We start from the raw sequence: 288,358 nt of genomic DNA, 5'->3' as shown, positions 1-288,358 counted from the left end.
ACTGTTTCAAGGCTAGAGGGATCCTGACATCACTGTAGCAACACGAAAGAGCTCCGTGGACCACAAATCAACTCGAGATGAGAGGTTAGTCCCTGGCTTCGACTCCAGAGGAATACCACCTTACCACAAGCACCTCAAGAGGATGCTTCTCTCAGCTCTAGGTATGTGAGAGGGACCCTGAGTTTGCGGCCTCAAGTGGAATGGACACTGCGATGCCCTGACTTGAAATAAGGCCGGATATGCCTGCAGTGACTTGAATGCAGGCTCGTCTTGCATCTCCCAAGACGAAAGGATGTCTGAATCCCCTGTGGAGACCACAGAGAAAGACCTAGTTCCCCACCTCATCGCGACCGGAGGCCTCACATCCTTTAAAAACTCCAGAGGGACGCGGAGATCAGTTCCTCCAAAGGAGACGATGCCTGACTCCTCGTGAAACTTGATAGGAGTCCCAGGATTCCTGTGGCACGTGGAAAGGGACCCTTGGTCTCCCGCCTCAGCTGGAGAGGCGTCCCAATTGCCCTGCCAAGCCTCGAGGAGAATCCCGAGTTGCCCCTCGCAACGAGGCAGGAGTCCTGACGTCGCTGAACAAACACGTGTGTGGAAGGGCCATCCCCGTCGTAACTCGAGAATATACCCCAGGTTCCCGCCGAAACTCGAGAAAAACGATGAGACTTCCCCCTCGCCGCGAGATGAGGCCCGATTACCGTGCACTGCGTGCAGAGCAATTCCGTGTTGCACATCACGCATGAAAGGAGCCTTGATTTCCTTGATGGCACTCCAGAGAAACCCCAAGAACACTGTTACAAGGCTAGAGAGATCCTGAGGTCACTGTAGCAACACGAAAGAGCTCCGTGGACCACAAATCAACTGGAGATGAGAGGTTAGTCCCTGGCTTCAACTCCAGAGGAATACCACCTTACCACAAGCACCTCAAGAGGAGGCTTCTCTCAGCTCTAGGTATGTGAGAGGGACCCTGAGTTTGCGGCCTCAAGTGGAATGGACACTGCGATGCCCTGACTCGAAATAAGGCCGGATATGCCTGCAGTGACTTGAATGCAGGCTCCTCTTGCATCTCCCAAGACGAAAGGATGTCTGAATCCCCTGTGGAGACCACAGAGAAAGACCTAGTTCCCCACCTCATCGCGACCGGAGGCCTCACATCCTTTGAACACTCCAGAGGGACGCGAAGATCAGTGCCTCCAAAGGAGACGATGCCTGACTCCTCGTGAAACTTGATAGGAGTTCCATGATTCCTGTGGCACGTGGAAAGGGACCCTTGGTCTCCCGCCTCAGCTGGAGAGGCGTCCCACTTGCCCTGCCACGCCTCGAGGAGAATCCCGAGTTGTCCCTCGCAACTAGGCAGGAGTCCTGACGTCGCGGAACAAACACGTGTGTGGAAGGGCCATCCCCGTCGTAACTCGAGAATATACCCCAGGTTCCCGCCGCAACTCGAGAAAAACCATGAGACTTCCCCCTCGCCGCGAGATGAGGCCCGATTCCCCTGCACTGGGTGCAGAGCAATGCCGTGTTGCACATCACACAGGAAAGGAGCCTTGATTTCCTTGATGGCACTCCAGAGAAAGCCCATGAACACTGTTTAAAGGCTAGAGGGATCCTGAGGTCACTGTAGCAACAGGAAAGAGCTCCGTGGATCAAAAATCAACTCAAGATGAGATGTTAGTCGCTGGCTTCGATTTCAGAGGAATACCACCTTACCACAAGCACCTCAAGAGGAGGCTTCTCTCAGCTCTAGGTATGTGTGAGGAACCCTGAGTTTGCGGCCTCAAGTGGAATGGACACCGCGATGCCCTGACTCGAAATAAGGCCGGATATGCCTGCAGTGACTTGAATGCAGGCTCGTCTTGCATCTCCCAAGACGAAAGGATGTCTGAATCCCCTGTGGAGACCGCAGAGAAAGACCTAGTTTCCCACCTCATCGCGACCGGAGGCCTCACATCCTTTGAAAACACCAGAGGCAAGCGGAGATCAGTGCCTCCAAAGGAGACGATGCCTGACTCCTCGTGAAACTTGATAGGAGTCCCAGGATTACTGTGGCACATGGAAAGGGACCCTTGGTCTCCCGCCTCAGCTGGAGAGGCATCCCAATTGCCCTGCCACGCCTCGAGGAGAATCCCGAGTTGTCCCTCGCAACTAGGCAGGAGTCCTGACGTCGCTGAACAAACAGGTGTGTGGAAGGGCCATCCCCGTCGTAACTCGAGAATATACCCCAGTTTCCCGCCGCAACTCGAGAAAAACCATGAGACTTCCCCCTCGCCGCGAGATGAGGCCCGATTCCCCTGCACTGCGTGCAGAGCAATGACGTGTTGCACATCACACAGGAAAGGAGCCTTGGTTTCCTTGATGGCACTCCAGAGAAACCCCAAGAACACTGTTTCAAGGCTAGAGGGATCCTGAGGTCACTGTAGCAACACAAAAGAGCTCCGTGGACCACAAATCAACTCGAGATGAGAGGTTAGTGCCTGGATTCGACTCCAGAGGAATACCACCTTACCACAAGCACCTCAAGAGGAGGCTTCTCTCAGCTCTAGGTATGTGAGAGGGACCCTGAGTTTGCGGCCTCAAGTGGAATGGACACTGCGATGCCCTGACTCGAAATAAGGCCGGATATCCCTGCAGTGACTTGAATGCAGGCTCGTCTTGCATCTCCCAAGACGAAAGGATGTCTGAATCCCCTGTGGAGACCACAGAGAAAGACCTAGTTCCCCACCTCATCGCGACCGGAGGCCTCACATCCTTTGAAAACTCCAGAGGGACGCGGAGATCAGTGCCTCCAAAGGAGACGATGCCTCACTCCTCGTGAAACTTGAGAGGAGTCCAGGATTCCTGTGGCACGTGGAAAGGGACCCTTGGTCTCCCGCCTAAGCTGGAGAGGCGTCCCAATTGCCCTGCCAAGCCTCGAGGAGATTCCCGAGTTTTCCCTCGCAACTAGGCAGGAGTCCTGACGTCGCTGAACAAACACGTGTGTGGAAGTGCCATCCCCGTCGTAACTCGAGAATATACCCCAGGTTCCGGCCGCAACTCGAGAAAAACCATGAGACTTCCCCCTCGCCGCGAGATGAGGCCCGAATCCCCTGCACTGCGTGCAGAGCAATGCCGTGTTGCACATCACACAGGAAAGGAGCCTTGATTTCCTTGATGGCACTCCAGAGAAAGCCCAAGAACACTGTTTCAAGGCTAGAGGGATACTGACATCACTGTAGCAACACGAAAGAGCTCCGTGGACCACAAATCAACTCGAGATGAGAGGTTAGTCCCTGGCTTCGACTCCAGAGGAATACCACCTTACCACAAGCACCTCAAGAGGAGGCTTCTCTCAGCTCTAGGTATGTGAGAGGGACCCTGAGTTTGCGGCCTCAAGTGGAATGGACACTGCGATGCCCTGACTTGAAATAAGGCCGGATATGCCTGCAGTGACTTGAATGCAGGCTCGTCTTGCATCTCCCAAGACGAAAGGATGTCTGAATCCCCTGTGGAGACCACAGAGAAAGACCTAGTTCCCCACCTCATCGCGACCGGAGGCCTCACATCCTTTAAAAACTCCAGAGGGACGCGGAGATCAGTTCCTCCAAAGGAGACGATGCCTGACTCCTCGTGAAACTTGATAGGAGTCCCAGGATTCCTGTGGCACGTGGAAAGGGACCCTTGGTCTCCCGCCTCAGCTGGAGAGGCGTCTCAATTGCCCTGCCAAGCCTCGAGGAGAATCCCGAGTTGCCCCTCGCAACGAGGCAGGAGTCCTGACGTCGCTGAACAAACACGTGTGTGGAAGGGCCATCCCCGTCGTAACTCTAGAATATACCCCAGGTTCCCGCCGAAACTCGAGAAAAACCATGAGACTTCCCCCTCGCCGCGAGATGAGGCCCGATTACCGTGCACTGCGTGCAGAGCAATTCCGTGTTGCACATCACGCATGAAAGGAGCCTTGATTTCCTTGATGGCACTCCAGAGAAACCCCAAGAACACTGTTACAAGGCTAGAGAGATCCTGAGGTCACTGTAGCAACACGAAAGAGCTCCGTGGACCACAAATCAACTGGAGATGAGAGGTTAGTCCCTGGCTTCAACTCCAGAGGAATACCACCTTACCACAAGCACCTCAAGAGGAGGCTTCTCTCAGCTCTAGGTATGTGAGAGGGACCCTGAGTTTGCGGCCTCAAGTGGAATGGACACTGCGATGCCCTGACTCGAAATAAGGCCGGATTTCCCTTCAGTGACTTGAATGCAGGCTCGTCTTGCATCTCCCAAGACGAAAGGATGTCTGAATCCCCTGTGGAGACCACAGAGAAAGACCTAGTTCCCCACCTCATCGCGACCGGAGGCCTCACATCCTTTGAAAACTCCAGAGGGACGCGGAGATCAGTGCCTCCAAAGGAGACGATGCCTGACTCCTCGTGAAACTTGATAGGAGTCCCAGGATTCCTGTGGCACGTGGAAAAGGACCCTTGGTCTCCCGCCTCAGCTGGAGAGGCGTCCCAATTGCCCTGCCAAGCCTCGAGGAGAATCCCGAGTTGTCCCTCGCAACTAGGCAGGAGTCCTGACTTCGCTGAACAAACACATGTGTGAAAGGGCCATCCCCTTCGTAACTCGAGAATATACCCCAGGTTCCCGCCGCAACTCGAGACAAACCATGAGACTTCCCCCTCGCCACGAGATGAGGCCCGATTCCCCTGCACTGCGTGCAGAGCAATGCCGTCTTGCACATCACACATGAAAGGAGCCTTGATTTCCTTGATGGCACTCCAGAGAAACCCCAAGAACACTGTTTCAAGGCTAGAGGGATCCTGAGGTCACTGTAGCAACACGAAAGAGCTCCGTGGACCAAAAATCAACTCGAGATGAGAGGTTAGTTCCTGGCTTCGACTCCAGAGGAATACCACCTTACCACAAGCACCTCACGAGGAGGCTTCTCTCAGCTCTAGGTATGTGAGAGGGACCCTGATTTTGCAGCCTCAAGTGGAATGGACACCGCGATGCCCAGACTCGAAATAAGGCCGGATATGCCTGCAGTGACTTGAATGCAGGCTCGTCTTTCATCTCCCAAGACGAAAGGATGTCTGAATTCCCTGTGGAGATCACAGAGAAAGACCTCGTTCCCCACCTCATCGCGACCGGAGGCCTCACATCCTTTGAACACTCCAGAGGGACGCGTAGATCAGTGCCTCCAAAGGAGACGATGCCTGACTACTCATGAAACTTGATAGGAGTCCCAGGATTCCTGTGGCACGTGGAAAGGAACCCTTGGTCTCCCGCTTCAGCTGGAGAGGAGTCCCACTTGCCCTGCCAAGCCTCGAGGAGAATCCCGAGTTGTCCCTCGCAACTAGGCAGGAGTCCTGACGTCGCTGAACAAACACGTGTGTGGAAGTGCCATCCCCGTCGTAACTCGAGAATATACCCCAGGTTCCCGCCGCAACTCGAGAAAAACCATGAGACTTCCCCCTCGCCGCGAGATGAGGCCCGATTCCCCTGCACTGCGTGCAGAGCAATGCCGTGTTGCACATCACACAGGAAAGGAGCCTTGATTTCCTTGATGGCACTCCAGAGAAAGCCCAAGAACACTGTTTCAAGGCTAGAGGGATCCTGACGTCACTGTAGCAACACGAAAGAGCTCCGTGGACCACAAATCAACTCGAGATGAGAGGTTAGTCCCTGGCTTCGACTCCAGAGGAATACCACCTTACCACAAGCACCTCAAGAGGATGCTTCTCTCAGCTCTAGGTATGTGAGAGGGACCCTGAGTTTGCGGCCTCAAGTGGAATGGACACTGCGATGCCCTGACTTGAAATAAGGCCGGATATGCCTGCAGTGACTTGAATGCAGGCTCGTCTTGCATCTCCCAAGACGAAAGGATGTCTGAATCCCCTGTGGAGACCACAGAGAAAGACCTAGTTCCCCACCTCATCGCGACCGGAGGCCTCACATCCTTTAAAAACTCCAGAGGGACGCGGAGATCAGTTCCTCCAAAGGAGACGATGCCTGACTCCTCGTGAAACTTGATAGGAGTCCCAGGATTCCTGTGGCACGTGGAAAGGGACCCTTGGTCTCCCGCCTCAGCTGGAGAGGCGTCCCAATTGCCCTGCCAAGCCTCGAGGAGAATCCCGAGTTGCCCCTCGCAACGAGGCAGGAGTCCTGACGTCGCTGAACAAACACGTGTGTGGAAGGGCCATCCCCGTCGTAACTCGAGAATATACCCCAGGTTCCCGCCGAAACTCGAGAAAAACCATGAGACTTCCCCCTCGCCGCGAGATGAGGCCCGATTACCGTGCACTGCGTGCAGAGCAATTCCGTGTTGCACATCACGCATGAAAGGAGCCTTGATTTCCTTGATGGCACTCCAGAGAAACCCCAAGAACACTGTTACAAGGCTAGAGAGATCCTGAGGTCACTGTAGCAACACGAAAGAGCTCCGTGGACCACAAATCAACTGGAGATGAGAGGTTAGTCCCTGGCTTCAACTCCAGAGGAATACCACCTCACCACAAGCACCTCAAGAGGAGGCTTCTCTCAGCTCTAGGTATGTGAGAGGGACCCTGAGTTTGCGGCCTCAAGTGGAATGGACACTGCGATGCCCTGACTCGAAATAAGGCCGGATTTCCCTTCAGTGACTTGAATGCAGGCTCGTCTTGCATCTCCCAAGACGAAAGGATGTCTGAATCCCCTGTGGAGACCACAGAGAAAGACCTAGTTCCCCACCTCATCGCGACCGGAGGCCTCACATCCTTTGAAAACTCCAGAGGGACGCGGAGATCAGTGCCTCCAAAGGAGACGATGCCTGACTCCTCGTGAAACTTGATAGGAGTCCCAGGATTCCTGTGGCACGTGGAAAAGGACCCTTGGTCTCCCGCCTCAGCTGGAGAGGCGTCCCAATTGCCCTGCCAAGCCTCGAGGAGAATCCCGAGTTGTCCCTCGCAACTAGGCAGGAGTCCTGACTTCGCTGAACAAACACATGTGTGAAAGGGCCATCCCCTTCGTAACTCGAGAATATACCCCAGGTTCCCGCCGCAACTCGAGACAAACCATGAGACTTCCCCCTCGCCACGAGATGAGGCCCGATTCCCCTGCACTGCGTGCAGAGCAATGCCGTCTTGCACATCACACATGAAAGGAGCCTTGATTTCCTTGATGGCACTCCAGAGAAACCCCAAGAACACTGTTTCAAGGCTAGAGGGATCCTGAGGTCACTGTAGCAACACGAAAGAGCTCCGTGGACCAAAAATCAACTCGAGATGAGAGGTTAGTTCCTGGCTTCGACTCCAGAGGAATACCACCTTACCACAAGCACCTCACGAGGAGGCTTCTCTCAGCTCTAGGTATGTGAGAGGGACCCTGATTTTGCAGCCTCAAGTGGAATGGACACCGCGATGCCCAGACTCGAAATAAGGCCGGATATGCCTGCAGTGACTTGAATGCAGGCTCGTCTTTCATCTCCCAAGACGAAAGGATGTCTGAATTCCCTGTGGAGATCACAGAGAAAGACCTCGTTCCCCACCTCATCGCGACCGGAGGCCTCACATCCTTTGAACACTCCAGAGGGACGCGTAGATCAGTGCCTCCAAAGGAGACGATGCCTGACTACTCATGAAACTTGATAGGAGTCCCAGGATTCCTGTGGCACGTGGAAAGGAACCCTTGGTCTCCCGCTTCAGCTGGAGAGGAGTCCCACTTGCCCTGCCAAGCCTCGAGGAGAATCCCGAGTTGTCCCTCGCAACTAGGCAGGAGTCCTGACGTCGCTGAACAAACACGTGTGTGGAAGTGCCATCCCCGTCGTAACTCGAGAATATACCCCAGGTTCCCGGCGCAACTCGAGAAAAACCATGAGACTTCCCCCTCGCCGCGAGATGAGGCCCGATTCCCCTGCACTGCGTGCAGAGCAATGCCGTGTTGCACATCACACAGGAAAGGAGCCTTGATTTCCTTGATGGCACTCCAGAGAAAGCCCAAGAACACTGTTTCAAGGCTAGAGGGATCCTGACGTCACTGTAGCAACACGAAAGAGCTCCGTGGACCACAAATCAACTCGAGATGAGAGGTTAGTCCCTGGCTTCGACTCCAGAGGAATACCACCTTACCACAAGCACCTCAAGAGGATGCTTCTCTCAGCTCTAGGTATGTGAGAGGGACCCTGAGTTTGCGGCCTCAAGTGGAATGGACACTGCGATGCCCTGACTTGAAATAAGGCCGGATATGCCTGCAGTGACTTGAATGCAGGCTCGTCTTGCATCTCCCAAGACGAAAGGATGTCTGAATCCCCTGTGGAGACCACAGAGAAAGACCTAGTTCCCCACCTCATCGCGACCGGAGGCCTCACATCCTTTAAAAACTCCAGAGGGACGCGGAGATCAGTTCCTCCAAAGGAGACGATGCCTGACTCCTCGTGAAACTTGATAGGAGTCCCAGGATTCCTGTGGCACGTGGAAAGGGACCCTTGGTCTCCCGCCTCAGCTGGAGAGGCGTCCCAATTGCCCTGCCAAGCCTCGAGGAGAATCCCGAGTTGCCCCTCGCAACGAGGCAGGAGTCCTGACGTCGCTGAACAAACACGTGTGTGGAAGGGCCATCCCCGTCGTAACTCGAGAATATACCCCAGGTTCCCGCCGAAACTCGAGAAAAACCATGAGACTTCCCCCTCGCCGCGAGATGAGGCCCGATTACCGTGCACTGCGTGCAGAGCAATTCCGTGTTGCACATCACGCATGAATGGAGCCTTGATTTCCTTGATGGCACTCCAGAGAAACCCCAAGAACACTGTTTCAAGGCTAGAAAGATCCTGAGGTCACTGTAGCAACACGAAAGAGCTCCGTGGACCACAAATCAACTGGAGATGAGAGGTTAGTCCCTGGCTTCAACTCCAGAGGAGTACCACCTTACCACAAGCACCTCAAGAGGAGGCTTCTCTCAGCTCTAGGTATGTGAGAGGGACCCTGAGTTTGCGGCCTCAAGTGGAATGGACACTGCGATGCCCTGACTCGAAATAAGGCCGGATATGCCTGCAGTGACTTGAATGCAGGCTCCTCTTGCATCTCCCAAGACGAAAGGATGTCTGAATCCCCTGTGGAGACCACAGAGAAAGACCTAGTTCCCCACCTCATCGCGACCGGAGGCCTCACATCCTTTGAACACTCCAGAGGGACGCGAAGATCAGTGCCTCCAAAGGAGACGATGCCTGACTCCTCGTGAAACTTGATAGGAGTTCCATGATTCCTGTGGCACGTGGAAAGGGACCCTTGGTCTCCCGCCTCAGCTGGAGAGGCGTCCCACTTGCCCTGCCACGCCTCGAGGAGAATCCCGAGTTGTCCCTCGCAACTAGGCAGGAGTCCTGACGTCGCGGAACAAACAGGTGTGTGGAAGGGACATCCCCGTTGTAACTCGAGAATATACCCCAGGTTCCCGCCGCAACTCGAGAAAAACCATGAGACTTCCCCCTCGCCGCGAGATGAGGCCCGATTCCCCTGCACTGCGTGCAGAGCAATTCCGTGTTGCACATCACACAGGAAAGGAGCCTTGATTTCCTTGATGGCACTCCAGAGAAAGCCCATGAACACTGTTTCAAGGCTAGAGGGATCCTGAGGTCACTGTAGCAACAAGAAAGAGCTCCGTGGACCACAAATCAACTCGAGATGAGATGTTAGTCCCTGGCTTCGATTCCAGAGGAATACCACCTTACCACAAGCACCTCAAGAGGAGGCTTCTCTCAGCTCTAGGTATGTGAGAGGGTCCCTGAGATTGCGGCCTCGAGTGGAATGGACACTGCGATGCCCTGACGCGAAATAAGGCCGGATATGCCTGCAGTGACTTGAATGCAGGCTCGTCTTGCATCTCCCAAGACGAAAGGATGTCTGAATTCCCTGTGGAGACCACAGAGAAAGACCTAGTTCCCCACCTCATCGCGACCGGAGGCCTCACATCCTTTGAAAATTCCAGACGTATGCGGAGATCAGTGCCTCCAAGAGAGACGATGCCTGACTCCTCGTGAAACTTGATAGAAGTCCCAGGATTCCTGTGGCACGTGGAAAGGGACCCTTGGTCTCCCGCCTCAGCTGGAGAGGCGTCCCAATTGCCCTGCCAAGCCTCGAGGAGATTCCCGAGTTTTCCCTCGCAACTAGGCAGGAGTCCTGTCATCGATGAAGAAACACGTGGGTGGAAGGGCCATCCCCGTCGTAACTCGAGAATATACCCCAGGTTCCCGCCGCAACTCGTGAAAAACCATGAGACTTCCCCCTCGCCGCGAGATGAGGCCCGATTCCCCTGCACTGCGTGCAGAGCCATTCCGTGTTTCACATCCCACATGAAAGGAGCCTTGATTTCCTTAATGGCACTACAGAGAAACCTCAAGAACACTGTTTCAAGGCTAGAGGGATCCTGAGGTCACTGTAGCAACACGAAAGAGCTCCGTGGACCACAAATCAACTCGAGATGAGAGGTTAGTCCCTGGCTTCGACTTCAGAGGAATACCACCTTACCACAAGCACCTCAAGAGGAGGCTTCTCTCAGCTCTAGGTATGTGAGAGGGACCCTGAGTTTGCGGCCTCAAGTGGAATGGACACCGCGATGCCCTGACTCGAAATAAGGCCGGATTTCCCTTCAGTGACTTGAATGCAGGCTCGTCTTGCATCTCCCAAGACGAAAGGATGTCTGAATCCCCTGTGGAGACCACAGAGAAAGACCTAGTTCCCCACCTCATCGCGACCGGAGGCCTCACATCCTTTGAAAACTGCAGAGGGACGCGGAGATCAGTGCCTCCAAAGGAGACGATGCCTGACTCCTCGTGAAACTTGATAGGAGTCCCAGGATTCCTGTGGCACGGGGAAAAGGACCCTTGGTCTCCCGCCTCAGCTGGAGAGGCGTCCCAATTGCCCTGCCAAGCCTCGAGGAGAATCCCGAGTTGTCCCTCGCAACTAGGCAGGAGTCCTGACTTCGCTGAACAAACACATGTGTGAAAGGTCCATCCCCTTCGTAACTCGAGAATATACCCCAGGTTCCCGCCGCAACTCGAGACAAACCATGAGACTTCCCCCTCGCCGCGAGATGAGGCCCGATTCCCCTGCACTGCGTCCAAGCAATGCCGTCTTGCACATCACACATGAAAGGAGCCTTGATTTCCTTGATGGCACTCCAGAGAAACCCCAAGAACACTGTTTCAAGGCTAGAGGGATCCTGACGTCACTGTAGCAACACGAAAGAGCTCCGTGGACCACAAATCAACTCGAGATGAGAGGTTAGTCCCTGGCTTCGACTCCAGAGGAATACCACCTTACCACAAGCACCTCAAGAGGAGGCTTCTCTCAGCTCTAGGTATGTGAGAGGGACCCTGAGTTTGCGGCCTCAAGTGGAATGGACACCACGATGCCCTGACTCGAAATAAGGCCGGATATGCCTGCAGTGACTTGAATGCAGGCTCGTCTTGCATCTCCCAAGACGAAAGGATGTCTTAATCCCCTGAGGAGACCACAGAGAAAGACCTCGTTCCCCACCTCATCGCGACCGGAGGCCTCACATCCTTTGAACACTCCAGAGGAACGCGGAGATCAGTACCTCCAAAGGAGACGATGCCTGACTACTCATGAAACTTGATAGGAGTCCCAGGATTCCTGTGGCACGTGGAAAGGAACCCTTGGTCTCCCGCTTCAGCTGGAGAGGAGTCCCACTTGCCCTGCCAAGCCTCGAGGAGAATCCCGAGTTGTCCCTCGCAACTACGCAGGAGTCCTGACGTCGCTGAACAAACACGTGTGTGGAAGGGCCATCCCCGTCGTAACTCGAGAATATACACCAGGTTCCCGCCGCAACTCGAGAAAAACCATGAGACTTCCCCCTCGCCGCGAGATGAGGCCCGATTCCCCTGCACTGCGTGCAGAGCAATGCCGTGTTGCACATCACACAGGAAAGGAGCTTTGATTTCCTTGATGGCACTCCAGAGAAAGCCCAAGAACACTGTTTCAAGGCTAGAGGGATCCTGAGGTCACTGTAGCAACACGAAAGAGGTCCGTGGACCAAAAATCAACTCGAAATGAGAGGTTAGTGCCTGGCTTCGATTCCAGAGGAATACCACCTTCCCACAAGCACCTCAAGAGGAGGCTTCTCTCATCTCTATGTATGTGAGTGGGACCCTGAGTTTGCGGCCTCAAGTGGAATGGACACCGCGATGCCCTGACTCGAAATAATGACGGATATGCCTGCAGTGACTTGAATGCAGGCTCGTCTTGCATTTCCCAAGATGAAAGGATGTCTGAATCCCCTGTGGAGACCACAGAGAAAGACCTAGTTCCCCACCTCATCGCGACCGGAGGCCTCACATCCTTTGAAAACTCCAGAGGGACGCGGAGATCAGTGCCTCCAAAGGAGACGATGCCTGACTCCTCATGAAACTTGATAGGAGTCCCATGATTCCTGTGGCACGTGGAAAGGGACCCTTTGTCTCGCCTCAGCTGGAGAGGCGTCCCACTTGCCCTGCCAAGCCTCGAGGAGAATCCCGAGTTGTCCCTCGCAACTAGGCAGGAGTCCTGACGTCGCGGAACAAACAGGTGTGTGGAAGGGCCATCCCCGTCGTAACTCGAGAATATACCCCAGGTTCCCGCCGCAACTCGAGAAAAACCATGAGACTTCCCCCTCGCCGCGAGATGAGGCCCGATTCCCCTGCACTGCGTGCAGAGCAATGCCGTGTTGCACATCCCACATGAAAGGAGCCTTGATTTCCTTGATGACACTGCAGAGAAACCTCAAGAACACTGTTTCAAGGCTAGAGGGATCCTGAGGTCACTGTAGCAACAGGAAAGAGCTCCGTGGACCACAAATCAACTCGAGATGAGAGGTTAGTCCCTGGCTTCGACTTCAGAGGAATACCACCTTACCACAAGCACCTCAAGAGGAGGCTTCTCTCAGCTCTAGGTATGTGAGAGGGACCCTGAGTTTGCGGCCTCAAGTGGAATGGACACCGCGATGCCCTGACTCGAAATAAAGCCGGATTTCCCTTCAGTGACTTGAATGCAGGCTCGTCTTGCATCTCCCAAGACGAAAGGATGTCTGAATCCCCTGTGGAGACCACAGAGAAAGATCTAGTTCCCCACCTCATCGCGACCGGAGGCCTCACATCCTTTGAAAACTCCAGAGGGACGCGGAGATCAGTGCCTCCAAAGGAGACGATGCCTGACTCCTCGTGAAACTTGATAGGAGTCCCAGGATTCCTGTGGCACGGGGAAAAGGACCCTTGGTCTCCCGCCTCAGCTGGAGAGGCGTCCCAATTGCCCTGCCAAGCCTCGAGGAGAATCCCGAGTTGTCCCTCGCAACTAGGCAGGAGTCCTGACTTCGCTGAACAAACACATGTGTGAAAGGGCCATCCCCTTCGTAACTCGAGAATATACCCCAGGTTCCCGCCGCAACTCGAGACAAACCATGAGACTTCCCCCTCGCCACGAGATGAGGCCTGATTCCCCTGCACTGCGTGCAGAGCAATGCCGTCTTGCACATCACACATGAAAGGAGCCTTGATTTCCTTGATGGCACTCCAGAGAAAGCCCAAGAACACTGTTTCAAGGCTAGAGGGATCCTGAGGTCACTGTAGCAACACGAAAGAGCTCCGGGGACCAAAAATCAACTCGAGATGAGAGGTTAGTCCCTTCTTTCGACTCCAGAGGTATACCACCTTACCACAAGCACCTCAAGAGGAGGCTTCTCTCAGCTTTAGGAATGTGAGAGGGACCTTGAGTTTGCGGCCTCAAGTGGAATGGACACCACGATGCCCTGGCTCGAAATAAGACCGGGTATGCCTGCAGTGACTTGAATGCAGGCTCGTCTTGCATCTGCCAAGATGAAAGGATGTCTGAATCCCCGGTGGAGAGCACAGAGAAAGACCTAGTTCCCAACATCATCACGACCGGAGGCCTCACATCCTCTGAAAACTCCAGAGGGACGCGGAGAACAGTGCCTCCAAAGGAGACGATGCCTGACTCCTCGTGAAACTTGATAGGAGTCCCAGGATTCCTGTGGCACGTGGAAATGGACCCTTGTTGTCCCGCATCAGCTGGAGAGGCGTTCCAATTGCCCTGCCAAGCCTCGAGGAGAATCCGCAGTTGTCCCTCGCAACTAGGCAGGAGTCCTGACGTCGCTGAACAAACACGTGTGTGGAAGGGCCATTCCCGTCGTAACTCGAGAATGTACCCCAGGTTCCCGCCGCAACTCGAGAAAAACCTTAAGACATCCCCCTCGCCGTGAGATGAGGCCCGATTTCACTGCACTGAGTACAGAGCAATGACGTGTTGCACATCACACAGGAAAGGAGCCTTGATTTCCTTGATGGCACTCCAGAGAAACCCCAAGAACACTGTTTCAAGGCTAGAGGGAACCTGAGGTCACTGTAGCAACACGAAAGAGCTCCGTGGACCACAAATCAACTCGAGATGAGAGGTTAGTCCCTGGATTCGACTCCAGAGGAATACCACCTTACCACAAGCACTTCAAGAGGAGGCTTCTCTCAGCTCTATGTATGTGAGAGGGACCCTGAGTTTGCGGCCTCAAGTGGAATGGACACTGCGATGCCCTGACTCGAAATAAGGCCGGATATGCCTCCAGTGACTTGAATGCCGGCTCCTCTTGCATCTCCCAAGATGAAAGGATGTCTGAATCCCCTGTGGAGACCACAGAGAAAGACATAGTTCCCCACCTCATCGCGAACGGAGGCCTCACATACTTTGAAAACTCCAGAGGGACGCGGAGATCAGTGCCTCCAAAGGAGACGATGCCTGACTCCTCATGAAACTTGATAGGAGTCCCAGGATTCCTGTGGCACGTGGAAAGGGACCCTTGGTCTCCCGCCTCAGCTGGAGAGGCGTCCCAATTGCCCTGCCAAGCCTCGAGGAGAAGAATCCCGAGTTGTCCCTCGCAACTAGGCAGGAGTCCTGACGTCGCTGAACAAACACGTGTGTGGAAGGGCCATCCCCGTCGTAACTCGAGAATATACCCCAGGTTCCCGCCGCAACTCGAGAAAAACCATGAGACTTCCCCCTCGCAGCGAGATGAGGCCCGATTCCCCTGCATTGCGTGCAGAGCAATGCCGTGTTGCACATCACACAGGAAAGGAGCCTTGATTTCCTTGTTGGCACTCCAGATTAACCCGAAGAACACTGTTTCAAGGCTAGAGGGATCCTGAGGTCACTCTAGCAACACGAAAGAGCTCCGTGGACCAAAAATCAACTCGAGATGAGAGGTTAGTCCCTGGCTTCGACTCCAGAGGAATACCACCTTACGACAAGCACCTCAAGAGGAGGCTTCTCTCAGCTCTAGGTATGTGAGAGGGACCCTGAGTGTGCAGCCTCAAGTGGAATGGACACCGCGATGCCCTGACTCGAAATACGGCCGAATATGCCTGCAGTGACTTGAATGCAGGCTCGTCTTGCATCTCCCAAGACGAAAGGATGTCTGAATCCCCTGTGGAGACCACAGAGAAAGACCTAGTTCCCCACCTCATCGCGACCGGAGGCCTCACATCCTTTGAAAACTCCAGAGGGACGCGGAGATCAGTGCCTCCAAAGGAGACGATGTCGGACTCCTCGTGAAACTTGATAGGAGTCCCAGGATTCCTGTGGTACGTGGAAAGGGACACTTGGACTCCCGCCTCAGCTGGAGAGGCGTCCCAATTGCCCTTTCAAGCCTCGAGGAGAATCCCGAGTTGTCCCTCGCAACTAGGCAGGAGTCTTGACGTCGCTAAACAAACACGTGTGTGGAAGGGCCATCCCCGTCGTAACTCGAGAATATACCCCAGGTTCCCGCCGCAACTCGAGAAAAAGTATGAGACTTCCCCCTCGCCACGAGATGAGGCCCGATTCCCCTGCACTGCGTGCAGAGCAATGCCGTGTTGCACATCACACAGGAAAGGAGCCTTGATTTCCTTGATTGCACTCCAGAGAAAGCCCAAGAACACTGTTTCAAGGCTAGAGGGATCCTGAGGTCACTGTAGGAACACGAAAGAGCTCCGTGGACCAAAAGTCAACTCGAGGTGACAGGTTAGTCCCTGGCTTCAACTCCAGAGGAATACCACCTTACCACAAGCACCTCAAGAGGACGCTTCTCTCAGCTCTAGGTATGTGAGAGGGACCGTGAGTTTGCGGCCTCAAGTGGAATGGACACCGCGATGCTCAGACTCGAAATAAGGCAGGATATGCCTGCAGTGACTAGAATGCAGGCTCGTCTTGCATCTCCCAAGACGAAAGGATGTCTGAATCCCCTGTGGAGACCACAGAGAAAGACCTAGTTCCCCACCTCATTGCGACCGGAGGCCTCACATCCATTGAAAACTCCAGAGGGATGCGGAGATCAGTGCCTCCAAAGGAGACGATTCCTGACTCCTCGTGAAACTTGATAGGCATCCCAGGATTCCTGTGGCACGTGGAAAGGGACCCTTGGTCTCCCGCCTCAGCTGGAGAGGCGTCCCAATTGCCCTGCCAAGCCTCGAGGACAATCCCGAGTTGTCCCTCGCAACTAGGCAGGAGTCCTGACGTCGCTGAACAAACACGTGTGTTTAAGGGCCATCCCCGACGTAACTCGAGAATATACCCCAGGTTCCCGCGGCAACTCGAGAAAAACCATGAGACTTCCCCCTTGCCGCGAGATGAGGCCCGATTCCCCTGCACTGCGTGCAGAGCAATGCCGTGTTGCACATCACACAGGAAAGGAGCCTTGATTTCCTTGATTGCACTCGAGAGAAAACCCAAGAACACTGTTTCAAGGCTAGAGGGATCCTGAGGTCACTGTAGCAACACGAAAGAACTCCTTGGACCAAAAATCAACTCGAGATGAGAGGTTAGGCCCTGGCTTCGACTCCAGAGGAATACCACCTTACCACAAGGACCTCAAGAGGAGGCTTCTCTCAGCTCTAGGTATGTGAGAGGGACCCTGAGTTTTTGGCCTCAAGCGGAATGGACACGGCGATGCCCTGACTCGAAATAAGGCCGGATATGCCTGCAGTGACTTGAATGCAGGCACTTCTTGCATCTCCCAAGACGAAAGGATGTCTGAATCCCCTGTGGAGACCACAGAGAAAGACCTAGTTCCCCACCTCATCGCGACCGGAGGCCTCACATCCTTTGAAAACTCCAGAGGGACGCGGAGATCAGTGCCTCCAAAGGAGACGATGCCTGACTCCTCGTGAAACTTGAGAGGAGTCCCAGGATTCCTGTGGCACGTGGAAAGGGACCCTTGGTCTCCCGCCTCAGCTGGAGAGGCGTCCCAATTGCCCTGCCAAGCCTCGAGGAGAATCCCGAGTTGTCCCTCGCAACTAGGCAGGAGTCCTGACGTCGCTGAACAAACACGTGGGTGGAAGGGCCATCCCCGTCGTAACTCGAGAATATACCCCAGGTTCCCGCCGCAACTCGAGAAAAACCATGAGACTTCCCCCGCGCCGCGAGATGAGGCCCGATTCCCCTGCACTGCGTGCAGAGCAATGCCGTGTGGCACATCACACAGGAAAGGAGCCTTGATTTCCTTGATGGCACTCCAGAGAAACCCCAAGAACACTGTTTCAAGGCTAGAGGGATCCTGAGGTCACTGTAGCAACACGAAAGAGCTCCGTGGACCAAAAATCAACTCGAGATGAGAGGTTAGGCCCTGGCTTCGACTCCAGAGGAATACCACCTTACCACAAGCACCTCAAGAGGAGGCTTCTCTCAGCTCTAGGTATGTGAGAGGGACCCTGAGTTTTTGGCCTCAAGCCGAATCGACACCGCGATGCCCTGACTCAAAATAAGGCCGGATATCCCTCCAGTGACTTGAATGCAGGCACTTCTTGCATCTCCCAAGACGAAAGGATGTCTGAATCCCCTGTGGAGACCACAGAGAAAGACCTAGTTCCCCACCTCATCGCGACCGGAGGCCTCACATCCTTTGAAAACTCCAGAGGGACGCGGAGATCAGTGCCTCCAAAGGAGACGATACCTGACTCCTCGTGAAACTTGATAGGAGTCCCAGGATTCCTGTGGCACGTGGAAAGTGACCCTTGGTCTCCCGCCTCAGCTGGAGAGGCGTCCCAATTGCCCTGCCAAGCCTCGAGGAGAATCCCGAGTTGTCCCTCGCAACTAGGCAGGAGTCCTGACGTCGCTGAACAAACACGTGTGTGGAAGGGCCATCCCCGTAGTAACTCGAGAATACACCTCAGGTTCCAGCCGCAACTCGAGAAAAACCATGAGACTTCCTCCTCGCCGCGAGATGAGGCCCGATTCCCCTGCACTGCGTGCAGAGCAATGCCGTGTTGCACATCACACAGGAAAGGAGCCTTGATTTCCTTGATGGCACTCCAGCGAAACCCCAAGAACATTGTTTCAAGGCTAGAGTGAACCTGAGGTCACTGTAGCAACACGAAAGCGCTCCGTGGACCACAAATCAACTCGAGATGAGAGGTTAGTCCCTGGCTTTGACTCCAGAGGAATACCACCTTACCACAAGCACCTCATGAGGAGGCTTCTCTCAGCTCTAGGTATGTGAAAGGGACCCTGAGTTTGCGCCCTCAAGTGTAATGGACAACGCGATGCCCAGACTCGAAATAAGGCCGGATATGCCTGCAGTGACTTGAATGCAGGCTCGTCTTGCATCTCCCAAGACGAAAGGATGTCTGAATCCCCTGTGGAGACCACAGAGATAGACCTAGTTCCCCACCTCATCGCGACCGGAGGCCTCACATCCTTTGAAAACTCCAGAGGGACGCGGAGATCAGTGCCTCCAAAGGAGACGATGCCTGACTCCTCGTGAAACTTGATAGGAGTCCCAGGATTCCGGTGGCACGTGGAAAGGGACCCTTGGTCTCCTGCCTCAGCTGGAGAGGCGTCCCATTGCCCTGCCAAGCCTCGAGGAGAATCCCGAGTTGTCCCTCGCAACTAGGCAGGAGTCCTGACGTCGCTGAAAAAACACGTGTGTGGAAGGGCCATCCCCGTCGTAACTCGAGAATATACCCCAGTTTCCCGCCGCAACTCGAGAGAAACCATGAGACTTCCCCCTCGCCGCGGGATGAGGCCCGATTCCCCTGCACTGCGTGTAGAGCAATGCCGTGTTGCACATCACACAGGAAAGGAGCCTTGATTTCCTTGATGGCACTGCAGAGAAAGCCCAAGAACACTGTTTCAAGGCTAGAGGGATCCTGAGGTCACTGTAGCAACACGAAAGAGCTCCGTGGACCAAAAATCAACTCGAGATGAGAGGTTAGGCCCTGGCTTCGACTCCAGAGGAATACCACCTTACCACAAGCACCTCAAGAGGAGGCTTCTCTCAGCTCTAGGTATGTGAGAGGGACCCTGAGTTTTTGGCCTCAAGCGGAATCGACACCGCGATGCCCTGACTCAAAATAAGGCCGGATATCCCTGCAGTGACTTGAATGCAGGCTCGTCGTGCATCTCCCAAGACGAAAGGATGTCTGTATTCCCTGTGGAGACCACAGAGATAGACCTAGTTCCCCACCTCATCGCGACCGGAGGCCTCACATCCTTTGAAAACTCCAGAGGGACGCGGAGATCAGTGCCTCCAAAGGAGACGATGCCTGACTCCTCGTGAAACTTGATAGGAGTCCCAGGATTCCTGTGGCACATGGAAAGGGACCCTTAGTCTCCCCCCTCAGCTGGAGAGGCTTCCCAAATGCCCTGCCAAGCCTCGAGGACAATCCCGAGTTGTCCCTCGCAACTAGGCAGGAGTCCTGACGTCGCTGAACAAACACTTGTGTGGAAGGGCCATCCCCGTCGTAACTCGAGAATATACCCCAGGTTCCCGCCGCAACTCGAGAAAATCCATGAGACTTCCCCCTCGCCGTGAGATGAGGCCCGATTCCCCTGCACTGCGTGCAGAGCAATGCCGTTTTGCACATCACACAGGAAAGGAGCCTTGATTTCCTTGATGGTACTCCAGAGAAAGCCCAAGAACACTATTTCAAGGCCAAAGGGATCCTGAGGTCACTGTAGCAACACGAAAGAGCTCCGGGGACCAAGAATCAACTCGAGATGAGAGGTTAGTCCCTGGCTTCGACTCAAGAGGAATACCACCTTACCACAAGCACCTCATGAGGAGGCTTCTCTCAGCTCTAGGTATGTGAAAGGGACCCTGAGTTTGCGCCCTCAAGTGGAATGGACAACGCGATGCCCTGACTCGAAATAAGGCCGGATATGCCTGCAGTGACTTGAATGCAGGCTCGTCTTGCATCTCCCAAGACGAAAGGATGTCTGAATCCCCTGTGGAGACCACAGAGAAAGACCTAGTTCCCCACCTCATCGCGACCGGAGGCCTCACATCCTTTGAAAACTCCAGAGGGATGCGGAGATCAGTGCCTCCAAAGGAGACGATGCCTGACTCCTCGTGAAACTTGATAGGAGTCCCAGGATTCCTGTGGCACGTGGAAAGGGACCCTTGGTCTCCTGCCTCAGCTGGAGAGGCGTCCCATTGCCCTGCCAAGCCTCGAGGAGAATCCCGAGTTGTCCCTCGCAACTAGGCAGGAGTCCTGTCGTCGCTGAACAAACACGTGTGTGGAAGGGCCATCCCCGTCGTAACTCGAGAATATACCCCAGTTTCCCGCCGCAACTCGAGAGAAACCATGAGACTTCCCCCTCGCCGCGGGATGAGGCCCGATTCCCCTGCACTGCGTGTAGAGCAATGCCGTGTTGCACATCACACAGGAAAGGAGCCTTGATTTCCTTGATGGCACTCCAGAGAAAGCTCAAGAACACTGTTTCAAGGCTAGAGGGATCCTGAGGTCACTGTAGCAACACGAAAGAGCTCCGTGGACCAAAAATCAACTCGAGATGAGAGGTTAGGCCCTGGCTTCGACTCCAGAGGAATACCACCTTACCACAAGCACCTCAAGAGGAGGCTTCTCTCAGCTCTAGGTATGTGAGAGGGACCCTGAGTTTTTGGCCTAAAGCCGAATCGACACCGCGATGCCCTGACTCAAAATAAGGCCGGATATCCCTCCAGTGACTTGAATGCAGGCTCGTCTTGCATCTCCCAAGACGAAAGGATGTCTGAATCCCCTGTGGAGACCACAGAGAAAGACCTAGTTCCCCACCTCATTGCGACCGGAGGCCTCACATCCTTTGAAAACTCCAGAGGGATGCGGAGATCAGTGCCTCCAAAGGAGACGATACCTGACTCCTCGTGAAACTTGATAGGAGTCCCAGGATTCCTGTGGCACGTGGAAAGTGACCCTTGGTCTCCCTCATCAGCTGGAGAGGCGTCCCAATTGCCCTGCCAAGCCTCGAGGAGAATCCCGAGTTGTCCCTCGCAACTAGGCAGGAGTCCTGACGTTGCTGAACAAACACGTGTGTGGAAGGGCCATCCCCGTAGTAACTCGAGAATATACCTCAGGTTCCAGCCGCAACTCGAGAAAAACCATGAGACTTCCCCCTCGCCGCGAGATGAGGCCCGATTCCCCTGCACTGCGGGCAGAGCAATGACGTGTTGCACATCACACAGGAAAGGAGCCTTGATTTCCTTGATGGCACTCCAGAGAAACCCCAAGAACACTGTTTCAAGGCTAGAGTGAACCTGAGGTCACTGTAGCAACACGAAAGCGCTCCGTGGACCACAAATCAACTCGAGATGAGAGGTTAGTCCCTGGCTTCGACTCCAGAGGAATACCACCTTACCACAAGCACCTCATGAGGAGGCTTCTCTCAGCTCTAGGTATGTGAAAGGGGCCCTGAGTTTGCGCCCTCAAGTGGAATGGACAACGCGATGCCCTGACTTGAAATAAGGCCGGATATGCCTGCAGTGACTTGAATGCAGGCTCGTCTTGCATCTCCCAAGACGAAAGGATGTCTGAATCCCCTGTGGAGACCACAGAGAAAGACCTAGTTCCCCACCTCATCGCGACCGGAGGCCTCACATCCTTTGAAAACTCCAGAGGGACGCGGAGATCAGTGCCTCCAAAGGAGACGATGCCTGACTCCTCGTGAAACTTGATAGGAGTCCCAGGATTCCGGTGGCACGTGGAAAGGGACCCTTGGTCTCCTGCCTCAGCTGGAGAGGCGTCCTATTGCCCTGTCAAGCCTCGAGGAGAATCCCGGGTTGTCCCTCGCAACTAGGCAGGAGTCCTGACGTCGCTGAAAAAACACGTGTGTGGAAGGGCCATCCCCGTCGTAACTCGAGAATATACCCCAGTTTCCCGCCGCAACTCGAGAAAAACCATGAGACTTCCCCCTCGCCGCGGGATGAGGCCCGATTCCCCTGCCCTGCGTGTAGAGCAATGCCGTGTTGCACATCACACAGGAAAGGAGCCTTGATTTCCTTGATGGCACTCCAGAGAAACCCCAAGAACACTGTTTCAAGGCTAGAGGGATCCTGAGGTCACTGTAGCAACACGAAAGAGCTCCGTGGACCAAAAATCAACTCGAGATGAGAGGTTAGTCGCTGGCTTCGACTCCAGAGGAATACCACCTTACCACAAGCACCTCAAGAGGAGGTTTCTCTCAGCTCTAGGTATGTGAGAGGGACCCTGAGTTTGCGGCCACAAGTGGAATGGACACCGCGATGCCCTGACTTGGAATTAGGCCGGATATGCCTACAGTGACTTGAATGCAGGCTCGTCTTGCATCTCGCAAGACGAAAGGATGTCTGAATCCCCTGTAGAGACCACAGAGAAAGACCTTGATTAACACCTCATCGCCGCCGGAGGCCTCACATCCTTTGAAAACTCCAGAGGGACGCGGAGATCAGTGCCTCCAAAGGAGACGATGCCTGACTCCTCGTGAACCTTGATAGGAGTCCCAGGATTCCTGTGGCACGTGGAAAGGGACCCTTGGTCTCCCGCCTCAGCTGGAGAGGCGTCGCAATTGCCCTGCCAAGCTTCGAAGAGAATCCCGAGTTGTCCCTCGCAACTAGGCAGGAGTCCTGATGTTGTTGAACAAACACATGTGTGGAACGGCCATCCCCGCCGTAATTCGAGATTATACCCCAGGTTCCCGCCGCAACTCGAAGAAAACCATGAGACTTCCCCCTCGCCGCGAGATGAGGCCCGATTCCCCTGCACTGCGTGTAGAGCAATGCCGTGTTGCACATCACACAGGAAAGGAGCCTTGATTTCCTTGATGGCACTCCGGAGAAACCCCAAGAACACTGTTTCAAGGCTAGAGGGATCCAGAGGTCACTGTAGCAACACGAAAGAGCTCCGTGGACCACAAATCAACTCGAGATGAGAGGTTAGTCCCGGGCTTCGACTCCAGAGGAATACCACCTTACCACAAGCACCTCAAGTGGAGGCTTCTCTCAGCTCTAGGTATGTGAGAGGGACCCTGAGTTTGCGGCCTCAAGTGGAATGGACACCGCGATGCCCTCACTCGAAATAAGGCCGGATATGCCTGCAGTGACTTGAATGCAGGCTCCTCTTGCATCTCCCAAGACGAAAGGATGTCTGAATCCCCTGTGGAGACCACAGAGAAGGACCTAGTTCCCCGCCTCATCGCGACCGGAGGCCTCATATCCTTTGAAAACCGCAGAGGGACGCGGAGATCAGTGAATCCAAAGGAGACGATGCCTGACTCAACGTGAAACTTGATAGGAGTCCCAGGATTCCTGTGGCACGTGGAAAGGGACCCTTGGTCTCCCGCCTCAGCTGGAGAGGCGTCCCAGTTGCCCTGCCAAGCCTCGAGGAGAATCCCGAGTTGCCCCTCGCAACTAGGCAGGAGTCCTGACGTCGCTGAACAAACATGTGTGTGGAAGGGCCATCCCCGTCGTAACTCGAGGTTATAACCCAGGTTCCCGCCGCATCTCGAGAAAAACCATGAGACTTCCCCCTCGCCGCGAGATGAGGCCCGATATCCTGCACTGCGTGCAGAGCAATTCCGTGTTGCACATCACACAGGAAAGGAGCCTTGATTTCCTTGATGGCACTCCAGAGAAACGCCAAGAACACTGTTTCAAGGCTAGAGGGATCCTGAGGTCACTGTAGCAACATGAAAGAGCTCGTGGACCACAAATCAACTCAAGATGAGAGGTTAGTTTCTGGCATCGACTTCAGAGGAATACCTCCTTACCACAAGCACCTCAAGAGGAGGCTTCTCTCAGCTCTAGGTATGTGAGAGGGACCCTGATTTTGCAGCCTCAAGTGGAATGGACACCGCGATGCCCTGACTCAAAATAAGGCCGGATATGCCTGCAGTGACTTGAATGCAGGCTCGTCTTGCATCTCCCAAGACGAAAGGATGTCGGAATTCCCTGTGGAGATCACAGAGAAAGACCTCGTTACCCACCTCATCGCGACCGGAGGCCTCACATCCTTTGAAAACCCCAGAGGGACGCGGAGATCAGTGCCTCCAAAGGAGACGATGCCTGACTCCTCATGAAACTTGATAGGAGTCCCAGGATTCCTGTGGCACGGGGAAAAGGACACTTGGTCTCCCGCCTCAGCTGGAGAGGCGTCCCAATTGCCCTGCCAAGCCTCGAGGAGAATCCCGAGTTGTCCCTCGCAACTAGGCAGGAGTCCTGACTTCGCTGAACAAACATATGTGTGAAAGGGCCATCCCCTTCGTAACTCGAGAATATACCCCAGGTTCCCGCCACAACTCGAGACAAACCATGAGACTTCCCCCTCGCCACGAGATGAGGCCCGATTCCCCTCCACTGCGTGCAGAGCAATGCCGTCTTGCACATCACACATGAAAGGAGCCTTGATTTCCTTGATGGCACTCCAGAGAAAGCCCAAGAACACTGTTTCAAGGCTAGAGGGATCCTGAGGTCACTGTAGCAACACGAAAGAGCTCCGTGGACCACAAATCAACTCGAGATGAGAGGTTAGTCCCTGGCTTCGACTCCAGAGGAATACCACCTTACCACAAGCACCTCAAGGGGAGGCTTCTCTCAGCTCTAGGTATGTGAGAGGGACCCTGAGTTTGCGGCCTCAAGTGGAATGGACACCGCGATGCCCTTACTTGAAATAAGGCCGGATATGCCTGCAGTGACTTGAATTCAGGCTCATCTTGCATCTCCCAAGACGAAAGGATGTCTGAATCCCCTGTGGAGACCACAGAGAAAGACCTAGTTCCCCACCTCATCACGACCGGAGGCCTCACATCCTTTAAAAACTCCAGAGGGACGCGGAGATCAGTGCCTCCAAAGGAGACGATGCCTGACTCCTCGTGAAAATTGATAGGAGTCCCAGGATTCCTGTGGCACGTGGAAAGGGACCCTTGGTCTCCCGCCTCAGCTGGAGAGGCGTCCCAATTGCCCTGCCAAGCCTCGAGGAGAATCCCGAGTTGCCCCTCGCAACTAGGCAGGAGTCCTGACGTCGCTGAACAAACATGTGTGTGGAAGGGCCATCCCCGTCGTAACTCGAGGTTATAACCCAGGTTCCCGCCGCAACTCGAGAAAAACCATGAGACTTCCCCCTCGCCGTGAGATGAGGCACGAATCCCCTGCACTCCGTGCCGAGCAATGCCGTGTTGCAAACCATCCAGGAAAGGAGCCTTGATTTCCTTGATGGCACTCCAGAGAAACCACAAGAACACTGTTTCAAGGCTAGAGGGATCCTGAGGTCACTGTAGCAACACGAAAGAGCTCCGTATACCAAAAATCAAATCGAGATGAGAGGTTGGTCCCTGGCTTCGATTCCAGAGGAATACCACCTTACCACAAGCACCTCAAGAGGAGGCTTCTCTCAGCTCTAGGTATGTGAGAGGGAACCTGAGATTGCGGCCTCAAGTGGAATGGACACCACGATTCCCTGCCTCGAAATAAGGCCGGATATGCCTGCAGTGACTCGAATGCAGGCTCGTCTTGCATCTCCCAAGACGAAAGGATGTGTGAATCCCCTGTGGAGACCACAGAGAAAGACCTAGTTCCCCACATCATCACGACCGGAGGCCTCACATCCTCTGAAAACTCCAGAGGGACGCGGTGATCAGTGCCTCCAAAGGAGACGATGCCTGACTCCTCGTGAAAATTGATAGGAGTCCCAGGATTCCTGTTGCACGTGGAAAGGGACCCTTGTTGTCCCGCATCAGCTGGAGAGGCGTTCCAATTGCCATGCCAAGCCACTAAGAGAATCCGCAGTTGTCCCTCGCAACTAGGCAGGAGTCCTGACGTCGCTGAACAAACACGTGTGTGGAAGGGCCATCCCCGTCGTAACTCGAGAATATACCCCAGTTTCCCGCCGCAACTCGAGAAAAACCATGAGACTTCCCCCTCGCCGCGAGATGAGGCCTGATTCCCCTGCACTGCATGCAGAGCAATGCCGTGTTGCACATCACACAGGTAAGGAGCCTTGATTTCCTTGATGGCACTCCAGAGAAACCCCAAGAACACTGTTTCAAGGCTAGAGGGATCCTGAGGTCACTGTAGCAACACGAAAGAGCTCGGGGGACCGAAAATCACCTCGAGATGAGAGGTTAGGCCCTGGCTTCGACTCCAGAGGAATACCACCTTACCACAAGCACCTCAAGAGGAGGCTTCTCTCAGCTCTAGGTATGTGAGAGGGACCCTGAGTTTTTGGCCTCAAGCGGAATGGACACCGCGATGCCCTGACTCAAAATAAGGCCGGATATCCCTGCAGTGAGTAGAATGCAGGCACTTTTTGCATCTCCCAAGACGAAAGTATGTCTGAATCCCCTGTGGAGACCACAGAGAAAGACTAGTTCCCCACCTCATCGCGACCGGAGCCCTCACATCCTTTGAAAACTCCAGAGGGACGCGGAGATCAGTGCCTCCAAAGGAGACGATACCTGACTCCTCGTGAAACTTGATAGGAGTCCCAGGATTCCTGTGGCACGTGGAAAGGGACGGTTGGTCTCCCGCCTCAGCTGGAGAGGGATCCCAAATGCCCTGCCAAGCCTCGAGGAGAATCCCGAGTTGTCTCTCGCAACTAGGCAGGAGTCCTAACGTCGCTGAACAAACACGTGTGTGGAAGGGCCATCCCCGTAGTAACTAGAGAATATACCCCAGGTTCCAGCCGCAACTCGAGAAAAACCATGAGACTTCCCCCTCGCCGCGAGATGAGGCCCGATTCCCCTGCACTGCGGGCAGAGCAATGCCGTGTTGCACATCACACAGGAAAGGAGGCTTGATTTCCTTGATGGAACTCCAGAGAAACCCCAAGAACACTGTTTCAAGGCTAGAGGGATCCTGAGGTCACTGTAGCAACAAGAAAGAGATCCGTGGACCAAAAATCAACTCGAGATGAGAGGTTAGTCCCTGGCTTCGACTACAGAGGTATACCACCTTACCACAAGCACCTCAAGAGGAGGCTTCTCTCAGCTCTAAGTATGTGAGAGGGACCCTGACTTTGCGGCTTCAAGTGGAATGGACACCGCGATGCCCTGACTCGAAATAAGGCCGGATATGCCTGCAGTGACTTGAATGCAGGCTCGTCTTGCATCTCCCAAGACGAAAGGATGTCTGAATCCCCTGTGGAGACCACAGAGAAAGACCTAGTTCCCCACCTCATCGCGACCAGAGGCCTCACATCCCTTGAAAACTCCAGAGGGACGCGGAGATCAGTGCCTCCAAAGGAGACGATGCCTGACTCCTCGTGAAACTTGATAGGAGTCCCAGGATTCCTGTGGCACGTGGAAAGTGACCCTTGGTTTCCTGCGTCAGCTGGACAGGTGTCCTAATTGCCCTGCCAAGCCTCGAGGAGAATCCCGAGTTGTCCCTCGCAACTAGGCAGGAGTCCTGACGTCGCTGAACAAACACGTGTGTGGAAGGGCCATCCGCGTCGTAACTCGAGAATATACCCCAGGTTCCCGCCGCAACTCGAGAAAAACCATGAGACTTCCCCCTCGCCACGAGATGAGGCCCGATTCCCCTGCACTGCGTGCAGAGCAATGCCGTGTTGCACATCACACAGGAAAGGAGCCTTGATTACATTGACGGCACTCCTGAGAATCCCCAAGAACACTGTTTCAAGGCTAGAGGGATCCTGAGGTCACTGTAGCAATACGAAAGAGCTCCGTGGACCAAAAATCAACTCGAGATGAGAGGTTAGTCCCTGGCTTCGACTCCAGAGGAATATCACCTTACCACAAGCACCTCAAGAGGAGGCTTCTCTCAGCTCTAGGTATGTGAGAGGGACCCTGAGTTTGCGGCCTCTAGTGGAATGGACACCGCGATGCCCTGACTCGAAATAAGGCCGGATATCCCTGCAGTGACTTCAATGCAGGCTCGTCTTGCATCTCCCAAGACGAAAGGATATCTGAATCCCCTGTGGAGACCACAGAGAAAGACCTAGTTCCCCACCTCATCGCGATCGGAGGCCTCACATCCATTGAAAACTCCAGAGGGATGCGGAGATCAGTGCCTCCAAAGGAGACGATGCCTGACTCCTCGTGAAACTTCATAGGAGTCCCAGGATTCCTGTGGCACGTGGAAAGGGACCCTTGGTCTCCCGCCTCAGCTGGAGAGGCGTCCCAATTGCCCTGCCAAGCCTCGAGGAGAATCCCGAGTGGTCCCTCGCAACTAGGCAGGAGTCCTGACGTCGCTGAACAAACACGTGTGTGGAAGGGCCATCCCCGTAGTAACTCGAGAATATACCCCAGCTTCCCGCCGCAACTCGAGAAAACCCATGAGACTTCCCCCTCGCCGCGAGATGAGACCCGATTCCCCTGCACTGCGGGCAGAGCAATGCCGTGTTGCACATCACACAGGAAAGGAGTCTTGATTTCCTTGATGGAACTCCAGAGAAACCCAAAGAACACTATTTCAAGGCTAGAGGGATCCTGAGGTCACTGTAGCAACACGAAAGAGATCCGTGGACCAAAAATCAACTCGAGATGAGAGGTTAGTCCCTGGCTTCGACTCCGGAGGAATACCACCTTACCACAAGCACCTCAAGAGGAGGCTTCTCTCAGCTCTAAGTATGTGAGAGGGACCCTGACTTTGCGGCTTCAAGTGGAATGGACACCGCGATGCCCTGACTCGAAATAAGGCCGGATATGCCTGCAGTGACTTGAATGCAGGCTCGTCTTGCATCTCCCAAGACGAAAGGATGTCTGAATCCCCTGTGGAGACCACAGAGAAAGAGCTAGTTCCCCACCTCATCGCGACCAGAGGCCTCACATCCCTTGAAAACTCCAGAGGGACGCGGAGATCAGTGCCTCCAAAGGAGACGATGCCTGACTCCTCGTGAAACTTGATAGGAGTCCCAGGATTCCTGTGGCACGTGGAAAGTGACCCTTGGTTTCCCGCGTCAGCTGGACAGGTGTCCTAATTGTCCTGCCAAGCCTCGAGGAGAATCCCGAGTTGTCCCTCGCAACTAGGCAGGAGTCCTGACGTCGCTGAACAAACACGTGTGTGGAAGGGCCATCCGCGTCGTAACTCGAGCATATACCCCAGGTTCCCGCCGCAACTCGAGAAAAACCATGAGACTTCCCCCTCGCCACGAGATGAGGCCCGATTCCCCTGCACTGCGTGCAGAGTAATGCCGTGTTGCACATCACACAGGAAAGGAGCCTTGATTTCATTGACGGCACTCCTGAGAAACCCCAAGAACACTGTTTCAAGGCTAGAGGGATCCTGAGGTCACTGTAGCAATACGAAAGAGCTCCGTGGACCAAAAATCAACTCGAGATGAGAGGTTAGTCCCTGGCTTCGACTCCAGAGGAATACCACCTTACCACAAGCACCTCAAAAGGAGGCTTCTCTCAGCTCTAGGTATGTGAGAGGGACCCTGAGTTTGCAGCCTCTAGTGGAATGGACACCGCGATGCCCTGACTCGAAATAAGGCCGGATATCCCTGCAGTGACTTCAATGCAGGCTCGTCTTGCATCTCCCAAGACGAAAGGATGTCTGAATCCCCTGTGGAGACCACAGAGAAAGACCTAGTTCCCCACCTCATCGCGATCGGAGGCCTCACATCCATTGAAAACTCCAGAGGGATGCGGAGATCAGTGCCTCCAAAGGAGACGATGCCTGACTCCTCGTGAAACTTCATAGGAGTCCCAGGATTCCTGTGGCACGTGGAAAGGGACCCTTGGTCTCCCGCCTCAGCTGGAGAGGCGTCCCAATTGCCCTGCCAAGCCTCGAGGAGAATCCCGAGTGGTCCCTCGCAACTAGGCAGGAGTCCTGACGTCGCTGAACAAACACGTGTGTGGAAGGGCCATCCCCGTTGTAACTCGAGAATATACCCCAGCTTCCCGCCGCAACTCGAGAAAACCCATGAGACTTCCCCCTCGCCGCGAGATGAGGCCCGATTCCCCTGCACTGCGGGCAGAGCAATGCCGTGTTGCACATCACACAGGAAAGGAGTCTTGATTTCCTTGATGGCACTCCAGAGAAACCCCAAGAACACTGTTTCAAGGCTAGAGGGATCCTGAGGTCACTGTAGCAACACGAAAGAGATCCGTGGACCACAAATCAACTCGAGATGAGAGGTTAGTCCCTGGCTTCGACTCCAGAGGAATACCACCTTACCACAAGCACCTCAAGAGGAGGCTTCTCTCAGCTCTAGGTATGTGAGAGGGACCCTGAGTTTTTGGCCTCAAGCGGAATCGACACCGCGATGCCCTGACTCAAAATAAGGCCGGATATCCCTGCAGTGACTTGAATGCAGGCTCGTCTTGCATCTCCCAAGACGAAAGGATGTCTGTATTCCCTGTGGAGACCACAGAGATAGACCTAGTTCCCCACCTCATCGCGACCGGAGGCCTCACATCCTTTGAAAACTCCAGAGGGACGCGGAGATCAGTGCCTCCAAAGGAGACGATGCCTGACTCCTCTTGAAACTTGATAGGAGTCCCAGGATTCCTGTGGCACATGGAAAGGGACCCTTGGTCTCCCCCCTCAGCTGGAGAGGCTTCCCAAATGCCCTGCTAAGCCTCGAGGACAATCCCGCCTTGTCCCTCGCAACTAGGCAGGAGTCCTGACGTCGCTGAACAAACACTTGTGTGGAAGGGCCATCCCCGTCGTAACTCGAGAATATACCCCAGGTTCCCGCCGCAACTCGAGAAAAACCATGAGACTTCCCCCTCGCCGCGAGATGAGGCCCGATTCCCCTGCACTGCGTGCAGAGCAATGCCGTTTTGCACATCACACAGGAAAGGAACCTTGATTTCCTTGATGGTACTCCAGAGAAAGCCCAAGAACACTATTTCAAGGCTAGAGGGATCCTGAGGTCACTGTAGCAACACGAAAGAGCTCCGGGGACCAAAAGTCAACTCGAGGTGAGAGGTTAGTCCCTGTCTTCGACTCCAGAGGTATACCATCTTACCACAAGCAGCTCAAGAGGAGGCTTCTCTCAACTCTGGGTATGTGAGAGGGACCCTGAGTTTGCGGTCTCAAGTGGAATGGACACCCCGATGCCCTGACTCGAAATAAGGCCGGATATCCCTGCAGTGACTTGAATGCAGGCTCGTCTTGCATCTCCCAAGACGAAAGGATGTCTGAATCCCCTGTGGAGACCACAGAGAAAGAACTAGTTCCCCACCTCATCGCCACCAGAGGCCTCACATCCCTTGAAAACTCCAGAGGGACGCGGAGATCAGTGCCTCCAAAGGAGACGATGCCTGACTCCTCGTGAAACTTGAAAGGAGTCCCAGGATTCCTGTGGCACGTGGAAAGGGACCCTTGGTCTCCCGCGTCAGCTGGACAGGTGTCCTAATTGCACTGCCAAGTCTCGAGGAGAATCCCGAGTTGTCCCTCGCAAGTAGGCAGAAGTCCTGACGTCGCTGAACAAACACGTGTGTGGAAGGGCCATCCCCGTCTTAACTCGAGAATATACCCCAGGTTCCCGCCGCAACTCGAGAAAAACCATGAGACTTCCCCCTCGCCGCGAGATGAGGCCCGATTCCCCTGCACTGCGTGCAGAGCAATGCCGTGTTGCACATCCCACAGGGAAGGAGCCTTGATTTCCTTGATGGCACTCCAGAGAAACCCCAAGAACACTGTTTAAAGGCTAGAGGGATCCTGAGGTCACTGTAGCAACACGAAAGAGCTCCGTGGACCAAAAATCAACTCGAGATGAGAGGTTAGGCCCTGGCTTCGACTCCAGAGGAATACCACCTTACCACAAGCACCTCAAGAGGAGGCTTCTCTCAGCTCTAGGTATGTGAGAGGGACCCTGAGTTTTTGGCCTCAAGCGGAATCGACACCGCGATGCCCTGACTCAAAATAAGGCCGGATATCCCTCCAGTGACTTGAATGCAGGCACTTCTTGCATCTCCCAAGACGAAAGGGTGTCTGAATCCCCTGTGGAGACCACAGAGAAAGACCTAGTTCCCCACCTCATCGCGACCGGAGGCCTCACATCCTTTGAAAACTCCAGAGGGACGCGGAGATCAGTGCCTCCAAAGGAGACGATGCCTGACTCCTTGTGAAACTTGATAGGAGTCCCAGGATTCCTGTTGCACGTGGAAAGGGACCCTTGGTCTCCCGCCTCAGCTGGAGAGGCGTCCCAATTGCCCTGCCAAGCCTCGAGGAGAATCCCGAGTGGTCCCTCGCAACTAGGCAGGAGTCCTGACGTCGCTGAACAAACACGTGTGTGGAAGGGCCATCCCCGTCGTAACTCGAGAATATACCCCAGGTTCCCGCAGCAACTCGAGAAAAACCATGAGACTTCATCCTCGCCGCGAGATGAGGCCGGATTCCCCTGCACTGCATGCAGAGTTATGCCGTGTTGCACATCACACAGGAAAGGAGCCTTGATTTCCTTGATGGCACTCCAGAGAAACCCCAAGAACACTGTTTCAAGGCTAGAGGGATCCTGAGGTCAGTGTAGCAACACGAAAGAGCTCCGTGGACCAAAAATCAACTCGAGATGAGAGGTTAGTCCCTGGCTTCGACTCCAGAGAAATACCACCTTACCACAAGCACCTCAAGAGGAGGCTTCTCTCAGCTCTAGGTATGTGAGAGGGACCCTGAGTTTGCGGCCTCAAGTGGAATGGACATCACGATGCCCTGACTCAAAATAAGGCCGGAATCCCTGCAGTGACTTGAATGCAGGCTCGTCTTGCATCTCCCAAGATGAAAGGATGTCTGAATCCCCTGTGGAGACCACAGAGAAAGACCTAGTTCCCCACCTGAACGCGACCGGAATCCTCACATCCTTGGAAAACTCCAGAGGGACGCGGAGATCAGTGCCTCCAAAGGAGACGATGCCTGACTCCTCGTGAAACTTGATAGGAGTCCCAGGATTCCTGTGGCACGTCAAAGGGACCCTTGGTCTCCCGCCTCAGCTGGAGAGTCGTCCCAATTGCCCTGTCAAGCCTCGAGGAGAATCACGAGTTGTCCCTCGCAACTAGGCAGGAGTCCTGACGTCGCTGATCAAACACGTGTGTGGAAGGGCCATCCCCGTCGTAACTCGAGAATATACCCCAGGTTCCCACCGCAACTCGAGAAAAACCATGAGACTTCCCTTTTGCCGCGAGATGAGGCCCGATTCTCCTGCACTGCGTGCAGAGCAATGCCGTGTTGCACATCACACAGGAAAGGAGCCTTGATTTCCTTGATGGCACTCCAGAGAAACCCCAAGAACACTGTTTCAAGGCTACAGGGATCCTGAGGTCACTGTAGCAAGACGAAAAATCTCCGTGGACCAAAAATCAACTCGAGATGAGTGGTTAGCCCCTGGCTTCGACTCCAGAGGAATTCCAACTTACCACAAGGACCTAAAGAGGAGGCTTCTCTCAGTTCTAGGTATGTGAGAGGGACCCTGAGTTTGCTGCCTCAAGTGGAATGGATCCCATGATGCCGTGACTTGAAATAAGACTGGATATCCCTGCAGTGACTTGAATGCAGGCTCGTCTTGCATCTTCCAAGATGAAAGGATGTCTGAATCCAATGTGGAGACCACACAAAAATACCCAGTTCCCCACGTCATCGCGACCGGAGGCCTCACATTCTTTGAAAAGTCCAGAGGGACGCGGAGATCAGTGCCTCCAAAGGAGACGATGCCTGACTCCTCGTGAAACTTGATAGGAGTCCCAGGATTCCTGTGGCACGTGGAAAGGGACCCTCGGTCTCCCGCCTCAGCTGGAGAGGCGTCCCAATTGCGCTGCCAAGCCTCGAGGAGAATCCCGAGTGGTCCCTCGCAACTAGGCAGGAGTCCTGACGTCGCTGAACAAACACGTGTGTGGAAGGGCCATCCCCGTAGTAACTCGAGAATATACCCCAGCTTCCCGCCGCAACTCGAGAAAACCCATGAGACTTCCCCCTCGCCGCGAGATGAGGCCCGATTCCCCTGCACTGCGGGCAGAGCAATGCCGTGTTGCACATCACACAGGAAAGGAGTCTTGATTTCCTTGATGGCACTCCAGAGAAACCCCAAGAACACTGTTTCAAGGCTAGAGGGATCCTGAGGTCACTGTAGCAACACGAAAGAGATCCGTGGACCAAAAATCAACTCGAGATGAGAGGTTAGTCCCTGGCTTCGACTCCAGAGGAATACCACCTTACCACAAGCACCTCAAGAGGAGGCTTCTCTCAGCTCTAAGTATGTGAGAGGGACCCTGAGTTTGTGGCTTCAAGTGGAATGGACACCGCGATGCCCTGACTCGAAATAAGGCCGGATATCCCTGCAGTGACTTGAATGCAGGCTCGTCTTGCATCTCCCAAGACGAAAGGATGTCTGAATCCCCTGTGGAGACCACAGAGAAAGACCTAGGTCCCCACCTCATCGCGACCAGAGGCCTCACATCCCTTGAAAACTCCAGAGGGACGCGGAGATCAGTGCCTCCAAAGGAGACGAAGCCTGACTCCTCGTGAAACTTTATAGGAGTCCCAGGATTCCTGTGGCACGTGGAAAGTGACCCTTGGTCTCCCGCGTCAGCTGGACAGGTGTCCTAATTGCCCTGCCAAGCCTCGAGGAGAATCCCGAGTTGTCCCTCGCAACTAGGCAGGAGTCCTGACGTCGCTGAACAAACACGTGTGTGGAAGGGCCATCCCCGTCGTAACTCGAGAATATACCCCAGGTTCCCACCGCAACTCGAGAAAAACCATGAGACTTGCCCCTCGCCGCGAGATGAGGCCCGATTCCCCTGCACTGCGTGCAGAGCAATGCCGTGTTGCACATCACACAGGAAAGGAGCCTTGATTTCATTGACGGCACTCATGAGAAACGCCAAGAACACTGTTTCAAGGCTAGAGGGTTCCTGAGGTCACTGGAGCAACACGAAAGAGCTCCGTGGACCAAAAATCAACTCGAGATGAGAGGTTAGGCCCTGACTTCGACTCCAGAGGAATACCACCTTACCACAAGCACCTCAAGAGGAGGCTTCTCTCAGCTCTAGGTATGTGAGAGGGACCCTGAGTTTTTGGCCTCAAGCGGAATCGACACCGCGATGCCCTGACTCAAAATAAGGCCGGATATCCCTGCAGTGACTTGAATGCAGGCTCGTCTTGCATCTCCCAAGACGAAAGGATGTCTGTATTCCCTGTGGAGACCACAGAGATAGACCTAGTTCCCCACCTCATCGCGACCGGAGGCCTCACATCCTTTGAAAACTCCAGAGGGACGCGGAGATCAGTGCCTCCAAAGGAGACGATGCCTGACTCCTCTTGAAACTTGATAGGAGTCCCAGGATTCCTGTGGCACATGGAAAGGGACCCTTGGTCTCCCCCCTCAGCTGGAGAGGCTTCCCAAATGCCCTGCCAAGCCTCGAGGACAATCCCGCGTTGTCCCTCGCAACTAGGCAGGAGTCCTGACGTCGCTGAACAAACACTTGTGTGGAAGGGCCATCCCCGTCGTAACTCGAGAATATACCCCAGGTTCCCGCCGCAACTCGAGAAAAACCATGAGACTTCCCCCTCGCCGCGAGATGAGGCCCGATTCCCCTGCACTGCCTGCAGAGCAATGCCGTTTTGCACATCACACAGGAAAGGAACCTTGATTTCCTTGATGGTACTCCAGAGAAAGCCCAAGAACACTATTTCAAGGCTAGAGGGATCCTGAGGTCACTGTAGCAACACGAAAGCGCTCCGGGGACCAAAAGTCAACTCGAGGTGAGAGGTTATTCCCTGGCTTCGACTCCAGAGGTATACCATCTTACCACAAGCAGCTCAAGAGGAGGCTTCTCTCAACTCTGGGTATGTGAGAGGGACCCTGAGTTTGCGGTCTCAAGTGGAATGGACACCCCGATGCCCTGACTCGAAATAAGGCCGGATATCCCTGCAGTGACTTGAATGCAGGCTCGTCTTGCATCTCCCAAGACGAAAGGATGTCTGAATCCCCTGTGGAGACCACAGAGAAAGAACTAGTTCCCCACCTCATCGCCACCAGAGGCCTCACATCCCTTGAAAACTCCAGAGGGACGCGGAGATCAGTGCCTCCAAAGGAGACGATGCCTGACTCCTCGTGAAACTTGAAAGGAGTCCCAGGATTCCTGTGGCACGTGGAAAGGGACCCTTGGTCTCCCGCGTCAGCTGGACAGGTGTCCTAATTGCACTGCCAAGTCTCGAGGAGAATCCCGAGTTGTCCCTCGCAACTAGGCAGAAGTCCTGACGTCGCTGAACAAACACGTGTGTGGAAGGGCCATCCCCGTCTTAACTCGAGAATATACCCCAGGTTCCCGCCGCAACTCGAGAAAAACCATGAGACTTCCCCCTCGCCGCGAGATGAGGCCCGATTCCCCTGCACTGCGTGCAGAGCAATGCCGTGTTGCACATCCCACAGGGAAGGAGCCTTGATTTCCTTGATGGCACTCCAGAGAAACCCCAAGAACACTGTTTAAAGGCTAGAGGGATCCTGAGGTCACTGTAGCAACACGAAAGAGCTCCGTGGACCAAAAATCAACTCGAGATGAGAGGTTAGTCCCTGGCTTCGACTCCAGAGGAATATCACCTTACCACAAGCACCTCAAGAGAAGGCTTCTCTCAGCTCTGGGTATGTGAGAGGGACCCTGATTTTGCGGCCTCAAGTGGAATGGACACCGCGATGCCCTGACTTGAAAGAAGGCCGGATTTCCCTGCAGTGACTTGAATGCAGGCTCGTCTTGCATCTCCCAAGACGAAAGGATGTCTGAATCCCCTGTGGAGACCACAGAGAAAGACCTAGTTCCCCACCTCATCGCGTCCGTAGGCCTCACATCCTTTGAAAATTCCAGAGGGACGCGGAGATCAGTGCCTCCCAAGGAGACGATGCCTGACTCCTCGTGAAACTTGGGAGGAGTCCCAGGATTCCTGTGGCACGTGGAAAGGGACCCTTGGTCTCACGCCTCAGCTGGAGAGGCGTCCCAATTGCCCTTCCAAGCCTCGAGCAGAATCCTGAGTTGTCCCTCACAACTAGGCAGGAGTCCTGACGTCGCTGAACAAACACGTGTGTGGAAGGGCCATCCCCGTCGTAACTCGAGAATATACCCCAGCTTCCCGCCGCAACTCGAGAAAACCATGAGACTTCCCCCTCGCCGCGAGATGAGGCCCGATTCCCCTGCACTGCGTGCAGAGCAATGCCGTGTTGCACATCACACGGGAAAGGAGCCTTGATTTCCTTGATGGCACTCCAGAGAAATCCCAAGAACACTGTTTCAAGGCTAGAGGGATCCTGAGGTAACTGTAGCAACACGAAAGAGCTCCGTGGACCACAAATCAACTCGAGATGAGAGGTTAGTCCCTGGCTTCGATTCCAGAGGAATATCACCTTACCACAAGCACCTCAAGGGGAGGCTTCTCTCAGCTCTAGGTATGTGAGAGGGACCCTGAGTTTGTGGCCTCAAGTGGAATGGACACCACGATGACCTGACTCGAAATAAGGCCGGATATCCCTGCAGTGACTTGAATGCAGGCTCGTCTTGCATCTCCCAAGACAGAAGGATGTCTGATTCCCGTGTGGAGACCACAGAGAAAGACCTAGTTCCCCACCTCATCGTGACCGGAGGCCTCACATCCTTTGAAAACTCCAGAGGGACGTGGAGATCAGTGTCTCCAAAGGAGACGATGCCTGACTCCTCGTGAAACTTGATAGGAGTCCCAGGATTCCTGTGGCACGTGGAAAGGGACCCTTGGTCTCCCGCCTCAGCTGGAGAGGCGTCCCAATTGCCCTGCCAAGCCTCGAGGAGAATCCCGAGTTGTCCCTCGCAACTAGGCAGGAGTCCTGACGTCGCTGAACAAACACGTGTGTGGGAGTGCCATCCCCGTCGTAACTCGAGAATATACCCCAGGTTCCCGGCGCAACTCGAGAAAAACCATGAGACTTCCCCCTCGCCGCGAGATGAGGCCCGATTCCCCTGCACTGCATGCAGAGCAATGCCGTGTTGCACATCACACAGGAAAGGAGCATTGATTTCCTTGATGGCACTGCAGGGAAAGCCCAAGAACACTGTTTCAAGGCTAGAGGGATCCTGAGGTCACTGTAGCAAGACGAAAAAGATCCGTGGACCAAAAATCAACTCGAGATGAGAGGTTAGTCCCTGGCTTCGAATCCAGAGGAACACCACCTTACCACAAGCACCTCAAGAGGAGGCTTCTCTGAGCTCTAGGTATGTGAGAGGGACCCTGAGTTTACGGCCTAAAGTGGAATGGACACCGCGATGCCCTGACTCGAAATAAGGCCGGATATCCCTGCAGTGACTTGAATGCATGCTCGTCTTGCATCTCCCAAGATGAAAGGATGTCTGAATCCCCTGTGGAGACCACAGAGAAAGACCTAGTTCCACACCTCATCGCGACCGGAGGCCTCACATCCTTTGAAAACTCCAGAGGGACGCGGAGATCAGTGCCTCCAAAGGAGACGATGCCTGACTCCTCGTGAAACTTGATAGGAGTCCCAGGATTACTGCGGTACGTGAAAAGGGACATTTGGTCTCCCGTCTCAGCTGGAGAGGCGTCCCAATTGCCCTGCCAAGCCGCGAGGAGAATCCCGAATTGTCCCTCGCAACTAGGCAGGAGTCCTGACGTCGCTGAACAAACACGTGTGTGGAAGGGCCATCCCCGTCGTAACTCGAGAATATACCCCAGGTTCCCGCCGCAACTCGAGAAAAACCATGAGACTTCCCCCTCGCCGCGAAATGAGGCTCGATTCCCCTGCACTGCGTGCAGAGCAATGCCGTGTTGCACATCACACAGGAAAGGAGCCTTGATTTCATTGATGGCACACCAGGAAACCCCAAGAACACTGTTTCAAGGCTAGAGGGATCCTGAGGTCACTGTAGCAAGAATAAAAAGCTCCGTGGACCAAAAATCAACTCGAGATGAGAGGTTAGTCCCTGGCTTCGACTCCAGAGGAATACCACCTTACCACAAGCACCTCAAGAGGAGGCTTCTCTCAGCTCTAGGTATGTGAGAGGGACCCTGAGTTTGCGGCCTCAAGTGGAATGGACACCGCGATGCCCTGACTCGAAATAAGGCCGGATTTCCCTGCACTGACTTGAATGCAGGCTCGTCTTTCATCTCCCAAGACGAAAGGATGTCTAAATCCCCTGTGCAGACCACAGAGAAAGACCTAGTTCCCCATCTCTTCGCGACCGGAGGCCTCACATCCTTTGAAAACTCCAGAGGGAAGTGGAAATCAGTGCCTCCAAAGGAGACGATGCCTGACTCCTCGTGAAACTTGATAGGAGTCCCAGGATTCCTGGGGCATGTGGAAACGGACACTTTGTCTCCCGCCTCAGCTGGAGAGGCGTCCCAATTGCCCTGCCAAGCCGAGAGGAGAATCGCGAGTTGTCGCTCGCAACTAGGCAGGAGTCCTGACGTCGCTGAACAAACACGTGTGTGGAAGGGCCATCCCCGTCGGAACTCGAGAGTATACCCCAGGTTCCCGCGGCAACTCGAGAAAAACCATGAGACTTCCCCCTCGCCGCGAGATGAGGCCAGATTCCCCTGCAATGCGTGCAGAGCAATGCCGTGTTGCACATCCGACAGGAAAGGAGCCTTGATTTCCTTGATGGCACTCCAGAGAAACCCCAAGAACACTGTTTCAAGCCTAGAGGGATCCTGAGGTCACTGTAGCAACACAAAACAGATCCGTGGACCAAAAATCAACTCGAGATGAGAGGTTAGTCCCTGGCTTCGACTCCCGAGGAATACCACCTTACTACAAGCCCCTCAAGAGGAGGCTTCTCTCAGCTCTAGGTATGTGAGAGGGACCCTGAGTTTGCGACCTCAAGTGGAATGGACACCACGATGCCCTGACTCGAAATAAGGCCGGATATGCCTGCAGTGACTTGAATGCAGGCTCGTCTTGCATCTCCCAAGACGAAAGGATGTCTGAATCCCCTGTGGAGACCACTGAGAAAGACCTAGTTCCCCACCTCATGGCGACCGGAGGCCTCACATCCTTTGAAAACACCAGAGGAATGCGGAGATCAGTGCCTCCAAAGGAGACGATGCCTGACTCCTCGTGAAACTTGATAGGAGTCCCAGGATTCCTGTGGAACGTGGAAGGGGAACCTTGGTCCCCCGCCTCAGCTGGAGAGGCGTCCCAATTGCCCTGCCAAGCCTCGAGGAGAATCCCGAGTTGTCCCTCGCAACTACGCAGGAGTCCTGACGTCGCTGAAGAAACACGTGTGTTGAAGGGCCATCCCCGTCGTAACTCGAGAATTTAACCCAGGTTCCCACCGCAACTCGAGAAAAACCATGAGACTTACCCCTCGCCGCGAGATGAGGCCCGATTCCCCAGCACTGCGTGCAGAGCAATGCCGTGTTGCACATCACACAGGAAAGGAGCCTTGATTTCCTTGATGGCACTCCAGAGAAAGCCCAAGAACACTGTTTCAAGGCTAGAGGGATCCTGAGGTCACTGTAGCAACACGAAAGAGCTCCGTGGACCAAAAATCAACTCGAGATGAGAGGTTAGTCCCTGGCTTCGACTCCAGAGGAAAACCACCTTACCACAAGCCCCTCAAGAGGAGGGTTCTCTCAGCTCTAGGTATGTGAGAGGGACCCTGAGTTTGCGGCCTCAAGTGGAATGGACACCGCGAGGCCCTGACTCGCAATAAGGCCGGATATGCCTGCAGTGACTTGAATGCAGGCTCGTCTTGCATCTCCCAAGACGAAAGGATGTCTCAATCCCCTGTGTAGACCACAGAGAAAGACCTAGTTCCCCACCTCATCGCGACCGGAGGCCTCACATCCTTGGAAAACTCCAGAGGGACGCGGAGATCAGTGCCTCCAAAGGAGACGATTCCTGACTCCTCGTGAAACTTGATAGGAGTCCCAGGATTCCTGTGGCACGTGGAAAGGGACCCTTGGTCTCCCGCCTCAGCTGGAGAGGCATCCCAATTGCCCGGCCAAGCCTCGAAGAGAATCCCGAGTTGTCCCTCGCAACTAGGCAGGAGTCCTGACGTCGCTGAAGAAACACGTGTGTGGAAGGGCCATCCCCGTCGTAACTCGAGAATATACCCCAGGTTCCCTCCGCAACTCGAGAAAAACCATGAGATTTCCCCCTCGCCGCGAGATGAGGCCCGATTCCCCTGCACTGCGTGCAGAGCAATGCCGTTTTGCACATCACACAGGAAAGGAGCCTTGATTTCCTTGATGGCACTCCAGAGAAACCCCAAGAACACTGTTTCAAGGCTACAGGGATCCTGAGGTCACTGTAGCAACACGAAAGAGCTCCATAGACCACAAGTCAACTCGAGATGAGAGGTTAGTGCCTGGCTTCGTCTCCAGAGGAATACCACCTTACCACAAGCACCTCAAGAGGAGGCTTCTCTCAGCTCTAGGTATGTGAGAGGGACCCTGAGTTTGCGGCCTCAAGTGGAATGGACACCGCGATGCCCTGACTCGAAATAAGGCCGGATATTCCTGCAGTGACTTGAATGCAGGCTCCTCTTGCATCTCCCAAGATGAAAGGATGTTTGAATCCCCTGTGGAGACCACAGAGAAAGACCTAGTTCCCCACCTCATCGCGACCGGAGGCCTCACATCTTTTGAAAACTCCAGAGGGACGCGGAGATTAGTGCCTCCAAAGGAGACGATGCCTGACTCCTCGTGAAACTTGATAGGAGTACCAGGATTCCTGTGGCACGTGGAAAGGGACCCTTGATCTCCCGCCTCAGCTGGAGAGGCGTCCCAATTGCCCTACCAAGCCTCGAGGAGAATCCCGAGTTGTCCCTCGCAACTAGGCAGGAGTCCTGACGTTGCTGAACAAACACGTGTGTGGAAGGGCCATCCCCGTCGTAACTCGAGAATATACCCCAGGTTCCGGCCGCAACTCGAGAAAAACCATGAGACTTCCCCATCGCCGCGAGATGAGGCCCGATTCCCCTGCACTGCGTGCAGAGCAATGCCATGTTGCACATGACACAGGAAAGGAGCCTTGATTTCCTTGATGGCACTCCAGAGAAACCCCAAGAACACTGTTTCAAGGCTAGAGGGAACCTGAGGTCACTGTAGCAACACGAAAGAGCTCCGAGGACCAAAAATCAACTCGAGATGAGAGGTTAGTCCCTGGACTCCAGAGGAATACCACCTTACCACAAGCACCTCAAGAGGAGGCTTCTCTCAGCTCTAGGTATGTGAGAGGGACCCTGAGTTTACAGCCTCAAGTGGAGTGGACACCGTGATGCCCTGACAGAATAAGGCCGGATATTCCTGCAGTGACTTGAATGCAGGCTCGTCTTGCATCTCCCAAGACGAAAGGATGTCTGAATCCCCGGTGGAGACCACAGAGAAAGACGTAGTTCCCCACCTCATCGCGACCGGAGGCCTCAGATCCTTTGAAAACTCCAGAGGGACGCGGAGATCAGTGCCTCCAAAGGAGACGATGCCTGACTCCTCGTGAAAATTGATAGGAGTCCCAGGATTCCTGTGGCACGTGGAAAGGGACTCTTGGTCTCCCGCCTCAGCTGGAGAGACGTCCCAATTGCCCTGCCAAGCCTCGAGGAGAATCCCGAGTTGTCCCTCACAATTAGGCAGGAGTCCTGACGTTGCTGAACAAACACGTGTGTGGAAGGGCCATCCCCGTCGTAACTCGAGAATATACCCCAGGTTCCCGCCGCAACTCGAGAAAAACCATGAGAGTTCCCCCTCGCCGCGAGATGAGGCCCGATTCCCCTGCACTGCGTGCAGAGCAATGCGTGTTGCACATCACACAGCAAAGGAGCCTTGATTTCCTTGATGGCACTCCAGAGAAACCCCAAGAACACTGTTTCAAGGCTAGAGGGATCCTGAGGTCACTGTAGCAACACGAAAGAGCTCCGTGGACCAAAAATCAACTCGAGATGAGAGGTTAGTCAGTGGCTTCAACTCCAGAGGAATACCACCTTACCACAAGCACCTCAAGAGGAGGCTTCTCTCAGCTCTAGGTATGTGAGAGGGACCCTGAGTTTGCGGCCTCAAGTGAAATGGACACCGCGATGCCCTGACGCGAAATAAGGCCGGATATCCCTGCAGTGACTTGAATGCTGGCTCGTCTTGCATCTCCCAAGATGAAAGGATGTCTCAATTCCCTGTGGAGACCACAGAGAAAGACCTAGTTCCCCACCTCATCGCGACAGGAGGCCTCACATCCTTTGAAAACTCCAGAGGTATGCGGAGATCAGTGCCTCCAAAGGAGACGATGCCTGACTCCTCGTGAAACTTGATAGGAGTCCCAGGATTCCTGTGGCACGTGGAAAGGGACTCTTGGTCTCCCGCCTCAGCTGGAGAGGCGTCCCAGTTGCCCTCCCAACACTCGAGGAGAATCCCGAGTTGTCCCTCGCAACTAGGCAGGAGTCCTGACATCGCAGAAGAAACACGTGGGTGGAAGGGCCATCCCCGTCGAAACTCGAAAATATACCCCAGGTTCTCACCGCAACTCGAGAAAAACCATGAGACTTACCCTCGCCGTGAGATGAGGCCCAATTCCCCTGCACTGCACGCAGAGCAATTCCGTGTTGCACATCTAACATGAAAGGAGCCTTGATTTGCTTGATGGCACTCCAGAGAAACCCCAAGAACACTGTTTCAAGGCTAGAGGGATCCTGAGGTCACTGTAGCAACATGAAAGAGCTCCGTGGACCAAAAATCAACTCGAGATGAGAGGTTAGGCCCTGGCTTCGACTCCAGAGGAATACCACCTTACCACAAGCACCTCAAGAGGAGGCTTCTCTCAGCTCTAGGTATGTGAGAGGGACCCTGAGTTTGCGGCCTCAAGTGGAATGGACACCGCGACGCCCTGACTCGAAATAAGGCCGGATATCCCTGCAGTGACTTGAATGCAGGCTCGTCTTGCATCTCCCAAGACGAAAGGATGTCTGAATCCCCTGTGGAGACCACAGAGAAAGACCTAGTTCCCCACCTCATCGTGACCGGAGGCCTCACATCCTTTGAAAACTCCAGAGGGACGCGGAGATCAGTGCCTCCAAAGGAGACGATGCCTGACTCCTCGTGAAACTTGATAGGAGTCCCAGGAATCCTGTGGCACGTGGAAAGGGACCCTTGGTCTCCCGCCTCAGCTGGAGAGGTGTCCCAATTGCCCTGCCAAGCCTGGAGTAGAATCCCGAGTTGTCCCTCGCAACTAGGCAGGAGTCCTGACGTCGCTGAACAAACACGTGGTTGGAAGGGCCATCCCCGTCGTAACTCGAGAATATACCCCAGGTTCCCACCGCAACTCGAGAAAAACCATGAGACTTCCCCCTCGCCGCGAGATGAGGCCCGATTCCCCTGCACTGTGTGCAGAGTAGTTCCGTGTTGCACATCACACATGAAAGTAGCCTTGATTTCCTTGATGGCACTTCAGAGAAACCCCAAGAACACTGTTTCAAGGTTAGAGGGATCCTGAGGTCACTGTAGCAACACAAAAGAGCTCCGTGGACCAAAAATCAACTCGAGATGAGAGGTTAGTCCCTGGCTTCGACTCCAGAGGAATACCACCTTACCACAACACCTCAAGAGGAGGCTTCTCTCAGCTCTAGGTATGTGAGAGGGACCCTGAGTTTGTGGCCTCAAGTGGAATGGACACCGCGATGCCCTGACTCGAAATAAGGCCGGATATCCCTGCAGTGACTTGAATTCAGGCTCGTCTTGCATCTCCCAAGACGAAAGGATGTCTGAATCCCCTGTGAAGACCACAGAGAAAGACCTAGTTCCCCACCTCATCGCGACCGGAGGCCTCAAATCCTTTGAAAACTCCAGAGGTACGCGGAGATCAGTGCCTCCAAAGGAGACGATGCCTGACTCCTCGTGAAACTTGATAGGAGTCCCAGGATTCCTGTGGCACGTGGAAAGGGACCCTTGGTCTACCGCCTCAGCTGGAGAGGCGTCCCAATTGCCCTGCCAAGCCTCGAGGAGAATCCCGAGTTGTCCCTCGCAACTAGGCAGGAGTCCTGACGTCGCTGAACAAACACGTGGGTGGAAGGGCCATCCCCGTATAACTCAAGAATATAGACCAGGTTCCCGCCGCAACTCGTGAAAAACCATGAGACTTCCCCCTCGCCGCAAGATGAGGCCCGATTCCCTTGCACTGCATTCAAAGCAATTCCGTGTTGCACATCAAACATGAAAGGAGCCTTGATTTCCTTGATGGCACTCCAGAGAACCCCAAGAACACTGTTTCAAGGTTAGAGGGATCCTGAGGTCACTGTAGCAACACGAAAGAGCTCCGTGGACCAAAAATCAACTCGAGATGAGAGGTTAGTCCCTGGCTTCGACTCCAGAGGAATACCACCTTACCACAAGCACCTCAAGAGGAGGCTTCTCTCAGCTCTAGGTATGTGAGAGGGACCCTGATTTTGCGGCCTCAAGTGGAATGGACACTGCGATGCCCTGACGCGAAATAACGCCGGATATGCCTGCAGTGACTTGAATGCAGGCTCGTCTTGCATCTCCCAAGATGAAAGGATGTCTGAATCCCCTGTGGAGAACACAGAGAAAGACCTAGTTCCACACCTCATCGCGACCGGAGGCCTCACATACTTTGAAAACTCCAGAGGTATGCGGAGATCAGTGCCTCCAAAGGAGACGATGCTTGACTCCTCGTGAAACTTGATAGGAGTCCCAGGATTCCTGTGGCACGTGGAAAGGGACCCTTGGTCTCCTACCTCAGCTGGAGAGGCGTCCCAATTGCCCTGCCAAGCCTCAAGGAGAATCCCGAGTTGTCCCTCGCAACTAGGCAGGAATCCTGACGTCGCTGAATAAAGACGTGGGTGGAAGGGCCATCCCCGTCGTAACTCGAGAATATACCCCAGGTTCTCGCCGCAACTCGAGAAAAACCATAAGTCTTCCCCCTCGCCGTGAGATGAGGCCGGATTCCCCTGCAGTGCATGCAGAGCAATTCCGTGTTGCACATCACACATGAAAGGAGCCTTGATTTCCTTGATGGCACTCCAGAGAAACCCCAAGAACACTCTTTCAAGGCTAGAGGGATCCTGAGGTCACTGTAGCAACACGAAAGAGCTCCGTGGACCACAAATCAACTCGAGATGAGAGGTTAGTCCCTGGCTTCGACTCCAGAGGAATACCACCTTACCACAAGCACCTCAAGAGGAGGTTTCTCGCAGCTCTAGCTATGTGAGAGGGACCCTGAGTTTGCGGCCTCAAATGGAATGGACACCGCGATGCCCTGACGGGAAATAACGCCGGATATCCCTGCAGTGACTTGAATGCAGGCTCGTCTTGCATCTCCCAAGACGAAAGGATGTCTGAATCCCCTTTGGAGACCACAGAGAAAGACCTAGTTCCCCACCTCATCGCGACCGGAGGCCTGACATCTTTGAAAACTCCAGAGGTACGCGGAGATCAGTTACTCCAAAGGAGACGATGCCTGACTCCTCGTGAAACTTGATAGGAGTCCCAGGATTCCTGTGGCACGTGGAAAGGGACCCTTGGTCTCCCGCCTCAGCTGGAGAGGCGTCCCAATTGCCCTGCCAAGCCTCGAGGAGAATCCCGAGTTGTCCCTCGCAGCTAGGCAGGAGTCCTGACGTCGCTGAACAAACACGTGGGTGGAAGGGCCATCCCCGTCGTAACTCGAGAATATACCCCAGGTTCCCGCCGCAACTCGAGAAAAACCATGAGACTTCCCCCTCGCCGCGAGATGAGGCCCGATTCCCCTGCACTGCGTGCAGAGCAATTCCGTGCTGCACATCACACATGAAAGGAGCCTTGATTTCCTTGATGGCACTCCAGAGAAACCCCAAGAACTCTGTTTCAAGGCTAGAGGGATCCTGAGGTCACTGTAGCCACACGAAAGAGCTCCGTGGACCACAAATCAACTGGAGATGAGAGGTTAGTCCCTGGCTTCGACTCCAGAGGAATACCACCTTACCACAAGCACCTCAAGAAGAGGCTTCTCTCAGCTCTAGGTATGTGAGAGGGACTTTGAGTTTGCGGCCACAAGTGGAATGGACACCGCGATGCCCTGACTCGAAATAATGGCGGATATCCCTGCAGTGACTTGAATGCAGGCTCGTCTTGCATCTCGGAAGACGAAAGAATGTCTGAATCCCCTGTGGAGACCACAGAGAAAGACCTAGTTCCCCACCTCATCGTGACCGGAGGCCTCACATCCTTTGAAAACTCCAGAGGTACGCGGAGATCAGTGCCTCCAAAGGAGACGATGCCTGACTCCTCGTGAAACTTGATAGGAGTCCCAGGAATACTGTGGCACGTGGAAAGGGATCCTTGGTCTCCCGCCTCAGCTGGAGAGGCGTCCCAATTGCCCTGCCAAGCCTCGAGGAGAATCCCGGGTTGTCCCTCGCAACTAGGCAGTAGTCCTGACGTCGCAGAACAAACACGTGTGTGGAAGGGACATCCCCGTCGTAACTCGAGAATATACCCCAGGTTCCCACCGCAACCCGAGAAAAACCATGAGACTTCCCCCTCGCCGCGAGATGAGGCCCGATTCCCCTGCACTGCGTGCAGAGCAGTTCCGTGTTGCACATCACACATGAAAGGAGCCTTGATTTCCTTGATCACACTCCAGAGAACCCCCAAGAACACTGTTTCAAAGCTAGAGTGATCCTGAGGTCACTGTAGCAACACAAAAGAGCTCTGTGGACCAAAAATCAACTCGAGAAGAGAGGTTAGTCCCTGGCTTCGACTCCAGAGGAATACCACCTTACCACAAGCACCTCAAGAGGAGGCTTCTCTCAGCTCTAGCTATGTGAGAGGGTCCCTGTGTTTGCGTCCTCAAGTGGAATGAACACTGCGATGCCCTGACGGGAAATAACGCCGGATATCCCTGCAGTGACTTGAATGCAGTCTCGTCTTGCATCTCCCAAGATGAAAGGATGTCTGAATCCCCTGTGGAGACCACAGAGAAAGACCTAGTTCCCCACTTCATGGCGACCAGAGGCCTCACATCCTTTGAAAACTCCAGAGGTCCGCGGAGATCAGTGCCTCCAAAGGAGACGATGCCTGACTCCTCGTGAAACTTGATAGGAGTCCCAGGATTCCTGTGGCACGTGGAAAGGGACCCTTGGTCTCCCGCCTCAGCTGGAGAGGCGTCCCAATTGCCCTGCCAAGCCTCGAGGAGAATCCCGAGTTGTCCCTCGCAACTAGGCAGGAGTCCTGACGTCGCTGAACAAACACGTGGGTGGAAGGGCCATCCCCGTATAACTCAAGAATATAGACCAGGTTCCCGCCGCAACTCGTGAAAAACCATGAGACTTCCCCCTCGCCGCAAGATGAGGCCCGATTCCCTTGCACTGCATTCAAAGCAATTCCGTGTTGCACATCAAACATGAAAGGAGCCTTGATTTCCTTGATGGCACTCCAGAGAACCCCAAGAACACTGTTTCAAGGCTAGAGGGATCCTGAGGTCACTGTAGCAACACGAAAGAGCTCCGTGGACCAAGAATCAACTCGAGATGAGAGGTTAGTCCCTGGCTTCGACTCCAGAGGAATACCACCTTACCACAAGCACCTCAAGAGGAGGCTTCTCTCAGCTCTAGGTATGTGAGAGGGACCCTGATTTTGCGGCCTCAAGTGGAATGGACACCGCAATGCCCTGACTCGAAATAAGGCCGGATATCCCTGCAGTGACTTGAATGCAGGCTCGTCTTGCATCTCCCAAGACGAAAGGATGGCTGAATCCCCTGTGGAGACCACAGAGAAAGACCTAGTTCCCCACCTCATCGCGCCCGCAGGCCTCACATCCTTTGAAAATTCCAGAGGTACTCAGAGATCAGTGCCTCCAAAGAATACGATGCCTGACTCCTCGTGAAACTTGAAAGGAGTCCCAGGATTCCTGTGGCACGTGGAAAGGGACCCTTGGTCTCCCGCCTCAGCTGGAGAGGCGTCCCAATTGCCCTGCCAAGCCTCGAGGAGAATCCCGAGTTTTCCCTTGCAACTAGGCAGGAGTCCTGCCGTCGCTGAACAAACACTTGTGTGGAAGGGCCATCCCCGTCGTACTTCGAGAATATACCCCAGGTTCCCACCGCAACTCGAGAAAAACCATGAGACTTCCCCCCGCCGCGAGATGAGGCCCGATTCCCCTGCACTGCGTGCAGAGCAATTTCGTGTTGCACATCACACATGAAAGGAGCCTTGATTTCCTTGATGGCACTCCAGAGAAACCCCAAGAACACTGTTTCAAGGCTAGAGGGATCCTGAGGTCACTGTAGCAACACGAAAGAGCTCCGTGGACCACAAATCAACTGGAGATGAGAGGTTAGTCCCTGGCTTCGACTCCAGAGGAATACCACCTAACCACAAGCACCTCAAGAGGAGGCTTCTCTCAGCTCTACCTATGTGAGAGGGACCCTGAGTTTGCGGCCTCAAGTGGAATGGACACTGCGATGCCCTGTCGCGAAATAAGGCCGGATATCCCTGCAGTGACTTGAATGCAGGCTCGTCTTGCATCTCCCAAGATGAAAGGGTGTCCGATTCCCCTGTGGAGACCACAGAGAAAGACCTAGTTCCCCACTTCATGGCGACCAGAGGCCTCACATCCTTTGAAAACTCCAGAGGAACGCGGAGATCAGTGCCTCCAAAGGAGACGATGCCTGACACCTCGTGAAACTTGATAGGAGTCCCAGGATTCCTGTGGCACGTGGAAAGGGACCCTTGGTCTCCCGCCTCAGCTGGAGAGGCGTCCCAAATGCCCTGCCAAGCCTCGAGGAGAATCCCGAATTTTCCCTCGAAACTAGGCAGGAGTCCTGCCGTCGCTGAACAAACACTTGTGTGGAAGGGCTATCCCCGTCGTAACTCGAGAATATACCCCAGGTTCCCGCCCCAACTCGAGAAAAACCATGAGACTTCCCCCTCGCCGCGAGATGAGGCCCGATTCCCCTGCACTGCGTGCAGAGCAATTCCGTGTTGCACATCACACATGAAAGGAGCCTTGATTTCCTTGATGGCACTGCAGAGAAAACCCAAGAACACTGTTTCAAGGCTAGAGGCATCCTGAGGTCACTGTAGCAACACGAAAGAGCTCCGTGGACCAAAAATCAACTAGAGATGAGAGGTTAGTCCCTGGCTTCGACTCCAGAGGAATACCACCTTACCACAAGCACCTCAAGAGGAAGCTTCTCTCAGCTCAAGGTATGGGAGAGGGACCCTGAGTTTGCGGCCTCAAGTGGAAAGGACACCGCGATGCCCTGACTCGAAATAAGGCCGGATATCCCTGCAGTGTCTCGAATCCAGGCTCGTTTTGCATCTCCCATGACGAAAGGATGTCTGAATCCCCTGTGGAGACCACAGAGAAAGACCTAGTTCCCCACCTCATGGCGACCGGAGGCCTCACATCCTTTGAAAATTCCAGAGGTACCCAGAGATCAGTGCCTCCAAAGAATACGATGCCTGACTCCTCGTGAAACTTGAAAGGAGTCCCAGGATTCCTGTGGCACGTGGAAAGGGACCCTTGGTCTCCCGCCTCAGCTGGAGAGGCGTCCCAATTGCCCTGCCAAGCCTCGAGGAGAATCCCGAGTTTTCCCTTGCAACTAGGCAGGAGTCCTGCCGTCGCTGAACAAACACTTGTGTGGAAGGGCCATCCCCGTCGTACTTCGAGAATATACCCCAGGTTCCCACCGCAACTCGAGAAAAACCATGAGACTTCCCCCCGCCGCGAGATGAGGCCCGATTCCCCTGCACTGCGTGCAGAGCAATTTCGTGTTGCACATCACACATGAAAGGAGCCTTGATTTCCTTGATGGCACTCCAGAGAAACCCCAAGAACACTGTTTCAAGGCTAGAGGGATCCTGAGGTCACTGTAGCAACACGAAAGAGCTCCGTGGACCACAAATCAACTGGAGATGAGAGGTTAGTCCCTGGCTTCGACTCCAGAGGAATACCACCTAACCACAAGCACCTCAAGAGGAGGCTTCTCTCAGCTCTACCTATGTGAGAGGGACCCTGAGTTTGCGGCCTCAAGTGGAATGGACACTGCGATGCCCTGACGCGAAATAAGGCCGGATATCCCTGCACTGACTTGAATGCAGGCTCGTCTTGCATCTCCCAAGATGAAAGGGTGTCTGATTCCCCTGTGGAGACCACAGAGAAAGACCTAGTTCCCCACCTCATGGCGACCAGAGGCCTCACATCCTTTGAAAACTCCAGAGGAACGCGGAGATCAGTGCCTCCAAAGGAGACGATGCCTGACACCTCGTGAAACTTGATAGGAGTCCCAGGATTCCTGTGGCACGTGGAAAGGGACCCTTGGTCTCCCGCCTCAGCTGGAGAGGCGTCCCAAATGCCCTGCCAAGCCTCGAGGAGAATCCCGAGTTTTCCCTCGAAACTAGGCAGGAGTCCTGACGTCGCTGAAGAAACACGTGGGTGGAAGGGCCATCCCCGTCGTAACTCGAGAATATACCCCAGGTTCCCGCCGCAACTCGAGAAAAACCATGAGACTTCCCCCTCGCCGGGAGATGAGGCCCGATTCCCCTGCACTGCGTGCAGAGCAATTCGGTGTTGCACATCACACATGAAAGGAGCCTTGATTTCCTTGATGGCACTCCAGAGAAACCCCAAGAACACTGTTTCAAGGCTAGAGGGATCCTGAGGACACTGTAGCAACACGAAAGAGCTCCATCGACCAAAAATCAACTCGAGATGAGAGGTTAGTCCCTGGCTTCGACTCCAGAGGAATACCACCTTACCACAAGCACCTCAAGAGGAGGCTTCTCTCAGGTCTAGGTATGTGAGAGGGACCCTGAGTTTGCGGCCTCAAGTGGAATGGACACCGCGATGCCCTGGCTCGAAATAAGTCCGGATATCCCTGCAGTGACTTGAGTGCAGGCTCCTCTTGCATCTCCTAAGACAAAAGGATGTCTGAATCCCCTGTGGAGACCACAGAGAAAGACCTAGTTCCCCACCTCATCGCGACCGGAGGCCTCACATTCTTTGAAAACTCCAGAGGTAGGCGGAGATCAGTGCCTAAAGGAGACTATGCCTGACTACTCGTGAAACTTGATAGGAGTCCCAGGATTCCTGTGGCACGTGGAAAGGGACCCTTGGTCTCCCGCCTCAGCTGGAGAGGCGTCCCAATTGCCCTGCCAAGCCTCGAGGAGAATCCCGAGTTGTCCCTCGCAACTAGGCAGGAGTCCTGACGTCGCTGAACAAACACGTGGGTGGAAGGGCCATGCCCGTCGTACCTCGAGAATATACCCCAGGTTCCCGCCGCAACTCGAGAAAAACCATGAGACTTCCCCCTCGCCACGAGATGAGGCCCGATTCCCCTGCACTGCGTGCAGAGCAAATCCGTGTTGCACATCAAACAGGAAAGGAGCCTTGATTTCCTTGATGGCACTCCAGAGAAACCCCAAGAACACTGTTTCAAGGTTAGAGGGATCCTGACGTCACTGTAGCAAAACGAAAGAGCTCTGTGGACCAAAAATCAACTCAAGATGAGAGGTTAGTCCCTGGCTTCGACTCCAGACGAATACCACCTTACCACAAGCATCTCAAGAGGAGGATTCTCTCAGCTCTAGGTATGTGAGAGGGACCCTGAGTTTGCGGCCTCAAGTGGAATGGACACCGCGATGACCTGACTCGAAATAAGGCCGGATATCCCTGCACTGACTTGAATGCAGGCTCGTCTTGCATCTCCCAAGACGAAAGGACGGCTGAATCCCTTGTGGAGACCACAGAGAAAGACCTAGTTCCCCACGTCATCGCGACCGAAGGCCTCACATTCTTTGAAAACTCCAGAGGTACGCGGAGATCAGTGTCTCCAAAGCAGACGATGCCTGACTCCTCGTGAAACTTGATAGGAGTCCCAGGATTCCTGTGGCACGTGGAAAGGGACCCTTGGTCTCCCGCCTCAGCTGGAGAGGCGTCCCAATTGCCCTGCCAAGCCTCGAGGAGAATCCCGAATTGTCCCTCGCCACTAGCTAGGAGTCCTGACGTCGCTGAACAAACACGTGGGTGGAAGGGCCATCCCCGTCGTAACTCGAGAATATACCCCAGGTTCCGGCCGCAACTCGAGAAAAACCATGAGACTTCCCCCTCGCCGCGAGATGAGGCCCGATTCCCCTGCACTGCGTGCAGAACAATTCCGTGTGGCACATCACACATGAAAGGAGCCTTCATTTCCTTGATGGCACTCCAGAGAAACCGCAAGAACACTGTTTCAAGGCTAGAGGGATCCTGAGGTCACTGTAGCCACACGAAAGAGGTCCCTGGATCAAAATTCAACTCGAGATGATAGGTTAGTCCCTGGCTTCGACTCCAGAGGAATACCACCTTACCACAAGCCACACAAGAGGAGGCTTCTCTCAGCTCTAGGTATGTGAGAGGGACCCTGAGTTTGCGGCCTCAAGTGGAATGGACAAGTCGATGACCTGACTCGAAATAAGGCTGGATATCCGTGCAGTGACTTGAATGCAGGCTCGTCTTGCATCTCCCAAGACGAAAGGATGTCTGAATCCCCTGTGGAGACCACAGAGAAAGACCTAGTTCCCCAGCTCATCGCGACCGGAGGCCTCACATTCTTTGAAAACTCCAGAGGTAAGCGGAGATCAGTGCCTCCAAAGGAGACGATGACTGACTCCTGGGGAAACTAGATAGGAGTCCCAGGATTCCTGTGGCACGTGGAAAGGGACCCTTGGTCTCCCGCCTCAGCTGGAGAGGCGTCCCAATTGCCCTGCCAAGCCTCGAGGAGAATCACGAGATGTCCCTCGCAACTAGGCAGGAGTCCTGACGTCGCTGAACAAACACGTGGGTGGAAGGGCCATCCCCGTCGTAACTCGAGAATATACCCCAGGTTCCCGCCGCAACTTGAGAAAAACCATGAGACTTCCCCCTCGCCGTGAGATGAGGCCCGATTCCCCTGCACTGCATGCAGAGCAATTCAGTGTTGCACATCAAACATGAAAGGAGCCTTGATTTCCTTGATGGCACTCCAGAGAAACCCCAAGAACAATGTTTCAAGGCTAGAGGGATCCTGAGGTCACTGTAGCAACACGAAAGAGCTCTGTGGACCAAAAATCAACTCGAGATGAGAGGTTAGTCCCTGGCTTCGACTCCAGACGAATACCACCTTACCACAAGCACCTCAAGAGGAGGCTTCTCTCAGCTCTAGGTATGTGAGAGGGACCCTGAGTTTGCGGCCTCAAGTGGAATGGACACTGCGATGCCCTGACGCGAAATAAGGCCGGATATCCCTGCAGTGACTTGAATGCAGGCTCGTCTTGCATCTCCCAAGATGAAAGGATGTCTGAATCCCCTGTGGAGACCACAGAGAAAGACCTAGTTCCCCACCTCATCGCGACCGGAGGCCTCACATCCTTTGAAAACTCCAGAGGTACGCGGAGATCAGTGCCTCCAAAGGAGACGATGCCTGACTCCTCGTGAAACTTGATAGGAGTCCCAGGATTCCTGTGGCACGTGGAAAGGGACCCATGGTCTCCCACCTCAGCTGGAGAGGCGTGCCAATTGCCCTGCCAAGCCTCGAGGAGAATCCCGAGTTGTCCCTCGCAACTAGGCAGGAGTCCTGACATTGCAGAAGAAACACGTGGGTGGAAGGGCCATCCCCGTCGAAACTCGAAAATATACCCCAGGTTCTCACCGCAACTCGAGAAAAACCATGAGACTTACCCTCGCCGTGAGATGAGGCCCAATTCCCCTGCACTGCACGCAGAGCAATTCCGTGTTGCACATCTAACATGAAAGGAGCCTTGATTTGCTTGATGGCACTCCAGAGAAACCCCAAGAACACTGTTTCAAGGCTAGAGGGATCCTGAGGTCACTGTAGCAACATGAAAGAGCTCCGTGGACCAAAAATCAACTCGAGATGAGAGGTTAGTCCCTGGCTTCGACTCCAGAGGAATACCACCTTACCACAAGCACCTCAAGAGGAGGCTTCTCTCAGCTCTAGGTATGTGAGAGGGACCCTGAGTTTGCGGCCTCAAGTGGAATGGACACCGCGACGCCCTGACTCGAAATAAGGCCGGATATCCCTGCAGTGACTTGAATGCAGGCTCGTCTTGCATCTCCCAAGACGAAAGGATGTCTGAATCCCCTGTGGAGACCACAGAGAAAGACCTAGTTCCCCACCTCATCGTGACCGGAGGCCTCACATCCTTTGAAAACTCCAGAGGGACGCGGAGATCAGTGCCTCCAAAGGAGACGATGCCTGACTCCTCGTGAAACTTGATAGGAGTCCCAGGAATCCTGTGGCACGTGGAAAGGGACCCTTGGTCTCCCGCCTCAGCTGGAGAGGCGTCCCAATTGCCCTGCCAAGCCTGGAGTAGAATCCCGAGTTGTCCCTCGCAACTAGGCAGGAGTCCTGACGTCGCTGAACAAACACGTGGTTGGAAGTGCCATCCCCGTCGTAACTCGAGAATATACCCCAGGTTCCCACCGCAACTCGAGAAAAACCATGAGACTTCCCCCTCGCCGCGAGATGAGGCCCGATTCCCCTGCACTGTGTGCAGAGCAGTTCCGTGTTGCACATCACACATGAAAGGAGCCTTGATTTCCTTGATGGCACTTCAGAGAAACCCCAAGAACACTGTTTCAAGGTTAGAGGGATCCTGAGGTCACTGTAGCAACACAAAAGAGCTCCGTGGACCAAAAATCAACTCGAGATGAGAGGTTAGTCCCTGGCTTCGACTCCAGAGGAATACCACCTTACCACAACACCTCAAGAGGAGGCTTCTCTCAGCTCTAGGTATGTGAGAGGGACCCTGAGTTTGTGGCCTCAAGTGGAATGGACACCGCGATGCCCTGACTCGAAATAAGGCCGGATATCCCTGCAGTGACTTGAATTCAGGCTCGTCTTGCATCTCCCAAGACGAAAGGATGTCTGAATCCCCTGTGAAGACCACAGAGAAAGACCTAGTTCCCCACCTCATCGCGACCGGAGGCCTCAAATCCTTTGAAAACTCCAGAGGTACGCGGAGATCAGTGCCTCCAAAGGAGACGATGCCTGACTCCTCGTGAAACTTGATAGGAGTCCCAGGATTCCTGTGGCACGTGGAAAGGGACCCTTGGTCTCCCGCCTCAGCTGGAGAGGCGTCCCAATTGCCCTGCCAAGCCTCGAGGAGAATCCCGAGTTGTCCCTCGCAACTAGGCAGGAGTCCTGACGTCGCTGAACAAACACGTGGGTGGAAGGGCCATCCCCGTATAACTCAAGAATATAGACCAGGTTCCCGCCGCAACTCGTGAAAAACCATGAGACTTCCCCCTCGCCGCAAGATGAGGCCCGATTCCCTTGCACTGCATTCAAAGCAATTCCGTGTTGCACATCAAACATGAAAGGAGCCTTGATTTCCTTGATGGCACTCCAGAGAACCCCAAGAACACTGTTTCAAGGCTAGAGGGATCCTGAGGTCACTGTAGCAACACGAAAGAGCTCCGTGGACCAAAAATCAACTCGAGATGAGAGGTTAGGCCCTGGCTTCGACTCCAGAGGAATACCACCTTACCACAAGCACCTCAAGAGGAGGCTTCTCTCAGCTCTAGGTATGTGAGAGGGACCCTGATTTTGCGGCCTCAAGTGGAATGGACACTGCGATGCCCTGACGCGAAATAACGCCGGATATGCCTGCAGTGACTTGAATGCAGGCTCGTCTTGCATCTCCCAAGATGAAAGGATGTCTGAATCCCCTGTGGAGAACACAGAGAAAGACCTAGTTCCACACCTCATCGCGACCGGAGGCCTCACATACTTTGAAAACTCCAGAGGTATGCGGAGATCAGTGCCTCCAAAGGAGACGATGCTTGACTCCTCGTGAAACTTGATAGGAGTCCCAGGATTCCTGTGGCACGTGGAAAGGGACCCTTGGTCTCCTACCTCAGCTGGAGAGGCGTCCCAATTGCCCTGCCAAGCCTCGAGGAGAATCCCGAGTTTTCCCTTGCAACTAGGCAGGAGTCCTGCCGTCGCTGAACAAACACTTGTGTGGAAGGGCCATCCCCGTCGTACTTCGAGAATATACCCCAGGTTCCCAACGCAACTCGAGAAAAACCATGAGACTTCCCCCCGCCGCGAGATGAGGCCCGATTCCCCTGCACTGCGTGCAGAGCAATTTCGTGTTGCACATCACACATGAAAGGAGCCTTGATTTCCTTGATGGCACTCCAGAGAAACCCCAAGAACACTGTTTCAAGGCTAGAGGGATCCTGAGGTCACTGTAGCAACACGAAAGAGCTCCGTGGACCACAAATCAACTGGAGATGAGAGGTTAGTCCCTGGCTTCGACTCCAGAGGAATACCACCTAACCACAAGCACCTCAAGAGGAGGCTTCTCTCAGCTCTACCTATGTGAGAGGGACCCTGAGTTTGCGGCCTCAAGTGGAATGGACACTGCGATGCCCTGTCGCGAAATAAGGCCGGATATCCCTGCAGTGACTTGAATGCAGGCTCGTCTTGCATCTCCCAAGATGAAAGGGTGTCTGATTCCCCTGTGGAGACCACAGAGAAAGACCTAGTTGCCCACCTCATGGCGACCAGAGGCCTCACATCCTTTGAAAACTCCAGAGGAACGCGGAGATCAGTGCCTCCAAAGGAGACGATGCCTGACACCTCGTGAAACTTGATAGGAGTCCCAGGATTCCTGTGGCACGTGGAAAGGGACCCTTGGTCTCCCGCCTCAGCTGGAGAGGCGTCCCAAATGCCCTGCCAAGCCTCGAGGAGAATCCCGAGTTTTCCCTCGAAACTAGGCAGGAGTCCTGCCGTCGCTGAACAAACACTTGTGTGGAAGGGCTATCCCCGTCGTAACTCGAGAATATACCCCAGGTTCCCGCCCCAACTCGAGAAAAACCATGAGACTTCCCCCTCGCCGCGAGATGAGGCCCGATTCCCCTGCACTGCGTGCAGAGCAATTCCGTGTTGCACATCACACATGAAAGGAGCCTTGATTTCCTTGATGGCACTGCAGAGAAAACTCAAGAACACTGTTTCAAGGCTAGAGGGATCCTGAGGACACTGTAGCAACACGAAAGAGCTCCATCGACCAAAAATCAACTCGAGATGAGAGGTTAGTCCCTGGCTAAGACTCCAGAGGAATACCACCTTACCACAAGCACCTCAAGAGGAGGCTTCTCTCAGGTCTAGGTATGTGAGAGGGACCCTGAGTTTGCGGCCTCAAGTGGAATGGACACCGCGATGCCCTGGCTCGAAATAAGTCCGGATATCCCTGCAGTGACTTGAGTGCAGGCTCCTCTTGCATCTCCTAAGACAAAAGGATGTCTGAATCCCCTGTGGAGACCACAGAGAAAGACCTAGTTCCCCACCTCATCGCGACCGGAGGCCTCACATTCTTTGAAAACTCCAGAGGTACGCGGAGATCAGTGCCTAAAGGAGACTATGCCTGACTACTCGTGAAACTTGATAGGAGTCCCAGGATTCCTGTGGCACGTGGAAAGGGACCCTTGGTCTCCCGCCTCAGCTGGAGAGGCGTCCCAATTGCCCTGCCAAGCCTCGAGGAGAATCCCGAGTTGTCCCTCGCAACTAGGCAGGAGTCCTGACGTCGCTGAACAAACACGTGGGTGGAAGGGCCATGCCCGTCGTACCTCGAGAATATACCCCAGGTTCCCGCCGCAACTCGAGAAAAACCATGAGACTTCCCCCTCGCCACGAGATGAGGCCCGATTCCCCTGCACTGCGTGCAGAGCAAATCCGTGTTGCACATCAAACAGGAAAGGAGCCTTGATTTCCTTGATGGCACTCCAGAGAAACCCCAAGAACACTGTTTCAAGGCTAGAGGGATCCTGACGTCACTGTAGCAAAACGAAAGAGCTCTGTGGACCAAAAATCAACTCAAGATGAGAGGTTAGTCCCTGGCTTCGACTCCAGACGAATACCACCTTACCACAAGCATCTCAAGAGGAGGATTCTCTCAGCTCTAGGTATGTGAGAGGGACCCTGAGTTTGCGGCCTCAAGTGGAATGGACACCGCGATGACCTGACTCGAAATAAGGCCGGATATCCCTGCACTGACTTGAGTGCAGGCTCGTCTTGCATCTCCCAAGACGAAAGGACGGCTGAATCCCTTGTGGAGACCACAGAGAAAGACCTAGTTCCCCACGTCATCGCGACCGAAGGCCTCACATCCTTTGAAAACTCCAGAGGTACGCAGAGATCAGTGTCTCCAAAGGAGACGATGCCTGACTCCTCGTGAAACTTGATAGGAGTCCCAGGATTCCTGTGGCACGTGGAAAGGGACCCTTGGTCTCCCGCCTCAGCTGGAGAGGCGTCCCAATTGCCCTGCCAAGCCTCGAGGAGAATCCCGAATTGTCCCTCGCCACTAGCTAGGAGTCCTGACGTCGCTGAACAAACACGTGGGTGGAAGGGCCATCCCCGTCGTAACTCGAGAATATACCCCAGGTTCTGGCCGCAACTCGAGAAAAACCATGAGACTTCCCCCTCGCCGCGAGATGAGGCCCGATTCCCCTGCACTGCGTGCAGAACAATTCCGTGTGGCACATCACACATGAAAGGAGCCTTCATTTCCTTGATGGCACTCCAGAGAAACCGCAAGAACACTGTTTCAAGGCTAGAGGGATCCTGAGGTCACTGTAACCACACGAAAGAGGTCCCTGGATCAAAATTCAACTCGAGATGATAGGTTAGTCCCTGGCTTTGACTCCAGAGGAATACCACCTTACCACAAGCCACTCAAGAGGAGGCTTCTCTCAGCTCTAGGTATGTGAGAGGGACCCTGAGTTTGCGGCCTCAAGAGGAATGGACAAGGCGATGACTTGACTCGAAATAAGGCTGGATATCCCTGCAGTGACTTGAATGCAGGCTCGTCTTGCATCTCCCAAGACGAAAGGATGGCTGAATCCCCTGTGGAGACCACAGAGAAAGACCTAGTTCCCCAGCTCATCGCGACCGGAGGCCTCACATTCTTTGAAAACTCCAGAGGTAAGCGGAGATCAGTGCCTCCAAAGGAGACGATGACTGACTCCTGGGGAAACTTGATAGGAGTCCCAGGATTCCTGTGGCACGTGGAAAGGGACCCTTGGTCTCCCGCCTCAGCTGGAGAGGCGTCCCAATTGCCCTGCCAAGCCTCGAGGAGAATCACGAGATGTCCCTCGCAACTAGGCAGGAGTCCTGACGTCGCTGAACAAACACGTGGGTGGAAGGGCCATCCCCGTCGTAACTCGAGAATATACCCCAGGTTCCCGCCGCAACTTGAGAAAAATCATGAGACTTCCCCCTCGCCGTGAGATGAGGCCCGATTCCCCTGCACTGCATGCAGAGCAATTCAGTGTTGCACATCAAACATGAAAGGAGCCTTGATTTCCTTGATGGCACTCCAGAGAAACCCCAAGAACACTGTTTCAAGGCTAGAGGGATCCTGAGGTCACTGTAGCAACACGAAAGAGCTCTGTGGACCAAAAATCAACTCGAGATGAGAGGTTAGTCCCTGGCTTCAACTCCAGACGAATACCACCTTACCACAAGCACCTCAAGAGGAGGCTTCTCTCAGCTCTAGGTATGTGAGAGGGACCCTGAGTTTGCGGCCTCAAGTGGAATGGACACTGCGATGCCCTGACGCGAAATAAGGCCGGATATCCCAGCAGTGACTTGAATGCAGGCTCGTCTTGCATCTCCCAAGATGAAAGGATGTCTGAATCCCCTGTGGAGACCACAGAGAAAGACCTAGTTCCCCACCTCATCGCGACCGGAGGCCTCACATCCTTTGAAAACTCCAGAGGTACGCGGAGATCAGTGCCTCCAAAGGAGACGATGCCTGACTCCTCGTGAAACTTGATAGGAGTCCCAGGATTCCTGTGGCACGTGGAAAGGGACCCATGGTCTTCCGCCTCAGCTGGAGAGGCGTGCCAATTGCCCTGCCAAGCCTCGAGGAGAATCCCGAGTTGTCCCTCGCAACTAGGCAGGAGTCCTGACATCGCTGAACAAACACGTGGGTGGAAGGGCCATCCCCGTCGTAACTCGAGAATATACCCCAGGTTCCCGCCGCAACTCGAGAAAAACCATGAGACTTCCCCCTCGCCGCGAGATGAGGCCCGATTCCCCTGCACTGTGTGCAGAGTAATTCCGTGTTGCACATCACACATGAAAGGAGCCTTGATTTCCTTGATGGCACTCCAGAGAAACCCCAAGAACACTGTTTCAAGGCTAGAGGGATCCTGAGGTCCCTGTAGCAAACCAAAAGAGCTCTGTGGACCACAAATCAACTCGAGATGAGAGGTTAGTCCCTGGCTTCGACTCCAGAGGAATACCACCTTACCACAAGCACCTCAAGAGGAGGCTTCTCTCAGCTCTAGGTATGTGAGAGGGACCCTGAGTTTGCGGCCTCAAGTGGAATGGACACCGCGATGCCCTGACTCGAAATAAGGCTGGATATCCCTGCAGTGACTTGAATGCAGGCTCGTCTTGCATCTCCCAAGACGAAAGGATGGCTGAATCCCCTGTGGAGACCACAGAGAAAGACCTAGTTCCCCACCTCATCGCGACCGGAGGCCTCATATCCTTTGAAAACTCCAGAGGTATGCGGAGATCAGTGCCTCCAAAGGAGACGATGCCTGACTCCTCGAGAAACTTGATAGGAGTCCCAGGATTCCTGTGGCACGTGGAAAGGGATCCTTGGTCTCCCGCGTCAGCTGGAGAGGCGTCCCAATTGCCCTGCCAAGCCTCGAGGAGAATCCCGAGTTGTCCCTCGCAACTAGGCAGGAGTCCTGACGTCGCTGAACAAACACGTGGGTGGAAGGGCCATCCCCGTCGTAACTCGAGAATATACTCCAGGTTCCCGCCGCAACTCGAGAAAAACCATGAGACTTCCCCCTCGCCGCGAGATGAGGCCCGATTCCCCTGCACTGCGTGCAGAGCAATTCCGTGTTGCACATCACACATGAAAGGAGCCTTGATTTCCTTGATGGCACTCCATAGAAACCCCAAGGACACTGTTTCAAGGCTAGAGGGATCCGAGGTCACTGTAGCAACATGAAAGAGCTCCGTGGACCAAAAATCAACTCGAGATGAGAGGTTAATCCCTGGCTTCGACTCCAGAGGAATACCACCTTACCACAAGCACCTCAAGAGGAGGCTTCTCTCAGCTCTAGGTATGTGAGAGGGACCCTGAGTTTGCGGCCTCAAGTGGAATGGACACCGCGATGCCCTGACTGGAAATAAGGCCAGATATCCCTGCAGTGACTTGAATGCAGGCTCGTCTTGCATCTCCCAAGACGAAAGGATGTCTGCATCCCCTGTGGAGACCACAGAGAAAGACCTAGTTCCCCACCTCATCACGACCGCAGGCCTCACATCCTTTGAAAATTCCAGAGGTACGCGGAGATCAGTGCCTCCAAAGGAGACGATGCCTGACTCCTCGTGAAACTTGATAGGAGTCCCAGGATTCCTGTGGCACGTGGAAAGGGACCCATGGTCTCCCGCCTCAGCTGGAGAGGCGTCCCAATTGCCCTGCCAAGCCTCGAGGAGAATCCCGAGTTGTCCCTCGCAACTAGGCAGGAGTCCTGACATCGCTGAACAAACACGTGGGTGGAAGGGCCATCCCCGTCGTAACTCGAGAATATACCCCAGGTTCCCGCCGCAACTCGAGAAAAACCATGAGACTTCCCCCTCGCCGCGAGATGAGGCCCGATTCCCCTGCACTGTGTGCAGAGCAATTCCGTGTTGCACATCACACATGAAAGGAGCCTTGATTTCCTTGATGGCACTCCAGAGAAACCCCAAGAACACTGTTTCAAGGCTAGAGGGATCCTGAGGTCACTGCAGCAAACCAAAAGAGCTCTGTGGACCAAAAATCAACTCGAGATGATAGGTTAGTCCCTGGCTTCGACTCCAGAGGAATACCACCTTACCACAAGCACCTCAAGAGGAGGCTTCTCTCAGCTCTAGGTATGTGAGAGGGACCCTGAGTTGCGGCCTCAAGTGGAATGGACACCGCGATGCCCTGACTCGAAATAAGGCCGGATATCCCTGCAGTGACTTGAATCCAGGCTCGTCTTGCATCTCCCAAGACGAAAGGATGGCTGAATCCCCTGTGGAGTCCACAGAGAAAGACCTAGTTCCCCACCTCATCGCGACCGGAGGCCTCACATCCTTTGAAAACTCCAGAGGTACGCGGAGATCAGTGCCTCCAAAGGAGACGATGCCTGACTCCTCGTGAAACTTGATAGGAGTCCCAGGATTCCTGTGGCACGTGGAAAGGGATCCTTGGTCTCCCGCGTCAGCTGGAGAGGCCTCCCAATTGCCCTGCCAAGCCTCGAGGAGAATCCCGAGTTGTCCCTCGCAACTAGGCAGGAGTCCTGACGTCGCTGAACAAACACGTGCGTGGAAGGGCCATCCCCGTCATAACTCGAGAATATACCCCAGGTTCCCGCCGCAACTTGAGAAAAATCATGAGACTTCCCCCTCGCCGTGAGATGAGGCCCGATTCCCGTGCACTGCATGCAGAGCAATTCAGTATTGCACATCAAACATGAAAGAAGCCTTGATTTCCTTGATGGCACTCCAGAGAAACCCCAAGAACACTGTTTCACGGCTAGAGGGATCCTGAGGTCACTGTAGCAACACGAAAGAGCTCTGTGGACCAAAAATCAACTCGAGATGAGAGGTTAGTCCCTGGCTTCGACTCCAGAGGAATACCACCTTACGACAAGCACCTCAAGAGGAGGCTTCTCTCAGCTCTACCTATGTGAGAGGGACCCTGAGTTTGCGGCCTCAAGTGGAATGGACACTGCGATGCCCTGACGCGAAATAAGGCCGGATATCCCTGCAGTGACTTGAATGCAGGCTCGTCTTGCATCTCCCAAGATGAAAGGATGTCTGAATCCCCTGCGGAGACCACAGAGAAAGTCCTAGTTCCCCACCTCATGGCGACCGGAGGCCTCACATCCTTTGAAAACTCCAGAGGTACGCGGAGATCAGTGCCTCCAAAAAAGATGATGCCTGACTCCTCCTGAAACTTGATAGGAGTCCCAGGATTCCTGTGGCACGTGGAAAGGGACACTTGGTCTCCCGCCTCAGCTGGAGAGGCGTCCCAATTGCCCTGCCAAGCCTCGAGGAGAATCCCGAGTTCTCCCTCGCAACTAGCTAGGAATCCTGCCGTCGCTGAACAAACACTTGTGTGGAAGGGCCATCCCCGTCGTAACTCGAGAATATACTCCAGGTTCCCGCCTCAACTCGAGAAAAACAATGAGACTTCCCCCTCGCCACGAGATGAGGCCCGATTCCCCTGTACTGGGTGCACAGCATTCCGTATTGCACATCACACATGAAAGGAGCCTTGATTTCCTTGATGGCACTCCAGAGAAACCCCAAGAACACTGTTTCAAGGCTAGAGGGATCGTGAGATCACTGTAGCAACACGAAAGAGCTCCGTGGACCAAAAATCAACTCGAGATGAGAGGTTAGTCGCTGGCTTCGACTCCAGAGGAATACCACCTTACCACAAGCACCTCAAGAGGAGGCTTCTCTCAGCTCTAGGTATGTGAGAGGGACCCTGATTTTGCGGCCTCAAGTTGAATGGACATCGCGATGCCCTGACTCGAAATAAGGCCGGATATCCCTGCAGTGACTTGAATGCAGGCTCGTCTTGCATCTCACAAGACGAAAGGATGTCTGAATCCCCTGTGGAGACCAGAGAGAAAGACCTAGTTCCCCACCTCATCGCGACCGGAGGCCTCACATCCTTTGAAAACTCCAGAGGTACGTGGAGATCAGTGCCTCCAAAGGAGACGATGCCTAACTCCTCGTGAAACTTGATAGGAGTCCCAGGATTCCTGTGGCACGTGGAAAGGGACCCTTGGTCTCCCGCGTCAGCTGGAGAGGCGTCCCAATTGCCTTGCCAAGCCTCGAGGAGAATCCCGAGTTCTCCCTCGCAACTAGGCAGGAGTCCTGCCGTCGCTGAACAAACACGTGTGTGGAAGGGCCATCCCCGTCGTAACTCGAGAATATACCCCAGGTTCCCGCCGCAACTCGAGAAAAACCATGAGACTTCCCCCTCGCCGCGAGATGAGGCCCGATTCCCCTGCACTTTGTGCAGAGCAATTCCGTGTTGCACATCACACATGAAAGGAGCCTTGATTTCCTTGATGGCACTCCAGAGAAACCCCAAGAACACTGTTTCAAGGCTAGAGGGATCCTGAGGTCAATGTAGCAACAAGAAAGAGCTCCGTGGACCAAAATTCGACTCGAGATGATAGGTTAGTCCCTAGCTTTGACTCCAGAGGAATACCAACATACCACAAGCAACTCAAGAGGAGGCTTCTCTCAGCTCTAGGTATGTGAGAGGGACCCTGAGTTTGCGCCCTCAAGTGGAATGGACACTGCGATGCCCTGACGCGAAATAAGGCCGGATATCCCTGCAGTGACTTGAATGCAGGCTCGTCTTGCATCTCCCAAAATGAAAGGATGTCTGAATCCCCTGTACAGACCAAAGAGAAAAACCTAGTTCCGCACCTCATCGCGACCGGAGGCCTCACATCCTTTGAAAACTCCAGAGGTACACGGAGATCGGTGCCTCCAAAGGAGACGATGCCTGACTCCTCGTGAAACTTGATAGGAGTCCCAGGATTCCTGTGGCACGTGGAAAGGGACCCTTGGTCTCCCGCCTCAGCTGGAGAGGCGTCCCAATTGCCCTGCCAAGCCTCGAGGAGAATCCCGAGTTGTCCCTCGCAACTAGGTAGGAGTCCTGCCGTCGCTGAAGAAATACGTGTGTGGAAGGGCCATCCCCGTCGTAACTCGAGAATATACCCCAGGTTCCCGCCGCAACTCGAGAAAAACCATGAGACTTCCCCCTCGCCGCGAGATGAGGCCCGATTCCCCGAACTGCGTGAAGAGCAATTCCGTGTTGCACATCACGCATGAAAGGAGCCTTGATTTCCTTGATGGCACTCCAGAGAAACCGCAAGAACACTGTTTCAAGGCTAGAGGGATCCTGAGGTCACTGTAGCAACACGAAAGAGCTCCGTGGACCAAAAATTAACTCGAGATGAGAGGTTAGTCCCTGGCTTCGACTCCAGAGGAATACCACCTTACCACAAGCAGATCAAGAGGAGGCTTTCCTCAGCTCTAGGTATGTGAGAGGGACCCTGAGTTTGCGGCCTCAAGTGGAATGGACACCCCTATGCCCTGACTCGAAATAAGGCCGGATATCCCTGCAGTGACTTGAATGCAGGCTCATCTTGCATCTCCCAAGACGAAATGATTTCTGAATCCCCTGTGGAGACCACAGAGAAAGACCTAGTTCCCCACCTCATCGCGACCGGAGGCCTCACATCCTATGAAAACTCCAGAGGTACGCAGAGATCAGTGCCTCCAAAGGAGACGATGCCTGACTCCTCGTGAAACTTGATAGGAGTCCCAGGATTCCTGTGGCACGTGGAAAGGGACCCTTGGTCTCCCGCCTCAGCTGGAGAGGCGTCCCAATTGCCCTGCCAAGGCTCGAGGAGAATCCCGAGTTGTCCCTCGCAACTAGGCAGGAGTCCTGACGTCGCTGAACAAACAAGTGGGTGGAAGGGCAATCCCCGTCGTAACTCGAGAATATACCCCTGGTTCCCGCCGCAACTCGAGAAAAACCATGAGACTTACTCCTCGCCGTGAGATGAGGCCTGATTCCCCTGCACTGCATGCAGAGGAATTCCGTGTTGCATATCAAACATGAAAGGAGCCTTGATTTCCTTGATGGCACGCCAGAGAAATCCCAAGAACACTGTTTCAAGGCTAGAGGGATCCTGAGGTCACTGTAGCAACACGAAAGAGCTCTGTGGACCAAAATTCAACTCGAGATGCGAGGTTAGTCCCTGGCTTCGACTCCAGAGGAGTACCACCTTACCACAAGCACCTCAAGAGGAGGATTCTCTCAGCTCTAGGTATGGGAGAGGGTCCCTGAGTTTGCGGCCTCAAGTGGAATGGACACCGCGATGCCCTGACTCGAAATAAGGCTGGATATCCCTGCAGTGACTTGAATGCAGGCTCGTCTTGCATCTCCCAAGACGAAAGGATGTCTGAATCCCCTGTGGAGACCACAGAGAAAGACCCAGTTCCCCACCTCATCGCGACCGGAGTCCTCACATCCTTTGAAAACTCCAGAGGTACGCAGAGATTAGTGCCTCCACAGGAGACGATGCCTGACTCCTCGTGAAACTTGATAGGAGGCCCAGGATTCCTGTGGCACGTGGAAAGGGACCCTTGGTCTCCCGCCTCAGCTGGAGAGGCGTCCCAATTGCCCTGCCAAGCCTCGAGGAGAATCCCGAGTTGTCGGGCACAACTAGGCAGGAGTCCTGACGTCGCTGAGCAAACACATGTGTGGAAGGGCCATCCCCTTCGTAACTCGAGAATATACCCCAGGTTCCCGCCGCAACTCGAGAAAAACCATGAGACTTCCCCCTCACCGCGAGATGAGGCCCGATTCCCCTGTATTGCATGCAGAGCAATTCCGTGTTGCACATCACACATGAAAGGAGCCTTGATTTCCTTGATGGCACTCCAGAGAAACCCCAAGAACACTGTTTCAAGGCTAGAGGGATCCTGAGGTCACTGTAGCAACACGAAAGAGCTCCGTGGACCAAAAATTAACTCGAGATGAGAGGTTAGTCCCTGGCTTCGACTCCAGAGGAATACCACCTTACCACAAGCAGATCAAGAGGAGGCTTTCCTCAGCTCTAGGTATGTGAGAGGGACCCTGAGTTTGCGGCCTCAAGTGGAATGGACACCCCTATGCCCTGACTCGAAATAAGGCCGGATATCCCTGCAGTGACTTGAATGCAGGCTCATCTTGCATCTCCCAAGACGAAATGATTTCTGAATCCCCTGTGGAGACCACAGAGAAAGACCTAGTTCCCCACCTCATCGCGACCGGAGGCCTCACATCCTATGAAAACTCCAGAGGTACGCAGAGATCAGTGCCTCCAAAGGAGACGATGCCTGACTCCTCGTGAAACTTGATAGGAGTCCCAGGATTCCTGTGGCACGTGGAAAGGGACCCTTGGTCTCCCGCCTCAGCTGGAGAGGCGTCCCAATTGCCCTGCCAAGGCTCGAGGAGAATCCCGAGTTGTCCCTCGCAACTAGGCAGGAGTCCTGACGTCGCTGAACAAACAAGTGGGTGGAAGGGCAATCCCCGTCGTAACTCGAGAATATACCCCTGGTTCCCGCCGCAACTCGAGAAAAACCATGAGACTTACTCCTCGCCGTGAGATGAGGCCTGATTCCCCTGCACTGCATGCAGAGGAATTCCGTGTTGCATATCAAACGTGAAAGGAGCCTTGATTTCCTTGATGGCACGCCAGAGAAATCCCAAGAACACTGTTTCAAGGCTAGAGGGATCCTGAGGTCACTGTAGCAACACGAAAGAGCTCTGTGGACCAAAATTCAACTCGAGATGCGAGGTTAGTCCCTGGCTTCGACTCCAGAGGAGTACCACCTTACCACAAGCACCTCAAGAGGAGGATTCTCTCAGCTCTAGGTATGGGAGAGGGACCCTGAGTTTGCGGCCTCAAGTGGAATGGACACCGCGATGCCCTGACTCGAAATAAGGCTGGATATCCCTGCAGTGACTTGAATGCAGGCTCGTCTTGCATCTCCCAAGACGAAAGGATGTCTGAATCCCCTGTGGAGACCACAGAGAAAGACCCAGTTCCCCACCTCATCGCGACCGGAGTCCTCACATCCTTTGAAAACTCCAGAGGTACGCAGAGATTAGTGCCTCCACAGGAGACGATGCCTGACTCCTCGTGAAACTTGATAGGAGGCCCAGGATTCCTGTGGCACGTGGAAAGGGACCCTTGGTCTCCCGCCTCAGCTGGAGAGGCGTCCCAATTGCCCTGCCAAGCCTCGAGGAGAATCCCGAGTTGTCGGGCACAACTAGGCAGGAGTCCTGACGTCGCTGAGCAAACACATGTGTGGAAGGGCCATCCCCTTCGTAACTCGAGAATATACCCCAGGTTCCCGCCGCAACTCGAGAAAAACCATGAGACTTCCCCCTCACCGCGAGATGAGGCCCGATTCCCCTGTATTGCATGCAGAGCAATTCCGTGTTGCACATCACACATGAAAGGAGCCTTGATTTCCTTGATGGCACTCCAGAGAAACCCCAAGAACACTGTTTCAAGGCTAGAGGGATCCTGAGGTCACTGTAGCAACACGAAAGAGCTCCGTGGACCAAAAATTAACTCGAGATGAGAGGTTAGTCCCTGGCTTCGACTCCATAGGAATACCACCTTACCACAAGCACCTCAAGAGGAGGCTTCTCTCAGCTCTAGGTATGTGAGAGGGACCCTGAGTTTGCGGCCTCAAGTGGAATGGACACCGCGATGCCCTGACTCGAAATAAGGCCGGATATCCCTGCAGTGACTTGAATGCAGGCTCCTCTTGCATCTCCCAAGACGAAAGGATGTCTGAATCCCCTGTGGAGACCACAGAGAAAGACCTAGTTCCCCACCTCATCGCGACCGGAGGCCTCACATCCTTTGAAAACTCCAGAGGTACGAGGAGATCAGTGCCTCCAAAGGAGACGATGCCTGACTCCTCGTGAAACTTGATAGGAGTCCCAGGATTCCTGTGGCACGTGGAAAGGGACCCTTGGTCTCCCGCCTCAGCTGGAGAGGCGTCCCAATTGCCCTGCCAAGCCTCGAGGAGAATCCCGAGTTGTCGGGCACAACTAGGCAGGAGTCCTGACGTCGCTGAACAAACACGTGTGTGGAAGGGCCATCCCCGTCGTAACTCGAGAATATACCCCAGGTTCCCGCCGCAACTCGAGAAAAACCATGAGACTTCCCCCTCGCCGCGAGATGAGGCCCGATTCCCCTGTACTGGGTGCACAGCATTCCGTATTGCACATCACACATGAAAGGAGCCTTGATTTCCTTGATGGCACTCCAGAGAAACCCCAAGAACACTGTTTCAAGGCTAGAGGGATCCTGAGGTCACTGTAGCAACACGAAAGAGCTCCGTGGACCAAAAATCAACTCGAGATGAGAGGTTAGTCGCTGGCTTCGACTCCAGAGGAATACCACCTTACCACAAGCACCTCAAGAGGAGGCTTCTCTCAGCTCTAGGTATGTGAGAGGGACCCTGATTTTGCGGCCTCAAGTTGAATGGACATCGCGATGCCCTGACTCGAAATAAGGCCGGATATCCCTGCGGTGACTTGAATGCAGGCTCATCTTGCATCTCACAAGACGAAAGGATGTCTGAATCCCCTGTGGAGACCAGAGAGAAAGACCTAGTTCCCCACCTCATCGCGACCGGAGGCCTCACATCCTTTGAAAACTCCAGAGGTACGTGGAGATCAGTGCCTCCAAAGGAGACGATGCCTGACTCCTCGTGAAACTTGATAGGAGTCCCAGGATTCCTGTGGCACGTGGAAAGGGACCCTTGGTCTCCCGCCTCAGCTGGAGAGGCGTCCCAATTGCCCTGCCAAGCCTCGAGGAGAATCCCGAGTTGTCCCTCCCAACTAGGCAGGAGTCCTGCCGTCGCTGAAGAAATACGTGTGTGGAAGGGCCATCCCCGTCGTAACTCGAGAATATACCCCAGGTTCCCGCCGCAACTCGAGAAAAACCATGAGACTTCCCCCTCGCCGCGAGATGAGGCCCGATTCCCCGGGACTGCGTGAAGAGCAATTCCGTGTTGCACATCACGCATGAAAGGAGCCTTGATTTCCTTGATGGCACTCCAGAGAAACCGCAAGAACACTGTTTCAAGGCTAGAGGGATCCTGAGGTCACTGTAGCAACACGAAAGAGCTCCGTGGACCAAAAATTAACTCGAGATGAGAGGTTAGTCCCTGGCTTCGACTCCAGAGGAACACCACCTTACCACAAGCAGATCAAGAGGAGGCTTTCCTCAGCTCTAGGTATGTGAGAGGGACCCTGAGTTTGCGGCCTCAAGTGGAATGGACACCCCGATGCCCTGACTCGAAATAAGGCCGGATATCCCTGCAGTGACTTGAATGCAGGCTCATCTTGCATCTCCCAAGACGAAATGATTTCTGAATCCCCTGTGGAGACCACAGAGAAAGACCTAGTTCCCCACCTCACCGCGACCGGAGGCCTCACATCCTATGAAAACTCCAGAGGTACGCGGAGATCAGTGCCTCCAAAGGAGACGATGCCTGACTCCTCGTGAAACTTGATAGGAGTCCCAGGATTCCTGTGGCACGTGGAAAGGGACACTTGGTCTCCCGCCTCAGCTGGAGAGGCGTCCCAATTGCCCTGCCAAGCCTCGAGGAGAATCCCGAGTTGTCGGGCACAACTAGGCAGGAGTCCTGACGTCGCTACTCAAACACATGTGTGGAAGGGCCATCCCCTTCGTAACTCGAGAATATACCCCAGGTTCCCGCCGCAACTCGAGAAAAACCATGAGACTTCCCCCTCACCGCGAGATGAGGCCCGATTCCCCTGTACTGTGTTCACAGCAATTCCGTGTTGCACATCACACATGAAAGGAGCCTTGATTTCCTTGATGGCACTCCAGAGAAACCCCAAGAACACTGTTTCAAGGCTAGAGGGATCCTTAGGTCACTGTAGCAACACGAAAGAGCTCCGTGGACCAAAAATTAACTCGAGATGAGAGGTTAGTCCCTGGCTTCGACTCCATAGGAATACCACCTTACCACAAGCACCTCAAGAGGAGGCTTCTCTCAGCTCTAGGTATGTGAGAGGGACCCTGAGTTTGCGGCCTCAAGTGGAATGGACACCGCGATGCCCTGACTTGAAATAAGGCCGGATATCCCTGCAGTGACTTGAATGCAGGCTCATCTTGCATCTCCGAAGACGAAAGGATGTCTGAATCCCCTGTGGAGACCACAGAGAAAGACCTAGTTCCCCACCTCATCGCGACCGGAGGCCTCACATCCTTTGAAAACTCCAGAGGTACGCGGAGATCAGTGCCTCCAAAGGAGACGATGCCTGACTCCTCGTGAAACTTGATAGGAGTCCCAGGATTCCTGTGGCACGTGGAAAGGGACCCTTGGTCTCCCGCCTCAGCTGGAGAGGCGTCCCAATTGCCCTGCCAAGCCTCGAGGAGAATCCCGAGTTTTCCCTCGCAACTAGGCAGGAGTCCTGACGTCGCTGAACAAACACGTGTGTGGAAGGGCCATCCCCGTCGTAACTCGAGAATATACCCCAGGTTCCCGCCGCAACTCGAGAAAAACCATGAGACTTCCCCCTCGCCGCGAGATGAGGCCCGATTCCCCTGTACTGGGTGCACAGCATTCCGTATTGCACATCACACATGAAAGGAGCCTTGATTTCCTTGATGGCACTCCAGAGAAACCCCAAGAACACTGTTTCAAGGCTAGAGGGATCCTGAGGTCACTGTAGCAACAAGAAAGAGCTCCGTGGACCAAAATTCGACTCGAGATGATAGGTTAGTCCCTGGCTTTGACTCCAGAGGAATACCAACTTACCACAAGCAACTCAAGAGGAGGCTTCTCTCAACTCTAGGTATGTGAGAGGGACCCTGAGTTTGCGCCCTCAAGTGGAATGGACACTGCGATGCCCTGACTCGAAATAAGGCCGGATATCCCTGCAGTGACTTGAATGCAGGCTCGTCTTGCATCTCCCAAAATGAAAGGATGTCTGAATCCCCTGTACAGACCAAAGAGAAAAACCTAGTTCCGCACCTCATCGCGACCGGAGGCCTCACATCCTTTGAAAACTCCAGAGGTACACGGAGATCGGTGCCTCCAAAGGAGACGATGCCTGACTCCTCGTGAAACTTGATAGGAGTCCCAGGATTCCTGTGGCACGTGGAAAGGGACCCTTGGTCTCCCGCCTCAGCTGGAGAGGCGTCCCAATTGCCCTGCCAAGCCTCGAGGAGAATCCCGAGTTGTCCCTCGCAACTAGGCAGGAGTCCTGCCGTCGCTGAAGAAATACGTGTGTGGAAGGGCCATCCCCGTCGTAACTCGAGAATATACCCCAGGTTCCCGCCGCAACTCGAGAAAAACCATGAGACTTCCCCCTCGCCGCGAGATGAGGCCCGATTCCCCGGGACTGCGTGAAGAGCAATTCCGTGTTGCACATCACGCATGAAAGGAGCCTTGATTTCCTTGATGGCACTCCAGAGAAACCGCAAGAACACTGTTTCAAGGCTAGAGGGATCCTGAGGTCACTGTAGCAACATGAAAGAGCTCCGTGGACCAAAAATTAACTCGAGATGAGAGGTTAGTCCCTGGCTTCGACTCCAGAGGAATACCACCTTACCACAAGCAGATCAAGAGGAGGCTTTCCTCAGCTCTAGGTATGTGAGAGGGACCCTGAGTTTGCGGCCTCAAGTGGAATGGACACCCCTATGCCCTGACTCGAAATAAGGCCGGATATCCCTGCAGTGACTTGAATGCAGGCTCATCTTGCATCTCCCAAGACGAAATGATTTCTGAATCCCCTGTGGAGACCACAGAGAAAGACCTAGTTCCCCACCTCATCGCGACCGGAGGCCTCACATCCTATGAAAACTCCAGAGGTACGCGGAGATCAGTGCCTCCAAAGGAGACGATGCCTGACTCCTCGTGAAACTTGATAGGAGTCCCAGGATTTCTGTGGCACGTGGAAAGGGACCCTTGGTCTCCCGCCTCAGCTGGAGAGGCGTCCCAATTGCCCTGCCAAGCCTCGAGGAGAATCCCGAGTTGTCCTTCGCAACTAGGCAGGAGTCCTGACGTCGCTGAACAAACACGTGGGTGGAAGGGCAATCCCCGTCGTAACTCGAGAATATACCCCTGGTTCCCGCCGCAACTCGAGAAAAACCATGAGACTTCCTCCTCGCCGTGAGATGAGGCCTGATTCCCCTGCACTGCATGCAGAGGAATTCCGTGTTGCACATCACACATGAAAGGAGCCTTGATTTCCTTGATGGCACGCCAGAGAAATCCCAAGAACACTGTTTCAAGGCTAGAGGGATCCTGAGGTCACTGTAGCAACACGAAAGAGCTCTGTGGACCAAAATTCAACTTGAGATGCGAGGTTAGTCCCTGGCTTCGACTCCAGAGGAGTACCACCTTACCACAATCACCTCAAGAGGAGGATTCTCTCAGCTCTAGGTATGTGAGAGGGACCCTGAGTTTGCGGCCTCAAGTGGAATGGACACCGCGATGCCCTGACTCGAAATAAGGCCGGATATCCCTGCAGTGACTTGAATGCAGGCTCGTCTTGCATCTCCCAAGACGAAAGGATGTCTGAATCCCCTGTGGAGACCACAGAGAAAGACCTAGTTCCCCACCTCATCGCGACCGGAGGCCTCACATCCTTTGAAAACTCCAGAGGTACGTGGAGATCAGTGCCTCCAAAGGAGACGATGCCTGACTCCTCGTGAAACTTGATAGGAGGCCCAGGATTCTTGTGGCACGTGGAAAGGGACCCTTGGTCTCCCGCCTCAGCTGGAGAGGCGTCCCAATTGCCCTGCCAAGCCTCGAGGAGAATCCCGAGTTGTCCCTCGCAACTAGGCAGGAGTCCTGCCGTCGCTGAACAAACACGTGTGTGGGAGGGCCATCCCCATCGTAACTCGAGAATATACCCCAGGTTCCCGCCGCAACTCGAGAAAAACCATGAGACTTCCCCCTCGCCGCGAGATGAGGCCCGATTCCCCTGCACTGCGTGCAGAGCAATTCCGTGTTGCACATCACACATGAAAGGAGCCTTGATTTCCTTTATGGCACTCCAGGGAAATCCCAAGAACACTGTTTCAAGGCTAGAGGGATCCTGAGGTCACTGTAGCAACACGAAAGAGCTCCGTGGAAAAAAAATCAACTCGAGATGAGAGGTTAGTCCCTGGCTTCGACTCCAGAGGAATACCACCTTACCACAAGCAACTCAAGAGGAGGCTTCTCTCAGCTCTAGGTATGTGAGAGGGACCCTGAGTTTGCGGCCTCAAGTGGAATGGACACTGCGATGCCCTGACTCGAAATAAGGCTGGATATCTCTGCAGTGACTTGAATGCAGGCTCGTCTTGCATCTCCCAAGACAAAAGGATGGCTGAATCCCCTGTGGAGACCACAGAGAAAGACCTAGTTCCTCACTTCATCGCGACCGGAGGCCTCACATCCTTTGAAAACTCCAGAGGTATGTGGAGATCAGTGCCTCCAAAGGAGACGATGACTGACTCCTCGTGAAACTTGATAGGAGTCCCAGGATTCCTGTGGCACGTGGAAAGGGACCCTTGGTCTCCCGCCTCAGCTGGAGAGGTGTCCCAATTGCCCTGCCAAGCCTCGAGGAGAATCCCGAGTTGTCCCTCGCAACTAGGCAGGAGTCCTGACGTCGCTGAACAAACACGTGGGTGAAAGGGCAATCCCCGTCGTAACTCGAGAATATACCCCTGGTTCCCAACGCAACTCGAGAAAAACCATGAGACTTCCCCCTCGCCGTGAGATGAGGCCTGATTCCCCTGCACTGCATGCAGAGCAATTCCGTGTTGCACATCAAACATGAAAGGAGCCTTGATTTCCTTGATGGCACTCCAGAGAAACCCCAAGAACACTGTTTCAAGGCTAGAGGGATCCTGAGGTCACTGTAGCAACACGAAAGAGCTCTGTGGACCAAAAATCAACTCGAGATGAGAGGTTAGTCCCTGGCTTCGACTCCAGAGGAATACCACCTTACCACAAGCACCTCAAGAGGTGGCTTCTCTAAGGTCTAAGTATGTGAGAGGGACCCTGAGTTTGCGCCCTCAAGTGGAATGGACACCGCGATGCCCTGACTGGAAATAAGGCCGGATATCCCTGCAGTGACTTGAATGCAGGCTCGTCTTGCATCTCCCAAGACGAAAGGATGGCTGAAGCCCCTGTGGAGACCACAGAGAAAGACCTAGTTCCCCACCTCCTCGCGACCGGAGGCCTCACATCCTTTGAAAACTCCAGAGGGACACGGAGATCAGTGCCTCCAAAGGAGACGATGCCTGACTCCTCGTGAAACTTGATAGGAGTCCCAGGATTCCTGTGGCACGTGGAAAGGGACCCTTGGTCTCCCGCCTCAGCTGGAGAGGCGTCCCAATTGCCCTGCCAAGCCTCGAGGAGAATCCCGAGTTGTCCCTCGCAACTAGGCAGGAGTCCTGACGTCGCTGAAGAAATACGTGTGTGGAAGGGCCATCCCCGTCGTAACTCGAGAATATAACCCAGGTTCCCGCTGCAACTCGAGAAAAACCATGAGACTTCCCCCTCGCCGCGAGATGAGGCCCGATTCCCCTGCACTGCGTGAAGAGCAATTCCGTGTTGCACATCACGCATGAAAGGAGCTTTGATTTCCTTGATGGCACTCCAGAAAAACCGCAAGAACACTGTTTCAAGGCTAGAGGGATCCTGAGGTCACTGTAGCAACATGAAAGAGCTCCGTGGACCAAAAATTAACTCGAGATGAGAGGTTAGTCCCTGGCTTCGACTCCAGAGGAACACCACCTTACCACAAGCAGATCAAGAGGAGGCTTTCCTCAGCTCTAGGTATGTGAGAGGGACCCTGAGTTTGCGGCCTCAAGTGGAATGGACACCCCGATGCCCTGACTCGAAATAAGGCCAGATATCCCTGCAGTGACTTGAATGCAGGCTCATCTTGCATTTCCCAAGACGAAATGATTTCTGAATTCCCTGTGGAGACCACAGAGAAAGACCTAGTTCCCCACCTCACCGCGATCGGAGGCCTCACATCTTATGAAAACTCCAGAGGTACGCGGAGATCAGTGCCTCTAAAGGAGACGATGCCTGACTCCTCGTGAAACTTGATAGGAGTCCCAGGATTCCTTTCGCACTTGGAAAGGGACCCTTGGTCTCCCGCCTCAGCTGGAGAGGCATCACAATTGCCCTGCCAAGCCTCGAGGAGAATCCCGAGTTGTCGGGCACAACTAGGCAGGAGTCCTGACGTCGCTGAGCAAACACATGTGTGGAAGGGCCATCCCCTTCGTAACTCGAGAATATACCCCAGGTTCCCGCCGCAACTCGAGAAAAACCATGAGACTTCCCCCTCACCGCGAGATGAGGCCTGATTCCCCTGAACTGTGTTCACAGCAATTCCGTGTTGCACATCACACATGAAAGGAGCCTTGATTTCCTTGATGGCACTCCAGAGAAACCCCAAGAACACTATTTCAAGGCTAGAGGGATCCTAAGGTCACTGTAGCAACACAAAAGAGCTCCGTGGACCAAAAATTAACTCGAGATGAGAGGTTAGTCCCTGGCTTCGACTCCATAGGAATACCACCTTACCACAAGCACCTCAAGAGGAGGCTTCTCTCAGCTCTAGGTATGTGAGAGGGACCCTGAGTTTGCGGCCTCAAGTGGAATGGACACCCCGATGCCCTGACTCGAAATAAGGCCGGATATCCCTGCAGTGACTTGAATGCAGGCTCCTCTTGCATCTCCCAAGACGAAAGGATGTCTGAATCCCCTGTGGAGACCAGAGAGAAAGACCTAGTTCCCCACCTCATCGCGACCGGAGGCCTCACATCCTTTGAAAACTCCAGAGGTACGTGGAGATCAGTGCCTCCAAAGGAGACGATGCCTGACTCCTCGTGAAACTTGATAGGAGTCCCAGGATTCCTGTGGCACGTGGAAAGGGACCCTTGGTCTCCCGCCTCAGCTGGAGAGGCGTCCCAATTGCCCTGCCAAGCCTCGAGGAGAATCCCGAGTTGTCCCTCGCAACTAGGCAGGAGTCCTGCCGTCGCTGAACAAATACGTGTGTGGAAGGGCCATCCCCGTCGTAACTCGAGAATATACCCCAGGTTCCAGCCGCAACTCGAGAAGAACCATGAGACTTCCCCCTCGCCGCGAGATGAGGCCCGATTCCCCTGCACTTTGTGCAGAGCAATTCCGTGTTGCACATCACACATGAAAGGAGCCTTGATTTCCTTGATGGCACTCCAGAGAAACCCCAAGAACACTGTTTCAAGGCTAGAGGGATCCTGAGGTCACTGTAGCAACAAGAAAGAGCTCCGTGGACCAAAATTCGACTCGAGATGATAGGTTAGTCCCTGGCTTTGACTCCAGAGGAATACCAACTTACCACAAGCAACTCAAGAGGAGGCTTCTCTCAGCTCTAGGTATGTGAGAGGGACCCTGAGTTTGCGCCCTCAAGTGGAATGGACACTGCGATGCCCTGACTCGAAATAAGGCCGGATATCCCTGCAGTGACTTGAATGCAGGCTCGTCTTGCATCTCCCAAGACAAAAGGATGGCTGAATCCCCTGTGGAGACCACAGAGAAAGACCTAGTTCCTCACTTCATCGCGACCGGAGGCCTCACATCCTTTGAAAACTCCAGAGGTATGTGGAGATCAGTGCCTCCAAAGGAGACGATGACTGACTCCTCGTGAAACTTGATAGGAGTCCCAGGATTCCTGTGGCACGTGGAAAGGGACCCTTGGTCTCCCGCCTCAGCTGGAGAGGTGTCCCAATTGCCCTGCCAAGCCTCGAGGAGAATCCCGAGTTGTCCCTCGCAACTAGGCAGGAGTCCTGACGTCGCTGAACAAACACGTGGGTGAAAGGGCAATCCCCGTCGTAACTCGAGAATATACCCCTGGTTCCCAACGCAACTCGAGAAAAACCATGAGACTTCCCCCTCGCCGTGAGATGAGGCCTGATTCCCCTGCACTGCATGCAGAGCAATTCCGTGTTGCACATCAAACATGAAAGGAGCCTTGATTTCCTTGATGGCACTCCAGAGAAACCCCAAGAACACTGTTTCAAGGCTAGAGGGATCCTGAGGTCACTGTAGCAACACGAAAGAGCTCTGTGGACCAAAAATCAACTCGAGATGAGAGGTTAGTCCCTGGCTTCGACTCCAGAGGAATACCACCTTACCACAAGCACCTCAAGAGGTGGCTTCTCTAAGGTCTAAGTATGTGAGAGGGACCCTGAGTTTGCGCCCTCAAGTGGAATGGACACCGCGATGCCCTGACTGGAAATAAGGCCGGATATCCCTGCAGTGACTTGAATGCAGGCTCGTCTTGCATCTCCCAAGACGAAAGGATGGCTGAAGCCCCTGTGGAGACCACAGAGAAAGACCTAGTTCCCCACCTCATGGCGACCGGAGGCCTCACATCCTTTGAAAACTCCAGAGGGACACGGAGATCAGTGCCTCCAAAGGAGACGATGCCTGACCCCTCGTGAAAGTTGATAGGAGTCCCAGGATTCCTGTGGCACGTGGAAAGGGACCCTTGGTCTCCCGCCTCAGCTGGAGAGGCGTCCCAATTGCCCTGCCAAGCCTCGAGGAGAATCCCGAGTTGTCCCTCGCAACTAGGCAGGAGTCCTGACGTCGCTGAAGAAATACGTGTGTGGAAGGGCCATCCCCGTCGTAACTCGAGAATATAACCCAGGTTCCCGCTGCAACTCGAGAAAAACCATGAGACTTCCCCCTCGCCGCGAGATGAGGCCCGATTCCCCTGCACTGCGTGAAGAGCAATTCCGTGTTGCACATCACGCATGAAAGGAGCTTTGATTTCCTTGATGGCACTCCAGAAAAACCGCAAGAACACTGTTTCAAGGCTAGAGGGATCCTGAGGTCACTGTAGCAACATGAAAGAGCTCCGTGGACCAAAAATTAACTCGAGATGAGAGGTTAGTCCCTGGCTTCGACTCCAGAGGAACACCACCTTACCACAAGCAGATCAAGAGGAGGCTTTCCTCAGCTCTAGGTATGTGAGAGGGACCCTGAGTTTGCGGCCTCAAGTGGAATGGACACCCCGATGCCCTGACTCGAAATAAGGCCAGATATCCCTGCAGTGACTTGAATGCAGGCTCATCTTGCATTTCCCAAGACGAAATGATTTCTGAATCCCCTGTGGAGACCACAGAGAAAGACCTAGTTCCCCACCTCACCGCGATCGGAGGCCTCACATCTTATGAAAACTCCAGAGGTACGCGGAGATCAGTGCCTCTAAAGGAGACGATGCCTGACTCCTCGTGAAACTTGATAGGAGTCCCAGGATTCCTTTCGCACTTGGAAAGGGACCCTTGGTCTCCCGCCTCAGCTGGAGAGGCATCACAATTGCCCTGCCAAGCCTCGAGGAGAATCCCGAGTTGTCGGGCACAACTAGGCAGGAGTCCTGACGTCGCTGAGCAAACACATGTGTGGAAGGGCCATCCCCTTCGTAACTCGAGAATATACCCCAGGTTCCCGCCGCAACTCGTGAAAAACCATGAGACTTCCCCCTCACCGCGAGATGAGGCCTGATTCCCCTGAACTGTGTTCACAGCAATTCCGTGTTGCACATCACACATGAAAGGAGCCTTGATTTCCTTGATGGCACTCCAGAGAAACCCCAAGAACACTGTTTCAAGGCTAGAGGGATCCTAAGGTCACTGTAGCAACACAAAAGAGCTCCGTGGACCAAAAATTAACTCGAGATGAGAGGTTAGTCCCTGGCTTCGACTCCATAGGAATACCACCTTACCACAAGCACCTCAAGAGGAGGCTTCTCTCAGCTCTAGGTATGTGAGAGGGACCCTGAGTTTGCGGTCTCAAGTGGAATGGACACCCCGATGCCCTGACTCGAAATAAGGCCGGATATCCCTGCAGTGACTTGAATGCAGGCTCCTCTTGCATCTCCCAAGACGAAAGGATGTCTGAATCCCCTGTGGAGACCAGAGAGAAAGACCTAGTTCCCCACCTCATCGCGACCGGAGGCCTCACATCCTTTGAAAACTCCAGAGGTACGTGGAGATCAGTGCCTCCAAAGGAGACGATGCCTGACTCCTCGTGAAACTTGATAGGAGTCCCAGGATTCCTGTGGCACGTGGAAAGGGACCCTTGGTCTCCCGCCTCAGCTGGAGAGGCGTCCCAATTGCCCTGCCAAGCCTCGAGGAGAATCCCGAGTTGTCCCTCGCAACTAGGCAGGAGTCCTGCCGTCGCTGAACAAATACGTGTGTGGAAGGGCCATCCCCGTCGTAACTCGAGAATATACCCCAGGTTCCAGCCGCAACTCGAGAAGAACCATGAGACTTCCCCCTCGCCGCGAGATGAGGCCCGATTCCCCTGCACTTTGTGCAGAGCAATTCCGTGTTGCACATCACACATGAAAGGAGCCTTGATTTCCTTGATGGCACTCCAGAGAAACCCCAAGAACACTGTTTCAAGGCTAGAGGGATCCTGAGGTCACTGTAGCAACAAGAAAGAGCTCCGTGGACCAAAATTCGACTCGAGATGATAGGTTAGTCCCTGGCTTTGACTCCAGAGGAATACCAACTTACCACAAGCAACTCAAGAGGAGGCTTCTCTCAGCTCTAGGTATGTGAGAGGGACCCTGAGTTTGCGCCCTCAAGTGGAATGGACACTGCGATGCCCTGACTCGAAATAAGGCCGGATATCCCTGCAGTGACTTGAATGCAGGCTCGTCTTGCATCTCCCAAGACAAAAGGATGGCTGAATCCCCTGTGGAGACCACAGAGAAAGACCTAGTTCCTCACTTCATCGCGACCGGAGGCCTCACATCCTTTGAAAACTCCAGAGGTATGTGGAGATCAGTGCCTCCAAAGGAGACGATGACTGACTCCTCGTGAAACTTGATAGGAGTCCCAGGATTCCTGTGGCACGTGGAAAGGGACCCTTGGTCTCCCGCCTCAGCTGGAGAGGTGTCCCAATTGCCCTGCCAAGCCTCGAGGAGAATCCCGAGTTGTCCCTCGCAACTAGGCAGGAGTCCTGACGTCGCTGAACAAACACGTGGGTGAAAGGGCAATCCCCGTCGTAACTCGAGAATATACCCCTGGTTCCCAACGCAACTCGAGAAAAACCATGAGACTTCCCCCTCGCCGTGAGATGAGGCCTGATTCCCCTGCACTGCATGCAGAGCAATTCCGTGTTGCACATCAAACATGAAAGGAGCCTTGATTTCCTTGATGGCACTCCAGAGAAACCCCAAGAACACTGTTTCAAGGCTAGAGGGATCCTGAGGTCACTGTAGCAACACGAAAGAGCTCTGTGGACCAAAAATCAACTCGAGATGAGAGGTTAGTCCCTGGCTTCGACTCCAGAGGAATACCACCTTACCACAAGCACCTCAAGAGGTGGCTTCTCTAAGGTCTAAGTATGTGAGAGGGACCCTGAGTTTGCGCCCTCAAGTGGAATGGACACCGCGATGCCCTGACTGGAAATAAGGCCGGATATCCCTGCAGTGACTTGAATGCAGGCTCGTCTTGCATCTCCCAAGACGAAAGGATGGCTGAAGCCCCTGTGGAGACCACAGAGAAAGACCTAGTTCCCCACCTCCTCGCGACCGGAGGCCTCACATCCTTTGAAAACTCCAGAGGGACACGGAGATCAGTGCCTCCAAAGGAGACGATGCCTGACCCCTCGTGAAAGTTGATAGGAGTCCCAGGATTCCTGTGGCACGTGGAAAGGGACCCTTGGTCTCCCGCCTCAGCTGGAGAGGCGTCCCAATTGCCCTGCCAAGCCTCGAGGAGAATCCCGAGTTGTCCCTCGCAACTAGGCAGGAGTCCTGACGTCGCTGAAGAAATACGTGTGTGGAAGGGCCATCCCCGTCGTAACTCGAGAATATAACCCAGGTTCCCGCTGCAACTCGAGAAAAACCATGAGACTTCCCCCTCGCCGCGAGATGAGGCCCGATTCCCCTGCACTGCGTGAAGAGCAATTCCGTGTTGCACATCACGCATGAAAGGAGCTTTGATTTCCTTGATGGCACTCCAGAAAAACCGCAAGAACACTGTTTCAAGGCTAGAGGGATCCTGAGGTCACTGTAGCAACATGAAAGAGCTCCGTGGACCAAAAATTAACTCGAGATGAGAGGTTAGTCCCTGGCTTCGACTCCAGAGGAACACCACCTTACCACAAGCAGATCAAGAGGAGGCTTTCCTCAGCTCTAGGTATGTGAGAGGGACCCTGAGTTTGCGGCCTCAAGTGGAATGGACACCCCGATGCCCTGACTCGAAATAAGGCCAGATATCCCTGCAGTGACTTGAATGCAGGCTCATCTTGCATTTCCCAAGACGAAATGATTTCTGAATCCCCTGTGGAGACCACAGAGAAAGACCTAGTTCCCCACCTCACCGCGATCGGAGGCCTCACATCTTATGAAAACTCCAGAGGTACGCGGAGATCAGTGCCTCTAAAGGAGACGATGCCTGACTCCTCGTGAAACTTGATAGGAGTCCCAGGATTCCTTTCGCACTTGGAAAGGGACCCTTGGTCTCCCGCCTCAGCTGGAGAGGCATCACAATTGCCCTGCCAAGCCTCGAGGAGAATCCCGAGTTGTCGGGCACAACTAGGCAGGAGTCCTGACGTCGCTGAGCAAACACATGTGTGGAAGGGCCATCCCCTTCGTAACTCGAGAATATACCCCAGGTTCCCGCCGCAACTCGAGAAAAACCATGAGACTTCCCCCTCACCGCGAGATGAGGCCTGATTCCCCTGAACTGTGTTCACAGCAATTCCGTGTTGCACATCACACATGAAAGGAGCCTTGATTTCCTTGATGGCACTCCAGAGAAACCCCAAGAACACTGTTTCAAGGCTAGAGGGATCCTGAGGTCACTGTAACCACACGAAAGAGGTCCCTGGATCAAAATTCAACTCGAGATGATAGGTTAGTCCCTGGCTTCGACTCCAGAGGAATACCACCTTACCACAAGCCACTCAAGAGGAGGCTTCTCTCAGCTCTAGGTATGTGAGAGGGACCCTGAGTTTGCGGCCTCAAGAGGAATGGACAAGGCGATGACTTGACTCGAAATAAGGCTGGATATCCCTGCAGTGACTTGAATGCAGGCTCGTCTTGCATCTCCCAAGACGAAAGGATGGCTGAATCCCCTGTGGAGACCACAGAGAAAGACCTAGTTCCCCAGCTCATCGCGACCGGAGGCCTCACATTCTTTGAAAACTCCAGAGGTAAGCGGAGATCAGTGCCTCCAAAGGAGACGATGACTGACTCCTGGGGAAACTTGATAGGAGTCCCAGGATTCCTGTGGCACGTGGAAAGGGACCCTTGGTCTCCCGCCTCAGCTGGAGAGGCGTCCCAATTGCCCTGCCAAGCCTCGAGGAGAATCACGAGATGTCCCTCGCAACTAGGCAGGAGTCCTGACGTCGCTGAACAAACACGTGGGTGGAAGGGCCATCCCCGTCGTAACTCGAGAATATACCCCAGGTTCCCGCCGCAACTTGAGAAAAATCATGAGACTTCCCCCTCGCCGTGAGATGAGGCCCGATTCCCCTGCACTGCATGCAGAGCAATTCAGTGTTGCACATCAAACATGAAAGGAGCCTTGATTTCCTTGATGGCACTCCAGAGAAACCCCAAGAACACTGTTTCAAGGCTAGAGGGATCCTGAGGTCACTGTAGCAACACGAAAGAGCTCTGTGGACCAAAAATCAACTCGAGATGAGAGGTTAGTCCCTGGCTTCAACTCCAGACGAATACCACCTTACCACAAGCACCTCAAGAGGAGGCTTCTCTCAGCTCTAGGTATGTGAGAGGGACCCTGAGTTTGCGGCCTCAAGTGGAATGGACACTGCGATGCCCTGACGCGAAATAAGGCCGGATATCCCAGCAGTGACTTGAATGCAGGCTCGTCTTGCATCTCCCAAGATGAAAGGATGTCTGAATCCCCTGTGGAGACCACAGAGAAAGACCTAGTTCCCCACCTCATCGCGACCGGAGGCCTCACATCCTTTGAAAACTCCAGAGGTACGCGGAGATCAGTGCCTCCAAAGGAGACGATGCCTGACTCCTCGTGAAACTTGATAGGAGTCCCAGGATTCCTGTGGCACGTGGAAAGGGACCCATGGTCTTCCGCCTCAGCTGGAGAGGCGTGCCAATTGCCCTGCCAAGCCTCGAGGAGAATCCCGAGTTGTCCCTCGCAACTAGGCAGGAGTCCTGACATCGCTGAACAAACACGTGGGTGGAAGGGCCATCCCCGTCGTAACTCGAGAATATACCCCAGGTTCCCGCCGCAACTCGAGAAAAACCATGAGACTTCCCCCTCGCCGCGAGATGAGGCCCGATTCCCCTGCACTGTGTGCAGAGTAATTCCGTGTTGCACATCACACATGAAAGGAGCCTTGATTTCCTTGATGGCACTCCAGAGAAACCCCAAGAACACTGTTTCAAGGCTAGAGGGATCCTGAGGTCCCTGTAGCAAACCAAAAGAGCTCTGTGGACCACAAATCAACTCGAGATGATAGGTTAGTCCCTGGCTTCGACTCCAGAGGAATACCACCTTACCACAAGCACCTCAAGAGGAGGCTTCTCTCAGCTCTAGGTATGTGAGAGGGACCCTGAGTTTGCGGCCTCAAGTGGAATGGACACCGCGATGCCCTGACTCGAAATAAGGCTGGATATCCCTGCAGTGACTTGAATGCAGGCTCGTCTTGCATCTCCCAAGACGAAAGGATGGCTGAATCCCCTGTGGAGACCACAGAGAAAGACCCAGTTCCCCACCTCATCGCGACCGGAGGCCTCATATCCTTTGAAAACTCCAGAGGTATGCGGAGATCAGTGCCTCCAAAGGAGACGATGCCTGACTCCTCGAGAAACTTGATAGGAGTCCCAGGATTCCTGTGGCACGTGGAAAGGGATCCTTGGTCTCCCGCGTCAGCTGGAGAGGCGTCCCAATTGCCCTGCCAAGCCTCGAGGAGAATCCCGAGTTGTCCCTCGCAACTAGGCAGGAGTCCTGACGTCGCTGAACAAACACGTGGGTGGAAGGGCCATCCCCGTCGTAACTCGAGAATATACTCCAGGTTCCCGCCGCAACTCGAGAAAAACCATGAGACTTCCCCCTCGCCGCGAGATGAGGCCCGATTCCCCTGCACTGCGTGCAGAGCAATTCCGTGTTGCACATCACACATGAAAGGAGCCTTGATTTCCTTGATGGCACTCCATAGAAACCCCAAGGACACTGTTTCAAGGCTAGAGGGATCCGAGGTCACTGTAGCAACATGAAAGAGCTCCGTGGACCAAAAATCAACTCGAGATGAGAGGTTAATCCCTGGCTTCGACTCCAGAGGAATACCACCTTACCACAAGCACCTCAAGAGGAGGCTTCTCTCAGCTCTAGGTATGTGAGAGGGACCCTGAGTTTGCGGCCTCAAGTGGAATGGACACCGCGATGCCCTGACTGGAAATAAGGCCAGATATCCCTGCAGTGACTTGAATGCAGGCTCGTCTTGCATCTCCCAAGACGAAAGGATGTCTGCATCCCCTGTGGAGACCACAGAGAAAGACCTAGTTCCCCACCTCATCACGACCGCAGGCCTCACATCCTTTGAAAATTCCAGAGGTACGCGGAGATCAGTGCCTCCAAAGGAGACGATGCCTGACTCCTCGTGAAACTTGATAGGAGTCCCAGGATTCCTGTGGCACGTGGAAAGGGACCCATGGTCTCCCGCCTCAGCTGGAGAGGCGTCCCAATTGCCCTGCCAAGCCTCGAGGAGAATCCCGAGTTGTCCCTCGCAACTAGGCAGGAGTCCTGACATCGCTGAACAAACACGTGGGTGGAAGGGCCATCCCCGTCGTAACTCGAGAATATACCCCAGGTTCCCGCCGCAACTCGAGAAAAACCATGAGACTTCCCCCTCGCCGCGAGATGAGGCCCGATTCCCCTGCACTGTGTGCAGAGCAATTCCGTGTTGCACATCACACATGAAAGGAGCCTTGATTTCCTTGATGGCACTCCAGAGAAACCCCAAGAACACTGTTTCAAGGCTAGAGGGATCCTGAGGTCACTGCAGCAAACCAAAAGAGCTCTGTGGACCAAAAATCAACTCGAGATGATAGGTTAGTCCCTGGCTTCGACTCCAGAGGAATACCACCTTACCACAAGCACCTCAAGAGGAGGCTTCTCTCAGCTCTAGGTATGTGAGAGGGACCCTGAGTTGCGGCCTCAAGTGGAATGGACACCGCGATGCCCTGACTCGAAATAAGGCCGGATATCCCTGCAGTGACTTGAATCCAGGCTCGTCTTGCATCTCCCAAGACGAAAGGATGGCTGAATCCCCTGTGGAGTCCACAGAGAAAGACCTAGTTCCCCACCTCATCGCGACCGGAGGCCTCACATCCTTTGAAAACTCCAGAGGTACGCGGAGATCAGTGCCTCCAAAGGAGACGATGCCTGACTCCTCGTGAAACTTGATAGGAGTCCCAGGATTCCTGTGGCACGTGGAAAGGGATCCTTGGTCTCCCGCGTCAGCTGGAGAGGCCTCCCAATTGCCCTGCCAAGCCTCGAGGAGAATCCCGAGTTGTCCCTCGCAACTAGGCAGGAGTCCTGACGTCGCTGAACAAACACGTGCGTGGAAGGGCCATCCCCGTCATAACTCGAGAATATACCCCAGGTTCCCGCCGCAACTTGAGAAAAACCATGAGACTTCCCCCTCGCCGTGAGATGAGGCCCGATTCCCGTGCACTGCATGCAGAGCAATTCAGTATTGCACATCAAACATGAAAGAAGCCTTGATTTCCTTGATGGCACTCCAGAGAAACCCCAAGAACACTGTTTCACGGCTAGAGGGATCCTGAGGTCACTGTAGCAACACGAAAGAGCTCTGTGGACCAAAAATCAACTCGAGATGAGAGGTTAGTCCCTGGCTTCGACTCCAGAGGAATACCACCTTACGACAAGCACCTCAAGAGGAGGCTTCTCTCAGCTCTACCTATGTGAGAGGGACCCTGAGTTTGCGGCCTCAAGTGGAATGGACACTGCGATGCCCTGACGCGAAATAAGGCCGGATATCCCTGCAGTGACTTGAATGCAGGCTCGTCTTGCATCTCCCAAGATGAAAGGATGTCTGAATCCCCTGCGGAGACCACAGAGAAAGTCCTAGTTCCCCACCTCATGGCGACCGGAGGCCTCACATCCTTTGAAAACTCCAGAGGTACGCGGAGATCAGTGCCTCCAAAAAAGATGATGCCTGACTCCTCCTGAAACTTGATAGGAGTCCCAGGATTCCTGTGGCACGTGGAAAGGGACACTTGGTCTCCCGCCTCAGCTGGAGAGGCGTCCCAATTGCCCTGCCAAGCCTCGAGGAGAATCCCGAGTTCTCCCTCGCAACTAGCTAGGAATCCTGCCGTCGCTGAACAAACACTTGTGTGGAAGGGCCATCCCCGTCGTAACTCGAGAATATACTCCAGGTTCCCGCCTCAACTCGAGAAAAACAATGAGACTTCCCCCTCGCCACGAGATGAGGCCCGATTCCCCTGTACTGGGTGCACAGCATTCCGTATTGCACATCACACATGAAAGGAGCCTTGATTTCCTTGATGGCACTCCAGAGAAACCCCAAGAACACTGTTTCAAGGCTAGAGGGATCGTGAGATCACTGTAGCAACACGAAAGAGCTCCGTGGACCAAAAATCAACTCGAGATGAGAGGTTAGTCGCTGGCTTCGACTCCAGAGGAATACCACCTTACCACAAGCACCTCAAGAGGAGGCTTCTCTCAGCTCTAGGTATGTGAGAGGGACCCTGATTTTGCGGCCTCAAGTTGAATGGACATCGCGATGCCCTGACTCGAAATAAGGCCGGATATCCCTGCAGTGACTTGAATGCAGGCTCGTCTTGCATCTCACAAGACGAAAGGATGTCTGAATCCCCTGTGGAGACCAGAGAGAAAGACCTAGTTCCCCACCTCATCGCGACCGGAGGCCTCACATCCTTTGAAAACTCCAGAGGTACGTGGAGATCAGTGCCTCCAAAGGAGACGATGCCTAACTCCTCGTGAAACTTGATAGGAGTCCCAGGATTCCTGTGGCACGTGGAAAGGGACCCTTGGTCTCCCGCGTCAGCTGGAGAGGCGTCCCAATTGCCTTGCCAAGCCTCGAGGAGAATCCCGAGTTCTCCCTCGCAACTAGGCAGGAGTCCTGCCGTCGCTGAACAAACACGTGTGTGGAAGGGCCATCCCCGTCGTAACTCGAGAATATACCCCAGGTTCCCGCCGCAACTCGAGAAAAACCATGAGACTTCCCCCTCGCCGCGAGATGAGGCCCGATTCCCCTGCACTTTGTGCAGAGCAATTCCGTGTTGCACATCACACATGAAAGGAGCCTTGATTTCCTTGATGGCACTCCAGAGAAACCCCAAGAACACTGTTTCAAGGCTAGAGGGATCCTGAGGTCAATGTAGCAACAAGAAAGAGCTCCGTGGACCAAAATTCGACTCGAGATGATAGGTTAGTCCCTAGCTTTGACTCCAGAGGAATACCAACATACCACAAGCAACTCAAGAGGAGGCTTCTCTCAGCTCTAGGTATGTGAGAGGGACCCTGAGTTTGCGCCCTCAAGTGGAATGGACACTGCGATGCCCTGACGCGAAATAAGGCCGGATATCCCTGCAGTGACTTGAATGCAGGCTCGTCTTGCATCTCCCAAAATGAAAGGATGTCTGAATCCCCTGTACAGACCAAAGAGAAAAACCTAGTTCCGCACCTCATCGCGACCGGAGGCCTCACATCCTTTGAAAACTCCAGAGGTACACGGAGATCGGTGCCTCCAAAGGAGACGATGCCTGACTCCTCGTGAAACTTGATAGGAGTCCCAGGATTCCTGTGGCACGTGGAAAGGGACCCTTGGTCTCCCGCCTCAGCTGGAGAGGCGTCCCAATTGCCCTGCCAAGCCTCGAGGAGAATCCCGAGTTGTCCCTCGCAACTAGGTAGGAGTCCTGCCGTCGCTGAAGAAATACGTGTGTGGAAGGGCCATCCCCGTCGTAACTCGAGAATATACCCCAGGTTCCCGCCGCAACTCGAGAAAAACCATGAGACTTCCCCCTCGCCGCGAGATGAGGCCCGATTCCCCGAACTGCGTGAAGAGCAATTCCGTGTTGCACATCACGCATGAAAGGAGCCTTGATTTCCTTGATGGCACTCCAGAGAAACCGCAAGAACACTGTTTCAAGGCTAGAGGGATCCTGAGGTCACTGTAGCAACACGAAAGAGCTCCGTGGACCAAAAATTAACTCGAGATGAGAGGTTAGTCCCTGGCTTCGACTCCAGAGGAATACCACCTTACCACAAGCAGATCAAGAGGAGGCTTTCCTCAGCTCTAGGTATGTGAGAGGGACCCTGAGTTTGCGGCCTCAAGTGGAATGGACACCCCTATGCCCTGACTCGAAATAAGGCCGGATATCCCTGCAGTGACTTGAATGCAGGCTCATCTTGCATCTCCCAAGACGAAATGATTTCTGAATCCCCTGTGGAGACCACAGAGAAAGACCTAGTTCCCCACCTCATCGCGACCGGAGGCCTCACATCCTATGAAAACTCCAGAGGTACGCAGAGATCAGTGCCTCCAAAGGAGACGATGCCTGACTCCTCGTGAAACTTGATAGGAGTCCCAGGATTCCTGTGGCACGTGGAAAGGGACCCTTGGTCTCCCGCCTCAGCTGGAGAGGCGTCCCAATTGCCCTGCCAAGGCTCGAGGAGAATCCCGAGTTGTCCCTCGCAACTAGGCAGGAGTCCTGACGTCGCTGAACAAACAAGTGGGTGGAAGGGCAATCCCCGTCGTAACTCGAGAATATACCCCTGGTTCCCGCCGCAACTCGAGAAAAACCATGAGACTTACTCCTCGCCGTGAGATGAGGCCTGATTCCCCTGCACTGCATGCAGAGGAATTCCGTGTTGCATATCAAACATGAAAGGAGCCTTGATTTCCTTGATGGCACGCCAGAGAAATCCCAAGAACACTGTTTCAAGGCTAGAGGGATCCTGAGGTCACTGTAGCAACACGAAAGAGCTCTGTGGACCAAAATTCAACTCGAGATGCGAGGTTAGTCCCTGGCTTCGACTCCAGAGGAGTACCACCTTACCACAAGCACCTCAAGAGGAGGATTCTCTCAGCTCTAGGTATGGGAGAGGGTCCCTGAGTTTGCGGCCTCAAGTGGAATGGACACCGCGATGCCCTGACTCGAAATAAGGCTGGATATCCCTGCAGTGACTTGAATGCAGGCTCGTCTTGCATCTCCCAAGACGAAAGGATGTCTGAATCCCCTGTGGAGACCACAGAGAAAGACCCAGTTCCCCACCTCATCGCGACCGGAGTCCTCACATCCTTTGAAAACTCCAGAGGTACGCAGAGATTAGTGCCTCCACAGGAGACGATGCCTGACTCCTCGTGAAACTTGATAGGAGGCCCAGGATTCCTGTGGCACGTGGAAAGGGACCCTTGGTCTCCCGCCTCAGCTGGAGAGGCGTCCCAATTGCCCTGCCAAGCCTCGAGGAGAATCCCGAGTTGTCGGGCACAACTAGGCAGGAGTCCTGACGTCGCTGAGCAAACACATGTGTGGAAGGGCCATCCCCTTCGTAACTCGAGAATATACCCCAGGTTCCCGCCGCAACTCGAGAAAAACCATGAGACTTCCCCCTCACCGCGAGATGAGGCCCGATTCCCCTGTATTGCATGCAGAGCAATTCCGTGTTGCACATCACACATGAAAGGAGCCTTGATTTCCTTGATGGCACTCCAGAGAAACCCCAAGAACACTGTTTCAAGGCTAGAGGGATCCTGAGGTCACTGTAGCAACACGAAAGAGCTCCGTGGACCAAAAATTAACTCGAGATGAGAGGTTAGTCCCTGGCTTCGACTCCAGAGGAATACCACCTTACCACAAGCAGATCAAGAGGAGGCTTTCCTCAGCTCTAGGTATGTGAGAGGGACCCTGAGTTTGCGGCCTCAAGTGGAATGGACACCCCTATGCCCTGACTCGAAATAAGGCCGGATATCCCTGCAGTGACTTGAATGCAGGCTCATCTTGCATCTCCCAAGACGAAATGATTTCTGAATCCCCTGTGGAGACCACAGAGAAAGACCTAGTTCCCCACCTCATCGCGACCGGAGGCCTCACATCCTATGAAAACTCCAGAGGTACGCAGAGATCAGTGCCTCCAAAGGAGACGATGCCTGACTCCTCGTGAAACTTGATAGGAGTCCCAGGATTCCTGTGGCACGTGGAAAGGGACCCTTGGTCTCCCGCCTCAGCTGGAGAGGCGTCCCAATTGCCCTGCCAAGGCTCGAGGAGAATCCCGAGTTGTCCCTCGCAACTAGGCAGGAGTCCTGACGTCGCTGAACAAACAAGTGGGTGGAAGGGCAATCCCCGTCGTAACTCGAGAATATACCCCTGGTTCCCGCCGCAACTCGAGAAAAACCATGAGACTTACTCCTCGCCGTGAGATGAGGCCTGATTCCCCTGCACTGCATGCAGAGGAATTCCGTGTTGCATATCAAACGTGAAAGGAGCCTTGATTTCCTTGATGGCACGCCAGAGAAATCCCAAGAACACTGTTTCAAGGCTAGAGGGATCCTGAGGTCACTGTAGCAACACGAAAGAGCTCTGTGGACCAAAATTCAACTCGAGATGCGAGGTTAGTCCCTGGCTTCGACTCCAGAGGAGTACCACCTTACCACAAGCACCTCAAGAGGAGGATTCTCTCAGCTCTAGGTATGGGAGAGGGACCCTGAGTTTGCGGCCTCAAGTGGAATGGACACCGCGATGCCCTGACTCGAAATAAGGCTGGATATCCCTGCAGTGACTTGAATGCAGGCTCGTCTTGCATCTCCCAAGACGAAAGGATGTCTGAATCCCCTGTGGAGACCACAGAGAAAGACCCAGTTCCCCACCTCATCGCGACCGGAGTCCTCACATCCTTTGAAAACTCCAGAGGTACGCAGAGATTAGTGCCTCCACAGGAGACGATGCCTGACTCCTCGTGAAACTTGATAGGAGGCCCAGGATTCCTGTGGCACGTGGAAAGGGACCCTTGGTCTCCCGCCTCAGCTGGAGAGGCGTCCCAATTGCCCTGCCAAGCCTCGAGGAGAATCCCGAGTTGTCGGGCACAACTAGGCAGGAGTCCTGACGTCGCTGAGCAAACACATGTGTGGAAGGGCCATCCCCTTCGTAACTCGAGAATATACCCCAGGTTCCCGCCGCAACTCGAGAAAAACCATGAGACTTCCCCCTCACCGCGAGATGAGGCCCGATTCCCCTGTATTGCATGCAGAGCAATTCCGTGTTGCACATCACACATGAAAGGAGCCTTGATTTCCTTGATGGCACTCCAGAGAAACCCCAAGAACACTGTTTCAAGGCTAGAGGGATCCTGAGGTCACTGTAGCAACACGAAAGAGCTCCGTGGACCAAAAATTAACTCGAGATGAGAGGTTAGTCCCTGGCTTCGACTCCATAGGAATACCACCTTACCACAAGCACCTCAAGAGGAGGCTTCTCTCAGCTCTAGGTATGTGAGAGGGACCCTGAGTTTGCGGCCTCAAGTGGAATGGACACCGCGATGCCCTGACTCGAAATAAGGCCGGATATCCCTGCAGTGACTTGAATGCAGGCTCCTCTTGCATCTCCCAAGACGAAAGGATGTCTGAATCCCCTGTGGAGACCACAGAGAAAGACCTAGTTCCCCACCTCATCGCGACCGGAGGCCTCACATCCTTTGAAAACTCCAGAGGTACGAGGAGATCAGTGCCTCCAAAGGAGACGATGCCTGACTCCTCGTGAAACTTGATAGGAGTCCCAGGATTCCTGTGGCACGTGGAAAGGGACCCTTGGTCTCCCGCCTCAGCTGGAGAGGCGTCCCAATTGCCCTGCCAAGCCTCGAGGAGAATCCCGAGTTGTCGGGCACAACTAGGCAGGAGTCCTGCCGTCGCTGAACAAACACGTGTGTGGAAGGGCCATCCCCGTCGTAACTCGAGAATATACCCCAGGTTCCCGCCGCAACTCGAGAAAAACCATGAGACTTCCCCCTCGCCGCGAGATGAGGCCCGATTCCCCTGTACTGGGTGCACAGCATTCCGTATTGCACATCACACATGAAAGGAGCCTTGATTTCCTTGATGGCACTCCAGAGAAACCCCAAGAACACTGTTTCAAGGCTAGAGGGATCCTGAGGTCACTGTAGCAACACGAAAGAGCTCCGTGGACCAAAAATCAACTCGAGATGAGAGGTTAGTCGCTGGCTTCGACTCCAGAGGAATACCACCTTACCACAAGCACCTCAAGAGGAGGCTTCTCTCAGCTCTAGGTATGTGAGAGGGACCCTGATTTTGCGGCCTCAAGTTGAATGGACATCGCGATGCCCTGACTCGAAATAAGGCCGGATATCCCTGCGGTGACTTGAATGCAGGCTCATCTTGCATCTCACAAGACGAAAGGATGTCTGAATCCCCTGTGGAGACCAGAGAGAAAGACCTAGTTCCCCACCTCATCGCGACCGGAGGCCTCACATCCTTTGAAAACTCCAGAGGTACGTGGAGATCAGTGCCTCCAAAGGAGACGATGCCTGACTCCTCGTGAAACTTGATAGGAGTCCCAGGATTCCTGTGGCACGTGGAAAGGGACCCTTGGTCTCCCGCCTCAGCTGGAGAGGCGTCCCAATTGCCCTGCCAAGCCTCGAGGAGAATCCCGAGTTGTCCCTCCCAACTAGGCAGGAGTCCTGCCGTCGCTGAAGAAATACGTGTGTGGAAGGGCCATCCCCGTCGTAACTCGAGAATATACCCCAGGTTCCCGCCGCAACTCGAGAAAAACCATGAGACTTCCCCCTCGCCGCGAGATGAGGCCCGATTCCCCGGGACTGCGTGAAGAGCAATTCCGTGTTGCACATCACGCATGAAAGGAGCCTTGATTTCCTTGATGGCACTCCAGAGAAACCGCAAGAACACTGTTTCAAGGCTAGAGGGATCCTGAGGTCACTGTAGCAACACGAAAGAGCTCCGTGGACCAAAAATTAACTCGAGATGAGAGGTTAGTCCCTGGCTTCGACTCCAGAGGAACACCACCTTACCACAAGCAGATCAAGAGGAGGCTTTCCTCAGCTCTAGGTATGTGAGAGGGACCCTGAGTTTGCGGCCTCAAGTGGAATGGACACCCCGATGCCCTGACTCGAAATAAGGCCGGATATCCCTGCAGTGACTTGAATGCAGGCTCATCTTGCATCTCCCAAGACGAAATGATTTCTGAATCCCCTGTGGAGACCACAGAGAAAGACCTAGTTCCCCACCTCACCGCGACCGGAGGCCTCACATCCTATGAAAATTCCAGAGGTACGCGGAGATCAGTGCCTCCAAAGGAGACGATGCCTGACTCCTCGTGAAACTTGATAGGAGTCCCAGGATTCCTGTGGCACGTGGAAAGGGACACTTGGTCTCCCGCCTCAGCTGGAGAGGCGTCCCAATTGCCCTGCCAAGCCTCGAGGAGAATCCCGAGTTGTCGGGCACAACTAGGCAGGAGTCCTGACGTCGCTAAGCAAACACATGTGTGGAAGGGCCATCCCCTTCGTAACTCGAGAATATACCCCAGGTTCCCGCCGCAACTCGAGAAAAACCATGAGACTTCCCCCTCACCGCGAGATGAGGCCCGATTCCCCTGTACTGTGTTCACAGCAATTCCGTGTTGCACATCACACATGAAAGGAGCCTTGATTTCCTTGATGGCACTCCAGAGAAACCCCAAGAACACTGTTTCAAGGCTAGAGGGATCCTTAGGTCACTGTAGCAACACGAAAGAGCTCCGTGGACCAAAAGTTAACTCGAGATGAGAGGTTAGTCCCTGGCTTCGACTCCATAGGAATACCACCTTACCACAAGCACCTCAAGAGGAGGCTTCTCTCAGCTCTAGGTATGTGAGAGGGACCCTGAGTTTGCGGCCTCAAGTGGAATGGACACCGCGATGCCCTGACTTGAAATAAGGCCGGATATCCCTGCAGTGACTTGAATGCAGGCTCATCTTGCATCTCCCAAGACGAAAGGATGTCTGAATCCCCTGTGGAGACCACAGAGAAAGACCTAGTTCCCCACCTCATCGCGACCGGAGGCCTCACATCCTTTGAAAACTCCAGAGGTACGCGGAGATCAGTGCCTCCAAAGGAGACGATGCCTGACTCCTCGTGAAACTTGATAGGAGTCCCAGGATTCCTGTGGCACGTGGAAAGGGACCCTTGGTCTCCCGCCTCAGCTGGAGAGGCGTCCCAATTGCCCTGCCAAGCCTCGAGGAGAATCCCGAGTTTTCCCTCGCAACTAGGCAGGAGTCCTGACGTCGCTGAACAAACACGTGTGTGGAAGGGCCATCCCCGTCGTAACTCGAGAATATACCCCAGGTTCCCGCCGCAACTCGAGAAAAACCATGAGACTTCCCCCTCGCCGCGAGATGAGGCCCGATTCCCCTGTACTGGGTGCACAGCATTCCGTATTGCACATCACACATGAAAGGAGCCTTGATTTCCTTGATGGCACTCCAGAGAAACCCCAAGAACACTGTTTCAAGGCTAGAGGGATCCTGAGGTCACTGTAGCAACAAGAAAGAGCTCCGTGGACCAAAATTCGACTCGAGATGATAGGTTAGTCCCTGGCTTTGACTCCAGAGGAATACCAACTTACCACAAGCAACTCAAGAGGAGGCTTCTCTCAACTCTAGGTATGTGAGAGGGACCCTGAGTTTGCGCCCTCAAGTGGAATGGACACTGCGATGCCCTGACTCGAAATAAGGCCGGATATCCCTGCAGTGACTTGAATGCAGGCTCGTCTTGCATCTCCCAAAATGAAAGGATGTCTGAATCCCCTGTACAGACCAAAGAGAAAAACCTAGTTCCGCACCTCATCGCGACCGGAGGCCTCACATCCTTTGAAAACTCCAGAGGTACACGGAGATCGGTGCCTCCAAAGGAGACGATGCCTGACTCCTCGTGAAACTTGATAGGAGTCCCAGGATTCCTGTGGCACGTGGAAAGGGACCCTTGGTCTCCCGCCTCAGCTGGAGAGGCGTCCCAATTGCCCTGCCAAGCCTCGAGGAGAATCCCGAGTTGTCCCTCGCAACTAGGCAGGAGTCCTGCCGTCGCTGAAGAAATACGTGTGTGGAAGGGCCATCCCCGTCGTAACTCGAGAATATACCCCAGGTTCCCGCCGCAACTCGAGAAAAACCATGAGACTTCCCCCTCGCCGCGAGATGAGGCCCGATTCCCCGGGACTGCGTGAAGAGCAATTCCGTGTTGCACATCACGCATGAAAGGAGCCTTGATTTCCTTGATGGCACTCCAGAGAAACCGCAAGAACACTGTTTCAAGGCTAGAGGGATCCTGAGGTCACTGTAGCAACATGAAAGAGCTCCGTGGACCAAAAATTAACTCGAGATGAGAGGTTAGTCCCTGGCTTCGACTCCAGAGGAATACCACCTTACCACAAGCAGATCAAGAGGAGGCTTTCCTCAGCTCTAGGTATGTGAGAGGGACCCTGAGTTTGCGGCCTCAAGTGGAATGGACACCCCTATGCCCTGACTCGAAATAAGGCCGGATATCCCTGCAGTGACTTGAATGCAGGCTCATCTTGCATCTCCCAAGACGAAATGATTTCTGAATCCCCTGTGGAGACCACAGAGAAAGACCTAGTTCCCCACCTCATCGCGACCGGAGGCCTCACATCCTATGAAAACTCCAGAGGTACGCGGAGATCAGTGCCTCCAAAGGAGACGATGCCTGACTCCTCGTGAAACTTGATAGGAGTCCCAGGATTTCTGTGGCACGTGGAAAGGGACCCTTGGTCTCCCGCCTCAGCTGGAGAGGCGTCCCAATTGCCCTGCCAAGCCTCGAGGAGAATCCCGAGTTGTCCTTCGCAACTAGGCAGGAGTCCTGACGTCGCTGAACAAACACGTGGGTGGAAGGGCAATCCCCGTCGTAACTCGAGAATATACCCCTGGTTCCCGCCGCAACTCGAGAAAAACCATGAGACTTCCTCCTCGCCGTGAGATGAGGCCTGATTCCCCTGCACTGCATGCAGAGGAATTCCGTGTTGCACATCACACATGAAAGGAGCCTTGATTTCCTTGATGGCACGCCAGAGAAATCCCAAGAACACTGTTTCAAGGCTAGAGGGATCCTGAGGTCACTGTAGCAACACGAAAGAGCTCTGTGGACCAAAATTCAACTTGAGATGCGAGGTTAGTCCCTGGCTTCGACTCCAGAGGAGTACCACCTTACCACAATCACCTCAAGAGGAGGATTCTCTCAGCTCTAGGTATGTGAGAGGGACCCTGAGTTTGCGGCCTCAAGTGGAATGGACACCGCGATGCCCTGACTCGAAATAAGGCCGGATATCCCTGCAGTGACTTGAATGCAGGCTCGTCTTGCATCTCACAAGACGAAAGGATGTCTGAATCCCCTGTGGAGACCACAGAGAAAGACCTAGTTCCCCACCTCATCGCGACCGGAGGCCTCACATCCTTTGAAAACTCCAGAGGTACGTGGAGATCAGTGCCTCCAAAGGAGACGATGCCTGACTCCTCGTGAAACTTGATAGGAGGCCCAGGATTCTTGTGGCACGTGGAAAGGGACCCTTGGTCTCCCGCCTCAGCTGGAGAGGCGTCCCAATTGCCCTGCCAAGCCTCGAGGAGAATCCCGAGTTGTCCCTCGCAACTAGGCAGGAGTCCTGCCGTCGCTGAACAAACACGTGTGTGGGAGGGCCATCCCCATCGTAACTCGAGAATATACCCCAGGTTCCCGCCGCAACTCGAGAAAAACCATGAGACTTCCCCCTCGCCGCGAGATGAGGCCCGATTCCCCTGCACTGCGTGCAGAGCAATTCCGTGTTGCACATCACACATGAAAGGAGCCTTGATTTCCTTTATGGCACTCCAGGGAAATCCCAAGAACACTGTTTCAAGGCTAGAGGGATCCTGAGGTCACTGTAGCAACACGAAAGAGCTCCGTGGAAAAAAAAATCAACTCGAGATGAGAGGTTAGTCCCTGGCTTCGACTCCAGAGGAATACCACCTTACCACAAGCAACTCAAGAGGAGGCTTCTCTCAGCTCTAGGTATGTGAGAGGGACCCTGAGTTTGCGGCCTCAAGTGGAATGGACACTGCGATGCCCTGACTCGAAATAAGGCTGGATATCTCTGCAGTGACTTGAATGCAGGCTCGTCTTGCATCTCCCAAGACAAAAGGATGGCTGAATCCCCTGTGGAGACCACAGAGAAAGACCTAGTTCCTCACTTCATCGCGACCGGAGGCCTCACATCCTTTGAAAACTCCAGAGGTATGTGGAGATCAGTGCCTCCAAAGGAGACGATGACTGACTCCTCGTGAAACTTGATAGGAGTCCCAGGATTCCTGTGGCACGTGGAAAGGGACCCTTGGTCTCCCGCCTCAGCTGGAGAGGTGTCCCAATTGCCCTGCCAAGCCTCGAGGAGAATCCCGAGTTGTCCCTCGCAACTAGGCAGGAGTCCTGACGTCGCTGAACAAACACGTGGGTGAAAGGGCAATCCCCGTCGTAACTCGAGAATATACCCCTGGTTCCCAACGCAACTCGAGAAAAACCATGAGACTTCCCCCTCGCCGTGAGATGAGGCCTGATTCCCCTGCACTGCATGCAGAGCAATTCCGTGTTGCACATCAAACATGAAAGGAGCCTTGATTTCCTTGATGGCACTCCAGAGAAACCCCAAGAACACTGTTTCAAGGCTAGAGGGATCCTGAGGTCACTGTAGCAACACGAAAGAGCTCTGTGGACCAAAAATCAACTCGAGATGAGAGGTTAGTCCCTGGCTTCGACTCCAGAGGAATACCACCTTACCACAAGCACCTCAAGAGGTGGCTTCTCTAAGGTCTAAGTATGTGAGAGGGACCCTGAGTTTGCGCCCTCAAGTGGAATGGACACCGCGATGCCCTGACTGGAAATAAGGCCGGATATCCCTGCAGTGACTTGAATGCAGGCTCGTCTTGCATCTCCCAAGACGAAAGGATGGCTGAAGCCCCTGTGGAGACCACAGAGAAAGACCTAGTTCCCCACCTCCTCGCGACCGGAGGCCTCACATCCTTTGAAAACTCCAGAGGGACACGGAGATCAGTGCCTCCAAAGGAGACGATGCCTGACTCCTCGTGAAACTTGATAGGAGTCCCAGGATTCCTGTGGCACGTGGAAAGGGACCCTTGGTCTCCCGCCTCAGCTGGAGAGGCGTCCCAATTGCCCTGCCAAGCCTCGAGGAGAATCCCGAGTTGTCCCTCGCAACTAGGCAGGAGTCCTGACGTCGCTGAAGAAATACGTGTGTGGAAGGGCCATCCCCGTCGTAACTCGAGAATATAACCCAGGTTCCCGCTGCAACTCGAGAAAAACCATGAGACTTCCCCCTCGCCGCGAGATGAGGCCCGATTCCCCTGCACTGCGTGAAGAGCAATTCCGTGTTGCACATCACGCATGAAAGGAGCTTTGATTTCCTTGATGGCACTCCAGAAAAACCGCAAGAACACTGTTTCAAGGCTAGAGGGATCCTGAGGTCACTGTAGCAACATGAAAGAGCTCCGTGGACCAAAAATTAACTCGAGATGAGAGGTTAGTCCCTGGCTTCGACTCCAGAGGAACACCACCTTACCACAAGCAGATCAAGAGGAGGCTTTCCTCAGCTCTAGGTATGTGAGAGGGACCCTGAGTTTGCGGCCTCAAGTGGAATGGACACCCCGATGCCCTGACTCGAAATAAGGCCAGATATCCCTGCAGTGACTTGAATGCAGGCTCATCTTGCATTTCCCAAGACGAAATGATTTCTGAATTCCCTGTGGAGACCACAGAGAAAGACCTAGTTCCCCACCTCACCGCGATCGGAGGCCTCACATCTTATGAAAACTCCAGAGGTACGCGGAGATCAGTGCCTCTAAAGGAGACGATGCCTGACTCCTCGTGAAACTTGATAGGAGTCCCAGGATTCCTTTCGCACTTGGAAAGGGACCCTTGGTCTCCCGCCTCAGCTGGAGAGGCATCACAATTGCCCTGCCAAGCCTCGAGGAGAATCCCGAGTTGTCGGGCACAACTAGGCAGGAGTCCTGACGTCGCTGAGCAAACACATGTGTGGAAGGGCCATCCCCTTCGTAACTCGAGGATATACCCCAGGTTCCCGCCGCAACTCGAGAAAAACCATGAGACTTCCCCCTCACCGCGAGATGAGGCCTGATTCCCCTGAACTGTGTTCACAGCAATTCCGTGTTGCACATCACACATGAAAGGAGCCTTGATTTCCTTGATGGCACTCCAGAGAAACCCCAAGAACACTATTTCAAGGCTAGAGGGATCCTAAGGTCACTGTAGCAACACAAAAGAGCTCCGTGGACCAAAAATTAACTCGAGATGAGAGGTTAGTCCCTGGCTTCGACTCCATAGGAATACCACCTTACCACAAGCACCTCAAGAGGAGGCTTCTCTCAGCTCTAGGTATGTGAGAGGGACCCTGAGTTTGCGGCCTCAAGTGGAATGGACACCCCGATGCCCTGACTCGAAATAAGGCCGGATATCCCTGCAGTGACTTGAATGCAGGCTCCTCTTGCATCTCCCAAGACGAAAGGATGTCTGAATCCCCTGTGGAGACCAGAGAGAAAGACCTAGTTCCCCACCTCATCGCGACCGGAGGCCTCACATCCTTTGAAAACTCCAGAGGTACGTGGAGATCAGTGCCTCCAAAGGAGACGATGCCTGACTCCTCGTGAAACTTGATAGGAGTCCCAGGATTCCTGTGGCACGTGGAAAGGGACCCTTGGTCTCCCGCCTCAGCTGGAGAGGCGTCCCAATTGCCCTGCCAAGCCTCGAGGAGAATCCCGAGTTGTCCCTCGCAACTAGGCAGGAGTCCTGCCGTCGCTGAACAAATACGTGTGTGGAAGGGCCATCCCCGTCGTAACTCGAGAATATACCCCAGGTTCCAGCCGCAACTCGAGAAGAACCATGAGACTTCCCCCTCGCCGCGAGATGAGGCCCGATTCCCCTGCACTTTGTGCAGAGCAATTCCGTGTTGCACATCACACATGAAAGGAGCCTTGATTTCCTTGATGGCACTCCAGAGAAACCCCAAGAACACTGTTTCAAGGCTAGAGGGATCCTGAGGTCACTGTAGCAACAAGAAAGAGCTCCGTGGACCAAAATTCGACTCGAGATGATAGGTTAGTCCCTGGCTTTGACTCCAGAGGAATACCAACTTACCACAAGCAACTCAAGAGGAGGCTTCTCTCAGCTCTAGGTATGTGAGAGGGACCCTGAGTTTGCGCCCTCAAGTGGAATGGACACTGCGATGCCCTGACTCGAAATAAGGCCGGATATCCCTGCAGTGACTTGAATGCAGGCTCGTCTTGCATCTCCCAAGACAAAAGGATGGCTGAATCCCCTGTGGAGACCACAGAGAAAGACCTAGTTCCTCACTTCATCGCGACCGGAGGCCTCACATCCTTTGAAAACTCCAGAGGTATGTGGAGATCAGTGCCTCCAAAGGAGACGATGACTGACTCCTCGTGAAACTTGATAGGAGTCCCAGGATTCCTGTGGCACGTGGAAAGGGACCCTTGGTCTCCCGCCTCAGCTGGAGAGGTGTCCCAATTGCCCTGCCAAGCCTCGAGGAGAATCCCGAGTTGTCCCTCGCAACTAGGCAGGAGTCCTGACGTCGCTGAACAAACACGTGGGTGAAAGGGCAATCCCCGTCGTAACTCGAGAATATACCCCTGGTTCCCAACGCAACTCGAGAAAAACCATGAGACTTCCCCCTCGCCGTGAGATGAGGCCTGATTCCCCTGCACTGCATGCAGAGCAATTCCGTGTTGCACATCAAACATGAAAGGAGCCTTGATTTCCTTGATGGCACTCCAGAGAAACCCCAAGAACACTGTTTCAAGGCTAGAGGGATCCTGAGGTCACTGTAGCAACACGAAAGAGCTCTGTGGACCAAAAATCAACTCGAGATGAGAGGTTAGTCCCTGGCTTCGACTCCAGAGGAATACCACCTTACCACAAGCACCTCAAGAGGTGGCTTCTCTAAGGTCTAAGTATGTGAGAGGGACCCTGAGTTTGCGCCCTCAAGTGGAATGGACACCGCGATGCCCTGACTGGAAATAAGGCCGGATATCCCTGCAGTGACTTGAATGCAGGCTCGTCTTGCATCTCCCAAGACGAAAGGATGGCTGAAGCCCCTGTGGAGACCACAGAGAAAGACCTAGTTCCCCACCTCCTCGCGACCGGAGGCCTCACATCCTTTGAAAACTCCAGAGGGACACGGAGATCAGTGCCTCCAAAGGAGACGATGCCTGACCCCTCGTGAAAGTTGATAGGAGTCCCAGGATTCCTGTGGCACGTGGAAAGGGACCCTTGGTCTCCCGCCTCAGCTGGAGAGGCGTCCCAATTGCCCTGCCAAGCCTCGAGGAGAATCCCGAGTTGTCCCTCGCAACTAGGCAGGAGTCCTGACGTCGCTGAAGAAATACGTGTGTGGAAGGGCCATCCCCGTCGTAACTCGAGAATATAACCCAGGTTCCCGCTGCAACTCGAGAAAAACCATGAGACTTCCCCCTCGCCGCGAGATGAGGCCCGATTCCCCTGCACTGCGTGAAGAGCAATTCCGTGTTGCACATCACGCATGAAAGGAGCTTTGATTTCCTTGATGGCACTCCAGAAAAACCGCAAGAACACTGTTTCAAGGCTAGAGGGATCCTGAGGTCACTGTAGCAACATGAAAGAGCTCCGTGGACCAAAAATTAACTCGAGATGAGAGGTTAGTCCCTGGCTTCGACTCCAGAGGAACACCACCTTACCACAAGCAGATCAAGAGGAGGCTTTCCTCAGCTCTAGGTATGTGAGAGGGACCCTGAGTTTGCGGCCTCAAGTGGAATGGACACCCCGATGCCCTGACTCGAAATAAGGCCAGATATCCCTGCAGTGACTTGAATGCAGGCTCATCTTGCATTTCCCAAGACGAAATGATTTCTGAATCCCCTGTGGAGACCACAGAGAAAGACCTAGTTCCCCACCTCACCGCGATCGGAGGCCTCACATCTTATGAAAACTCCAGAGGTACGCGGAGATCAGTGCCTCTAAAGGAGACGATGCCTGACTCCTCGTGAAACTTGATAGGAGTCCCAGGATTCCTTTCGCACTTGGAAAGGGACCCTTGGTCTCCCGCCTCAGCTGGAGAGGCATCACAATTGCCCTGCCAAGCCTCGAGGAGAATCCCGAGTTGTCGGGCACAACTAGGCAGGAGTCCTGACGTCGCTGAGCAAACACATGTGTGGAAGGGCCATCCCCTTCGTAACTCGAGAATATACCCCAGGTTCCCGCCGCAACTCGTGAAAAACCATGAGACTTCCCCCTCACCGCGAGATGAGGCCTGATTCCCCTGAACTGTGTTCACAGCAATTCCGTGTTGCACATCACACATGAAAGGAGCCTTGATTTCCTTGATGGCACTCCAGAGAAACCCCAAGAACACTGTTTCAAGGCTAGAGGGATCCTAAGGTCACTGTAGCAACACAAAAGAGCTCCGTGGACCAAAAATTAACTCGAGATGAGAGGTTAGTCCCTGGCTTCGACTCCATAGGAATACCACCTTACCACAAGCACCTCAAGAGGAGGCTTCTCTCAGCTCTAGGTATGTGAGAGGGACCCTGAGTTTGCGGTCTCAAGTGGAATGGACACCCCGATGCCCTGACTCGAAATAAGGCCGGATATCCCTGCAGTGACTTGAATGCAGGCTCCTCTTGCATCTCCCAAGACGAAAGGATGTCTGAATCCCCTGTGGAGACCAGAGAGAAAGACCTAGTTCCCCACCTCATCGCGACCGGAGGCCTCACATCCTTTGAAAACTCCAGAGGTACGTGGAGATCAGTGCCTCCAAAGGAGACGATGCCTGACTCCTCGTGAAACTTGATAGGAGTCCCAGGATTCCTGTGGCACGTGGAAAGGGACCCTTGGTCTCCCGCCTCAGCTGGAGAGGCGTCCCAATTGCCCTGCCAAGCCTCGAGGAGAATCCCGAGTTGTCCCTCGCAACTAGGCAGGAGTCCTGCCGTCGCTGAACAAATACGTGTGTGGAAGGGCCATCCCCGTCGTAACTCGAGAATATACCCCAGGTTCCAGCCGCAACTCGAGAAGAACCATGAGACTTCCCCCTCGCCGCGAGATGAGGCCCGATTCCCCTGCACTTTGTGCAGAGCAATTCCGTGTTGCACATCACACATGAAAGGAGCCTTGATTTCCTTGATGGCACTCCAGAGAAACCCCAAGAACACTGTTTCAAGGCTAGAGGGATCCTGAGGTCACTGTAGCAACAAGAAAGAGCTCCGTGGACCAAAATTCGACTCGAGATGATAGGTTAGTCCCTGGCTTTGACTCCAGAGGAATACCAACTTACCACAAGCAACTCAAGAGGAGGCTTCTCTCAGCTCTAGGTATGTGAGAGGGACCCTGAGTTTGCGCCCTCAAGTGGAATGGACACTGCGATGCCCTGACTCGAAATAAGGCCGGATATCCCTGCAGTGACTTGAATGCAGGCTCGTCTTGCATCTCCCAAGACAAAAGGATGGCTGAATCCCCTGTGGAGACCACAGAGAAAGACCTAGTTCCTCACTTCATCGCGACCGGAGGCCTCACATCCTTTGAAAACTCCAGAGGTATGTGGAGATCAGTGCCTCCAAAGGAGACGATGACTGACTCCTCGTGAAACTTGATAGGAGTCCCAGGATTCCTGTGGCACGTGGAAAGGGACCCTTGGTCTCCCGCCTCAGCTGGAGAGGTGTCCCAATTGCCCTGCCAAGCCTCGAGGAGAATCCCGAGTTGTCCCTCGCAACTAGGCAGGAGTCCTGACGTCGCTGAACAAACACGTGGGTGAAAGGGCAATCCCCGTCGTAACTCGAGAATATACCCCTGGTTCCCAACGCAACTCGAGAAAAACCATGAGACTTCCCCCTCGCCGTGAGATGAGGCCTGATTCCCCTGCACTGCATGCAGAGCAATTCCGTGTTGCACATCAAACATGAAAGGAGCCTTGATTTCCTTGATGGCACTCCAGAGAAACCCCAAGAACACTGTTTCAAGGCTAGAGGGATCCTGAGGTCACTGTAGCAACACGAAAGAGCTCTGTGGACCAAAAATCAACTCGAGATGAGAGGTTAGTCCCTGGCTTCGACTCCAGAGGAATACCACCTTACCACAAGCACCTCAAGAGGTGGCTTCTCTAAGGTCTAAGTATGTGAGAGGGACCCTGAGTTTGCGCCCTCAAGTGGAATGGACACCGCGATGCCCTGACTGGAAATAAGGCCGGATATCCCTGCAGTGACTTGAATGCAGGCTCGTCTTGCATCTCCCAAGACGAAAGGATGGCTGAAGCCCCTGTGGAGACCACAGAGAAAGACCTAGTTCCCCACCTCCTCGCGACCGGAGGCCTCACATCCTTTGAAAACTCCAGAGGGACACGGAGATCAGTGCCTCCAAAGGAGACGATGCCTGACCCCTCGTGAAAGTTGATAGGAGTCCCAGGATTCCTGTGGCACGTGGAAAGGGACCCTTGGTCTCCCGCCTCAGCTGGAGAGGCGTCCCAATTGCCCTGCCAAGCCTCGAGGAGAATCCCGAGTTGTCCCTCGCAACTAGGCAGGAGTCCTGACGTCGCTGAAGAAATACGTGTGTGGAAGGGCCATCCCCGTCGTAACTCGAGAATATAACCCAGGTTCCCGCTGCAACTCGAGAAAAACCATGAGACTTCCCCCTCGCCGCGAGATGAGGCCCGATTCCCCTGCACTGCGTGAAGAGCAATTCCGTGTTGCACATCACGCATGAAAGGAGCTTTGATTTCCTTGATGGCACTCCAGAAAAACCGCAAGAACACTGTTTCAAGGCTAGAGGGATCCTGAGGTCACTGTAGCAACATGAAAGAGCTCCGTGGACCAAAAATTAACTCGAGATGAGAGGTTAGTCCCTGGCTTCGACTCCAGAGGAACACCACCTTACCACAAGCAGATCAAGAGGAGGCTTTCCTCAGCTCTAGGTATGTGAGAGGGACCCTGAGTTTGCGGCCTCAAGTGGAATGGACACCCCGATGCCCTGACTCGAAATAAGGCCAGATATCCCTGCAGTGACTTGAATGCAGGCTCATCTTGCATTTCCCAAGACGAAATGATTTCTGAATCCCCTGTGGAGACCACAGAGAAAGACCTAGTTCCCCACCTCACCGCGATCGGAGGCCTCACATCTTATGAAAACTCCAGAGGTACGCGGAGATCAGTGCCTCTAAAGGAGACGATGCCTGACTCCTCGTGAAACTTGATAGGAGTCCCAGGATTCCTTTCGCACTTGGAAAGGGACCCTTGGTCTCCCGCCTCAGCTGGAGAGGCATCACAATTGCCCTGCCAAGCCTCGAGGAGAATCCCGAGTTGTCGGGCACAACTAGGCAGGAGTCCTGACGTCGCTGAGCAAACACATGTGTGGAAGGGCCATCCCCTTCGTAACTCGAGAATATACCCCAGGTTCCCGCCGCAACTCGAGAAAAACCATGAGACTTCCCCCTCACCGCGAGATGAGGCCTGATTCCCCTGAACTGTGTTCACAGCAATTCCGTGTTGCACATCACACATGAAAGGAGCCTTGATTTCCTTGATGGCACTCCAGAGAAACCCCAAGAACACTGTTTCAAGGCTAGAGGGATCCTAAGGTCACTGTAGCAACACAAAAGAGCTCCGTGGACCAAAAATTAACTCGAGATGAGAGGTTAGTCCCTGGCTTCGACTCCATAGGAATACCACCTTACCACAAGCACCTCAAGAGGAGGCTTCTCTCAGCTCTAGGTATGTGAGAGGGACCCTGAGTTTGCGGTCTCAAGTGGAATGGACACCCCGATGCCCTGACTCGAAATAAGGCCGGATATCCCTGCAGTGACTTGAATGCAGGCTCCTCTTGCATCTCCCAAGACGAAAGGATGTCTGAATCCCCTGTGGAGACCAGAGAGAAAGACCTAGTTCCCCACCTCATCGCGACCGGAGGCCTCACATCCTTTGAAAACTCCAGAGGTACGTGGAGATCAGTGCCTCCAAAGGAGACGATGCCTGACTCCTCGTGAAACTTGATAGGAGTCCCAGGATTCCTGTGGCACGTGGAAAGGGACCCTTGGTCTCCCGCCTCAGCTGGAGAGGCGTCCCAATTGCCCTGCCAAGCCTCGAGGAGAATCCCGAGTTGTCCCTCGCAACTAGGCAGGAGTCCTGCCGTCGCTGAACAAATACGTGTGTGGAAGGGCCATCCCCGTCGTAACTCGAGAATATACCCCAGGTTCCAGCCGCAACTCGAGAAGAACCATGAGACTTCCCCCTCGCCGCGAGATGAGGCCCGATTCCCCTGCACTTTGTGCAGAGCAATTCCGTGTTGCACATCACACATGAAAGGAGCCTTGATTTCCTTGATGGCACTCCAGAGAAACCCCAAGAACACTGTTTCAAGGCTAGAGGGATCCTGAGGTCACTGTAGCAACAAGAAAGAGCTCCGTGGACCAAAATTCGACTCGAGATGATAGGTTAGTCCCTGGCTTTGACTCCAGAGGAATACCAACTTACCACAAGCAACTCAAGAGGAGGCTTCTCTCAGCTCTAGGTATGTGAGAGGGACCCTGAGTTTGCGCCCTCAAGTGGAATGGACACTGCGATGCCCTGACTCGAAATAAGGCCGGATATCCCTGCAGTGACTTGAATGCAGGCTCGTCTTGCATCTCCCAAAATGAAAGGATGTCTGAATCCCCTGTACAGCCCAAAGAGAAAAACCTAGTTCCGCACCTCATCGCGACCGGAGGCCTCACATCCTTTGAAAACTCCAGAGGTACACGGAGATCGGTGCCTCCAAAGGAGACGATGCCTGACTCCTCGTGAAACTTGATAGGAGTCCCAGGATTCCTGTGGCACGTGGAAAGGGACCCTTGGTCCCCCGCCTCAGCTGGAGAGGCGTGCCAATTGCCCTGCCAAGCCTCGAGGAGAATCCCGAGTTGTCCCTCGCAACTAGGCAGGAGTCCTGCCGTCGCTGAAGAAATACGTGTGTGGAAGGGCCATCCCCGTCGTAACTCGAGAATATACCCCAGGTTCCCGCCTCAACTCGAGAAAAACCATGAGACTTCCCCCTCGCCGCGAGATGAGGCCCGATTCCCCGGGACTGCGTGAAGAGCAATTCCGTGTTGCACATCACGCATGAAAGGAGCCTTGATTTCCTTGATGGCACTCCAGAGAAACCGCAAGAACACTGTTTCAAGGCTAGAGGGATCCTGAGGTCACTGTAGCCACACGAAAGAGCTCCGTGGACCAAAAATTAACTCGAGATGAGAGGTTAGTCCCTGGCTTCGACTCCAGAGGAATACCACCTTACCACAAGCACCTCAAGAGGAGGCTTCTCTCAGCTCTAGGTATGTGAGAGGGACCCTGAGTTTGCGGCCTCAAGTGGAATGGACACCCCTATGCCCTGACTCGAAATAAGGCCGGATATCCCTGCAGTGACTTGAATGCAGGCTCATCTTGCATCTCCCAAGACGAAATGATTTCTGAATCCCCTGTGGAGACCACAGAGAAAGACCTAGTTCCCCACCTCATCGCGACCGGAGGCCTCACATCCTATGAAAACTCCAGAGGTACGCGGAGATCAGTGCCTCCAAAGGAGACGATGCCTGACTCCTCGTGAAACTTGATAGGAGTCCCAGGATTCCTGTGGCACGTGGAAAGGGACCCTTGGTCTCCCGCCTCAGCTGGAGAGGCGTCCCAATTGCCCTGCCAAGCCTCGAGGAGAATCCCGAGTTGTCCCTCGCAACTAGGCAGGAGTCCTGACGTCGCTGAACAAACACGTGGGTGGAAGGGCAATCCCCGTCGTAACTCGAGAATATACCCCTGGTTCCCGCCGCAACTCGAGATAAACCATGAGACTTCCTCCTCGCCGTGAGATGAGGCCTGATTCCCCTGCACTGCATGCAGAGGAATTCCGTGTTGCACATCAAACATGAAAGGAGACTTGATTTCCTTGATGGCACGCCAGAGAAATCCCAAGAACACTGTTTCAAGGCTAGAGGGATCCTGAGGTCACTGTAGCAACACGAAAGAGCTCTGTGGACCAAAATTCAACTCGAGATGCGAGGTTAGTCCCTGGCTTCGACTCCAGAGGAATACCACCTTACCACAAGCACCTCAAGAGGAGGATTCTCTCAGCTCTAGGTATGGGAGAGGGACCCTGAGTTTGCGGCCTCAAGTGGAATGGACACCGCGATGCCCTGACTCGAAATAAGGCTGGATATCCCTGCAGTGACTTGAATGCAGGCTCGTCTTGCATCTCCCAAGACGAAAGGATGTCTGAATCCCCTGTGGATACCACAGAGAAAGACCCAGTTCCCCACCTCATCGCGACCGGAGTCCTCACATCCTTTGAAAACTCCAGAGGTACGCAGAGATCAGTGCCTCCACAGGAGACGATGCCTGACTCCTCATGAAACTTGATAGGAGGCCCAGGATTCCTGTGGCACGTGGAAAGGGACCCTTGGTCTCCCGCCTCAGCTGGAGAGGCGTCCCAATTGCCCTGCCAAGCCTCGAGGAGAATCCCGAGTTGTCCCTCGCAACTAGGCAGGAGTCCTGCCGTCGCTGAACAAACACGTGTGTGGGAGGGCCATCCCCATCGTAACTCGAGAATATACCCCAGGTTCCCGCCGCAACTCGAGAAAAACCATGAGACTTCCCCCTCGCCGCGAGATGAGGCCCGATTCCCCTGCACTGCGTGCAGAGCAATTCCGTGTTGCACATCACACATGAAAGGAGCCTTGATTTCCTTGATGGCACTCCAGAGAAACCCCAAGAACACTGTTTCAAGGCTAGAGGGATCCTGAGGTCACTGTAGCAACACGAAAGAGCGCCGTGGACCAAAAATTAACTCGAGATGAGAGGTTAGTCCCTGGCTTCGACTCCAGAGGAATACCACCTTACCACAAGCACCTCAAGAGGAGGCTTCTCTCAGCTCTAGCTATGTGAGAGGGACCCTGAGTTTGCGGCCTCAAGTGGAATGGACACTGCGATGCCCTGACTCGAAATAAGGCCGGATATGCATGCAGTGACTTGAATGCAGGCTCGTCTTGCATCTCCCAAGACGAAAGGATGTCTGAATCCCCTGTGGAGACAAGAGAGAAAGACCTAGTTCCCCACCTCATCGCGATCGGAGGCCTCACATCCTATGAAAACTCCAGAGGTAAGCGGAGATCAGTGCCTCCAAAGGAGACGATGCCTGACTCCTCGTGAAACTTGATAGGAGTCCCAGGATTCCTGTGGCACGTGGAAAGGGACCCTTGGTCTCCCGCCACAGCTGGAGAGGCGTCCCAATTGCCCTGCCAAGCCTCGAGGAGAATCCCGAATTGTCCCTCGCAACTAGCTAGGAGTCCTGACGTCGCTGAACAAACACGTGGGTGGAAGGGCCATCCCCGTCGTAACTCGAGAATATACCCCAGGTTCCCGCCGCAACTCGAGAAAAACAATGAGACTTCCCCCTCGCCACGAGATGAGGCCCGATTCCACTGCACTGCGTGCAGAGGAATTCCGTGTTGCACATCACACATGAAAGGAGCCTTGATTTCCTTGATGGCATTCCATAGAAACCCCAAGAACACTGTTTCAAGGCTAGAGTGATCCTGAGGTCACTGTAGCAACACGAAAGAGCTCCGTGCACCAAAAATCAACTCGAGATGAGAGGTTAGTCCCTGGCTTCGACTCCAGAGGAATACCACCTTACCACAAGCACCTCAAGAGGAGGCTTCTCTCAGCTCTAGCTATGTGAGAGGGACCCTGAGTTTGCGGCCTCAAGTGGAATCTACACCGCGATGGCCTGACTCGAAATAAGGCCGGATATCCCTGCAGTGACTTGAATGCAGGCTCGTCTTGCATCTCCCAAGACGAAAGGATGTCTGAAGCCCCTGTGGAGACCACAGAGAAAGACCTAGTTCCCCACCTCATCGCGAGCGGAGGCCTCACATCCTTTGAAAACTCAAGAGGTACGCGGAGATCAGTGCCTCCAAAGAAGACGATGCCTGACTCCTCGTGAAACTTGATAGGAGTCCCAGGATTACTGTGGCACATGGAAAGGGACCCTTGGTCTCCCGCCTCAGCTGGAGAGGCGTCCCAATTGCCCTGTCATGCCTCGAGGAGAATCCGGAGTTGTTCCTCGCAACTAGGCAGGAGTCCTGACGTCGCTGAACAAACACGTGTGTGGAAGGACCATCCCCGTCATAACTCGAGAATATACCCCAGGTTCCCGCCGCAACTCGAGAAAAACCATGAGACTTCCCCCTCGCCGCGAGATGAGGCCCGATTCCCCTGCACTGCGTGCAGAGGAATTCCGTGTTGCACATCACACATGAAAGGAGCCTTGATTTCCTTGATGGCACTCCAGAGAAACCCCAAGAACACTGTTTCAAGGCTAGAGGGATCCTGAGGTCACTGTAGCAACACGAAACAGCTCCGTGGACCAAGAATCAACTCGAGATGAAAGGTTAGTCCCTGGCTTCGACTCCAGAGGAATACCACCTTACCACAAGCACCTCAAGAGGAGGCTTCTCTCAGCTCTAGGTATGTGAGAGGGACCCTGAGTTTGCGGCCTCAAGTGGAATGGACACCGCGGTGCCCTGACTCGAAATAAGGCCACATATGTCTGAAGTGACTTGAATGCCAGCTCGTCTTGCATCTCCCAAGATGAAAGGATGGCTGAATCCCCTGTGGAGAACACAGAGAAAGACCTAGTTCCCCACCTCATCGCGACCGGAGGCCTCACATCCTTTGAAAACTCCAGAGGTACGCGGAGATCAGTGCCTCCAAAGGAGACGATGACTGACTCCTTGTGAAACTTGATAGGAGTCCCAGGATTCCTGTGGCACGTGGAAAGGGACCCTTTGTCTCCCTCCTCAGCTGGAGAGGCGTCCCAATTGCCCTGCCAAGCCTCGAGGAGAATCCCGAGTTGTCAGTCACAACTAGGCAGGAGTCCTGACGTCGCTGAACAAACACGTGGGTGGAAGGGCCATCCCCGTCGTAACTCGAGAATATACCCCTGGTTCCCGCCGCAACTCGAGAAAAACCATGAGACTTCCCCCTCGCCGCGAGATGAGGCCCGATTCCCCTGCACTGCATGCAGAGCAATTCCGTGTTGCACATCACACATGAAAAGAACCTTGATTTCCTCGATGGCACTCCAGAGAAATCACAAGAACACTGTATCAAGGCTAGAGGGATCCTGAGGTCACTGTAGCAACAGGAAAGAGCTCCGTGGACCAAAAATCAACTGGAGATGAGAGGTTAGTCCCTGGCTTCGACTCCAGTGGAATACCACCTTACCACAAGCACCTCAAGAGGAGGCTTCTCTAAGCTCTAGGTATGTGAGAGGGAGCCTGAGTTTGCTGCCTCAAGTGGAATGGACACCGCGTTCCCCTGACTCGAAATAAGGCCGGGTATCCCTGCAGTGACTTGAATGCAGGCTCGTCTTGCATCTCCCAAGACGGAAGGATGTCTGAATCCCCTGTGGAGACCACAGAGAAAGACCTAGTTCCCCACCTCATCGCGACCGGAGGCCTCACATCCTTTGAAAACTCCAGAGGTACGCGGAGATCAGTGCCTCCAAAGGAGACGATGCCTGACTCCTCGTGAAACTTTATAGGAGTCCCAGGATTCCTGTGGCACGTAGAAAGGGACACTTGGTCTCCCGCCTCAGCTGGAGAGGAGTCCCAATTGCCCTGCCAAGCCTCGAGGAGAATCGCGAGTTGCCCCTCGCAACTAGGCAGGAGTCCTGACGTCGCTGAACAAACACGTGGGTGGAAGGGCCATCCCCGTCGTAACTCGAGAATATACCCCAGGTTCCCGCCGCAACTCGAGAAAAACCATGAGACTTCCCCCTCGCCGCGAGATGAGGCCCGATTCCCCTGCACTGCGTGCAGAGCAATTCCGTGTTGCACACCACACATGAAAGGAGCCTTGATTTCCTTGATGGCACTCCAGAGAAACCCAAAGAACACTGTTTCAAGGCTAGAGGGATCCTGAGGTCACTGTAGCCACACGAAAGAGCTCCGTGGACAAAGAATCAACTCGAGATGAGAGGTTAGTCCCTGGCTTCGACTCCAGCGGAATACCACCTTACCACCTGCACCTCAAGAGGAGGCTTCTCTAAGCTCTAGGTATGTGAGAGGGACCCTGAGTTTGCTGCCTCAAGTGGAATGGACACTGCGATCCCCTGACTCGAAATGAGGCCGGGTATCCCTGCAGTGACTTGAATGCAGGCTCGTCTTGCATCTCCCAAGACGAAAGGATGTCTGAATCCCCTGTGGAGACCACAGAGAAAGACCTAGTTCCACACCTCATCGCGAACGGAGGCCTCACATCCTTCGAAAAATCCAGAGGTATGCGGAGATCAGTGCCTCCAAAGGAGACGATGACTGACTCCCCGTGAAAATTGATAGGAGTCCTAGGATTCCTGTGGCACGTGGAAAGGGACCATTGGTCTCCCGCCTCAGCTGGAGAGGCGTCCCAATTGCCCTGCCAAGCCTCGAGGAGAAACCCGAGTTGTCCCTCGCAACTAGGCAGGAGTCCTGACGTCGCTGAACAAACACGTGGGTGGAAGGGCCATCCCCGTCGTAACTCGAGAATATACCCCAGGTTCCCGCCGCAACTCGAGAAAAATCATGAGACTTCTCCCTTGCCGCGAGACGAGGCCCGATTCCCCTACACTGCATGCAGAGCAATTTCGTGTTGCATATCACACATGATATGAGCCTTGATTTCCTTGATGGCACTCCAGAGAAACCCTAAGAACACTGTTTCAAGGCTAGATGGATCCTGAGGTCACTGTAGCAACACGAAAGAGCTCCGTGGACCAAAAATCAACTCGAGATGAGAGGTTAGTCCCTAACTTCGACTCCAGAGGAATACCACCTTACCACAAGCACCTCAAGAGGAGGCTTCTCACAGCTTTAAGTATGTGAGAGGAACCCTGAGTTTGCGGCCTCAAGTGGAATGGACACCGCGATGCGCTGACTCGAAATAAGGCCGGATATCCCTGCAGTGACTTGAATGCAGGCTCGTCTTGCATGTCCCAAGACGAAAGGATGTCTGAATCCCCTGTGGAGACCACAGAGAAAGACCTAGTTTCCCACCTCATCGCGACCGGAGGCCTCACATCCTTTGAAAATTCCAGACGTACGCAGAGATCAGTGCTTCCAAAGGAGACGATGCCTGACTCCTCGTGAAACTTGATAGGAGTCCCAGGATTCCTGTGGCACGTGGAAAGGGACCCTTGGTTTCCCCCCTCAGCTGGAGAGGCGTCCCAATTGCCCTGCCAAGCCTCGAGGAGAATGCCGAGTTGTCCCTCGCAACTAGGCAGGACTTCTGCCGTCGCTGAAAAAACACTTGTGTAGAAGGGCCATCCCCGTCGTAACTCGAGAATATACCCCAGGTTCCCACCGCAACTCGAGAAAAACCATGAGAGTTCCCCCTCGCCGCGAGATGAGGCCCGATTCCCCTGCACTGCGTGCAGAGGAATTCCGTGTTGCACATCACACATGAAAGGAGCCTTGATTTTCTTGATGGCACTCCAAAGAAACCCCAAGAACACTCTTTCAAGGCTAGAGGGATCCTGAGGTCACTGTAGCAACACGAAAGAGCTCCGTGGACCAAGAATCAACTCGAGATGAGAGGTTAGTCCCTGGCTTCGACTCCAGAGGAATACCACCTTACCACAAGCACCTCAAGAGGAGGCTTCTCTCAGCTCTAGGTATGTGAGAGGGACCCTGAGTTTGCGGCCTCAAGTGGAATGGACACCGCGGTGCCCTGACTCGAAATAAGGCCACATATGTCTGAAGTGACTTGAATGCCGGCTCGTCTTGCATCTCCCAAGACGAAAGGATGGCTGAATCCCGTGTGGAGAACACAGAGAAAGACCTAGTTCCCCACCTCATCGCGACCGGAGGCCTCACATCCTTTGAAAACTCCAGAGGTACGCGGAGATCAGTGCCTCCAAAGGAGACGATGACTGACTCCTTGTGAAACTTGATAGGAGTCCCAGGATTCCTGTGGCACGTGGAAAGGGACCCTTGGTTTCCTGCCTCAGCTGGAGAGGCATCCCAATTGCCCTGCCAAGCCTCGAGGAGAATCCCGAGTTGTCCCTCGCAACTAGGCAGGAGTCCTGACGTCGCTGAACAAACACGTGGGTGGAAGGGCCATCCCCGTCGTAACTCGAGAATATACCCCTGGTTCCCAACGCAACTCGAGAAAAACCATGAGACTTCCCCCTCGCCGCGAGATGAGGCCCGATTCCCCTGCACTGCATGCAGAGCAATTCCGTGTTGCACATCACACATGAAAGGAACCTTGATTTCCTTGATGGCACTCCAGAGAAATCCCAAGAACACTGTATCAAGGCTAGAGGGATCCTGAGGTCACTGTAGCAACAGGAAAGAGCTCCGTGGACCAAAAATCAACTCGAGATGAGAGGTTAGTCCCTGGCTTCGACTCCAGAGGTATACCACCTTACCACATGCACCTCAAGAGGAGGCTTCTCTAAGCTCTACGTATGTGAGAGGGACCCTGAGTTTGCTGCCTCAAGTGGAATGGACACTGTGATCCCCTGACTCGAAATGAGGCCGGGTATCCCTGCAGTGACTTGAATGCAGGCTCGTCTTGCATCTCCCAAGACGAAAGGATGTCTGAATCCCCTGTGGAGACCACAGAGAAAGACCTAGTTCCCCACCTCATCGCGAACGGAGGCCTCACATCCTTTGAAAACTCCAGAGGTATGCGGAGATCAGTGCCTCCAAAGGAGACGATGACTGACTCCTCGTGAAAATTGATAGGAGACCCAGGGATTCCTGTGGCACGTGGAAAGGGACCATTGGTCTCCCGCTTCAGCTGGAGAGGCGTCCCAATTGCCCTGCCAAGCCTCGAGGAGAATCCCGAGTTGTCCCTCGCAACTAGGCAGGAGTCCTGACGTCGCTGAACAAACACGTGGGTGGAAGGGCCATAACCGTCGTAACTCGAGAATATACCCCAGGTTCCCGCCGCAACTCGAGAAAAACCATGAAACTTCCCCCTCGCCGCGAGATGAGGCCCGATTCCCCTGCACTGCATGCAGAGAAATTCCGTGTTGCACATCACACATGAAAGGAGCCTTGATTTCCTTGATGGCACTCCAGAGAAACCCCAAGAACACTGTTTCAAGGCTGGCGGGATCCTGAGGTCACTGTAGCAACACGAAAGAGCTCCGTGGACCAAAAATCAACTCGAGATGAGAGGTTAGTCCCTGGCTTCGACTCCAGAGGAATACCACCTTACCACAAGCACCTCAAGAGGAGGCTTCTCTCAGCTCTAGGTATGTGAGAGGGACCCTGAGTTTGCGGCCTCAAGTGGAATGGACACCGCGATGCCCTGACTCGAAATAAGGCCGGATATCCCCGCAGTGACTTGAATGCAGGCTCGTCTTGCATCTCCCAAGACGAAAGGATGTCTGAATCCCCTGTGGAGACCACAGAGAAAGACCTAGTTCCCCACCTCATCGCGACCGGAGACCTCACATCCTTTGAAAACTCCAGAGGTACGCGGAGATCAGTGCCTCCAAAGGAGACGATGCCTGACTCCTCGTGAAACTTGATAGGAGTCCCAGGATTCCTGTGGCACGTGGAAAGGGACCCTTGGTCTCCCGCCTCAGCTGGAGAGGCGTCCCAATTGCCCTGCCAAGCCTCGAGGAGAATCCCGAGTTGTCCCTCGCAACTAGGCAGGAGTCCTGTCGTCGCTGAAGAAACACGTGGGTGGAAGGGCCATCCCCATCGTAACTCGAGAATATACCCCAGGTTCCCGCCGCAACTCGAGAAAAACCATGAGACTTCCCCCTCGCCGCGAGATGAGGCCCGATTCTCCTGCACTGCATGCAAAGCAATTCCGTGTTGCACATCACACATGAAAGGAGCCTTGATTTCCTTGATGGAACTCCAGAGAAACCCCAAGAACACTGTTTTAAGGCTAGAGGGATCCTGAGGTCACTGTAGCAACAGGAAAGAGCTCCGGGGACCAAAAATCAACTCGAGTTGAGAGGTTAGTCCCTGGCTTCGACTCCAGACGAATACCACCTTACCACAAGCAACTCAAGAGGAGGCTTCTCTCAGCTCTAGGTATGTGAGAGGGACCCTGATTTTGCGGCCTCAAGTGGAATGGACACCGCGATGGCCTGACTCGAAATAAGGCCGGATATCCCTGCAGTGACTTGAATGCAGGCTCGTCTTGCATCTCCCAAGATGAAAGGATGTCTGAATCCCCTGTGGAGACCACAGAGAAAGACCTAGTTCCCCACCTCATCGCGACCGGAGGCCTCACATCCTTTGAAAACTCCAGAGGTACGCGGAGATCAGTGCCTCCAAAGGAGACGATGCCTGACTCCTCGTGAAACTTGATAGGAGTCCCAGGATTCCTGTGGCACGTGGAAAGGGACCCTTGGTCTCCCGCCTCAGCTGAAGAGGCGTCCCAATTGCCCTGCCAAGCCTCGAGGAGAATCCCGAGTTGTCCCTCGCAACTAGGCAGCAGTCCTGACGTCGCAGAACAAACACCTGTGTGGAAGGGCCATCCCCGTCCTAATTCGAGAATATACCCCAGGTTCCCGCCGCAACTCGAGAAAAACCATGAGACTTCCCCCTCGCCGCAAAATGAGGCCCGATTCCCCTGCACTGCGTGCAGAGCAATTCCGTCTTTAACATCACACATGAAAGGAACCTTGATTTCCTTGTTGGCACTCCAGAGAAACCCCAAGAACATTGTTTCAAGGCTAGAGGGATCCTGAGGTCACTGTAGCCACACGAAAGAGCTCCGGGGACCACAAATCAACTCGAGATGAGAGGTTAGTCCCTGGCTTCGACTCCAGAGGAATACCATCTTACCACAAGCACCTCAAGAGGAGGCTTCTCTCAGCTCTAGGTATGTGAGAGGGACCCTGAGTTTGCGGCCGCAAGTGGAATGGACACCGCGATGCCCTGACTCGAAATAAGGCCGAATATGCCTGCAGTGACTTGAATGCAGGCTCGTCTTGCATCTCCCAAGACGAAAGGATATCTGAAACCCCTGTGGAGACCACAGAGAAAACCTAGTTCCCCACCTCATCGCGACCGGAGGCCTCACATCCTTTGAAAACTCCAGAGGTACGTGGAGATCAGTGCCTCCAAAGGAGACGATGCCTGACTCCTCGTGAAACTTGATAGGACTCCCAGGATTCCTGTGGCACGTGGAAAGGGACCCTTGGTCTCCCGCCTCAGCTGGAGAGGCGTCCCAATTGCCCTGCCAAGCCTCGAGGAGAATCCCGAGTTGTCCCTCGCAACTAGGCAGGAGTCCTGACGTCGCTGAATAAACACGTGGGTGGAAGGGCCATCCTCGTCGTAACTCGAGAATATACCCCAGGTTCCCACAGCAACTCGAGAAAAACCATGAGACTTCCCCCTCGCCGCAAAATGAGGCCCGATACCCTGCACTGCGTGCAGAGCAATTTCCTGTTGCACATCACACATGAAAGGAGCCTTGATTTCCTTGATGGCACTCCAGAGAAACCCCAAGAACATTGTTTCAAGGCTAGAGGGAAACTGAGGTCACTGTAGCAACATGAAAGAGCTCCGTGGACCAAGAATCAACTCGAGATGAGAGGTTAGTCCCTGGCTTCGACTCCAGAGGAATACCACCTTACCACAAGCACCTCAAGAGGAGGCTTCTCTCAGCTCTAAGTATGTGAGAGGGACCCTGATTTGCGGCCTCAAGTGGAATGGACACCGCGATGCCCTGACTCGAAATAAGGCCGAATATCCCTGCAGTGACTTGAATGCAGGCTCGTCTTGCATCTCCCAAGACGAAAGGATGTCTGAATCCCCTGTGGAGACCACAGAAAAAGAAGTAGTTCCCCACCTCATCGCGACCGGAGGCCTCACATTCTTTGAAAACTCCAGAGGTACGCGGAGATCAGTGCCTCCAAAGGAGACGATGCCTGACTCCTCGTGAAACTTGATAGGAGTCCCAGGATTCCTGTGGCACGGGGAAAGGGACTCTTGGTCTCCCGCCTCAAATGGAGAGGCGTCCCAATTGCCCTGCCAAGCCTCGAGGAGAATCCCGAGTTGTCCCTCGCAACTAGGCAGGAGTCCTGCCGTCGCTGAACAAACACGTGTGTGGAAGGGCCATCCTCGTCGTAACTCGAGAATATACCCCAGGTTCCCGCCGCAACTCGAGAAAAACCATGAGACTTCCCCCTCGCCGCGAGATGAGGCCCGATTCCCCTGCACTGCGTGCAGAGCAATTCCGTCTTGCACATCACACATGAAAGGAGCCTTGATTTCCTTGATGGCACTCCAGAGAAAGCCCAAGAACACTCTTTCAAGGCTAGAGGGATCCTGAGGTCACTGTAGCAACACAAAAGAGCTCCGTGGACCAAAAATCAACTCGAGATGAGAGGTTAGTCCCTGGCTTCGACTCCAGAGGAATACCACCTTACCACAAGCACCTCAAGAGGAGGCTTCTCTCAGCTCTAGGTATGTGAGAGGGAACCTGATTTTGCGGCCTCAAGTGGAATGGAAACCGCGATGCCCTGACTCGATATAAGGCCGGATATCCCTGCAGTGACTTGAATGCAGGCTCGTCTTGCATCTCCCAAGATAAAAGGATGTCTGAATCCCCTGTGGAGACCACAGAGAAAGACCTACTTCCCCACCTCATCGCGACCGGAGGCCTCACATCTTTAGAAAACTCCAGAGGTACACGGAGATCAGTGCCTCCAAAGGAGACGATGCCTGACTCCTCGTGAAACTTGATAGGAGTCCCAGGATTTCTGTGGCACGTGGAAAGGGACCCTTGGTCTCCCGCCTCACCTGGAGAGGCGTCCAAATTGCCCTGCCAAGCCTCGAGGAGAATCCCGAGTTGTCCCTCGCAACTAGGCAGGAGTCCTGCCGTCGCTGAACAAACACGTTTGTGGAAGCGCCATCCTCGTCGTAACTCGAGAATATACCCCAGGTTCCCGCCGCAACTCGAGAAAAACCATGAGACTTCCCCCTCGCCGCAAAATGAGGCCCTATACCCTGCACTGCGTGCAGAGCAATTCCCTGTTGCACATCACACATGAAAAGAGCCTTGATTTCCTTTGTGGCACTCCAGAGAAACCCCAAGAACACTGTTTCAAGGCTAGAGGGATCCTATGATCACTGTAGCAACACGAAAGAGCTCCGTGACCAAGAATCAACTCGAGATGAGAGGTTAGTCCCTGGCTTCGACTCCAGAGGAATACCACCTTACCACAAGCACCTCAAGAGGAGGCTTCTCTCAGCTCTAGGTATGTGAGAGGGACCCTGAGTTTGCGGCCTCAAGTGGAATGGACACCGCGATGCCCTGACTCGAAATAAGGCCGGATATCCCTGCAGTGACTTGAATGCAGGCTCGTCTTGCATCTCCGAAGACGAAAGGATGTCTGAATCCCCTGTGGAGACCACAGAGAAAGACCTGGTTCCCCACCTCATCGCGACCGGAGGCCTCACATCCTTTGAAAACTCCAGAGGTACGCGGAAATCAGTGCCTCCAAAGGAGAGGATACCTGACTCCTCGTGAAACTTGATAGGAGTCCCAGGATTCCTGTGGCACGTGGAAAGGGACCCTTGGTCTCCCGCCTCAGCTGGAGAGGCGTCCCAATTGCCCTGCCAAGCCTCGAGGAAAATCCCGAGTTGTCCCTCGCAACTAGGCAGGAGTCCTGACGTCGCTGAACAAACACGTGTGTGGACGGGCCATCCCCGTCGTAACTCGAGAATATACCCCAGGTTCCCGCCGCAACTCGAGAAAAACCATGAGACTTCCCCCTCGCCGTGAGATGAGGCCCGATTCCCCAGCACTGTGTGCAGAGGAATTCCGTATTGAACATCACAAAAGAAAGGAGCCTTGTGTTACTTGATGGCACTCCAGAGAAACCCCAAGAGCAGTGTTTCAAGGCTAGAGGGATCCTGAGGTCACTGTAGTAACACGAAAGAGCTCCGTGGACCAAAAATGAACTCGAGATGAGAGGTTAGTCCCTGGCTTCGACTCCAGAGGAATACCACCTTACCACAAGCACCTCAAGAGGAGGCTTCTCTCAGCTCTAGGTATGTTAGAGGGACCCTGAGTTTGCGGCCTCAAGTGGAATGGACACCGTGATACCCTGACTCGAAATAAGGCCGGATATCCCTGCAGTGACTTGATTGCAGGCTCGTCTTGCATCTCCCAAGACGAAAAGATGTCTGAATCCTCTGTGGAGACCACAGAGAAAGACCTAGTTCCCCACCTCATCGCGAACGGAGGCCTCACATACTTTGAAAACTCCAGAGGTACACTGAGATCAGTGCCTCCAAAGGAGACGATGCCTGACTCCTCGTGAAACTTCTTAGGAGTCCCAGGATTCCTGTGGCACGTGGAAAGGGACCCTTGGTCTCCCGCCTCAGCTGGAGAGGCGTCCCAATTGCCCTGCCAAGCCTCGAGGAGAATCCCGAGTTGTCCCTCGCAACTAGGCAGGAGTCCTGACGACGCTGAACAAACACGTGGGTGGAAGTGCCATCCCCGTCGTAACTCGAGAATATACCCCAGGTTCCCGCCGCAACTCGAGAAAAACCATGAGACTTCCCCCTCGCCACAAGATGAGGCCCGATTCCCCTGCACTGCATTCAAAGCAATTCCGTATTGCACATCAAACATGAAAGGAGCCTTGATTTCCTTGATGGCACTCCAGAGAAACCCCAAGAACACTGTTTCAAGGCTAGAGGGATCCTGAGGCCACTGTAGCTACACGAAAGAGCTCCATGGACTAAAAATCAACTCGAGATAAGAGGTTAGTCCCTGGCTTCGACTCCAGAGGAATACCAGCTTACCACAAGCAACTCAAGAGGAGGCTTCTCTCAGCTCTAAGTATGTGGGAGGGAGCCTGAGTTTGCAGCCTCAAGTGGAATGGACACCGCGATGCCCTGACTCGAAATAAGGGCGGATATCCCTGCAGTGACTTTGATGCAGGCTCGTCTTGCATCTCCCAAGACGAAAGGATGTCTGAATCCCCTGTGGAGACCACAGAGAAAGACCTAGTTCCCCACCTCATCGCGACCGGAGTCCTCACATCCTTTGAAAACTCCAGAGGTACGCGGAGATCAGTGCCTCCAAAGGAGATGATGCCTGACTACTCGTAAAACTCGATAGGAGTCCCAGGATTCTTGTGGCACGTGGAAAGGGACCCTTGGTCTCCCGCCTCAGCTGGAGAGGCGTCCCAATTGCCCTGCCAAGCCTCGAGGAGAATCCCGAGTAGTCCCTCTCAACTAGGCTGGAGTCCTGACGAGGCTGAACAAACACGTGGGTGGAAGGGCCCATCCCTGTCGTAACTCGAGAATGTACCCCAGGTTCCCGCCGCAACTCGAGAAAAACCACGAGACTTCCCCCTCGCCGCGAGATGAGGCCCGATTACCCTGCACTGCATGCAGAGCAATTCCGTGTTGCACATCACGCATGAAAGGAGCTTTGATTTCCTTGATGGCACTCCAGAGAAACCCCAAGAACAATATTTCAAGGCTAGAGGGATCCTGAGGTCACTGTAGCAACACGAAAGAGCTCTGTGGACCAAAAATCAACTCGAGATGAGAGGTTAGTCCCTGGCTTCGACTGCAGAGAACTACCACCTTACCACAAGCACCTCAAGAGGAGGCTTCTCTCAGCTCTAGGTATGTGAGAGGGACGCTGAGTTTGCGGCCTCAAGTGGAATGGACACCGCGATGCCCTGACTCGAAATAAGGCCAGATATCTCTGCAGTGACTTGAATGCCAGCTCGTCTTGCATCTCCCAAGATGAAAGGATGTCTGAGTCCCCTGTGGAGACCACAGAGAAAGACCTAGTTCCCCACCTCATCGCGACCGGAGGCCTCAAATCCTTTGAAAACTCCAGAGGTACGCGGAGATCAGTGCCTCCAAAAGGGACGATGCCTGACTCCTCGTGAAACTTGATAGGAGTTCCAGGATTCCTGTGGCACGTGGAAAGGGACCCTTGGTCTCCCGCCTCAGCTGGAGAGGCGTCCCAATTGCCCTGCCAAGCCTCGAGGAGAATCCCGAGTTGTCCCTCGCAACTAGGCAGGAGTCCTGACGTCGCTGAACAAACACGTGGGTGGAAGGGCCATCCCCGTCGTACTTCGAGAATATACCCCAGGTTCCCACCGCAACTCGAGAAAAACCATGAGACTTCCCCCTCGCCGGAAAATGAGGCCCGATACCCTGCACTGCGTGCAGAGCAATTCCGTGTTGCACATCACACATGAAAGGAGCCTTGATTTCGTTGATGGCACTCCAGAGAAACCCCAAGAACACTGTTTCAAGGCTAGAGGGATCCTGAGGTCACTGTAGCAACACGAAAGAGCTCCGTGGACCAAAAATCAACTCAAGATGAGAGGTTAGTCCCTGGCTTCCTCTCCAGAGGAATACCACCTTCCCCCAAGCACCTCAAGAGGAGGCTTCTCTCAGCTCTAGGTATGTGAGAGGGACCCTGAGTTTGCGGCCTCAAGTGGAATGGACACCGCGATGCCCTGACTCGAAATAAGGCCGGATATCCATGCAGTGACTTGAATGCAGGCTCGTCTTGCATCTCCCAAGACGAAAGGATGTCTGAATCCCCTGTGGAGACCACAGACAAAGACCTAGTTCCCCACCTCATCGCGACCGGAGGCCTCACATCCTTTGAAAACTCCAGTGGTACGCGGAGATCAGTGCCTCCAAAGGAGACGATGCCTGACTCCTCGTGAAACTTGATAGGAGTCCCAGGATTCCTGTGGCACGTGGAAAGGGACACTTGGTCTACCGCCTCAGCTGGAGAGGCGTCCCAATTGCCCTGCCAAGCCTCGAGGAGAATCCCGAGTTGTCCCTCGCAACTAGGCAGGAGTCCTGACGTCGCTGAACAAACACGTGTGTGGAAGGGCCATCCCCGTCGTAACTCGAGAATAAACCCCAGGTTCCCGCCGCCACTCGAGAAAAACCATGAGAATTCCCCCTCACCACGAGATGAGGCCCGATTCACCTGCACTGCATGCAGAGCAATTCCGTGTTGCACATCACACATGAAAGGAGCCTTGATTTCCTTGATGGCACTCCAGAGAAACCCCAAGAGCAGTGTTTCAAGGCTAGAGGGATCCTGAGGTCACTGTAGCAACACGAAAGAGCTCCGTGGACCAAAAATCAACTCGAGATGAGAGGTTAGTCCCTGGCTTCGACTCCAGAGGAATACCACCTTACCACAAGCACCTCAAGAGGAGGCTTCTCTCAGCTCTAGGTATGTGAGAGGGACCCTGAGTTTGCGGCCTCAAGTGGAATGGACACCGCGATGCCCTGGCTCGAAATAAGGCCGGATATCCCTGCAGTGACTTGAATGCAGGCTCGTCTTGCATCTCCCAAGATGAAAGGATGTCTGAATCCCCTGTGCAGACCACAGAGAAAGACCTAGTTCCCCACCTCATCGCGACCGGAGGCCTCACATACTTTGAAAACTCCAGAGGTACACTGAGATCAGTGCCTCCAAAGGAGACGATGCCTGACTCCTCGTGAAACTTGATAGGAGTCCCAGGATTCCTGTGGCACGTGGAAAGGGACCCTTGGTCTCCCGCCTCAGCTGGAGAGGCGTCCCAATTGCCCTGCCAAGCCTCGAGGAGAATCCCGAGTTGTCCCTCGTAACTAGGCAGGAGTCCTGACGTGGCTGAACAAACACGTGTGTGGAAGGGCCATCCCCGTCGTAACTCGAGAATATACCCCAGGTTCCCGCCGCAACTCGAGAAAAACCATGAGACTTCCCCCTCGCCGCAAGATGAGGCCCGATTCCCCTGCACTGGATTCAAAGCAATTCCGTATTGCACATCAAACATGAAAGGAGCCTTGATTTCCTTGATGGCACTCCAGAGAAACCCCAAGAACACTGTTTCAAGGCTAGAGGAATCCTGAGGTCACTGTAGCTACACGAAAGAGCTCCGTAGACCAAAAATCAACTCGAGATGAGAGGTTAGTCCCTGGCTTCGACTCCAGAGGAATACCACCTTACCACAAGCACCTCAAGAGGAGGCTTCTCTCAGCTCTAGGTATGTGAGAGGGACCCTGAGTTTGCGGCCTCAAGTGGAATGGACACCGCGATGCCCTGACGCGAAATAACGCCGGATATCCCTGCAGTGACTTGAATGCAGGCTCGTCTTGCATCTCCCAAGACGAAAGGATGTCTGAATCCCCTGTGGAGACCACAGAGAAAGAGCTAGTTCCCCACCTCATCGCGACCGGAGGCCTCACATCCTTTGAAAATTCCAGACGTACGCGGAGATCAGTGCCTCCAAGGGATACGATGCCTGACTCCTCGTGAAACTTGATAGGAGTCCCAGGATTCCTGTGGCACGTGGAAAAGGACCCTTCGTCTCCCGCCTCAGCTGGAGAGGCGTCCCAATTGCCCTGCCAAGCCTCGAGAAGAATCCCGAGTTTTCCGTCGCAACTAGGTAGGAGTCCTGCCGTCGCTGAACAAAAACGTGTGTGGAAGGGCCATCCCCGTCGTAACTCGAGAATATTCCCCAGGTTCCCGCCGCAACTCGAGAAAAACCATGAGACTTCCCCCTCGCCACGAGATGAGGCCCGATTCCCCTGCACTGCGTGCAGAGCAATTCCGTGTTGCACATCACACATGAAAGGAGCCTTGATTTCCTTGATGGCACTCCAGAGAAACCCCAAGAACACTGTTTCAAGGCTAGAGGGATCCTGAGGTCACTGTAGCAACACGAAAGAGCTCCGTGGACCAAAAATCAACTCGATATGAGAGGTTAGTCCCTGGCTTTGACTCCAGAGGAATACCACCTTACCACAAGCACTTAAGAGGAGGCTTCTCTCAGCTCTAGGTATGTGAGAAGGACCCTGAGTTTGCGGCCACAAGTGGAATGGACACCGCGATGCCCTGACAAGAAATAAGGCCGGATATTCCTGCAGTGACTTGAATGCAGGCTCGTCTTGCATCTCCGAAGACGAAAGGATGTCTGAATCCCCTGTGGAGACCACAGAGAAAGACCTAGTTCCCCACCTCATCGTGACCGGAGGCCTCACATCCTTTGAAAACTCCAGAGGGACGCGGAGATCAGTGCCTCCAAAGGAGACGATACCTGACTCCTCGTGAAACTTGATAAGAGTCCCAGGATTCCTGTGGGACGTGGAAAGGGACACTTGGTCTCCCGCCTCAGCTGGAGAGGCGTCCCAATTGCCCTGCCAAGCCTCGAGGAGAATCCCGAGTTGTCCCTCGCAAATAGGCAGGAATCCGGACGTCGTTGAACAAACACGGGTGTGGAAGGGCCATACCCGTCCTAACTCGCGAATATACCCCAGGTTCCCGCCGCAACTCGAGAAAAACCATGAGACTTCCCCCTTGCCGCGAGATGAGGCCCGATAACCCTGCACTGCGTGCAGAGCAATTCCATGTTGCACATCACATGTGAAAGGAGCCTTGATTTCCTTGATGGCACTCCAGAGAAACCCCAAGAGCAGTGTTTCAAGGCTAGAGGGATCCTGAGGTCACTGTAGCAACACGAAAGTGCTCCGTGGACCACAAATCAACTCGAGATGAGAGCTCAGTCCCTGGCTTCGACTCCAGAGGAATACCACCTTACCACAAGCACCTCAAGAGGAGGCTTCTCTCAGCTCTAGGTATGTGAGAGGGACCCTGAGTTAGCGGCCTCAAGTGGAATGGACACCGCGATGCCCTGACTCGAAATAAGGCCGGATATCCCTGCAGTGACTAGAATGCAGGCTCGTCTTGCATCTCCCAAGACGAAAGGATGTCTCAATCTCCTGTGGAGACCACAGAGAAAGACCTAGTTCCCCACCTCATCGCGACCGGAGGCCTCACATACTTTGAAAACTCCAGAGGTACGCGGAGATCAGTGCCTCCAAAGGAGACGATGCCTGACTCCTCGTGAAACTTGATAGGAGTCCCAGGATTCCTGTGGCACGTGGAAAGGGACCCTTGGTCTCCCGCCTCAGCTGGAGAGGCGTTCCAATTGCCCTGCCAAACCTCGAGGAGAATCCCGAGTTGTCCCTCGCAACTAGGCTGAAATCCTGACGAGGCTGAGCAAACACGTGGGTGGAAGGGCCATTCCCGTCGTAACTCGAGAATGTATCCCAGGTTGCGCCGCAACTCGAGAAAAACCATGAGACTTCCCCCTCGCCGCGAGATGAGGCCCGATTCCCCTGCACTGCGTGCAGAGCAATTCCGTGTTGAACATCACAAAAGAAAGGATCCTTGATTTCCTTGATGGCACTCCAGAGAAACCCCAAGAGCAGTGTTTCAAGGCTAGAGGGATCCTGAGGTCACTGTAGCAACACGAAAGAGCTCCATGGACCAAAAATCAACTCGAAATGAGAGGTTCGTCCCTGGCTTCGACTCCAGAGGAATACCACCTTACCACAAGCACCTCAAGAGGAGGCTTCTCTCAGCTCTAGGTATGTGAGAGGGACCCTGAGTTTGCGGCCTCAAATGGAATGGACACTGCGATGCCCTGACGCGAAATAACGCCGGATATCCCTGCAGTGACTTGAATGCAGGCTCGTCTTGCATCTCCCAAGACGAAAGGATGTCTGAATCCCCTGTGGAGACCACAGAGAAAGACCTAGTTTCCCACCTCATCGCGACCGGAGGCCTCACATCCTTTGAAAATTCCAGACGTACGCGGAAATCAGTGCCTCCAAGGGATACGATGCCTGACTCCTCGTGAAACTTGATAGGAGTCGCAGGATTCCTGTGGCACGTGGAAAAGGACCCTTGGTCTCCCGCCTCAGCTGGAGAGGCGTCCCAATTGCCCTGCCAAGCCTCGAGGAGAATCCCGAGTTTTCCGTCGCAACTAGGTAGGAGTCCTGCCGTCGCTGAACAAAAACGTGTGTGGAAGGGCCATCCCCGTCGTAACTCGAGAATATACCTCAGGTTCCCGCCGCAACTCGAGAAAAACCATGAGACTTCCCCCTCGCCACGAGATGAGGCCCGATTCCTCTGCACTGCGTGCAGAGCAATTCCGTGTTGCACATCACACATGAAAGGAGCCTTGATTTCCTTGATGGCACTCCAGAGAAACCCCAAGAACACTGTTTCAAGGCTAGAGGGATCCTGAGGTCACTGTAGCAACAAGAAATAGCTCCGTGGACCAAAAATCAACTCGAGATGAGAGGTTAGTCCCTGGCTTTGACTCCAGAGGAATACCACCTTACCACAAGCACTTAAGAGGAGGCTTCTCTCAGCTCTAGGTATGTGAAAGGGACCCTGAGTTTACGGCCACAAGTGGAATGGACACCGCGATGCCCTGACTCGAAATAAGGCCGGATATTCCTGCAGTGACTTGAATGCAGGGTCGTCTTGCATCTCCGAAGACGAAAGGATGTCTGAATCCCCTGTGGAGACCACAGAGAAAGACCTAGTTCCCCACCTCATCGTGACCGGAGGCCTCACATCCTTTGAAAACTCCAGAGGTACGCGGAGATCAGTGCCTCCAAAGGAGACGATACCTGACTCCTCGTGAAACTTGATAGGAGTCCCAGGATTCCTGTTGCACGTGGAAAGGGACCCTTGGTCTCCCGCCTCAGCTGGAGAGGCGTCCCAATTGCCCTGCCAGCCTCGAGGAGAATCCCGAGTTGTCCCTCGCAACTAGGCAGGAGTCCTGCCGTCGCTGAAGAAAAACGTGTGCGGAAAGGCCATCCCCGTCGTAACTCGAGAATATACCTCAGGTTCCCGCCGCAACTCGAGGAAAACCATGAGACTTCCCCCTCGCCACGAGATGAGGCCCGATTCCCCTGCACTGCGTGCAGAGCAATTCCGTGTTGCACATCACACATGAAAGGAGCCTTGATTTCCTTAATGGCACTCCAGAGAAACCCCAAGAACACTGTTTCAAGGCTAGAGGGATCCTGAGGTCACTGTAGCAACACGAAAGAGCTCCGTGGACCAAAAATCAACTCGAGATGAGAGGTTAGTCCCTGGCTTCGACTCCAGAGGAATACCACCTTACCACAAGCACCTCAAGAGGAGGCTTCTCTCAGCTCTAGGTATGTGAGAGGGACCCTGAGTTTGCGGCCTCAAGTGGAATGGACACCGCGATGCCCTGACTCGAAATAAGGCCGGATATCCCTGCAGTGACTTGAATGCAGGCTCGTCTTGCATCTCCCAAGACGAAAGGATGTCTGAATCCCCTGTGGAGACCACAGAGAAAGACCTAGTTCCACACCTCATCGTGACCGGAGGCCTCACATCCTTTGAAAACTCCAGAGGTACGCGGAGATCAGTGCCTCCAAAGGAGACGATACCTGACTCCTCGTGAAACTTGATAGGAGTCCCAGGATTCCTGTGGCACGAGGAAAGGGACCCTTGGTCTCCCGCCTCAGCTGGAGAGGCGTCCCAATTGCCTTGCAAGGCCTCGAGGAAATCCCGAGTTGTCCCTCGCAAATAGGCAGGAGTCCTGACGTCGCTGAACAAGCACGTGGGTGGAAGGGCCATACCCGTTGTAACTCGAGAATATACCCCAGGTTCCGGCCGCAACTCGAGAAAAACCATGAGACTTCCCCCTCGCCGCGAGATGAGGCCCGATTCCCCTGCACTGCGTGCAGAACAATTCCATGTTGCACATCACACATGAAACGAGCCTTGATTTCCTTGATGGCACACCAGAGAAACCCCAAGAGCACTGTTTCAAGGCTAGAGGGATCCTGAGGTCACTGTAGCAACACGAAAGAGCTCCGTGGACCACAAATCAACTCGAGATGAGAGCTTAGTCCCTGGCTTCGACTCCAGAGGAATACCACCTTACCACAAGCACCTCAAGAGGAGGCTTCTCTCAGCTCTAGGTATGTGAGAGGGACCCTGAGTTTGCGGCCTCAAGTAGAATATACACCGCGATGCCCTGACTCGAAATAAGGCCGGATATCCCTGCAGTGACTTGAATGCAGTCTCGGCTTGCATCTCCCAAGACGAAAGGATGTCTGAATCCCCTGTGGAGACCACAGAGAAAGACCTAGTTCCCCACCTCATCGCGACTGGAGGCCTCACATCCTTTGAAAACTCCAGGGGTACGCGGAGATCAGTGCCTCCAAAGGAGACGATGCCTGACTCCTCTTGAAACTTGATACGAGTCCCAGGATTCCTATGGCACGTGAAAAGGGACACTTGGTCTCCCGCCTCAGCTGGAGAGGCGTCCCAATTGCCCTGCCAAGCCTCGAGGAGAATCCCCAGTTGTCCCTCGCAACTAGGCAGGAGTCCTGACGTCACTGAACAAACACGTGGGTGGAAGGGTTATCCCCGTCGTACTTCGAGAATATACCCCAGGTTCCCAGCGCAACTCGAGAAAAATCATGAGACTTCCCCCTCGCCGGAAAATGAGGCCCCATACCCTGCACTGCGTGCAGAGCAATTCCGTGTTGCACATCACACATGAAAGGAGCCTTGATTTCCTTGATGGCACTCCAGAGAAACCCCAAGAACACTGTTTCAAGGCTAGAGGGATCCTGAGGTCACTGTAGCAACACGAAACAGCTCCGTGGACCAAGAATCAACTCGAGATGAAAGGTTAGTCCCTGGCTTCGACTCCAGAGGAATACCACCTTACCACAAGCACCTCAAGAGGAGGCTTCTCTCAGCTCTAGGTATGTGAGAGGGACCCTGAGTTTGCGGCCTCAAGTGGAATGGACACCGCGGTGCCCTGACTCAAAATAAGGCCACATATGTCTGAAGTGACTTGAATGCCAGCTCGTCTTGCATCTCCCAAGATGAAAGGATGGCTGAATCCCCTGTGGAGAACACAGAGAAAGACCTAGTTCCCCACCTCATGGCGACCGGAGGCCTCACATCCTTTGAAAACTCCAGAGGTATGCGGAGATCAGTGCCTCCAAAGGAGACGATGCCTGACTCCTCGTGAAACTTGATAGGAGTCCCAGGATTCCTGTGGCTCGTGGAAAGGGACCCTTGGTCTCCCGCTACAGCTGGAGAGGCGTCCCAATTGCCCTGCCAAGCCTCGATGAGAATCCCGAGTTGTCCCTCCCAACTTAGGCAGGAGTCCTGACGTTGCTGAAGAAACACGTGGCTGGAAGGGCCATCCCCATCGTAATTCAAGAATATAACCCAGGTTCCCGCCGCAACTCGAGAAAAACCATGAGACTTCCCCCTCGCCGCGAGATGAGGCCCGATTCCCTGCACTGCATGCAGAGCAATTCCGTGTTGCACATCACACATGAAAGGAGCCTTGATTTCCTTGATGGCACTCCAGAGAAACCCCAAGAACACTGTTTCAAGGCTAGAGGGATCCTGAGGACACTGTAGCAACACGAAAGAGCTCCATGGACCAAAAATCAATTCGAGATGAGAGGTTAGTCCCTGGCTTCGACTCCAGAGGAATACCACCTTACCACAAGCACCTCAAGAGGAGGCTTCTCTCAGCTCTAGCTATGTGAGAGGGACACTGAGTTTGCGGCCTCAAGTGGAATGGACACCGCGATGCCCTGACTCGAAATAAGGCCGGATATCCCTGCAGTGACTTGAATGCAGGCTCGTCTTGCATCTCCCAAGACGAAAGGATGTCTGAATCCCCTGTGGAGACCACAGAGAAAGACCTAGTTCCCCACCTCATCGCGACCGGAGGCCTCACATCCTTTGAAAACTCCAGAGGTACGCGGAGATCAGTGCCTCCAAAGGAGACGATACCTGACTCCTCGTGAAACTTGATAGGAGTCCCAGGATTCCTGTGGCATGTGGAAAGGGACCCTTGGTCTACCGCCTCAGATCGAGAGGCGTCCCAATTACCCTGCCAAGCCCCGAGGAGAATCCCGAGTTGTCCCTAGCAACTAGGCAGGAGTCCTGCCATCGCTGAACAAACACGTGTTTGGAAGGGCCATCCCCGTCGTAACTCGAGAATATACCCCAGGTTCCCGCCGCAACTCGAGTAAAACCATGAGACTTCCCCCTCGCCGCGAGATGAGGCCCGATTCCCCTGCACTGCGTGCAGAGCAACTCCGTCTTGCACATCACACATGAAAGGAGCCTTGATTTCCTTGATGGCACTCCAGAGAAACCCCAAGAACACTCTTTCAAGGCTAGAGGGATCCTGAGGTCACTGTAGCAACAAGAAAGAGCTCCGTGGACCAAAAATCAACTCGAGATGAGAAGGTAGTCCCTGGCTTCGACTCCAGAGGAATACCTCCTTACCACAAGCACCTCAAGAGGAGGCTTCTCTCAGCTCTAGGTATGTGAGAGGGACCCTGAGTTTGCGGCCTCAAGTGGAATGGACACCGCGATGCCCTGACTCGAAATACGGCCGGATATCCCTGCAGTGACTTGAATGCAGGCTCGTCTTGCATCTCCCAAGACGAAAGGATGTCTGAATCCCCTGTGGAGACCACAGAGAAAGACCTAGTTCCCCACCTCATCGCGACCGGAGGCCTCACATACTTTGAAAACTCCAGAGGTACACTGAGATAAGTGCCTCCAAAGGAGACGATGCCTGACTCCTCGTGAAACTTGATAGGAGTCCCAGGATTCCTGTGGCACGTGGAAAGGGACCCTTGGTCTCCGCCTCAGGTGGAGAGGCGTCCCAATTGCCCTGCCAAGCCTCGAGGAGAATCCCGAGTTGTCCCTCGCAACTAGGCAGGAGTCCTGACGTCGCTGAACAAACACGTGTGTGGAAGGGCCATCCCCGTCGTAACTCGAGAATATACCCCAGGTTCCCGCCGCAACTCGAGAAAAACCATGAGTCTTCCCCCACTCCGCGAGATGAGGCCCGATTCCCCTGCACTGCGTGCAGAGCAATTCCCTGTTGCACATCACACATGAAAGGAGCCTTGTTTTCCTTGATGGCACTCCAGAGAAACCCCAAGAACACTGTTTCAAGGCTAGAGGGATCCTGAGGTCACTGTAGCAACAAGAAAGAGCTCCGTGGACCAAAAATCAACTCGAGATGAGAGGTTAGTCCCTGGCTTCGACTCCAGAGGAATACCACCTTACCACAAGCACCTCAAGAGGAGGCTTCTCTCAGCTCTAGGTATGTGAGAGGGACCCTGAGTTTACGGCCACAAGTGGAATGGACACCGCGATGCCCTGACTCGAAATAAGGCCGGATATTCCTGCAGTGACTTGAATGCAGGGTCGTCTTGCATCTCCGAAGACGAAAGGATGTCTGAATCCCCTGTGGAGACCACAGAGAAAGACCTAGTTCCCCACCTCATCGTGACCGGAGGCCTCACATCCTTTGAAAACTCCAGAGGTACGCGGAGATCAGTGCCTCCAAAGGAGACGATACCTGACTCCTCGTGAAACTTGATAGGAGTCCCAGGATTCCTGTTGCACGTGGAAAGGGACCCTTGGTCTCCCGCCTCAGCTGGAGAGGCGTCCCAATTGCCCTGCCAGCCTCGAGGAGAATCCCGAGTTGTCCCTCGCAACTAGGCAGGAGTCCTGCCGTCGCTGAAGAAAAACGTGTGCGGAAAGGCCATCCCCGTCGTAACTCGAGAATATACCTCAGGTTCCCGCCGCAACTCGAGGAAAACCATGAGACTTCCCCCTCGCCACGAGATGAGGCCCGATTCCCCTGCACTGCGTGCAGAGCAATTCCGTGTTGCACATCACACATGAAAGGAGCCTTGATTTCCTTAATGGCACTCCAGAGAAACCCCAAGAACACTGTTTCAAGGCTTGAGGGATCCTGAGGTCACTGTAGCAACACGAAAGAGCTCCGTGGACCAAAAATCAACTCGAGATGAGAGGTTAGTCCCTGGCTTCGACTCCAGCGGAATACCACCTTACCACAAGCACCTCAAGAGGAGGCTTCTCTCAGCTCTAGGTATGTGAGAGGGACCCTGAGTTTGCGGCCTCAAGTGGAATGGACACCGCGATGCCCTGACTCGAAATAAGGCCGGATATCCCTGCAGTGACTTGAATGCAGGCTCGTCTTGCATCTCCCAAGACGAAAGGATGTCTGAATCCCCTGTGGAGACCACAGAGAAAGAACTAGTTCCACACCTCATCGTGACCGGAGGCCTCACATCCTTTGAAAACTCCAGAGGTACGCGGAGATCAGTGCCTCCAAAGGAGACGATACCTGACTCCTCGTGAAACTTGATAGGAGTCCCAGGATTCCTGTGGCACGAGGAAAGGGACCCTTGGTCTCCCGCCTCAGCTGGAGAGGCGTCCCAATTGCCTTGCAAGGCCTCGAGGAAATCCCGAGTTGACCCTCGCAAATAGGCAGGAGTCCTGACGTCGCTGAACAAACACGTGGGTGGAAGGGCCATACCCGTTGTAACTCGAGAATATACCCCAGGTTCCGGCCGCAACTCGAGAAAAACCATGAGACTTCCCCCTCGCCGCGAGATGAGGCCCGATTCCCCTGCACTGCGTGCAGAACAATTCCATGTTGCACATCACACATGAAACGAGCCTTGATTTCCTTGATGGCACACCAGAGAAACCCCAAGAGCACTGTTTCAAGGCTAGAGGGATCCTGAGGTCACTGTAGCAACACGAAAGAGCTCCGTGGACCACAAATCAACTCGAGATGAGAGCTTAGTCCCTGGCTTCGACTCCAGAGGAATACCACCTTACCACAAGCACCTCAAGAGGAGGCTTCTCTCAGCTCTAGGTATGTGAGAGGGACCCTGAGTTTGCGGCCTCAAGTAGAATATACACCGCGATGCCCTGACTCGAAATAAGGCCGGATATCCCTGCAGTGACTTGAATGCAGTCTCGGCTTGCATCTCCCAAGACGAAAGGATGTCTGAATCCCCTGTGGAGACCACAGAGAAAGACCTAGTTCCCCCACCTCATCGCGACTGGAGGCCTCACATCCTTTGAAAACTCCAGGGGTACGCGGAGATCAGTGCCTCCAAAGGAGACGATGCCTGACTCCTCTTGAAACTTGATACGAGTCCCAGGATTCCTATGGCACGTGAAAAGGGACACTTGGTCTCCCGCCTCAGCTGGAGAGGCGTCCCAATTGCCCTGCCAAGCCTCGAGGAGAATCCCCAGTTGTCCCTCGCAACTAGGCAGGAGTCCTGACGTCGCTGAACAAACACGTGGGTGGAAGGGCCATCCCCGTTGTACTTCGAGAATATACCCCAGGTTCCCACCGCAACTCTAGAAAAATCATGAGACTTCTCCCTCGCCGGAAAATGAGGCCCCATACCCTGCACTGCGTGCAGAGCAATTCCGTGTTGCACATCACACATGAAAGGAGCCTTGATTTCCTTGATGGCACTCCAGAGAAACCCCAAGAACACTGTTTCAAGGCTAGAGTGAACCTGAGGTCACTGTAGCAACACGAAAGAGTTCCGTGGACAAAAATCAACTCGAGATGAGAGGTTAGTCCCTGGCTTCGTCTCCAGAAGAATACCACCTTCCCCCAAGCACCTCAAGAGGAGGCTTCTCTCAGCTCTAGGTATGTGAGAGGGACCCTGAGTTTGCGGCCTCAAGTGGAATGGACACCGCGATGCCCTGACTCGAAATAAGGCCGGATATCCCTGCAGTGACTTGAATGCAGGCTCGTCTTGCATCTCCCAAGACGAAAGGATGTCTGACTCCCCTTTGGAGAACACAGCGAAAGACCTAGTCTCCCACCTGATCGCGATCGGAGGCCTCACATGTTTTGAAAACTCCAGAGGTACACGGAGATCAGTGCCTCCAAAGGAGACGATGCTTGACCCCTCGTGAAACTTGATAGGAGTCCCAGGATTCCTGTGGCACGTGGAAAGGGACCCTTGGTCTCCCGCCTCAGCTGGAGAGGCGAACCAATTGCCCTGCCAAGCCCCGAGGAGAATCCCGAGTTGTCCCTCGCAACTAGGCAGGAGTCCTGACGTCGCTGAACAAACACGTGTGTGGAAGGGCCATTCCCGTCGCAACTCGAGAATATACCCCAGGTTCCCGCCGCCACTCGAGAAAAACCGTGAGAATTCCCCCTCACCGCGAGATGAGGCCCGATTCCTCTGCACTGCGTGCAGAGCAATTCCGTGTTGCACATCACACATGAAAGGAGTCTTGATTTCCTTGATGGCACTCCAGAGAAACCCCAAGAACACTGTTTCAAGGCTAGAGGGATCCTGAGGTCACTGTAGCAACAGGAAAGAGCTCCATGTACCAAAAATCAACTCGAGATGAGAGGTTAGTCCCTGGCTTCGCGTCCAGAGGAATACCACCTTATCACAAGCACCTCAAGAGGAGGCTTCTCTCAATTCTAGGTATGTGAGAGGGATCCTGAGTTTGCGGCCTCAAGTGGAATGGACACCGTGATGCCCTGACTCGAAATAAGGACGAATATCCCTGCAGTGACTTGAATGCAGTCTCGTCTTGCATCTCCCAAGAAGAAAGGATGTCTGAATCCCCTGTGGAGACCACAGAGATAGACCTAGTTCCCCACCTCATCACGACCGGAGGCCTCACATCCTTTGAAAATTCCAGAGGTACGCGGAGATCAGTGCCTCCAAAGGAGACGATGCCTGACTCCTCGTGAAACTTGATAGGAGTCCCAGGATTCCTGTGGCATGTGGAAAGGGACCCTTGGTCTACCGCCTCAGATCGAGAGGCGTCCCAATTACCCTGCCAAGCCCCGAGGAGAATCCCGAGTTGTCCCTAGCAACTAGGCAGGAGTCCTGCCATCGCTGAACAAACACGTGTTTGTAAGGGCCATCCCCCGTCGTAACTCGAGAATATACCCCAGGTTCCCGCCGCAACTCGAGTAAAACCATGAGACTTCCCCCTCGCCGCTAGATGAGGCCCGATTCCCCTGCACTGCGTGCAGAGCAACTCCGTCTTGCACATCACACATGAAAGGAGCCTTGATTTCCTTGATGGCACTCCAGAGAAACCCCAAGAACACTCTTTCAAGGCTAGAGGGATCCTGAGGTCACTGTAGCAACAAGAAAGAGCTCCGTGGACCAAAAATCAACTCGAGATGAGAAGGTAGTCCCTGGCTTCGACTCCAGAGGAATACCTCCTTACCACAAGCACCTCAAGAGGAGGCTTCTCTCAGCTCTAGCTATGTGAGAGGGACGCTGAGTTTGCGGCCTCAAGTGGAATGGACACCGCGATGCCCTGACTCGAAATAAGCCCGGATATCCCTGCAGTGACTTGAATGCACGCTCGTCTTGCATCTCCCAAGACGAAAGGATGTCTGAATCCCCTTTGGAGACGACAGAGAAAGACCTAGTTCCCCACCTCATCGCGACCGGAGGCCTGACATCTTTGAAAACTCCAGAGGTACGCGGAGATCAGTTACTCCAAAGGAGACGATGCCTGACTCCTCGTGAAAGTTGATAGGAGTCCCAGGATTCCTGTGGCACGTGGAAAGGGACCCTTGGTCTCCCGCCTCAGCTGGAGAGGCGTCCCACTTGCCCTGCCAAGCCTCGAGGAGAATCCCGAGTTGTCCCTCGCAGCTAGGCAGAAGTCCTGACGTCGCTGAACAAACACGTGGGTGGAAGGGCCATCCCCGTCGTAACTCGAGAATATACCCCAGGTTCCTGCCGCAACTCGAGAAAAACCATGAGACTTCCCCCTCGCCGTGAGATGAGGCCCGATTCCCCTGCACTGCGTGCAGAGCAATTCCGTGCTGCACATCACACATGAAAGGAGCCTTGATTTCCTTGATGGCACTCCAGAGAAACCCCAAGAACACTGTTTCAAGGCTAGAGGGATCCTGAGGTCACTGTAGCCACACGAAAGAGCTCCGTGGACCACAAATCAACTGGAGATGAGAGGTTAGTCCATGGCTTCGACTCCAGAGGAATACCACCTTACCACAAGCACCTCAAGAAGAGGCTTCTCTCAGCTCTAGGTATGTGAGAGGGACCCTGAGTTTGCGGCCACAAGTGGAATGGACACCGCGATGCCCTGACTCGAAATAATGGCGGATATCCCTGCAGTGACTTGAATGCAGGCTCGTCTTGCATCTCGGAAGACGAAAGAATGTCTGAATCCCCTGTGGAGACCACAGAGAAAGACCTAGTTCCCCACCTCATCGTGACCGGAGGCCTCACATCCTTTGAAAACTCCAGAGGTACGCGGAGATCAGTGCCTCCAAAGGAGACGGTGCCTGACTTCTCGTGAAACTTGATAGGAGTCCCAGGAATACTGTGGCACGTGGAAAGGGACCCTTGGTCTCCCGCCTCAGCTGGAGAGGCGTCCCAATTGCCCTGCCAAGCCTCGAGGAGAATCCCGGGTTGTCCCTCGCAACTAGGCAGTAGTCCTGACGTCGCAGAACAAACACGTGTGTGGAAGGGACATCCCCGTCGTAACTCGAGAATATACCCCAGGTTCCCACCGCAACCCGAGAAAAACCATGAGACTTCCCCCTCGCTGCGAGATGAGGCCCGATTCCCCTGCACTGCGTGCAGAGCTGTTCCGTGTTGCACATCACACATGAAAGGAGCCTTGATTTCCTTGATCACACTCCAGAGAACCCCCAAGAACACTGTTTCAAAGCTAGAGTGATCCTGAGGTCACTGTAGCAACACGAAAGAGCTCTGTGGACCAAAAATCAACTCGAGAAGAGAGGTTAGTCCCTGGCTTCGACTCCAGAGGAATACCACCTTACCACAAGCACCTCAAGAGGAGGCTTCTCTCAGCTCTAGCTATGTGAGAGGGACCCTGAGTTTGCGGCCTCAAGTGGAATGGACACCGCGATGCCCTGACTCGAAAAAAGGCCGGATATCCCTGCAGTGACTTGAATGCAGGCTCGTCTTGCATCTCCCAAGATGAAAGGAAGTCTGAATCCCCTGTGGAGACCACAGAGAAAGACCTAGTCCCCAATTCATGGCGACCAGAGGCCTCACATCCTTTGAAAACTCCAGAGGTACGCGGACATCAGTGCCTCCAAAGGAGACGATGCCTGACTCCTCGTGAAACTTGATAGGAGTCCCAGGATTCCTGTCGCACGTGGAAAGGGACCCTTGGTCTCCCGCCTCAGCTGGAGAGGCATCCCAATTGCCCTGCCAAGCCTCAAGGAGAATCCCGAGTTGTCCCTCACAACTAGGCAGGAGTCCTGACGTCGCTGAACAAACACGTGTGTGGAAGGGCCATCCCCTCGTAACTCGAGAATTTACCCCAGGTTCCGGCCGCAATTCGAGTAAAATCATGAGACTTCCCCCTCGCCGCTAGATGAGGCCCGATTCCCCTGCACTGCATGCAGAGCAACTCCGTCTTGCACATCACACATGAAAGGAGCCTTGATTTCCTTGATGGCACTCCAGAGAAACCCCAAGAACACTCTTTCAAGGCTAGAGGGATCCTGAGGTCACTGTAGCAACAAGAAAGAGCTCCGTGGACCAAAAATCAACTCGAGATGAGAGGTTAGTCCCTTTCTTCGACTCCAGAGGAATACCACCTTACCACAAGCACCTCAAGAGGAGGCTTCTCTCAGCTCTAGGTATGTGAGAGGGACCCTGAGTTTGTGGCCTCAAGTGGAATGGACACCGCGATGCCCTGACTCGAAATAAGGCCAGATATCCCTGCAGTGACTTGAATGCAGGCTCGTCTTGCATCTCCCAAGACGAAAGGATGTCTGAATCCCCTGTGGAGACCACAGAGAAAGACCTAGTTCCCCACCTCATCGCGACCGGAGGCCTCACATTCTTTGAAAACTCCAGATGTACGCGGAGATCAGTGCCTCCAAAGGAGACGATGCCTGACTCCTCGTGAAACTTGATAGGAGCCCCAGGATTCCTGTGGCACGTGGAAAGGGACCCTTGGTCTCCCGCCTCAGCTGGAGAGGCGTCCCAATTGCCCTGCCAAGCCTCGAGGAGAATCCCGAGTTGTCCTTCGCAACTAGGCAGGAGTCCTGCCGTCGCTGAACAAACACGTGTGTGGAAGGGCCATCCCCGTTGTAACTCGAGAGTATACCCCAGGTTCCCGCCGCAACTCGAGAAAAAACCATGAGACTTCCCCCTCGCTGCGAGATGAGGCCCGGTTCCCATGCACTGCGTGCAGAGCAATTCCGTGTTGCACATCACACATGAAAGGAGCCTTAATTTCCTTGATGGCACTCCAGAGAAACCCCAAGAACACTGTTTCAAGGCTAGAGGGATCCTGAGGTCACTGTAGCAACAAGAAAGAGCTCCGAGGACCATAAATCAACTGGAGATGAGAGGTTAGTCCCTGGCTTCGACTCCAGAGGAATACCACCTTACCACAAGCACCTCAAGAGGAGGCTTCTCTCAGCTCTAGGTATGTGAGAGGGACCCTGAGTTTGCGGCCACAAGTGGAATGGACACCGCGATGCCCTGACTGGAAATAATGCCGGATATCCCTGCAGTGACTTGAATGGAGGTTCGTCTTGCATCTCCCAAGACGAAAGGATGTCTGAATCTCCTGTGGAGACCACAGAGAAAGACCTAGTTCCCCACCTCATCGTGACCGGAGGCCTCACATCCTTTGAAAACTCCAGAGGTACGCGGAGATCAGTGCCTCCAAAGGAGACGATGCCTGACTCCTCGTGAAACTTGATAGGAGTCCCAGGATTCCTGTGGCACGTGGAAAGGGACCCTTGGTCTCCCGCCTCAGCTGGAGAGGCGTCCCAATTGCCCTGCCAAGCCTCGAGGAGAATCCCGAGTTGTCCCTCGCAACTAGGCAGGAGTCCTGACGTCGCTGAACAAACACATGTGTGGAAGGGCCATCCCCGTCGTAACTCGAGAATATACCCCAGGTTCCCGCCGCAACTCGAGGAAAACCATGAGACTTCCCCCTCGCCGCGAGATGAGGCCCGATTCCCCTGCACTGCATGCAGAGCAGTTCCGTGTTGCACATCACACATGAAAGGAGACTTGATTTCCTTGATGGCACTCCAGAGAAACCCCAAGAGCACTGTTTCAAGGCTAGAGGGATCCTGAGGTCACTGTAGCAACACGAAAGAGCTCCGTGGACCAAAAATCAACTCGAGATGAGAGGTTAGTCCCTGGCTTCGACTCCAGAGGAAACCACCTTACCACAAGCACCTCAAGAGGAGGCTTCTCTCAGCTCTAGGTATGTGAGAGGGACCCTGACTTTGCGGCCTTAAGTGGAATGGACACCGCGATGCCTTGACTCGAAATAAGGCCGGATATCCCTGCAGTGACTTGAATGCAGGCTCGTCTTGCATCTCCCAAGACGAATACCCTGTGGAGACCACAGGAAAGACCTAGTTCCCCACCTCATCGCGACCGGAGGCCTCACATACTTTGAAAACTCCAGAGGTATGCGGAGATCAGTGCCTCCAAAGGAGACGATGCTTGACTCCTCGTGAAACTTGATAGGAGTCCCAGGATTCCTGTGGCACGTGGAAAGGGACCCTTGGTCTCCCGCCTCAGCTGGAGAGGCGAACCAATTGCCCTGCCAAGCCCCGAGGAGAATCCCGAGTTGTCCCTCGCAACTAGGCAGGAGTCCTGACGTCGCTGAACAAACACGTGTGTGGAAGGGCCATTCCCGTCGCAACTCGAGAATATACCCCAGGTTCCCGCCGCCACTCGAGAAAAACCGTGAGAATTCCCCCTCACCGCGAGATGAGGCCCGATTCCTCTGCACTGCGTGCAGAGCAATTCCGTGTTGCACATCACACATGAAAGGAGTCTTGATTTCCTTGATGGCACTCCAGAGAAACCCCAAGAACACTGTTTCAAGGCTAGAGGGATCCTGAGGTCACTGTAGCAACAGGAAAGAGCTCCATGTACCAAAAATCAACTCGAGATGAGAGGTTAGTCCCTGGCTTCGCGTCCAGAGGAATACCACCTTATCACAAGCACCTCAAGAGGAGGCTTCTCTCAATTCTAGGTATGTGAGAGGGATCCTGAGTTTGCGGCCTCAAGTGGAATGGACACCGTGATGCCCTGACTCGAAATAAGGACGAATATCCCTGCAGTGACTTGAATGCAGTCTCGTCTTGCATCTCCCAAGAAGAAAGGATGTCTGAATCCCCTGTGGAGACCACAGAGATAGACCTAGTTCCCCACCTCATCACGACCGGAGGCCTCACATCCTTTGAAAATTCCAGAGGTACGCGGAGATCAGTGCCTCCAAAGGAGACGATGCCTGACTCCTCGTGAAACTTGATAGGAGTCCCAGGATTCCTGTGGCATGTGGAAAGGGACCCTTGGTCTACCGCCTCAGATCGAGAGGCGTCCCAATTACCCTGCCAAGCCCCGAGGAGAATCCCGAGTTGTCCCTAGCAACTAGGCAGGAGTCCTGCCATCGCTGAACAAACACGTGTTTGGAAGGGCCATCCCCGTCGTAACTCGAGAATATACCCCAGGTTCCCGCCGCAACTCGAGTAAAACCATGAGACTTCCCCCTCGCCGCTAGATGAGGCCCGATTCCCCTGCACTGCGTGCAGAGCAACTCCGTCTTGCACATCACACATGAAAGGAGCCTTGATTTCCTTGATGGCACTCCAGAGAAACCCCAAGAACACTCTTTCAAGGCTAGAGGGATCCTGAGGTCACTGTAGCAACAAGAAAGAGCTCCGTGGACCAAAAATCAACTCGAGATGAGAAGGTAGTCCCTGGCTTCGACTCCAGAGGAATACCTCCTTACCACAAGCACCTCAAGAGGAGGCTTCTCTCAGCTCTAGCTATGTGAGAGGGACGCTGAGTTTGCGGCCTCAAGTGGAATGGACACCGCGATGCCCTGACTCGAAATAAGCCCGGATATCCCTGCAGTGACTTGAATGCACGCTCGTCTTGCATCTCCCAAGACGAAAGGATGTCTGAATCCCCTTTGGAGACGACAGAGAAAGACCTAGTTCCCCACCTCATCGCGACCGGAGGCCTGACATCTTTGAAAACTCCAGAGGTACGCGGAGATCAGTTACTCCAAAGGAGACGATGCCTGACTCCTCGTGAAAGTTGATAGGAGTCCCAGGATTCCTGTGGCACGTGGAAAGGGACCCTTGGTCTCCCGCCTCAGCTGGAGAGGCGTCCCACTTGCCCTGCCAAGCCTCGAGGAGAATCCCGAGTTGTCCCTCGCAGCTAGGCAGAAGTCCTGACGTCGCTGAACAAACACGTGGGTGGAAGGGCCATCCCCGTCGTAACTCGAGAATATACCCCAGGTTCCTGCCGCAACTCGAGAAAAACCATGAGACTTCCCCCTCGCCGTGAGATGAGGCCCGATTCCCCTGCACTGCGTGCAGAGCAATTCCGTGCTGCACATCACACATGAAAGGAGCCTTGATTTCCTTGATGGCACTCCAGAGAAACCCCAAGAACACTGTTTCAAGGCTAGAGGGATCCTGAGGTCACTGTAGCCACACGAAAGAGCTCCGTGGACCACAAATCAACTGGAGATGAGAGGTTAGTCCATGGCTTCGACTCCAGAGGAATACCACCTTACCACAAGCACCTCAAGAAGAGGCTTCTCTCAGCTCTAGGTATGTGAGAGGGACCCTGAGTTTGCGGCCACAAGTGGAATGGACACCGCGATGCCCTGACTCGAAATAATGGCGGATATCCCTGCAGTGACTTGAATGCAGGCTCGTCTTGCATCTCGGAAGACGAAAGAATGTCTGAATCCCCTGTGGAGACCACAGAGAAAGACCTAGTTCCCCACCTCATCGTGACCGGAGGCCTCACATCCTTTGAAAACTCCAGAGGTACGCGGAGATCAGTGCCTCCAAAGGAGACGGTGCCTGACTTCTCGTGAAACTTGATAGGAGTCCCAGGAATACTGTGGCACGTGGAAAGGGACCCTTGGTCTCCCGCCTCAGCTGGAGAGGCGTCCCAATTGCCCTGCCAAGCCTCGAGGAGAATCCCGGGTTGTCCCTCGCAACTAGGCAGTAGTCCTGACGTCGCAGAACAAACACGTGTGTGGAAGGGACATCCCCGTCGTAACTCGAGAATATACCCCAGGTTCCCACCGCAACCCGAGAAAAACCATGAGACTTCCCCCTCGCTGCGAGATGAGGCCCGATTCCCCTGCACTGCGTGCAGAGCTGTTCCGTGTTGCACATCACACATGAAAGGAGCCTTGATTTCCTTGATCACACTCCAGAGAACCCCCAAGAACACTGTTTCAAAGCTAGAGTGATCCTGAGGTCACTGTAGCAACACGAAAGAGCTCTGTGGACCAAAAATCAACTCGAGAAGAGAGGTTAGTCCCTGGCTTCGACTCCAGAGGAATACCACCTTACCACAAGCACCTCAAGAGGAGGCTTCTCTCAGCTCTAGCTATGTGAGAGGGACCCTGAGTTTGCGGCCTCAAGTGGAATGGACACCGCGATGCCCTGACTCGAAAAAAGGCCGGATATCCCTGCAGTGACTTGAATGCAGGCTCGTCTTGCATCTCCCAAGATGAAAGGAAGTCTGAATCCCCTGTGGAGACCACAGAGAAAGACCTAGTCCCCAATTCATGGCGACCAGAGGCCTCACATCCTTTGAAAACTCCAGAGGTACGCGGACATCAGTGCCTCCAAAGGAGACGATGCCTGACTCCTCGTGAAACTTGATAGGAGTCCCAGGATTCCTGTCGCACGTGGAAAGGGACCCTTGGTCTCCCGCCTCAGCTGGAGAGGCATCCCAATTGCCCTGCCAAGCCTCAAGGAGAATCCCGAGTTGTCCCTCACAACTAGGCAGGAGTCCTGACGTCGCTGAACAAACACGTGTGTGGAAGGGCCATCCCCTCGTAACTCGAGAATTTACCCCAGGTTCCGGCCGCAATTCGAGTAAAATCATGAGACTTCCCCCTCGCCGCTAGATGAGGCCCGATTCCCCTGCACTGCATGCAGAGCAACTCCGTCTTGCACATCACACATGAAAGGAGCCTTGATTTCCTTGATGGCACTCCAGAGAAACCCCAAGAACACTCTTTCAAGGCTAGAGGGATCCTGAGGTCACTGTAGCAACAAGAAAGAGCTCCGTGGACCAAAAATCAACTCGAGATGAGAGGTTAGTCCCTTTCTTCGACTCCAGAGGAATACCACCTTACCACAAGCACCTCAAGAGGAGGCTTCTCTCAGCTCTAGGTATGTGAGAGGGACCCTGAGTTTGTGGCCTCAAGTGGAATGGACACCGCGATGCCCTGACTCGAAATAAGGCCAGATATCCCTGCAGTGACTTGAATGCAGGCTCGTCTTGCATCTCCCAAGACGAAAGGATGTCTGAATCCCCTGTGGAGACCACAGAGAAAGACCTAGTTCCCCACCTCATCGCGACCGGAGGCCTCACATTCTTTGAAAACTCCAGATGTACGCGGAGATCAGTGCCTCCAAAGGAGACGATGCCTGACTCCTCGTGAAACTTGATAGGAGCCCCAGGATTCCTGTGGCACGTGGAAAGGGACCCTTGGTCTCCCGCCTCAGCTGGAGAGGCGTCCCAATTGCCCTGCCAAGCCTCGAGGAGAATCCCGAGTTGTCCTTCGCAACTAGGCAGGAGTCCTGCCGTCGCTGAACAAACACGTGTGTGGAAGGGCCATCCCCGTTGTAACTCGAGAGTATACCCCAGGTTCCCGCCGCAACTCGAGAAAAACCATGAGACTTCCCCCTCGCTGCGAGATGAGGCCCGGTTCCCATGCACTGCGTGCAGAGCAATTCCGTGTTGCACATCACACATGAAAGGAGCCTTAATTTCCTTGATGGCACTCCAGAGAAACCCCAAGAACACTGTTTCAAGGCTAGAGGGATCCTGAGGTCACTGTAGCAACAAGAAAGAGCTCCGAGGACCATAAATCAACTGGAGATGAGAGGTTAGTCCCTGGCTTCGACTCCAGAGGAATACCACCTTACCACAAGCACCTCAAGAGGAGGCTTCTCTCAGCTCTAGGTATGTGAGAGGGACCCTGAGTTTGCGGCCACAAGTGGAATGGACACCGCGATGCCCTGACTGGAAATAATGCCGGATATCCCTGCAGTGACTTGAATGGAGGTTCGTCTTGCATCTCCCAAGACGAAAGGATGTCTGAATCTCCTGTGGAGACCACAGAGAAAGACCTAGTTCCCCACCTCATCGTGACCGGAGGCCTCACATCCTTTGAAAACTCCAGAGGTACGCGGAGATCAGTGCCTCCAAAGGAGACGATGCCTGACTCCTCGTGAAACTTGATAGGAGTCCCAGGATTCCTGTGGCACGTGGAAAGGGACCCTTGGTCTCCCGCCTCAGCTGGAGAGGCGTCCCAATTGCCCTGCCAAGCCTCGAGGAGAATCCCGAGTTGTCCCTCGCAACTAGGCAGGAGTCCTGACGTCGCTGAACAAACACATGTGTGGAAGGGCCATCCCCGTCGTAACTCGAGAATATACCCCAGGTTCCCGCCGCAACTCGAGGAAAACCATGAGACTTCCCCCTCGCCGCGAGATGAGGCCCGATTCCCCTGCACTGCATGCAGAGCAGTTCCGTGTTGCACATCACACATGAAAGGAGACTTGATTTCCTTGATGGCACTCCAGAGAAACCCCAAGAGCACTGTTTCAAGGCTAGAGGGATCCTGAGGTCACTGTAGCAACACGAAAGAGCTCCGTGGACCAAAAATCAACTCGAGATGAGAGGTTAGTCCCTGGCTTCGACTCCAGAGGAAACCACCTTACCACAAGCACCTCAAGAGGAGGCTTCTCTCAGCTCTAGGTATGTGAGAGGGACCCTGACTTTGCGGCCTTAAGTGGAATGGACACCGCGATGCCTTGACTCGAAATAAGGCCGGATATCCCTGCAGTGACTTGAATGCAGGCTCGTCTTGCATCTCCCAAGACGAATACCCTGTGGAGACCACAGGAAAGACCTAGTTCCCCACCTCATCGCGACCGGAGGCCTCACATACTTTGAAAACTCCAGAGGTATGCGGAGATCAGTGCCTCCAAAGGAGACGATGCTTGACTCCTCGTGAAACTTGATAGGAGTCCCAGGATTCCTGTGGCACGTGGAAAGGGACCCTTGGTCTCCTACCTCAGCTGGAGAGGCGTCCCAATTGCCCTGCCAAGCCTCGAGGAGAATCCCGAGTTGTCCCTCGCAACTAAGCAGGAGTCCTGACGTCTGTGAATAAAGACGTGGGTGGAAGGGCCATCCCCGTCGTAACTCGAGAATATACCCCAGGTTCTCGCCGCAACTCGAGAAAAACGATAAGTCTTCCCCCTCGCCGTGAGATGAGGCCGGATTCCCCTGCAGTGCATGCAGAGCAATTCCGTGTTGCACATCAAACATGAAAGGAGCCTTGATTTCCTTGATGGCACTCCAGAGAAACCCCAAGAACACTCTTTCAAGGCTAGAGGGATCCTGAGGTCACTGTAGCAACACGAAAGAGCTCCGTGGACCAAAAATCAACTCGAGATGAGAGGTTAGTCCCTGGCTTCGACTCCAGAGGAATACCACCTTACCACAAGCACCTCAAGAGGAGGCTTCTCTCAGCTCTAGCTATGTGAGAGGGACGCTGAGTTTGCGGCCTCAAGTGGAAAGGACACCGCGATGCCCTGACTCGAAATAAGCCCGGATATCCCTGCAGTGACTTGAATGCAGGCTCGTCTTGCATCTCCCAAGACTAAAGGATATCTGAATCCCCTTTGGAGACGACAGAGAAAGACCTAGTTCCCCACCTCATCGCGACCGGAGGCCTGACATCTTTGAAAACTCCAGAGGTACGCGGAGATCAGTTACTCCAAAGGAGACGATGCCTGACTCCTCGTGATACTTGATAGGAGTCCCAGGATTGCTGTGGCACGTGGAAAGGGACCCTTGGTCTACCGCCTCAGCTGGAGAGGCGTCCCAATTGCCCTGCCAAGCCTCGAGGAGAATCCCGAGTTGTCCCTCGCAGCTAGGCAGGAGTCCTGACGTCGCTGAACAAACACGTGGGTGGAAGGGCCATCCCCGTCGTAACTCGAGAATATACCCCAGGTTCCTGCCGCAACTCGAGAAAAACCATGAGACTTCCCCCTCGCCGTGAGATGAGGCCCGATTCCCCTGCACTGCGTGCAGAGCAATTCCGTGCTGCACATCACACATGAAAGGAGCCTTGATTTCCTTGATGGCACTCCAGAGAAACCCCAAGAACACTGTTTCAAGGCTAGAGGGATCCTGAGGTCACTGTAGCCACACGAAAGAGCTCCGTGGACCACAAGTCAACTGGAGATGAGAGGTTAGTCCATGGCTTCGACTCCAGAGGAATACCACCTTACCACAAGCACCTCAAGAAGAGGCTTCTCTCAGCTCTAGGTATGTGAGAGGGACCCTGAGTTTGCGGCCACAAGTGGAATGGACACCGCGATGCCCTGACTCGAAATAATGGCGGATATCCCTGCAGTGACTTGAATGCAGGCTCGTCTTGCATCTCGGAAGACGAAAGAATGTCTGAATCCCCTGTGGAGACCACAGAGAAAGACCTAGTTCCCCACCTCATCGTGACCGGAGGCCTCACATCCTTTGAAAACTCCAGAGGTACGCGGAGATCAGTGCCTCCAAAGGAGACGATGCCTGACTTCTCGTGAAACTTGATAGGAGTCCCAGGATTCCTGTGGCACGTGGAAAGGGACCCTTGGTCTCCCGCCTCAGCTGGAGAGGCGTCCCAATTGCCCTGCCAAGCCTCGAGGAGAATCCCGGGTTGTCCCTCGCAACTAGGCAGTAGTCCTGACGTCGCAGAACAAACACGTGTGTGGAAGGGACATCCCCGTCGTAACTCGAGAATATACCCCAGGTTCCCACCGCAACCCGAGAAAAACCATGAGACTTCCCCCTCGCTGCGAGATGAGGCCCGATTCCCCTGCACTGCGTGCAGAGCTGTTCCGTGTTGCACATCACACATGAAAGGAGCCTTGATTTCCTTGATCACACTCCAGAGAACCCCCAAGAACACTGTTTCAAAGCTAGAGGGATCCTGAGGTCACTGTAGCAACACGAAAGAGCTCTGTGGACCAAAAATCAACTCGAGAAGAGAGGTTAGTCCCTGGCTTCGACTCCAGAGGAATACCACCTTACCACAAGCACCTCAAGAGGAGGCTTCTCTCAGCTCTAGCTATGTGAGAGGGACCCTGAGTTTGCGGCCTCAAGTGGAATGGACACCGCGATGCCCTGACTCGAAAAAAGGCCGGATATCCCTGCAGTGACTTGAATGGAGGTTCGTCTTGCATCTCCCAAGATGAAAGGAAGTCTGAATCCCCTGTGGAGACCACAGAGAAAGACCTAGTCCCCAATTCATGGCGACCAGAGGCCTCACATCCTTTGAAAACTCCAGAGGTACGCGGACATCAGTGCCTCCAAAGGAGACGATGCCTGACTCCTCGTGAAACTTGATAGGAGTCCCAGGATTCCTGTCGCACGTGGAAAGGGACCCTTGGTCTCCCGCCTCAGCTGGAGAGGCATCCCAATTGCCCTGCCAAGCCTCAAGGAGAATCCCGAGTTGTCCCTCACAACTAGGCAGGAGTCCTGACGTCGCTGAACAAACACGTGTGTGGAAGGGCCATCCCCTCGTAACTCGAGAATTTACCCCAGGTTCCGGCCGCAATTCGAGTAAAATCATGAGACTTCCCCCTCGCCGCTAGATGAGGCCCGATTCCCCTGCACTGCGTGCAGAGCAACTCCGTCTTGCACATCACACATGAAAGGAGCCTTGATTTCCTTGATGGCACTCCAGAGAAACCCGAAGAACACTCTTTCAAGGCTAGAGGGATCCTGAGGTCACTGTAGCAACAAGAAAGAGCTCCGTGGACCAAAAATCAACTCGAGATGAGAGGTTAGTCCCTTTCTTCGACTCCAGAGGAATACCACCTTACCACAAGCACCTCAAGAGGAGGCTTCTCTCAGCTCTAGGTATGTGAGAGGGACCCTGAGTTTGCGCCCTCAAGTGGAATGGACACCGCGATGCCCTGACTCGAAATAAGGCCAGATATCCCTGCAGTGACTTGAATGCAGGCTCGTCTTGCATCTCCCAAGACGAAAGGATGTCTGAATCCCCTGTGGAGACCACAGAGAAAGACCTAGTTCCCCACCTCATCGCGACCGGAGGCCTCACATTCTTTGAAAACTCCAGATGTACGCGGAGATCAGTGCCTCCAAAGGAGACGATGCCTGACTCCTCGTGAAACTTGATAGGAGCCCCAGGATTCCTGTGGCACGTGGAAAGGGACCCTTGGTCTCCCGCCTCAGCTGGAGAGGCGTCCCAATTGCCCTGCCAAGCCTCGAGGAGAATCCCGAGTTGTCCTTCGCAACTAGGCAGGAGTCCTGCCGTCGCTGAACAAACACGTGTGTGGAAGGGCCATCCCCGTTGTAACTCGAGAGTATACCCCAGGTTCCCGCCGCAACTCGAGAAAAACCATAAGACTTCCCCCTCGCTGCGAGATGAGGCCCGGTTCCCATGCACTGCGTGCAGAGCAATTCCGTGTTGCACATCACACATGAAAGGAGCCTTAATTTCCTTGATGGCACTCCAGAGAAACCCCAAGAACACTGTTTCAAGGTTAGAGGGATCCTGAGGTCACTGTAGCAACAAGAAAGAGCTCCGAGGACCATAAATCAACTGGAGATGAGAGGTTAGTCCCTGGCTTCGACTCCAGAGGAATACCACCTTACCACAAGCACCTCAAGAGGAGGCTTCTCTCAGCTCTAGGTATGTGAGAGGGACCCTGAGTTTGCGGCCACAAGTGGAATGGACACCGCGATGCCCTGACTGGAAATAATGCCGGATATCCCTGCAGTGACTTGAATGAAGGTTCGTCTTGCATCTCCCAAGACGAAAGGATGTCTGAATCTCCTGTGGAGACCACAGAGAAAGACCTAGTTCCCCACCTCATCGTGACCGGAGGCCTCACATCCTTTGAAAACTCCAGAGGTACGCGGAGATCAGTGCCTCCAAAGGAGACGATGCTTGACTCCTCGTGAAACTTGATAGGAGTCCCAGGATTCCTGTGGCACGTGGAAAGGGACCCTTGGTCTCCCGCCTCAGCTGGAGAGGCGTCCCAATTGCCCTGCCAAGCCTCGAGGAGAATCCCGAGTTGTCCCTCGCAACTAGGCAGGAGTCCTGACGTCGCTGAACAAACACATGTGTGGAAGGGCCATCCCCGTCGTAACTCGAGAATATACCCCAGGTTCCCGCCGCAACTCGAGGAAAACCATGAGACTTCCCCCTCGCCGCGAGATGAGGCCCGATTCCCCTGCACTGCATGCAGAGCAGTTCCGTGTTGCACATCACACATGAAAGGAGACTTGATTTCCTTGATGGCACTCCAGAGAAACCCCAAGAGCACTGTTTCAAGGCTAGAGGGATCCTGAGGTCACTGTAGCAACACGAAAGAGCTCCGTGGACCAAAAATCAACTCGAGATGAGATGTTAGTCCCTGGCTTCGACTCCAGAGGAAACCACCTTACCACAAGCACCTCAAGAGGAGGCTTCTCTCAGCTCTAGGTATGTGAGAGGGACCCTGACTTTGCGGCCTCAAGTGGAATGGACACCGCGATGCCCTGACTCGAAAAAAGGCCGGATATCCCTGCTGTGACTTGAATGCAGGCTCGTCTTGCATCTCCCAAGATGAAAGGAAGTCTGAATCCCCTGTGGAGACCACAGAGAAAGACCTAGTCCCCAATTCATGGCGACCAGAGGCCTCACATCCTTTGAAAACTCCAGAGATACGCGGACATCAGTGCCTCCAAAGGAGACGATGCCTGACTCCTCGTGAAACTTGATAGGAGTCCCAGGATTCCTGTCGCACGTGGAAAGGGACCCTTGGTCTCCCGCCTCAGCTGGAGAGGCATCCCAATTGCCCTGCCAAGCCTCAAGGAGAATCCCGAGTTGTCCCTCACAACTAGGCAGGAGTCCTGACGTCGCTGAACAAACACGTGTGTGGAAGGGCCATCCCCTCGTAACTCGAGAATTTACCCCAGGTTCCGGCCGCAATTCGAGTAAAATCATGAGACTTCCCCCTCGCCGCTAGATTAGGCCCGATTCCCCTGCACTGCATGCAGAGCAACTCCGTCTTGCACATCACACATGAAAGGAGCCTTGATTTCCTTGATGGCACTCCAGAGAAACCCCAAGAACACTCTTTCAAGGCTAGAGGGATCCTGAGGTCACTGTAGCAACAAGAAAGAGCTCCGTGGACCACAAATCAACAGGAGATGAGAGGGTAGTCCCTGGCTTCGACTCCAGAGGAATACCTCCTTACCACAAGCACCTCAAGAGGAGGCTTCTCTTAGCTCTAAGTATGTGAGAGGGACCCTGAGTTTGCGGCCTCAAGTGGAATGGACACCGCGATGCCCTGACTCGAAATAAGGCCGGATATCCCTGCAGTGACTTGAATGCAGGCTCGTCTTGCATCTCCGAAGACGAAAGGATGTCTGAAATCACTGTGGAGACCACAGAGAAAGACCTAGTTCCCCACCTCATCACGACCGGAGGCCTCACATCCTTTGAAAATTCCAGAGGTACGTGGAGATAAGTGCATAAAGGAGACTATGCCTGACTACTCGTGAAACTTAATAGGAGTCCCAGGATTCCTGTGGCACATGGAAAGGGACCCTTGGTCTCCCGCCTCAGCTGGAGAGGCGTCCCAGTTGCCCTGCCAAGCCTCGAGGAGAATCCCGAGTTGTCCCTCGCAACTAGGCAGGAGTCCTGACGTCGCTGAACAAACACGTGGGTGGAAGGGCAATGCCCGTCGTAACTCGAGAATATACCCCAGGTTCCCGCCGCAACTCGAGAAAAACCATGAGACTTCTCCCTCGCCGCGAGATGAGGCCCGATTCCCCTGCACTGCGTGCAGAGCAATTCCGTGTTGCACATCACACATGAAAGGAGCCTTGATTTCCTTGGTGGCACTCCAGAGAAACCCCAAGAACACTGTTTCAAGGCTAGAGGGATCCTGACGTCACTGTAGCAACACGAAAGAGCTCCGTGGACCAAAAATCAACTCGAGATGAGAGGTTAGTCCCTGCCTTCGACTCCAGAGGTATACCACCTTACCACAAGCACCTCAAGAGGAGGCTTCTCTCAGCTCTAGGTATGTGAGAGGGACCCTGAGTTTGCGGCCTCAAGTGGAATGGACACCGCGATGCCCTGACTCGAAATAAGGCCGGATATCCCTGCACTGACTTGAATGCAGGCTCGTCTTGCATCTCCCAAGACGAAAGAACGGCTGAATCCCTTGTGGAGACCACAGAGAAAGACCTAGTTCCCCACCTCATCGCGACCGGAGGCCTCACATCCTTTGAAAACTCCAGAGGTACGCGGAGATCAGTGTCTCCAAAGGAGACGATGCCTGACTCCTCGTGAAACTTGATAGGAGTCCCAGGATTCCTGTGGCACGTGGAAAGGGACCCTTGGTCTCCCGCCTCAGCTGGAGAGGCGTCCCAATTGCCCTGCCAAGCCTCGAGGAGAATCCCGAACTGTCCCTCGCGACTAGATAGGAGTCCTGACGTCGCTGAACAAACACGTGTGTGGAAGGGCCATCCCCGTCGTAACTCGAGAATATACCACAGGTTCCGGCCGCAACTCGAGAAAAACCATGAGACTTCCCACTCGCCGTGAGATGAGGCCCGATTCCCCTGCACAGCGTGCAGAGCAATTCCGTGTTGCACATCACACATGAAAGGAGCCTTGATTTCCTTGATGGCACTCCAGAGAAACCCCAAGAACACTCTTTCAAGGCCAGAGGGATCCTGAGGTCACTGTAGCAACAAGAAAGAGCTCCGTGGACCAAAAATCAACTCGAGATGAGAGGGTAGTCACTGGCTTCGACTCCAGAGGAATACCTCCTTACCACAAGCACCTCAAGAGGAGGCTTCTCTTAGCTCTAAGTATGTGAGAGGGACCCTGAGTTTGCGGCCTCAAGTGGAATGGACACCGCGATGCCCTGACTGGAAATAATGCCGGATATCCCTGCAGTGACTTTAATGCAGGCTCGTCTTGCATCTCCCAAGACGAAAGGATGTCTGAAATCACTGTGGAGACCACAGAGAAAGACCTAGTTCCCCACCTCATCGCGACCGGAGGCCTCACATCCTTTGAAAATTCCAGAGGTACGCAGAGATCAGTGCCTCCAAAGGAGACGATGCCTGACTCCTCGTGAAACTTGATAGGAGTCCCAGGAATCCTGTGGCACGTGGAAAGGGACCCTTGTTCTCCCGCCTCAGCTGGAGAGGCGTCCCAATTGCCCTGCCAAGCCTCGAGGAGAATCCCGAGTTTTCCCTCGCAACTAGGCAGGAGTCCTGCCGTCGCTGAACAAACACTTGTGTGGAAGGGCCATCCCCGTCGTAACTCGAGAATATACCCCAGGTTCCCGCCGCAACTCGAGAAAAACCATGAGACTTCCCCCTCGCTGCGAGATGAGGCCCGATTCCCCTGCACTGCATGCAGAGCAATTCCGTGTTGCACATCACACATGAAAGGAGCCTTGATTTCCTTGATGGCACTCCAGAGAAACCCCAAGAACACTGTTTCAAGGCTAGAGGGATCCTGAGGTCACTGTAGCAACACGAAAGAGCTCCGTGGACCACAAATCAACAGGAGATGAGAGGTTAGTCCATGGCTTCGACTCCAGAGGAATACCAACTTACCACAAGCACCTCAAGAGGAGGCTTCTCTCAGCTCTAGGTATGTGAGAGGGACCCTGAGTTTGCGGCCACAAGTGGAATGGACACCGCCATGCCCTGACTCGAAATAATGCCGGATATCCCTGCAGTGACTTGAATGCAGGCTCGTCTTGCATCTCCGAAGACGAAAGGATGTCTGAATCCCCTGTGGAGACCACAGAGAAAGACCTAGTTCCCCATCTCATCGTGACCGGAGGCCTCACATCCTTTGAAAACTCCAGAGGTACGTGGAGATAAGTGCATAAAGGAGACTATGCCTGACTCCTCGTGAAACTTGATAGGAGTCCCAGGATTCCTGTGGCACGTGGAAAGGGACCCTTGGTCTCCCGCCTCAGCTGGAGAGGCGTCCCAATTGCCCTGCCAAGCCTCGAGGAGAATCTCGAATTGTCCCTCGCGACTAGATAGGAGTCCTGACGTCGCTGAACAAACACGTGTGTGGAAGGGCCATCCCCGTCGTAACTCGAGAATATACCCCAGGTTCCGGCCGCAACTCGAGAAAAACCATGAGACTTCCCACTCGCCGCGAGATGAGGCCCGATTCCCCTGCACAGCGTGCAGAACAATTCCGTGTTGCACATCACACATGAAAGGAGCCTTGATTTCCTTGATGGCACTCCAGAGAAACCGCAAGAACACTGTTTCAAGGATCGAGGGATCCTGAGGTCACTGTAGCAACAAGAAAGAGCTCCGTGGACCAAAAATCAACTCGAGAAGAGAGGTTAGTCCCTGGCTTCGACTCCAGAGGAATACCACCTTACCACAAGCACCTCAAGAGGAGGCTTCTCTCAGCTCTAGGTATGTGAGAGGGACCCTGAGTTTGCGGCCTCAAGTGGAATGGACACCGCGATGCCCTGACTCGAAAAAAGGCCGGATATCCCTGCAGTGACTTGAATGCAGGCTCGTCTTGCATCTCCCAAGATGAAAGGAAGTCTGAATCCCCTGTGGAGACCACAGAGAAAGACCTAGTCCCCAATTCATGGCGACCAGAGGCCTCACATCCTTTGAAAACTCCAGAGGTACGCGGACATCAGTGCCTCCAAAGGAGACGATGCCTGACTCCTCGTGAAACTTGATAGGAGTCCCAGGATTCCTGTGGCACGTGGAAAGGGACCCTTGGTCTCCCGCCTCAGCTGGAGAGGCATCCCAATTGCCCTGCCAAGCCTCAAGGAGAATCCCGAGTTGTCCCTCACAACTAGGCAGGAGTCCTGACGTCGCTGAACAAACACGTGTGTGGAAGGGCGATCCCCTCTTAACTCGAGAATTTACCCCAGGTTCCGGCCGCAATTCGAGTAAAACCATGAGACTTCCCCCTCGCCGCTAGATGAGGCCCGATTCCCCTGCACTGCATGCAGAGCAACTCCGTCTTGCACATCACACATGAAAGGAGCCTTGATTTCCTTGATGGCACTCCAGAGAAACCCCAAGAACACTCTTTCAAGGCTAGAGGGATCCTGAGGTCACTGTAGCAACAAGAAAGAGCTCCGTGGACCAAAAATCAACTCGAGATGAGAGGGTAGTCCCTGGCTTCGACTCCAGAGGAATACCTCCTTACCACAAGCACCTCAAGAGGAGGCTTCTCTTAGCTCTAAGTATGTGAGAGGGACCCTGAGTTTGCGGCCTCAAGTGGAATGGACACCGCGATGCCCTGACTCGAAATAAGGCCGGATATCCCTGCAGTGACTTTAATGCAGGCTCGTCTTGCATCTCCCAAGACGAAAGGATGTCTGAAATCACTGTGGAGACCACAGAGAAAGACCTAGTTCCCCACCTCATCGCGACCGGAGGCCTCACATCCTTTGAAAATTCCAGAGGTACGCAGAGATCAGTGCCTCCAAAGGAGACGATGCCTGACTCCTCGTGAAACTTGATAGGAGTCCCAGGAATCCTGTGGCACGTGGAAAGGGACCCTTGGTCTCCCGCCTCAGCTGGAGAGGCGTCCCAATTGCCCTGCCAAGCCTCGAGGAGAATCCCGAGTTGTCCCTCGCAACTAGGCAGGAGTCCTGTCGTCGCTGAAGAAACACGTGGGTGGAAGGGCCATCCCCATCGTAACTCGAGAATATACCCCAGGTTCCCGCCGCAACTCGAGAAAAACCATGAGACTTCCCCCTCGCTGCGAGATGAGGCCCGATTCCCCTGCACTGCGGGCAGAGCAATTCCGTGTTGCACATCACACATGAAAGGAGCCTTGATTTCCTTGATGGCACTCCAGAGAAACCCCAAGAACACTGTTTCAAGGCTAGAGGGATCCTGAGGTCACTGTAGCAACACGAAAGAGCTCCGTGGACCACAAATCAACAGGAGATGAGAGGTTAGTCCATGGCTTCGACTCCAGAGGACTACCACCTTACCACAAGCACCTCAAGAGGAGGCTTCTCTCAGCTCTAGGTATGTGAGAGGGACCCTGAGTTTGCGGCCTCAAGTGGAATGGACACCGCCATGCCCTGACTCGAAATAATGCCGGATATCCCTGCAGTGACTTGAATGCAGGCTCGTCTTGCATCTCCGAAGACGAAAGGATGTCTGAATCCCCTGTGGAGACCACAGAGAAAGACCTAGTTCCCCATCTCATCGTGACCGGAGGCCTCACATCCTTTGAAAACTCCAGAGGTACGTGGAGATAAGTGCATAAAGGAGACTATGCCTGACTACTCGTGAAACTTAATAGGAGTCCCAGGATTCCTGTGGCACATGGAAAGGGACCCTTGGTCTCCCGCCTCAGCTGGAGAGGCGTCCCAGTTGCCCTGCCAAGCCTCGAGGAGAATCCCGAGATGTCCCTCGCAACTAGGCAGGAGTCCTGACGTCGCTGAACAAACACGTGGGTGGAAGGGCAATGCCCGTTGTAACTCGAGAATATACCCCAGGTTCCCGCCGCAACTCGAGAAAAACCATGAGACTTCTCCCTCGCCGCGAGATGAGGCCCGATTCCCCTGCACTGCGTGCAGAGCAATTCCGTGTTGCACATCACACATGAAAGGAGCCTTGATTTCCTTGGTGGCACTCCAGAGAAACCCCAAGAACACTGTTTCAAGGCTAGAGGGATCCTGACGTCACTGTAGCAACACGAAAGAGCTCCGTGGACCAAAAATCAACTCGAGATGAGAGGTTAGTCCCTGCCTTCGACTCCAGAGGTATACCACCTTACCACAAGCACCTCAAGAGGAGGCTTCTCTCAGCTCTAGGTATGTGAGAGGGACCCTGAGTTTGCGGCCTCAAGTGGAATGGACACCGCGATGCCCTGACTCGAAATAAGGCCGGATATCCCTGCACTGACTTGAATGCAGGCTCGTCTTGCATCTCCCAAGACGAAAGGACGGCTGAATCCCTTGTGGAGACCACAGAGAAAGACCTAGTTCCCCACCTCATCGCGACTGGAGGCCTCACATCCTTTGAAAACTCCAGAGGTACGCGGAGATCAGTGTCTCCAAAGGAGACGATGCCTGACTCCTCGTGAAACTTGATAGGAGTCCCAGGATTCCTGTGGCACGTGGAAAGGGACCCTTGGTCTCCCGCCTCAGCTGGAGAGGCGTCCCAATTGCCCTGCCAAGCCTCGAGGAGAATCCCGAATTGTCCCTCGCGACTAGATAGGAGTCCTGACGTCGCTGAACAAACACGTGTGTGGAAGGGCCATCCCCGTCGTAACTCGAGAATATACCCCAGGTTCCGGCCGCAACTCGAGAAAAACCATGAGACTTCCCCCTCGCCGCGAGATGAGGCCCGATTCCCCTGCACAGCGTGCAGAACAATTCCGTGTTGCACATCACATATTGAAAGGAGCCTTGATTTCCTTGATGGCACTCCAGAGAAACCACAAGAACACTGTTTCAAGGTTAGAGGGATCCTGAGGTCACTGTAGCAACAAGAACGAGCTCCGTGGACCAAAAATCAACTCGAGATGAGAGGTTAGTCCCTGGCTTCGACTCCAGAGGAATACCACCTTACCACAAGCACCTCAAGAGGAGGCTTCTCTCAGCTCTAGGTATGTGAGAGGGACCCTGAGTTTGTGGCCTCAAGTGGAATGGACACCGCGATGCCCTGACTCGAAATAAGGCCGGATATCCCTGCAGTGACTTGAATGCAGGCTCGTGTTGCATCTCCCAAGACGAAAGGATGTCTGAATCCCCTGTGGAGACCACAGAGAAAGACCTAGTTCCCCACCTCATCGCGACCGGAGGCCTCACATCCTTTGAAAACTCCAGATGTACGCGGAGATCAGTGCCTCCAAAGGAGACGATGCCTGACTCCTCGTGAAACTTGATAGGAGCCCCAGGATTCCTGTGGCACGTGGAAAGGGACCCTTAGTCTCCCGCCTCAGCTGGAGAGGCGTCCCAATTGCCCTGCCAAGCCTCGAGGAGAATCCCGAGTTGTCCTTCGCAACTAGGCAGGAGTCCTGCCGTCGCTGAACAAACACATGTGTGGAAGGGCCATCCCCGTCGTAACTCGAGAATATACCCCAGGTTCCCGCCGCAACTCGAGGAAAACCATGAGACTTCCCCCTCGCCGCGAGATGAGGCCCGATTCCCCTGCACTGCATGCAGAGCAGTTCCGTGTTGCACATCACACATGAAAGGAGACTTGATTTCCTTGATGGCACTCCAGAGAAACCTCAAGAACACTGTTTCAAGGCTAGAGGGATCCTGAGGTCACTGTAGCAACACGAAAGAGCTCCGTGGACCAAAAATCAACTCGAGATGAGAGGTTAGTCCCTGGCTTCGACTCCAGAGGAAACCACCTTACCACAAGCACCTCAAGAGGAGGCTTCTCTCAGCTCTAGGTATGTGAGAGGGACCCTGACTTTGCGGCCTCAAGTGGAATGGACACCCCTATGCCCTGACTCGAAATAAGGCCAGATATCCCTGCAGTGACTTGAATGCAGGCTCGTCTTGCATCTCCCAAGACGAATACCCTGTGGAGACCACAGGAAAGACCTAGTTCCCCACCTCATCGCGACCGGAGGCCTCACATACTTTGAAAACTCCAGAGGTATGCGGAGATCAGTGCCTCCAAAGGAGACGATGCTTGACTCCTCGTGAAACTTGATAGGAGTCCCAGGATTCCTGTGGCACGTGGAAAGGGACCCTTGGTCTCCTACCTCAGCTGGAGAGGCGTCCCAATTGCCCTGCCAAGCCTCGAGGAGAATCCCGAGTTGTCCCTCGCAACTAGGCAGGAGTCCTGACGTCTGTGAATAAAGACGTGGGTGGAAGGGCCATCCCCGTCGTAACTCGAGAATATACCCCAGGTTCTTGCCGCAACTCGAGAAAAACGATAAGTCTTCCCCCTCGCCGTGAGATGAGGCCGGATTCCCCTGCAGTGCATGCAGAGCAATTCCGTGTTGCACATCACACATGAAAGGAGCCTTGATTTCCTTGATGGCACTCCAGAGAAACCCCAAGAACACTCTTTCAAGGCTAGAGGGATCCTGAGGTCACTGTAGCAACACGAAAGAGCTCTGTGGACCAAAAATCAACTCGAGATGAGAGGTTAGTCCCTGGCTTCGACTCCATAGGAATACCACCTTACCACAAGCACCTCAAGAGGAGGCTTCTCTCAGCTCTAGCTATGTGAGAGGGACGCTGAGTTTGCGGGCTCAAGTGGAAAGGACACCGCGATGCCCTGACTCGAAATAAGCCCGGATATCCCTGCAGTGACTTGAATGCAGGCTCGTCTTGCATCTCCCAAGACGAAAGGATGTCTGAATCCCCTGTGGAGACGACAGAGAAAGACCTAGTTCCCCACCTCATCGCGACCGGAGGCCTGACATCTTTGAAAACTCCAGAGGTACGCGGAGATCAGTTACTCCAAAGGAGACGATGCCTGACTCCTCGTGAAACTTGATAGGAGTCCCAGGATTCCTGTGGCACGTGGAAAGGGACCCTTGGTCTCCCGCTACAGCTGGAGAGGCGTCCCAATTGCCCTGCCAAGCCTCGAGGAGAATCCCGAGTTGTCCCTCGCAGCTAGGCAGGAGTCCTGACGTCGCTGAACAAACACGTGGGTGGAAGGGCCATCCCCGTCGTAACTCGAGAATATACCCCAGGTTCCCGCCGCAACTCGAGAAAAACCATGAGACTTCCCCCTCGCCGTGAGATGAGGCCCGATTCCCCTGCACTGCATGCAGAGCAACTCCGTCTTGCACATCACACATGAAAGGAGCCTTGATTTCCTTGATGGCACTCCAGAGAAACCCCAAGAACACTCTTTCAAGGCTAGAGGGATCCTGAGGTCACTGTAGCAACAAGAAAGAGCTCCGTGGACCAAAAATCAACTCGAGATGAGAGGGTAGTCCCTGGCTTCGACTCCAGAGGAATACCTCCTTACCACAAGCACCTCAAGAGGAGGCTTCTCTTAGCTCTAAGTATGTGAGAGGGACCCTGAGTTTGCGGCCTCAAGTGGAATGGACACCGCGATACCCTGACTCGAAATAAGGCCGGATATCCCTGCAGTGACTTGAATGCAGGCTCGTCTTGCATCTCCCAAGACGAAAGGATGTCTGAATCCCCTGTGGAGACCACAGAGAAAGACCTAGTTCCCCACCTCATCGCGACCGGAGGCCTCACATCCTTTGAAAACTCCAGATGTACGCGGAGATCAGTGCCTCCAAAGGAGACGATGCCTGACTCCTCGTGAAACTTGATAGGAGCCCCAGGATTCCTGTGGCACGTGGAAAGGGACCCTTAGTCTCCCGCCTCAGCTGGAGAGGCGTCCCAATTGCCCTGCCAAGCCTCGAGGAGAATCCCGAGTTGTCCTTCGCAACTAGGCAGGAGTCCTGCCGTCGCTGAACAAACACGTGTGTGGAAGGGCCATCCCCGTTGTAACTCGAGAATATACCCCAGGTTCCCGCCGCAACTCGAGAAAAACCATGAGACTTCCCCCTCGCTGCGAGATGAGGCCCGGTTCCCATGCACTGCGTGCAGAGCAATTCCGTGTTGCACATCACACATGAAAGGAGCCTTAATTTCCTTGCTGGCACTCCAGAGAATCCCCAAGAACACTGTTTCAAGGCTAGAGGGATCCTGAGGTCACTGTAGCAACAAGAAAGAGCTCCGAGGACCATAAATCAACTGGAGATGAGAGGTTAGTCCCTGGCTTCGACTCCAGAGGAATACCACCTTACCACAAGCACCTCAAGAGGAGGCTTCTCTCAGCTCTAGGTATGTGAGAGGGACCCTGAGTTTGCGGCCACAAGTGGAATGGACACCGCGATGCCCTGACTGGAAATAATGCCGGATATCCCTGCAGTGACTTGAATGGAGGTTCGTCTTGCATCTCCCAAGGCGAAAGGATGTCTGAATCCCCTGTGGAGACCACAGAGAAAGACCTAGTTCCCCATCTCATCGTGACCGGAGGCCTCACATCCTTTGAAAACTCCAGAGGTACGCGGAGATCAGTGCCTCCAAAGGAGACGATGCCTGACTCCTCGTGAAACTTGATAGGAGTCCCAGGATTCCTGTCGCACGTGGAAAGGGACCCTTGGTCTCCCGCCTCAGCTGGAGAGGCATCCCAATTGCCCTGCCAAGCCTCGAGGGGAATCCCGAGTTGTCCCTCACAACTAGGCAGGAGTCCTGACGTCGCTGAACAAACACGTGTGTGGAAGGGCGATCCCCTCTTAACTCGAGAATTTACCCCAGGTTCCGGCCGCAATTCGAGTAAAACCATGAGACTTCCCCCTCGCCGCTAGATGAGGCCCGATTCCCCTGCACTGCATGCAGAGCAACTCCGTCTTGCACATCACACATGAAAGGAGCCTTGATTTCCTTGATGGCACTCCAGAGAAACCCCAAGAACACTCTTTCAAGGCTAGAGGGATCCTGAGGTCACTGTAGCAACAAGAAAGAGCTCCGTGGACCAAAAATCAACTCGAGATGAGAGGGTAGTCCCTGGCTTCGACTCCAGAGGAATACCTCCTTACCACAAGCACCTCAAGAGGAGGCTTCTCTTAGCTCTAAGTATGTGAGAGGGACCCTGAGTTTGCGGCCTCAAGTGGAATGGACACCGCGATGCCCTGACTCGAAATAAGGCCGGATATCCCTGCAGTGACTTTAATGCAGGCTCGTCTTGCATCTCCCAAGACGAAAGGATGTCTGAAATCACTGTGGAGACCACAGAGAAAGACCTAGTTCCCCACCTCATCGCGACCGGAGGCCTCACATCCTTTGAAAATTCCAGAGGTACGCAGAGATCAGTGCCTCCAAAGGAGACGATGCCTGACTCCTCTTGAAACTTGATAGGAGTCCCAGGAATCCTGTGGCACGTGGAAAGGGACCCTTGTTCTCCCGCCTCAGCTGGAGAGGCGTCCCAATTGCCCTGCCAAGCCTCGAGGAGAATCCCGAGTTTTCCCTCGCAACTAGGCAGGAGTCCTGCCGTCGCTGAACAAACACTTGTGTGGAAGGGCCATCCCCGTCGTAACTCGAGAATATACCCCAGGTTCCCGCCGCAACTCGAGAAAAACCATTAGACTTCCCCCTCGCTGCGAGATGAGGCCCGATTCCCCTGCACTGCGTGCAGAGCAATTCCGTGTTGCACATCACACATGAAAGGAGCCTTGATTTCCTTGATGGCACTCCAGAGAAACCCCAAGAACACTGTTTCAAGGCTAGAGGGATCCTGAGGTCACTGTAGCAACACGAAAGAGCTCCGTGGACCACAAATCAACAGGAGATGAAAGGTTAGTCCATGGCTTCGACTCCAGAGGACTACCACCTTACCACAAGCACCTCAAGAGGAGGCTTCTCTCAGCTCTAGGTATGTGAGAGGGACCCTGAGTTTGCGGCCTCAAGTGGAATGGACACCGCCATGCCCTGACTCGAAATAATGCCGGATATCCCTGCAGTGACTTGAATGCAGGCTCGTCTTGCATCTCCGAAGACGAAAGGATGTCTGAATCCCCTGTGGAGACCACAGAGAAAGACCTAGTTCCCCATCTCATCGTGACCGGAGGCCTCACATCCTTTGAAAACTCCAGAGGTACGTGGAGATAAGTGCATAAAGGAGACTATGCCTGACTACTCGTGAAACTTAATAGGAGTCCCAGGATTCCTGTGGCACATGGAAAGGGACCCTTGGTCTCCCGCCTCAGCTGGAGAGGCGTCCCAGTTGCCCTGCCAAGCCTCGAGGAGAATCCCGAGTTGTCCCTCGCAACTAGGCAGGAGTCCTGACGTCGCTGAACAAACACGTGGGTGGAAGGGCAATGCCCGTCGTAACTCGAGAATATACCCCAGGTTCCCGCCGCAACTCGAGAAAAACCATGAGACTTCTCCCTCGCCGCGAGATGAGGCCCGATTCCCCTGCACTGCGTGCAGAGCAATTCCGTGTTGCACATCACACATGAAAGGAGCCTTGATTTCCTTGGTGGCACTCCAGAGAAACCCCAAGAACACTGTTTCAAGGCTAGAGGGATCCTGACGTCACTGTAGCAACACGAAAGAGCTCCGTGGACCAAAAATCAACTCGAGATGAGAGGTTAGTCCCTGCCTTCGACTCCAGAGGTATACCACCTTACCACAAGCACCTCAAGAGGAGGCTTCTCTCAGCTCTAAGTATGTGAGAGGGACCCTGAGTTTGCGGCCTCAAGTGGAATGGACACCGCGATGCCCTGACTCGAAATAAGGCCGGATATCCCTGCACTGACTTGAATGCAGGCTCGTCTTGCATCTCCCAAGACGAAAGGACGGCTGAATCCCTTGTGGAGACCACAGAGAAAGACCTAGTTCCCCACCTCATCGCGACTGGAGGCCTCACATCCTTTGAAAACTCCAGAGGTACGCGGAGATCAGTGTCTCCAAAGGAGACGATGCCTGACTCCTCGTGAAACTTGATAGGAGTCCCAGGATTCCTGTGGCACGTGGAAAGGGACCCTTGGTCTCCCGCCTCAGCTGGAGAGGCGTCCCAATTGCCCTGCCAAGCCTCGAGGAGAATCCCGAATTGTCCCTCGCGACTAGATAGGAGTCCTGACGTCGCTGAACAAACACGTGTGTGGAAGGGCCATCCCCGTCGTAACTCGAGAATATACCCCAGGTTCCGGCCGCAACTCGAGAAAAACCATGAGACTTCCCCCTCGCCGCGAGATGAGGCCCGATTCCCCTGCACAGCGTGCAGAACAATTCCGTGTTGCACATCACATATTGAAAGGAGCCTTGATTTCCTTGATGGCACTCCAGAGAAACCACAAGAACACTGTTTCAAGGTTAGAGGGATCCTGAGGTCACTGTAGCAACAAGAACGAGCTCCGTGGACCAAAAATCAACTCGAGATGAGAGGTTAGTCCCTGGCTTCGACTCCAGAGGAATACCACCTTACCACAAGCACCTCAAGAGGAGGCTTCTCTCAGCTCTAGGTATGTGAGAGGGACCCTGAGTTTGTGGCCTCAAGTGGAATGGACACCGCGATGCCCTGACTCGAAATAAGGCCGGATATCCCTGCAGTGACTTGAATGCAGGCTCGTGTTGCATCTCCCAAGACGAAAGGATGTCTGAATCCCCTGTGGAGACCACAGAGAAAGACCTAGTTCCCCACCTCATCGCGACCGGAGGCCTCACATCCTTTGAAAACTCCAGATGTACGCGGAGATCAGTGCCTCCAAAGGAGACGATGCCTGACTCCTCGTGAAACTTGATAGGAGCCCCAGGATTCCTGTGGCACGTGGAAAGGGACCCTTAGTCTCCCGCCTCAGCTGGAGAGGCGTCCCAATTGCCCTGCCAAGCCTCGAGGAGAATCCCGAGTTGTCCTTCGCAACTAGGCAGGAGTCCTGCCGTCGCTGAACAAACACGTGTGTGGAAGGGCCATCCCCGTTGTAACTCGAGAATATACCCCAGGTTCCCGCCGCAACTCGAAAAAAACCATGAGACTTCCCCCTCGCTGCGAGATGAGGCCCGGTTCCCATGCACTGCGTGCAGAGCAATTCCGTGTTGCACATCACACATGAAAGGAGCCTTAATTTCCTTGCTGGCACTCCAGAGAATCCCCAAGAACACTGTTTCAAGGCTAGAGGGATCCTGAGGTCACTGTAGCAACAAGAAAGAGCTCCGAGGACCATAAATCAACTGGAGATGAGAGGTTAGTCCCTGGCTTCGACTCCAGAGGAATACCACCTTACCACAAGCACCTCAAGAGGAGGCTTCTCTCAGCTCTAGGTATGTGAGAGGGACCCTGAGTTTGCGGCCACAAGTGGAATGGACACCGCGATGCCCTGACTGGAAATAATGCCGGATATCCCTGCAGTGACTTGAATGGAGGTTCGTCTTGCATCTCCCAAGACGAAAGGATGTCTGAATCCCCTGTGGAGACCACAGAGAAAGACCTAGTTCCCCACCTCATCGCGACCGGAGGCCTCACATCCTTTGAAAACTCCAGAGGTACGCGGAGATCAGTGCCTCCAAAGGAGACGATGCCTGACTCCTCGTGAAACTTGATAGGAGTCCCAGGATTCCTGTGGCACGTGGAAAGGGACCCTTGGTCTCCCGCCTCAGCTGGAGAGGCGTCCCAATTGCCCTGCCAAGCCTCGAGGAGAATCCCGAGTTGTCCCTCGCAACTAGGCAGGAGTCCTGACGTCGCTGAACAAACACGTGGGTGGAAGGGCCATCCCCGTCGTAACTCGAGAATATACCCCAGGTTCCCGCCGCAACTCGAGGAAAACCATGAGACTTCCCCCTCGCCGCGAGATGAGGCCCGATTCCCCTGCACTGCATGCAGAGCAGTTCCGTGTTGCACATCACACATGAAAGGAGACTTGATTTCCTTGATGGCACTCCAGAGAAACCTCAAGAACACTGTTTCAAGGCTAGAGGGATCCTGAGGTCACTGTAGCAACACGAAAGAGCTCCGTGGACCAAAAATCAACTCGAGATGAGAGGTTAGTCCCTGGCTTCGACTCCAGAGGAAACCACCTTACCACAAGCACCTCAAGAGGAGGCTTCTCTCAGCTCTAGGTATGTGAGAGGGACCCTGACTTTGCGGCCTCAAGTGGAATGGACACCCCTATGCCCTGACTCGAAATAAGGCCAGATATCCCTGCAGTGACTTGAATGCAGGCTCGTCTTGCATCTCCCAAGACGAATACCCTGTGGAGACCACAGGAAAGACCTAGTTCCCCACCTCATCGCGACCGGAGGCCTCACATACTTTGAAAACTCCAGAGGTATGCGGAGATCAGTGCCTCCAAAGGAGACGATGCTTGACTCCTCGTGAAACTTGATAGGAGTCCCAGGATTCCTTTGGCACGTGGAAAGGGACCCTTGGTCTCCTACCTCAGCTGGAGAGGCGTCCCAATTGCCCTGCCAAGCCTCGAGGAGAATCCCGAGTTGTCCCTCGCAACTAGGCAGGAGTCCTGACGTCTGTGAATAAAGACGTGGGTGGAAGGGCCATCCCCGTCGTAACTCGAGAATATACCCCAGGTTCTTGCCGCAACTCGAGAAAAACGATAAGTCTTCCCCCTCGCCGTGAGATGAGGCCGGATTCCCCTGCAGTGCATGCAGAGCAATTCCGTGTTGCACATCACACATGAAAGGAGCCTTGATTTCCTTGATGGCACTCCAGAGAAACCCCAAGAACACTCTTTCAAGGCTAGAGGGATCCTGAGGTCACTGTAGCAACACGAAAGAGCTCCGTGGACCAAAAATCAACTCGAGATGAGAGGTTAGTCCCTGGCTTCGACTCCAGAGGAATACCACCTTACCACAAGCACCTCAAGAGGAGGCTTCTCTCAGCTCTAGCTATGTGAGAGGGACGCTGAGTTTGCGGCCTCAAGTGGAAAGGACACCGCGATGCCCTGACTCGAAATAAGCCCGGATATCCCTGCAGTGACTTAAATGCAGGCTCGTCTTGCATCTCCCAAGACGAAAGGATGTCTGAATCCCCTGTGGAGACGACAGAGAAAGACCTAGTTCCCCACCTCATCGCGACCGGAGGCCTGACATCTTTGAAAACTCCAGAGGTACGCGGAGATCAGTTACTCCAAAGGAGACGATGCCTGACTCCTCGTGAAACTTGATAGGAGTCCCAGGATTCCTGTGGCACGTGGAAAGGGACCCTTGGTCTCCCGCCTCAGCTGGAGAGGCGTCCCAATTGCCCTGCCAAGCCTCGAGGAGAATCCCGAGTTGTCCCTCGCAGCTAGGCAGGAGTCCTGACGTCGCTGAACAAACACGTGGGTGGAAGGGCCATCCCCGTCGTAACTCGAGAATATACCCCAGGTTCCCGCCGCAACTCGAGAAAAACCATGAGACTTCCCACTCGCCGTGAGATGAGGCCCGATTCCCCTGCACTGCATGCAGAGCAACTCCGTCTTGCACATCACACATGAAAGGAGCCTTGATTTCCTTGATGGCACTCCAGAGAAACCCCAAGAACACTCTTTCAAGGCTAGAGGGATCCTGAGGTCACTGTAGCAACAAGAAAGAGCTCCGTGGACCAAAAATCAACTCGAGATGAGAGGGTAGTCCCTGGCTTCGACTGCAGAGGAATACCTCCTTACCACAAGCACCTCAAGAGGAGGCTTCTCTTAGCTCTAAGTATGTGAGAGGGACCCTGAGTTTGCGGCCTCAAGTGGAATGGACACCGCGATACCCTGACTCGAAATAAGGCCGGATATCCCTGCAGTGACTTGAATGCAGGCTCGTCTTGCATCTCCCAAGACGAAAGGATGTCTGAATCCCCTGTGGAGACCACAGAGAAAGACCTAGTTCCCCACCTCATCGCGACCGGAGGCCTCACATCCTTTGAAAACTCCAGATGTACGCGGAGATCAGTGCCTCCAAAGGAGACGATGCCTGACTCCTCGTGAAACTTGATAGGAGCCCCAGGATTCCTGTGGCACGTGGAAAGGGACCCTTAGTCTCCCGCCTCAGCTGGAGAGGCGTCCCAATTGCCCTGCCAAGCCTCGAGGAGAATCCCGAGTTGTCCTTCGCAACTAGGCAGGAGTCCTGCCGTCGCTGAACAAACACGTGTGTGGAAGGGCCATCCCCGTTGTAACTCGAGAATATACCCCAGGTTCCCGCCGCAACTCGAGAAAAACCATGAGACTTCCCCCTCGCTGCGAGATGAGGCCCGGTTCCCATGCACTGCGTGCAGAGCAATTCCGTGTTGCACATCACACATGAAAGGAGCCTTAATTTCCTTGCTGGCACTCCAGAGAATCCCCAAGAACACTGTTTCAAGGCTAGAGGGATCCTGAGGTCACTGTAGCAACAAGAAAGAGCTCCGAGGACCATAAATCAACTGGAGATGAGAGGTTAGTCCCTGGCTTCGACTCCAGAGGAATACCACCTTACCACAAGCACCTCAAGAGGAGGCTTCTCTCAGCTCTAGGTATGTGAGAGGGACCCTGAGTTTGCGGCCACAAGTGGAATGGACACCGCGATGCCCTGACTGGAAATAATGCCGGATATCCCTGCAGTGACTTGAATGGAGGTTCGTCTTGCATCTCCCAAGGCGAAAGGATGTCTGAATCCCCTGTGGAGACCACAGAGAAAGACCTAGTTCCCCACCTCATCGTGACCGGAGGCCTCACATCCTTTGAAAACTCCAGAGGTACGCGGAGATCAGTGCCTCCAAAGGAGACGATGCCTGACTCCTCGTGAAACTTGATAGGAGTCCCAGGATTCCTGTGGCACGTGGAAAGGGACCCTTGGTCTCCCGCCTCAGCTGGAGAGGCGTCCCAATTGCCCTGCCAAGCCTCGAGGAGAATCCCGAGTTGTCCCTCTCAACTAGGCAGGAGTCCTGACGTCGCTGAACAAACACATGTGTGGAAGGGCCATCCCCGTCGTAACTCGAGAATATACCCCAGGTTCCCGCCGCAACTCGAGGAAAACCATGAGACTTCCCCCTCGCCGCGAGATGAGGCCCGATTCCCCTGCACTGCATGCAGAGCAGTTCCGTGTTGCACATCACACATGAAAGGAGACTTGATTTCCTTGATGGCACTCCAGAGAAACCTCAAGAACACTGTTTCAAGGCTAGAGGGATCCTGAGGTCACTGTAGCAACACGAAAGAGCTCCGTGGACCAAAAATCAACTCGAGATGAGAGGTTAGTCCCTGGCTTCGACTCCAGAGGAAACCACCTTACCCCAAGCACCTCAAGAGGAGGCTTCTCTCAGCTCTAGGTATGTGAGAGGGACCCTGACTTTGCGGCCTCAAGTGGAATGGACACCGCGATGCCCTGACTCGAAATAAGGCCGGATATCCCTGCAGTGACTTGAATGCAGGCTCGTCTTGCATCTCCCAAGACGAATACCCTGTGGAGACCACAGGAAAGACCTAGTTCCCCACCTCATCGCGACCGGAGGCCTCACATTCTTTGAAAACTCCAGAGGTATGCGGAGATCAGTGCCTCCAAAGGAGACGATGCTTGACTCCTCGTGAAACTTGATAGGAGTCCCAGGATTCCTGTGGCACGTGGAAAGGGACCCTTGGTCTCCTACCTCAGCTGGAGAGGCGTCCCAATTGCCCTGCCAAGCCTCGAGGAGAATCCCGAGTTGTCCCTCGCAACTAGGCAGGAGTCCTGACGTCTGTGAATAAAGACGTGGGTGGAAGGGCCATCCCCGTCGTAACTCGAGAATATACCCCAGGTTCTTGCCGCAACTCGAGAAAAACGATAAGTCTTCCCCCTCGCCGTGAGATGAGGCCGGATTCCCCTGCAGTGCATGCAGAGCAATTCCGTGTTGCACATCACACATGAAAGGAGCCTTGATTTCCTTGATGGCACTCCAGAGAAACCCCAAGAACACTCTTTCAAGGCTAGAGGGATCCTGAGGTCACTGTAGCAACACGAAAGAGCTCCGTGGACCAAAAATCAACTCGAGATGTGAGGTTAGTCCCTGGCTTCGACTCCAGAGGAATACCACCTTACCACAAGCACCTCAAGAGGAGGCTTCTCTCAGCTCTAGCTATGTGAGAGGGACGCTGAGTTTGCGGCCTCAAGTGGAAAGGACACCGCGATGCCCTGACTCGAAATAAGCCCGGATATCCCTGCAGTGACTTGAATGCAGGCTCGTCTTGCATCTCCCAAGACGAAAGGATGTCTGAATCCCCTGTGGAGACGACAGAGAAAGACCTAGTTCCCCACCTCATCGCGACCGGAGGCCTGACATCTTTGAAAACTCCAGAGGTACGCGGAGATCAGTTACTCCAAAGGAGACGATGCCTGACTCCTCGTGAAACTTGATAGGAGTCCCAGGATTCCTGTGGCACGTGGAAAGGGACCCTTGGTCTCCCGCCTCAGCTGGAGAGGCGTCCCAATTGCCCTGCCAAGCCTCGAGGAGAATCCCGAGTTGTCCCTCGCAGCTAGGCAGGAGTCCTGACGTCGCTGAACAAACACGTGGGTGGAAGGGCCATCCCCGTCGTAACTCGAGAATATACCCCAGGTTCCCGCCGCAACTCGAGAAAAACCATGAGACTTCCCCCTCGCCGTGAGATGAGGCCCGATTCCCCTGCACTGCGTGCAGAGCAATTCCGTGCTGCACATCACACATGAAAGGAGCCTTGATTTCCTTGATGACACTCCAGAGAAACCCCAAGAACACTGTTTCAAGGCTAGAGGGATCCTGAGGTCACTGTAGCCACACGAAAGAGCTCCGTGGACCACAAATCAGCTGGAGATGAGAGGTTAGTCCATGGCTTCGACTCCAGAGGAATACCACCTTACCACAAGCACCTCAAGAAGAGGCTTCTCTCAGCTCTAGGTATGTGAGAGGGACCCTGAGTTTGCGGCCACAAGTGGAATGGACACCGCGATGCCCTGACTCGAAATAATGGCGGATATCCCTGCAGTGACTTGAATGCAGGCTCGTCTTGCATCTCGGAAGACGAAAGAATGTCTGAATCCCCTGTGGAGACCACAGAGAAAGACCTAGTTCCCCACCTCATCGTGACCGGAGGCCTCACATCCTTTGAAAACTCCAGAGGTTCGCGGAGATCAGTGCCTCCAAAGTAGACGATGCCTGACTTCTCTTGAAACTTGATAGGAGTCCCAGGAATACTGTGGCACGTGGAAAGGGACCCTTGGTCTCCCGCCTCAGCTGGAGAGGCGTCCCAATTGCCCTGCCAAGCCTCGAGGAGAATCCCGGGTTGTCCCTCGCAACTAGGCAGTAGTCCTGACGTCGCAGAACAAACACGTGTGTGGAAAGGACATCCCCGTCGTAACTCGAGAATATACCCCAGGTTCCCACCGCAACCCGAGAAAAACCATGAGACTTCCCCCTCGCTGCGAGATGAGGCCCGATTCCCCTGCACTGCGTGCAGAGCTGTTCCGTGTTGCACATCACACATGAAAGGAGCCTTGATTTCCTTGATCACACTCCAGAGAACCCCCAAGAACACTGTTTCAAAGCTAGAGTGATCCTGAGGTCACTGTAGCAACACGAAAGAGCTCTGTGGACCAAAAATCAACTCGAGAAGAGAGGTTAGTCCCTGGCTTCGACTCCAGAGGAATACCACCTTACCACAAGCACCTCAAGAGGAGGCTTCTCTCAGCTCTAGCTATGTGAGAGGGACCCTGAGTTTGCGGCCTCAAGTGGAATGGACACCGCGATGCCCTGACTCGAAAAAAGGCCGGATATCCCTGCAGTGACTTGAATGCAGGCTCGTCTTGCATCTCCCAAGATGAAAGGAAGTCTGAATCCCCTGTGGAGACCACAGAGAAAGACCTAGTCCCCAATTCATGGCGACCAGAGGCCTCACATCCTTTGAAAACTCCAGAGGTACGCGGAGATCAGTGCCTCCAAAGGAGACGATGCCTGACTCCTCGTGAAACTTGATAGGAGTCCCAGGATTCCTGTCGCACGTGGAAAGGGACCCTTGGTCTCCCGCCTCAGCTGGAGAGGCATCCCAATTGCCCTGCCAAGCCTCAAGGAGAATCCCGAGTTGTCCCTCACAACTAGGCAGGAGTCCTGACGTCGCTGAACAAACACGTGTGTGGAAGGGCCATCCCCTCGTAACTCGAGAATTTACCCCAGGTTCCGGCCGCAATTCGAGTAAAACCATGAGACTTCCCCCTCGCCGCTAGATGAGGCCCGATTCCCCTGCACTGCATGCAGAGCAACTCCGTCTTGCACATCACACATGAAAGGAGCCTTGATTTCCTTGATGGCACTCCAGAGAAACCCCAAGAACACTCTTTCAAGGCTAGAGGGATCCTGAGGTCACTGTAGCAACAAGAAAGAGCTCCGTGGACCAAAAATCAACTCGAGATGAGAGGGTAGTCCCTGGCTTCGACTCCAGAGGAATACCTCCTTACCACAAGCACCTCAAGAGGAGGCTTCTCTTAGCTCTAAGTATGTGAGAGGGACCCTGAGTTTGCGGCCTCAAGTGGAATGGACACCGCGATGCCCTGACTCGAAATAAGGCCGGATATCCCTGCAGTGACTTGAATGCAGGCTCGTCTTGCATCTCCCAAGACGAAAGGATGTCTGATCACTGTGGAGACCACAAAGAAAGACCTAGTTCCCCACCTCATCGCGACCGGAGGCCTCACATCCTTTGAAAATTCCAGAGGTACGCAGAGATCAGTGCCTCCAAAGGAGACGATGCCTGACTCCTCGTGAAACTTGATAGGAGTCCCAGGAATCCTGTGGCACGTGAAAAGGGGCCCTTGTTCTCCCTCCTCAGCTGGAGAGGCGTCCCAATTGCCCTGCCAAGCCTCGAGGAGAATCCCGAGTTTTCCCTCGCAACTAGGCAGGAGTCCTGCCGTCGCTGTACAAACACTTGTGTGGAAGGGCCATCCCCGTCGTAACTCGAGAATATACCCCAGGTTCCCGCCGCAACTCGAGAAAAACCATGAGACTTCCCCCTCGCTGCGAGATGAGGCCCGATTCCCCTGCACTGCGTGCAGAGCAATTCCGTGTTGCACATCACACATGAAAGGAGCCTTGATTTCCTTGATGGCACTCCAGAGAAACCCCAAGAACACTGTTTCAAGGCTAGAGGGATCCTGAGGTCACTGTAGCAACACGAAAGAGCTCCGTGGACCACAAATCAACAGGAGATGAGAGGTTAGTCCATGGCTTCGACTCCAGAGGAATACCAACTTACCACAAGCACCTCAAGAGGAGGCTTCTCTCAGCTCTAGGTATGTGAGAGGGACCCTGAGTTTGCGGCCACAAGTGGAATGGACACCGCCATGCCCTGACTCGAAATAATGCCGGATATCCCTGCAGTGACTTGAATGCAGGCTCGTCTTGCATCTCCGAAGACGAAAGGATGTCTGAATCCCCTGTGGAGACCACAGAGAAAGACCTAGTTCCCCATCTCATCGTGACCGGAGGCCTCACATCCTTTGAAAACTCCAGAGGTACGTGGAGATAAGTGCATAAAGGAGACTATGCCTGACTACTCGTGAAACTTAATAGGCGTCCCAGGATTCCTGTGGCACATGGAGAGGGACCCTTGGTCTCCCGCCTCAGCTGGAGAGGCGTCCCAGTTGCCCTGCCAAGCCTCGAGGAGAATCCCGAGTTGTCCCTCGCAACTAGGCAGGAGTCCTGACGTCGCTGAACAAACACGTGGGTGGAAGGGCAATGCCCGTCGTAACTCGAGAATATACCCCAGGTTCCCGCCGCAACTCGAGAAAAACCATGAGACTTCTCCCTCGCCGCGAGATGAGGCCCGATTCCCCTGCACTGCGTGCAGAGCAATTCCGTGTTGCACATCACACATGAAAGGAGCCTTGATTTCCTTGGTGGCACTCCAGAGAAACCCCAAGAACACTGTTTCAAGGCTAGAGGGATCCTGACGTCACTGTAGCAACACGAAAGAGCTCCGTGGACCAAAAATCAACTCGAGATGAGAGGTTAGTCCCTGCCTTCGACTCCAGAGGTATACCACCTTACCACAAGCACCTCAAGAGGAGGCTTCTCTCAGCTCTAGGTATGTGAGAGGGACCCTGAGTTTGCGGCCTCAAGTGGAATGGACACCGCGATGCCCTGACTCGAAATAAGGCCGGATATCCCTGCACTGACTTGAATGCAGGCTCGTCTTGCATCTCCCAAGACGAAAGGACGGCTGAATCCCTTGTGGAGACCACAGAGAAAGACCTAGTTCCCCACCTCATCGCGACCGGAGGCCTCACATCCTTTGAAAACTGCAGAGGGACGCGGAGATCAGTGTCTCCAAAGGAGACGATGCCTGACTCCTCGTGAAACTTGATAGGAGTCCCAGGATTCCTGTGGCACGTGGAAAGGGACCCTTGGTCTCCCGCCTCAGCTGGAGAGGCGTCCCAATTGCCCTGCCAAGCCTCGAGGAGAATCCCGAATTGTCCCTCGCGACTAGATAGGAGTCCTGACGTCGCTGAACAAACACGTGTGTGGAAGGGCCATCCCCGTCGTAACTCGAGAATATACTCCAGGTTCCGGCCGCAACACGAGAAAAACCATGAGACTTCCCACTCGCCGCGAGATGAGGCCCGATTCCCCTGCACAGCGTGCAGAACAATTCCGTGTTGCACATCACACATGAAAGGAGCCTTGATTTCCTTGATGGCACTCCAGAGAAACCGCAAGAACACTGTTTCAAGGCTAGAGGGATCCTGAGGTCACTGTAGTAACACGAAAGAGCTCTGTGGACCAAAAATGAACTAGAAATGAGAGGTTAGTCCCTGGCTTCGACTCGAGAGGAATACCACCTTACCACAAGCACCTCAAGAGGAGGCTTCTCTCAGCTCTAGGTATGTTAGAGGGACCCTGAGTTTGCGGCCTCAAGTGGAATGGACACCGTGATACCCTGACTCGAAATAAGGCCGGATATCCCTGCAGTGACTTGAATGCAGGCTCGTCTTGCATCTCCCAAGACGAAAGGATGTCTGAATCCTCTGTGGAGACCACAGAGAAAGACCTAGTTCCCCACCTCATCGAGACCGGAGGCCTCACATACTTTGAAAACTCCAGAGGTACACTGAGATCAGTGCCTCCAAAGGAGACGATGCCTGACTACTCGTGAAACTTCTTAGGAGTCCCAGGATTCCTGTGGCACGTGGAAAGGGACCCTTGGTCTCCCGCCTCAGCTGGAGAGGCGTCCCAATTGCCCTGCCAAGCCTCGAGGAGAATCCCGAGTTGTCCCTCGCAACTAGGCAGGAGTCCTGACGACGCTGAACAAACACGTGGGTGGAAGGGCCATCCCCGTCGTAACTCGAGAATATACCCCAGGTTCCCGCAGCAACTCGAGAAAAACCATGAGACTTCCCCCTCGCCGCAAGATGAGGCCCGATTCCCCTGCACTGCATTCAAAGCAATTCCGTATTGCACATCAAACATGAAAGGAGCCTTGATTTCCTTGATGGCACTCCAGAGAAACCCCAAGAACACTGTTTCAAGGCTAGAGGGATCCTGAGGCCACTGTAGCTACACGAAAGAGCTCCGTGGACTAAAAATCAACTCTAGATGAGAGGTTAGTCCCTGGCTTCGACTCCAGAGGAATACCAGCTTACCACAAGCAACTCAAGAGGAGGCTTCTCTCAGCTCTAAGTATGTGGGAGGGAGCCTGAGTTTGCAGCCTCAAGTGGAATGGACACCGCGATGCCCTGACTCGAAATAAGGCCGGATATTCCTGCAGTGACTTGAATGCAGGCTCGTCTTGCATCTCCCAAGACGAAAGGATGTCTGAATCCCCTGTGGAGACCACAGAGAAAGACCTAGTTCCCCACCTCATCGTGACCGGAGTCCTCACATCCTTTGAAAACTCCAGAGGTACGCGGAGATCAGTGCCTCCAAAGGAGATGATGCCTGACTACTCGTAAAACTCGATAGGAGTCCCAGGATTCTTGTGGCACGTGGAAAGGGACGCTTGGTCTCCCGCCTCAGCTGGAGAGGCGTCCCAATTGCCCTGCCAAGCCTCGAGGAGAATCCCGAGTTGTCCCTCTCAACTAGGCTGGAGTCCTGACGAGGCTGAACAAACACGTGGGTGGAAGGGCCCATCCCCGTCGTAACTCGAGAATATTCCCCAGGTTCCCGCCGCAACTCGAGAAAAACCATGAGACTTCCCCCTCGCCACGAGATGAGGCCCGATTCCCCTGCACTGCGTGCAGAGCAATTCCGTGTTGCACATCAAACATGAAAGGAGCCTTGATTTCCTTGATGGCACTCCAGAGAAACCCCAAGAACACTGTTTCAAGGCTAGAGGGATCCTGAGGTCACTGTAGCTACACGAAAGAGCTCCGTAGACCAAAAATCAACTCGAGATGAGAGGTTAGTCCCTGGCTTCGACTCCAGAGGAATACCACCTTACCACAAGCACCTCAAGAGGAGGCTTCTCTCAGCTCTAGGTATGTGAGAGGGACCCTGAGTTTGCGGCCTCAAGTGGAATGGACACTGCGATGCCCTGACGCGAAATAACGCCGGATATCCCTGCAGTGACTTGAATGCAGGCTCGTCTTGCATCTCCCAAGACGAAAGGATGTCTGAATCCCCTGTGGAGACCACAGAGAAAGAGCTAGTTCCCCACCTCATCGCGACCGGAGGCCTCACATCCTTTGAAAATTCCAGACGTACGCGGAGATCAGTGCCTCCAAGGGATACGATGCCTGACTCCTCGTGAAACTTGATAGGAGTCCCAGGATTCCTGTGGCACGTGGAAAAGGACCCTTGGTCTCCCGCCTCAGCTGGAGAGGCGTCCCAATTGCCCTGCCAAGCCTCGAGAAGAATCCCGAGTTTTCCGTCGCAACTAGGTAGGAGTCCTGCCGTCGCTGAACAAAAACGTGTGTGGAAGGGCCATCCCCGTCGTAACTCGAGAATATTCCCCAGGTTCCCGCCGCAACTCGAGAAAAACCATGAGACTTCCCCCTCGCCACGAGATGAGGCCCGATTCCCCTGCACTGCGTGCAGAGCAATTCCGTGTTGCACATCACACATGAAAGGAGCCTTGATTTCCTTGATGGCACTCCAGAGAAACCCCAAGAACACTGTTTCAAGGCTAGAGGGATCCTGAGGTCACTGTAGCAACACGAAAGAGCTCCGTGGACCAAAAATCAACTCGAGATGAGAGGTAGTCCCTGGCTTTGACTCCAGAGGAATACTACCTTACCACAAGCACTTAAGAGGAGGCTTCTCTCAGCTCTAGGTATGTGAGAGGGACCCTGAGTTTACGGCCACAAGTGGAATGGACACCGCGATGCCCTGACTCGAAATAAGGCCGGATATTCCTGCAGTGACTTGAATGCAGGGTCGTCTTGCATCTCCGAAGACGAAAGGATGTCTGAATCCCCTGTGGAGACCACAGAGAAAGACCTAGTTCCCCACCTCATCGTGACCGGAGGCCTCACATCCTTTGAAAACTCCAGAGGTACGCGGAGATCAGTGCCTCCAAAGGAGACGATACCTGACTCCTCGTGAAACTTGATAGGAGTCCCAGGATTCCTGTTGCACGTGGAAAGGGACACTTGGTCTCCCGCCTCAGCTGGAGAGGCGTCCCAATTGCCCTGCCAAGCCTCGAGGAGAATCCCGAGTTGTCCCTCGCAAATAGGCAGGAATCCGGACGTCGTTGAACAAACACGGGTGTGGAAGGGCCATACCCGTCGTAACTCGAGAATATACCCCAGGTTCCCGCCGCAACTCGAGAAAAACCATGAGACTTTCCCCTTGCCGCGAGATGAGGCCCGATAACCCTGCACTGCGTGCAGAGCAATTCCATGTTGCACATCACATGTGAAAGGAGCCTTGATTTCCTTGATGGCACTCCAGAGAAACCCCAAGAGCAGTGTTTCAAGGCTAGAGGGATCCTGAGGTCACTGTAGCAACACGAAAGAGCTCCGTGGACCACAAATCAACTCGAGATGAGAGCTCAGTCCCTGGCTTCGACTCCAGAGGAATACCACCTTACCACAAGCACCTCAAGAGGAGGCTTCTCTCAGCTCTATGTATGTGAGAGGGACCCTGAGTTAGCGGCCTCAAGTGGAATGGACACCGCGATGCCCTGACTCGAAATAAGGCCAGATATCCCTGCAGTGACTTGAATGCAGGCTCGTCTTGCATCTCCCAAGACGACAGGATGTCTGAATCCCCTGTGGAGACCACAGAGAAAGACCTAGTTCCCCACCTCATCGCGACCGGAGGCCTCACATACTTTGAAAACTCCAGAGGTACGCGGAGATCAGTGCCTCCAAAGGAGACAATGCCTGACTCCTCGTGAAACTTGATAGGAGTCCCAGGATTCCTGTGGCACGTGGAAAGGGACCCTTGGTCTCCCGCCTCAGGTGGAGAGGCGTTCCAATTGCCCTGCCAAACCTCGAGGAGAATCCCGAGTTGTCCCTCGCAACTAGGATGAAATCCTGACGAGGCTGAGCAAACACGTGGGTGGAAGGGCCATTCCCGTCGTAACTCGAGAATGTACCCCAGGTTGCGCCGCAACTCGAGAAAAACCATGAGACTTCCCCCTCGCCGCGAGATGAGGCCCGATTCCCCTGCACTGCGTGCAGAGCAATTCCATGTTGCACATCACACATGAAAGGAGCCTTGATTTCCTTGATGGCACACCCGAGAAACCCCAAGAGCAGTGTTTCAAGGCTAGAGGGATCCTGAGGTCACTGTAGCAACACGAAAGAGCTCCGTGGACCAAAAATCAACTCGAAATGAGAGGTTAGTCCCTGGCTTCGACTCCAGAGGAATACCACCTTACCACAAGCACCTCAAGAGGAGGCTTCTCTCAGCTCTACGTATGTGAGAGGGACCCTGAGTTTGCGGCCTCAAGTGGAATGGACACTGCGATGCCCTGACGCGAAATAACGCCGGATATCCCTGCAGTGACTTGAATGCAGGCTCGTCTTGCATCTCCCAAGACGAAAGGATGTCTGAATCCCCTGTGGAGACCACAGAGAAAGACCTAGTTCCCCACTTCATCGCGACCGGAGGCCTCACATCCTTTGAAAATTCCAGACGTACGCGGAGATCAGTGCCTCCAAGGGATACGATGCCTGACTCCTCGTGAAACTTGATAGGAGTCCCAGGATTCCTGTGGCACGTGGAAAAGGACCCTTGGTCTCCCGCCTCAGCTGGGGAGGCGTCCCAATTGCCCTGCCAAGCCTCGAGGAGAATCCCGAGTTTTCCGTCGCAACTAGGCAGGAGTCCTGCCATCGCTGAACAAAAACGTGTGTGGAAGGGCCATCCCCGTCGTAACTCGAGAATATACCTCAGGTTCCCGCCGCAACTCGGGAAAAACCATGAGACTTCCCCCTCGCCACGAGATGATGCCCGAATCCCCTGCACTGCGTGCAGAGCAATTCCGTGTTGCACATCACACATGAAAGGAGCCTTGATTTCCTTGATGGCACTCCAGAGAAACCCCAAGAACACTGTTTCAAGGCTACAGGGATCCTGAGGTCACTGTAGCAACATGAAAGAGCTCCGTGGACCAAAAATCAACTCGAGATGAGAGGTTAGTCCCTGGCTTCGACTCCAGAGGAATACCACCTTACCACAAGCACCTCAAGAGGAGGCTTCTCTCAGCTCTAGCTATGTGAGAGGGACCCTGAGCTTGCGGCCACAAGTGGAATGGACACCGCGATTCACTGACAAGAAATAAGGCCGGATATCCCTGCAGTGACTTGAATGCAGGCTCGTCTTGCATCTCCCAAGAAGAAAGGATGTCTGAATCCCCTGTGGAGACCACAGAGAAAGACCTAGTTCCCCACCTCATCGTGACCGGAGGCCTCACATCCTTTGAAAATTCCAGAGGTACGCGGAGATCAGTGCCTCCAAAGGAGACGATGCCTGACTCCTCGTGAAACTTGATAGGAGTCCCAGGATTCCTGTGGCACGTGGAAAGGGACACTTGGTCTCCCGCCTCAGCTGGAGAGGCGTCCCAATTGCCCTGCCAAGCCTCGAGGAGAATCCCGAGTTGTCCCTCGCAAATAGGCAGGAGTCCTGACGTCGTTGAACAAACACGTGTGTGGAAGGGCCATACCCGTGGTAACTCGAGAATATACCCCAGGTTCCCGCCGCAACTCGAGAAAAACCATGAGACTTCCCCCTTGCCGCGAGATGAGGACCGATTCCCCTGGACTGCGTGCAGAGCAATTCCGTGTTGCACATCACACATGAAAGGAGCCTTGATTTCCTTGATGGCACACCCGAGAAACCCCAAGAGCAGTGTTTCAAGGCTAGAGGGATCCTGAGGTCACTGTAGCAACACGAAAGAGCTCCGTGGACCACAAATCAACTCGAGATGAGAGGTTAGTCCATGGCTTCGACTCCAGAGGAATACCACCTTACCACAAGCACCTCAAGAGGAGGCTTCTCTCAGCTCTAGGTATGTGAGAGGGACCCTGAGTTTGCGGCCTCAAGTAGAATATACACCGCGATGCCCTGACTCGAAATAAGGCCGGATATCCCTGCAGTGACTTGAATGCAGTCTCGGCTTGCATCTCCCAAGACGAAAGGATGTCTGAATCCCCTGTGGAGACCACAGAGAAAGACCTAGTTCCCCACCTCATCGCGACCGGAGGCCTCACATCCTTTGAAAACTCCAGAGGTACGCGGAGATCAGTGCCTCCAAAGGAGACGATGCCTGACTCCTCTTGAAACTTGATACGAGTCCCAGGATTCCTGTGGCACGTGAAAAGGGACACTTGGTCTCCCGCCTCAGCTGGAGAGGCGTCCCAATTGCCCTGCCAAGCCTCGAGGAGAATCCCCAGTTGTCCCTCGCAACTAGGCAGGAGTCCTGACTTCGCTGAACAAACACGTGGGTGGAAGGGCCATCCCCGTCGTACTTCGAGAATATACCCCAGGTTCCCACCGCAACTCGAGAAAAATCATGAGACTTCCCCCTCGCCGGAAAATGAGGCCCGATACCCTGCACTGCGTGCAGAGCAATTCCGTGTTGCACATCACACATGAAAGGAGCCTTGATTTCCTTGATGGCACTCCAGAGAAACCCCAAGAACACTGTTTCAAGGCTAGAGTGAACCTGAGGTCACTGTAGCAACACGAAAGAGCTCCGTGGACCAAAAATCAACTCGAGATGAGAGGTTAGTCCCTGGCTTCGTCTACAGAAGAATACCACCTTCCCCCAAGCACCTCAAGAGGAGGCTTCTTTCAGCTCTAGGTATGTGAGAGGGACCCTGAGTTTGCGGCCTCAAGTGGAATGGACACCGCGATGCCCTGACTCGAAATAAGGCCGGATATCCCTGCATTGACTTGAATGCAGGCTCGTCTTGCATCTCCCAAGACGAAAGGATGTCTGACTCCCCTTTGGAGAACACAGCGAAAGACCTAGTCTCCCACCTGATCGCGATCGGAGGCCTCACATCTTTTGAAAACTCCAGAGGTACACGGAGATCAGTGCCTCCAAAGGAGACGATGCTTGACCCCTCGTGAAACTTGATAGGAGTCCCAGGATTCCTGTGGCACGTGGAAAGGGACCCTTGGTCTCCCGCCTCAGCTGGAGAGGCGTCCCAATTGCCCTGCCAAGCCTCGAGGAGAATCCCGAGTTGTCCCTGGCAACTAGGCAGGAGTCCTGCCGTCGCTGAACAAACACGTGTGTGTAAGGGCCATTCCCGTCGTAACTCGAGAATAAACCCCAGGTTCCCGCCGCCACTCGAGAAAAACCATGAGAATTCCCCCTCACCGCGAGATGAGGCACGATTCCTCTGCACTGCGTGCAGAGCAATTCCGTGTTGCACATCACACATGAAAGGAGCCTTGATTTCCTTGATGACACTCCAGAGAAACCCCAAGAACTCTGTTTCAAGGCTAGAGGGATCCTGAGGTCACTGTAGCAACACGAAAGATCTCCGTGGACCAAAAATCAACTCGAGATTAGAGGTTAGTCCCTGGCTTCGACTCTAGAGGAATACCACCTTACCACAAGCACCTCAAGAGGAGGCTTCTCTCAGCTCTAGGTATGTGAGAGGGACCCTGAGTTTGCGGCCTCAAGTGGAATGGACACTGCGATGGCCTGACTCGAAATAAGGCCAGTTATCCCTTCAGTGACTTGAATGCAGACTCGTCTTGCATCTCCCAAGACGAAAGTATGTCTGAATCCCCTGTGGAGACCACAGAGAAAGACCTAGTTCCACACCTCATCGCGACCTGAGGCCTCACATCCTTTGAAAACTCCAGTGGTATGCGGAGATCAGTGTCTCCAAAGGAGACGATGCCTGACTCCTCGTGAAACTTGATAGGAGTCCCAGGATTCCTGTTGCACGTGGAAAGGGACCCTTGGTCTCCCGCCTCAGCTGGAGAGGCGTCCCAATTGCCCTGCCAAGCCTCGAGGAGAATCCCGAGTTGTCCCTGGCAACTAGGCAGGAGTCCTGCCGTCGCTGAACAAACACGTGTGTGTAAGGGCCATTCCCGTCGTAACTCGAGAATAAACCCCAGGTTCCCGCCGCCACTCGAGAAAAACCATGAGAATTCCCCCTCACCGCGAGAAGAGGCCCGATTCCCCAGCACTGCGTGCAGAGCAATTCCGTGTTGCACATCACACATGAAAGGAGCCTTGATTTCCTTGATGGCACTCCAGAGAAACCCGAAGAGCAGTGTTTCAAGGCTAGAGGGATCCTGAGGTCACTGTAGCAACACGAAAGAGCTCCGTGGACCAAAAATCAACTCGAGATGAGAGGTTAGTCCCTGGCTTCGACTCCAGAGGAATACCACCTTACCACAAGCACCTCAAGAGGAGGCTTCTCTCAGCTCTAGGTATGTGAGAGGGACCCTGAGTTTGCGGCCTCAAGTGGAATGGACACCGTTATACCCTGACTCGAAATAAGGCCGGATATCCCTGCAGTGACTTGAATGCAGGCTCGTCTTCCATCTCCCAAGACGAAAGGATGTCTGAATCCCCTGTGCAGACCACAGAGAAAGACCTAGTTCCCCAACTCATCGCGACCGGAGGCCTCATATCCTTTGAAAACTCCAGAGGTACGCGGAGATCAGTGCCTTCAAAGGAGAAGATGCCTGACTCGTTAAACTTGATAGGCTTCCCAGGATTCCTGTGGCACGTGGAAAGGGACGCTTGGTCTCCCGCCTCAGCTGGATAGGCGTCCCAATTGCGCTGCCAAGCCTCGAGGAGAATCCCAAGTTGTCCCTCGCAAATAGGCAGGAGTCCTGACGTCTCTGAACAAAACGTGTGTGGAAGGGCCATAACCGTCGTAACTCGAGAATATACCCCAGGTTCCCGCCGCCACTCGAGAAAAACCGTGAGAATTCCCACTCACCGCGAGATGAGGCCCGATTCCTCTGCACTGCGTGCAGAGCAATTCCGTGTTGCACATCACACATGAAAGGAGTCTTGATTTCCTTGATGGCACTCCAGAGAAACCCCAAGAACACTGTTTCAAGGCTAGAGGGATCCTGAGGTCACTGTAGCAACAGGAAAGAGCTCCATGTACCAAAAATCAACTCGAGATGAGAGGTTAGTCCCTGGCTTCGCGTCCAGAGGAATACCACCTCATCACAAGCACCTCAAGAGGAGGCTTCTCTCAATTCTAGGTATGTGAGAGGGATCCTGAGTTTGCGGCCTCAAGTGGAATGGACACCGTGATGCCCTGACTCGAAATAAGGACGAATATCCCTGCAGTGACTTGAATGCAGTCTCGTCTTGCATCTCCCAAGAAGAAAGGATGTCTGAATCCCCTGTGGAGACCACAGAGATAGACCTAGTTCCCCACCTCATCACGACCGGAGGCCTCACATCCTTTGAAAATTCCAGAGGTACGCGGAGATCAGTGCCTCCAAAGGAGACGATGCCTGACTCCTCGTGAAACTTGATAGGAGTCCCAGGATTCCTGTGGCACGTGGAAAGGGACTCTTGGTCTCCCGCCTCAGCTGAACAGGCGTCCCAATTGCCCTGCCAAGCCTCGAGGAGAATCCCGAGTTGTCCCTCGCAACTAGGCAGGAGTCCTGCCGTCGCTGAACAAACACGTGTGTGGAAGGTCCATCCCCGTCGTAACTCGAGAATACACCCCAGGTTCCCGCCGCAACTCGAGAAAAACCATGAGACTTCCCCTTCGCCGCGATTGAGGCCCGATTCCCCTGCACTGCGTGCAGAGCAATTCCGTGTTGCACATCACACATGAAAGGAGCCTTGATTTCCTTGATGGAACTCCAGAGAAACCCCAAGAACACTGTTTCAAGGTTAGACGGATCCTGAGGTCTCTGTAGCAACACGAAAGAGCTTCGTGGCCCAAAATCAACTCGAGATGAGAGGTTAGTCCCTGGCTTCGACTCCAGAGGAATACCACCTTACCACAAGCACCTCAAGAGGAGGCTTCTCTCAGCTCTAGGTATGTGAGAGGGACCCTGACTTTGCGGCCTCAAGTGGAATGGACACCGCGATGCCCTGACTCGAAAAAAGCCCGCATATCCCTGCAGTGACTTGAATGCAGGCTCGTCTTGCATCTCCCAAGACGAAAGGATGTCTGAATCCCCTGTGGAGACCACAGAGAAAGACCTAGTTCCCCACCTCATGGCGACCGGAGGCCTCACATCCTTTGAAAACTCCAGAGGTATGCGGAGATCAGTGCCTCCAAAGGAGACGATGCCTGACTCCTCGTGAAACTTGATAGGAGTCCCAGGATTCCTGTGGCTCGTGGAAAGGGACCCTTGGTCTCCCGCTACAGCTGGAGAGGCGTCCCAATTGCCCTGCCAAGCCTCGATGAGAATCCCGAGTTGTCCCTCCCAACTTAGGCAGGAGTCCTGACGTTGCTGAAGAAACACGTGGGTGGAAGGGCCATCCCCATCGTAATTCAAGAATATAACCCAGGTTCCCGCCGCAACTCGAGAAAAACCATGAGACTTCCCCCTCGCCGCGAGATGAGGCCCGATTCCCCTGCACTGCATGCAGAGCAATTCCGTGTTGCACATCACACATGAAAGGAGCCTTGATTTCCTTGATGGCACTCCAGAGAAACCCCAAGAACACTGTTTCAAGGCTAGAGGGATCCTGAGGTCACTGTAGCAACACGAAAGAGCTCCATGGACCAAAAATCAACTCGAGATGAGAGGTTAGTCCCTGGCTTCGACTCCAGAGGAATACCACCTTACCACAAGCACCTCAAGAGGAGGCTTCTCTCAGCTCTAGGTATGTGAGAGGGACCCTGAGTTTGCGGCCTCAAGTGGAATGGACACCGTTATACCCTTACTCGAAATAAGGCCGGATATCCCTGCAGTGACTTGAATGCAGGCTCGTCTTCCATCTCCCAAGACGAAAGGATGTCTGAATCCCCTGTGCAGACCACAGAGAAAGACCTAGTTCCCCACCTCATCGCGACCGGAGGCCTCATATCCTTTGAAAACTCCAGAGGTACGCGGAGATCAGTGCCTTCAAAGGAGAAGATGCCTGACTCGTTAAACTTGATAGGCGTCCCAGGATTCCTGTGGCACGTGGAAAGGGACGCTTGGTCTCCCGCCTCAGCTGGATAGGCGTCCCAATTGCGCTGCCAAGCCTCGAGGAGAATCCCAAGTTGTCCCTCGCAACTAGGCAGGAGTCCTGACGTCTCTGAACAAACACGTGTGTGGAAGGGCCATCCCCGTCGTAACTCGAGAATATACCCCAGGTTCCCGCCGCAACTCGAGAAAAGCCATGAGACTTCCCCCTCGCCGCGAGATGAGGCTCGATTCCCCTGCACTGCGTGCAGAGCAATTCCGTGTTGCACATCACACATGAAAAAAGCCTTGATTTCCTTGATGGCACTCCAGAGAAACCCCAAGAACACTGTTTCAAGGCTAGAGGGATCCTGAGGTCACTGTAGCAACACGAAAGAGCTCCGTGTACCAAAAATCAACTCGAGATGAGAGGTTAGTCCCTGGCTTCGACTCCAGAGGAATACCACCTTACCACAAGCACCTCAAGAGGAGGCTTCTCTCAATTCTAGGTATGTGAGAGGGACCCTGAGTTTGCGGCCTCAAGTGGAATGGACTACGCGATGCCCTGACTCAAAATAAGGCCGGATATCCCTGCAGTGACTTGAATGCAGGCTCGTCTTGCATCTCCCAAGACAAAAGGATGTCTGAATTCCCTGTGGAGACCACAGAGAAAGACCTAGTTCCCCACCTCATCGCGACCGGAGGACTCACATCCTTTGAAAACTCCAGAGGTATGCGGAGATCAGTGCCTCCAAAGGAGACGATGCCTGACTCCTCGTGAAACTTGATAGGAGTCCCAGGATTCCTGTGGCACGTGGAAAGGGACCCATGGTCTCCCGCCTCAGCTGGAGATGCGTCCCAATTGCCCTGCCAAGCCTCTAGGAGAATCCCGAGTTGTTCCTCGCAACTAGGCAGGAGTCCTGCCGTCGCTGAACAAACACATGGTTGAAAGGGCCATCCCCGTCATAACTCGAGAATATACCCCAGGTTCCCACCGCAACTCGAGAAAAACCATGAGACTTCCCCCTCGCCGCGAGATGAGGCCAGATTCCCCTGCACTGCGTGCAGAGCAATTCCGTGTTGCACATCACACATGAAAGGAGCCTTGATTTCCTTGATGGCACTCCAGAGAAACCCCAAGAACACTGTTTCAAGGCTAGAGGGATCCTGAGGTCACTGTAGCAACAGGAAAGAGCTCCATGTACCAAAAATCAACTCGAGATGAGAGGTTAGTCCCTGGCTTCGCGTCCAGAGGAATACCACCTTATCACAAGCACCTCAAGAGGAGGCTTCTCTCAATTCTAGGTATGTGAGAGGGACCCTGAGTTTGCGGCCTCAAGTGGAATAGACACCGTGATGCCCTGACTCGAAATAAGGCCGAATATCCCTGCAGTGACTTGAATGCAGTCTCGTCTTGCATCTCCCAAGACGAAAGGATGTCTGAATCCCCTGTGGAGACCACAGAGATAGACCTAGTTCCCCACCTCATCACGACCGGAGGCCTCACATCCTTTGAAAATTCCAGAGGTACGCGGAGATCAGTGCCTCCAAAGGAGACGATGCCTGACTCCTCGTGAAACTTGATAGGTGTCCCAGGATTCCTGTGGCACGTGGAAAGGGACTCTTGGTCTCCCGCCTCAGCTGAACAGGCGTCCCAATTGCCCTGGCAAGCCTCGAGGAGAATCCCGAGTTGTCCCTCGCAACTAGGCAGGAGTCCTGCCGTCGCTGAACAAACACGTGTGTGGAAGGGCCATCCCCGTCGTAACTCGAGAATACACCCCAGGTTCCCGTCGCAACTCGAGAAAAACCATGAGACTTCCCCTTCGCCGCGATTGAGGCCCGATTCCCCTGCACTGCGTGCAGAGCAATTCCGTGTTGCACATCACACATGAAAGGAGCCTTGATTTCCTTGATGGAACTCCAGAGAAACCCCAAGAACACTGTTTCAAGGTTAGACGGATCCTGAGGTCTCTGTAGCAACACGAAAGAGCTCCGTGGACCAAAAATCAACTCGAGATGAGAGGTTAGTTCCTGGCTTCGACTCCAGAGGAATACCACCTTACCACAAGCACCTCAAGAGGAGGCTTCTCTCAGCTCTAGGTATGTGAGAGGGACCCTGAGTTTGCGGCCTCAAGTGGAATGGACACCGCGATGCCCTGACTCGAAAAAAGGCCGGATATCCCTGCAGTCACTTGAATGCAGGCTCGTCTTGCATCTCCCAAGACGAAAGGATGTCTGAATCCCCTGTGGAGACCACAGAGAAAGACCTAGTTCCCCACCTCATGGCGACCGGAGGCCTCACATCCTTTGAAAACTCCAGAGGTATGCGGAGATCAGTGCCTCCAAAGGAGACGATGCCTGACTCCTCGTGAAACTTGATAGGAGTCCCAGGATTCCTGTGGCTCGTGGAAAGGGACCCTTGGTCTCCCGCTACAGCTGGAGAGGCGTCCCAATTGCCCTGCCAAGCCTCGATGAGAATCCCGAGTTGTCCCTCCCAACTTAGGCAGGAGTCCTGACGTTGCTGAAGAAACACGTGGGTGGAAGGGCCATCCCCATCGTAATTCAAGAATATAACCCAGATTACCGCCGCAACTCGAGATAAACCATGAGACTTCCCCCTCGCCGGGAGATGAGGCCCGATTCCCCTGCACTGCATGCAGAGCAATTCCGTGTTGCACATCACACATGAAAGGAGCCTTGATTTCCTTGATGGCACTCCAGAGAAACCCCAAGAACACTGTTTCAAGGCTAGAGGGATCCTGAGGTCACTGCAGCAACAGGAAAGAGCTCCATGGACCAAAAATCAACTCGAGATGAGGGGTTAGTCCCTGGCTTCGACTCCAGAGGAATACCACCTTACCACAAGCACCTCAAGAGGAGGCTTCTCTCAGCTCTAGCTATGTGAGAGGGACCCTGAGTTTGCGGCCTCAAGTGGAATGGACACCGCGATGCCCTGACTCGAAATAAGGCCGGATATCCCTGCAGTGACTTGAATGCAGGCTCGTCTTGCATCTCCCAAGACGAAAGGATGTCTGAATCCCCTGTGGAGACCACAGAGAAAGACCTAGTTCCCCACCTCATCGCGACCGGAGGCCTCACATCCTTTGAAAACTCCAGAGGTACGCGGAGATCAGTGCCTCCAAAGGAGACGATGCCTGACTCCTCGTGAAACTTGATAGGAGTCCCAGGATTCCTGTGGCATGTGGAAAGGGACCCTTGGTCTACCGCCTCAGATCGAGAGGCGTCCCAATTACCCTGCCAAGCCCCGAGGAGAATCCCGAGTTGTCCCTAGCAACTAGGCAGGAGTCCTGCCGTCGCTGAACAAACACGTGTTTGGAAGGGCTATCCCCGTCGTAACTCGAGAATATACCCCAGGTTCCCGCCGCAACTCGAGAAAAACCATGAGACTTCCCCGTCGCAGCGAGATGAGGCCCGATTCCCCTGCACTGCGTGCAGAGCAATTCCGTGTTGCACATCACACATGAAAGGAGCCTTGATTTCCTTGATGGCACTCCAGAGAAACCCCAAGAACACTGTTTCAAGGCTAGAGGGATCCTGAGGTCACTGTAGCAACACGAAAGAGCTCCATGGACCAAAAATCAACTCGAGATGAGAGGTTAGTCCCTGGCTTCGACTCCAGAGGAATACCACCTTACGACAAGCACCTCAAGAGGAGGCTTCTCTCAGCTCTATGTATTTGAGAGGGACCCTGAGTTTGCGGCCTCAAGTGGAATGGACACCGCGATGCCCTGACTCGAAAAAAGGCCGGATATCCCTGCAGTGACTTGAATGCAGGCTCGTCTTGCATCTCCCAAGACGAAAGGATGTCTGAATCCCCTGTGGAGACCACAGAGAAAGACCTAGTTCCCACCTCATGGCGACCGGAGGCCTCACATCCTTTGAAAACTCCAGAGGTACGCGGAGATCAGTGCCTCCAAAGGAGACGATGCCTGACTCCTCGTGAAACTTGATAGGAGTCCCAGGAATCCTGTGGCACTGGGAAAGGGACCCTTGGTCTCCCGCCTCAGCCTGAGAGGCGTCCCAATTGCCCTGCCAAGCCTCGAGGAGAATCCCGGGTTGTCCCTCGCAACTAGGCGGGAGTCCTGACGGCGCTGAACAAACACGTGGGTGGAAGGGCCATCCCCGTCGTAACTCGAGAATATACACCATGTTCCCACCGCAACTCGAGAAAAACCATGAGACTTCCCCCTCGCCGCGAGATGAGGCCCGATTCCCCTGCACTGCGTGCAGAGCAGTTCCGTATTGCACATCACACATGAAAGGAGCCTTGATTTCCTTGATCGCACTCCAGAGAAACCCCAAGAACACTGTTTCAAGGCTAGAGGGATCCTGAGGTCACTGGAGCAACACGAAAGAGCTCCGTGGACCCAAAATCAACTGGAGATGAGAGGTTAGTCCCTGGCTTCGACTCCAGAGGAATACCACCTTACCACAAGCACTTCAAGAGGAGGCTTCTCTCAGCTCTAGGTATGTGAGAGGGACCCTGAGTTTGCGGCCTCAAGTGGAATGGACACCGCGATGCCCTGACTGGAAATAATGCCGGATATCCCTGCAGTGACTTGAATACAGGCTCGTCTTGCATCTCCCAAGACGAAAGGATGTCTGAATCCCCTGTGGAGACCACAGAGAAAGACCTAGTTCCCCACCTCATCTCGACCGGAGGCCTCACATCCTTTGAAAACTCCAGAGGTACGCGGAGATCAGTGCCTCCAAAGGAGACGATGCCTGACTCCTCGTGAACCTTGATAGGAGTCCCAGGATTCCTCTGGCACGTGGAAAGGGATTCCTGGTCTCCCGCCTCAGCTGGAGAGGCGTCCCAATTGCCCTGCCAAGCCTCGAGGAGAATCCCGAGTTGTCAGTCACAACTAGGCAGGAGTCCTGACGTCGCTGAATAAACTCGTGGGTGGAAGGGCCATCCCCGTCGTAACTCGAGAATATACCCCAGGTTCCCACCGCAACTCGAGAAAAACTATGAGACTTCCCCCCGCCGCGAGATGAGGCCCGATTCCCCTGCACTGCGTGCAGAGCAATTCCGTGTTGCACATCACACATGAAAGGAGCCTTGATTTCCTTGATGGCACTCCAGAGAAACCCCAAGAACACTGTTTCAAGGCTAGAGGGATCCTGAGGTCACTGTAGCAACACGAAAGAGCTCCGTGGACCAAAAATCAACACGAGATGAGAGGTTAGTCCCTGGCTTCGACTCCAGAGGAATACCACCTTACCACAAGCACCTCAAGAGGAGGCTTCTCTCAGCTCTAGGTATGTGAGAGGGACCCTGAGTTTGCGGCCTCAAGTGGAATGGACACCGCGATGCCCTGACTCGAAATAAGGCCGGATATCCCTGCAGTGACTTGAACACAGGCTCGTCTTGCATTTCCCAAGACGAAAGGATGTCTCAATCCCCTGTGGAGACCACAGAGAAAGACGTATTTCCCCACCTCATCGCGACCGGAGGCCTCACATCCTTTGAAAACTCCAGAGGTACGCGGAGATCAGTGCCTCCAAAGGAGACGACGCCTGACTCCTCGTGAAACTTGATAGGAGTCCCAGGATTCCTGTGGCACGTGGAAAAGGACTCTTGGTCTCCCGCCTCAGCTGGAGAGGCGTCCCAATTGCCCTGCCAAGCCTCGAGGAGAATCCCGAGTTGTCCCTCGCAACTAGGCAGGAGTCCTGACGTCGCTGAATAAACACGTGGGTGGAAGGGCCATCCCCGTCGGAACTCGAGAATATACCCCAGGTTCTCGCCGCAACTCGAGAAAAACCATGAGTCTTCCCCCTCCCCATGAGATGAGGCCCGATTCCCCTGCCCTGCATGCAGAGCAATTCCGTGTTGCACATCAAACATGAAAGGAGCCTTGATTTCCTTGATGGCACTCCAGAGAAACCCGAAGAACACTGTTTCAAGGCTAGAGGGATCCTGAGGTCGCTGTAGCAACACGAAAGAGCTCCGTGGACCAAAAATCAACTCGAGATGAGAGGTTATTCCCTGGCTTCGACTCCAGAGGAATACCACCTTACCACAAGCACTTTAAGAGGAGGCTTCTCTCAGCTCTATGTATGTGAGAGGGACCCTGAGTTTGCAGCCTCAAGTGGAATGGACACCGTGATGCCCTGACTCGAAATAAGGCCGGATATCCCTGCAGTGACTTGAATGCATGGTCGTCTTGCATCTCCGAAGACGAAAGGATGTCTGAATCCCCTGTGGAGACCACAGAGAAAGACCTAGTTCCCCACCTCATCGCGACCGGAGGCCTCACATCCTTTGAAAATTCCAGAGGTACGCGGAGATCAGTGCCTCCAAAGGAGACGATGCCTGACTCCTCGTGAAACTTGATAGGAGTCCCAGGATTCCTGTGGCACGTGGAAAGGGACCCTTGGTCTCCCGCCTCAGCTGGAGAGGCGTCCCAATTGCCCTGCCAAGCCTCGAGGAGAATCCCGAGTTGTCCCTCGCAACTAGGCAGGAGTCCTGACGTCGCTGAACAAACACGTGTGTGCAAGGGCCATCCCCGTCGTAACTCGAGAATATAACCCAGGTTCACACCGCAACTCGAGAAAAACCATGAGACTTCCCCCTCGCCGCGAGATGAGGCCCGATTCCCCTGCACTGCGTGCAGAGCAATTCCGTTTTGCACATCACACATGAAAGGAGCCTTGATTTCCTTGATGGCACTCCAGAGAAACCCCAAGAACACTGTTTCAAGGCTAGAGGCATCCTGAGGTCACTGTAGCAACACGAAAGAGCTCCGTGGACCAAAAATCAACTCGAGATGAGAGGTTAGTCCCTGGCTTCGACTCCAGAGGAATACCACCTTACCACAAGCACCTCAAGAGGAGGCTTCTCTCAGCTCTAGGTATGTGAGAGGGACCCTGAGTTTGTGGCCTCAAGTGGAATGGACACCGCGACGCCCTGACTCGAAATAAGGCCGGATATCCCTGCTGTGACTTGAATACAGGCTCGTGTTGCATCTCCCAAGACGAAAGGATGTCTGAATCCCCTGTGGAGACCAGAGAGAAAAACCTAGTTCCCCATCTCATCGCGACCGGTGGTCTCACATCCTTTGAAAACTACAGAGGTACGCGGAGATCAGTGCCTCCAAAGGCGACGATGCCTGACTCCTCGTGAAACTTGATAGGAGTCCCAGGATTCCTGTGGCACGTGGAAAGGGACCCTTGGTCTGCCGCCTCAGCTGGAGAGGAGTCCCAATTGCCCTGCCAAGCCTCGAGGAGAATCCCGAGTTGTCCCTCGCAACTAGGCAGGAGTCATGACGTCGTTGAACAAACACGTGGGTGGAAGGGCCATCCCCGTCGTAACTCGAGAATATACCCCAGGTTCCCGCCGCAACTCGAGAAAAACCATGAGACTTCCCCCTCGCCGCGAGATAGGCCCGATTCCCCTGCACTGCGTGCAGAGCAATTCCGTGTTGCACATCACACATGAAAGGAGCCTTGATTTCCTTGATGGCACTCCAGAGAAACCCCAAGAACACTGTTTCAAGGCTAGAGGGATCCTGAGGTCACTGTAGCAACAAGAAAGAGCTCCGTGGACCAAAAATCAACTCGAGATGAGAGGTAAGTCCCTGGCTTCGACTCCAGAGGAATACCACCTTACCACAAGCACTTCAAGAGGAGGCTTCTCTCAGCTCTAGGTATGTGAGAGGGACCCTGAGTTTGCGGCCTCAATTGGAATGGACACCGTGATGCCCTGACTGGAAATAATGCCGGATATCCCTGCAGTGACTTGAATACAGGCTCGTCTTGCATCTCCCAAGACGAAAGGATGTCTGAATCCCCTGTGGAGACCACAGAGAAAGACCTAGTTCCCCACCTCACCGCGACCAGAGGCCTCACATCCTTTGAAAACTCCAGAGGTACGCGGAGATCAGTGCCTCCAAAGGAGACGATGCCTGACTCCTCGTGAAACTTGATAGGAGTCCCAGGATTCCTGTGGCACGTGGAAAGGGACTCTTGGTCTCCCGCCTCAGCTGGAGAGGCGTCCTAATTGCCCTGCCAAGCCTCGAGGAGAATCCCGAGTTGTCCCTCGCAACTAGGCAGGAGTCCTGACTTCGCTGAATAAACACGTGGGTGGAAGGGCCATCCCCGTCGTAACTCGAGAATATACCCCAGGTTCCAGCCGCAACTCGAGAAAAACCATGAGACTTCCCCCTCGCCGCGAGATGAGGCCCGATTCCCCTGCACTGCGTGCAGAGCAGTCCCGTATTGCACATCACACATGAAAGGAGCCTTGATTTCCTTGATGGCACTCCAGAGAAACCCCAAGAACACTGTTTCAAGGCTAGAGGGATCCTGAGGTCACTGTAGCAACACAAAAGACCTCCGTGGACCAAAAATCAACACGAGATGAGAGGTTAGTCCCTGGCTTCGACTCCAGAGGAATACCACCTTACCACAAGCACTTCAAGAGGAGGCTTCTCTCAGTTCTAGGTATGTGAGAGGGACCCTGAGTTTGCGGCCTCAAGTGGAATGGACACCGCGATGCCCTGACTCGAAATAAGGCCGGATATCCCTGCAGTGACTTGAATACAGGCTCGTCTTGCATCTCCCAAGACGAAAGGATGTCTGAATCCCCTGTGGAGACCACAGAGAAAGACCTAGTTCCCCACCTCATCGCCACCGGAGGCCTCACATCCTTTGAAAACTCCAGAGGTACGCGGAGATCAGTGCCTCCAAAGTAGACGATGCCTGACTCCTCGTGAAACTTGATAGGAGTCCCAGGATTCCTGTGGCACGTGGAAAAGGACTCTTGGTCTCCCGCCTCAGCTGGAGAGGCGTCCCAATTGCTCTGCCAAGCCTCGAGGAGAATCCCGAGTTGTCCCTCGCAACTAGGCAGGAGTCCTGACGTCGCTGAATAAACACGTGGGTGGAAGGGCCATCCCCGTCGTAACTCGAGAATATACCCCAGGTTCTCGCCGCAACTCGAGAAAAACCATGAGTCTTCCCCCTCCCCGTGAGATGAGGCCCGATTCCCCTGCACTGCATGCAGAGCAATTCCGTGTTGCACATCAAACATGAAAGGAGCCTTGATTTCCTTGATGGCACTCCAGAGAAACCCGAAGAACACTGTTTCAAGGCTAGAGGGATCCTGAGGTCGCTGTAGCAACACGAAAGAGCTCCGTGGACCAAAAATCAACTCGAGATGAGAGGTTATTCCCTGGCTTCGACTCCAGAGGAATACCACCTTACCACAAGCACCTTAAGAGGAGGCTTCTCTCAGCTTTAGGTATGTGAGAGGGACCCTGAGTTTGCGGCCTCAAGTGGAATGGACACTGCGATGCCCTGAAGGGAAATAACGCCGGATATCCCTGCAGTGACTTGAATGCAGGCTCGTCTTGCATCTCCCAAGATGAAAGGATGTCTGAATCCCCTGTGGAGACCACAGAGAAAGACCTAGTTCCCCACTTCATGGCGACCAGAGGCCTCACATCCTTTGAAAACTCCAGAGGTACGCGGACATCAGTGCCTCCAAAGGAGACGATGCCTGACTCCTTGTGAAACTTGATAGGAGTCCCAGGATTCCTGTGGCACGTGGAAAGGGACCCTTGGTCTCCCTCCTCAGCTGGAGAGGCGTCCCAATTGCCCTGCCAAGCCTCGAGGAGAATCCCGAGTTGTCCCTCGCAACTAGACAGGAGTCCTGACGTCGCTGAACAAACACGTGGGTGGAAGGGCCATTCCCGTCGTCACTCGAGAATATACCCCAGGTTCCGGCAGCAACTCGAGAAAAACCATGAGACTTCCCCCTCGCCGCTAGATGAGGCCCGATTCCCCTGCACTGCGTGCAGAGCAATTCCGTGTTGCACATCACACATGAAAGGAGCCTTGATTTCCTTGATGGCACTCCAGAGAAACCCCAAGAACACTCTTTCAAGGCTAGAGGGATCCTGAGGTCACTGTAGCAACACGAAAGAGCTCCGTGGACCAAAAATCAACTCGAGATGAGAGGTTAGTCCCTGGCTTTGACTCCAGAGGAATACCACCTTACCACAAGCACCTCAAGAGGAGGCTTCTCTCAGCTCTAGGTATGTGAGAAGGACCCTGAGTTTGCAGCCTCAAGTAGAATGGACACCGCGATGACCTGACTCGAAATAAGGCCGGATATCCCTGCAGTGACTTGAATGCAGGCTCGTCTTGCATCTCCCAAGACGAAAGGATGTCTGAATCCCCTGTGGAGACCACAGAGAAAGACCTAGTTCCCCACCTCATCGCGACCGGAGGCCTCACATCCTTTGAAAACTCCAGAGGTACGGGGAGATCAGTGCCTCCAAAGGAGACGATGCCTGACTCCTCGTGAAACTTGATAGGAGTCCCAGGATTCCTGTGGCACGTGGAAAGGGTCCCTTAGTCTCCCTCCTCAGCTGGAGAGGGGTCCCAATTGGCCTGCCAAGCCTCGAGGAGAATCCCGAGCTGTCCCTCGCAACTAGGCAGGAGTCCTGACGTCGCTGAACAAACACGTGTGTGGCAGGGCCATCCCCGTCATAACTCGAGAACATACCCCAGGTTCCCGCCGCAACTCGAGAAAAACCATGAGACTTCCTCCTCGCCGCAAGATGAGGCCCGATTCCCCTGCACTGCATTCAAAGCAATTCCGTGTTGCACATCAAACATGAAAGGAGCCTTGATTTCCTTGATGGCACTCCAGAGAAACCCCAAGAACACTGTTTCAAGGCTAGAGGGATCCTGAGGTCACTGTAGCAACACGAAAGAGCTCCGTGGACCAAAAATCAACTCGAGATGAGATATTACTTCCTGGCTTCGACTCCAGAGGAATACCACCTTACCACAAGCACCTCAAAAGGAGGCTTCTCTCAGCTCTAGGTATGTGAGAGGTACCCTGATTTTGCGGCCACAAGTGGAATGGACACTGCGATGCCCTGACGGGAAATAACGCCGGATATCCCTGCAGTGACTTGAATGCAGGCTCGTCTTGCATCTCCCAAGACGAAAGGATGTCTGAATCCCCTGTGGAAACCGCAGAGAAAAACTTAGTTCCCCACCTCAACGCGACCGGAGGCCTCACATCCTTTGAAAACTCCAGAGGTACGCGGAGATCAGTGCCTCCAAAGAAGACGATGCCTGACTCCTCGTGAAACTTGTTAGGAGTCCCAGGATTCCTGTGGCACGTGGAAAGGGACCCTTGGTCTCCCGCCTCAGCTGGAGAGGCGTCCCAATTGCCCTGCCAAGCCTCGAGGAGAATCCCGAGTTGTCCCTCGCAACTAGGCAGGAGTCCTGACGTCACTGAACAAACACGTGGGTGGAAGGGCCATCCCCGTCATAACTCGAGAATATACCCCAGGTTTCCGCCGCAATTCGAGAAAAACCATGAGACTTCCCCGTCGCCGCGAGATGAGGCCCGATTCCCCTGCACTGCGTGCAGAGCAATTCCGTGTTTCACGTCACACATGAAAGGAGCCTTGATTTCCTTGATGGCACTCCAGAGAAACCCCAAGAACACTGTTTCAAGGCTAGAGGGATCCTGAGGTCACTGTAGCAACACGAAAGAGCTCCGTGGACCACGAATCAACTCGAGATGAGAGGTTAGTCCCTGGCTTCGACTCCAGAGGAATACCACCTTACCACAAGCACCTCAAGAGGAGGCTTCTCTCAGCTCTAGGTATGTGAGAGGGACCCTGAGTTTGCGGCCTCAAGTGGAATGGACACCGCGATGCCCTGACTCGAAATATGCTGGATATCCTGCAGAGAATTGAATGCAGGCTTGTCTTGAATCTCCGAAGACGAAAGGATGTCTGAATCCCCTGTGGAGACCACAGAGAAAAACCTAGTTCCCCACCTCATCGTGACCGGAGGCCTCACATCCTTTGAAAACTCCAGAGGTACGCGAAGATCAGTGCCTCCAAAGGAGACGATGCCTGACTCCTCGTGAAACTTGATAGGAGTCCCAGGATTCCTGTGGCACGTGGAAAGGGACACTTGGTCTCCCGCCTCAGCTGGAGAGGCGTCTCAATTTCCCTGCCAAGCCTCGAGGAGAATCCCGAGTTGTCCCTCGCAACTAGGCAGGAGTCCTGCAGTCGCTGAACAAACACGTGTGTGGAAGGGCCATCCCCGGCGTAACTCGAGAATATACCCCAGGTTCCCGCCGCCACTCGAGAAAAACCATGAGACTTCCCCCTCACCAAGAGATGAGGCCCGATTCCCCTGCACTGCCTGCAGAGCAATTCCGTGTTGCACATCACACATGAAAGGAGCCTCGATTTCCTTGATGGCACTCCAGAGAAACCCCAAGAACACTGTTTCAAGGCTAGAGGGATCCTGAGGTCACTGTAGCAACACGAAAGAGCTCCGTGGACCACAAATCAACTGGAGATGAGTGGATAGTTCCTGGCTTCGACTCCAGAGGAATACCACCTTACCACAAGCACCTCAAGAGGAGGCTTCTCTCAACTCTAGGTATGTGAGAGGGACCCTGAGTTTGCGGCCTCAAGTGGAATGGACACTGCGATGCCCTGACGGGAAATAACGCCGGATATCCCTGCAGTGACTTGAATGCAGGCTCGTCTTGCATCTCCCAAGATGAAAGGATGTCTGAATCCCCTGTGGAGACCACAGAGAAAGACCTAGTTCCCCACTTCATGGCGACCAGAGGCCTCACATCCTTTGAAAACTCCAGAGGTACGCGGACATCAGTGCCTCCAAAGGAGACGATGCCTGACTCCTCGTGAAACTTGATAGGAGTCCCAGGATTCCTGTGGCACGTGGAAAGGGACCCTTGGTCTCCCGCCTCAGTTGGAGAGGCGTCCCAATTGCCCTGCAAAGCCTCGAGGAGAATCCCGAGTTGTCCCTCGCAACTAGGCAGGAGTCCTGACGTCGCTGAACAATCACTTGTGTGGAAGGGCCATCCCCGTCGTAACCCGAGAATATACCCCAGGTTCCCGCCGCAACTCGAGAAAAACCATGAGACTTCCCCCTCGCCGCGAGATGAGGCCTGATTCCCCTGCACTGCGTGCAGACCAATTCCGTGTTGCACATCACACATGAAAGGAGCCTTGATTTCCTTGATGGCACTCCAGAGAAACCCCAAGAACACTGTTTCAAGGCTATAGGCATCCTGAGGTCACTGTAGCAACACGAAAGAGCTCCGTGGACCAAAAATCAACTCGAGATGAGAGGTTAGTCCCTGGCTTTGACTCCAGAGGAATACCACCTTACCACAAGCACCTCAAGAGGAGGCTTCTCTCAGCTCTAGGTATGTGAGAGGGACCCTGAGTTTGCAGCCTCAAGTGGAATGGACACCGCGATGCCCTGACTCGAAATAAGGCCGGATATCCCTGCAGTGACTTGAATGCAGGCTCGTCTTGCATCTCCCTAGACGAAAGGATGTCTGAATCCCCTGTGGAGACCACAGAGAAAGACCTAGTTCCCCACCTCATCGCGACCGGAGGCCTCACATCCTTTGAAAACTCCAGAGGTACGCGGAGATCAGTGCCTCCAAAGGAGACGATGCCTGACTCCTCGTGAAACTTGATAGGAGTCCCAGGATTCCTGTGGCACGTGGAAAGGGACCCTTGGTCTCCCGCCTCAGCTGGAGAGGGGTCCCAATTGGCCTGCCAAGCCTCGAGGAGAATCCCGAGCTGTCCCTCGCAACTAGGCAGGAGTCCTGACGTCGCTGAACAAACACGTGTGTGGCAGGGCCATCCCCGTCGGAACTCGAGAATATAACCCAGGTTCCCGCTGCAACTCGAGAAAAACCATGAGACTTCCCCCTCGCCGCGAGATGAGGCCCGATTCCCCTGCACTGCGTGCAGAGCAATTCCGTGTTGCACATCACACATGAAAGGAGCCTTGATTTCCTTGATGGCACTCCAGAGAAACCCCAAGAACACTGTTTCAAGGCTAGAGGCATCCTGAGGTCACTGTAGCAACACGAAAGAGCTCCGTGGACCAAGAATCAACTCGAGATGAGAGGTTAGTCCCTGGCTTCGACTCCAGAGGAATACCACCTAACCACAAGCACCTCAAGAGGAGGCTTCTCTCAGCTCTAGCTATGTGAGAGGGACCCTGAGATTGTGGCCTCAAGTGGAATGGACACCGCGACGCCCTGACTCGAAATAAGGCCGGATATCCCTGCAGTGACTTGAATGCAGGCTCGTGTTGCATCTCCCAAGACGAAAGAATGTCTGAATCCCCTGTGGAGACCACAGAGGAAAACCTAGTTCCCCATCTCATCGCGACCGGAGGCCTCACATCCTTTGAAAACTACAGAGATACGCGGAGATCAGTGCCTCCAAAGGAGAGGATGCCTGACTCCTCGTGAAACTTGATAGGAGTCCCAGGATTACTGTGGTACGTGGAAAGGGACCCTTGGTCTGCCGCCTCAGCTGGAGAGGAGTCCCAATTGCCCTGCCAAGCCTCGAGGAGAATCCCGAGTTGTCCCTCGCAACTAGGCAAGAGTCATGACGTCGCTGAACAAACACGTGGTTGGAAGGGCCATCCCCGTCGTAACTCGAGAATATACCCCAGGTTCCCGCCGCAACTCGAGAAAAACCATGAGACTTCCCCCTCGCCGCGAGATGAGGCCCGATTCCCCTGCACTGCGTGCAGAGCAATTCCGTGTTGTACATCACACATGAAAGGAGCCTTGATTTCCTTGATGGCACACCAGAGAAACCCCAAGAACACTGTTTCAAGGCTAGAGGGATCCTGAGGTCACTGTAGCAACACGAAAGAGCTCCGTGGACGAAAAATCAACTCGAGATGAGAGGTTAGTCCCTGGCTTCGACTCCAGAGGAATACCACCTTACCACAAGCACCTCAAGAGGAGGCTTCTCTCAGCTCTAGCTATGTGACAGGGACCCTGAGTTTGCGGCCTCAAGTGGAATGGACACCGCGATGCCCTGACTCAAAATAAGGCCGGATATCCCTGCAGTGACTTGAATGCAGGCTCGTCTTGCATCTCCCAAGACGAAAGGATGTCTGAATCCCCTGTGGAGACCACAGAGAAAGACCTAGTTCCCCACCTCATCGCGATCGGAGGCCTCACATCCTTTGAAAACTCCAGAGGTACGCGGAGATCAGTGCCTCCAAAGGAGACGATGCCTGACTCCTCGTGAAACTTGATAGGAGTCCCAGGATTCCTGTGGCACGTGGAAAGGGACACGTGGTCTCCCGCCTCAGCTGGAGAGGCGTCCCAATTGCCCTGCCAAGCCTCGAGGAGAATCCCGAGTTGTCCCTCGCAACTAGGCAGGAGTCCTGCCGTCGCTGAACAAACACGTGTGTGGAAGGGCCATCCCCGTCGTAACTCGAGAATATAACCCAGGTTCCCGCCGCAACTCGAGAAAAACCATGAGACTTCCCCCTCGCCGCGAGATGAGGCCAGATTCCCCTGCTCTGAGTGCAGAGCAATTCCTTGTTGCACATCACACATGAAAGGAGCCTTGATTTCCTTGATGGCACTCCAGAGAAACCCCAAGAACACTGTTTCAAGGCTAGAGGGATCCTGAGGTCACTGTAGCAACACGAAAGCGCTCCGTGGACCACAAATCAACTGGAGATGAGTGGTTAGTCCCTGGCTTCGACTCCAGAGGAATACCACCTTACCACAAGCACCTCAAGAGGAGGCTTCTCTCAGCTCTAGGTATGTGAGAGGGACCCTGAGTTTGCGGCCTCAAGTGGAATGGACACTGCGGTGCCCTGACGGGAAATAACGCCGGATATCCCTGCAGTGACTTGAATGCAGGCTCGTCTTGCATCTCCCAAGATGAAAGGATATCTGAATCCCCTGTGGAGACCACAGAGGAAGACCTAGTTCCCCACTTCATGGCGACCAGAGGCCTCACATCCTTTGAAAACTCCAGAGGTACGCGGAGATCAGTGCCTCCAAAGGAGACAATGCCTGACTCCTCGTGAAACTTGATAGGAGTCCCAGGATTCCTGTGGCACGTGGAAAGGGACACTTGGTCTCCCTCCTCAGCTGGAGAGGCGTCCCAATTGCCCTGCCAAGCCTCGAGGAGAATCCCGAGGTGTCCCTCACAACTAGGCAGGAGTCCTGACGTCGCTGAACAAACACGTGTGTGGCAGGGCCATCCCCGTCATAACTCGAGAACATACCCCAGGTTCCCGCCGCAACTCGAGAAAAACCATGAGACTTCCCCCTCGCCGCAAGATGAGGCCCGATTCCCCTGCACTGCATTCAAAGCAATTCCGTGTTGCACATCAAACATGAAAGGAGCCTTGATTTCCTTGATGGCACTCCAGAGAAACCCCAAGAACACTGTTTCAAGGCTAGAGGGATCCTGAGGTCACTGTAGCAACACGAAAGAGCTCCGTGGACCAAGAATCAACTCCAGATGAGAGGTTTGTCCCTGGCTTCGACTCCAGAGGAATACCACCTTACCACAAGCACCTCAAGAGGAGGCTTCTCTCAGCTCTAGGTATGTGAGAGGGACCCTGAGATTGCGGCCTCAAGTGGAATGGACACTGCGATGCCCTGACGGGAAATAACACCGGATATCAATGCAGTGACTTGAATGCAGGCTCCTCTTGCATCTCCCAAGACGAAAGGATGTCTGAATCCCCTGTGGAGTCCACAGAGAAAGACCTAGTTCCCCACCTCATGGCGACCGGAGGCCTCACAACCTTTGAAAACTCCAGAGGTACGCGGAGATCAGTGCCTCCAAAGGAGACGATGCCTGACTCCTCGTGAAACTTGATAGGAGTCCCAGGATTCCTGTGGCACGTGGAAAGGGACCCTTGGTCTCCCGCCTCAGCTGGAGAGGCGTCCCAATTGCCCTGCCTAGCCTCGAGGAGAATCCCGAGTTGTCCCTCGCAACTAGGCAGGAGTCCTGACGTCGCTGAACAAACACGTGTGTGGAAGGGCCATCCTCGTCGTAACTCGAGAATATACCCCAGGTTCCCACCGCAACTCGAGAAAAACCATGAGACTTCCCCCTCGCCGCGAGATGAGGCCCGATTCCCCTGCACTGCGTGCAGAGCAATTCCGTGTTGCACATCACACATGAAAGGAGCCTTGATTTCCTTGATGGCACTCCAGAGAAACCCCAAGAACACTGTTTCAAGGCTAGAGGCATCCTGAGGTCACTGTAGCAACACGAAAGAGCTCCGTGGACCAAAAATCAACTCGAGATGAGAGGTTAGTCCCTGGCTTCGACTCCAGAGGAATACCACCTTACCACAAGCACCTCAAGAGGAGGCTTCTCTCAGCTCTAGGTATGTGAGAGGGACCCTGAGTTTGTGGCCTCAAGTGGAATGGACACCGCGACGCCCTGACTCGAAATAAGGCCGGATATCCCTGCTGTGACTTGAATACAGGCTCGTGTTGCATCTCCCAAGACGAAAGGATGTCTGAATCCCCTGTGGAGACCAGAGAGAAAAACCTAGTTCCCCATCTCATCGCGACCGGTGGTCTCACATCCTTTGAAAACTACAGAGGTACGCGGAGATCAGTGCCTCCAAAGGCGACGATGCCTGACTCCTCGTGAAACTTGATAGGAGTCCCAGGATTCCTGTGGCACGTGGAAAGGGACCCTTGGTCTGCCGCCTCAGCTGGAGAGGAGTCCCAATTGCCCTGCCAAGCCTCGAGGAGAATCCCGAGTTGTCCCTCGCAACTAGGCAGGAGTCATGACGTCGTTGAACAAACACGTGGGTGGAAGGGCCATCCCCGTCGTAACTCGAGAATATACCCCAGGTTCCCGCCGCAACTCGAGAAAAACCATGAGACTTCCCCCTCGCCGCGAGATAGGCCCGATTCCCCTGCACTGCGTGCAGAGCAATTCCGTGTTGCACATCACACATGAAAGGAGCCTTGATTTCCTTGATGGCACTCCAGAGAAACCCCAAGAACACTGTTTCAAGGCTAGAGGGATCCTGAGGTCACTGTAGCAACAAGAAAGAGCTCCGTGGACCAAAAATCAACTCGAGATGAGAGGTAAGTCCCTGGCTTCGACTCCAGAGGAATACCACCTTACCACAAGCACTTCAAGAGGAGGCTTCTCTCAGCTCTAGGTATGTGAGAGGGACCCTGAGTTTGCGGCCTCAATTGGAATGGACACCGTGATGCCCTGACTGGAAATAATGCCGGATATCCCTGCAGTGACTTGAATACAGGCTCGTCTTGCATCTCCCAAGACGAAAGGATGTCTGAATCCCCTGTGGAGACCACAGAGAAAGACCTAGTTCCCCACCTCACCGCGACCAGAGGCCTCACATCCTTTGAAAACTCCAGAGGTACGCGGAGATCAGTGCCTCCAAAGGAGACGATGCCTGACTCCTCGTGAAACTTGATAGGAGTCCCAGGATTCCTGTGGCACGTGGAAAGGGACTCTTGGTCTCCCGCCTCAGCTGGAGAGGCGTCCTAATTGCCCTGCCAAGCCTCGAGGAGAATCCCGAGTTGTCCCTCGCAACTAGGCAGGAGTCCTGACTTCGCTGAATAAACACGTGGGTGGAAGGGCCATCCCCGTCGTAACTCGAGAATATACCCCAGGTTCCAGCCGCAACTCGAGAAAAACCATGAGACTTCCCCCTCGCCGCGAGATGAGGCCCGATTCCCCTGCACTGCGTGCAGAGCAGTCCCGTATTGCACATCACACATGAAAGGAGCCTTGATTTCCTTGATGGCACTCCAGAGAAACCCCAAGAACACTGTTTCAAGGCTAGAGGGATCCTGAGGTCACTGTAGCAACACGAAAGACCTCCGTGGACCAAAAATCAACACGAGATGAGAGGTTAGTCCCTGGCTTCGACTCCAGAGGAATACCACCTTACCACAAGCACTTCAAGAGGAGGCTTCTCTCAGTTCTAGGTATGTGAGAGGGACCCTGAGTTTGCGGCCTCAAGTGGAATGGACACCGCGATGCCCTGACTCGAAATAAGGCCGGATATCCCTGCAGTGACTTGAATACAGGCTCGTCTTGCATCTCCCAAGACGAAAGGATGTCTGAATCCCCTGTGGAGACCACAGAGAAAGACCTAGTTCCCCACCTCATCGCCACCGGAGGCCTCACATCCTTTGAAAACTCCAGAGGTACGCGGAGATCAGTGCCTCCAAAGTAGACGATGCCTGACTCCTCGTGAAACTTGATAGGAGTCCCAGGATTCCTGTGGCACGTGGAAAAGGACTCTTGGTCTCCCGCCTCAGCTGGAGAGGCGTCCCAATTGCTCTGCCAAGCCTCGAGGAGAATCCCGAGTTGTCCCTCGCAACTAGGCAGGAGTCCTGACGTCGCTGAATAAACACGTGGGTGGAAGGGCCATCCCCGTCGTAACTCGAGAATATACCCCAGGTTCTCGCCGCAACTCGAGAAAAACCATGAGTCTTCCCCCTCCCCGTGAGATGAGGCCCGATTCCCCTGCACTGCATGCAGAGCAATTCCGTGTTGCACATCAAACATGAAAGGAGCCTTGATTTCCTTGATGGCACTCCAGAGAAACCCGAAGAACACTGTTTCAAGGCTAGAGGGATCCTGAGGTCGCTGTAGCAACACGAAAGAGCTCCGTGGACCAAAAATCAACTCGAGATGAGAGGTTATTCCCTGGCTTCGACTCCAGAGGAATACCACCTTACCACAAGCACCTTAAGAGGAGGCTTCTCTCAGCTTTAGGTATGTGAGAGGGACCCTGAGTTTGCGGCCTCAAGTGGAATGGACACTGCGATGCCCTGAAGGGAAATAACGCCGGATATCCCTGCAGTGACTTGAATGCAGGCTCGTCTTGCATCTCCCAAGATGAAAGGATGTCTGAATCCCCTGTGGAGACCACAGAGAAAGACCTAGTTCCCCACTTCATGGCGACCAGAGGCCTCACATCCTTTGAAAACTCCAGAGGTACGCGGACATCAGTGCCTCCAAAGGAGACGATGCCTGACTCCTTGTGAAACTTGATAGGAGTCCCAGGATTCCTGTGGCACGTGGAAAGGGACCCTTGGTCTCCCTCCTCAGCTGGAGAGGCGTCCCAATTGCCCTGCCAAGCCTCGAGGAGAATCCCGAGTTGTCCCTCGCAACTAGACAGGAGTCCTGACGTCGCTGAACAAACACGTGGGTGGAAGGGCCATTCCCGTCGTCACTCGAGAATATACCCCAGGTTCCGGCAGCAACTCGAGAAAAACCATGAGACTTCCCCCTCGCCGCTAGATGTGGCCCGATTCCCCTGCACTGCGTGCAGAGCAATTCCGTGTTGCACATCACACATGAAAGGAGCCTTGATTTCCTTGATGGCACTCCAGAGAAACCCCAAGAACACTCTTTCAAGGCTAGAGGGATCCTGAGGTCACTGTAGCAACACGAAAGAGCTCCGTGGACCAAAAATCAACTCGAGATGAGAGGTTAGTCCCTGGCTTTGACTCCAGAGGAATACCACCTTACCACAAGCACCTCAAGAGGAGGCTTCTCTCAGCTCTAGGTATGTGAGAAGGACCCTGAGTTTGCAGCCTCAAGTAGAATGGACACCGCGATGACCTGACTCGAAATAAGGCCGGATATCCCTGCAGTGACTTGAATGCAGGCTCGTCTTGCATCTCCCAAGACGAAAGGATGTCTGAATCCCCTGTGGAGACCACAGAGAAAGACCTAGTTCCCCACCTCATCGCGACCGGAGGCCTCACATCCTTTGAAAACTCCAGAGGTACGGGGAGATCAGTGCCTCCAAAGGAGACGATGCCTGACTCCTCGTGAAACTTGATAGGAGTCCCAGGATTCCTGTGGCACGTGGAAAGGGTCCCTTAGTCTCCCTCCTCAGCTGGAGAGGGGTCCCAATTGGCCTGCCAAGCCTCGAGGAGAATCCCGAGCTGTCCCTCGCAACTAGGCAGGAGTCCTGACGTCGCTGAACAAACACGTGTGTGGCAGGGCCATCCCCGTCATAACTCGAGAACATACCCCAGGTTCCCGCCGCAACTCGGGAAAAACCATGAGACTTCCTCCTCGCCGCAAGATGAGGCCCGATTCCCCTGCACTGCATTCAAAGCAATTCCGTGTTGCACATCAAACATGAAAGGAGCCTTGATTTCCTTGATGGCACTCCAGAGAAACTCCAAGAACACTGTTTCAAGGCTAGAGGGATCCTGAGGTCACTGTAGCAACACGAAAGAGCTCCGTGGACCAAAAATCAACTCGAGATGAGATATTACTTCCTGGCTTCGACTCCAGAGGAATACCACCTTACCACAAGCACCTCAAAAGGAGGCTTCTCTCAGCTCTAGGTATGTGAGAGGTACCCTGATTTTGCGGCCACAAGTGGAATGGACACTGCGATGCCCTGACGGGAAATAACGCCGGATATCCCTGCAGTGACTTGAATGCAGGCTCGTCTTGCATCTCCCAAGACGAAAGGATGTCTGAATCCCCTGTGGAAACCGCAGAGAAAAACTTAGTTCCCCACCTCAACGCGACCGGAGGCCTCACATCCTTTGAAAACTCCAGAGGTACGCGGAGATCAGTGCCTCCAAAGAAGACGATGCCTGACTCCTCGTGAAACTTGTTAGGAGTCCCAGGATTCCTGTGGCACGTGGAAAGGGACCCTTGGTCTCCCGCCTCAGCTGGAGAGGCGTCCCAATTGCCCTGCCAAGCCTCGAGGAGAATCCCGAGTTGTCCCTCGCAACTAGGCAGGAGTCCTGACGTCACTGAACAAACACGTGGGTGGAAGGGCCATCCCCGTCATAACTCGAGAATATACCCCAGGTTTCCGCCGCAATTCGAGAAAAACCATGAGACTTCCCCGTCGCCGCGAGATGAGGCCCGATTCCCCTGCACTGCGTGCAGAGCAATTCCGTGTTTCACGTCACACATGAAAGGAGCCTTGATTTCCTTGATGGCACTCCAGAGAAACCCCAAGAACACTGTTTCAAGGCTAGAGGGATCCTGAGGTCACTGTAGCAACACGAAAGAGCTCCGTGGACCACGAATCAACTCGAGATGAGAGGTTAGTCCCTGGCTTCGACTCCAGAGGAATACCACCTTACCACAAGCACCTCAAGAGGAGGCTTCTCTCAGCTCTAGGTATGTGAGAGGGACCCTGAGTTTGCGGCCTCAAGTGGAATGGACACCGCGATGCCCTGACTCGAAATATGCTGGATATCCTGCAGAGAATTGAATGCAGGCTTGTCTTGAATCTCCCAAGACGAAAGGATGTCTGAATCCCCTGTGGAGACCACAGAGAAAAACCTAGTTCCCCACCTCATCGTGACCGGAGGCCTCACATCCTTTGAAAACTCCAGAGGTACGCGAAGATCAGTGCCTCCAAAGGAGACGATGCCTGACTCCTCGTGAAACTTGATAGGAGTCCCAGGATTCCTGTGGCACGTGGAAAGGGACACTTGGTCTCCCGCCTCAGCTGGAGAGGCGTCTCAATTTCCCTGCCAAGCCTCGAGGAGAATCCCGAGTTGTCCCTCGCAACTAGGCAGGAGTCCTGCAGTCGCTGAACAAACACGTGTGTGGAAGGGCCATCCCCGGCGTAACTCGAGAATATACCCCAGGTTCCCGCCGCCACTCGAGAAAAACCATGAGACTTCCCCCTCACCAAGAGATGAGGCCCGATTCCCCTGCACTGCCTGCAGAGCAATTCCGTGTTGCACATCACACATGAAAGGAGCCTCGATTTCCTTGATGGCACTCCAGAGAAACCCCAAGAACACTGTTTCAAGGCTAGAGGGATCCTGAGGTCACTGTAGCAACACGAAAGAGCTCCGTGGACCACAAATCAACTGGAGATGAGTGGATAGTTCCTGGCTTCGACTCCAGAGGAATACCACCTTACCACAAGCACTTCAAGAGGAGGCTTCTCTCAACTCTAGGTATGTGAGAGGGACCCTGAGTTTGCGGCCTCAAGTGGAATGGACACTGCGATGCCCTGACGGGAAATAACGCCGGATATCCCTGCAGTGACTTGAATGCAGGCTCGTCTTGCATCTCCCAAGATGAAAGGATGTCTGAATCCCCTGTGGAGACCACAGAGAAAGACCTAGTTCCCCACTTCATGGCGACCAGAGGCCTCACATCCTTTGAAAACTCCAGAGGTACGCGGACATCAGTGCCTCCAAAGGAGACGATGCCTGACTCCTCGTGAAACTTGATAGGAGTCCCAGGATTCCTGTGGCACGTGGAAAGGGACCCTTGGTCTCCCGCCTCAGTTGGAGAGGCGTCCCAATTGCCCTGCAAAGCCTCGAGGAGAATCCCGAGTTGTCCCTCGCAACTAGGCAGGAGTCCTGACGTCGCTGAACAATCACTTGTGTGGAAGGGCCATCCCCGTCGTAACCCGAGAATATACCCCAGGTTCCCGCCGCAACTCGAGAAAAACCATGAGACTTCCCCCTCGCCGCGAGATGAGGCCTGATTCCCCTGCACTGCGTGCACACCAATTCCGTGTTGCACATCACACATGAAAGGAGCCTTGATTTCCTTGATGGCACTCCAGAGAAACCCCAAGAACACTGTTTCAAGGCTATAGGCATCCTGAGGTCACTGTAGCAACACGAAAGAGCTCCGTGGACCAAAAATCAACTCGAGATGAGAGGTTAGTCCCTGGCTTTGACTCCAGAGGAATACCACCTTACCACAAGCACCTCAAGAGGAGGCTTCTCTCAGCTCTAGGTATGTGAGAGGGACCCTGAGTTTGCAGCCTCAAGTGGAATGGACACCGTGATGCCCTGACTCGAAATAAGGCCGGATATCCCTGCAGTGACTTGAATGCAGGCTCGTCTTGCATCTCCCTAGACGAAAGGATGTCTGAATCCCCTGTGGAGACCACAGAGAAAGACCTAGTTCCCCACCTCATCGCGACCGGAGGCCTCACATCCTTTGAAAACTCCAGAGGTACGCGGAGATCAGTGCCTCCAAAGGAGACGATGCCTGACTCCTCGTGAAACTTGATAGGAGTCCCAGGATTCCTGTGGCACGTGGAAAGGGACCCTTGGTCTCCCGCCTCAGCTGGAGAGGGGTCCCAATTGGCCTGCCAAGCCTCGAGGAGAATCCCGAGCTGTCCCTCGCAACTAGGCAGGAGTCCTGACGTCGCTGAACAAACACGTGTGTGGCAGGGCCATCCCCGTCGGAACTCGAGAATATAACCCAGGTTCCCGCTGCAACTCGAGAAAAACCATGAGACTTCCCCCTCGCCGCGAGATGAGGCCCGATTCCCCTGCACTGCGTGCAGAGCAATTCCGTGTTGCACATCACACATGAAAGGAGCCTTGATTTCCTTGATGGCACTCCAGAGAAACCCCAAGAACACTGTTTCAAGGCTAGAGGCATCCTGAGGTCACTGTAGCAACACGAAAGAGCTCCGTGGACCAAGAATCAACTCGAGATGAGAGGTTAGTCCCTGGCTTCGACTCCAGAGGAATACCACCTAACCACAAGCACCTCAAGAGGAGGCTTCTCTCAGCTCTAGCTATGTGAGAGGGACCCTGAGATTGTGGCCTCAAGTGGAATGGACACCGCGACGCCCTGACTCGAAATAAGGCCGGATATCCCTGCAGTGACTTGAATGCAGGCTCGTGTTGCATCTCCCAAGACGAAAGAATGTCTGAATCCCCTGTGGAGACCACAGAGGAAAACCTAGTTCCCCATCTCATCGCGACCGGAGGCCTCACATCCTTTGAAAACTACAGAGATACGCGGAGATCAGTGCCTCCAAAGGAGAGGATGCCTGACTCCTCGTGAAACTTGATAGAAGTCCCAGGATTACTGTGGTACGTGGAAAGGGACCCTTGGTCTGCCGCCTCAGCTGGAGAGGAGTCCCAATTGCCCTGCCAAGCCTCGAGGAGAATCCCGAGTTGTCCCTCGCAACTAGGCAAGAGTCATGACGTCGCTGAACAAACACGTGGTTGGAAGGGCCATCCCCGTCGTAACTCGAGAATATACCCCAGGTTCCCGCCGCAACTCGAGAAAAACCATGAGACTTCCCCCTCGCCGCGAGATGAGGCCCGATTCCCCTGCACTGCGTGCAGAGCAATTCCGTGTTGTACATCACACATGAAAGGAGCCTTGATTTCCTTGATGGCACACCAGAGAAACCCCAAGAACACTGTTTCAAGGCTAGAGGGATCCTGAGGTCACTGTAGCAACACGAAAGAGCTCCGTGGACGAAAAATCAACTCGAGATGAGAGGTTAGTCCCTGGCTTCGACTCCAGAGGAATACCACCTTACCACAAGCACCTCAAGAGGAGGCTTCTCTCAGCTCTAGCTATGTGACAGGGACCCTGAGTTTGCGGCCTCAAGTGGAATGGACACCGCGATGCCCTGACTCAAAATAAGGCCGGATATCCCTGCAGTGACTTGAATGCAGGCTCGTCTTGCATCTCCCAAGACGAAAGGATGTCTGAATCCCCTGTGGAGACCACAGAGAAAGACCTAGTTCCCCACCTCATCGCGATCGGAGGCCTCACATCCTTTGAAAACTCCAGAGGTACGCGGAGATCAGTGCCTCCAAAGGAGACGATGCCTGACTCCTCGTGAAACTTGATAGGAGTCCCAGGATTCCTGTGGCACGTGGAAAGGGACACGTGGTCTCCCGCCTCAGCTGGAGAGGCGTCCCAATTGCCCTGCCAAGCCTCGAGGAGAATCCCGAGTTGTCCCTCGCAACTAGGCAGGAGTCCTGCCGTCGCTGAACAAACACGTGTGTGGAAGGGCCATCCCCGTCGTAACTCGAGAATATAACCCAGGTTCCCGCCGCAACTCGAGAAAAACCATGAGACTTCCCCCTCGCCGCGAGATGAGGCCAGATTCCCCTGCTCTGAGTGCAGAGCAATTCCTTGTTGCACATCACACATGAAAGGAGCCTTGATTTCCTTGATGGCACTCCAGAGAAACCCCAAGAACACTGTTTCAAGGCTAGAGGGATCCTGAGGTCACTGTAGCAACACGAAAGCGCTCCGTGGACCACAAATCAACTGGAGATGAGTGGTTAGTCCCTGGCTTCGACTCCAGAGGAATACCACCTTACCACAAGCACCTCAAGAGGAGGCTTCTCTCAGCTCTAGGTATGTGAGAGGGACCCTGAGTTTGCGGCCTCAAGTGGAATGGACACTGCGGTACCCTGACGGGAAATAACGCCGGATATCCCTGCAGTGACTTGAATGCAGGCTCGTCTTGCATCTCCCAAGATGAAAGGATATCTGAATCCCCTGTGGAGACCACAGAGGAAGACCTAGTTCCCCACTTCATGGCGACCAGAGGCCTCACATCCTTTGAAAACTCCAGAGGTACGCGGAGATCAGTGCCTCCAAAGGAGACAATGCCTGACTCCTCGTGAAACTTGATAGGAGTCCCAGGATTCCTGTGGCACGTGGAAAGGGACACTTGGTCTCCCTCCTCAGCTGGAGAGGCGTCCCAATTGCCCTGCCAAGCCTCGAGGAGAATCCCGAGGTGTCCCTCACAACTAGGCAGGAGTCCTGACGTCGCTGAACAAACACGTGTGTGGCAGGGCCATCCCCGTCATAACTCGAGAACATACCCCAGGTTCCCGCCGCAACTCGAGAAAAACCATGAGACTTCCCCCTCGCCGCAAGATGAGGCCCGATTCCCCTGCACTGCATTCAAAGCAATTCCGTGTTGCACATCAAACATGAAAGGAGCCTTGATTTCCTTGATGGCACTCCAGAGAAACCCCAAGAACACTGTTTCAAGGCTAGAGGGATCCTGAGGTCACTGTAGCAACACGAAAGAGCTCCGTGGACCAAGAATCAACTCCAGATGAGAGGTTTGTCCCTGGCTTCGACTCCAGAGGAATACCACCTTACCACAAGCACCTCAAGAGGAGGCTTCTCTCAGCTCTAGGTATGTGAGAGGGACCCTGAGATTGCGGCCTCAAGTGGAATGGACACTGCGATGCCCTGACGGGAAATAACACCGGATATCAATGCAGTGACTTGAATGCAGGCTCCTCTTGCATCTCCCAAGACGAAAGGATGTCTGAATCCCCTGTGGAGTCCACAGAGAAAGACCTAGTTCCCCACCTCATGGCGACCGGAGGCCTCACAACCTTTGAAAACTCCAGAGGTACGCGGAGATCAGTGCCTCCAAAGGAGACGATGCCTGACTCCTCGTGAAACTTGATAGGAGTCCCAGGATTCCTGTGGCACGTGGAAAGGGACCCTTGGTCTCCCGCCTCAGCTGGAGAGGCGTCCCAATTGCCCTGCCTAGCCTCGAGGAGAATCCCGAGTTGTCCCTCGCAACTAGGCAGGAGTCCTGACGTCGCTGAACAAACACGTGTGTGGAAGGGCCATCCTCGTCGTAACTCGAGAATATACCCCAGGTTCCCACCGCAACTCGAGAAAAACCATGAGACTTCCCCCTCGCCGTGAGATGAGGCCCGATTCCCCTGCACTGCGTGCAGAGCAATTCGGTGTTGCACATCACACATGAAAGGAGCCTTGATTTCCTTGATGGCACTCCAGAGAAACCCCAAGAACACTGTTTCCAGGCTAGAGGGATCCTGAGGTCACTGTAGCAACACGAAAGAGCTCCGTGGACCAAGAATCAACTCGAGATGAGAGGTTAGTCCCTGGCTTCAACTCCAGAGGAATACCACCTAACCACAAGCACCTCAAGAGGAGGCTTCTCTCAGCTCTAGCTATGTGAGAGGGACCCTGAGATTGTGGCCTCAAGTGGAATGGACACCGCGACGCCCTGACTCGAAATAAGGCCGGATATCCCTGCAGTGACTTGAATGCAGGCTCGTCTTGCATCTCCCAAGACGAAAGGATGTCTGAATCCCCTGTGGAGACCACAGAGGAAAACCTAGTTCCCCATCTCATCGCGACCGGAGGCCTCACATCCTTTGAAAACTACAGAGATACGCGGAGATCAGTGCCTCCAAAGGAGACGATGCCTGACTCCTCGTGAAACTTGATAGGAGTCCCAGGATTACTGTGGTACATGGAAAGGGACCCTTGGTCTCCCGCCTCAGCTGGAGAGGAGTCCCAATTGCCCTGCCAAGCCTCGAGGAGAATCCCGAGTTGTCCCTCGCAACTAGGCAAGAGTCATGACGTCGCTGAACAAACACGTGGGTGGAAGGGCCATCCCCGTCGTAACTCGAGAATATACCCCAGGTTCCCGCCGCAACTCGAGAAAAACCATGAGACTTCCCCCTCGCCGCGAGATGAGGCCCGATTCCCCTGGACTGCGTGCAGAGCAATTCCGTGTTGCACATCACACATGAAAGGAGCCTTGATTTCCTTGATGGCACACCAGAGAAACCCCAAGAACACTGTTTCAAGGCTAGAGGGATCCTGAGGTCACTGTAGCAACACGAAAGAGCTCCGTGGACGAAAAATCAACTCGAGATGAGAGGTTAGTCCCTGGCTTCGACTCCAGAGGAATACCACCGTACCACAAGCACCTCAAGAGGAGGCTTCTCTCAGCTCTAGCTATGTGACAGGGACCCTGAGTTTGCGGCCTCAAGTGGAATGGACACCGCGATGCCCTGACTCAAAATAAGGCCGGATATCCCTGCAGGGACTTGAATGCAGGCTCGTCTTGCATCTCCCAAGACGAAAGGATGTCTGAATCCCCTGTGGAGACCACAGAGAAAGACCTAGTTCCCCACCTCATCGCGATCGGAGGCCTCACATCCTTTGAAAACTCCAGAGGTACGCGGAGATCAGTGCCTCCAAAGGAGACGATGCCTGACTCCTCGTGAAACTTGATAGGAGTCCCAGGATGCCTGTGGCACGTGGAAAGGGACCCTTGGTCTCCCGCCTCAGCTGGAGAGGCGTCCCAATTGCCCTGCCAAGCCTCGAGGAGAATCCCGAGTTGTCCCTCGCAACTAGGCAGGAGTCCTGCCGTCGCTGAACAAACACGTGTGTGGAAGGGCCATCCCCGTCGTAACTCGAGAATATAACCCAGGTTCCCGCCGCAACTCGAGAAAAACCGTGAGACTTCCCCCTCGCCGCAAGATGAGGCCCGATTCCCCTGCACTGCATTCAAAGCAATTCCGTGTTGCACATCAAACATGAAAGGAGCCTTGATTTCCTTGATGGCACTCCAGAGAAACCCCAAGAACACTGTTTCAAGGCTAGAGGGATCCTGAGGTCACTGTAGCAACACGAAAGAGCTCCGTGGACCAAAAATCAACTCGAGATGAGAGATTACTTCCTGGCTTCGACTCCAGAGGAATACCACCTTACCACAAGCACCTCAAGAGGAGGCTTCTCTCAGCTCTAGGTATGTGAGAGGGACCCTGATTTTGCGGCCACAAGTGGAATGGACACTGCGATGCCCTGACGGGAAATAACGCCGGATATTCCTGCAGTGACTTGAATGCAGGCTCGTCTTGCATCTCCCAAGACGAAAGGATGTCTGAATCCCCTGTGGAGACCACAGAGAAAGACCTAGTTCCCCACCTCATGGCGACCGGAGGCCTCACATACTTTGAAAACTCCAGAGGTACGCGGAGATCAGTGCCTCCAAAGGAGACGATGCCTGACTCCTCGTGAAACTTGATACGAGTCCCAGGATTCCTGTGGCACGTGGAAAGGGACCCTTGGTCTCCCGCCTCAGCTGGAGAGGCGTCCCAATTGCCCTGCCAAGCCTCGAGGAGAATCCCGAGTTGTCCCTCGCAACTAGGCAGGAGTCCTGACGTCGCTGAACAAACACGTGGGTGGAAGCGCCATCCCCGTCGGAACTCGAGAATATAACCCAGGTTCCTGCTGCAACTCGAGAAAAACCATGAGACTTCCCCCTCGCCGCGAGATGAGGCCCGATTCCCCTGCACTGCGTGCAGAGCAATTCCGTGTTGCACATCACACATGAAAGGAGCCTTGATTTCCTTGATGGCACTCCAGAGAAACCCCAAGAACACTGTTTCAAGGCTAGAGGGATCCTGAGGTCACTGTAGCAACACGAAAGAGGTCCGTGGACCAAGAATCAACTCGAGATGAGAGGTTAGTCCCTAACTTCGACTCCAGAGGAATACCACCTTACCACACGCACCTCAAGAGGAGGCTTCTCTCAGCTCTAGGTATGTGAGAGGGACCCTGAGTTTGCGGCCTCAAGTGGAAAGGACACCGCGATGCCCTGACTCGAAATAAGGCCGGATATCCCTGCAGTGACTTGAATCCAGGCTCGTTTTGCATCTCCCAAGACGAAAGGATGTCTGAATCCTCTGTGGAGACAACAGAGAAAGACCTAGTTCCCCACCTCATCGCGACCGGAATCCTCGCATCCTTTGAAAACTCCAGAGGTACGCGAAGATCAGTGCCTCCAAAGGAGACGATGCCTGACTCCTCGTGAAACTTGATAGGAGTCCCAGGATTCCTGTGCCACGTGGAAAGCGACCCTTGGTCTCCCGCCTCAGCTGGAGAGCCGTCCCAATTGCCCTGCCAAGCCTCGAGGAGAATCCCGAGTTGTCCCTCGCAACTAGGCAGGAGTCCTGACGTCGCTGAACAAACACTTGTGTGGAAGGGCCATTCCTGTCGTAACTCGAGAATATACCCCAGGTTCCCGCCGCAACTCGAGAAAAACCATGAGACTTCCCCCTCGCCGCGAGATGAGGCCTGATTCCCCTGCACTGCGTGCAGAGCAATTCCGTGTTGCACATCACACATGAAAGGAGCCTTGATTTCCTTGATGGCACTCCAGAGAAACCCCAAGAACACTGTTTCAAGGCTATAGGCATCCTGAGGTCACTGTAGCAGCACGAAAGAGCTCCGTGGACCAAAAATCAACTCGAGATGAGAGGTTAGTCCCTGGCTTCGACTCCAGAGGAATACCACCTTACCACAAGCACCTCAAGAGGAGGCTTCTCTCAGCTCTAGGTATGTGAGAGGGACCCTGAGTTTGCAGCCTCAAGTGGAATGGACACCGCGATGCCCTGACTCGAAATAAGGCCGGATATCCCTGCAGTGACTTGAATGCAGGCTCGTCTTGCATCTCCCAAGACGAAAGGATGTCTGAATCCCCTGTGGAGACCACAGAGAATGACCTAGTTCCCCACCTCATAGCGACCGGAGGCCTCACATCCTTTGAAAACTCCAGAGGTACGCGGAGATCAGTGCCTCCAAAGGAGACGATGCCTGACTCCTCGTGAAACTTGATAGGAGTCCCAGGATTCCTGTGGCACGTGGAAAGGGACCCTTGGTCTCCCGCCTCAGCTGGAGAGGGGTCCCAATTGGCCTGCCAAGCCTCGAGGAGAATCCCGAGCTGTCCCTCACAACTAGGCAGGAGTCCTGATGTCGCTGAACAAACACGTGTGTGGCAGGGCCATCCCCGTCATAACTCGAGAACATACCCCAGGTTCCCGCCGCAACTCGAGAAAAACCGTGAGACTTCCCCCTCGCCGCAAGATGAGGCCCGATTCCCCTGCACTGCATTCAAAGCAATTCCGTGTTGCACATCAAACATGAAAGGAGCCTTGATTTCCTTGATGGCACTCCAGAGAAACCCCAAGAACACTCTTTCAAGGCTAGAGGGATCCTGAGGTCACTGTAGCAACACGAAAGAGCTCCGTGGACCAAAAATCAACTCGAGATGAGAGATTACTTCCTGGCTTCGACTCCAGAGGAATACCACCTTACCACAAGCACCTCAAGAGGAGGCTTCTCTCAGCTCTAGGTATGTGAGAGGGACCCTGATTTTGCGGCCACAAGTGGAATGGACACTGCGATGCCCTGACGGGAAATAATGCCGGATATTCCTGCAGTGACTTGAATGCAGGCTCGTCTTGCATCTCCCAAGACGAAAGGATGTCTGAATCCCCTGTGGAGACCACAGAGAAAGACCTAATTCCCCACCTCATGGCGACCGGAGGCCTCACATACTTTGAAAACTCCAGAGGTACGCGGAGATCAGTGCCTCCAAAGGAGACGATGCCTGACTCCTCGTGAAACTTGATAGGAGTCCCAGGATTCCTGTGGCACGTGGAAAGGGACCCTTGGTCTCCCGCCTCAGCTGGAGAGGCGTCCCAATTGCCCTGCCAAGCCTCGAGGAGAATCCCGAGTTGTCCCTCGCAACTAGGCAGGAGTCCTGACGTCGCTGAACAAACACGTGGGTGGAAGCGCCATCCCCGTCGGAACTCGAGAATATAACCCAGGTTCCCGCTGCAACTCGAGAAAAACCATGAGACTTCCCCCTCGCCGCGAGATGAGGCCCGATTCCCCTGCACTGCGTGCAGAGCAATTCCGTGTTGCACATCACACATGAAAGGAGCCTTGATTTCCTTGATGGCACTCCAGAGAAACCCCAAGAACACTGTTTCAAGGCTAGAGGGATCCTGAGGTCACTGTAGCAACACGAAAGAGCTCCGTGGACCAAGAATCAACTCGAGATGAGAGGTTAGTCCCTAACTTCGACTCCAGAGGAATACCACCTTACCACACGCACCTCAAGAGGAGGCTTCTCTCAGCTCTAGGTATGTGAGAGGGACCCTGAGTTTGCGGCCTCAAGTGGAAAGGACGCCGCGATGCCCTGACTCGAAATAAGGCCGGATATCCCTGCAGTGACTTGAATCCAGGCTCGTTTTGCATCTCCCAAGACGAAAGGATGTCTGAATCCTCTGTGGAGACAACAGAGAAAGACCTAGTTCCCCAATTCATCGCGACCGGAGGCCTCGCATCCTTTGAAAACTCCAGAGGTACGCGAAGATCAGTGCCTCCAAAGGAGACGATGCCTGACTCCTCGTGAAACTTGATAGGAGTCCCAGGATTCCTGTGGCACGTGGAAAGCTTCCCTTGGTCTCCCGCCTCAGCTGGAGAGGCGTCCCAATTGCCTTGCCAAGCCTCGTGGAGAATCCCGAGTTGTCCCTCGCCACTAGGCAGGAGTCCTGACGTCGCTGAAGAAACACTTGGTTGGAAGGGCCATCCCCGTCATAACTCGAGAATATACCCCAGGTTCCCGCCGCAACTCGAGAAATACCATGAGACTTCCCCCTCGCCGTGAGATGAGGCCCGATTCCCCTGCGCTGCATGCAGAGCAATTCCGTGTTGCACATCACACATGAAAGGAGCCTTGATTTCCTTGATGGCACTCCAGAGAAACCCCAAGAACACTGTTTCAAGGCTAGAGGGATTTTGAGGTCACTGTATCAACACAAAAGAGCTCCGTGGACCAAAAATCAACTCGAGATGCGAGGTTAGTCCCTGACTTCGACTCCAGAGGAATACCACCTTACCACAAGCACCTCAAGAGGAGGCTTCTCTCAGCTCTAGGTATGTGAGAGGGACCCTGAGTTTGCGGCCTCAAGTGGAATGGACACCGCGATGCCCTGACTCGAAATAAGGCCGGATATCCCTGCAGTGACTTGAATGCAGGCTCGTGTGCATCTCCCAAAACGAAAGGATGTCTGAATCCCCTGTGGAGACAAGAGAGAAAGACCTAGTTCCCCACCTCATCGCGACCGGAGGCCTCACATCCTTTGAAAATTCCAGAGGTACGCGGAGATCAGTGCCTCCAAAGGAGACGATGCCTGACTCCTCGTGAAACTTGATAGGAGTCCCAGGATTCCTGTGCAACGTGGAAAGGGACCCGTGGTCTCCCGCCTCAGCTGGAGAGGCGTCCCAATTGCCCTGCCAAGCCTCGAGGAGAATCCCGAGTTGTCACTCGCAACTAAGGAGGAGTCCTGACGTCGCTGAACAAACACGTGTGTGGAAGGGCCATCCCCGTCGTAACTCGAGAATATACCCCAGGTTCCCGCCGCAACTCGAGAAAAACCATGAGACTTCCCCCTCGCTGCGAGATGAGGAACGATTCCCCTGCACTGCGTGCAGAGCAATTCCGAGTTGCACATCACACATGAAAGGAGCCTTGATTTCCTTGATGGCACTCTAGAGAAAACCCAAGAACACTGTTTCAAGGCTAGAGGGATCCAGAGGTCACTGTAGCAACACGAAAGAGCTCCGTGGACCAAAAATCAACTCGAGATGAGAGGTTAGTCCCTGGCTTCGACTCCAGAGGAATACCACCTTACCACAAGCACCTCAAGAGGAGGCTTCTCTCAGCTCTAGGTATGTGAGAGGGACCCTGAGTTTGCGGCCTCAAGTGGAATGGACACCGCAATGCCCTGACTCAAAATAAGGCCGGATATCCCTGCAGTGACTTGAATGCAGGCTCGTCTTGCATCTCCCAAGACGAAAGGATGTCTGAATCCCCTGTGGAGACCACAGAGAAAGACCTAGTTCCCCACCTCATCGCGACCGGAGGCCTCACATCCTTTGAAAACTCCAGAGGTACGTGGAGATCAGTGCCTCCAAAGGAGACGATGCCTGACTCCTCGTGAAACTTGATAGGAGTCCCAGGATTCCTGTGGCACGTGGAAAGGGACACTTGGTCTCCCGCCTCAGCTGGAGAGGCGTCCCAATTGCCCTGCCAAGCCTCGAGAAGAATCCTGAGTTGTCCCTCGCAACTAGGCAGGAGTCCTGCCGTCGCTGAACAAACACGTGTGTGGAAGGGCCATCCCCGTCGTAACTCGAGAATATACCCCAGGTTCCTGCCCCAACTCGAGAAAAACCATGAGACTTCCCACTCGCCGTGAGATGAGGCCTGATTCCCCTGCACTGCGTGCAGAACAATTCCGTGTTGCACATCACACATGGAAGGAGCCTTGATTTCCTTGATGGCACTCCAGAGAAACCCCAAGAACACTGTTTCAAGGCTAGAGGGATCCTGAGGTCACTGTAGCAACAAGAAAGAGCTCCGTGGACCAAAAATCAACTCGAGATGAGAGGTTAGTCCCTGGCTTCGACTCCAAAGGAATACCACCTTACCACAAGAACCTCAAGAGGAGGCTTCTCTCAGCTCTAGGTATGTGAGAGGGACCCTGAGTTTGCGGCCTCAGGTGGAATGGACACCGTGATGCCCTGACTCGAAATAAGGCCGGATATCCCTGCAGTGACTTGAATGCAGGCTCGTCTTGCATCCCACAAGACGAAAGGATGTCTGAATCCCCTGTGGAGACCACAGAGAAAGACCTAGTTCCCCACCTCATCGCGACCGGAGGCCTCACATCCTTTGAAAACTCCAGAGGTACGCGGAGATCAGTGCCTCCAAAGGAGACGATGCCTGACTCCTCGTGAAACTTGATAGGAGTCCCAGGATTCCTGTGGCACGTGGAAAGGGACCCTTGGTCTCCCGCCTCAGATGGAGAGGCGTCCCAATTGCCCTGCCAAGCTTCGAGGAGAATCCCGAGTTGTCCCTCGCAACTATGCAGGAGTCCTGACGTCGCTGCAGAAACACGTGGGTGGAAGGGCCATCCCCGTCGTAACTCGAAAATATACCCCAGGTTCCCGCCGCAACTCGAGAAAAACCATGAAACTTCCCCATCACCACGAGATGCGGCCCGATTCCCCTGCTCTGTGTGCAGAGCAATTCCGTGTTGCACATCACACATGAAAGGAGCCTTGATTTCCTTGATGGCACTCCAGAGAATCCCCAAGAACACTGTTTCAAGGCTAGAGGGATCCTGAGGTCAATGTAGCAATAAGAAAGAGCTCCGTGGACCAAAAATTAACTCGAGATGAGAGGTTAGTCCCTGGCTTCGACTGCAGAGGAATAACACCTTACCACAAGCTCCTCAAGAGGAGGCTTCTCTCAGCTCTAGGTATGTGAAAGGGACCCTGAGTTTGCGGCCTCAAGTGGAATGGACACCGCGATGCCCTGACTCGAAATAATGCCGGATATCCCTGCAGTGACTTGAATGCAGGCTCGTCATGCATCTCCAAAGACGAAAGGATGTCTGAATCCCCTGTGGAGACCACAGAGAAACACCTAGTTCCCCACCTCATCGCGACCGGAGGCCTCACATACTCTGAAAACTCCAGAGGTACGCGGAGATCAGTGCCTCCAAAGGAGACGATGCCTGATTCCTGGTGAAACTTGATAGGAGTCCGAGGATTCCGTTGGGACGTGGAAAGGGACAATTGGTCTCCCGCCTCAGCTGGAGAGGCGTCCCAATGGCCCTGCCAAGCCTCGAGGAGAATCCCGAGCTGTCCCTCGCAACTAGGCAGGAGTCCTGACGTCGCTGAACAAACACGTGGGTGGAAGGGCCATCCCCGTCGTAACTCGAGAATATACCCCAGGTTCCCGCCGCAACTCGAGACAAACCATGAGACTTCCCCCTCGCCGCGAGATGAGGCCCGATTACCCTGCACTGCGTGCAGAGCCATTCCGTGTTGCACATCACACATGAAAGGAGCCTTGATTTCCTTGATGGCACTCCAGAGAAACCCCAAGAACACTGTTTCAAGGCTAGAGGGTCCTGAGGTCACTGTAGCAACACGAAAGAGCTCGGTGGACCAAAAATCAACTCGAGATGAGAGGTTAGTCCCTGGCTTCGACTCCAGAGGAATACCACCTTACCACAAGTACACCAAGAGGAGGCTTCTCTCAGCTCTAGGTATGTGAGAGGGACCCTGAGTTTGCGGCCTCAAGTGGAATGGACACCGCGATGCCCTGACTCGAAATAAGGCCGGATATCCCTGCAGTGACTTGAATGCAGGCTCGTCTTGCATCTCCCAAGACGAAAGGATGTCTGAATCCCCTGTGGAGACAAGAGAGAAAGACCTAGTTCCCCACCTCATCGCGACCGGAGGCCTCACATCCTTTGAAAATTCCAGAGGTACGCTGAGATCAGTGCCTCCAAAGGAGACGATGCCTGACTCCTCGTGAAACTTGATAGGAGTCCCAGGATTCCTGTGCCACGTGGAAAGGGACCCGTGGTCTCCCGCCTCAGCTGGAGAGGCGTCCCAATTGCCCTGCCAAGCCTCGAGGAGAATCCCGAGTTGTCCCTCGCAACTAGGCAGGAGTCCTGACGTCGCTGAAGAAACACGTGGGTGGAAGGGCCATCCCCGTCGTAACTCGAGAATATACCCCAGGTTCCCGCCGCAACTCGAGAAAAACCATGAGACTTCCCCCTCGCCACGAGATGAGGCCCGATTCCCCTGCACTGCGTGCACAGCAATTCCGTGTTGCACATCACACATGAAAGGAGCCTTGATTTCCTTGATGGCACTCCAGAGAAAACCCAAGAACACTGTTTCAAGACTAGAGGGAACCTGAGGTCACTGTAGCAACACGAAAGAGCTCGGTGGACCAAAAATCAACTCGAGATGAGAGGTTAGTCCCTGGCTTCGACTCCAGAGGAATACCACCTTACCACAAGCACCTCAAGAGGAGGCTTCTCTCAGCTCTAGCTATGTGAGAGGGACCCTGAGTTTGCGGCCTCAATTGGAATGGACACCGCGATGCCCTGACTCGAAATAAGGCCGGATATCCCTGCAGTGACTTGAATGCAGGCTCGTCTTGCATCTCCTAAAACGAAAGGGTACCTGAATACCCGGTGGAGACCACAGAGAAAGACCTAGTTCCCCACCTCATCGCGACCGGAGGCCTCACATCCTTTGAAAACTCCAGAGGTACGCAGAGATCAGTGCCTCCAAAGGAGACGATGCCTGACTCCTCGTGAAACTTGATAGGAGTCCCAGGATTCCTGTGGCACGTGGAAAGCTTCCCTTGGTCTCCCGCCTCAGCTGGAGAGGCGTCCCAATTGCCCTGCCAAGCCTCGAGGAGAATCCCGAGTTGTCACTCGCAACTAAGGAGGAGTCCTGACGTCGCTGAACAAACACGTGTGTGGAAGGGCCATCCCCGTCGTAACTCGAGAATATACCCCAGGTTCCCGCCGCAACTCGAGAAAAACCATGAGACTTCCCCCTCGCTGCGAGATGAGGCCCGATTCCCCTGCACTGCGTGCAGAGCAGTTCCGTGTTGCACATCACACATGAAAGGAGCCTTGATTTCCTTGATGGCACTCTAGAGAAAACCCAAGAACACTGTTTCAAGGCTAGAGGGATCCAGAGGTCACTGTAGCAACACGAAAGAGCTCCGTGGACCAAAAATCAACTCGAGATGAGAGGTTAGTCCCTGGCTTCGACTCCAGAGGAATACCACCTTACCACAAGCACCTCAAGAGGAGGCTTCTCTCAGCTCTAGGTATGTGAGAGGGACCCTGAGTTTGCGGCCTCAAGTGGAATGGACACCGCGATGCCCTGACTCAAAATAAGGCAGGATATCCCTGCAGTGACTTGAATGCAGGCTCGTCTTGCATCTCCCAAGACGAAAGGATGTCTGAATCCCCTGTGGAGACCACAGAGAAAGACCTAGTTCCCCACCTCATCGCGACCGGAGGCCTCACATCCTTTGAAAACTCCAGAGGTACGCGGAGATCAGTGCCTCCAAAGGAGACGATGCCTGACTCCTCGTGAAACTTGATAGGAGTCCCAGGATTCCTGTGGCACATGGAAAGGGACCCTTGGTCTCCCGCCTCAGATGGAGAGGCGTCCCAATTGCCCTGCCAAGCCTCGAGGAGAATCCCGAGTTGTCCCTCGCAACTAGGCAGGAGTCCTGACGTCGCTGAACAAACCCGTGGGTGGAAGGGCCATCCCCGTCGTAACTCGAGAATATACCCCAGGTTCCCGCCGCAACTCGAGAAAAACCATGAGACTTCCCCTCGCCACGAGATGGGGCCCGATTCCCCTACACTGTGTGCAGAGCAATTCCGTGTTGCACATCACACATGAAAGGAGCCTTGATTTCCTTGATGGCACTCCAGAGAAACCCCAAGAACACTGTTTCAAGGCTAGAGGGATCCTGAGGTCACTGTAGCAACACTAAAGAGCTCCGTGGCCAAAAATCAATTCGAGATGAGAGGTTAGTCCCTGACTTCGACTCCAGAGGACTACCACCTCACCACAAGCACCTCAAGAGGAGGCTTCTCTCAGCTCTAGGTATGTGAGAGGGACCCTGAGTTTGCGGCCTCAAGTGGAATGGACACCGCGATGCCCTGATTCGAAATAAGGCCGGATATCCCTGCAGTGCCTTGAATGCAGGCTCGTCTTGCATCTCCCAAGACGAAAGGATGTCTGAATCCCCTGTGGAGACCACAGAGAAAGACCTAGTTCCCCACCTCATCGCGACCGGAGGCCTCACATCCTTTGAAAACTCCAGAGGTACGCGGAGATCAGTGCCTCCAAAGGAGACGATGCCTGACTCCTCGTGAAACTTGATAAGAGTTCCCCGATTCCTGTGGCACGTGGAAAGGGACCCTTGGTCCCGCCTCACCTGGAGAGGCATCCCAATTGCCCTGCCAAGCCTCGAGGAGAATCCCGAGTTGTCCCTCGCAACTAGGCAGGAGTCCTGACGTCGTTGAACAAACACGTGTGTGGAAGGGCCATCCCCGTCGTAACTCGAGAATATACCCCAGGTTCCCACCGCAACTCGAGACAAACCATGGGACTTCCCCCTCGCCGCAAAATGAGGCCCGATACCCTGCACTGCGTGCAGAGCAATTCCGTGTTGCACATCACACATGAAAGGAGCCTTGATTTCCTTGATGGCACTCCAGAGAAACCCCAAGAACACTGTTTCAAGGCAAGAGGGATCCTGAGGTCACTGTAGCAACACGAAAGAGCTCCGTGGCCAAAAATCAATTCGAGATGAGAGGTTAGTCCCTGACTTCGACTCCAGAGGAATATCACCTCACCACAAGCACCTCAAGAGGAGGCATCTCTCAGCTCTAGGTATGTAAGAGGGACCCTGAGTTTGCGGCCTCAAGTGGAATGGACACCGCGATGTCCTGATTCGAAATAAGGCCGGATATCCCTGCAGTGCCTTGAATGCAGGCTCGTCTTGCATCTCCCATGACAAAAGTATATCTGAATCCTCTGTGGAGACCACAGAGAAAGACCTAGTTCCCCACCTCATCGCGACCGGAGGCCTCACATCCTTTGATAACTCCAGAGGTACGCGGAGATCAGTGCCTCCAAAGGAGACGATGCCTGACTCCTCGTGAAACTTGATAGGAGTCCCAGGATTCCTGTGGCTAGTGGAAAGGGACGCTTGGTCTCGCGCCTCAGCTGGAGAGGCGTCCCAATTGCCCTGCCAAGCCTCGAGGAGAATCCCGAGTTGTCCCTCGCAACTAGGCAGGAGTCCTGACGTCGCTGAACAAACACGTGGGTGGAAGGGCCATCGCCGTCGTAACTCGAGAATATACCCCAGGTTCCCGCCGCAACTCGAGAAAAACCATGAGACTTCCCTCTCGCCGCGAGATGAGGCCCGATTCCCCTGCGCTGCGTGCAGACCAATTCCGTGTTGCACATCACACATGAAAGGAGCCTTGATTTCCTTGATGGCACTCCAGAGAAACACCAAGAACACTGTTTCAAGGCTAGAGGGATCCTGAGGTCACTGTAGCAACACGAAAGAGCTCCGTGGACCAAAAATCAACTCGAGATGAGGGGTTAGTCCCTGGCTTCGACTCCAGAGAAATACCACCTCACCACAAGTACCTCAAGAGGAGGTTTCTCTCAGCTTTAGGTATGTGAGAGGGACCCTGATTTTGCGGCCTCAAGTGGAATGGACACCGTGATGCCCTGACTCGAAATAAGGCCGGATATCCCTGCAGTGACTTGAATGCAGGCTCGTCTTGCATCTGCCAAGACGAAAGGATGTCTGAATCCCCTGTGGAGACCACAGAGAACGACCTAGTTCCCCACCTCATGGTGACCGGAGGCCTCACATTCTTTGAAAACTCCAGAGGTACGCGGAGATCAGTGCCTCCAAAGGAAACGATGCCTGACTCCTCGTGAAACTTGATAGGAGTCCCAGGATTCCTGTGGCACGTGGAAAGGGAGCCTTGGTCTCCCGCCTCAGCTGGAGAGGCGTCCCAATTGCCCTGCCAAGCCTCGAGGAGAATCCCGAGTTGTCCCTCGCAACTAGGCAGAAGTCCTGACGTCCCTGAACAAACACGGGTGTGGAAGGGCCATCCCCGTCGTAACTCGAGAATATAGCCCAGGTTCCCGCCGCAACTCGCGAAAAACCATGAGACTTCCCCCTCGCCGCAAAATGAGGTTCGATTCCCCTGCACTGCGTGCAGAGCAATTCCGTGTTGCACATCACACATGAAAGGAGCCTTGATTTCCTTGATGGCACTCCAGAGAAACCCCAAGAACACTGTTTCAAGGCTAGAGGGATCCTGAGGTCACTGTAGCAACACGAAAGAGCTCCGTGGACCAGAAATCAACTCGAGATGAGGGGTTAGTCCTTGGCTTCGACCCCAGAGCAATACCACCTTACCACAAGCACCTCAAGAGGAGGCTTCTCTCAGCTCTAGGTATGTTAGAGGGACCCTGAGTTTGCGGCCACAATTGGAATGGACACCGCTATGCCCTGACTCGAAATAAGGCCACATATCCAAGCAGTGACTTGAATGCAGGCTCGTCTTGCATCTCCCAAGACGAAAGGATGTCTGAATCCCCTGTGGAGACCACAGAGAAAGACCTAGTTCCCCACCTCATCGCGACCGGAGGCCTCACATCCTTTGAAAACTCCAGAGGTACGCGGAGATCAGTGCCTGCAAAGGAGACGATGCCTGACTCCTCGTGAAACTTGATAGGAGTCCCAGGATTCCTGTGGCACGTGGAAAGGGACCCTTGGTCTCCCGCCTCAGCTGGAGAGGCGTCCCAATTGCCCTGCCAAGCCTCGAGGAGAATCCCGAGTTGTCCCTCGCAACTAGGCAGGATTCCTGACGTCGCTGAACAAACACGTGGGTGGAAGGGCCATCCCCGTCGTAACTCGAGAATATACCCCAGGTTCCCGCCGCAACTCGAGAAAAACCATGAGACTTCCCCCTCGTCGCGAGATGAGGCCCGATTCCCCTGCACTGCGGGCAGAGTAATTCCGTGTTGCACATCACACATGAAAGGAGCCTTGATTTCCTTGATGGTACTCCAGAGAAACCCCAAGAACACTGTTTCAAGGCTAGAGGGAAACTGAGGTCACTGTAGCAACACGAAAGAGCTCCGTGGACCAAAAATCAACTCGAGATGAGAGGTTAGTCCCTGGCTTCGACTCCAGAGGAATACCACCTTACCACAAGCACCTCAAGAGGAGGCTTCTCTCAGCTCTAGGTATGTGAGAGGGACCCTGAGTTTGCGGCCTCAAGTGGAATGGACACCGTGATGCCCTGACTCGAAATAAGGCCGGATATCCCTGCAGTGACTTGAATGCAGGCTCGTCTTGCATCTGCCAAGACGAAAGGATGTCTGAATCCCCTGTGGAGACCACAGAGAACGACCTAGTTCCCCACCTCATGGTGACCGGAGGCCTCACATTCTTTGAAAACTCCAGAGGTACGCGGAGATCAGTGCCTCCAAAGGAATCGATGCCTGACTCCTCGTGAAACTTGATAGGAGTCCCAGGATTCCTGTGGCACGTGGAAAGGGAGCCTTGGTCTCCCGCCTCAGCTGGAGAGGCGTCCCAATTGCCCTGCCAAGCCTCGAGGAGAATCCCGAGTTGTCCCTCGCAACTAGGCAGAAGTCAAGACGTCCCTGAACAAACACGGGTGTGGAAGGGCCATCCCCGTCGTAACTCGAGAATATAGCCCAGGTTCCCGCCGCAACTCGAGAAAAACCATGAGACTTCCCCCTCGCCGCAAAATGAGGTTCGATTCCCCTGCACTGCGTGCAGAGCAATTCCGTGTTGCACATCACACATGAAAGGAGCCTTGATTTCATTGATGGCACTCCAGAGAAACCCGAAGAACACTGTTTCAAGGCTAGAGGGATCCAGAGGTCACTGTAGCAACACGAAAGAGCTCCGTGGACCAGAAATCAACTCGAGATGAGGGGTTAGTCCTTGGCTTCGACTCCAGAGCAATACCACCTTACCACAAGCACCTCAAGAGGAGGCTTCTCTCAGCTCTAGGTATGTGAGAGGGACCCTGAGTTTGCGGCCTCAAGTGGAATGGACACCGCGATGCCCTGACACGAAATAAGGCCGGATATCCCTGCAGTGACTTGAATGCAGGCTCGTCTTGCATCTCCCAAGACGAAAGAATGTCTGAATCCCCTGTGGAGACCACAGAGAAAGACCTAGTTCCCCACCTCATCGCGACCGGAGGCCTCACATCCTTTGAAAACTCCAGAGGTACGCGGAGATCAGTGCCTGCAAAGGAGACGATGCCTGACTCCTCGTGAAACTTGATAGGAGTCCCAGGATTCCTGTGGCACGTGGAAAGGGACCCTTGGTCTCCCGCCTCAGCTGGAGAGGCGTCCGAATTGCCCTGCCAAGCCTCGAGGAGAATCCCGAGTTGTCCCTCGCAACTAGGCAGGAGTCCTGACGTCGCTGAACAAACACGTGGGTGGAAGGGCCATCCCCGTCGTAACTCGAGAATATACCCCAGGTTCCCGCCGCAACTCGAGAAAAACCATGAGACTTCCCCCTCGTCGCGAGATGAGGCCCGATTCCCCTGCACTGCGGGCAGAGCAATTCCGTGTTGCACATCACACATGAAAGGAGCCTTGATTTCCTTGATGGTACTCCAGAGAAACCCCAAGAACACTGTTTCAAGGCTGGAGGGAAACTGAGGTCACTGTAGCAACACGAAAGAGCTCCGTGGACCAAAAATCAACTCGAGATGAGAGGTTAGTCCCTGGCTTCGACTCCAGAGGAATACCACCTTACCACAAGCACCTCAAGAGGAGGCTTCTCTCACCTCTAGGTATGTGAGAGAGACCCAGAGTTTGCAGCCTCAAGTGGAATGGACACCGCGATGCCCTGGCTCGAAATAAGGCTGGATATCCCTGCAGTGACTTGAATGGAGGCTCGTATTGCATCTCCCAAGACGAAAGGATGTCTGAATCCCCTGTGGAGACCACAGAGAAAGACCTAGTTCCCCACCTCATCGCGACCGGAGGCCTCACATCCTTTGAAAACTCCAGATGTACGCGGAGATCAGTGCCTCCAAAGGAGATGATGCCTGACTCGTCGTGAAACTTGATAGGAGTACCAGGATTCCTGTGGCACGTGGAAAGGGACCCTTGGTCTCCCGCCTCAGTTGGAGAGGCGTCCCAATTGCCCTGCCAAGCCTCGAGGAGAATCCCGAGTTGTTCCTCGCAACTAGGCAGGAGTCCTGACGTCGCTGAACAAACACGTGTGTGGAAGGGCCATCCCCGTCGTAACTCGAGAATATACCCCAGGTTCCCGCCGCAACTCCAGAAAAACCATGAGACTTCCCCCTCGCCGCGAGATGAGGCCCGATTCCCCTGCACTGCATGCAGAGCAATTCCGTCTTGCACATCACACATGAAATAAGCCTTGATTTCCTTGATGGCACTCCAGAGAAACCCCAAGAACACTGTTTCAAGGCTAGAGGGATCCTGAGGTCACTGTAGCAACACGAAAGAGCTCCGTGGACCACAAATCAACTCGAGATGAGGGGTTAGTCCCTGGCTTCGACTCCATGGGAATACCACCTTACCACAAGCACCTCAAGAGGAGGCTTCTCTCAGCTCTAGGTATGGGAGAGGGACCCTGAGTTTGCGGCCTCAAGTGGAATGGACACCGCGATGCCCTGACGTGAAATAAGGCCGGATATCCCAGCAGTGACTTGAATGCAGGCTCGTCTTGCATCTCTCAAGATGAAAGGATGTCTGAATCCCCTGTGGAGACCACAGAGAAAGACCTAGTTCCCCACCTCATCGCGACTGGAGGCCTCACATCCTTTGAAAACTCCAGAGGTACGCGGAGATCAGTGCCTCCAAAGGAGACGATGCCTGTCTCCTCGTGAAACTTGATAGGAGTCCCAGGATTCCTGTGACACATGGAAAGGGACACTTGGTCACCCGCCTCAGCTGCAGAGGCGTCCCAATACCCTGCCAAGCCTCGAGGGGAATCCCGAGTTGGCCCTCGCAACTAGGCAGGAGTCCTGACGTCGCTGAACAAACACGTGGGTGGAAGGGCCATCCCCATCGTAACTCGAGAATATACCCCAGGTTCCCGCCGCAACTCGAGAAAAACCATGAGACTTCCCTCTCGCCTCGAGATGAGGCCCGATTTCCCTGCACTGCGTGCAGAGCAATTCCGTTTTGCACATCACACATGAAAGGAGCCTTAATTTCCTTGATAGCACTCCAGAGAAACCCCAAGAACACTGTTTCAAGGCTAGAGGGATCCTGAGGTCACTGCAGCAACAGGAAAGAGCTCCATGGACCAAAAATCAACTCGAGATGAGGGGTTAGTCCCTGGCTTCGACTCCAGAGGAATACCACCTTACCACAAGCACCTCAAGAGGAGGCTTCTCTCAGCTCTAGGTATGTAAGAGGGACCCTGAGTTTGCAGCCTCAAGTGGAATGGACACCGCTATGCCCTGACTCGAAATAAGGCCACATATCCAAGCAGTGACTTGAATGCAGGCTCTTCTTGCATCTCCCAAGACGAAAGGATGTCTGAATCCCCTGTGGAGACCACAGAGAAAGACCTAGCTCCCCACCTCATCGCGACCGGAGGCCTCACATCCTTTGAAAACTCCAGAGGTACCCGGAGATCAGTGCCTCCAAAGGGGACGATGCCTGACTCCTCGTGAAACTTGATAGGAGTCCCAGGATTCCTGTGGCACGTGGAAAGGGACCCTTGGTCTCCCGCCTCAGCTGGAGAGGCGTCCCAATTGCCCTGCCAAGCCTCGAGAAGAATCCCGAGTTGTCCCTCGCAACTAGGCAGGAGTCCTGACGTCGCTGAACAAACACGTGAGTGGAAGGGCCATCCCCGTCGTAACTCGAGAATATACCCCAGGTTCCCACCGCAACTCGAGAAAAACCATGAGACTTCCCCCTCGCCGCGAGATGAGGCCCGATTCCCCTGCACTGCGTGCAGAGCAATTCCGTGTTGCACATCACACATGAAAGGAGCCTTGATTTCCTTGATGGCACTCCAGAGAAACCCCAAGAACAATGTTTCAAGGCTAGAGGGATCCTGAGATCACTGTAGCAACACGAAAGTGCTCCGTGGACCAAAAATCAACTCGAGATGAGAGGTTAGTCAATGGCTTAGACTCCAGAGGAATACCACCTTACCATAAGAACCTCAAGAGGAGGCTTTTCTCAGCTCTAGCTATGTGAGAGGGACCCTGAGTTTGCGGCCTCAAGTGGAATGGACACCGCTATGCCCTGACTCGAAATAAGGCCGGATATCCCTGCAGTGACTTGAATGCAGGCTCGTCTTGCATCTCCCAAAACGAAAGGATGTCTGAATCCCCTGTGGAGACGACAGAGAAAGACCAGTTCCCCACCTCATCGAGACTGGAGGCCTCACATCCTTTGAAAATTCCAGAGGTACGCGGAGATCAGTGCCTCCAAAGGAGACGATGCCTGACTCCTCGTGAAACTTGATAGGAGTCCCAGGATTCCTGTGGCACATGGAAAGGGACCCTTGGTCACCCGCCTCCCCTGGAAAGGCGTCCCAATAGCCCTGCCAAGCCTCGAGGGGAATCCCGAGTTGTCCCTCGCAACTAGGCAGGAGTCCTGACGTCGCTGAACAAACACGTGGGTGGAAGGGCCATCCCCATCGTAACTCGAGAATATACCCCAGGTTCCCGCCTCAAATCGAGAAAAACCATGAGACTTCCCCCTCGCTGCGAGATGAGGACCGATTTCCCTGCACTGCGTGCAGAGCAATTCCATGTTGCACATCACACATGAAAGGAGCCTTGATTTCCTTGATGGCACTCCAGAGAAACACCAAGAACACTGTTTCAATGCTAGAGGGATCCTGAGGTCACTGTAGCAACATGAAAGAACTCCGTGGACCAAAAATCAACTCGAGAAGAGGGGTTAGTCCCTGGCTTCGACTACAGAGGTATACCACCTTACCACAAGCACCTCAAGAGGAGGCTTCTCTCAGCTCTAGGTATTTGAGAGGGACCCTGAGTTTGCGGCCTCAAGTGGAATGGACACCGCGATGCCCTGACTCGAAATAAGGCTGGATATCCCTGCAGTGACTTGAATGCAGGCTCGTCTTGCATCTCCGAAGACGAAAGCATGTCTGAATCCCCTGTGGAGACCACAGAGAAACACATAGTTCCCCACCTCATCGCGACCGGAGGCCTCACATCCTTTGAAAACTCCAGAGGTACGCGGAGATCAGTGCCTCCAAAGGAGACGATGCCTGACTCCTCGTGAAACATGATAGGAGTCCCAGGATTCCTGTGGCATGTGGATAGGGACCCTTGGTCTCACGCCTCAGCTGGAGAGGCGTCCCAATTGCCCTGCCAAGCCTCGAGGAGAATCCCGAGTTGTCCCTCGCAACTAGGCAGGAGTCCTGACGTCGCTGAACAAACACGTGGGTGGAAGGGCCATCCCCGTCGTAACTCGAGAATATACCCCAGGTTCCCGACTCAAATCGAGAAAAACCATGAGACTTCCCCCTCGCTGCGAGATGAGGCCCGATTTCCCTGCACTGCGTGCAGAGCAATTCCGTGTTGCACATCACACATGAAAGGAGCCTTAATTTCCTTGATGGCACTCCAGACAAACCCCAAGAACACTGTTTCAAGGCTAGAGGGATCCTGAGGTCACTGCAGCAACAGGAAAGAGCTCCATGGACCAAAAATCAACTCGAGATGAGGGGTTAGTCCCTGGCTTCGACTCCAGAATAAAACCACCTTACCACAAGCACCTCAAGAGGAGGCTTCTCTCAGCTCTAGGTATGTAAGAGGGACCCTGAGTTTGCAGCCTCAAGTGGAATGGACACCGCTATGCCCTGACTCGAAATAAGGCCACATATCCCAGCAGTGACTTGAATGCAGGCTCGTCTTGCATCTCCCAAGACGAAAGGATGTCTGAATCCCCTGTGGAGACCACAGAGAAAGACCTAGCTCCCCACCTCATCGGGACCGGAGGCCTCACATCCTTTGAAAACTCCAGAGGTACCCGGAGATCAGTGCCTCCAAAGGGGACGATGCCTGACTCCTCGTGAAACTTGATAGGAGTCCCTGGATTCCTGTGGCACGTGGAAAGGGACCTTTGGTCTCCCGCCTCAGCTGGAGAGGCGTCCCAATTGCCCTGCCAAGCCTCGAGAAGAATCCCGAGTTGTCCCTCGCAACTAGGCAGGAGTCCTGACGTCGCTGAACAAACACGTGGGTGGAAGGGCCATCCCCGTCGTAACTCGAGAATATACTCCAGGTCCCCGCCGCAACTCGAGAAAAACCATGAGACTTCCCCCTCGCCGCAAAATGAGGTTCGATTCCCCTGCACTGCGTGCAGAGCAATTCCGTGTTGCACATCACACATGAAAGGAGCCTTGATTTCCTTGATGGCACTCCAGAGAAACCCCAAGAACACTGTTTCAAGGCTAGAGGGATCCTGAGGTCACTGTAGCAACACGAAAGAGCTCCGTGGACCAGAAATCAACTCGAGATGAGGGGTTAGTCCTTGGCTTCGACTCCAGAGCAATACCACCTTACCACAAGCACCTCAAGAGGAGGCTTCTCTCAGCTCTAGGTATGTTAGAGGGACCCTGAGTTTGCGGCCACAATTGGAATGGACACCGCTATGCCCTGACTCGAAATAAGGCCACATATCCAAGCAGTGACTTGAATGCAGGCTCGTCTTGCATCTCCCAAGACGAAAGGATGTCTGAATCCCCTGTGGAGACCACAGAGAAAGACCTAGTTCCCCACCTCATCGCGACCGGAGGCCTCACATCCTTTGAAAACTCCAGAGGTACGCGGAGATAAGTGCCTCCAAAGGAGACGATGCCTGACTCCTCGTGAAACTTGATAGGAGTCCCAGGATTCCTGTGGCACGTGGAAAGGGACCCTTGGTCTCCCGCCTCAGCTGGAGAGGCGTCCCAATTGCCCTGCCAAGCCTCGAGGAGAATCCCGAGTTGTCCCTCGCAACTAGGCAGGAGTCCTGACGTCGCTGAACAAACACGTGGGTGGAAGGGCCATCCCCGTCGTAACTCGAGAATATACCCCAGGTTCCCGCCGCAACTCGAGAAAAACCATGAGACTTCCCCCTCGTCGCGAGATGAGGCCCGATTCCCCTGCACTGCGGGCAGAGCAATTCCATGTTGCACATCACACATGAAAGGAGCCTTGATTTCCTTGATGGTACTCCAGAGAAACCCCAAGAAGACTGTTTCAAGGCTAGAGGGAAACTGAGGTCACTGTAACAACACGAAAGAGCTCCGTGGACCAAAAATCAACTCGAGATGAGAGGTTAGTCCCTGGCTTCGACTCCAGAGGAATACCACCTTACCACAAGCACCTCAAGAGGAGGCTTCTCTCACCTCTAGGTATGTGAGAGGGACCCAGAGTTTGCAGCCTCAAGTGGAATGGACACCGCGATGCCCTGGCTCGAAATAAGGCGGATATCCCTGCAGTGACTTGAATGGAGGCTCGTATTGCATCTCCCAAGACGAAAGGATGTCTGAATCCCCTGTGGAGACCACAGAGAAAGACCTAGTTCCCCACCTCATCGCGACCGGAGGCCTCACATCCTTTGAAAACTTCAGAGGTACGCGGAGATCAGTGCCTCCAAAGGAGACGATGCCTGACTCCTCGTGAAACTTGATAGGAGTCCCAGGATTCCTGTGGCACGTGGAAAGGAACCCTTGGTCTCCCGCCTCACCTGGAGAGGCGTCCCAATTGCCCTGCCAAGCCTCGAGGAGAATCCCGAGTTGTCCCTCGCAACTAGGCAGTAGTCCTGACGTCGCTGAACAAACACGTGGGTGGAAGGGCCATCCCCGTCGTAACTCGAGAATATACCCCAGGTTCCCGCCGCAACTCGAGAAAAACCATGAGACTTCCCCCTCGCCGCGAGATGAGGCCCGATTCCCCTGCACTGCGTGCAGAGCAATTCCGTGTTGCACATCACACATGAAAGGAGCCTTGATTGCCTTGATGGCACTGCAGAGAAACCCCAAGAACACTGTTTCAAGGCTAGAGGGATCCTGAGGTCACTGTAGCAGCACGAAAGAGCTCCGTGGACCAAAAATCAACTCGAGATGAGAGGTTAGTCCCTGGCTTCGACTCCAGAGGAATACCACCTTACCACAAGCACCTCAAGAGGAGGCTTCTCTCAGCTCTAGGTATGTGAGAGGGACCCTGAGTTTGCGGCCTCAAGTGGAATGGACACCGCGATGCCCTGACTCGAAATAAAGCCAGATATCCCTGCAGTGACTTGAATGCAGGCTCGTCTTGCATCTCCCAAGACGAAAGGATGTCTGAATCCCCTGTGGAGACCACAGAGAAAGACCTAGTTCCCCACCTCATCGCGACCGGAGGCCTCACATCCTTTGAAAACTCCAGAGGTACGCGGAGATCAGTGCCTCCAAAGGAGACGATGCCTGACTCCTCGTGAAACTTGATAGGAGTCCCAGGATTCCTGTGGCACGTGGAAAGGGACCCTTGGTCTCCCGCCTCAGCTGGAGAGGCGTCCCAATTGCCCTGCCAAGCCTCGAGGAGAATCCCGAGTTGTCCCTCGCAACTAGGCAGGAGTCCTGACGTCGCTGAACAAACACGTGGGTGGAAGGGCCATCCCCGTCGTAACTCGAGAATATACCCCAGGTTCCCGCCGCAACTCGAGAAAAACCATGAGACTTCCCCCTCGCCGCGATATGAGGCCCGATTCCCCTGCACTGCGTGCAGAGCAATTCCGTGTTGCACATCACACATGAAAGGAGCCTTGATTTCCTTGATGGCACTCCAGAGAAACCCCAAGAACACTGTTTCAAGGCTAGAGGGATCCTGAGGTCGCTGTAGCAACATGAAAGAGCTCCGTGGACCAAGAATCAACTCGAGATGAGAGGTTAGTCCCTGGCTTCGACTCCAGAGGAATACCAACTTACCACAAGCACCTCAAGAGGAGGCTTCTCTCAGCTCTAGGTATGTGAGAGGGACCCTGAGTTTGCGGCCTCATGTGGAATGGACACTGCGATGCCCTGACTCGAAATAAGGCCTGATATCCCTGCAGTGACTTGAATTCAGGCTGTTCTTGCATCTCCGAAGACGAAAGGATGTCTGAATCCCCTGAGGAAACCAAAGAGAAAGACCTAGTTCCCCACCTCATCGCGACCGGAGGCCTCACATCCTTTGAAAACTCCAGAGGTACGCGGAGATCAGTGCCTTCAAAGGAGACGATGCCTGACTCCTCGTGAAACTTGATAGGAGTCCCAGGATTCCTGTGGCACGTGGAAAGGGACACTTGGTCTCCCGCCTCACCTGGAGAGGCCTCCCAATTGCCCTGCCAAGCCTCGAGGAGAATCCCGAGTTGTCCCTCGCAACTAGGCAAGAGTCCTGACGTCGCTGAACAAACACGTGGGTGGAAGGGCCATCCCCGTCGTAACTCGAGAATATACCCCAGGTTCCCGCCGCAACTCGAGAAAAACCATGAGACTTCCCCCTCGCCGCGAGATGAGGCCCGATTTCCCTGCACTGCATGCAGAGCCATTCCGTGTTGCACATCACACATGAAAGGAGCCTTGATTTCCTTGATGGCACTCCAGAGAAACCCCAAGAACACTGTTTCAAGGGTAGAGGGATCCTAAAGTCACTGTAGCAACACGAAAGAGCTCCGTGGACCAAAAATCAACTCGAGATGAGAGGTTAGTCCCTGGCTTCGACTCCAGAGAAATACCACCTCACCACAAGTACCTCAAGAGGAGGTTTCTCTCAGCTCAAGGTATGTGAGAGGGACCCTGATTTTGCGGCCTCAAGTGGAATGGACACCGTGATGCCCTGACTCGAAATAAGGCCGGATATCCCTGCAGTGACTTGAATGCAGGCTCGTCTTGCATCTGCCAAGACGAAAGGATGTCTGAATCCCGTGTGGAGACCACAAAGAACGACCTAGTTCCCCACCTCATGGTGACCGGAGGCCTCACATTCTTTGAAAACTCCAGATGTACGCGGAGATCAGTGCCTCCAAAGGAACCGATGCCTGACTCCTCGTGAAACTTGATAGGAGTCCCACGATTCCTGTGGCACGTGGAAAGGGAGCCTTGGTCTCCCGCCTCAGCTGGAGAGGCGTCCCAATTGCCCTGCCAAGCCTCGAGGAGAATCCCGAGTTGTCCCTCGCAACTAGGCAGAAGTCCTGACGTCCCTGAACAAACACGGGTGTGGAAGGGCCATCCCCGTCGTAACTCGAGAATATAGCCCAGGTTCCCGCCGCAATTCGAGAAAAACCATGAGACTTCCCCCTCGCCGCAAAATGAGGTTCGATTTCCCTGCACTGCGTGCAGAGCAATTCCGTGTTGCACATCACACATGAAAGGAGCCTTGATTTCCTTGATGGCACTCCAGAGAAACCCCAAGAACACTGTTTCAAGGCTAGAGGGATCCTGAGGTCACTGGAGCAACACGAAAGAACTCTGTGGACCAAAAATCATCTCGAGATGAGAGGTTAGTCCCTAACTTCAACTCCAGAGGAATACCACCTAACCACAAGGACCTCAAGACGAGGCTTCTCGCAGCTTTAAGTATGTGAGAGGGAACTTGAGTTTGCAGCCTGAAGTGGAACGGACACCGCAATGTCCTAACTCGAAATAAGGCCGGATATCCCTGCATTGACATAAATGCAGGCTCGTCTTGCATCTCCCAAGACGAAAGGATGTCTGAATCCTCTGTGGAGACCACAGAGAAAGACCTAGTTCCCCATCTCATCGCGACCGGAGGCCTCACATCCTTTGAAAACTCCAGAGGTACACGGAGATCAGTGCCTCCAAAGGAAACGATGCCTGACTCCTCATGAAACTTGATAGGAGTCCCAGGATTCCTGTGGCACGTGGAAAGGGACCCTTGGTCTCCCGCCTCAGCTGGAGAGGCGTCCCAATTGCCCTGCGAAGCCTCGAGGAGAATCCCGAATTGTCCCTCGCAACTAGGCAGGAGTCCTGACGTCGCTACACAAACACGTGGGTGGAAGGGCCATCCCCGTCGTAACTCGAGAATATACCCAAGGTTCCCGCCGCAACTCGAGAAAAACCATGAGACTTCCCCCTTGCCGCGAGATGAGGCCCGAATCCCCTGCACTGCGTGCAGAGCAATTCCGTGTTGCACATCACACATGAAAGGAGCCTTGATTTCCTTGATGGCACTCCAGAGAAACCCCAAGAACACTGTTTCAAGGCTACAGGGATCCTGAGGTCACTGTAGCAACAGGAAAGAGCTCCGTGGCACAAAAAACAACTCGAGATGAGAGGTTAGTCCCTGGCTTCGACTCCAGAGGAATACCACCTTACCACAAGCACCTCAAGAGGAGGCTTCTCTCAGCTCTATGTATGTGAGAGGGACCCTGAGTTTGCGGCCTCAAGTGGAATGGACACCGCGATGCCCTGACTCGAAATAAGGCCGGATATCCCTGCAGTGACTTGAATGCAGGCTCGTCTTGCATCTCCCAAGATGAAAGGATGTCTGAATCCCCTGTGGAGACCACAGAAAAAGACCTAGTTCCCCACCTCATCGCGACCGGAGGCCTTACATCCTTTGAAAACTCCAGAGGTACGCGGAGATCAGTGCCTCCAAAGGAGACGATGCCTGACTCCTCGTGAAACTTGATAGAAGTTCCAGGATTCCTGTGGCAAGTGTAAAGGGACACTTGGTCTTCCGCCTCAGCTGGAGAGGCGTCCCAATTGCCCTGCCAAGCCTCGAGGAGAATTCCGAGTTGTCCCTCGCAACTAGGCAGGAGTCCTAACGTCGCTGAACAAACACGTGGGTCGAAGGGCCATCCCCGTCGTAACTCGAGAATATACCCCAGGTTCCCGCCGCAACTCGAGAAAAACCATGAGACTTCCCCCTCGCCGCGAGATGAGGCCCGATTCCCCTGCACTGTATGCAGAGCAATTACGTGTTTCACATCACACATGAAAGGAGCCTTGATTTCCTTGATGGTACTCCAGAGAAACCCCAAGAACACTGTTTCAAGGCTAGAGGGATCCTGAGGTCACTGTAGCAACACGAAAGAGCTCCGTGGACCAAAAATCAACTTGAGATGAGAGGTTAGTCCCTGGCTTCGACTCCAGAGGAATACCACCTTACCAAAAGCACCTCAAGAGGAGGCTTCTCTCAGCTCTAGGTATGTGAGAGGGACCCTGATTTTGCGGCCTCAAGTGGAATGAACACTGCGATGCTCTGACGCAAAATAAGGCCGGATATCCCTGCAGTGACTTGAATGCAGGCTCATCTTGCATCTCCCAAGACGAAAGGATGTCTGAATGTCCTGTGGAGACCACAGAGAAAGCCCTAGTTCCCCACCTCATCGCGACCGGAGGCCTCACATCCTATGAAAACTCCAGAGGTACGCGGAGATCAGTGTCTCCAATGGAGACGATGCCTGACTCCTCGTGAAACTTGATAGGAGTCCCAGGATTCCTGTGGCACGTGGAAAGGGACACTTGGTCTCCCGCTTCAGCTGGAGAGGCGTCCCAATTGCCCTGCCAATCCTCGAGGAGAATCCCGAGCTGTCCCTCACAACTAGGCAGGAGTCCTGACGTCGCTGAACAAACACGTGGCTGGAAGGGCCATCCCCGTCGTAACTCAGAATATACCCCAGGTTCCCACCGCAACTCGAGAAAAACCATGAGACTTCCCCCTCGCCACGAGATGAGGCCCAATTCCCCTGCACTACGTGCAGAGCAATTCCGTGTTGCACATCACACATGAAAGGAGCCTTGATTTCCTTGATGGCACTGCAGAGAAACCCCAAGAACACTGTTTCAAGGCTAGAGGGATCCTGAGGTCACTGTAGCAACACGAAAGAGCAGCGTGGACCAAAAATCAACTCGAAATGAGGGGATAGTCCCTGGCTTCGACTCCAGAGGAATACCACCTTACCACAAGCACCTCAAGAGGAGGCTTCTCTCAGCTCTAGGTATGTGAGAGGGACCCTGAGTTTGCAGCCTGAAGTGGAATGGACACCGCTATGCCCTGACTCGAAATAAGGACGGATATCCCTGCAGTGACTTGAATGCAGGCTCGTCTTGCATCTCCCAAGACGAAAGGATGTCTGAATCCCCTGTGGAGACCACAGAGAAAGACCTAGTTCCCCACCTCATCGCGACCGGAGGCCTCTCATCCTTTGAAAACTCCAGTGGTAGGCGGAGATCAGAGCCTCCAAAGGAGACGATGCCTGACTCCTCTGAAACATGATAGGAGTCCCAGGATTCCTGTGGTACGTGGAAAGGGACCCTTGGTCTCCCGCCTCAGCTGGAGAGGCGTCCCAATTGCCCTGCCAAGCCTCGAGGAGAATCCTGAGTTTTCCCTCGCAACTAGGCAGGAGTCCTGCCGTCGCTGAACAAACACGTGGTTGGAAGGGCCATCCCCATCGTAACTCGAGAATATACCCCAGGTTCCCGCCGCAACTCGAGAAAAACCATGAGACTTCCCCCTCGCAGCAAAATGAGGCCCGATTCCCCTGCACTGCGTGCAGAGCAATTCCGTGTTGCACATCACACATGAAAGGAGCCTTGATTTCCTTGATGGCACTCCAGAGAAACCCCAAGAACACTGTTTCAAGGCTAGAGGGATCCTGAGGTCACTCTAGCAACACGAAAGAACTCCGTGGACCAAAAATCAACTCGAGATGAGGGGTTAGTCCCTGGCTTCGACTCCAGAGGAATACCACCTTACCACAAGCACCTCAAGAGGAGGCTTCTCTCAGCTCTAAGTATGTGAGAGGGACCCTGAGTTTGCGGCCTCAAGTGGAATGGACACCGCGATGCCCTGACTCGAAATAAGGCCGGATATCCCTGCAGTGACTTGAATGCAGGCTCGTCTTGCATCTCCCAAGACGAAAGGATGTCTGAATCCCCTGTGGAGACCACAGAGAAAGACCTAGTTCCCCACCTCATCGCGACCGGAGGCCTCACATCCTATGAAAACTCCAGAGGTACGCGGAGATCAGTGCCTCCAAAGGAGACGATGCCTGACTCCTCGTGAAACTTGATAGGAGTCCCAGGATTCCTGTGGCACGTGGAAAGGGACCCTTGGTCTCCAACCTCAGCTGGAGAGGCGTCCCAATTCCCCTGCCAAGCCTCAAGGAGAATCCCGAGTTGTCCCTCGCAACTAGGCAGGAGTCCTGACGTCGCTGAACAAACACGTGGGTGGAAGGGCCATCCCCGTCGTAACTCGAGAATATACCCCAGGTTCCCGCCGCAACTCGAGAAAAACCATGAAACTTCCCCCTCACCGTGAGAAGAGGCCCGATTCCCCTGCACTGCGTGCAGAGCAATTCAGTGTCGCACATCACACATGAAAGGAGCCTTGATTTCCTTGATGGCACTCCAGAGAAACCCCAAGAACACTGTTTCAAGGCTAGAGGGATCCTGAGATCACTGTAGCAACACGAAAGAGCTCCGTGGACCAAAAATCAACTCGAGATGAGAGGTTAGTCCCTTTCTTCGACTCCAGAGGAATACCACGTTACCACAAGCACCTCAAAAGGAGGCTTCTCTCAGCTCTAGGTATGTGAGAGGGACCCTGAGTTTGCGGCCTCAAGTGGAATGGACACCGCGATGCCCTGACTTGAAATAAGGCCGGATATCCCTGCAGTGACTTGAATGCAGGCTCGTCTTGCATCTCCCAAGACGAAAGGATGTCTGAATCCCCTGTGGAGACCACAGAGAAAGACCTAGTTCCCCACCTCATCATGACCGGAGGCCTCACATCCTTTGAAAACTCCAGAGGTACGCGGAGATCAGTGCCTCCAAAGGAGACGATGCCTGACTCCTCATGAAACTTGATAGGAGTCCCATGATTCCTGTGGCACATGGAAAGGGACCCTTGGTCTCCCGCCTCAGCTGGAGTGCCGTCCCAATTGTCCTGCCAAGCCTCGAGGAGAATCCCGAGTTGTCCCTCGCAACAAGCAGGAGTCCTGAAGTCGCTGAACAAACACGTGGCTGGAAGGCCCATCCCCGTCATAACTCGACAATATACCCCAGGGCCCCGCCGCAACTGGAGAAAAACCATGAGACTTCCCCCTCGCCGCAAGATGAGGCTCGATTCTCCTTCACTGCATGCAGAGCAATTCCGTGTTGCACATCAAACATGAAAGGAGCCTTGATTTCCTTGATGGCACTCCAGAGAAACCCCAAGAACACTGTTTCAAGGCTAGAGGGATCCTGAGGTTACTGTAGCAACACGAAAGAGCTCCGTGGACCAAAAATCAACTCGACATGAGAGGTTAGTCCATGGCTTCGACTCCAGAGGAATATCACCTTACCACAAGCACCTCAAGAGGAGGCTTCTCTCAGCTCTAGGTATGTGAGAGGGACCCTGAGTTTGCGGCCTCAAGTGGAATGGACACTGTGATATCCTGACGCGAAATAAGGCTGGATATCCCTGCAGTGACTTGAATGCAGGCTCGTCTTGCATCTCCCAAGACGAAAGGATGTCTGAATCTCCTGTGGAGACCACAGAGAAAGACCTAGTTCCCCAACTCATTGCGACCGGAGGCCTCACATCCTTTGAAAACTCCATAGGTATGCGGACATCAGTGCCTCCAAAGGAGACGATGCCTGACTCCTCGTGAAACTTGAAAGGAGTCCCAGGATTCCTGTGGCACGTGGAAAGGGACCCTTGGTCTCCCGCCTCAGCTGGAGAGGCGTCCCAATTGCCCTGCCAAGCCTCGAGGAGAATCACGAGCTGTCCCTCGCAACTAGGCAGGAGTCCTGACGTCGCTGAACAAACTCGTGGCTGGAAGGGCCATCCCCGTCGTAATTCGAGAATATATCCCAGGTTCCCACCGCAACTCGAGAAAAACCATGAGACTTCCCCCTCGCCGCGAGATGAGGCCCGATTCCCCTGCACTGCGTGCAGAGCAATTCCGTGTTGCACATCACACATGAAAGGAGACTTGATTTCCTTGATGGCACTCCAGAGAAACCCCAAGAACACTGTTTCAAGGCTAGAGGGATCCTGAGGTCACTGTAGCAACACGAAAGAGCTCCATGGACCAAAAATCAACTCGAGATGAGAGGTTAGTCCCTGGCTTCGACTCCAGAGGAATACCACCTTACCACAAGCACCTCAAGAGGAGGCTTCTCTCAGCTCGAGGTATGTGAGAGGGACCCTGAATTTGCGGCCTCAAGTGGAATGGACACCGCGATGCCCTGACTCGAAATAAGGCCGGATATCCCTGCAGTCACTTGAATGCAGGCTCGTCTTGCATCTCCAAAGACGAAAGGATATCTGAATCCCCTGTGGAGACCACAGAGAAAGACCTAGTTCCCCACCTCATCGCGACCGGAGGCCTCACATCCTTTGAAAACTCCAGAGGTACGCGGAGATCAGTGCCTCCAAAGGAGACGATGCCTGACTCCTCGTGAAACTTGATAGGAGTCCCAGGATTCCTGTGGCACGTGGAAAGGGACACTTGGTCTCCCGCCTCAGCTGGAGAGGCGTCCCAATTGCCCTGCCAAGCCTCGAGGGGAATCCCGAGTTGTCCCTCCCAACTATGCAGGAGTCCTGACGTCGCTGAAGAAACACGTGTGAGCAAGGGCCATCCCCGTCGTAACTCGAGAATATACCCCAGGTTTCCGCCGCAACTCGAGAAAAACCATGATACTTCCCCCTCGACGCAAAATGAGGCCCGATTCCCCTGCACTGCATGCAGAGCAATTCCGTATTGCACATCACACATGAAAGGAGCCTTGATTTCCTTGATGGCATTCCAGAGACACCCCAAGAACACTGTTTCAAGGCTAGAGGGATCCTGAGGTTACTGTAGCAACACGAAAGAGCTCCGTGGACCAAGAATCAACTCGAGATGAGAGGTTAGTCCCTGACTTTGACTCCAGAGGAATACCACCTTACCACAAGCACCTCAAGAGGAGGCTTCTCTCAGCTCTAGGTATGTGAGAGGGACCCTGAGTTTGCGGCCTCAAGTTGAATGGACACCGCGATGCCCTGACGCGAAATAAGCCCGGATATCCCGGCAGTGACTTGAATGCAGGCTTGTCTTGCATCTCCCAAGATGAAAGGATGTCTGAATCTCCTGTGGAGACCACAGAGAAAGACCTAGTTCCCCACCTCATCGCGACCAGAGGCCTCATATCCTTTGAAAACTTCAGAGGTACACGGAAATCAGTGCCTCCAAAGGAGACGATCCCTGACTCCTCGTGAAACTTGATAGGAGTCCCAGGATTCCTGTGGCACGTGGAAAGGAACCCTTGGTCTCCCGCCTCAGCTGGAGAGGCGTCCCAATTGCCCTGCCAAGCCTCGAGGAGAATCCCGAATTGTCCCTCACAACTAGGCAGGAGTCCTGACGTCGCCGAAAAAACACGTGGGTGGAAGGGCCATCCCCGTCGTAACTCGAGAATATACCCCAGGTTCCCGCCGCAACTCGAGAAAAACCATGAGACTTCCCCCTCGCAGCAAAATGAGGCCCGATTCCCCTGCACTGCGTGCAGAGCAATTCCGTGTTGCACATCACACATGAAAGGAGCCTTGATTTCCTTGATGGCACTCCAGAGAAACCCCAAGAACACTGTTTCAAGGCTAGAGGGATCCTGAGGTCACTCTAGCAACACGAAAGAGCTCCGTGGACAAAAAATCAACTCGAGATGAGGGGTTAGTCCCTGGCTTCGACTCCAGAGGAATACCACCTTACCACAAGCACCTCAAGAGTAGGCTTCTCTCAGCTCTAAGTATGTGAGAGGGACCCTGAGTTTGCGGCCTCAAGTGGAATGGACACCGCGATGCCCTGACTCGAAATAAGGCCGGATATCCCTGCAATGACTTGAATGCAGGCTCGTCTTGCATCTCCCAAGACGAAAGGATGTCTGAATCCCCTGTGGAGACCACAGAGAAAGACCTAGTTCCCCACCTCATCGCGACCGGAGGCCTCACATCCTATGAAAACTCCAGAGGTACGCGGAGATCAGTGCCTCCAAAGGAGACGATGCCTGACTCCTCGTGAAACTTGATAGGAGTCCCAGGATTCCTGTGGCACGTGGAAAGGGACCCTTGGTCTCCAACCTCAGCTGGAGAGGCGTCCCAATTCCCCTGCCAAGCCTCAAGGAGAATCCCGAGTTGTCCCTCGCAACTAGGCAGGAGTCCTGACGTCGCTGAACAAACACGTGGGTGGAAGGGCCATCCCCGTCGTAACTCGAGAATATACCCCAGGTTCCCGCCGCAACTCGAGAAAAACCATGAAACTTCCCCCTCACCGTGAGAAGAGGCCCGATTCCCCTGCACTGCGTGCAGAGCAATTCAGTGTCGCACATCACACATGAAAGGAGCCTTGATTTCCTTGATGGCACTCCAGAGAAACCCCAAGAACACTGTTTCAAGGCTAGAGGGATCCTGAGATCACTGTAGCAACACGAAAGAGCTCCGTGGACCAAAAATCAACTCGAGATGAGAGGTTAGTCCCTTTCTTCGACTCCAGAGGAATACCACGTTACCACAAGCACCTCAAAAGGAGGCTTCTCTCAGCTCTAGGTATGTGAGAGGGACCCTGAGTTTGCGGCCTCAAGTGGAATGGACACCGCGATGCCCTGACTTGAAATAAGGCCGGATATCCCTGCAGTGACTTGAATGCAGGCTCGTCTTGCATCTCCCAAGACGAAAGGATGTCTGAATCCCCTGTGGAGACCACAGAGAAAGACCTAGTTCCCCACCTCATCATGACCGGAGGCCTCACATCCTTTGAAAACTCCAGAGGTACGCGGAGATCAGTGCCTCCAAAGGAGACGATGCCTGACTCCTCATGAAACTTGATAGGAGTCCCATGATTCCTGTGGCACATGGAAAGGGACCCTTGGTCTCCCGCCTCAGCTGGAGTGCCGTCCCAATTGTCCTGCCAAGCCTCGAGGAGAATCCCGAGTTGTCCCTCGCAACAAGCAGGAGTCCTGAAGTCGCTGAACAAACACGTGGCTGGAAGGCCCATCCCCGTCATAACTCGACAATATACCCCAGGGCCCCGCCGCAACTGGAGAAAAACCATGAGACTTCCCCCTCGCCGCAAGATGAGGCTCGATTCTCCTTCACTGCATGCAGAGCAATTCCGTGTTGCACATCAAACATGAAAGGAGCCTTGATTTCCTTGATGGCACTCCAGAGAAACCCCAAGAACACTGTTTCAAGGCTAGAGGGATCCTGAGGTTACTGTAGCAACACGAAAGAGCTCCGTGGACCAAAAATCAACTCGACATGAGAGGTTAGTCCATGGCTTCGACTCCAGAGGAATATCACCTTACCACAAGCACCTCAAGAGGAGGCTTCTCTCAGCTCTAGGTATGTGAGAGGGACCCTGAGTTTGCGGCCTCAAGTGGAATGGACACTGTGATATCCTGACGCGAAATAAGGCTGGATATCCCTGCAGTGACTTGAATGCAGGCTCGTCTTGCATCTCCCAAGACGAAAGGATGTCTGAATCTCCTGTGGAGACCACAGAGAAAGACCTAGTTCCCCAACTCATTGCGACCGGAGGCCTCACATCCTTTGAAAACTCCAGAGGTATGCGGACATCAGTGCCTCCAAAGGAGACGATGCCTGACTCCTCGTGAAACTTGAAAGGAGTCCCAGGATTCCTGTGGCACGTGGAAAGGGACCCTTGGTCTCCCGCCTCAGCTGGAGAGGCGTCCCAATTGCCCTGCCAAGCCTCGAGGAGAATCACGAGCTGTCCCTCGCAACTAGGCAGGAGTCCTGACGTCGCTGAACAAACTCGTGGCTGGAAGGGCCATCCCCGTCGTAATTCGAGAATATATCCCAGGTTCCCACCGCAACTCGAGAAAAACCATGAGACTTCCCCCTCGCCGCGAGATGAGGCCCGATTCCCCTGCACTGCGTGCAGAGCAATTCCGTGTTGCACATCACACATGAAAGGAGACTTGATTTCCTTGATGGCACTCCAGAGAAACCCCAAGAACACTGTTTCAAGGCTAGAGGGATCCTGAGGTCACTGTAGCAACACGAAAGAGCTCCATGGACCAAAAATCAACTCGAGATGAGAGGTTAGTCCCTGGCTTCGACTCCAGAGGAATACCACCTTACCACAAGCACCTCAAGAGGAGGCTTCTCTCAGCTCGAGGTATGTGAGAGGGACCCTGAATTTGCGGCCTCAAGTGGAATGGACACCGCGATGCTCTGACTCGAAATAAGGCCGGATATCCCTGCAGTCACTTGAATGCAGGCTCGTCTTGCATCTCCAAAGACGAAAGGATATCTGAATCCCCTGTGGAGACCACAGAGAAAGACCTAGTTCCCCACCTCATCGCGACCGGAGGCCTCACATCCTTTGAAAACTCCAGAGGTACGCGGAGATCAGTGCCTCCAAAGGAGACGATGCCTGACTCCTCGTGAAACTTGATAGGAGTCCCAGGATTCCTGTGGCACGTGGAAAGGGACACTTGGTCTCCCGCCTCAGCTGGAGAGGCGTCCCAATTGCCCTGCCAAGCCTCGAGGGGAATCCCGAGTTGTCCCTCCCAACTATGCAGGAGTCCTGACGTCGCTGAAGAAACACGTGTGTGCAAGGGCCATCCCCGTCGTAACTCGAGAATATACCCCAGGTTTCCGCCGCAACTCGAGAAAAACCATGATACTTCCCCCTCGACGCAAAATGAGGCCCGATTCCCCTGCACTGCATGCAGAGCAATTCCGTATTGCACATCACACATGAAAGGAGCCTTGATTTCCTTGATGGCATTCCAGAGACACCCCAAGAACACTGTTTCAAGGCTAGAGGGATCCTGAGGTTACTGTAGCAACACGAAAGAGCTCCGTGGACCAAGAATCAACTCGAGATGAGAGGTTAGTCCCTGACTTTGACTCCAGAGGAATACCACCTTACCACAAGCACCTCAAGAGGAGGCTTCTCTCAGCTCTAGGTATGTGAGAGGGACCCTGAGTTTGCGGCCTCAAGTTGAATGGACACCGCGATGCCCTGACGCGAAATAAGCCCGGATATCCCGGCAGTGACTTGAATGCAGGCTTGTCTTGCATCTCCCAAGATGAAAGGATGTCTGAATCTCCTGTGGAGACCACAGAGAAAGACCTAGTTCCCCACCTCATCGCGACCAGAGGCCTCATATCCTTTGAAAACTTCAGAGGTACACGGAAATCAGTGCCTCCAAAGGAGACGATCCCTGACTCCTCGTGAAACTTGATAGGAGTCCCAGGATTCCTGTGGCACGTGGAAAGGAACCCTTGGTCTCCCGCCTCAGCTGGAGAGGCGTCCCAATTGCCCTGCCAAGCCTCGAGGAGAATCCCGAATTGTCCCTCACAACTAGGCAGGAGTCCTGACGTCGCCGAAAAAACACGTGGGTGGAAGGGCCATCCCCGTCGTAACTCGAGAATATACCCCAGGTTCCCGCCGCAACTCGAGAAAAACCATGAGACTTCCCCCTCGCAGCAAAATGAGGCCCGATTCCCCTGCACTGCGTGCAGAGCAATTCCGTGTTGCACATCACACATGAAAGGAGCCTTGATTTCCTTGATGGCACTCCAGAGAAACCCCAAGAACACTGTTTCAAGGCTAGAGGGATCCTGAGGTCACTCTAGCAACACGAAAGAGCTCCGTGGACAAAAAATCAACTCGAGATGAGGGGTTAGTCCCTGGCTTCGACTCCAGAGGAATACCACCTTACCACAAGCACCTCAAGAGTAGGCTTCTCTCAGCTCTAAGTATGTGAGAGGGACCCTGAGTTTGCGGCCTCAAGTGGAATGGACACCGCGATGCCCTGACTCGAAATAAGGCCGGATATCCCTGCAGTCACTTGAATGCAGGCTCGTCTTGCATCTCCAAAGACGAAAGGATATCTGAATCCCCTGTGGAGACCACAGAGAAAGACCTAGTTCCCCACCTCATCGCGACCGGAGGCCTCACATCCTTTGAAAACTCCAGAGGTACGCGGAGATCAGTGCCTCCAAAGGAGACGATGCCTGACTCCTCGTGAAACTTGATAGGAGTCCCAGGATTCCTGTGGCACGTGGAAAGGGACACTTGGTCTCCCGCCTCAGCTGGAGAGGCGTCCCAATTGCCCTGCCAAGCCTCGAGGGGAATCCCGAGTTGTCCCTCCCAACTATGCAGGAGTCCTGACGTCGCTGAAGAAACACGTGTGTGCAAGGGCCATCCCCGTCGTAACTCGAGAATATACCCCAGGTTCCCGCCGCAACTCGAGAAAAACCATGAAACTTCCCCCTCACCGTGAGAAGAGGCCCGATTCCCCTGCACTGCGTGCAGAGCAATTCAGTGTCGCACATCACACATGAAAGGAGCCTTGATTTCCTTGATGGCACTCCAGAGAAACCCCAAGAACACTGTTTCAAGGCTAGAGGGATCCTGAGATCACTGTAGCAACACGAAAGAGCTCCGTGGACCAAAAATCAACTCGAGATGAGAGGTTAGTCCCTGGCTTCGACTCCAGAGGAATACCACGTTACCACAAGCACCTCAAAAGGAGGCTTCTCTCAGCTCTAGGTATGTGAGAGGGACCCTGCGTTTGCGGCCTCAAGTGGAATGGACACCGCGATGCCCTGACTTGAAATAAGGCCGGATATCCCTGCAGTGACTTGAATGCAGGCTCGTCTTGCATCTCCCAAGACGAAAGGATGTCTGAATCCCCTGTGGAGACCACAGAGAAAGACCTAGTTCCCCACCTCATCATGACCGGAGGCCTCACATCCTTTGAAAACTCCAGAGGTACGCGGAGATCAGTGCCTCCAAAGGAGACGATGCCTGACTCCTCATGAAACTTGATAGGAGTCCCATGATTCCTGTGGCACATGGAAAGGGACCCTTGGTCTCCCGCCTCAGCTGGAGAGGCGTCCCAATTGTCCTGCCAAGCCTCGAGGAGAATCCCGAGTTGTCCCTCGCAACAAGCAGGAGTCCTGAAGTCGCTGAACAAACACGTGGCTGGAAGGCCCATCCCCGTCAAACTCGACAATATACCCCAGGGCCCCGCCGCAACTGGAGAAAAACCATGAGACTTCCCCCTCGCCGCAAGATGAGGCTCGATTCTCCTTCACTGCATGCAGAGCAATTCCGTGTTGCACATCAAACATGAAAGGAGCCTTGATTTCCTTGATGGCACTCCAGAGAAACCCCAAGAACACTGTTTCAAGGCTAGAGGGATCCTGAGGTTACTGTAGCAACACGAAAGAGCTCCGTGGACCAAAAATCAACTCGACATGAGAGGTTAGTCCATGGCTTCGACTCCAGAGGAATATCACCTTACCACAAGCACCTCAAGAGGAGGCTTCTCTCAGCTCTAGGTATGTGAGAGGGACCCTGAGTTTGCGGCCTCAAGTGGAATGGACACTGTGATATCCTGACGCGAAATAAGGCTGGATATCCCTGCAGTGACTTGAATGCAGGCTCGTCTTGCATCTCCCAAGACGAAAGGATGTCTGAATCTCCTGTGGAGACCACAGAGAAAGACCTAGTTCCCCAACTCATTGCGACCGGAGGCCTCACATCCTTTGAAAACTCCAGAGGTATGCGGAGATCAGTGCCTCCAAAGGAGACGATGCCTGACTCCTCGTGAAACTTGAAAGGAGTCCCAGGATTCCTGTGGCACGTGGAAAGGGACCCTTGGTCTCCCGCCTCAGCTGGAGAGGCGTCCCAATTGCCCTGCCAAGCCTCGAGGAGAATCACGAGCTGTCCCTCGCAACTAGGCAGGAGTCCTGACGTCGCTGAACAAACACGTGGCTGGAAGGGCCATCCCCGTCGTAATTCGAGAATATATCCCAGGTTCCCACCGCAACTCGAGAAAAACCATGAGACTTCCCCCTCGCCGCGAGATGAGGCCCGATTCCCCTGCACTGCGTGCAGAGCAATTCCGTGTTGCACATCACACATGAAAGGAGACTTGATTTCCTTGATGGCACTCCAGAGAAACCCCAAGAACACTGTTTCAAGGCTAGAGGGATCCTGAGGTCACTGTAGCAACACGAAAGAACTCCATGGACCAAAAATCAACTCGAGATGAGAGGTTAGTCCCTGGCTTCGACTCCAGAGGAATACCACCTTACCACAAGCACCTCAAGAGGAGGCTTCTCTCAGCTCGAGGTATGTGAGAGGGACCCTGAATTTGCGGCCTCAAGTGGAATGGACACCGCGATGCTCTGACTCGAAATAAGGCCGGATATCCCTGCAGTCACTTGAATGCAGGCTCGTCTTGCATCTCCAAAGACGAAAGGATATCTGAATCCCCTGTGGAGACCACAGAGAAAGACCTAGTTCCCCACCTCATCGCGACCGGAGGCCTCACATCCTTTGAAAACTCCAGAGGTACGCGGAGATCAGTGCCTCCAAAGGAGACGATGCCTGACTCCTCGTGAAACTTGATAGGAGTCCCAGGATTCCTGTGGCACGTGGAAAGGGACACTTGGTCTCCCGCCTCAGCTGGAGAGGCGTCCCAATTGCCCTGCCAAGCCTCGAGGGGAATCCCGAGTTGTCCCTCCCAACTATGCAGGAGTCCTGACGTCGCTGAAGAAACACGTGTGTGCAAGGGCCATCCCCGTCGTAACTCGAGAATATACCCCAGGTTTCCGCCGCAACTCGAGAAAAACCATGATACTTCCCCCTCGACGCAAAATGAGGCCCGATTCCCCTGCACTGCATGCAGAGCAATTCCGTATTGCACATCACACATGAAAGGAGCCTTGATTTCCTTGATGGCATTCCAGAGACACCCCAAGAACACTGTTTCAAGGCTAGAGGGATCCTGAGGTTACTGTAGCAACACGAAAGAGCTCCGTGGACCAAGAATCAACTCGAGATGAGAGGTTAGTCCCTGACTTTGACTCCAGAGGAATACCACCTTACCACAAGCACCTCAAGAGGAGGCTTCTCTCAGCTCTAGGTATGTGAGAGGGACCCTGAGTTTGCGGCCTCAAGTTGAATGGACACCGCGATGCCCTGACGCGAAATAAGCCCGGATATCCCGGCAGTGACTTGAATGCAGGCTCGTCTTGCATCTCCCAAGACGAAAGGATGTCTGAATCCCCTGTGGAGACCACAGAGAAAGACCTAGTTCCCCACCTCATCGCGACCGGAGGCCTCTCATCCTTTGAAAACTCCAGTGGTAGGCGGAGATCAGAGCCTCCAAAGGAGACGATGCCTGACTCCTCTGAAACATGATAGGAGTCCCAGGATTCCTGTGGTACGTGGAAAGGGACCCTTGGTCTCCCGCCTCAGCTGGAGAGGCGTCCCAATTGCCCTGCCAAGCCTCGAGCAGAATCACGAGCTGTCCCTCGCAACTAGGCAGGAGTCCTGACGTCGCTGAACAAACACGTGGCTGGAAGGGCCATCCCCATCGTAATTCGAGAATATATCCCAGGTTCCCACCGCAACTCGAGAAAAACCATGAGACTTCCCCCTCGCCGCGAGATGAGGCCCGATTCCCCTGCACTGCGTGCAGAGCAATTCCGTGTTGCACATCACACATGAAAGGAGACTTGATTTCCTTGATGGCACTCCAGAGAAACCCCAAGAACACTGTTTCAAGGCTAGAGGGATCCTGAGGTCACTGTAGCAACACGAAAGAGCTCCATGGACCAAAAATCAACTCGAGATGAGAGGTTAGTCCCTGGCTTCGACTCCAGAGGAATACCACCTTACCACAAGCACCTCAAGAGGAGGCTTCTCTCAGCTCGAGGTATGTGAGAGGGACCCTGAGTTTGCGGCCTCAAGTGGAATGGACACCGCGATGCTCTGACTCGAAATAAGGCCGGATATCCCTGCAGTCACTTGAATGCAGGCTCGTCTTGCATCTCCAAAGACGAAAGGATATCTGAATCCCCTGTGGAGACCACAGAGAAAGACCTAGTTCCCCACCTCATCGGGACCGGAGGCCTCACATCCTTTGAAAACTCCAGAGGTACGCGGAGATCAGTGCCTCCAAAGGAGACGATGCCTGACTCCTCGTGAAACTTGATAGGAGTCCCAGGATTCCTGTGGCACGTGGAAAGGGACACTTGGTCTCCCGCCTCAGCTGGAGAGGCGTCCCAATTGCCCTGCCAAGCCTCGAGGGGAATCCCGAGTTGTCCCTCCCAACTATGCAGGAGTCCTGACGTCGCTGAAGAAACACGTGTGTGCAAGGGCCATCCCCGTCGTAACTCGAGAATATACCCCAGGTTTCCGCCGCAACTCGAGAAAAACCATGATACTTCCCCCTCGACGCAAAATGAGGCCCGATTCCCCTGCACTGCATGCAGAGCAATTCCGTATTGCACATCACACATGAAAGGAGCCTTGATTTCCTTGATGGCATTCCAGAGACACCCCAAGAACACTGTTTCAAGGCTAGAGGGATCCTGAGGTCACTGTAGCAACACGAAAGAGCTCCGTGGACCAAAAATCAACTCAAGATGAATGGTTAGTAACTGGCTTCGACTCCAGAGGAATCCCACTTTACCACAAGCACCTCAAGAGGAGGCTTCTCTCAGCTCTAGGTATGTGAGAGGGACCCTGATTTTGCGGCCTCAAGTGGAATGGACACCGAGATGCCCTGACTCGAAATAAGGCCGGATATCCCTGCAGTGACTTGAATGCAGGCTCGTCTTGCATCTACCAAGATGAAAGGATGTCTGAATCCCCTGTGGAGTCCACAGAGAAAGACCTAGTTCCCCACCTCATCGCGACCGGAGGCCTCACATTCTTTGAAAACTCCAGAGGTACGCGGAGATCAGTGCCTCCAAAGGAGACGATGCCTGACTCCTCGTGAAACTTGATAGGACTCCCAGGATTCCTGTGGCTCGTGGAAAGGGATGCTTGGTCTACCGCCTCAGCTTGAGAGGCGTCCCAATTGCCCTGCCAAGCCTCGAGGAGAATCCCGAGTTGTCCCTCGCAACTAGGCAGGAGTCCTGACGTCGCTGAACAAACACGTGGGTGGAATGGCCATCCCCGTCGTAACTCAGAATATACCCCGGGTTCCCGCCGCAACTCGAGAAAAACCATGAGACTTCCCCCTCGCCACGAGATGAGGCTCGATTCCCCTGCACTGCGTGCAGAGCAATTCCGTGTTGCACATCACACATGAAAGGAGCCTTGATTTCCTTGATGGCACTCCAGAGAAACCCCAAGAACACTGTTTCAAGGCTAGAGGGATCCTGAGGTCACTGTAGCAACATGAAAGAGCTCCGTGGACAAGAAATCAACTCGAAATGGGAGGTTAGTCCCTGGCTTCAACTCCAGAGGAATACCACCTTACCACAAGCACCTCAAGAGGAGGCTTCTCTCAGCTCTAGGTATGTGAGAGCGACCCTGAGTTTGCGGCCTCAAGTGGAATGGACACCGCGATGCCCTGACTCGAAAAAAGGCCGGATATCCCTGCAGTGACTTTAATGCAGGCTCGTCTTGCATCTACCAAGATGAAAGGATGTCTGAATCCCCTGTGGAATCCACAGAGAAAGACCTAGTTCCCCACCTCATCGGGACCGGAGGCCTCACATCCTTTGAAAACTCCAGAGGTACGCGGAGATCAGTGCCTCCAAAGGAGACGATGCCTGACTCCTCGTGAAACTTGATAGGAGTCCCAGGATTCCTGTGGCCCGTGGAAAGGGACCCTTGGTCTACCGCCTCAGCTGGAGAGGCGTCCCAATTGCCCTGCCAAGCCTCGAGGAGAATCCCGAGTTGTCCCTCACAACTATGCAGGAGTCCTGACGTCGCTGAACAAACACGTGGGTGGAATGGCCATCCCCCTCGTAACTCAGAATATACCCCAGGTTCCCGCCGCAACTCGAGAAAAACCATGAGACTTCCCCCTCACCGCGAGATGAGGCCTGGTTCCCCTGCACTGCGTGCACAGCAATTCCGTGTTGCACATCACATATGAAAGGAGCCTTGATTTCCTTGATGGCATTCCAGAGAAACCCCAAGAACACTGTTTCAAGGCTAGAGGGATCCTGAGGTCAATGTAGCAACAAGAAAGAGCTCCGTGGCCCAAAAATCAACTCGAGATGAGAGGTTAGTCCCTGGCTTCAACCCCAGAGGAATACCACCTTACCACAAGCACCTCAAGAGGAGGCTTCTCTCAGCTCTATGTATGTGAGAGGGACCCTGAGTTTGCGGCCTCAAATGGAATGGACACCGCGATGCCCTGACTCGAAATAAGGCCGGATATCCCTGCACTGACTTGAATGCAGGCTCGTCTTGCATCTCCCAAGACGAAAGGATGTCTGAATCCCCTGTGGAGACCACAGAGAAAGACCTAGTTCCCCACCTCATCGCGACAGGAGGCCTCACATCCTTTGAAAACTCCAGAGGTACGCGGAGATCAGTGCCTCCAAAGGAGACGATGCCTGACTCCTCGTGAAACTTGATAGGAGTCCCAGGATACCTGTGGCACGTGGAAAGGGACCTTTGGTCTACCTCCTCAGATGGAGAGGCGTCCCAATTGCCCTGCCAAGCCTCGAGGAGAATCCCGAGTTGTCCCTCGCAACTAGGCAGGAGTCCTGACATCGCTGAACAAACACGTGGCTGGAAGGGCCATCCCCGTCGTAATTCGAGAATATATCCCAGGTTCCCACCGCAACTCGAGAAAAACCATGAGACTTCCCCCTCGCCGCGAGATGAGGCCCGATTCCCCTGCACTGCGTGCAGAGCAATTCCGTGTTGCACATCACACATGAAAGGAGCCTTGATTTCCTTGATGGCACTCCAGAGAAACCCGAAGAACACTGTTTCAAGGCTAGAGGGATCCTGAGGTCACTGTAGCAACATGAAAGAGCTCCGTGGACCAGAAATCAACTCGAGATGGGAGGTTAGTCCCTGGCTTCGACTCCAGAGGACTACCACCTTACCACAAGCACCTCAAGAGAAGGCTTCTCTCAGCTCTAGGTATGTGAGAGGGACCCTGAGTTTGCGGCCTCAAGTGGAATGGACACCGCGATGCCCTGACTCGAAATAAGGCCGGATATCCCTGCAGTGACTTGAATGCAGGCTCGTCTTGCATCTCCCAAGACGAAAGGATGTCTGAATCCCCTGTGGAGACCACAGAGAAAGACCTAGTTCCCCACCTCATCGCGACCGAAGGCCTCACATCCTGTGAAAACTCCAGAGGTACGCGGAGATCAGTGCCTCCAAAGGAGACGATGCCTGACTCCTCATGAAACTTGATAGGAGTCCCAGGATTCCTGTGGCACGTGGAAAGGGACACTTGGTCTCCCGACTCAGCTGGAGAGGCGTCCCAATTGCCCTGCTAAGCCTCGAGGAGAATCTCGAGTTGTCCCTCCCAACTAGGCAGGAGTCCTGACGTCGCTGAACAAACACGTGTTTGGAAGGGCCATCCCCGTCGTAACTCGAGAATATACCCAAGGTTCCCGCCGCAACTCGAGAAAAACCATGAGACTTCCCCCTCGCCGCGAGATGAGGCCCGATTCCCCTGCACTGCGTGCAGAGCAATTCCGTGTTGCACATCACACATGAAAGGAGACTTGATTTCCTTGATGGCACTCCAGAGAAACCCCAAGAACACTGTTTCAAGGCTAGAGGGATCCTGAGGTCACTGTAGCAACACGAAAGAGCTCCATGGACCAAAAATCAACTCGAGATGAGAGGTTAGTCCCTGGCTTCGACTCCAGAGGAATACCACCTTACCACAAGCACCTCAAGAGGAGGCTTCTCTCAGCTCGAGGTATGTGAGAGGGACCCTGAGTTTGCAGCCTCAAGTGGAATGGACACCGCGATGCTCTGACTCGAAATAAGGCCGGATATCCCTGCAGTCACTTGAATGCAGGCTCGTCTTGCATCTCCAAAGACGAAAGGATATCTGAATCCCCTGTGGAGACCACAGAGAAAGACCTAGTTCCCCACCTCATCGCGACCGGAGGCCTCACATCCTTTGAAAACTCCAGAGGTACGCGGAGATCAGTGCCTCCAAAGGAGACGATGCCTGACTCCTCGTGAAACTTGATAGGAGTCCCAGGATTCCTGTGGCACGTGGAAAGGGACACTTGGTCTCCCGCCTCAGCTGGAGAGGCGTCCCAATTGCCCTGCCAAGCCTCGAGGGGAATCCCGAGTTGTCCCTCCCAACTATGCAGGAGTCCTGACGTCGCTGAAGAAACACGTGTGTGCAAGGGCCATCCCCGTCGTAACTCGAGAATATACCCCAGGTTTCCGCCGCAACTCGAGAAAAACCATGATACTACCCCCTCGACGCAAAATGAGGCCCGATTCCCCTGCACTGCATGCAGAGCAATTCCGTATTGCACATCACACATGAAAGGAGCCTTGATTTCCTTGATGGCATTCCAGAGACACCCCAAGAACACTGTTTCAAGGCTAGAGGGATCCTGAGGTCACTGTAGCAACACGAAAGAGCTCCGTGGACCAAAAATCAACTCAAGATGAATGGTTAGTAACTGGCTTCGACTCCAGAGGAATCCCACTTTACCACAAGCACCTCAAGAGGAGGCTTCTCTCAGCTCTAGGTATGTGAAAGGGACCCTGATTTTGCGGCCTCAAGTGGAATGGACACCGAGATGCCCTGACTCGAAATAAGGCCGGATATCCCTGCAGTGACTTGAATGCAGGCTCGTCTTGCATCTACCAAGATGAAAGGATGTCTGAATCCCCTGTGGAGTCCACAGAGAAAGACCTAGTTCCCCACCTCATCGCGACCGGAGGCCTCACATTCTTTGAAAACTCCAGAGGTACGCGGAGATCAGTGCCTCCAAAGGAGACGATGCCTGACTCCTCGTGAAACTTGATAGGACTCCCAGGATTCCTGTGGCTCGTGGAAAGGGACGCTTGGTCTACCGCCTCAGCTTGAGAGGCGTCCCAATTGCCCTGCCAAGCCTCGAGGAGAATCCCGAGTTGTCCCTCGCAACTAGGCAGGAGTCCTGACGTCGCTGAACAAACACGTGGGTGGAATGGCCATCCCCGTCGTAACTCAGAATATACCCCAGGTTCCCGCCGCAACTCGAGAAAAACCATGAGACTTCCCCCTCGCCACGAGATGAGGCTCGATTCCCCTGCACTGCGTGCAGAGCAATTCCGTGTTGCACATCACACATGAAAGGAGCCTTGATTTCCTTGATGGCACTCCAGAGAAACCCCAAGAACACTGTTTCAAGGCTAGAGGGATCCTGAGGTCACTGTAGCAACATGAAAGAGCTCCGTGGACAAGAAATCAACTCGAAATGGGAGGTTAGTCCCTGGCTTCAACTCAAGAGGAATACCACCTTACCACAAGCACCTCAAGAGGAGGCTTCTCTCAGCTCTAGGTATGTGAGAGCGACCCTGAGTTTGCGGCCTCAAGTGGAATGGACACCGCGATGCCCTGACTCGAAAAAAGGCCGGATATCCCTGCAGTGACTTTAATGCAGGCTCGTCTTGCATCTACCAAGATGAAAGGATGTCTGAATCCCCTGTGGAGTCCACAGAGAAAGACCTAGTTCCCCACCTCATCGCGACCGGAGGCCTCACATCCTTTGAAAACTCCAGAGGTACGCGGAGATCAGTGCCTCCAAAGGAGACGATGCCTGACTCCTCGTGAAACTTGATAGGAGTCCCAGGATTCCTGTGGCCCGTGGAAAGGGACCCTTGGTCTACCGCCTCAGCTGGAGAGGCGTCCCAATTGCCCTGCCAAGCCTCGAGGAGAATCCCGAGTTGTCCCTCACAACTATGCAGGAGTCCTGACGTCGCTGAACAAACACGTGGGTGGAATGGCCATCCCCCTCGTAACTCAGAATATACCCCAGGTTCCCGCCGCAACTCGAGAAAAACCATGAGACTTCCCCCTCACCGCGAGATGAGGCCCGGTTCCCCTGCACTGCGTGCAGAGCAATTCCGTGTTGCACATCACATATGAAAGGAGCCTTGATTTCCTTGATGGCATTCCAGAGAAACCCCAAGAACACTGTTTCAAGGCTAGAGGGATCCTGAGGTCAATGTAGCAACAAGAAAGAGCTCCGTGGCCCAAAAATCAACTCGAGATGAGAGGTTAGTCCCTGGCTTCAACCCCAGAGGAATACCACCTTACCACAAGCACCTCAAGAGGAGGCTTCTCTCAGCTCTATATATGTGAGAGGGACCCTGAGTTTGCGGCCTCAAATGGAATGGACACCGCGATGCCCTGACTCGAAATAAGGCCGGATATCCCTGCACTGACTTGAATGCAGGCTCGTCTTGCATCTCCCAAGACGAAAGGATGTCTGAATCCCCTGTGGAGACCACAGAGAAAGACCTAGTTCCCCACCTCATCGCGACAGGAGGCCTCACATCCTTTGAAAACTCCAGAGGTACGCGGAGATCAGTGCCTCCAAAGGAGACGATGCCTGACTCCTCGTGAAACTTGATAGGAGTCCCAGGATTCCTGTGGCACGTGGAAAGGGACCTTTGGTCTACCTCCTCAGATGGAGAGGCGTCCCAATTGCCCTGCCAAGCCTCGAGGAGAATCCCGAGTTGTCCCTCGCAACTAGGCAGGAGTCCTGACATCGCTGAACAAACACGTGGCTGGAAGGGCCATCCCCGTCGTAATTCGAGAATATATCCCAGGTTCCCACCGCAACTCGAGGAAAACCATGAGACTTCCCCCTCGCCGCGAGATGAGGCCCGATTCCCCTGCACTGCGTGCAGAGCAATTCCGTGTTGCACATCACACATGAAAGGAGCCTTGATTTCCTTGATGGCACTCCAGAGAAACCCCAAGAACACTGTTTCAAGGCTACAGGGATCCTGAGGTCACTGTAGCAACATGAAAGAGCTCCGTGGACCAGTAATCAACTCGAGATGGGAGGTTAGTCCCTGGCTTCGACTCCAGAGGACTACCACCTTACCACAAGCACCTCAAGAGGAGGCTTCTCTCAGCTCTAGGTATGTGAGAGGGACCCTGAGTTTGCGGCCTCAAGTGGAATGGACACCGTGATTCCCTGACTCGAAATAAGGCCGGATATCCCTGCAGTGACTTGAATGCAGGCTCGTCTTGCATCTCCCAAGACGAAAGGATGTCTGAATCCCCTGTGGAGACCACAGAGAAAGACCTAGTTCCCCACCTCATCGCGACCGAAGGCCTCACATCCTGTGAAAACTCCAGAGGTACGCAGAGATCAGTGCCTCCAATGGAGACGATGCCTGACTCCTCATGAAACTTGATAGGAGTCCCAGGATTCCTGTGGCACGTGGAAAGGGACACTTGGTCTCCCGACTCAGCTGGAGAGGCGTCCCAATTGCCCTGCTAAGCCTCGAGGAGAATCTCGAGTTGTCCCTCCCAACTAGGCAGGAGTCCTGACGTCGCTGAACAAACACGTGTTTGGAAGGGCCATCCCCGTCGTAACTCGAGAATATACCCAAGGTTCCCGCCGCAACTCGAGAAAAACCATGAGACTTCCCCCTCGCCGCGAGAAGAGGCCCGATTCCCCTGCACTGCGTGCAGAGCAATTCCGTGTTGCACATCACACATGAAAGGAGACTTGATTTCCTTGATGGCACTCCAGAGAAACCCCAAGAACACTGTTTCAAGGCTAGAGGGATCCTGAGGTCACTGTAGCAACACGAAAGAGCTCCATGGACCAAAAATCAACTCGAGATGAGAGGTTAGTCCCTGGCTTCGACTCCAGAGGAATACCACCTTACCACAAGCACCTCAAGAGGAGGCTTCTCTCAGCTCGAGGTATGTGAGAGGGACCCTGAGTTTGCGGCCTCAAGTGGAATGGACACCGCGATGCTCTGACTCGAAATAAGGCCGGATATCCCTGCAGTCACTTGAATGCAGGCTCGTCTTGCATCTCCAAAGACGAAAGGATATCTGAATCCCCTGTGGAGACCACAGAGAAAGACCTAGTTCCCCACCTCATCGCGACCGGAGGCCTCACATCCTTTGAAAACTCCAGAGGTACGCGGAGATCAGTGCCTCCAAAGGAGACGATGCCTGACTCCTCGTGAAACTTGATAGGAGTCCCAGGATTCCTGTGGCACGTGGAAAGGGACACTTGGTCTCCCGCCTCAGCTGGAGAGGCGTCCCAATTGCCCTGCCAAGCCTCGAGGGGAATCCCGAGTTGTCCCTCCCAACTATGCAGGAGTCCTGACGTCGCTGAAGAAACACGTGTGTGCAAGGGCCATCCCCGTCGTAACTCGATAATATACCCCAGGTTTCCGCCGCAACTCGAGAAAAACCATGATACTTCCCCCTCGACGCAAAATGAGGCCCGATTCCCCTGCACTGCATGCAGAGCAATTCCGTATTGCACATCACACATGAAAGGAGCCTTGATTTCCTTGATGGCATTCCAGAGAAACCCCAAGAACACTGTTTCAAGGCTAGAGGGATCCTGAGGTCACTGTAGCAACACGAAAGAGCTCCGTGGACCAAAAATCAACTCAAGATGAATGGTTAGTAACTGGCTTCGACTCCAGAGGAATCCCACTTTACCACAAGCACCTCAAGAGGAGGCTTCTCTCAGCTCTAGGTATGTGAGAGGGACCCTGATTTTGCGGCCTCAAGTGGAATGGACACCGAGATGCCCTGACTCGAAATAAGGCCGGATATCCCTGCAGTGACTTGAATGCAGGCTCGTCTTGCATCTACCAAGATGAAAGGATGTCTGAATCCCCTGTGGAGTCCACAGAGAAAGACCTAGTTCCCCACCTCATCGCGACCGGAGGCCTCACATTCTTTGAAAACTCCAGAGGTACGCGGAGATCAGTGCCTCCAAAGGAGACGATGCCTGACTCCTCGTGAAACTTGATAGGACTCCCAGGATTCCTGTGGCTCGTGGAAAGGGATGCTTGGTCTACCGCCTCAGCTTGAGAGGCGTCCCAATTGCCCTGCCAAGCCTCGAGGAGAATCCCGAGTTGTCCCTCGCAACTAGGCAGGAGTCCTGACGTCGCTGAACAAACACGTGGGTGGAATGGCCATCCCCGTCGTAACTCAGAATATACCCCGGGTTCCCGCCGCAACTCGAGAAAAACCATGAGACTTCCCCCTCGCCGCGAGATGAGGCTCGATTCCCCTGCACTGCGTGCAGAGCAATTCCGTGTTGCACATCACACATGAAAGGAGCCTTGATTTCCTTGATGGCACTCCAGAGAAACCCCAAGAACACTGTTTCAAGGCTAGAGGGATCCTGAGGTCACTGTAGCAACATGAAAGAGCTCCGTGGACAAGAAATCAACTCGAAATGGGAGGTTAGTCCCTGGCTTCAACTCCAGAGGAATACCACCTTACCACAAGCACCTCAAGAGGAGGCTTCTCTCAGCTCTAGGTATGTGAGAGCGACCCTGAGTTTGCGGCCTCAAGTGGAATGGACACCGCGATGCCCTGACTCGAAAAAAGGCCGGATATCCCTGCAGTGACTTTAATGCAGGCTCGTCTTGCATCTACCAAGATGAAAGGATGTCTGAATCCCCTGTGGAGTCCACAGAGAAAGAACTAGTTCCCCACCTCATCGCGACCGGAGGCCTCACATCCTTTGAAAACTCCAGAGGTACGCGGAGATCAGTGCCTCCAAAGGAGACGATGCCTGACTCCTCGTGAAACTTGATAGGAGTCCCAGGATTCCTGTGGCACGTGGAAAGGGACCCTTGGTCTACCGCCTCAGCTGGAGAGGCGTCCCAATTGCCCTGCCAAGCCTCGAGGAGAATCCCGAGTTGTCCCTCACAACTATGCAGGAGTCCTGACGTCGCTGAACAAACACGTGGGTGGAATGGCCATCCCCCTCGTAACTCAGAATATACCCCAGGTTCCCGCCGCAACTCGAGAAAAACCATGAGACTTCCCCCTCACCGCGAGATGAGGCCCGGTTCCCCTGCACTGCGTGCAGAGCAATTCCGTGTTGCACATCACATATGAAAGGAGCCTTGATTTCCTTGATGGCATTCCAGAGAAACCCCAAGAACACTGTTTCAAGGCTAGAGGGATCCTGAGGTCAATGTAGCAACAAGAAAGAGCTCCGTGGCCCAAAAATCAACTCGAGATGAGAGGTTAGTCCCTGGCTTCAACCCCAGAGGAATACCACCTTACCACAAGCACCTCAAGAGGAGGCTTCTCTCAGCTCTATGTATGTGAGAGGGACCCTGAGTTTGCGGCCTCAAATGGAATGGACACCGCGATGCCCTGACTCGAAATAAGGCCGGATATCCCTGCACTGACTTGAACGCAGGCTCGTCTTGCATCTCCCAAGACGAAAGGATGTCTGAATCCCCTGTGGAGACCACAGAGAAAGACCTAGTTCCCCACCTCATCGCGACAGGAGGCCTCACATCCTTTGAAAACTCCAGAGGTACGCGGAGATCAGTGCCTCCAAAGGAGACGATGCCTGACTCCTCGTGAAACTTGATAGGAGTCCCAGGATTCCTGTGGCACGTGGAAAGGGACCTTTGGTCTACCTCCTCAGATGGAGAGGCGTCCCAATTGCACTGCCAAGCCTCGAGGAGAATCCCGAGTTGTCCCTCGCAACTAGGCAGGAGTCCTGACGTCGCTGAACAAACACGTGGCTGGAAGGGCCATCCCCGTCGTAATTCGAGAATATATCCCAGGTTCCCACCGCAACTCGAGAAAAACCATGAGCCTCCCCCTCGCCGCGAGATGTGGCCCGATTCCCCTGCACTGCGTACAGAGCAATTCCGTGTTGCACATCACACATGAAAGGAGCCTTGATTTCCTTGATGGCACTCCAGAGAAACCCCAAGAACACTGTTTCAAGGCTAGAGGGATCCTGAGGTTACTGTAGCAACACGAAAGAGCTCCGTGGACCAAAAATCAACTCGACATGAGAGGTTAGTCCATGGCTTCGACTCCAGAGGAATATCACCTTACCACAAGCACCTCAAGAGGAGGCTTCTCTCAGCTCTAGGTATGTGAGAGGGACCCTGAGTTTGCGGCCTCAAGTGGAATGGACACTGTGATATCCTGACGCGAAATAAGGCTGGATATCCCAGCAGTGACTTGAATGCAGGCACGTCTTGCATCTCCCAAGACGAAAGGATGTCTGAATCTCCTGTGGAGACCACAGAGAAAGACCTAGTTCCCCAACTCATTGCGACCGGAGGCCTCACATCCTTTGAAAACTCCAGAGGTATGCGGAGATCAGTGCCTGCAAAGGAGACGATGCCTGACTCCTCGTGAAACTTGAAAGGAGTCCCAGGATTCCTGTGGCACGTGGAAAGGGACCCTTGGTCTCCCGCCTCAGCTGGAGAGGCGTCCCAATTGCCCTGCCAAGCCTCGAGGAGAATCACGAGCTGTCCCTCGCAACTAGGCAGGAGTCCTGACGTCGCTGAACAAACACGTGGCTGGAAGGGCCATCCCCGTCGTAATTCGAGAATATATCCCAGGTTCCCACCGCAACTCGAGAAAAACCATGAGACTTCCCCCTCGCCGCGAGATGAGGCCCGATTCCCCTGCACTGCGTGCAGAGCAATTCCGTGTTGCACATCACACATGAAAGGAGACTTGATTTCCTTGATGGCACTCCAGAGAAACCCCAAGAACACTGTTTCAAGGCTAGAGGGATCCTGAGGTCACTGTAGCAACACGAAAGAGCTCCATGGACCAAAAATCAACTCGAGATGAGAGGTTAGTCCCTGGCTTCGACTCCAGAGGAATACCACCTTATCACAAGCACCTCAAGAGGAGGCTTCTCTCAGCTCGAGGTATGTGAGAGGGACCCTGAATTTGCGGCCTCAAGTGGAATGGACACCGCGATGCTCTGACTCGAAATAAGGCCGGATATCCCTGCAGTCACTTGAATGCAGGCTCGTCTTGCATCTCCAAAGACGAAAGGATATCTGAATCCCCTGTGGAGACCACAGAGAAAGACCTAGTTCCCCACCTCATCGGGACCGGAGGCCTCACATCCTTTGAAAACTCCAGAGGTACGCGGAGATCAGTGCCTCCAAAGGAGACGATGCCTGACTCCTCGTGAAACTTGATAGGAGTCCCAGGATTCCTGTGGCACGTGGAAAGGAACACTTGGTCTCCCGCCTCAGCTGGAGAGGCGTCCCAATTGCCCTGCCAAGCCTCGAGGGGAATCCCGAGTTGTCCCTCCCAACTATGCAGGAGTCCTGACGTCGCTGAAGAAACACGTGTGTGCAAGGGCCATCCCCGTCGTAACTCGAGAATATACCCCAGGTTTCCGCCGCAACTCGAGAAAAACCATGATACTTCCCCCTCGACGCAAAATGAGGCCCGATTCCCCTGCACTGCATGCAGAGCAATTCCGTATTGCACATCACACATGAAAGGAGCCTTGATTTCCTTGATGGCATTCCAGAGACACCCCAAGAACACTGTTTCAAGGCTAGAGGGATCCTGAGGTTACTGTAGCAACACGAAAGAGCTCCGTGGACCAAGAATCAACTCGAGATGAGAGGTTAGTCCCTGACTTTGACTCCAGAGGAATACCACCTTACCACAAGCACCTCAAGAGGAGGCTTCTCTCAGCTCTAGGTATGTGAGAGGGACCCTGAGTTTGCGGCCTCAAGTTGAATGGACACCGCGATGCCCTGACGCGAAATAAGCCCGGATATCCCGGCAGTGACTTGAATGCAGGCTTGTCTTGCATCTCCCAAGATGAAAGGATGTCTGAATCTCCTGTGGAGACCACAGAGAAAGACCTAGTTCCCCACCTCATCGCGACCAGAGGCCTCACATTCTTTGAAAACTTCAGAGGTACACGGAAATCAGTGCCTCCAAAGGAGACGATCCCTGACTCCTCGTGAAACTTGATAGGAGTCCCAGGATTCCTGTGGCACGTGGAAAGGAACCCTTGGTCTCCCGCCTCAGCTGGAGAGGCGTCCCAATTGCCCTGCGAAGCCTCGAGGAGAATCCCGAATTGTCCCTCACAACTAGGCAGGAGTCCTGACGTCGCCGAACAAACACGTGGGTGGAAGGGCCATCCCCGTCGTAACTCGAGAATATACCCCAGGTTCCCGCCGCAACTCGAGAAAAACCATTAGACTTCCCCCTCGCCGTAAAATGAGGCCCGATTCCCCTGCACTGTGTGCAGAGCAATTCCGTCTTGCACATCACACATGAAAGGAGCCTTGATTTCCTTGATGGCACTCCAGAGAAACCCCAAGAACACTGTTTCAAGGCTAGAGGGATCCTGAGGTCACTGTAGCAACACGAAAGAGCAGCGTGGACCAAAAATCAACTCGAAATGAGGGGATAGTTCCTGGCTTCGACTCCAGAGGAATACCACCTTACCACAAGCACCTCAAGAGGAGGCTTCTCTCAGCTCTAGGTATGTGAGAGGGACCCTGAGTTTGCAGCCTCAAGTGGAATGGACACCGCTATGCCCTGACTCGAAATAAGGACGGATATCCCTGCAGTGACTTGAATGCAGGCTCGTCTTGCATCTCCCAAGACGAAAGGATGTCTGAATCCCCTGTGGAGACCACAGAGAAAGACCTAGTTCCCCACCTCATCGCGACCGGAGGCCTCTCATCCTTTGAAAACTCCAGTGGTAGGCGGAGATCAGAGCCTCCAAAGGAGACGATGCCTGACTCCTCTGAAACATGATAGGAGTCCCAGGATTCCTGTGGTACGTGGAAAGGGACCCTTGGTCTCCCGCCTCAGCTGGAGAGGCGTCCCAATTGCCCTGCCAAGCCTCGAGGAGAATCCTGAGTTTTCCCTCGCAACTAGGCAGGAGTCCTGCCGTCGCTGAACAAACACGTGGTTGGAAGGGCCATCCCCATCGTAACTCGAGAATATACCCCAGGTTCCCGCCGCAACTCGATAAAAACCATGCGACTTCCCCCTCGCAGCAAAATGAGGCCCGATTCCCCTGCACTGCGTGCAGAGCAATTCCGTGTTGCACATCACACATGAAAGGAGCCTTGATTTCCTTGATGGCACTCCAGAGAAACCCCAAGAACACTGTTTCAAGGCTAGAGGGATCCTGAGGTCACTCTAGCAACACGAAAGAGCTCCGTGGACCAAAAATCAACTCGAGATGAGGGGTTAGTCCCTGGCTTCGACTCCAGAGGAATACCACCTTACCACAAGCACCTCAAGAGGAGGCTTTTCTCAGCTCTAAGTATGTGAGAGGGACCCTGAGTTTGCGGCCTCAAGTGGAATGGACACCGCGATGCCCTGACTCGAAATAAGGCCGGATATCCCTGCAGTGACTTGAATGCAGGCTCGTCTTGCATCTCCGAAGACGAAAGGATGTCTGAATCCCCTGTGGAGACCACAGAGAAAGACCTAGTTCCCCACCTCATCGCGACCGGAGGCCTCACATCCTATGAAAACTCCACAGGTACGCGGAGATCAGTGCCTCCAAAGGAGACGATGCCTGCCTCCTCGTGAAACTTGATAGGAGTCCCAGGATTCCTGTGGCACGTGGAAAGGGACCCTTGGTCTCCAACCTCAGCTGGAGAGGCGTCCCAATTCCCCTGCCAAGCCCCAAGGAGAATCCCGAGTTGTCCCTCGCAACTAGGCAGGAGTCCTGACGTCGCTGAACAAACACGTGGGTGGAAGGGCCATCCCCGTCGTAACTCGAGAATATACCCCAGGTTCCCGCCGCAACTCGAGAAAAACCATGAAACTTCCCCCTCACCGTGAGAAGAGGCCCGATTCCCCTGCACTGCGTGCAGAGCAATTCAGTGTCGCACATCACACATGAAAGGAGCCTTGATTTCCTTGATGGCACTCCAGAGAAACCCCAAGAACACTGTTTCAAGGCTAGAGGGATCCTGAGATCACTGTAGCAACACGAAAGAGCTCCGTGGACCAAAAATCAACTCGAGATGAGAGGTTAGTCCCTGGCTTCAACTCCAGAGGAATACCACGTTACCACAAGCACCTCAAAAGGAGGCTTCTCTCAGCTCTAGGTATGTGAGAGGGACCCTGAGTTTGCGGCCTCAAGTGGAATGGACACCGCGATGCCCTGACTCGAAATAAGGCCGGATATCCCTGCAGTGACTTGAATGCAGGCTCGTCTTGCATCTCCCAAGACGAAAGGATGTCTGAATCCCCTGTGGAGACCACAGAGAAAGACCTAGTTCCCCACCTCATCATGACCGGAGGCCTCACATCCTTTGAAAACTCCAGAGGTACGCGGAGATCAGTGCCTCCAAAGGAGACGATGCCTGACTCCTCATGAAACTTGATAGGAGTCCCATGATTCCTGTGGCACATGGAAAGGGACCCTTGTTCTCCCGCCTCAGCTGGAGAGGCGTCCCAATTGTCCTGCCAAGCCTCGAGGAGAATCCCGAGTTGTCCCTCGCAACAAGCAGGAGTCCTGAAGTCGCTGAACAAACACGTGGCTGGAAGGCCCATCCCCGTCATAACTCGACAATATACCCCAGGTTTCCGCCGCAACTCGAGAAAAACCATGATACTTCCCCCTCGACGCAAAATGAGGCCCGATTCCCCTGCACTGCATGCAGAGCAATTCCGTATTGCACATCACACATGAAAGAAGCCTTGATTTCCTTGATGGCATTCCAGAGACACCCCAAGAACACTGTTTCAAGGCTAGAGGGATCCTGAGGTCACTGTAGCAACACGAAAGAGCTCCGTGGACCAAAAATCAACTCAAGATGAATGGTTAGTAACTGGCTTCGACTCCAGAGGAATCCCACTTTACCACAAGCACCTCAAGAGGAGGCTTCTCTCAGCTCTAGGTATGTGAGAGGGACCCTGATTTTGCGGCCTCAAGTGGAATGGACACCGAGATGCCCTGACTCGAAATAAGGCCGGATATCCCTGCAGTGACTTGAATGCAGGCTCGTCTTGCATCTACCAAGATGAAAGGATATCTGAATCCCCTGTGGAGACCACAGAGAAAGACCTAGTTCCCCACCTCATCGCGACCGGAGGCCTCACATCCTTTGAAAACTCCAGAGGTACGCGGAGATCAGTGCCTCCAAAGGAGACGATGCCTGACTCCTCGTGAAACTTGATAGGAGTCCCAGGATTCCTGTGGCACGTGGAAAGGGACACTTGGTCTCCCGCCTCAGCTGGAGAGGCGTCCCAATTGCCCTGCCAAGCCTCGAGGGGAATCCCGAGTTGTCCCTCCCAACTATGCAGGAGTCCTGACGTCGCTGAAGAAACACGTGTGTGCAAGGGCCATCCCCGTCGTAACTCGAGAATATACCCCAGGTTTCCGCCGCAACTCGAGAAAAACCATGATACTTCCCCCTCGACGCAAAATGAGGCCCGATTCCCCTGCACTGCATGCAGAGCAATTCCGTATTGCACATCACACATGAAAGGAGCCTTGATTTCCTTGATGGCATTCCAGAGACACCCCAAGAACACTGTTTCAAGGCTAGAGGGATCCTGAGGTCACTGTAGCAACACGAAAGAGCTCCGTGGACCAAAAATCAACTCAAGATGAATGGTTAGTAACTGGCTTCGACTCCAGAGGAATCCCACTTTACCACAAGCACCTCAAGAGGAGGCTTCACTCAGCTCTAGGTATGTGAGAGGGACCCTGATTTTGCGGCCTCAAGTGGAATGGACACCGAGATGCCCTGACTCGAAATAAGGCCGGATATCCCTGCAGTGACTTGAATGCAGGCTCGTCTTGCATCTCCCAAGACGAAAGGATGTCTGAATCCCCTGTGGAGACCACAGAGAAAGACCTAGTTCCCCACCTCATCATGACCGGAGGCCTCACATCCTTTGAAAACTCCAGAGGTACGCGGAGATCAGTGCCTCCAAAGGAGACGATGCCTGACTCCTCATGAAACTTGATAGGAGTCCCATGATTCCTGTGGCACATGGAAAGGGACCCTTGTTCTCCCGCCTCAGCTGGAGAGGCGTCCCAATTGTCCTGCCAAGCCTCGAGGAGAATCCCGAGTTGTCCCTCGCAACAAGCAGGAGTCCTGAAGTCGCTGAACAAACACGTGGCTGGAAGGCCCATCCCCGTCATAACTCGACAATATACCCCAGGTTTCCGCCGCAACTCGAGAAAAACCATGATACTTCCCCCTCGACGCAAAATGAGGCCCGATTCCCCTGCACTGCATGCAGAGCAATTCCGTATTGCACATCACACATGAAAGAAGCCTTGATTTCCTTGATGGCATTCCAGAGACACCCCAAGAACACTGTTTCAAGGCTAGAGGGATCCTGAGGTCACTGTAGCAACACGAAAGAGCTCCGTGGACCAAAAATCAACTCAAGATGAATGGTTAGTAACTGGCTTCGACTCCAGAGGAATCCCACTTTACCACAAGCACCTCAAGAGGAGGCTTCTCTCAGCTCTAGGTATGTGAGAGGGACCCTGATTTTGCGGCCTCAAGTGGAATGGACACCGAGATGCCCTGACTCGAAATAAGGCCGGATATCCCTGCAGTGACTTGAATGCAGGCTCGTCTTGCATCTACCAAGATGAAAGGATATCTGAATCCCCTGTGGAGACCACAGAGAAAGACCTAGTTCCCCACCTCATCGCGACCGGAGGCCTCACATCCTTTGAAAACTCCAGAGGTACGCGGAGATCAGTGCCTCCAAAGGAGACGATGCCTGACTCCTCGTGAAACTTGATAGGAGTCCCAGGATTCCTGTGGCACGTGGAAAGGGACACTTGGTCTCCCGCCTCAGCTGGAGAGGCGTCCCAATTGCCCTGCCAAGCCTCGAGGGGAATCCCGAGTTGTCCCTCCCAACTATGCAGGAGTCCTGACGTCGCTGAAGAAACACGTGTGTGCAAGGGCCATCCCCGTCGTAACTCGAGAATATACCCCAGGTTTCCGCCGCAACTCGAGAAAAACCATGATACTTCCCCCTCGACGCAAAATGAGGCCCGATTCCCCTGCACTGCATGCAGAGCAATTCCGTATTGCACATCACACATGAAAGGAGCCTTGATTTCCTTGATGGCATTCCAGAGACACCCCAAGAACACTGTTTCAAGGCTAGAGGGATCCTGAGGTCACTGTAGCAACACGAAAGAGCTCCGTGGACCAAAAATCAACTCAAGATGAATGGTTAGTAACTGGCTTCGACTCCAGAGGAATCCCACTTTACCACAAGCACCTCAAGAGGAGGCTTCACTCAGCTCTAGGTATGTGAGAGGGACCCTGATTTTGCGGCCTCAAGTGGAATGGACACCGAGATGCCCTGACTCGAAATAAGGCCGGATATCCCTGCAGTGACTTGAATGCAGGCTCGTCTTGCATCTACCAAGATGAAAGGATGTCTGAATCCCCTGTGGAGTCCACAGAGAAAGACCTACTTCCCCACCTCATCGCGACCGGAGGCCTCACATTCTTTGAAAACTCCAGAGGTACGCGGAGATCAGTGCCTCCAAAGGAGACGATGCCTGACTCCTCGTGAAACTTGATAGGACTCCCAGGATTCCTGTGGCTCGTGGAAAGGGACGCTTGGTCTACCGCCTCAGCTTGAGAGGCGTCCCAATTGCCCTGCCAAGCCTCGAGGAGAATCCCGAGTTGTCCCTCGCAACTAGGCAGGAGTCCTGACGTCGCTGAACAAACACGTGGGTGGAATGGCCATCCCCGTCGTAACTCAGAATATACCCCAGGTTCCCGCCGCAACTCGAGAAAAACCATGAGACTTCCCCCTCGCCACGAGATGAGGCTCGATTCCCCTGCACTGCGTGCAGAGCAATTCCGTGTTGCACATCACACATGAAAGGAGCCTTGATTTCCTTGATGGCAATCCAGAGAAACCCCAAGAACACTGTTTCAAGGCTAGAGGGATCCTGAGGTCACTGTAGCAACATGAAAGAGCTCCGTGGACAAGAAATCAACTCGAAATGGGAGGTTAGTCCCTGGCTTCAACTCCAGAGGAATACCACCTTACCACAAGCACCTCAAGAGGAGGCTTCTCTCAGCTCTAGGTATGTGAGAGCGACCCTGAGTTTGCGGCCTCAAGTGGAATGGACACCGCGATGCCCTGACTCGAAAAAAGGCCGGATATCCCTGCAGTGACTTTAATGCAGGCTCGTCTTGCATCTACCAAGATGAAAGGATGTCTGAATCCCCTGTGGAGTCCACAGAGAAAGACCTAGTTCCCCACCTCATCGCGACCGGAGGCCTCACATCCTTTGAAAACTCCAGAGGTACGCGGAGATCAGTGCCTCCAAAGGAGACGATGCCTGACTCCTCGTGAAACTTGATAGGAGTCCCAGGATTCCTGTGGCACGTGGAAAGGGACCCTTGGTCTACCGCCTCAGCTGGAGAGGCGTCCCAATTGCCCTGCCAAGCCTCGAGGAGAATCCCGAGTTGTCCCTCACAACTATGCAGGAGTCCTGACGTCGCTGAACAAACACGTGGGTGGAATGGCCATCCCCCTCGTAACTCAGAATATACCCCAGGTTCCCGCCGCAACTCGAGAAATACCATGAGACTTCCCCCTCACCGCGAGATGAGGCCCGGTTCCCCTGCACTGCGTGCAGAGCAATTCCGTGTTGCACATCACATATGAAAGGAGCCTTGATTTCCTTGATGGCACTCCAGAGAAACCCGAAGAACACTGTTTCAAGGCTAGAGGGATCCTGAGGTCACTGTAGCAACATGAAAGAGCTCCGTGGACCAGAAATCAACTCGAGATGAGAGGTTAGTCCCTGGCTTCGACTCCAGAGGACTACCACCTTACCACAAGCACCTCAAGAGGAGGCTTCTCTCAGCTCTAGGTATGTGAGAGGGACCCTGAGTTTGCGGCCTCAAGTGGAATGGACACCGTGATTCCCTGACTCGAAATAAGGCCGGATATCCCTGCAGTGACTTGAATGCAGGCTCGTCTTGCATCTCCCAAGACGAAAGGATGTCTGAATCCCCTGTGGAGACCACAGAGAAAGACCTAGTTCCCCACCTCATCGCGACCGAAGGCCTCACATCCTGTGAAAACTCCAGAGGTACGCGGAGATCAGTGCCTCCAAAGGAGACGACGCCTGACTCCTCATGAAACTTGATAGGAGTCCCAGGATTCCTGTGGCACGTGGAAAGGGACACTTGGTCTCCCGACTCAGCTGGAGAGGCGTCCCAATTGCCCTGCTAAGCCTCGAGGAGAATCTCGAGTTGTCCCTCCCAACTATGCAGGAGTCCTGACGTCGCTGAACAAACACGTGTTTGGAAGGGCCATCCCCGTCGTAACTCGAGAATATACCCAAGGTTCCCGCCGCAACTCGAGAAAAACCATGAGACTTCCCCCTCGCCGCGAGATGAGGCCCGATTCCCCTGCACTGCGTGCAGAGCAATTCCGTGTTGCACATCACACATGAAAGGAGACTTGATTTCCTTGATGGCACTCCAGAGAAACCCCAAGAACACTGTTTCAAGGCTAGAGGGATCCTGAGGTCACTGTAGCAACACGAAAGAGCTCCATGGACCAAAAATCAACTCGAGATGAGAGGTTAGTCCCTGGCTTCGACTCCAGAGGAATACCACCTTACCACAAGCACCTCAAGAGGAGGCTTCTCTCAGCTCGAGGTATGTGAGAGGGACCCTGAGTTTGCGGCCTCAAGTGGAATGGACACCGCGATGCTCTGACTCGAAATAAGGCCGGATATCCCTGCAGTCACTTGAATGCAGGCTCGTCTTGCATCTCCAAAGACGAAAGGATATCTGAATCCCCTGTGGAGACCACAGAGAAAGACCTAGTTCCCCACCTCATCGCGACCGGAGGCCTCACATCCTTTGAAAACTCCAGAGGTACGCGGAGATCAGTGCCTCCAAAGGAGACGATGCCTGACTCCTCGTGAAACTTGATAGGAGTCCCAGGATTCCTGTGGCACGTGGAAAGGGACACTTGGTCTCCCGCCTCAGCTGGAGAGGCGTCCCAATTGCCCTGCCAAGCCTCGAGGGGAATCCCGAGTTGTCCCTCCCAACTAGGCAGGAGTCCTGACGTCGCTGAAGAAACACGTGTGTGCAAGGGCCATCCCCGTCGTAACTCGAGAATATACCCCAGGTTTCCGCCGCAACTCGAGAAAAACAATGATACTTCCCCCTCGACGCAAAATGAGGCCCGATTCCCCTGCACTGCATGCAGAGCAATTCCGTATTGCACATCACACATGAAAGGAGCCTTGATTTCCTTGATGGCATTCCAGAGACACCCCAAGAACACTGTTTCAAGGCTAGAGGGATCCTGAGGTCACTGTAGCAACACGAAAGAGCTCCGTGGACCAAAAATCAACTCAAGATGAATGGTTAGTAACTGGCTTCGACTCCAGAGGAATCCCACTTTACCGCAAGCACCTCAAGAGGAGGCTTCTCTCTGCTCTAGGTATGTGAGAGGGACCCTGATTTTGCGGCCTCAAGTGGAATGGACACCGAGATGCCCTGACTCGAAATAAGGCCGGATATCCCTGCAGTGACTTGAATGCAGGCTCGTCTTGCATCTACCAAGATGAAAGGATGTCTGAATCCCCTGTGGAGTCCACAGAGAAAGACCTACTTCCCCACCTCATCGCGACCGGAGGCCTCACATTCTTTGAAAACTCCAGAGGTACGCGGAGATCAGTGCCTCCAAAGGAGACGATGCCTGACTCCTCGTGAAACTTGATAGGACTCCCATTATTCCTGTGGCTCGTGGAAAGGGACGCTTGGTCTACCGCCTCAGCTGGAGAGGCGTCCCAATTGCCCTGCCAAGCCTCGAGGGGAATCCCGAATTGTCCCTCCCAACTATGCAGGAGTTCTGACGTCGCTGAAGAAACACGTGTGTGCAAGGGCCATCCCCGTCGTAACTCGAGAATATACCCCAGGTTTCCGCCGCAACTCGAGAAAAACCATGATACTTCCCCCTCGACGCAAAATGAGGCCCGATTCCCCTGCACTGCATGCAGAGCAATTCCGTATTGCACATCACACATGAAAGGAGCCTTGATTTCCTTGATGGCATTCCAGAGACACCCCAAGAACACTGTTTCAAGGCTAGAGGGATCCTGAGGTCACTGTAGCAACACGAAAGAGCTCCGTGGACCAAAAATCAACTCAAGATGAATGGTTAGTAACTGGCTTCGACTCCAGAGGAATCCCACTTTACCACAAGCTCCTCAAGAGGAGGCTTCTCTCAGCTCTAGGTATGTGAGAGGGACCCTGATTTTGCGCCCTCAAGTGGAATGGACACCGAGATGCCCTGACTCGAAATAAGGCCGGATATCCCTGCAGTGACTTGAATGCAGGCTCGTCTTGCATCTACCAAGATGAAAGGATGTCTGAATCCCCTGTGGAGTCCACAGAGAAAGACCTAGTTTCCCACCTCATCGCGACCAGAGGCCTCACATTCTTTGAAAACTCCAGAGGTACGCGGAGATCAGTGCCTCCAAAGGAGACGATGCCTGACTCCTCGTGAAACTTGATAGGAGTCCCAGGATTCCTGTGGCTCGTGGAAAGGGACGCTTGGTCTACCGCCTCAGCTTGAGAGGCGTCCCAATTGCCCTGCCAAGCCTCGAGGAGAATCCCGAGTTGTCCCTCGCAACTAGGCAGGAGTCCTGACGTCGCTGAACAAACACGTGGGTGGAATGGCCATCCCCGTCGTAACTCAGAATATACCCCAGGTTCCCGCCGCAACTCGAGAAAAACCATGAGACTTCCCCCTCGCCGCGAGATGAGGCTCGATTCCCCTGCACTGCGTGCAGAGCAATTCCGTGTTGCACATCACACATGAAAGGAGCCTTGATTTCCTTGATGGCACTCCAGAGAAACCCCAAGAACACTGTTTCAAGGCTAGAGGGATCCTGAGGTCACTGTAGCAACATGAAAGAGCTCCGTGGACAAAAAATCAACTCGAAATGGGAGGTTAGTCCCTGGCTTCAACTCCAGAGGAATACCACCTTACCACAAGCACCTCAAGAGGAGGCTTCTCTCAGCTCTAGGTATGTGAGAGCGACCCTGAGTTTGCGGCCTCAAGTGGAATGGACACCGCGATGCCCTGACTCGAAAAAAGGCCGGATATCCCTGCAGTGACTTTAATGCAGGCTCGTCTTGCATCTCCCAAGATGAAAGGATGTCTGAATCCCCTGTGGAGTCCACAGAGAAAGACCTAGTTCCCCACCTCATCGCGACCGGAGGCCTCACATCCTTTGAAAACTCCAGAGGTACGCGGAGATCAGTGCCTCCAAAGGAGACGATGCCTGACTCCTCGTGAAACTTGATAGGAGTCCCAGGATTCCTGTGGCACGTGGAAAGGGACCCTTGGTCTACCGCCTCAGCTGGAGAGGCGTCCCAATTGCCCTGCCAAGCCTCGAGGAGAATCCCGAGTTGTCCCTCACAACTATGCAGGAGTCCTGACGTCGCTGAACAAACACGTGGGTGGAATGGCCATCCCCCTCGTAACTCAGAATATACCCCAGGTTCCCGCCGCAACTCGAGAAATACCATGAGACTTCCCCCTCACCGCGAGATGAGGCCCGGTTCCCCTGCACTGTGTGCAGAGCAATTCCGTGTTGCACATCACATATGAAAGGAGCCTTGATTTCCTTGATGGCATTCCAGAGAAACCCCAAGAACACTGTTTCAAGGCTAGAGGGATCCTGAGGTCAATGTAGCAACAAGAAAGAGCTCCGTGGCCCAAAAATCAACTCGAGATGAGAGGTTAGTCCCTGGCTTCAACCCCAGAGGAATACCACCTTACCACAAGCACCTCAAGAGGAGGCTTCTCTCAGCTCTAGGTATGTGAGAGGGACCCTGAGTTTGCGGCCTCTAGTGGAATGGACACCGTGATTCCCTGACTCGAAATAAGGCCGGATATCCCTGCAGTGACTTGAATGCAGGCTCGTCTTGCATCTCCCAAGACGAAAGGATGTCTGAATCCCCTGTGGAGACCACAGAGAAAGACCTAGTTCCCCACCTCATCGCGACCGAAGGCCTCACATCCTGTGAAAACTCCAGAGGTACGCGGAGATCAGTGCCTCCAAAGGAGACGATGCCTGACTCCTCATGAAACTTGATAGGAGTCCCAGGATTCCTGTGGCACGTGGAAAGGGACACTTGGTCTCCCGACTCAGCTGGAGAGGCGTCCCAATTGCCCTGCTAAGCCTCGAGGAGAATCTCGAGTTGTCCCTCCCAACTAGGCAGGAGTCCTGACGTCGCTGAACAAACACGTGTTTGGAAGGGCCATCCCCGTCGTAACTCGAGAATATACCCAAGGTTCCCGCCGCAACTCGAGAAAAACCATGAGACTTCCCCCTCGCCGCGAGATGAGGCCCGATTCCCCTGCACTGCGTGCAGAGCAATTCCGTGTTGCACATCACACATGAAAGGAGACTTGATTTCCTTGATGGCACTCCAGAGAAACCCCAAGAACACTGTTTCAAGGCTAGAGGGATCCTGAGGTCACTGTAGCAACACGAAAGAGCTCCATGGACCAAAAATCAACTCGAGATGAGAGGTTAGTCCCTGGCTTCGACTCCAGAGGAATACCACCTTACCACAAGCACCTCAAGAGGAGGCTTCTCTCAGCTCGAGGTATGTGAGAGGGACCCTGAGTTTGCGGCCTCAAGTGGAATGGACACCGCGATGCTCTGACTCGAAATAAGGCCGGATATCCCTGCAGTCACTTGAATGCAGGCTCGTCTTGCATCTCCAAAGACGAAAGGATATCTGAATCCCCTGTGGAGACCACAGAGAAAGACCTAGTTCCCCACCTCATCGCGACCGGAGGCCTCACATCCTTTGAAAACTCCAGAGGTACGCGGAGATCAGTGCCTCCAAAGGAGACGATGCCTGACTCCTGGTGAAACTTGATAGGAGTCCCAGGATTCCTGTGGCACGTGGAAAGGGACACTTGGTCTCCCGCCTCAGCTGGAGAGGCGTCCCAATTGCCCTGCCAAGCCTCGAGGGGAATCCCGAGTTGTCCCTCCCAACTATGCAGGAGTCCTGACGTCGCTGAAGAAACACGTGTGTGCAAGGGCCATCCCCGTCGTAACTCGAGAATATACCCCAGGTTTCCGCCGCAACTCGAGAAAAACCATGATACTTCCCCCTCGACGCAAAATGAGGCCCGATTCCCCTGCACTGCATGCAGAGCAATTCCGTATTGCACATCACACATGAAAGGAGCCTTGATTTCCTTGATGGCATTCCAGAGACACCCCAAGAACACTGTTTCAAGGCTAGAGGGATCCTGAGGTCACTGTAGCAACACGAAAGAGCTCCGTGGACCAAAAATCAACTCAAGATGAATGGTTAGTAACTGGCTTCGACTCCAGAGGAATCCCACTTTACCACAAGCACCTCAAGAGGAGGCTTCTCTCAGCTCTAGGTATGTGAGAGGGACCCTGATTTTGCGGCCTCAAGTGGAATGGACACCGAGATGCCCTGACTCGAAATAAGGCCGGATATCCCTGCAGTGACTTGAATGCAGGCTCGTCTTGCATCTACCAAGATGAAAGGATGTCTGAATCCCCTGTGGAGTCCACAGAGAAAGACCTAGTTCCCCACCTCATCGCGACCGGAGGCCTCACATTCTTTGAAAACTCCAGAGGTACGCGGAGATCAGTGCCTCCAAAGGAGACGATGCCTGACTCCTCGTGAAACTTGATAGGACTCCCAGGATTCCTGTGGCTCGTGGAAAGGGACGCTTGGTCTACCGCCTCAGCTTGAGAGGCGTCCCAATTGCCCTGCCAAGCCTCGAGGGGAATCCCGAATTGTCCCTCCCAACTATGCAGGAGTCCTGACGTCGCTGAAGAAACACGTGTGTGCAAGGGCCATCCCCGTCGTAACTCGAGAATATACCCCAGGTTTCCGCCGCAACTCGAGAAAAACCATGATACTTCCCCCTCGACGCAAAATGAGGCCCGATTCCCCTGCACTGCATGCAGAGCAATTCCGTATTGCACATCACACATGAAAGGAGCCTTGATTTCCTTGATGGCATTCCAGAGACACCCCAAGAACACTGTTTCAAGGCTAGAGGGATCCTGAGGTCACTGTAGCAACATGAAAGAGCTCCGTGGACAAAAAATCAACTCGAAATGGGAGGTTAGTCCCTGGCTTCAACTCCAGAGGAATACCTCCTTACCACAAGCACCTCAAGAGGAGGCTTCTCTCAGCTCTAGGTATGTGAGAGGGACCCTGAGTTTGCGGCCTCAAGTGGAATGGACACCGCGATGCCCTGACTCGAAATAAGGCCGGATATCCCTGCAGTGACTTGAATGCAGGCTCGTCTTGCATCTCCCAAGACGAAAGGATGTCTGAATCCCCTGTGGAGACCACAGAGAAAGACCTAGTTCCCCACCTCATCGCGACCGGAGGCCTCACATCCTATGAAAACTCGAGAGGTACGCGGAGATCAGTGCCTCCAAAGGAGACGATGCCTGACTCCTCGTGAAACTTGATAGGAGTCCCAGGATTCCTGTGGCACGTGGAAAGGGACCCTTGGTCTCCAACCTCAGCTGGAGAGGCGTCCCAGTTCCCTGCCAAGCCTCAAGGAGAATCCCGAGTTGTCCCTCGCAACTAGGAAGGAGTCCTGACGTCGCTGAACAAACACGTGGGTGGAAGGGCCATCCCCGTCGTAACTCGAGAATATACCCCAGGTTCCCGCCGCAACTCGAGAAAAGCCATGAGACTTCCCCCTCGCCGTGAGAAGAGGCCCGATTCCCCTGCACTGCGTGCAGAGCAATTCAGTGTCGCACATCACACATGAAAGGAGCCTTGATTTCCTTGATGGCACTACAGAGAAACCCCAAGAACACTGTTTCAAGGCTAGAGGGATCCTGAGATCACTGTAGCAACACGAAAGAGCTCCGTGGACCAAGAATCAACTTGAGATGAGAGGTTAGTCCCTGGCTTCGACTTCAGAGAAATACCACCTTACCACAAGCACCTCAAGAGGAGGCTTCTCTCAGCTCTAGGTATGTGAGAGGGACCCTGAGTTTGCGGCCTCAAGTGGAATGGACACCGCGATGTCCTGGCTCGAAATAAGGCCGGATATCCCTGCAGTGACTTGAGTGCAGGCTCGTCTTGCATCTCCCAAGACGAAAGGATGTCTGAATCCCCTGTGGAGACCACAGAGAAAGACCTAGTTCCCCACCTCATCGCGACCGGAGACCTCACATACTTTGAAAACTCCAGAGGTACGCGGAGATCAGTGCTTCCAAAGGAGACGATGTTTGACTCCTCGTGAAACTTGATAGGAGTCCCAGGATTCCTGTGGCACGTGGAAAGGGACCCTGGGTCTCCCGCCTCAGCTGGAGAGGCGTCCCAATTACCCTGCCAAGCCTCGAGGAGAATCCCGAATTGTCCCTCGCAACTATGCAGGAGTCCTGAAGTCGCTGAAGAAACACGTGTGTGGAAGGGCCATCCCCGTCGTAACTCGAGAATATACCCCAGGTTCCCGCCGCAACTCGAGAAAAGCCATGAGACTTCCCCCTCGCCGCGAGATTTGGCCTGATTCCCCTGCACTGCGTGCAGAGCAATTCCGTGTTGCACATCACACATGAAAGGAGCCTTGATTTCCTTGATTGCACTCCAGAGAAACCCCAAGACCACTGTTTCAAGGCTAGAGTAATCCTGACGTCACTGTAGCAACACGAAAGAGCTCCGAGGACGAAAAATCAACTCGAGATGAGAGGTTAGTCCCTGAATTTGACTCCAGAGGAATACCACCTTACCACAAGCACCTCAAGAGGAGGCTTCTCTCAGCTCTATGTATGTGAGAGGGACCCTGAGTTTGCGGCCTCAAGTTGAATGGACACCGCGATGCCCTGACGCGAAATAAGCCCGGATATCCCGGCAGTGAGTTGAATGCAGGCTCGTCTTGCATCTCCCAAGACGAAAGGATGTCTGAATCCCCTGTGGAGACCACAGAGAAAGACCTAGTTCCCCACCTCATCGCGACCGGAGGTCTCTCATCCTTTGAAAACTCCAGAGGTAGGCGGAGATCAGAGCCTCCAAAGGAGACGATGCCTGACTCCTCTGAAACATGATAGGAGTCCCAGGATTCCTGTGGTACGTGGAAAGGGACCCTTGGTCTCCCGCCTCAGCTGGAGAGGCATCCCAATTGCCCTGCCAAGCCTCGAGGAGAATCCCGAGTTGTCCCTCGCAACTAGGCAGGAGTCCTGCCGTCGCTGAACAAACACGTGGTTGGAAGGGCCATCCCCATCGTAACTCGAGAATATACCCCAGGTTCCCGTCGCAACTCGAGAAAAACCATGAGACTTCCCCCTCGCCGCAAAATGAGGCCCGATTCCCCTGCACTGCGTGCAGAGCAATTCCGTGTTGCACATCACACATGAAAGGAGCCTTGATTTGCTTGATGGCACTCCAGAGAAAACCCAAGAACACTGTTTCAAGGCTAGAGAGATCCTGAGGTCACTCTAGCAACACGAAAGAGCTCCGTGGACCAAAAATCAACTCGAGATGAGGGGTTAGTCCCTGGCTTCGACTCCAGAGGAATACCACCTTACCACAAGCACCTCAAGAGGAGGCTTCTCTCAGCTCTAGGTATGTGAGAGGGACCCTGAGTTTGCGGCCTCAAGTGGAATGGACACCGCGATGCCCTGACTCGAAATAAGGCCGGATATCCCTGCAGTGACTTGAATGCAGGCTCGTCTTGCATCTCCCAAGACGAAAGGATGTCTGAATCCGCTGTGGAGACCACAGAGAAAGACCTAGTTCCCCACCTCATCGCGACCGGAGGCCTCACATCCTATGAAAACTCGAGAGGTACGCGGAGATCAGTGCCTCCAAAGGAGACGATGCCTGACTCCTCGTGAAACTTGATAGGAGTCCCAGGATTCCTGTGGCACGTGGAAAGGGACCCTTGGTCTCCAACCTCAGCTGGAGAGGCGTCCCAATTCCCTGCCAAGCCTCGAGGAGAATCCCGAGTTGTCCCTCGCAACTAGGAAGGAGTCCTGACGTCGCTGAACAAACACGTGGGTGGAAGGGCCATCCCCGTCGTAACTCGAGAATATACCCCAGGTTCCCGCCGCAACTCGAGAAAAACCATGAAACTTCCCCCTCACCGTGAGAAGAGGCCCGATTCCCCTGCACTGCGTGCAGAGCAATTCAGTGTCGCACATCACACATGAAAGGAGCCTTGATTTCCTTGATGGCACTACAGAGAAACCCCAAGAACACTGTTTCAAGGCTAGAGGGATCCTGAGATCACTGTAGCAACACGAAAGAGCTCCGTGGACCAAAAATCAACTCGAGATGAGAGGTTAGTCCCTGGCTTCGACTCCAGAGGAATACCACGTTACCACAAGCACCTCAAGAGGAGGCTTCTCTCAGCTCTAGGTATGTGAGAGCGACCCTGAGTTTGCGTCCTCAAGTGGAATGGACACCGCGATGCCCTGACTTGAAATAAGGCCGGATATCCCTGCAGTGACTTGAATGCAGGCTCGTCTTGCATCTCCCAAGACGAAAGGATGTCTGAATCCCCTGTGGAGACCACAGAGAAAGACCTAGTTCCCCACCTCATCGCGACCGGAGGCCTCACATCCTATGAAAACTCGAGAGGTACGCGGAGATCAGTGCCTCCAAAGGAGACGATGCCTGACTCCTCGTGAAACTTGATAGGAGTCCCAGGATTCCTGTGGCACGTGGAAAGGGACCCTTGGTCTCCAACCTCAGCTGGAGAGGCGTCCCAATTCCCTGCCAAGCCTCAAGGAGAATCCCGAGTTGTCCCTCGCAACTAGGCAGGAGTCCTGACGTCGCTGAAGAAACACGTGTGTGCAAGGGCCATCCCCGTTGTAACTGGAGAATACACCCCAGGTTTCCGCCGCAACTCGAGAAAAACCATGTTACTTCCCCCTCGACGCAAAATGAGGCCCGATTCCCCTGCACTGCATGCAGAGCAATTCCGTATTGCACATCACACATGAAAGGAGCCTTGATTTCCTTGATGGCATTCCAGAGACACCCCAAGAACACTGTTTCAAGGCTAGAGGGATCCTGAGGTCACTGTAGCAACACGAAAGAGCTCCGTGGACCAAAAATCAACTCAAGATGAATGGTTAGTAACTGGCTTCGACTCCAGAGGAATCCCACTTTACCACAAGCACCTCAAGAGGAAGCTTCTCTCAGCTCTAGGTATGTGAGAGGGACCCTGATTTTGCGGCCTCAAGTGGAATGGACACCGAGATGCCCTGACTCGAAATAAGGCCGGATATCCCTGCAGTGACTTGAATGCAGGCTCGTCTTGCATCTACCAAGATGAAAGGATGTCTGAATCCCCTGTGGAGTCCACAGAGAAAGACCTAGTTCCCCACCTCATCGCGACCGGAGGCCTCACATTCTTTGAAAACTCCAGAGGTACGCGGAGATCAGTGCCTCCAAAGGAGACGATGCCTGACTCCTCGTGAAACTTGACAGGACTCCCAGGATTCCTGTGGCTCGTGGAAAGGGACGCTTGGTCTACCGCCTCAGCTTGAGAGGCGTCCCAATTGCCCTGCCAAGCATCGAGGAGAATCCCGAGTTGTCCCTCGCAACTAGGCAGGAGTCCTGACGTCGCTGAACAAACACGTGGGTGGAATGGCCATCCCCGTCGTAACTCAGAATATACCCCAGGTTCCCGCCGCAACTCGAGAAAAACCATGAGACTTCCCCCTCGCCGCGAGTTGAGGCTCGATTCCCCTGCACTGCGTGCAGAGCAATTCCGTGTTGCACATCACACATGAAAGGAGCCTTGATTTCCTTGATGGCACTCCAGAGAAACCCCAAGAACACTGTTTCAAGGCTAGAGGGATCCTGAGGTCACTGTAGCAACATGAAAGAGCTCCGTGGACAAGAAATCAACTCGAAATGGGAGGTTAGTCCCTGGCTTCAACTCCAGAGGAATACCACCTTACCACAAGCACCTCAAGAGGAGGCTTCTCTCAGCTCTAGGTATGTGAGAGGGACCCTGAGTTTGCGGCCTCAAGTGGAATGGACACCGCGATGCCCTGACTCGAAAAAAGGCCGGATATCCCTGCAGTGACTTTAATGCAGGCTCGTCTTGCATCTACCAAGATGAAAGGATGTCTGAATCCCCTGTGGAGTCCACAGAGCAAGACCTAGTTCCCCACCTCATCGCGACCGGAGGCCTCACATCCTTTGAAAACTCCAGAGGTACGCGGAGATCAGTGCCTCCAAAGGAGACGATGCCTGACTCCTCGTGAAACTTGATAGGAGTCCCAGGATTCCTGTGGCACGTGGAAAGGGACCCTTGGTCTACCGCCTTAGCTGGAGAGGCGTCCCAATTGCCCTGCCAAGCCTCGAGGAGAATCCCGAGTTGTACTCTCAGCTCTAGGTATGTGAGAGGGACCCTGATTTTGCGGCCTCAAGTTGAATGGACACCGAGATGCCCTGACTCGAAATAAGGCCGGATATCCCTGAAGTGACTTGAATGCAGGCTCGTCTTGCATCTATCAAGATGAAAGGATGTCTGAATCCCCTGTGGAGTCCACAGAGAAAGACCTAGTTCCCCACCTCATCGCGACCGGAGGCCTCACATTCTTTGAAAACTCCAGAGGTACGCGGAGATCAGTGCCTCCAAAGGAGACGATGCCCGACTCCTCGTGAAACTTCTTAGGACTCCCAGGATTCCTGTGGCTTGTGGAAAGGGACGCTTGGTCTACCGCCTCAGCTTGAGAGGCGTCCCAATTGCCCTGCCAAGCCTCGAGGAGAATCCCGAGTTGTCCCTCGCAACTATGCAGGAGTCCTGACGTCGCTGAACAAACACGTGGGTGGAATGGCCATCCCCCTCGTAACTCAGAATATACCCCAGGTTCCCGCCACAACTCGAGAAAAACCATGAGACTTCCCCCTCACCGCGAGATGAGACCCGGTTCCCCTGCACTGCGTGCAGAGCAATTCCGTGTTGCACATCACACATGAAAGGAGCCTTGATTTCCTTGATGGCATTCCAGAGAAACCCCAAGAACACTGTTTCAAGGCTAGAGGGATCCTGAGGTCAATGTAGCAACAAGAAAGAGCTCCGTGGCCCAAAAATCAACTCGAGATGAGAGGTTAGTCCCTGGCTTCAACCCCAGAGGAATACCACCTTACCACAAGCACCTCATGAGGAGTCTTCTCGCAGCTCTATGTATGTGAGAGGGACCCTGAGTTTGCGGCCTCAAATGGAATGGACACCGCGATGCCCTGACTCGAAATAAGGCCGGATATCCCTGCACTGACTTGAATGCAGGCTCGTCTTGCATCTCCCAAGACGAAAGGATGTCTGAATCCCCTGTGGAGACCACAGAGAAAGACCTAGTTCCCCACCTCATCTAGACATGAGGCCTCACATCCTTTGAAAATTCCAGAGGTACGCGGAGATCAGTGCCTCCAAAGGAGACGATGCCTGACTCCTCGTGAAACTTGATAGGAGTCCCAGGATTCCTGTGACACGTGGAAAGGGACCTTTGGTCTACCTCCTCAGATGGAGAGGCGTCCCAATTGCCCTGCCAAGCCTCGAGGAGAATCCCGAGTTGTCCCTCGCAACTAGGCAGGAGTCCTGACGTCGCTGAACAAACACGTGGCTGGAAGGGCCATCCCCGTCGTAATTCGAGAATATATCCCAGGTTCCCACCGCAACTCGAGAAAAACCATGAGACTTCCCCCTCGCCGCGAGATGAGGCCCGATTCCCCTGCACTGCGTGCAGAGCAATTCCGTATTGCACATCACACATGAAAGGAGCCTTGATTTGCTTGATGGCACTCCAGAGAAACCCCAAGAAAACTGTTTCAAGGCTAGAGGGATCCTGAGGTCACTGTAGCAACATGAAAGAGCTCCGTGGACCAAAAATCAACTCGAGATGAGAGGTTAGTCCCTGGCTTCAAATCCAGAGGAATACCACCTTACCACAAGCACCTCAAGAGGAGGCTTCTCTCAGCTCTAGGTATGTGAGAGGGACCCTGAGTTTGCGGCCTCAAGTGGAATGGACACCGCGATGCCCTGACTCGAAATAAGGCCGGATATGCCTGCAGTGACTTGAATGCAGGCTCGTCTTGCATCTCCCAAGACGAAAGGGTGTCTGAATCCCCTGTGGAGACCACAGAGAAAGACCTAGTTCCCCACCTCATCGCGACCGGAGGCCTCACATCCTTTGAAAACCACAGAGGTACGCGGAGATCAGTGCCTCCAAAGGAGCCAATGCCTGACTGCTCGTCAAACTTGATAGGAGTCCCAGGTTTCCTGTGGCACGTGGAAAGGGACCCTTGGTCTCCCGCTTCAGCTGGAGAGGCGTCCCAATTGCCCTGCCAAACCTCGAGGAGAATCCCGAGTTGTCCCTAGCAACTAGGCAGGAGTCCTGAAGTCACTGAAGAAACACGTGTGTGGATGGGCCATCCCCGTCATAACTCGAGAATATACCTCAGGTTCCCGCCGCAACTCGAGAAAAACCATGAGACTTCCCCCTCGCCGCGAGATGAGGCCTGATTCCCCTACACTGCGTGCAGAGCAATTCCGTGTTGCACATCACACATGAAAGGAGCCTTGATTTCCTTGATGGCACTCCAGACAAACCCCAAGAACATTGTTTCCAGGCTAGAGGGATCCTGAGGACACTGTGGCAACACGAAAGAGCTCCCTCGACCAAAAATCAACTCGAGATGAGAGGGTAGTCCCTGGCTTCGACTCCAGAGGAATACCACCTTATCACAAGCACCTCAAGAGGAGGCTTCTCTCAGCTCTAGCTATGTGAGAGGGACCCTGATTTTGCGGCTTCAAGTGGAATGGACACCGCGATGCCCTGACTCGAAATAAGGCCGGATATCCCTTCAGTGACTTGAATGCAGGCTCGTCTTGCATCTCCCAAGATGAAAGGATGTCTGAATCCCCTGTGGAGACCACAGAGAAAGACCTAGTTCCCCACCTCATCGCGACCGGAGGCCTCACATCCTTTGAAAACTCCAGAGGTACGCGGAGATCAGTGCCTCCAAAGGAGACGATGCCTGACTCCTCGTGAAACTTGATAGGAGTCCCAGGATTCCTGTGGCACGTGGAAAGCGACCCTTGGTCTCCAACCTCAGCTGGAGAGGCGTCCCAATTCCCTGCCAAGCCTCAAGGAGAATCCCGAGTTGTCCCTCGCAACTAGGCAGGAGTCCTGCCATCGCTGAACAAACACGTGGGTGGAAGGGCCATCCCCGTCGTAACTCGAGAATATACCTCAGGTTCCCGCCGCAACTCGAGAAAAGCCATGAGACTTCCCCCTCGCCGCGAGATGAGGCCCGATTCCCCTGCACTGCGTGCAGAGCAATTCCGTGTTGCACATCACACATGAAAGGAGCCTTGATTGACTTGATGGCACTCCAGAGAAACCCCAAGAACACTGTTTCAAGGCTAGAGGGA

Source organism: Cervus elaphus, chromosome 27 (assembly GCF_910594005.1).
Source record: "Cervus elaphus chromosome 27, mCerEla1.1, whole genome shotgun sequence".
NCBI lineage: Eukaryota > Metazoa > Chordata > Mammalia > Artiodactyla > Cervidae > Cervus > Cervus elaphus.
The sequence above is the reverse complement of the archived record's forward strand: the minus strand, read 5'-3'. Positions refer to the sequence as shown.